We start from the raw sequence: 281,217 nt of genomic DNA, 5'->3' as shown, positions 1-281,217 counted from the left end.
TCAACACGATATTTTCTCGTTTATGACCAATATTGTTATTTTTTCCATCTACGGTAAATTGTCTTGGATCATTTTTTAGATACCGCCATAACATTATAAAATTATAACTCGCACAATGATTATTCTGTTGTTGTTTCAGCGCATTAATAAAATCAACATCAAGATCAAGATCGCGTTTTTTTTTATCACACTGTTTATAACCAGATAATTTTTTTCTTATTATATCGCTTTGACATTTGTCAAGGCCTCGACGATCGAGGTCATCACTAATCACTGACGAGTCCATGACGATTCGTCTCAATTAAGATATTTTTCTAACTCGAGACACTGCAAGATAATCTAGGTTCGACCATTCGATATGATCATCAACGATCCAAACAACTGTATCAGTAATAGTTAATCCCTGAGATGAATGAATTGTCATTGCGTATCCAAGCGTCCACGGGGATTTATTAGCACGTAGAGCATCTTCAACAACATCAACATCAACTGTGATAATATCATTTAGTACAAGATTCTGTTTCCTTGACTCTGTCAAGTGTCCTGATATATCAACGTCAATATTTTGCCGTCGCGTATCTACTGATCGATAACATAACGGAACTGGCAACGTTGGAAACTTTTCTCGTTGTAACTGAAACAACTCCCGCTGAAGTGTATCACGAACTATCTTTCTACTTGCAACTATCAAATCGTTAGGTCTCCACGCGCGCAAAAGTCTTTCATGGGTGTTTCTGAAATTATCTCGCGCATTACTTCACACTGAATTTTATTCGGTTGTAGTCTGATTAATTTTTTAAATTCCTTCAACGTTGCATCAAGTGCTCTATGATCATCAGATACTTCTTCGAAGTGGTCAACAAAATTTTTCAGCCATCCATGTGGAGATGGTCCAGCTATGGGTGGTGGTTGACCTTGATCATCGCACATTATCACAGCAGTATTTCTTGTTAATAACCAATCAAGAAATGTTTTTAGTGTTTCTAGCGGTACAGTGCATATTTCATCCCATATTATAATCCTTGGAATGTATTTCTCGCCCATCCTTAAAGATGTCCATGCATCACCCTTCCATCGAAACAAGCTGTGATAAGTACATGATTGTACTCCTCGTTGTTTCATTTCTCGCGCTAGTCTATGTGTAGATGTTAGCACAATCATATCTGAATTCTGAAATAGTTCGATAGCTCGAGTGGTTTTACCAGAACCCCAGGTCCGTTTAGATAAACCGTTTTGTATCTAGTTATTGGATCGTATATCGATGGTAACAACGAAGTTGTCGACGATAGTTTTAATGTTTGATATTTTTTAAAGTAAATATCTTTAACCGCAACATCAGCGGATTCGGAATAATCGAGTATATATTCCTTTTTATTCTCCACGAACCCCACGATGCATAAGTGCCTATGCTTAATCTTTCTAACAGTATTGAATGTTTGTTACTTATATAAAGCGAATCAGTAGCGACTCTGACAGCTAGTGTATAAACCTTATTTATCATCGATAATAGGTTTATTGAAACGTACGCGAGCATCGATGATCTTAAATGAGTATACTGCGGTGACTCACCGTCCATGTAGCTCACAATTGTACCTAGTTTATTTCCATTTGACAAGAAAGTTGTTTCTCGACTGATAAACGTGTTCTTGTTCGTTTTATCAGCATCATCCATAATCAATCTTGTACAATGTCGTCTGTGATCATATGCTCCTCCTTGTGTAAACTTGCCGATTATTTTTCTACCAAGATCCTTTGAATCAGTTTCATCCGAATACTTCTTTTGCTGTGGTAACCAAACTTCGGTTTGTTTTCGATATGATATAATTGCTTCACTGATCGTCAGCGATATTTATATCGCACAATCAAGCATAAACCGTAATAACACTATTGGTGTCCACAATTTTTCTGAAAAATGTTTTCCAAACCAAACATAACAAATTGGATGAAATCCTTTAGACATTTCGAATGACTCGATACAAGCGAATCCAGTTAGGTCAAAATCGGGTAATGGTCCATTTATCGATACTCGCGTCATTTCGTGCGTCGGATGACCGAATCGCTCAAAATACACAAAACAATCTCCGTATCCAAGAAAACTTCCGGGATAACATGCAACCATATCAACTGAAATAACATCTCTGTGATTGTATTTAGTATTCCACAATCCGCCGTGTCCATATTCGACACAACTGGATACTATGTCATTGAGAAAATCAAACCGAGTTGGTTTCCACGAATTTTTCTTTCTAGCAAAATGAGCCGCAACTGACGGAACAGTAAAACAGTTGCTCAATAGTTCGTCAGTGTCATCAGTATATTGCAGTGCAAGATTTTTCATTTTCTCGTGAAGAAGATCTGTTCGATAAATAACGCCATTTGGTCTCACAAACTGATCAAATTGATTTTTTTCTTCCACGCAAGACTAAAATAACCATACTGACACAGGATCGTTTTTACTTATTTCGTTAATAAAATCAAACATACCTCCCCCAGAATTATCTGGGGGGTACATTTTAACAGTTCGATCTCGTAGAAATATTATTACTGCGTTAGTATACGCGTGTGCGTTATGATCAATAATTTCGATCGAAGCTCCTTTTGATCTATATTTTGATTCATACAAAATCTTTCCTGTTATCGTCGCTACGGTTATTGGAAATTTTAATTTTTTTCCTAACTCAGCGACATCTTTGATAGACGCACCGGTATCTTTAACCATTTCTTCCCATGTGTTTATTATTTTACGTCTTTTATCCGTTAGACCGTTTCCACGAGTCAAAACGGTAAAATGTTCTGTTACTCGTTCAGCTACACAATTTATTTTTGAAAATTTCATCGGCGTCAGTTTATCAACGCTGGGTTTTTCATTTATCACATAGATTCCATAAATAACCGCTGTCACAGGATATGCTCGTTCATAATACGGTTTGTCAATACCTGTCAATAGACCTGGTTTGGAATATCTACTTAGTAAGACAGTTTATTTATTACCGTGGACAGGATCATATTTGTCATGGATAATCCAATCATCTGTTTCTGTCAACACGACAAATTTTATTCTGAAAAGATATTTGCGATTATCAAGATAGTTAATGATAATTGCTGCTCGTTTGTCGTTCATCATAGCGTCGATGATATCTTTGTTGCGTATAATGTTGAACGTTGACCAGACATGAGATGCACCATCTATGTGAAATTCTTTCTTGGCGTCGTGAATTTTATTAATCAAACCTTTGTTTTTCGGATCAACCAGATCTTGCATCGGTAGGTTAAGAGATATTCTGTCGAGATTAAATTTATCTCCGCTCAGGAGCTTTATTCGGGATAATCTATCGAATTCGTTCATATTATATTTCAAACAAATATTTAAATTAAAATATTATGTATACAATGTCTCATTGCAAATGGCTCATGGTGGGTTCATTGACTCGTTGTAATAAATCATGTAAAAAGGAATTTTGCAGACAACACATGCAGTGCGTTAACCGTGGAAGCTTAGGACCAATACCATGTCTGCGATGTGATGCTGGAGTACGAGGAAAAAAACACAGTTGTGTGCGTGTTGTGGTGGTAAATGATACAGAGAGCTTAACAGATATTATGACAAAAAGAATAACGTCAATAGCAACGCTATAAAATCCATGGAGGATTATCTAACTAAGTTTTCAGACAAATTATGATTTAAACAAATAATATTGTATAATGGAGCAAAATATGAACCACGAGTTTATAAAGCATCCTATAATAACACTACGAATCAAATATTGATGGTATGATCAGAAATTGTCAGAAGAAGATACCAGTCAGTTTTATTAATAATCATGGTTATCTATTGTTTATTGTTGGGAAGAAAACTCATCTCTGTCATCGTTTCACATACGAGTGTCACAAGGGGTTGATCAAAGACGGTCTTGTGATCGATCACATTAACGGCGTGAAAATTGGCAATAGTTTATCCAATCTTCGAGCTGTTACACAGACCGAGAACTTAACACGTGGTAATACTGGGAGATGTAAAACAATTGCAAGGAGGGCAGTAAAGTCTACAAATACAGAAACCGGTGAAGAAATTATATTTCAATCAATGAACGCGGCTTCGAAATACTTTGATATCTGCATACCTTCAGTACGTTTTGTCGCGGAAAATATATACAAATCCACTTTCTCAAAAAAATATAAGCAGAAAATCACCTTCCAATATTGTTAATGAGATAAACTATCATCATTACCTCAAATTATATTTAATAACCATTAATTATTTTGGGTCGCAGCATTTCCACCATATACTACTGAATTTTTAATTATGCGAAAGTGAGATTACTTTTGTAATATATAGTTTTCTTCGTAAATTTCCGATTTTTGTGGTCGTAATCGGTCTACGTAGTAATCAATTAATACCAAAGAAAGATATTTATGGTTTCTAACTTACAAAATAGAAAAATAAACATATTTTCCATCAAGAGTTATTTTTAAACCTGTTATGAGAAATCGAGGAAAAACATGCTGTTTTTAATGCAGATATTTACTATCTGTTCAGAATTACACAAGTATTTAAACCGATCTGTAGGTGGTGGTGCCGTGGTAATACAGAAACCGCTGTTAGTGCAAGATCTTGGCAGAAACCGCTGTTTTTAATGCACAAGTATTCATGACCACTGTTTATAATGCAGAAATTTACAATCTATTCATAACCACTGTTTATAATGCAGAAATTTACAATCTATTCATAACCACTGTTTATAATGCAGAAATTTACAATCTATTCATAACCACTGTTTATAATGCAGAAATTTACAATCTATTCATAACCACTGTTTATAATGCAGAAATTTACAATCTATTTCAGAACACGCTGTTTTAATACAGAAATTTACAATCTATTCAGAACCATTGTTTTAATACATAAATTTACAATCTATTCAGAGCCACTGTTTTAATACGGAAATTTACAATCTATTTCAGAACACGCTGTTTTAATACAGAAATTTACAATCTATTCAGAAATACAGAAATTTACAATCTATTCAGAAATACAGAAATTTACAATCTATTCTGAAATACAGAAATTGACAATCTATTCAGAAATGCTGTAGCTATATAATAACCTTTGAAACATATAGTGTTAGATGAATTCGATAGCTCACTTGGTAACGCATCTGGCCGTGATGCTCGAGGCCGCAGGATCGAATCCCATGACTGAGAACCGTCGGTGGTTACGCATATTAGCGATTTTTATAATGAATTGGGGCGCCGCCAGCCCCCCCTACGCTCAACAGAACCCTCCAAACCACATATCACTGGTGGTTGATACATGTTTTGTATCACCCATGGGCTGATTATTGGGGGGTGATCTGTTGAGCGTAGAAAATGGCCTCATTTCAATCATTCAATCATTTCATTTCATTTCATCTCATTTCATTTCATCTCATCTCATTTCATTACATATATTTCATTACATACTTACTGAACCTGCTAAAAGACTCGAATAGAGGTTCATTCATTGAATATATGTTTGTGCCGTCCTTAATTAAGATTGTCATTCATTCATTGCATACTTACTGAGCTCGCTAAAACACTCGATTAGGGGCTCCTCATTCATTGAATATATGTTTGTGCCGTCCTCCCTCTTGGGCCTCTAGACCGTTGTTTGACGGGTTAGGGGCTCTCGTAGAGGGTAGTATTTCGTGTGCCCGTTGAACTTGGTAGAATGCGGTGGCAAGCTACGAGTTCTGGGTTGTACTGTCCTTACCCCTTCCTGAATTTGCTAAAAGACTCGAATAGATGTTCATAAGGGAAATATTTTTTTATTTTATATATATATATATATATATATATATATATATATATATATATATATATATATATATATATATATATATATATATATTCTGAGATATTTATTCTGAAATATTTTATTTTTTCTGAAATATTATATATTTTTTCTGAAATATTATATATTTTCTGAAATATTATATATTTATTCTGAAATATTTTATTTTTTCTGAAATTATTTTATTTTTTTCTGAAATTGATTGGCTAGTTGGTACTCAGAATCATGCAAACCAATCAATTTCGTAATTTTGATGGGCTAGTTGGTACTCAGAATCATGAAAACCAATCAATTTCGTAATTTTGATGAGCTAGTTGGTACTCAGCACTATGTAAAATGATCAAATTTTCAGAAAAAATAAAATATTTCAACATTTGTTAAGGAAAATTGATGAATTTTCCAATACCGTCAGGTCAAACCTGAAGCGGTTCTATCGATAAACCGTTAAAAATCAGTAAAATTAGCTCAAAAAATGAGATTTTTCATGTGATTTTTGTTAATTTTTCTGGTAATTTTCGAAAAAAATGAGGATTTTGAAGATTTATCGATCGAACCGCTCGAGGTTTGACCTGACGAAAAACTGTAATTTGACAAATTTTCCTTGACAAATCGACTAAAATAGCTGAAAAAAATAACAAATTTGACTAAAAATTTTGAAATATTTCTGATAAAATAAAATATTTCTGACAAAATAAAATAAAATAAAATATTTCTGATAAAATAAAATAAAATATTTCTGATAAAATAAAATAAAATATTTCTAATCAAAGATCTATTATGATAAAAGTATTTCTACGATGAGAAATCTAAGACTTTACATGTAGATTGACAATCAATCCTTTCCCACGCAGGTCAATTAATCGTCCCATGTGGTCTGTGAGTTTGAAATGTATTCGTGACAATGACTGATTATGTGTGCGTAGATAAACAGGATTGGTTGGTACTTGCACGATCAAATCCCCAGGGGGAACTTGTGGTGTGAACGTGTATAGGATGTATCCTTGTTGAGCCTGATTTAATTTTCCAAGATCTATTTGATAACTGCCTTCGATTACATCACAAACTAGATTAACCGCGATTGTCGATGTTATATTAACGATTCACGGAGATACGTGTCTGCCGCCGCCGTGTGGATCATTATTATATCTAAGAACAGTTGCTAGTGGGGCTATTTTTCTCCACTCGGCAAGTATGTCAGGAAAGAAATCATCGATGATATCATTGACTGATTTTCTTAACTCGGTTACGTTATACCAAGGAAGTTTAAAATTCGGTAAATTCGCCTCTGATATTCTAAAGAAATCTAAAAATTGCTGCTTATATTTATTTTTATCGCTGTCAACATGATCGATTATCGCCTGAATTAATCGCTGGTTAAAATATTCCATGTCATATACGAGCTGATTTAATATCTCAGTTTGTTTAATAATTTCGCTGCGTAAGGTTATATCAAAAAGATGTTCTTGGAAAAGTTGCCGCAGTCGCTGTAGTTGTCTTCTATGCTCTTCATCAATGAGTTTGAAGTAATCATTGATCTCATCTAGGCGTACATTAAAATATTTAGTTGTTCCTCTTTGGAGATTTTGTTCATAAGTAAAAAACCATATGATATTATCCTTACTGTGAAATTCAAATATACTACCCAACGTTGTGTTTTTTAGCTGAATTAAATTTTCCTCGTATATTGGTAAAACTCCGTGATATGACTTATTATCAGTGACATAATCAGACTTTTTAGGTTTTGGTGGTATTGGTGGCGCCTCGGGTGGAGTTTCAGGCCATCCTAACACTGTTCTGATTGAGCTGTTGTATATTGTCCGTGATTTATTGTCCGTGACAAAATCAGACTTTTTTGGTTCTGGTACCTGTGCAGGTATTGGTGGTGATATTTCAGGCCAACCTAGCACGGATCTTATCGTGAACTGATAAATATCAACGACGTAATCAGGCGAGTTTATTTCAACCGCAGAAGATAGCGTCGGCTCATGAACATTAATTGATATTTTTGCTTCTTTTCCGGTTATTGATTTTATTTTACGCGCAAATTCATCATTGATTTGTTCAATCTTATAACTGCCAGTTGGTATTCCAACAACAACCCAGTCAGGTGTTCCATCGGGTTTATTCTTATTAGCAAATACAAGTGAATTATTTGCTGGTGTACCATTAAATGATCTCGATCTGATGTTTGGCCAACTATGGTATACTCCTAACTGCGCTAGTGCAATTTCATTTGCGCGAATTGCAGTTGGAAAATTGATGCTAAATTCAGGATTAATTGAGCTTACCGAGATCATCGTGGTGTTGTGCGGGGTTGTGTTCGTCACGATCTGCTGGAGTAATTCCGTCAATATTAATACTCGTACCTTTAATACCAGCACAGTTGTATATTTTAATCATCTCTGAAAACTCAAAATCGGATATAATTCCATCACCGAGACTCGATGATAACGACGAAGATAACTTCGAGTATGCGATAGTTGCTATGTGTAATTTTATCTTGTAATCGGATAATTTTTCATTCGTGCAAGTACATATTTTTTTTTGCAATGATATTAAGCACACCTGCAATCGTTGTTGCTGCTGAAATACAAATAGTCACAGATACTGGTGCCATCATTGTTACCGCGGATAATATTATTCCAGCTGCAGCAACAACAGCGGATACCGAATAAACAACAACGTCAATGATAACTAATCGTCGTTGATACTTTTTTATTTTTACTGTATATTGTTCAACTCGATCTTTCAACGCTGTCTGCCATTCACGCGCTTGGTTGTACCTATAATGTTGCGATGCAACATCGATTGAGGTACTCATTATATTTTATGCAGTAACCAATTGAGGTGTTTCAGCTACAAATTCCAAACACCACCAGAAAGATGTTGCGGTTAATTTCTTATCGGCTGCTTCCAGAATAAATATTTCTTCGGTTCCGTTATTTAATACAACAGTCACAACCCCGGAAAACTTACCAGCTGAATGACACCATGGATAGGTTGTAAATATTTCAAATTTTGCAGCACTAAACACAGACAGCCTGTACACGCCAGTGACTGTTGCGGTATATTTGATAGTTTTATTTTGCTGAGACCATGTTGCAAATCCCGATGATACCGTGTATACGATGTTGGTAATATGCCCAGGAGTTATTCCGGCTGGGATTTTAATCAGACTGGTTTTATTAACGATCTCAGGAATCCCCGCTACGATGTTTTGCTGTGTTTGTTTGATCGTGTCGATGTTCGTCTTGATATCAACAAGTTTTATGTCAATTGCGTTCGGAGTGCCGAAGAATTTATCTATGGATTCATCGGTTTTTTGAAAATTTCTTCGAAATCTTCCAAAAGCGCCTACGTGAACGTCATACTCGGCCCGCAACGTGGATAATTTACCATCTACGGTGCCACAGTTGACGTCGACGTATTTTTTTTGTTGCTGCGTCTTGGTCGGATGTTGGATCTCTTAAAACTACTATCTTATTCCCGTTCATGTTGAGTTCTCCCGTCATTGTGTCACCGGTATTTTTCACGCGATTAGCAACACTTGTTGTAATTTGATTTCTGATGGTTGTAAACGATATACTTGAATCCCTAATTCTGCCGCTGTCAGTAAACATGGGTATATTATCTGAGACCGCACCGAGTACTCGTCGAACTATATCATTCCATTTGATATTGCTCGTTTTTATTTCACCATGTCGATCCTGAAAAATAACAACCTCATCTGGGTCAACTCCAGCCAGGTTCATAATATCAGCGAGGTCATCTTTAGTCGCGTACTTCGACAGATCAACGTCGCCTGACTTTTTTTTAACGCGTGAAGAAGATCTTCCGTAAATATCAACCATTATAATCTAAGATCTGTTTAAAACGAAGCGGTTGCTTCTATAATCATGCACGACTTTATGCGGTGGTTTGGATGATTTTGATATAGCGTTAAGTATATTAATTACTTCACGGCCGCATATTGGCGGATCTGTCATTGTTTGTGTGGGTAGCGTTGAATACCAAACTTGCGCGTGAAGTGGTGCAACATACTTGATAAATTCAACAGGTGGAGCTAACCCATATGAATCAAAATAAACGATTCCACGTGGATCAACCGCGTATGATACCCAATGAGTACCTTGTCCTGAATTCGAGTCAAGATTAATAATACCTGTTTCGAGTTTGTTTGGTTGTTTTCGTAATTAATCTCGCATAAAAACGCCTGTGAAGTTTTTTATTTTCAATCGTTTAGCAGCATCAAGTAAATCAAAATTTGATGCTGGAGCGTCTAACGAAGTGATCCTGGAAGCCTTAGACCTCTTCCCCAACGAGATCTTGGCAATCTTAAGCCGCGTCCTTTCTTTTATATCCATTTCCTGTTGCTTTCTTTAGAGCCATTCCAGCAACTGTTCCAGCAGCACCTAACGCGGCTGCTTTTGTTACGGCTGGAGCGGCAGCAGCTATTAACGCTGGAATAGCTGCGAGAAGTGAAAAAATACCACCTGTTTTAATTGAGTCTTTAACCGCACCCACAGAGAGATTGAGTTTGACGCCTGTTTTTGATTGTTTAGCGCCGCTGAAATGTTTAAGCTGGCGTTCTGATAACGATAGTTTATTTTGACCACCCGTGATCTGATCTCGCTTTAGTGATATTTTCATTCCGCAGTTCTTTGCTGAATTTGATTGAAGGTTTTTAATCTGACCAGGAGTCAGACTGACACTAACGTGATGATATGGCATTTTATGATTGTACTCGTGTTTTTAAATAACATGATTAAAGATTTTCTACTGGTGCATCAACGACTCTCATTCGACCACTACCACCTTCAAGTAACATGGCTTTATCGCTGAGCATAACCGAGATTGCTCTGTAGGTGCCGCGAATAAGTGGTGGACCAGCTGTATCAGGAGGAGGGTCAGTAACACGAGCTCGAAAGTGTATATCAACGACAGATTGCTTGGGTAAATCAAGATGCTCCAACGAAAAATAATAAATCGGATACATACTTGTAAAATCTAACTGTGATATTTGCAGCCCAGTATCCACGTTTTGATCACGTCCCATGAATGACACCAAACGATGATATGCACGCGCTACGTGATTTTGATCAAAATTTAACAATATATCCTTAGCCGGTTCTTGATGTCCGTTTATCCGCAAGGAAACTTCGTTAACTCCAAGTTTGTCAAGTATCATATGTGAATGTTCCTGATTATTCGTCCGAGCATTATTTTGCAGCGCAATAAAAATATGTCGTGGAGCAGAAACACCTTGCTGTGATGCTATATTCCATGTAAATAAACCATTAACAGAACTTTGAGCAGTATCTGTGGTTGCTGTTAACCATGATAGCAATGATTTACCGCCTTGATCCATAAAAGAGATTAATTTTTGTTCTTCAACAATAGATGGAATCATTACTGGCATCCACAATGAAAGCTTCGTTATATTTACTTTACCATCAGCAACACCAACACCTCGCCAGACTGAATCATTATCATCACCTTTTCTTACGAGCACAACTGTGTGTTTAGCTCCAAAGATAACCTTTCTAACATTTCTGCAAAATCCAAAGATGTGAGACAATGGAATTACACATGAAAAATTTCTATTATTTCCTGACAAGGCTGCTCGGCGTGTTGCAAATCCTAGGTTGTAATTCGCATTAATTTTTCCAATAATATCAAAAACACCTGCTGGTCTATCCTCATGTTCAAAATCAACTGGTTGATTAACATCTGCCATATCTCGTGGTGTTTGTATTTTAATATACTGAACATGATCAGCGTGGTCAATAATAACCTTAGCAAACATCATTGTTGGACCGGCTGATCTTGTGTAATCATCAGAATATCTCGCTAGACCAATTATTGTTGTAGCAACATCGACATCCTTCTGAACTGATTCAATATTTTTTCCATCAATCATGTATGTGGCGCTATCAAACAGTGCCATAATCCCATTGTTGACAAAACCAACACGCAAATTCGCACCATATGGCGTATTAGCTACAACATTTGTTACAAGTCTACATTCTATTTCAATAAACGCCTCAGCAGGTAAAAAATATCTACTTCGGTTTTTGGACGCTTCCAAAGGTCGGTCTGTTCCCCCCTCTGCTGCTGCAGGCCCTAATAAATTTCACCTTGAATAAGCACCGTACATAAGTAGTTTAGTATATCACTTTGGGACAAGGTGAAATTAACATTAACCAATCAATGTGGTGACACTGGGAAAGTAATCTTAGCACGCCATAATCGTCACTCTGAGGACAATTGGAAATTAACATTAATCCGTCGTTGAAGGGACAATGATAATATACCTAAGATGACTATAATAGAAACAGCACTAGTGGAAATTAACGTTACACCGCCATGCTGAAATGTACAAGGTCCAAACGAAATTCAGAGTGATTCTGTTCAAGTTTAAAATACGCCAAAACTAAAAATATAGCTAACTTCTGCATAGTATACTTTGGATTGAATTTTGTGTCAAACCCAAAGACTGAGTTTGTATGTATGTGTATGTGAGTGTGTATGAACGAGAGAGAGAGAGAGAGAGAGAGAGAGACAGAGAGAGACAGAGAGAGATATGGGGAGGCAGAGGGTAAAACGTTTAAGCATTTTGCACAAGACAGAACCAATTTTTTTAAATTTACATTTTTAATAAGCTCCTCTAACTGAGACATGAATCAAGAGATGGAAAGTACTGAGACATGAATCAATTAAGAGTTGGAAAGTACTGAGACATGAATCAATTAAGAGTTGGAAAAAGGTGGCTCAGCTGTCCTTTAACGGAAATTAACATTACGTCGTAGGTTTAGCATGTTTGGGTATGTATAGCGATGTTAAAACTACATTTACTTTTCAACTAGACATTAGGAGGGACCCAATCATCTACTGATCACAAAGGATAGGATCAAAACAATGGGATATAGAAACAAAATAGAATTTAAATCCCCAGTAAAAATATAACCTTCCGTATCCCCTACCACCCTAAGATCCCTTTATAAATAAAGTAAAATATTTATCACTTTAAACTTTTCTACCATACCCCTTGAAACAAAATTATCATCCATTTATCATCTGAAATCTTGAAAGCGAAAATGAACTTCTCGTCACATACCTTGTTTGATTCTCGGAATGCCTTGCTATCGTCGGCCTTACTTTCTAGATGCTGAGTAGCGCTTAGCTGTCATGTTTCTAACTATAAAGACACTACCTGCGACAATTGTTTGCAACGCTCAATGTTGTCACACTTACTAACCTTAACAGGAAAGTCAATGATAACAAGGTCCAATTCTCCCAGGTATTGTTGACACGTTTTGAGCAGATCAGCGTGATAGTCTGCTGGGTATAAAGCCGACAGAAAAGTCCACTTGAAGTAACGATTGTCAGTGTTTGTCACATTGATGACGGATAGCGACGGAAAGACGTCTAGGGCTTAAAACGGACTAGACTGTGACAAACTGAGATCAAGCAGCTTGAAACGGGCAAACACTCAATGTGCCTCAGTATCGTGGCGTTGCCCTGCCGCTCTACTAAGTCCAACAGGGCCGGAGTATAAGGTTAAACCCTATGCTTAGTAGCAGGAAGAAGCCGTGAAGTGAACAGGTGGCTTGAATCATCGGCTCAGCTGCCCGGATCTGCAACTTATCACTGTGCTGAAACAGGATCCTCAGGTCTGTATATGGGCCTGGAACTGGCAGTGAGACTAGCTGAAGAAGCCCTGGACGCATATAGCGAGACCGTCGCATCAAATTACCTCTGGATTGTATGCCTACTCTTGAGCAACTCGCTCAAGGGAGGGTTAGTAGATATCATAATTGGTATTCTACTGGGGATACATTTCTCGAAGTGGATTTTCAGCACAATCCTCAATCGCGGCCGCATGTTTCCTATATTAATTAGTACACTAGTGGGAAGGTAAGATCTAAATATAATTTTCGCCCTCCCTCAACTGCTGCAGCACATTTAAAAACAGCCGCCTGGCCCTCTTTCCCGCAAGCACCAGATCGTACTGCACCTTTTGTTCCCACACGGGAGACAAAGTCTTGACTTAGAATGAGTGCCATTTCCGCTCGATCGGCATGGACAGTTGGAATAATTCTTATTGTCCCTGCAGGTGAATTTTTGCACAAAAAGTGCACAAGATTTTAGGCATCAAACTGTCTTCCCAACTATCACCACAAGCAAAATCAGCTAAACTGGACACTGTTTTGGAAACATCTGGTTGCGGATTTTCTTCTGTCATTTGACCGACAAAAGAGTATAAGGATAAGTCAAATCAGTATAAAACATTTCATGTTTACTTCCATATGACAAGCCTGCCGTCTGAATCAAACTCGTTTTGCTCGAGAACGATGCATTTACATCAAATAGCAATAGCTCTGACATTAAACAATGGCATTTGATCTGTAATAATTTCAAAATTTCATTGTAGCATGATTGGAGATACATCAAGGGAAAATACAAATGCTTCATCGATAATGGGCTTGAAGAGCACGAAAATGTAGAGTTTGAATAGTTTACAAAGTGGCGATGAATGCATGACTTAAATGGAACTATATACTTCATATTGCATCTGTGCTAAATTGATAACCTTAAGAACTATTGATTTAAAAGGCCACCAAGAATTAATGAATTTAAGAATACGGATACTTTGTTTCACATAAATTTTGCCTTTATCCGCAAGCGTTACAGTGATATCCATCCAATAAATTCATTCAGGCGAAACAGATTAGACAACACTGATTTAAACATATTAGATAAAACTGATTCAAAACAGATTAGACAACACTGATTCAAAGAGATTAGATACACTGATACAAAGAGATTATACAACACTGATTCAAAGAGATTGTACAACTGATTCAAACAGTTTAGACAACACTGATTCAAACAGATTAGACAACACTGATTCAAACAGATTAAACAACATTGATTCAAACATATCAGACAACACTGATTCAAAGATATTAGACAACACTGATTCAAACAGATTAGACAACACTGATTCAAACAGATTAAACAACATTGACTTAAACAGATTAAACAACATTGATTCAAACAGATTAGACAACACTGATTCAAAGATATTAGACAACACTGATTTAAACAGATTAGAAACACAGATTCAAACTGATCAGACAGCACTGATTTAAAAACTGATTAGACAAAACGTATTCAAAGATATTAGATACACTGATTCAAACAGATTAGACAACACTGATTCAAACAGATTAAACAACATTGATTCAGACAGATTAGACAATATTGATCCAAACATATTAGACAACACTGATTCAAACAGATTAGAAACACTGATTCAAACATATTAGACAACACTGATTCAAACTGATTAGACAATACTGATTCAAACTGATTAGACAACACTGATTCAAACAGATTAAAAAACATTGATTCAAACTGACTAGACACCACTGATTCAAACTGATTAGACAATACTGATTCAAACAGATAAGACAACACTGATTCAAACTGATTAGACAATACTGATTCAAACAGATAAGACAACACTGATTCAAACTGATTAGACAATACTGATTCAAACAGATAAGACAACACTGATTCAAACTGATTAGACAACATTGATTGAAACATATTAGACAACACTGGTTCAAACAGATTTGACAACATTGATCCAAACAGATTAGAAACACAGATTCAAACTGATTAGACAGCACTGATGCAAAAACTGATTAGACAAAACTGATTCAGAACTATTAGATACACTGATTCAAACAGATTAGACAACACCGATTCAAGAGATTAGATACACTGATTCAAACAGATTAGACAACACTGATTCAAACTGATTAGACAATACTGATTCAAACCAATAAGACAACACTGATTAAAACAGATTAGACAACACGGATTCAAACAGATTAGATACACAGATTCAAACAGATTAGACAATACTGATTCAAACCGATTAGCCACACTGATTCAAACAGATTAGGCAACACTGATTCAAACAGATCAGACAACGTTGATTCAAACATATTGGACAACACTGATTCAAACATATTAGACAATATTGATTCAAACCGATTAGACAACACTGATTCAAACAGATTAGACAACACTGATTCAAACTGATTAGACAATACTGATTCAAACCAATAAGACAACACTGATTCAAACAGATTAGACAACACTGATTCAAACAGATTAGACAATATTGATTCAAACCGATTAGACAACACTGATTCAAACAGGTTAGAAACACTGATTCAAACATATTAGACAACACTGATTCAAATATATTAGACAATACTGATTCAGACAAATTAAACAACACTGATTCAAACAGATCAAACAGCATTGATTCAAACAGATTAGACAGCACTGATTCAAACAGATTAAACAGCATTGATTCAAACAGATTAGACAACACTGATTCAAACATATTAGACAACATTGATTCAAACAGATTAGCAACATTGATTCAAACATATTAGACAACATTGATTGAAACATATTAGACAACACTGATTCACATAGATTAGATACACAGATTCAAACTGATTAGACAACACTGATTCAAAAACTGATTAGACAAAACTGATTCAAAGATATTAGATAGACTGATTCAAACAGATTAGCCAACACTGACTCAAACAGATTAGAAACACTGATTCAAACATATTAGACAACACTGATTCAATCTGATTAGACAACATTGATTGAAACATATTAGACAATACTGATTCAAACATATTAGACAACACTGATTCAAACAGATTAAACAGCATTGATTCAAACAGATTAGACAGCACTGATTCAAACAGATTAAACAGCATTGATTCAAACAGATTAGACAACATTGATTCAAACATATTAGACAACATTGATTCAAACAGATTAGCAACATTGATTCAAACATCTTAGACAACATTGATTCAAACATATTAGACAACACTGATTCACACAGATTAGATACACAGATTCAAATTGATTAGACAGCACTGATTCAAAAACTGATTAGACAAAACTGATTCAAAGATATTAGATAGACTGATTCAAACAGATTAGCCAACACTGACTCACACAGATTAGAAACACTGATTCAAACATATTAGACAACACTGATTCAAACTGATTATACAACATTGATTCAAACATATTAGACAACACTGATTCAAACAGATTAGAAACACAGATTCAAACTGATTAGACAACATTGATTCAAACAGATTAAACAACATTGATTCAAACAGATTAAACAACATTGATTCAAACAGATTAGACAACACTGATTCAAACAGATTAGAAACACTGATTCAAACATATTAGACAACACTGATTCAAACTGATTAGACAACATTGATTGAAACATCTTAGACAATACTGATTCAAACATATTAGACAATACTGATTCAAACAGATTAAACAGCATTGATTCAAACAGATTAGACAGCACTGATTCAAACATATTAGACAACATTGATTCAAACAGATTAGTCAAAACTGATTCAAAGAGATTAGACAACACTGATTCAAACATATTAGACAACATTGAGGCAAGCATGTTTGACACCACTGATTCAAACAGATTAGACAACACTGATTCAAACAGATTAGACAACACTGATTCAAACATATTAGATACACAGATTCAATCAGATTAGGCAATACTGATTCAAACCGATTAGACACACTGATTCAAAGAGATCAGACAAAACTGATTCAAACAGATTAAACAACACTGATTCAAAAACCTATTCTTGCAATATTCTTTCTCATTTTCTCATTTTCATGTTTTTGGTGGCTCTCATATATCCATTTCCCATTAAAACACTACCTCTTATGTTCAGATCAAATGATGAACATGGTATGACATGAGCAGTATAACATGAGAGAGAGAGAGAGAGAGAGAGAGAGAGAGAGAGAGAGAGAGAGAAGGATGGCACCGACATAACAGCTACTACAGTTTTAACGAAATCAAAACGTTTCCTAGAATGACCTAAAAGGTTGTTTTGATACAGATTAGACAACACTGATTCAAAGATATTAGACAACACTGATTCAAACAGATTAGACAACATTGATTCAAACATATTAAACAACATTGATTCAAACATATTAGACAACACTGATTCAAACAGATTAAACAACATTGATTCAAACATATTAGACAACACTGATTCAAACAGATTAGAGACACAGATTCAAACGGATTAGACAACACTGATTCTAACAGATTAAACAACATTGATTCAAACATATTAGACAACACTGATTCAAACAGATTAGAAACACAGATTCAAACGGATTAGACAACACTGATTCTAACAGATTAAACAGCATTGATTCAAACATAGTGGACAACATTGATTCAAACAGATTAGAAACACCGATTCAAATGGATTAGACAACACTGATTCAAACAGATTAAGCAACATTGATTCAAACAGATTAAACAACATTGATTCAAACAGATTAGACAACACTGATTCAAACAGATTAGAAACACTGTTTCGAACATATTAGACATGACTGATTCAAACTGGTTGGACAACACTGATTCAAACTGATTAGACAACATTGATTGAAACATATTAGACAATACTGATTCAAACATATTGGACAACACTGATTCAAACAGATTAAACAACATTGATTCAAACTGATTACACAGCATTGATTCAAACAGATTAGTCAATACTGATTCAAACAGATTAGACAACACTGATTCAAACTGATTAGACAACATTGATTGAAACATATTAGACAACACTGATTCAAACAAATTAGACAACATTGATTCAAACAGATTAGACAATACTGATTCAAAAACTGATTAGACAACACCGATTCAAAGAGCTTAGATACACTCATTCAAACAGATTAGACAACACTGATTAAAAACAGATTAGACAACACTGATTCAAACTTATTAGACAAGACTGATTCAAACCGATTAGACAACACTAATTCAAACAGATTAGACAACACTGATTCAAACAGATTAGATACACAGATTCATACAGATTAGACAATACTAATTCAAACCGATTAGACACACTGATTCAAACAGATTAGACAACACTGATTCAAATAGGTTAGACAACATTGATTCAAACATATTAGACAAGACTGATTCAAACAGATAAGACAATACTGATTCAAACCGATTATGCAACACTGATTCAAACAGATTAGACTAGACTGATTCAAACAGATTAGATACACCGATTCGAACAGATTAGACAATACTGATTCAAACCGATTAGACACACTGATTCAAACAGATTAGACAACACTGATTCAGACAGATTAAACAACACTGATTTAAACCGATTCTTGCAATATTCTGTCTAATTTTCTCATTTTTATGTTTTTGGTGGCTCTTATATATTCATTTCCCATTAAAACACTACTTCCTATGTTCAGATCAAATGATGAACATGGTATGACATGATCAGTATAACATGAGAGAGAGAGAGAGAGAGAGAGAGAGAGAGAGAGAGAGAGAGAGAGAGAGAGAGAAGGATGGCATCGACATAACAGCCACTACAGTTGTAACGAAATCTACACGTTTCCTAGCATGACTTAAAAGGTTGTTTTGATACAGATTAGACAGCACTGATTCAAACAGATTAAACAACATTGATTCAAACAGATTAAACAGCATTGATTCAAACAGATTAGACAACATTGATTCAAACATATTGGACAAGACTGATTCAAACAGATTAAACAGCATTGATTCAAACAGATTAAACAACATTGATTCAAACAGATTAGACAACATTGATTCAAACATATTAGACAACACTGATTCAAAGATATTAGACAACACTGATTCAAACAGATTAGACAACACTGATTCAAACTGATTAAGCAACATTGATTCAAACACATTAAACAGCATTGATTCAAACAGATTAGACAACATTGATTCAAACATATTAGACAACACTGATTCAAACAGATTAGAAACACAGATTCAAACTGATTAGAGAAAACTGATTCAAAGATATTAGATATACTGATTCAAACAGATTATACAACACTGATTCAAACAAGTTAAACAACATTGATTCAAACAGGTTAGACAACATTGATTCAACATATTAGACAACACTGATTCAAACAGATTAGACAACACTGATTCAAACAGATTAGAAACACTGATTCAAAGATATTACATACACTGATTCAAACAGGTTAGACAACACCGATTCAAAGAGATTAGATACACTCATTCAAACAGATTAGACAACACTGATTCAAACTGATTAGACAGAACTGATTCAAACAGATTAGACAATACTGATTCAAACTGATTAGACAACATTGATTCAAACAGATTAGAAAAACAGATTCAAACTGATTAGACAACATTGATTCAAACAGATTAGAAACACAGATTCAAACTGATTAAACAACATTGATTCAAACTTATTAGACAGCATTGATTCAAACAGATTAGACAACACTGATTCAAACTGATTAGACAACATTGATTGAAACATATTAGACAATACTGATTCAAACTGATTAGACAACAATGATTCAAACTGATTAGACAACATTGACTGAAACATATTAGACAACACTGATTCAAACAGATTAGACAACACTGATTCAAACTGATTAGACAACATTGATTCAAACGGATTAGACAACACTGATTCAAACTGATTAGACAACATTGATTGAAACATATTAGACAATACTGATTCAAACTGATTAGACAACAATGATTCAAACTGATTAGACAACATTGATTGAAACATATTAGACAACACTGATTCAAACAGATTAGACAACACTGATTCAAACGGATTAGACAACATTGATTCAAATTGATTAGACAACACTGATTCAAACCGATTAGACAACACTGATTCAAACAGATTAGACAACACTGTTTCAAACAGATTAGATACACTGATTCAAACAGATTAGACAATACTGATTCAAACCAATTAGACACACTGATTCAAACTGATTAGACAACATTGATTGAAACATATTATACAATACTGATTCAAACTGATTAGACAGCACTGATTCAAAGATATTAGAAACACTGATTCAAACAGGTTAGACAACACCGATTCAAAGAGATTAGATACACTCATTCAAACAGATTAGACAACACTGATTCAAACAGATTAGACAACACTGATTCAAACAGATTAGACAATACTGATTCAAACTGATTATACAATACTGATTCAAACCGATTAGACAACACTGATTCGAACAGATTAGACAACACTGATTCAAACAGATTAGGTACACTGATTCAAACAGATTAGACAATACTGATTCAAACCAATTAGACACACTGATTCAAACTGATTAGACAACATTGACTGAAACATATTATACAATACTGATTCAAACTGATTAGACAGCACTGATTCAAAGATATTAGATACACTGATTCAAACAGGTTAGACAACACCGATTCAAAGAGATTAGATACACTCATTCAAACAGATTAGACAACACTGATTCAAACAGATTAGACAACACTGATTCAAACAGATTAGACAATACTGATTCAAACTGATTATACAATACTGATTCAAACCGATTAGACAACACTGATTCGAACAGATTAGACAACACTGATTCAAACAGATTAGATACACTGATTCAAACAGATTAGACAATACTGATTCAAACCAATTAGACACACTGATTCAAACAGATTAGACAACACTGATTCAAACAGATTAGACAACACTGATTCAAACAGATTAGATACACAGATTCAAACAGATTAGACAATACTGATTCAAACCGATTAGACACACTGATTCAAACAGATTAGACAACACTGATTCAAACAGATTAAACAACACTGATTCAAACCGATTCTTGCAATATTCTTTCTCATTTTCTCATTTTTATGTTTTTGGTGGCTCTCATATATCCATTTCCCATTAAAACACTACCTCTTATGTTCAGATCAAATGATGAACATGGTATGACATGATCAGTATTACATGAGAGAGAGAGAGAGAGTGTGAGAGAGAGAAGGATGGCATCGACATAACAGCCACTACAGTTTTAACGAAATCTACACGTTTCCTAGAATGACTGCTAAGCACACATACACAATAAATACACACAAGATAGGCTGTGTGAAAGTATAGCAAAGTGTGTTACAAAAACTAAGTGCACTTTTTAGGATATATTGGATAGACGTGTGCTAAAAGATCGCCTGAAAATGACCGTTAATATGAGATTTATAACGCTGCAGCGTAACGAATTTCTAAATTGAATACTAGCTTGTGATAAAATGAAAACCTCATCAAGGGATGGGTACCCAAAAAGAATTAGTTCCAATGATTTTCAAGGAACAAAGATACTAGCATGTATAAATTATTGATTCATGCAGATCTAATCAATGCTTATTTATTTGTTTATATAAATATATAAAATAGGACATAATTGTTATTAAAAAATAATTGTGATCTTATAATAATAATTAGATAATGTAGTGGTAATGTCATTAAATCAAAATCTCTAATTATAAAATCGTAATGTTAATTTAATTAGAGGAAACTGTAGAAAAGAAAGATGTGTTATTGCTCTTTTGGAACAGAAGTTTGCATTTTCTGATTCCTTTTGAAGATTTAAACAAAATGTCGTAGAAATTGTTTTATCCCTAAGAATTTTACAAACTGACCAAGCCTGCTTAAGAATTGTCTTTTGACTATTTGTTCATCTATTGTCTGTCTGTATGTTTGTCAATCTGTCTACTACAGCTGTCATTCAATCATACATAAGCATATAAGCAACACGAATCACCTATATCAGAGACATGGTCGAATACTCAAGAACTAAATCATTTAAAACCTAGATTAAGCTAAAAAATATGTTTCCTGTTGCACTGATTTTAAAATTAGGGTAGGTAGGTAAGGGTTTATTTTACCCTGAGGGGGAAAAAGTGCTAAGGTCGGCAACGAAAATCAGGGACGGTCGGCCGACTGGAAACATTTGTTTGCCTTCTGTTGAATTGAACCTTATAAGGACTTTGAACAAAAAAGATTAAAATCGATAGACAACAGTTTCAAATTATGACTGATAATTTTTACTAAACCAGAAGTTTAGATATATTCTTTATAAATGAGAAATATTGTACTCTTTACATAACTATGAAATTTCAGCTGAAATGATAGTCATCACGAATTAGTTTTTCAAATATAAAATTTGGCGGTATCGGCCTCGCAGAAAAAAGAACGCACTAACATTGGAAAACTAATACAATTTATTCTAAACTGAATAAAAATCTCAAACGAAACACATATATGAGTGTGGAGGGAGAACAGAAAAATATTATTCCTCTTGCTACCAAAATACAAAATAACATTCTCTAAAATGATCTGCAACTGCACGTGCATCACGCCGGATATCTGCAGATATCTGCATGTGACGTAGCATTTGCAAGTGACAGCGACGTAAAATGACGGAGAAGGGAACAATTCTGCTAATAAGCAAACAGCATACGTCACAATCCGGGACCTTATGACACTGAAACTGATATCAAGGCCAACTGGGTTATAAGTTTTCGCGTGTAAATGTTCTATCCTACATTAAACGCGTGAGACGGTTTGATCATTTTTAAGATGGCCGCGAATTTATGGAAGATGATCCACGTTCTGGAAGACAGCTGTCTGCGATTGGTCAGGTGGACGTGGATGCTGTGAAAGTAAAATTTCACTGAAGTCCTTTCACATAATCCAGCTGAATTATTTAACCGTTCAAATCCTTTAATAATTTCACATAATCCTCAATGTATTGTCTGTTTTAGAATAAATATTTTCGAATCTGTAAGACCAACGAGCATATCATAAATAAATGACAATTTTCTCTCCCGATTCTTATAAAAGCTGCATATGAACTGAAGAATGAAACGGCGCGTATTTAAAGATTCTCGAACAATTTAAATCCCGTTATTGTAACAGAACTAACAGTCATGGTCTGATCTTCTCAAATTATTGAGCCAATCAGCAATTAGGTTTTGCATGATAACTCTACAGGACAAATGCACTCATAGTTTCACGTGATGTTGCGTGGTCCATTCGAATTAATGCGTGGCATACTTGACAGAAATAGTTGTTGACTTGACCTTGGCAATCCGACTTCACTCATGAATGAAAATGCTGCACGTATTGTACCTTCTATAGTATCAGCCAGCCACTGAATTTACTGAGCTAAAATACAAACGTCATAAACCCAAATGACTTAAATTAAACTAAATTACAAATTTAATAGATGATACAGATATGCGTAATAATGGTACAGGAATCCGTTTCATGACGCAACGTTTGTCTACGCATACATGTTCGTATGTTTTATAAGCAAAACAAATCATATGCTTTATCATAAATCTGTTTCAGGATGATATCTATAGGAACATTTCGTACGTCTAAGAAAAGCTTTTTTGTATAAGTTACTCTTTTGTATAGGAGGTAGATAATAGATCGGTAAAATATAATAGAGCAAGATACTTACAACGGATGGCGACGAAGACAACGGATGACAATAAGAATACATTGACCTAAAATATATCGGAAAAAGCATGCCCTGACCTAATAGTCACATGGAATGAAATATAGGTACTATTTCTGATTAAAGAAGATTGGTTAGAAATAAAGTAAAAATTTTAATTAGTCTTTTTTGACCTACCATTTTCAATATTCGTCCATAAAACAGATGTCCCTTTTATAAATATTAGCATATTGTTCCAGCAGAGGCTGTATGAAAAGAATAGAAGCTAAGGAAAAGAACTTAGTCTACTGGTCAATATATTTCCTCATATTGATTTATATCTTTACTAAAATCAAAATATTATAAATTACATTGGATGGAATACCTCTCTGAATATCAGCACTTCCTGACCGTGAGATAATGTAGATAGAATGGTACATTTTTTTCTCGTTATTTTTAAGAGAATTTCACTAAAATTGTTGATTTAATGTATCGTCTGTTTATATTTTTCGGGCTAATCAGCAAGGTAAAATGCATCACATACACGTTATTGCTTAGATAACTTTTTGATATTTATTTCACAGAGAACGTTTAAGATAATGTTTTAATGTTTTAAAATTGCTTTGCTAGAGAAAGACCCACTATATGATATATATGACATATACTTGAATATCAGGGCGGATCTCAAAATAACCATCTCTATGTGTGTGGGGTTGTGATTTGGGATTTTTAACGTAGCTTTTAACAATTTTTCAGTCATATCGCTACGTTGTCTGCAGTGTGGCAGTTTATAGCGATGTCTAGCATTGGGCCATCATGCCGCAGACCCGCTAACTCCAGCATCTGAGGCGGACGATCTAAGTACTTAGACCACTGGAGCAGTCATTAACCATCCCTGCGTGATTCTCACTCTCCACAAAAAATACTGATGAAAAACTTGCCACTTACGGCTGCCTTGTACTTGCCGTAAAGTTACGTAAAATTGTAATGGAAAACACACGTAATTCTCGATAGTGAAAGACCCGTATTCATGTACGAATGTCTTACGTAAAAATTTAAGAAAATCTTGGGCGTAAGTTGTTTTTTTATAAACGGCTCCCTGTTGCTTATACAACCTACCGACACTATGTCACTATGTTATAGCCAACACGGTCTGTAACAACGATTTCCTGCAACATATTTTAGTGCCTTCATCATCTCAGCCAAACCTTACCAACAATTAATTGTTTTAATGACGTCCGTTGTTGGTCCCGTAATTCGTTGCTGTAGAAATGCAACACAGAAAAATGCTATGGTTCAGCCGAATCGGTAGCTTTAAAAAAGAATCAAAAACAATGTCGCATAATCAGCAACAAAATAAATTTTGCCTCAAGAAAAATATATCTCTCTGCACTGTATGACTACAGTTCCACCATATATACTAAGAAGTTATACACGCCAAATGCTGAGAAAAAAATCTGAATTCTTGTATGTCAAATGACAATATCTCTGCATACTGTTTTGAACAGAAGGTCACACTACATACTCGAAAATAAGAAACACTCAAATGTCTAATTATATGAATTGTTTCTCACTGCTGGAAGTGAATGTCTGCATGGTTTGCACTTACGCCTTGATCTCAATATATCGTAAATGAATCCATATATTACGCTATTTGTTCATGGAAACAAGCAACGGTAAAATATCATGCCTTGCTGCTGTTGTTTACCATTTTGCGCAACAGTTGTAATCATTGTTATTTTTACGAAAATTAGAAATTCTGACTTTTTCATTTCTAGGTTTAAGAGATGTCCAGATAAAAAAAAAGAATATTATCTTCAATGTAACAGCTAGTAAGATAAGAAATGAAACGTAGTTAATATTAAATATACAATAGGGCTGAGCGCACTTTTGCCTTTTTTTCTTGAACATTCCCCTCGAAATCTTCGTTGTCTACGAGAAAAACAATGTATACACTATGAAATTATTAACAACTCATTATTTCTAAAATCTTCAGGCAAATGTAACCATACTGCTTTGCCCTTCAGATTAGGCTTCTGCTATTATTCAGACAAAGTATACGTCAGCCGTTAGTTAACATTCGAATGGAATAAATCGCACACCTAAGCAATTATACAAGTCTTGTGGAATGTTCTTATCTCATAGTTCTTGCTGCTGTATTTCGTTTGCGGTTCAGATAAATCTATCAAAAAATATCAAACTGTAAAAGTTACCAAATTGTCGTATCCAGATAGCATAAGTGCCAACTTTTAAACTGTCCGTAAATCACCGTGCACAAAATGTTTGAAGATAGCATCAGTGCCAACTTTTAAACTGTCCGTAAATCACCGTGCACAAAATGTTTGAAGATAGTATCAGTGCCAACTTTTAAACTGTCCGTAAATCACCGTACACAAAATGTTTGAAGATAGCATCAGTGCCAACTTTTAAACTGTCCGTAAATCACCGTACACAAAATGTTTGAACAGTATCTGATAGAGCAAATTATTTGAGTGGTGTATTTGCCTTTACAATTTTTAATGTTTTGTTTAACCCGATCGATATGCAATGCTTTCAATTCTTCTATTATTTTGAAATCAGTGTCAACACTGCACCTAAGTTTTTAAATGCTGAAGAGTAATAGACGATCACGCTGCATCATTCTTGCCTATCTATTGCTTTATCCACAACGTAATTTACATACAAACTTTATCAAAAATCTGTATGAATCACAGTAGTTCACGTACTGTCGTTTCGTTACCCTATGTGATATAAGGGAACATTAGGCCGTCTTTAATCTGACGTAATAAATGATACGCAGAGCCCAAACTTATGCTGTTGGTGGGTGGATACAATTAGAAAGACTCGTTTGAACATAACGAAGATGGAAATGTAATCATACAGTATTAAAGGCTGTATCAACGAATGAAACTGCAACAATCATGAATAAACAAGGATTGCGACAAACGCAAAACAAGTGAAACAATGGCATCAAGAAGGCTGATCGTGTATCATTGTGTTAAATGATTGATGTCACACTCAGATCTGACTTAATGGGATCGTTAGTTAAATAATTTCTCTCCGTTGAAAAGGGTACTAATGACATGTAACAAATCTTTAATTCAAAGTTAAACAAGATCATGTTAACGTTTGTCATTTGCAGAAACGTTTATGACTAAGAAGGTCATTAATCAAACGGCAAGAAATGACAGGTTTACTAAGTACTTATAGTATGTTGAGGTAGTCCAATGTATCACTTCTGCAGGTAAATAATTTCATTACTAATTTGGAGTATCCTCTGAAATGGCGGTTAATTGATGGAATATATGGATCCTTAAATGGCCATGGTTGCGTATTTTTTTATTCAAGGATTGTCTAGATTTTACCGAAAGTAACGTACAACAGTTGAATACATCCTCTTTCTCTATAAAAGCTTGGATTGTATCTCTTGTAAATTGATATTGATACAAAAAATACAACAATACAAAATCAAACAACCCATGAGAGAATGTGTTTCACTTTTTATAAATTGTACATGATTTTACCAGAAGCTGCGTGAATAACGATACAATTCCTATCTCCTGTACCATGATACATTAAAATTAACAACAAACAACATATTTAAACTTTAATATACGCTATTAGATTTTAAAAAATTCCAACTGAGATTTATCTGGCATTATATCTATTGAGTCATCCATATTGTCGTATACTTCGGTGTCCTGTAAATCTTTCAAATGCATCGAAATTATTCAAGCTCTTTATGCAACATTTTATCCCTAATGTTTGTTTATCTTTAATTCTGACGTACTATACCTTCCTTCTACACATGTATTAGGATCGTAGTACTGAACTATTACTGACATGTCATCCTCTTTCTCTTTATTGAAGCCAATATAGCATAGATGACGTAGTTTAACTAAGGTTTACCACCATTATTTCCCGCGTCCTTTATTTCATATATATTTACGGGTATACGCAATTAATTTCTTCCAAAACGTCTTTTTTCCCCCACTGGACACTATCAAATCGGTGACTTCATTTATATCTATCGTATGTTGATGGTCTATTACCGTAATTGCTTGGTGTACTTAACACAGATTTCAGATAATAAAACTAACATTTACTTTTCTCATTAGATATATGCTTTTCATTCTCCCCCTGAATAGGTCAGTCCTTGTACGAGTTCCTCTTTGCAAATGATATTTATCCATGTCAAATATTGTATATTATTATATCGTGTTAAACTTCCATTAAGAACTTTCGTTTATTTTCTGTTTGAAATTAATAAGCAAAATATCGTATAAACCTAAATGACATAATCGTTTTCCTCCTTATTTGAAATATTTAAAGGATTTTGGCTTGGTGTGAAATGTTTTAGCTTCCTGTCACTCCTGATGGTTAAGTCTCACCGTGTCTTGACATAACCAACTTATTTCCTTATTTGAAATATTTAAAGTCTTTTGGCTTGGTGAGAAATGTTTTAGCTTCCTATCACTCCTGATGGTTAAGTCTCACCGTGTCTTCACACAACCAACTTATTTCCTTATTTGAAATATTTAAAAGATTTTGGCTTGGTGTGAAATGTTTTAGCGTTCTATCGCTCCTGATGGTTAAGTCTCACTGTGTCTTCACATAACCAACATATATATATATATATATATATATATATATATATATATATATATATATATATATATATATATATATATATATATATATTACTACAACCGAGTTTGAGGCCGTGCTGGCAAAAATAAAAAGGGTCCTTCGACTCCGCGCACAGATACGAGACCGTGAGGCAGAACCGAAACAAGCAATTGATTTGCAAGCAGTGCAAATGGAATTAACGGTTGATGTGGGTGGTTTGGTTGGTGGGGAACGGTGTTCTTTCACGCTAGGCTCACCATAGGCAGGAGTAGGGATTCACTCGCGCTACACTCACGAGTGATGCGACGATTAAAAAATGGTCAAAAGAGTTAGAGACGTTGATACAGATTGGTAATACAAATCTAAAACACTTACTTCGCCTCTACTCTTTTCTTGCTTAATTTCAAATAAAGTAGTAGTGGATTGTACTTATTATTTCGAGTGATCAAAAACAAGCCGAAATAAGTGCAAGGTTAGTATGATAAAGTGACTGCGCAAGAGACCAAACTTAAGAGTCTAATGGAGGTGGGAATCTGAAAGGTAATATACGCCGACATCAAAGTTCAAATAAAAGATAAATACTAAAATAATTAAAACAACAAAAAATTCTTCGATCGTGTATATATTGAACATGAAGTTTGTTCATGAAGAACAAAAATACGTTGTTTGATCAGTGACATCATAAGAGGCTTTACTGTTACCAGTGCAATCAGATATAATTCAACAGGATTCAACTTTTCATGTCAGAGATAAAGCTTCGTGTTTTATTAGTGATTTACTCAAGGCCGCATTATGGAGTTTCCAACTATATTGGCTAAAGCTGTTCATGGTTTCTTATTAATTAATTATAAAGATTTTTTTTATTAAGTTGATTTTATGCCTTCCATAAAACGACGTTAATGTATCATCTGGCGTTAAGTCAAATTGATGAGGTACAAATACGGCTGATTACTACAGGCATGGATGGAACTATCACGGATTTAGATAGCAAAAAATAAAAAGCTGCACAGTAACATAATATTGACAAAGCAGGGGACTTAAGCAGAGAATACTTTAAGAGTCGCGTGCTAGCTGCGATCGGCTGTTAATAAATGATAAGAGAATTAGGATTACAGATCTTACATATAGTAATGTACCTACCTGCCTACTAATCTGAACACCAACCTATTTATCAGTACATTCAAATCCACCCGTCAATCGATGCCAAACTGTAATGCATTCTCGAAATGTTTGTTGTTATTGTGAATTCAAGTGTTGGTTGGTGTATCAAGCTTAGTTATCCACTCCTTAGCACGATGAACGACGCATCCACTTCTTAGCACGATGAACGACGCATCATGTCATATTGTTATATATACTTATATATAAGCTGTTGATTCATCATGAACTGTACAAGATTTTTCCTCTATTAGTGCCAAATATCACACTTGTCAAGATGCAGATGTCGTCGACGTTTTGAAATTATTATAAGGAAGAGAGTCCTCTGTCTGGTAAAAATCGAAACCTTCGAGATTACGGATATATGGCAGGCACCACTCAAAGCGGTAAACTTTTGAATTCTAGAGCCATTTGAGTTTAGTGCCCTATGAGATAAAAACGTTGCATTTAGTATTAAGGAGATTTATTATTAGTAAGGATGACTTCGGAGTGTAGCTGTATGAAACTTGTACCCTGAATGATGACTAGATATGTCAAAATAACATGACTGCATATCGGTTTTCGTCAGATCTAGTCATCTTGATTTTATTTAATTGAGTCCTCTATCAAATTATTAAATACCAGGAATATTCTGAATTATCAAATGTAAAACGTGGGGTACGAGGTAAGTAAATTACTTATTCCATTCTGTTTCAAAACACCACAAACTCCACCAATATTGTACACCAAGAGATAAGACCAAATACCATTACTTCGGAATTGACTTCGACTTACTTAGAAATTAATGCAAAAAATGCTACCCTGAATCAGTCGCAAAGATAACATTTCGCATTGGCAATGCTCTTCAAATTGACAGAATGCAGTGGCTCATATTCTTGATTCTTTTTAACTCAGTCGGAGGTCGCAGTAAATTTCCTCTTTCAATATGAAATTTTCTCATATGTATTGGGACGGATACAGTGTAACTATTGGAATTGATGGTAACATAGTCATTATGTGGCCATCTATCTATTTATCTATTATATAATCGCTCTCATTATTATTATTATTATTATTATCGTCGTCGTCGTCGTCAGCGTTGCCATCATAGTCATTATTCCAATGATTAATATGACAGATGCTTTCATGTCTTTGCTAGTAACTAAAACTCGTATTTAGAAAGATAATTAATTGTGTATTATGTTTCGTTGTTAACCATGTATAGTAAGTGTAATATAATTGTGTAAATAAAGTCATTTTTAAAAGTGACAGTTGGGAGCGAAATGAAGCCACCATTCTGGAACTTTTAGCAGTAGATTATACTAATTTTTAATTGAAGGCATGGAATATGTCACATAAAGAAACAATTCTTTTAGGACACAGCTAAAACACCTACAAATTGGTGGATATGTGGATAAAATACTAATAATATTGACGAAGGCGACGGCACAAAAAGGAACAAAAAAGAAAAGCAATCTCATTCTCATCGTGCGACTTGGCACTGGTTCATTGAATTGGCTGACCTTTTCGTTCCATAAATAATAAATTGCCTGTCGTCGGATTTACCCAACACGTTACTGTCATTCCCATGTTTTGTACAACGTTAAATAAACCACTGAATAAATCATTTAATATACGCATGTTTGCAACTAAGATTTCTCTAGCTTGTGCAGCAGAGTAAATAACTTAGAAAACTAAAAGGCGTCATTTTAATTCCACAAAACTAGTTCAAACATTGTCTTTACCTATCTGACAGAGTTCTTAGGGTAGGCATATTTCAGGGATAGAACTAAACTTTCTTCTCTATAACATCTCCTCTTCTTCTTTTCATCATCATTATCATCATCATTATTACAAACAGATTTATCAGAAAGTGAATATGATGATATCGTTCTTTCTAAGGCTGTACTAATTAAGCATGCAAATGTATCACATTAAAATACACATTAAGCAAAGAGACATGCGTCCGAACCTGAGATTCAAGTAATTTAAATACTGTATAAATACTTCCAGATAAGGTCGCAAGCAGACGATATTCTCCCCATTTTTCCTGGACGATGGGCAACCTGGCAGTTTCTAATATATGCGACCACCAAAACTGGCCATTTGAACAAGGCACACTGAAGCAAAATCAAAAATTATAATTTACAAATATATATACTATCAGAAAACCTGATATGCGTTATGTTTATGTATGTATGTTTTGTAACAGTATCTTGAGGTTAAATGAAGTTATTTTAACTTCCGGTCACCATATAGAACCAACAGTAAATCTGCCAGCATACTACAAATACGGCTGCTGATGACGTCATTCGGGATCTATCTATCATACACAAAGTCAGAGATATTATTTAATTACAACTTATTCTAAGCGAAATCGAGATTACGAAAAGTCATTTGTATCAAACATATCCGTTTTAACTAAACATATTTTATAACTTACCTTATACTGATGGGGAGTTATGAAATACATGTTGCTGTAGTAATAATATTCCTATTCAATAATCATTCACGTTATTTCGTGTTTATATCCCCATTACTGAACCGAGAATATTAATTATAAAAAAGAATAGAATTACTGGACTATGGAGACATTTACAATAGAACGATCTTAAATAAATACATCGAGAAAGTTCGGGAAATTCAAACTCATTGATATCTCTGTTTATTAACTATAAAAATATTGGGCCAGTCAGACTCGAGATTACATTTACAAATAAAGCAATCTCTGGACAAGCCAAACTTTGAAGACGTTTAGCGAATACAAAATACTGAGAATTAGCTTATTTTCAATACTTCCATGTACACACCAATGTTATTAATCACTTTTCCATTAGCATATTTTTGGCATCTGGTTTTGAGGGATTTTATTGCTCAGTCTCAGTATTTAATATGTTGCAAAATTCAGTAAATATAAGCTCTTTCTTTCTGTTTTGATTTTATCACTCAGATCAATAATTGATAAAACGCAAGTTATCATGATTTCATAAACATGTGTTTGTCTTTACGGCCCTCTGTATTTTATTCATCTTTCTCGAAGCTTTCTTCTTCTGGAAATCTGACAGGATACTCAATGTCGCTTTCTAAAGCTGCTAATGCACCTGCTCGACTTGCCATAAATATTGTTGAATAATTGATATCTCGACTGATATTTCTCTTGCTGTTTGCAAGGCATATACTGCATAGTTAAAGTATCGATTTGATCGAGGTAACTATATAAATTTAAGTTTTAAAAAGTCCATATGCTGTATCAAATTCAGCCGAATACTACACAGATATCTGGCTATTGAATCCTAATAATTTTATTATTATTATTATTGATAATAATAATCATTAACATCTTATACTTGTTTTATGTCACCATTAGCAGTATTTCCCTATTTGTTCATGTACACCTTAAAGTTTGCTAAAAACTGGCCTTGGATTAAACAGTAATCGTTTATTCTTCTAATTAATTTCGCAAACGATGCTGCTTTAAAGTTCATCAAACATGTTGTAATACCAAACAAGAAAATATATTTTATGTAATGTAACCGATCGATTATAACTATGTAATCAATTGGGATGTTATCGTAAACGTCTTTTCAGCGAGTATCTCGGTTGTGATATAGATGTTCATTAACAGAGCGCTAGAAATGTTTTATACGTAACGTTAGTAGTGAATGGGGTCACCCTAGCGTCAAGGGGAATTAGCATTACAGAACTCCTTGGGTCACTCTAGCGTCAAGGGAAATTTAACATGGGGAAAAATCATGGGTCATTCTAGCGTCAAGGGGAATTGAACATGGGAAAAAGTCCTGGGTCCCTCTAGCGTTAAGGGAAATTGTACATGGGAAAAAAGTCTTGGGTCACTCTAGCGTCAAGGGAAATTGAACATGGGATTTTTTTAAAAAAAAAATTTTTTTAAATTTTTTTTTTTAAACAAGGGGTAGGCAATCGAAAGTCATTCTCTTTTCGAGACCTATGAGTGGCCCTGAAAAGGGCCTTTGGGTTTATGTTAATGTATTCATTAACATAAATGGCACCGCATTGGTCTTCTTCTTGTCCTTAGGCTGCGTCTTACTGTTGGCCCGTAAATCAGCACTCTTTTCAGGCATCCTTGTCTTTCAATGTAGCTCCTACGTATCCACAGGCTGGTGCTTGTCCTGTGGACAACGGTCCACTTGGATCGGACATACATGAGCATGTCCGTCCTGAACATCATGGAAGACACAAGAGTGGATGACTCAACTGTGGTCCACATCTTGAAGCGACGAGAACAGGTGAATCAATGCAGTGAACTGCGCTTATTTATAGGTAGAGGTAGGATTGAAACGGATTGAGTTCATTCACCAATCCAAACACGCGTTACAAAATTCAGTCAGCTCGCATCCAATCCGAAGAGAACAGTCTGTGACGTCAAGTGGTCTATATAGATTCGTTAGCGCTTGTGTGCAGTCAATCTATGCGACAGTGATTCAACAAGACGGAAACTCAGAAAAAGATCCATTGGGGTGCACCAGCAGGGGAGACTGCCCAAGGGAACCCGGACTTACTTTCAGAAGAGGTGAATTGGGATTTTGAGGATTTTCTCTCCTCGCAAGAATTTGTTCCGGAACCTTCGTTACCTTCTTCATTACCGCAAGTGGAGAATTTTAGACAGAGACAGAAAGAAGAATTGGAGAAATTTATACAACGACAAAAGGAAGCGGAACAAGCTTTTCTCCTACAGCAACAGCAGCAAGAAGAAGAGGTAAAAAAAACAACAGCAACAACAGCAAGAAGAAGTAGCAGCAAAGAAACAAGAGGGTGAAAATCAAACGGTCACGGTACTGTTGGACATTTTAGCGGAGTTAAGGAGTCTGAAACAAATGTATCAGACTTCTTTATTACGACCGAAGAGAATACGACCTTCCCGAGCTAAACACGTCAACCCTGTGACTAAGCCTACCGTACCACCCTTAATGATTTCAACCCAATCATCATCATTATCATCAACATTACGCAGTCCAGAAGTAGGCCTTGGCCGTGGCAAAGGCTTAAGGCAGTTAAAGTTGATTGCTTAAACTCACCCCTACACCAAAAATAAAAAGGCCCTTTTCAGGGCCACCCACATTTCTCGAAAAGAAATACAATTTCACTTTGCCAATAACTAAAAAAAAAAAAATAAACAGCCCATTTTACCCCCTATAGTACGTGTCTCTGTATGAGTGCGTGAGTGTCCGTTCTTATTTTAAAATCATAACTCAAAGACAATTACCTTATATCATTAATTTATTCTTTTCTCCATTGTTGCAATCCAATTCACAATTCACAACAGAACACTTTAATTGAAAGTTCATTGACTTCTTCTTTCTCCTTATTTAGTCTCTCTGTTTTTTGAATTTCTTCACCGTCACACTCTTTTCCTCTTCTTCCTCCTCACTTTTTTCCCTTCTTCTTTTCTTCTCCTGTTTCTTTTTCTTCACCTGTCTGCTTTCTTCCTCTGAAAAATCCCTCTCTTCTTCCGAAGAATCCCTCTCTTCTTCTGAAGAATTCCTCTTTTCTTCTGACTCCTCTTGTTTCTTTTTTGGGCAATCTGGAGACCAATGTCCTTTTTCTTTACAATAATAACAGGTATCTTGACTTTTGTCTTTTTTAGCCCCTGTTTTTGTTCTTTTTTGTCGGTCTGGACACTCTGAAGACCAATGCCCTTTCTTCTGACAGATATAGCAAGTATCTTGACTTTTATCTCGAAAGGAAGGAGGGTAGTCCGTGGGCTGGTCTGAAGAGAAATTTCTAATGACCCATCGCAAAGCTCTGACGAAACGTTCGATTTGGTTAGTCTCTTCCATCGTTGTGCTCGGCTTGAGAATGAAATGAATAGTGAAAGGACAAGACACACACCCTTTTTATATACGCTGGTTTGCCATGACTATAAATTAGTCTATGGTGTTTAAACTTTAGTCATTTGACGTTTTGCACTCAAGATGAAACGATCCTATTCATTCGAGAAGAAAGAAGAAGAAAGTAAGAGGCAGAAACGTGATCTATCGCCTCCTACCAGGGCTGAAATCTTGGCACAAATTCATACCAGTGATTTTGAAGAGGACATGAGTGAACCAGAATCCGAACCCTCTAAACCAAGTTCACCACCCTTAGTCAACCCTGAAAAGTACTATTCCATTCGAGAGACGGAAAAGCGCTCCTCTAGAAAATTTAGAACCACGGCTTACACCTACACAGTGAAGTTTAAAGATTTCAAGGCTGACGTACCATTGGAGAAAGCAGAAGGGTTTATCACCGAGATGTGGGATTCTTTGCTCACCGCACTCAAGCGACAATGTCAACCCAAAGAAGACGATTTCTTGACACTATCCATAGATCACGACAGCTTGAAATCCCCTGTTTGGATCGAGTTTAGCAGACCCGCAGAACTAACCCCTTCCAAAGTCATGGACAAGATTCAACACGTACAATAATCTAATGATCAGTTTGACATCACCGATGGTAAAGACACACTGAAAATGGCCCACGTCTCTCCTCCTCAAGGGACTGGACGCAAAAAGGTCTTATTGGTGGACGACCTTCGCAACACCAAAACAAGTCTCGTTCGAATTAACAACCCTCAAGACCAGATGTGTTTAGCCCGTGCCATCGTGGTGGGACGAACCTATGCCAACAAGAACGACACGGCAGAATGGAAAAGAGCCTGGAAAACTATTCAACAATCCGATCGAGCCAAACAACGAAATGAAGCAGAACTCCTGTTGCAACAAGCTGGCCTGTCCAAAGACATACCCTGTGGCATTCCTGAGATGCAAAAATTGCAAGATGCCCTAGCTCCACGCTACACCTTGAAAGTGCACCCTCAAGAAAGGCGCGGACCTCTGTTGTTTCGATGTCAAGATTTTAAGGACGGAAAATACATTCATGTTTATTATCACGATGACCATTTCGATACCATTACCACTATCACCGGATTCCTGGGATATGTTTATTATTGTGAGAAATGTGATTATGGTTATAACAATCGAGAGCAACACAAGCATTGTGGATGGAAATGCCCAGGATGTTTGGCCTCTCCACCCTGTCTGAGCGAAGAACCAGTGCCTTGTTCAACTTGTCTGCGCACGTTTGTCAGCCCTACCTGTTACCAACAACATCTGAAGACGCAAGGTTCACAGAAGAAATGTGCTTGTCAACTCCTGAGATTGTGCCCTACCTGTGGACAAGGCATACGTGCCAATAGTACCAAGGCACACGTATGTTCAGGAAAAAAAAAATGTCACATTTGTCACCACATCGTGGACTTGGAACACCAATGCTACGTGCAAAAATACCAACCCCCACCAGAGAAAGAGGACGGTCACAAGAAGAAAGGCAATTTCATCTTTTTCGATTTCGAATGCATGCAAGAGACTGGCATTCACATCCCTAATTTCTGCGTGGCTCATCGAGCGTGCGAGAAGTGCATTCAAGAACCTATCTTCAGTCATTGCCCTCACTGCAGCAAGATTCCTGGAGGACGTGAAAAAATCTTTCGGGGACCGAACACGTTAGCCGATTTTGCCCAATGGGTCTTAGACCCCATCGACAAGACGTGGACCCAAGAGGACATCGAACGTTACGGAGATTGTCATCGTCATGCCACGGTGATGGCTCACAATTTCTCCGGATACGATGGACAGTTTCTTCTCAGATACTATACGGAACAAGGCACCGAGCGTCCTAAAGTGACTTTGAACGGAGCCAAAATCATTTTCATGCAAGTGGGACAAGTACAGTTTAAAGATTCGATGAGCTATTTGGCCATGCCTTTGAGTCGAATGCCTAAAACGTTTGGAATGACAGAAATGGCTAAAGGGTACTTTCCACACTTTTTCAATACGGAAGCCAATCAACATGCCGTTCTACCCCATTTGCCCGAGGCTCACTATTACGACCCCGACAACATGCGTACCGAACAACGAGAAGCTTTCTACGCTTGGTACCAGGCTCACGCCTCGGACTCTTTCGACTTTCAGGAAGAAATGCTAAAGTATTGTCGTTCCGACGTGGACATTTTACGGCGTTGCTGTGGAAAATTTCGAGAACTGTTCATGGAACACGGAGGGGTCGATCCTTTGAAAGAAGCTTGCACCATTGCCAAAGCGTGTTCCTTAGTGTACAGACAGAGATTCATGCCTGAAAACACCGTGGCTGTCATCAGTCCTCAAACGACCCACTTTGTCAAACGTCAATACTCGGTCAAAGCCCTACGTTGGTTACATTACTTGTGCGACAAGGAAGACAAGTGGATTCAGCATGCCCGCAACGGAGGGGGTGAAAAGACCATCGGAACGTATTCGGTCGATGGCTGGGACTTAGAAAACCCCAAGATCGTGTACGAGTTTAACGGTTGCTTATTTCACGGATGTCCCGTCTGTTACCCTGACCGTGGCACTAAAAATCAGTTTTTGCAACGAACCATGGAAGACTTGTACCAGGACACTTGTCAGCGACGCCTAAAGTTAGAACAGGAAGGATACCAAGTGGTGGAAATGTGGGAACACGAGTACGATCACCGTATGAAAACCGATCCCGAGTTTAAACGCCTCGTGGAAAGTTACCAGTTCATGGACCCGCTGAACCCGAGGGATAGTTTGTACGGAGGAAGGACCAATGCCACCTGTTTGCTGTACCAAGCCGACGAAGAGAAAGGAGAAGAAATCAAATACTTGGACGTGTGTTCGCTGTATCCCTACGTGTGCAAATATTGTCGCTTTCCTGTAGAGCACCCGCAATTGTTTACGGAACACATCAACCTGAAAAACATTCGTCAATACAAAGGCTTGATCAAGTGTAAAGTTTTACCTCCCACGGAGTTGTACCATCCCGTCTTACCTCACCATTGTCAAGGCAAACTGATGTTTCCCTTGTGCCGTACTTGTGCCGAAACGTGCAACCAAGATCAGCCTTGTCAGCACACCCAGCAATAACGGGCCTTGACGGGAACCTGGGTCAGCGTAGAATTGTTCAAAGCTTTGGACATGGGATACCAACTGTTAGAAGTGTACGAAATTTGCCACTTTCCCAAGACACAACAGTACCACAAGGGTGACCCCAGTCAGAAAGGCATTTTCGCTGACTACGTGGATGCCTTTTTGAAACTGAAACAAGAAGCCAGCGGCTATCCATCCTGGTGTCACACTCCCGAAGACCAAATACAATTCAAAGAGAAATACTACGAACAAGAAGGCATCTCTTTAGACCACATCGAGAAAAACGAAGGCAGGCGATCGTTTGCCAAAGTGATGTTAAATTGCTTGTGGGGTAAAATGGCACAACGACCGTGTTTACCCAAGACGGAATATTTGACAGAACCTTCCCGCTACTTCCAGATGATTCACGACAAAACCAAATACATGAAACTCGTGGACGTCGTTCGAGAGGATTTGATCTTGATCAATTACGAAGAAGATCTGGACTTTGTACAAGACGACCCTTTTGGAAATGTCATCATTGCGGCTTACGTGACAGCCCATGCTGGCTTAAAATTGTACGAAGCTTTAGAACTGTTAGGGGAACGCGTCCTGTACTTTGACACGGACAGTTGCATTTACATCCATCACCCGATTCAACATCACCCTGACATCGAAGGAGATCGTTTAGGAGCCTGGACAGACGAGCATCCCGACGACAACATTCTAAGTTTCGTCAGTGGCGGTCCCAAAAATTACGGCTACGAATACCGGGACAAACAAGGAGAAGTGCACACGACGTGCAAAGTGAAAGGACTGACTCTGAATTATCGTACCAGTCGAGTGGTCAACTTTGGGGTATTGAAAGAAGCCTTGCAATCGGGAGAGGATGGAAACTTTAAAGTGACCACCTATCAACCGAACAAGATTGTACGTTTACCCACTCACCACATCGTCAGTCGACCCCTGGAAAAAATCTATCAAATCATGTAGCGGAAGCGGGTGCGACTTCCCAATCATTTCACCTTACCGTATGGATACGTCGGTATTGGTCTGTATATAAAAAAGGAACCGTAGGCAAGATCGATAGTTCATTGTGACTACCAAGACCGAGTGAACAAGATGAATACTTTCAGAGAAGCACGAAACAAGTTGTTTAGAAAGGCACAATTCAAGTGTGAGGCTTCTGAAGTGGAATGCGATTGTGAGCCTTGCGATGGGTACGATGCTGTACGTTGTGACCTGAGCGATGCCGTAAAGCATCATGGGAACTTTGTTCTTACGACCCCTATCATGGAAAGTGATGCTGTGCGTGTCAAAGCTGAGGGATGTGAAAGTGATGCCGCTCGTCCTCTTGGACATTTTACTGGGTTTCGTTTTAAAGGGGAATGTTCACCTTCACGTCTACCCCCCTACGGATGTCATCCAGCCCTGAGCAAACTCCTGCCCATGTCACTCAACCCTCATCGAAACGAACCTGTGAAAGACGAATATTCGTTCCCTGTGCGTTTGTCGGAATACTGCGACTTTGAAAATCGTCTTCAATCGTTCAAAGGAAAATGGCCTAAGTATCTGGGAGGACCGACCCCCGAAGAATTAGCCAGAGCCGGATTTTTCTACTTGGGCGAAGGAGATAAAGTCAAGTGCTTCAGTTGCGGTGTGTCACTTCACCACTGGGAACCGCAAGATTCGGCCTACGTAGAACATGCTCGATGGTCACCGAATTGTCATTACTTACCCTTAGTGGGACCGAGACATTGAAGTAACTTACCATAATCTGTTCATGGATACTTTACACGAGAACATTCGTGCTTTGCCTGTGGAGTTGAGAGAACGCATTTACCGAGAGCTGGTGAAAATACAAGTGAAACGTAAAGAACAATTGCATCTGTTACGTCACCGGTGTTTGAACCACTGGTACCTGAAGGCTATACAAGGACTGAATGAGTTGAAAGTGTTCCATTGGACAGACATTGATCAACGACCCCCTGGTTTTAAAAAGGAATGGTTTGGTATGGACGATTCTATCTACTACATTGTAAACGTACTGCATCGAATTCCAGAGGAAGAGTTAACGAATTACCAACATCTTGAACACAATGTCAACTTGGTGAAAGAGGAAACTTCTGAACGAATTGTAACGTGTAAATTAGTAACTAAACGATTTAGATTCGACAATGAATTGAAACCATGTCTGTGCAAAGAGTACATGTCTTGTGTCAGACCAAAGAGGATTTAGTATGACCTATTCATGGATACTTTGCTAGAGAACATTCGTGCCTTGCCTGTGGAGTTGAGAGAACGCATTTACCGAGAACTGATCAAAATACAAGTGAAACGCAAACGCAAAGTGATTCAACCGTTTTTAAATTATGCTCTGTTTCAAAGTATAAGAAGACTGATTATGAGTGGATATTACATTAGGCACAAAGGTAAACGAGGCTATTGGTCACCAACCAACGATTCCAAAAACAGTGCATATACTTATGGACACTTTACAAGAGAACATTTTGGGCTTGCCTGAGGAGTTGAGAGAAAGGATTTACCGAGAACTGGTGAAAATACAAGTCAAACGTAAAGAACAATTGCATCCGTTACGTCACCAGATCTTTAACCACTGGTACCTGAATGTATAAGAAAACTGATTCGTCAGAAATTGTTTCAGTGGTCAGACATTGTTCAAAACTTTGAGGTCGCCAATGATGTACATGTTCATAATTTTGGTTACTTCGACATTCACTTACTGCAACGTATTGAGGAAGACGAGGTAAAGGATTACCAACATTTGTTACGTGGAATCTGCTTAGCGGAAGACGAAACTTCTATACGAACTCTGACGTTTCGGTTACAGTATGTAACATTTAAATTCCCTACTGGAGAACGAAGATCTCTGGCTAGAAAGTACGTGTATTGCATCCGAAAAAAAGAGAATATAAAAACAGGCTGCCATGCCACGACTTATGTCACATGTCATTGAACAGATTCCGTGGAAGGAACTCAATGACCATATTCAAACCGTGGATCATTACCATCGATTATTAGAAGAACTGTATCCATTCAATTTGGGACGACAAGTGGTGTGTCTTAGTAACTTGTTTTCTGGGATTTCGTTTACCAGCCGATTCTTTGTGGACTCTTTACGATCAGTACTTACCACCTCAATGGCTTTAAATGGTCACGAAAAACTCCTTTTGCTCAAAGCCTTGCGTTTTCATCTGGATACTTCTCGACCTCTACGGGAAAAAAAGATTCGTCAACTTTTAGCTACCCAAGACGTGTATGACGATGTGTGTGTAGCTTGTGACTTACATCCCCATTGGACAGATGTCCGTGCCTGGAAAGAATGGGATTTTGAGGCTTGGACCCAAGAAGTGGCCCAGTATGCACGAGAGTTGTTCAAGGAAAAAAGTTACTTTTCAACCCATGTTAGTGACGGTGTCAGAAGAACCCATCACCCAGGACAGGACTATCGTGGACAGGCCTGAAAGACCCTTTCGGGAGGACACTTGTGTGACCTTACCCCCTACTATAGAACTGGTTAGAACATTACCCAAAACATGTTGTTGTACAGACACTTGTTTTTATTCCACGTTAATGGTTATCATGTGCCTTTTATCCTTGTACTTAAGCCTTTGGCTTTTATGTATTTTTGTCTTTCATATTCATGTTTGAAAAAAAACATTCGATAAACGTGTTCTGAAAAAGTATATAAACTCTTGTCTTGTTTGTTTTCGTGTCACAAGTGACATTTCTCACACAATGGCTACCTCTGCTGTCTCTGCTCGCTCTTCCTCTACTGTCAAAGTCATCGACGAACACTTAGATCGTGCCAGTTGGGAGGCTTTGTATCTTCGTCATCCCTTTAACATGCTCATTGCTGGACCTAGCGGTTCAGGCAAAACCGAATTCGTCAAACGTTTGATCGAACATAAACATCATTTGATCGATCGGCCACCTCAAAGGATCGTGTGGTGTTACAAAGAGTGGCAATCGGCGTACGGTCTCTTGCGAGAAAGTCAAGGAGATTCCATCGTGTTTGTGGAAGGCATTCCGAAAGAAGACGACGGCATCGTCTCTGACTCCCGTCAAACCCATTTGGTCATTTTCGACGACATGTTAGGAGAAGACGAAGAAGAAATTAAACTGTGGTTCACGCGCAAAGGGCATCACCGTAATGCCAGTGTCGTTTACATCACCCAAAATTTGTTTCAACAAAGTAAAGCCCATCGCACCATCAGTCTTAATGCGCATTACGTAGTCTTGTTTAAAAGCCCTCGAGATAAATCGCAAGTGCAAGTCTTAGCCAAACAGTTAGGAACGCCTTGGCTGACTCAGGCGTACGACGATGCCACTCAAACGCCACACGCCTATTTACTCGTCGATTTGAAACCTACGACCTCCGAGGATTTGCGATTTCGTACCCACTTGTTTCACCACTGGTGCCAAGACGGAGGGCCTGTCCTGTACACGTCTCCGTCCTCGACTTCATTTCACTCCACATAAAAAAATCTATAAAAACCTCAGACCCTTTTTATCTGTCTCACACACAGTGTGAACATGACGTCCCTTCAGTCGCATCTTCCCGTCAAATTGATTCGTGCCTTGTATGGCATCAGTCAAGAAAAAAATCCACAAATACGAGCTCGGGTCTTAGAAGCTAGTCTCAAAGAAGTCTTACGATGGTTCACGGTGACGGCACGTCAAATACTTCAAGGAATCATTCAGATTCCTCATCAAACCAAACGCTTTTTCGATTGAAACAAAGTCGCTTTGGTCCAACTGGCCGATCCCCGCATCGACACTCAAACCAAAAAACAAATCATTTTGAAACCTGGAGGGAGCGGTACTCTAGGAGGGGTCATCATTCTCTCTCTCTTAAGATGGGATCCTAATGCCCCTAAAGTTATACTCAAGAAAAAAATCCAACGAAGCCCCAAGAAGAAAAAGAAAAAGACCAGGTCCCCAAGAAGAAAAACTTCTCCCGTGGCGGGACCCTCCTCTGACCAGACACCACCACCCCGGAAAAAGAAAAGAAGCCCCCAGAAAAAGAAACAGAGAAAAAGTCCCCAGAAAAAGAAAAGTCCACAGAAGAAAACTAGTGGCAAGAAAGGCACTTCGGCCAGAACGCAACCTTACACTCGCAAACCACGATCTGCCACGGCAGTGACTGCGTCTCCGGCATCCTCACGTTCGTCCACTTCTCCGTTGATGACACCAGGAACTGAAGAGTACTTGGAGACGTTGATCACACCAAGAACTTCTCCGTTGATGACCCCAAAAAGAACTTCCCCAGTGGCAGGACCCTCCAATTTAGTAGCAGTGGCTGCTGCTCACAAAGTACCTGCTTCCAAAATCAAAGTCCATGAAAGATCGGGCATGTTACAAAGTTTACTGGATTTGTCCAAGCAAGAACTGGCTCGATTTAGTCCGTTGCGTACCCCTCCACGACGTGTCATGCCTGTCCTCAAACTAATACGACGTAAAGACAATCAGTGGCGACGCGTTCCAGTATAAAAAAGGTGTGTGACTAAGTAGGGTATCAGTGTTTTTTTGGTGCTCCTGAAGACTCAAAGATGTCACCCTCCAGAAAACCCCAAGGAAAGAAAAGAAAAGGTCTACCACCACGTTTAGTCAAAGATGGGGACATGTTATCTGTCCTGTCCAAAGCTTCTCCACCTCCACGAAAAAAACTCATTCAATCGGCCTCCAAAGAGGTCATGGTTACCGTGTGCGAATGTTGTTTGAACGTTTTGAAAGGCACGATCCCTTTGTTCAAACACCAGAAACAATGCTTAAGCAAACATCGTCACGTTCTTCGCCAAATGGTTCGAAAGAAAATTCCCATTCGTCAAAAGAAGAAGATGCTAGTCCAACGTGGAGGCATTTTGCCTCTCTTGTTAGGCCTCATACTGAAAGGAGTCTTGGGAACCATGTTGGGAGGACTGGTGGGAGCAAGATAAAAAGGCCTTCGGAAGTCCCAAGATCTCAGAATCGACCCCTGACAACCCCATGGAAGGACGAGAACTAGCTTTAGTACCTTACAAACGATGGATGGGATACCATCGGTGGCAAGAACAACGCACCCCGCATTTACTTCCCAATCCCAATTTGAGCGAGATGTCCCAGTTACAACACGAATTGCAGTCCTTGATGGATTTGTCCGAAACAGAAAAATCGCAAAAGTACGGTCAACTTTTGCAACGACTGCAACTCTTTCACCAGAAAGCTTTAGACGAAAGAGCTCTACCCACTCTAAAAGATTTTAAGACCTTGATGAAAAGTCCGGCACCATCACCAGTACCAGTACCAGTACCAGTACCACCAGTACCAGTGACCAAGACAGAAAAAGGAAAAGAAGAAGAAGAAGGGTTTCAAACTCCACCAGAAAAAGTACGCAAGTTAACAACACCACCTACCTCCAGAATTGGATGGATTAAAAAGATGATGGCCACCCCTTCTTCATCACAAGAGAAAAAGAAAGTGAAGACAGAAGTGAAGACAGAAGTGAAACAAGAACCGATATCCCCCGCTCAGACATCCTCCTCTTCAACACCTATTGCCGGTCGCACACGCAAAGCATTGCAATCCATGAAAATACCCCAAGAGAAAAAGAGTAGCATCCTCCAAGAGTGGGTGTCTTATTAACACACCACTCAACACAAAAAAATAAATAAAAAATGGAAAAAGTCTTAGCCAGCATTTACTACGATCCCTCGCATCCTGCAGGTTACGCAGGAGTTCAAAAATTGTATCGTGCTGCCAAAACGCGACTGAAAAGTCTCCGTTTACCTCAAGTGCAACGATGGTTACAAGAACAAGCTACCTACACTTTACACAAACCCATTCGACGCAAGTTTGCCAGAAGTCGCACCCAAGTGGAAGGCATCGATCATCAATGGCAAGCCGATTTAGCCGATGTCTCTCATTTGGCCAGCTACAATCGTGGCTACAAATATTTGTTTTGTGTCATCGACGTCTTTTCCAAATTTGCCTGGGTCGTGCCCTTGACTTCCAAATCGAGCAGCGAGTTAGTGCGAGCCCTGCAACGGGTGTTGAAACAAAGCGGTCGTCACCCTCTTCGATGGCAAACGGACAAAGGCACCGAATTTCTGAACCAAGCTTTCCAAAAAGAATGAAAGAAACGTGACATTCATTTTTTTACCACCGAGAATCCAGAAACCAAAGCCAGCATCGTGGAACGTTTTCAACGCACTTTGAGAGAACGCATGTGGAAATATTTTACGCATCACCACACTCTGAAGTACATCGACATCTTACCACACCTGGTGCAAGCGTACAACCAATCTTACCATCGAAGCATCGGACGTGCCCCGCAAGACGTGACTCCCGACAACGAAGTATTGGTGTTTGAGCGCCTGTTTGGTACGTCCCCGACGAGGGCTGTCCCCAAGAAAAGTGGAGAGTTGGCCGTAGGAGATTGGGTGCGCATTGGCAAAACCAAACGCACTTTCGACAAAGGTTACTTACCTAACTGGACGACCGAACTGTTTCGCGTCACTGGACGAGTGCATGGCCGTCATCCTGCCGTCTATAAATTGGAAGACATGAACATAGAAGTGCTCAAAGGAACGTTTTATTTGCCCGAGTTACAACGTGTCACCAAAAAAGAAGACGACGTGTACGACATCGAAAGCATTCTCGAACGCAGAACCCGTAAAGTGGGCAAACGACGTGTCAAAGAAGTGAAAGTACGTTGGAAAGGATATCCACCCAGTTTTGATTCTTGGATCGACGTTTCGCAAGTCATCGACTATAAAAAGAAGTGACCATCATGCCCTTTCAAACAGACGCAGCTACGTCGACCACTGCTTCACCCAGTTCTTCTGTGCAAGATTTACAAAAACAACCCTTGTGGGTGTGGTGTGGAGAACGTGTGCCTAAAACGCAAATCGTCTTTTTCTGCCAAATCTTCGTGGTGTATTGTGTCATCGGGGCAGCCATTGCCAATTTGAGTTTGCAACAAGGAGACAAACAATTGTGGACCATTTTATTGAGCAGTTGCATCGGTTACCTACTTCCCAATCCCTCCCTGAAATTCTCCTTGAACGGGAACCACGGGAACTTTGTGTCCAGTGCCAGTGCCAGTCACCAGTCCAACCACAACCAGAACCCCATTTTGGGCGGAGACACGCCTCTGACGTCCAGTAACCCCTCGGACAGCCACAGAACTCCGGAATTATGAGTCACCAAAACCAACTTTACTTAACCTTACCCAGTGACAGTTCCATGGAGGTGTTTCCCAACAACACGTTGTGCTGTTACACGGCCAAATTACCTCAGGCCATCCCCTTAGATCACGAAGCCCATTGGGAAGTGGCTTTGGTAGAAATGATTCACCCAACACAAATCAAAAACATCACTGAATCTCAAAAACACTTTTGACGTCGAAAGTCTGGACCCAGCACTGCAGCAAAAGATGACGGGCAGTCCTCAACATAACTCACATCTTGCAAAGGACCTATTACCCCGCAGCAGTGACTCTTCTTCTCCTCCTCTTTTCGTTTATCGCTTTAAAATTAACCCAGGCCATTATTTTCGTGGTCAACATCTGGTGGAAGCCACCGCTGACAAATTCTATGCAACCTTTGACAAAGTTCTGACCAAAGAAGGTAAACGTGTCACCGTCGAGTACCACAAACTGTCTCACCGTCTACTCATCAAATTTGAAAGTGAGGAAAGAAGTATACGTATTAAATTTTGCCCTGAATTGTATGACATTTTGGGTGGAGACCTCAAAATGGTCACGGATACGGACACCAGAAAAATTAAAATGGCAGACATTGACAACGACATGCATTTTGCAAGGTATTTTCGTTACCCGGTAGAACTGAACCAAGGACTGAATTTGATCTTCGTGTACTCCGATGTGGTGGAGTACAACGTGGTGGGACACACCTTCGTACCATTACTACGTGTCATTCCTTTCAAAGTAAATTCTGCCACGGCCACTGACGAGGAAGGTGGGAACACTTACCACGTCCACCGCGAATTTGTCCATCCTCATTATTTACCCGTCAGCAAGTCGTATTTGGACACGGTCAACATTGCTATAAAAGGAGATCTGGGACAAAATATTCCATTCACCAAAGGAAAAGTCACGGTGAAACTCCATTTTCGAAAACGGTTCTCTCACGACTCGTAAGTCATGTATCCAGTGTACCGAGGGGTTGCACGACAGCGAGGACACGGTTTAGGAGATATGTTAAAATCGGCCTTTCGTTCGGTGGCCCCGGTGTTGAAACCGATGGTGACACGCGGATTGCACGCTTTGAAAGATGCGGCACTGACGCAAGGCAAAGAATTTCTCCAAAATGTCATCATCGACAAACAAAACCCTAAAGAAGCCTTCATGAGGGCTGGCAAAAATGTCTTGCTGCAAACAGGTAAAGACCTTTTGGGCCGACGAGACACACCTATAAATGCCCTGCACGCTACCGAGTCAGGCATTCAGCAAGGACAAGGCAGAAAGAGACGACGAAGAAAACACCCTTTCACCAGACTTCAAGCGAGAAAGGCCAAGAAAAGAAGAACCGTTCGAGACTTAAACGTTTTCGATTATTGAGAAAGAACAGAACAAAATGATGCACCGAGAGTCTTGCGCTTGTTCCAAGACGGAACTGGATCTGTTTGCCATGCCCCCCACCATGATGACGATGCAAGAATCGCAGTGGGTGGAATTTCACCCCGTCTCCTCATTGACCGATTCCGCTCCCATCGAGTTTGAAATCAAAGGACAACCCGAAGATTACATCGATCTGAATAGCAGTTACTTGTACTTGAAAGTCAAAGTTCTAGATAAGGATAATGTTGAAGTAGCAGACACTGAGAATATAGCTCCCGTCAACAATTTCATGCATTCCTTGTTCAGCTCAGTGGACTTGTACTTGAACAACAAACTGGTTAGCAGCAGCATGGATACTTACCCTTACCGTGCCTACCTGGAAAATCTCTTGACGTACGGAATAGATGCCAAGAATACTCATCTCAATGCCTGTGTGCTATGGGAACCTGACGAAGCGAAGGCGTTTGAGGAAACAGATAAAGACAATGACGGCTTTGTGGAAAGACGAAGCAAAATCCTAGGTGGAAAGAGTTTAGAACTGATGGATCGTTTGCATTTGGACATGTGGTTGCAAGAGAAATATTTGCTGAACGGGGTCAATGTCCGCTTGAGACTGAATCGTAGCAGTGCCGCTTTCCATTTGTTGGCTGATACTGCTGCTGGCAATCCTAAAAGCAAAATCGAGGAGGCCAAACTCTACGTACGACGCGTGGAAGTGTTACCCAAAGTAGGTAACGAAATCAGTCAAATGTTGAGCAGAACGACCGCCAAGTATCCCATACGACGTGTGAAAGTGAAAACGTTCACCATTCCCAAGGGACAGCATTCTATGATCGAAGATCATCTGTTTCAAGGACAGTTACCCAAGCGTTTAATCCTTGGTATGATCTCGAATTCAGCCTTCAACGGAGCCTTCGCTGAAAATCCTTTTAACTTTAAAAACTTCGACGTGAAGAAAATCGAAGTCAGTCGCGATGGCAAGACCTTGTGTACCCGACCTTTCGAACCTGACTTTGATCCCACAAAAATGAATTACTTGAGATCGTACTTGTCCCTGTACGAAGCCACCGGCCAGTTAGGAACCAACACCAGTCACGGCATTACGTACGACGATTACGCAGGAGGCTATGCTTTGTGGGCTTTCGATTTCACTCCAGACCAAGGCAGCGACGAGGGACATTTCCACCCTATAAAATCTGGCCAGATTCGTGTGGAACTTCAGTTTGCAAAAGAACTACCAGCAACAGTGAATGTCATCCTGTATGCCGAATTCGATAATACCATAGAAATCAACAGTTTGAGAGAAGTCATTCTAGATTTTTAGAAGCCATGGAAGACTGTTATCCCTCTTTACCTAGTGGAGAAACTTTAAAGATGGAATGTGAGGAGACCGTGGAAAAAGAAGAAGAAGTGATCATGATGAAATCGAGATGGCCAGAACAAGAAGCCCATTTAGTCTCCTGTTTTGCCAAACACTTGGTCGAAAAAATGACAGAATTGATCAAGAAAAATTGCTATGGATGTCAAAACGCTCATCCCAGTCAAATTCAACACGATAAATTCCTGATGTTGAGTCAAGAAGAAAAATTGGACGAGTATCTGGACGAGGCTTGGAGTCTCATCTAGGACGAAGACGTGTTACACCAGTGGTATAAAGACTTGCGTGAACATTCTTGTCCACCATTAACCACTCAAGAGATCCATCGTATCGAAGCTCTCCTGAATCAGAGTGAGGAGACGAAACGAAGAAACGGTTATTTGTCAGACATTTTCAAGCAAAATGTCAGGATCGAATTGACGACTTATTATTACCTGTGGAGAAGAAAAAACAACACAAATGGATACCTGGGAACTTTATTACCTTTTGAACCACAGTTCGTATACGTCTTCTTGGAATCCTGTTGTCTGTGCTAAAGATGAACTCCCTCATCGCAAACCTAAAGACCATCTAGCTTACGTGATCAACACGGACGACAGTCATCTCCCAGGAACCAACTGGGTAGCCGTCTACTTTCCTCAAGAAGGATGTGTGGAATATATCGATTCGTACGGACTGCCTCCTTTGGAAGACGATATCATTGACTTTATGAGAAGAAATGCTCAGACCACCCGATTCAATAATGTGAAATTACAAGGCACAGATTCCTTGGTGTGTGGACAGTACTGTGTGTATTTTCTGCATCATCGCAGCCTAGGTTAATCCTTAGAACATTTAGTGACTCATTTGGATCCTCGTTCTTCTTCTAGAAACGATGTGAAAGTAGATCGATGGTTTTGTGACCATTATGCTTATCTTTTGTCTCAAGCTAGGAAACGTAGTGTCCATCAATGGCCTAATGATTTCCAACAGTGGAAATCACTATTTCATTCACAACGTTGTCAGCCCTGTTTAAAGTAGACTGTATTTGAAGAAAAAATGTTTGATGTTATCATGTTGGATTATTGTTTAAAATATGTTAGAGTTGTTGTTGGTTAGTGTTAAGTGATTTTTGAATAAAAAATGTTGTGTTTTGAAAAAATGCCTTTGTGGTTTGTTTAGGTATAAGAATGTTGGATTGATACTCTTTCATTTCTTACTATCCCTCTCATGACACTCACTGAACGTTGCGACTCGAAAACCGTGTGGGGGATGTTTTCCTTCACGTCCGCGCTTTGACTTTAAGAACCGGGGTTGTTTCCAGTCTAACCATCCATTGTCGACTCATCCTGCTACGAAGATGTGCTCCAAACTAGCTAAGCTCAACGAAGCCTACGTGAATTTGCATAGGGTCAGACACAGTGTGATACCGAAACCAGAAGAAATAGAGAATGTGAGAATGTTAAAAGTCACTGAAGACCTGATAGAAGAGCTCTTCAGAGAAGAAGTGAAGAGGGAGAAAGAAGAATGGACAGAGAAGTACAGACTTCAGAGACAGCAGCAGCAGCAGCAACAGCAGCAACAACAACAACAGCAGCAGCAACCTGAACCTGACAGAGGCTTTGTCGATTGTCGTATCGACACCAAAGAGTTCTTCTTCTCTTTCCGAAGAAGCAGACCTATCGCCAGAAAGTCTATCCTCAGAGGACATCGCATTCTTAGAAACTAAAAAAAGATTGCCATAGCAAACAAAAAAAAAAAAAAAACAGCCCTTTTCAGGGCTACCCCAATACTCTAGAAAAGAAATAACGATCCATTTGCCAATGTGTGTAAGTAGAGTAGTGTGAATATAAACACTAACTCTTTAAAAAATGTGAGGGTATGTGTTTGTGTGTTTGTAAGTGCTCACGTAAGTTGGTGTGGATAGTAGATTAAAATGATGTCTTTTTTTTTTTTTTGGTGTTTGAGGTGTAGATTTAGGGTTAGATTGGATTACTTTTGCGTATGTGGATAGTCTATTGAAGTGGTTAATAACAAAAATTTTTTAGAATAGTAATGGGTAGCATAAAAAAGTGAGTGAGTGTTTCTTTTAGGTCCGCGCGTTGTTTTTTTTTGGTCATGATCTAGGTAAGATCAATTTTATGTTTTTAGGGGGATGTTTTCCTTCACGTCCGCGCTTTCAGTATAAATTGAAACCCGTTCGGCAGTCCAGCTACCCTTGTTGATTGATCAACACCAAAAATGAACACGAGGCTGGCGAAACTGTTGGAACTTCATGTGCATCTGGAATATGCCAGGCGCCTGTTGAACGAACTGGCCGCGGAAGCCATTGTGGAAGAAGGAAGGATGAGAGAGGAGGAGGAAGGAAGAAATAAAGAAGAGGAGGAGAGAAAATACAAAGAAGAGGAGGAGGAGAGAAGAAACAAAGAAGAGGAGGAGGAAAAGGACAGAAGAAGAAGAAGAAATTTCAGAATCCCAGAGAGCGAAAATTGGGATTCTGAAGCCACATATCCTGCCTCTGCTCTCTCCCCCCAAAAGGTAAAAAGTAACAGGGGGACAAGATGTGTATGCGGCGCCAGGCCTGGAAAGTGCCACCATTAACCAGGTGTCCATGAAGTTCCAAACAAAAAATCAGCCCTTTCCAGGGCTACCCCAATATTCTAGAAAAGAAATAACGATCAATTTGAAAATGTGTGTAGGTAGAGTAGTGTGAATATAAATACTAACTCTTTTTTATAGTGCGAGTGTATGTGTTTGTGTGTTTGTGTTTGTGTTTGTAACTGCTCACGTAAGTTTGTGTGAATAGTAGATTATGGGTTTCTTTATTGTTTATTAGCGTATGTGGAGAGTATAGTTTGGGTTTTGTAAAGGTTCACGTACGATTGTATGGATAGTAGATTATGGATTTAGTTTTAATGATTTGGGTGTGTAAATAATATATTTGGGGTTTGTTTATTGATGGTTCACGTATGTGAATAGTAGATCATATGAAATGAGAAAAGTAGGGGATGTTTTCCTTCACGTCCGCGCGTTGTTTGGTCATGATCTAGGTAAGATCAATTTTATGTCTTTAGGGGGATGTTTTCAATCACGTCCGCGCTTTCACTATAAGAACCCACAAAGTTTGATGTTGGAACCATTCTAAGGAATAACTGAGACAAAATGACTCAGGTATCAGTTCTATTTAATCTATTGAGAGACATCTATTTTTGGATAATGGATGTAGAATATGTTATAGAAAGAATAGAAGAGGAATGGAGGCATGAAGATATGAAAGACTTTGTAACCAGTCAAGTTCAAGGCCTAAAGACAGCAGGAGATATCATAGCAGGGATTATTGAAGAAGAAGTCAATAAGTCAAGAGGCTTCATTAACCCACCTTACTTCAGAGTGGGAAGTTTGAAGGAAGCACTTGATCATGTCATCAAAGTCCGGTGCTTCCTAGAAAAAATATTGTACTGGACAGAGTGGAGAAATGTAAAATGGGGATTGGAAAAGGTGAAGAAAGGAGAAGATCTGATGAAAAAAGTAATGGAGGAAGAAGTAGAGAAGATTAAAGAGAAATGGAGGGAAGAAAGAAAAGATGTGGAAAACAAAAAGAAAAAGGAAGAGTTTGAGCGGCTTAACAACAATTGGATGAAAATCCAAGAGAAGTTCCGAGCCATGGGTCACCCGGACTGGATGCCGGAAAAAGAAAAGAAGAAGAAGAAAGGAATGATGGAAAAAATAAGAGGATGGTGGAAGAAGTTAAGGAGCTAGAAGAAGAAGAAGAAGAAAAAACCCAAAGGCCCTTTTCAGGGCCACTCATAGGTCTCGAAAAGAGAATGACTTTCGATTGCCTGCCCCTTTTTTAAAAAAAAAAAATTAAAAAAATTTTTTTTAAAAAAAAAATCCCATGTTCAATTTCCCTTGACGCTAGAGTGACCCAAGACTTTTTTCCCATGTACAATTTCCTTTGACGCTAGAGTGACCCAGGACTTTTCCCCATGTTCAATTCCCCTTGACGCTAGAATGACCCACGATTTTTCCCCCATGTTAAATTTCCCTTGACGCTAGAGTGACCCAAGGGGTTCTGTAATGCTAATTCCCCTTGACGCTAGGGTGACCCCATTCACTACTAACGTTTATATAGGAATATTTAAACAGTAAATAGATGTGCAAAGGTCAGAGGTCAGAGTCGTCGGATGTTTAAATTGTTTTAGTAAATTGTTATCACGTGTTGCTGTGATGCAGTTTATTTCTCAACAATCTCTTTTTGCTTCAGTTTCTACTCGAAATCAATATTTGTTTAAGTTCCCCTATATTAAGCTCTGCGGATCCACAAGTGTCCTTGCTTTCTGAAATTGTTTTCCGTTAATTGATTCGCATCTGTTGTACTCGTTGCTGATAAAAAATAAATTCCTTGTGGTTAATTTGATGGTTACGTATTGCTTTCCTTATCATGTTGTCAATATTGTTTACGGATTCTTGAATTTACTATTTCATCCCGTGACAAAATATATTGTACAGTATTCTTTTTTACTTGAAAGCTTTGACATCAAAACCTATTATTTTTTGGACAAAAATGTTAAAGGGACAACTGCAGTAGTATGAATTCCTGAAACATTTAATGCATTTGTTGGGATTGTTTGGATCCTCATATGACTTAAACATTTTGCCATGCTAGCGTCTACTGAGTTTGAATCTGTGAATGCTATTCCTTCCTAACACCTCTATAGAGTTCGATACTCTCTAGCATACGACGATGGAGCATTTGGTGTTGTGTCACTCATTCCCTAGAACTTTGGAGTGTTAACCAGTTTAATAACCTCTGTAGATGTTGCGGTTGTACTGTCGCATATATATATATATATATATATATATATATATATATATATATATATATATATATATATATATATATACATATATATATACATATCTATATATACATATCTATATATACATAGATACATATATATATATATATATATATATATATATATATATATATATATATATATATATATATATATATATATATATATATATATATATATATATGCGACAGTACAACAGTATATATATATGCGACAGTACAACCGCAACATATATATATATATATATATATATATATATATATATATATATATATATATATATATATATATATATATATACATATATATCTATATATAGCCTTATATATATATATATATATATAAGTAGTGAAAGGGGTGAGATTAGCGTCAATGGGAATTAGCATTAAAAACACCCCTTGGGCGAGATTAGCGTCAATGGAAATTTAACATGGGCAAAAAACCCTGGGTAAGATTAGCGTCAATGGAATTTAACATTGGAGAAAGGAAAAAAAAGGAAATATTGAGATTAGCGTCAAAGGCATTCGAACAATGGAAAAATAAATATCGATTCTAGGGACAAAGGCAATTGAACATGGGGAATAGAGTTTGGGTCTGTCTAGGGACAAGAGGAATTGAACATGGGGAATAGAGTTTGGGCTTGTCTAGGGACAAGGGGAATGGAACAGGGGACTATAGTGTGGGTCTGTCTAGGAACAATGGGAATTTAACATGGGGAATAGATCGTGGGACTGTCTAGGGACAATGGGAAATTTAACATGGGGAATAGATCGTGGGACAGTCTAGGGACAATGGGAAATTTAACATTACGGAAACCCCTGGGGGATATAGCCTCAAGGGAATTTAACATATGGAAATTGAACATGGTGGATCTGTGTAGCGTCAAGGGGAATTGAACATGGTGGGACTATCTAGGGACAATGATGGTAGAGGGTCAAACACAACAGAGACAGAAACATACATACACTAGTACAAGCATGGGATTTATATATAAAGCATTACCAAGACCTGAAATCTTGCTGGGGTGTTCAAAAATTTGCATAATTGTAATGATGCTATAAATAGCTATAATCAAGGAAATGCTCAACGACAAAATGGATGTGACTAAAAGTAACGTTAAAATGACGAAATTGTCCCAGAATTTAAAGGAAAATAAACATATCCCCGAAAATTAAGTTACAATGGTTTAGACTAAAATGGATAAAATTAGTAACTACTTACAATATCAACTTCTGTGACGATCGTGGATAAATACCTATGTATCTATAATCAGCTGAAATTCCTATGAAATCCCACTATCTATTTATAGCTCCAACTTGTGGGTTTTTCCTTTGGAAAACCCCACTATCTTTTTATAGCCTCAGCTTGAGTGACGTTCCTGTTTATGAATTCTAGTATATATGTATAGCTACAAAATGTGGAAATCCCCAAGTCGATATTTATAGTCTCAAAATTTCCAGCGTCAGTGACGTCACTGTACTGAACACTAGGAGATAAATGGCAATAGTGTTGCAAGTGGCTGACCTGAATACGCGCTACTGTAGGTAGGTAGGTAGAGTGTATCTGATAGGGATAAAGTGAGTTTTATAGGGACAAACAGAGACCAACACACACACACACACACACACACACACACACACAGAGGGAAGAGGAAAAAACAAACCCCAAATACACTATCCACACTCGGGAGGAAGAAAAAAAAAACAACCAAATATACGATCTACACAACTTACGCTAACACACACACATGCACACACACACCAAACACACACACACACACACACACGCGCGCGCACACCACAGAGGGAAGAAGAAGAAAACCATTATACACTATCCACACGGAGTGAAGAAATAACCCTTTATATATACTATCAACAGAGAGTGAAGAAAATAACCCATTATATTCCATCAACACACAGTGAAGAAGAAAAAGTTTTTTGAAAGCACCTAAGCCCTCACATGCAATGACCAACTCTGCCAAACACCTACACCCCACCCCACCCCCACTCCCGACACTACAAAACCCATTTAACCCGTTATTTTATGGCATCAGTGTGTGCTTTAGGAAACATCAAGACACAAAAATGATGGATGAATAGACTGACTATTGTTTACGGACTTGCATGCCTAAAGAGCGTGCGTGAAGGAAAACATCCTTCCATTTCAATTCTAACTAAAACATGATCCAGAGGGATAGAAAGAGGTGAAAGAGCACAATTTCATAAAGTGTGAGTAAAAACAAAACATGCCATCCTTATTATACAATGTCAAGACCAAGAGACACTTACGTTTTCTTTCTGGTCTATTCTCTTTTAGAAGGTAGTATGAAATTTCACATCAGGGCCAACGCATCGGCTCACATTGTCAATTTTTCCATTTCCATGTCTTTACTGGCACAAGTTCTTCATCATCTTCAATTTCTTCTTCTTCTTCTTCTGAATCCCTCTTCTCTGTTTCGTCTTGTTTTTTGTTTCTTCTCTTTTCTCGTAGGGCACTCTGAATTCCAGTGTCCTTTCCCCTGACAACGATATTAGGTATCTTGACTTTTGTCTCTCTTTCTTAGACGAAGCAGGTATTTTGGAGACAAATACCCATTTACCTTTGCAGATATAGCAAACTTCATTAGCACACACTTTCGTATGACTCTCATCAAATCAACGAACAAAAGAGTAAGTTTTGTTGCCACTTTCGCCTGTGAATTATGCTTTCGTATGACTTTTAGCAAATATTTGACCAGCAGGTCGATCTGTGCTGACTCTTCCATCTTCGTGATCGTTTGAGAGCGGAATGAATACTCTGACGCTAAGACACTCTACTTATATACAGGGACCTGCTGCGTATGAAACCTAGTCAAATGTAATTTTGCAATAAGATGAAACGATTTCATTGAGGAAGTAAAAGGCAATGATGTATCGTATCGCCTCACACAAAACCTGAAGTGTTAGCTCAGATCCGTGTCAGCAATTTCGAAGACGACATAACTGAGCTTTCATCAATGCTCTCCAATTATGCCACAAAACCACGAGTCCTGATTCACGCCAAAAGAAATTTCGTTCGGTCCATAAAAAATAGTATCACATCTGAGAAACGCAAAAACGAACTTCCAGAAAACTGAGAACGACGGCTTACACCTACAACGTAAATGTATGAGTTCAAGTAGTGCGTAAAACTTAGTCAAATTAAATTTTTATAGTCAAGACGAAACGATCTCTTTTCGAACAAGAAAGCAGACACCAAGCGACAATGGCAATCCGTGTCACACAACACTTTTCAAAATGTATATTATCAGAGGTTTGTTCTAGCGATCTGCACGGTTAAATTAAATGTTGATGTATTTTGCAATAAGACGGACACAATTTCCATGGGATCGCCCATGGTACGATTGTTCGTGCATTAGTTTAATTTTTAAAAATATTTTTTATATAAATCGCCTATAGGATAGACCCAGTAAAGCATGGCCATTCTCGTCACTGTCTGAATAGCTACTCAAGTCAATTCGAAGTGAACGCGGTAAGAAAATCAGTATAGCCAATGAAATGGCTTACAACGGGTGATGCATTGTTTTATTCTAGGACTGTGTGGCATAATAATCCCTATGTTCTCGCGTTGTTACCATTACAGTGCAGACAGACTGAAATGTGAACTTACAAGCCCTCTTTGTCTGTGTTGTACCATTTCTTCTTACCACATCAAAATACTGAGCGTCACAGTATTGGTTCGCGTTTTCAAGCTGACCATTTTTTTATATCTCACTTAAACATTTTAACATAAACACTCACACTCACATCGGTAGAGTCAGAACAGATGTGTTACAGTATTGAGGGGCATGTTATCTTTTTTTTTTTCAAACTAATAAATTTGGGGTTTGTATGAAGTAAAGATCCGAAAGTACAGTGAAACTCAAGGATGATGACCCAATCTGTCTGTCTATTGATGCGTGTATTTACTTAAGAAGAAATATGACCTCTAAAACACAAAGAGATACGGCAAGCATGATTAGATCAAACACAACGATGTTTTCCTTCACACCCGTGTAATTTAGAGCTTCAATCCTCTTTGAAGACAAACTTGGTCTCCTTTTGTAGGGCTTGAAATAATAAAAAACCTGAAAAAATCTTAAGCACTTTGCTATAGATAATTTCATCAACAGACTAAACAACATAAATACCGTTACAACACTAGAAAGCCTTAAATCTTCTATCAAAAAGAAATGCATCAAAAAATTAAAGATTAACGATAACTAACCAATGAAACCGAATTTAACAAAGGCAGTGACATGTGAAGAAATGGCTCTCACTTTGGAAAGGTAGGCGATTGTACTCTGTCATGCACCATCAACTTGAAAAAAAATTATAAACAGAGAGAAACCTGAATTCAAAATTCAGTTGTTTCTTTTTCTTCAAAATTCTTTCGTTTCTTTTTTCTTTTTTGGAACAAATCTAAGCACTAATATAGAGTGGAAAAGGGAAAATGCACATACAAGCTTTGATATTTCTGAAAAAATGAGGGGCTATTCCTAACGTTCATAACCACCTATATATGCTTGGACTTGTCTGTGACTTATCCACAAAACAAGATGTACATATTTCTGGTCAAGCTGCAAGTGTGTGCGTGTTTTTGAAAATGGTAAAAATTGGATATACAATTTTCTCGTGACACTTATTAAGTGAAGAGTCTGTGCAAGTGTCAAAAGCCAAAGTCATATAAGTTTTGTATTTTTTACGGCTTGTAAAGATTTCCACTTTAGAAAATGTGAAGTATCACAAGTTATTATCACAAACAGAAGTGGAACATAGGGGCTTGCAAGAAAGAAAATAACCCAGACAGTTGGTGTCATCAAGAATGCTAGAGACGGTACCCGAACTTGCTTGCTTGCTTACTTGAATTAAAGTGATTTTCGCTCTAATGGAGCATATATCACTGGTTTAATAACGCACCGCATGATTTTTAATTACTCCTGGGGAAGGAAAGAGAGCCTCATCCCCCAGACTTTTATGTACTCACAGACTACATTTAAATTTAGTCACTCAGGTGTAGGACTAACTAGTCCTTAACAACCTGACTGAAAGGCTTTAAACATGAGTGGGAATAGTCTCACCACACACTCATTTTTCTGTCCGAGCGTGGTAAAGGAGGGAAAAGGTGCTCAGCAAGACAGCCATGGGTGTTAAGTACTCAACAAAACACTAGCCCGTACTTACTTCAAATCAAGTCCCGTTTTTGCTAATGGACAGTAAAAAGTACCAATAATGTGTTAACCACTTGTGCAATTAGTTCAAATCTAACGATTCTGTTAAATTTCCTACTTCCTAACATATCTGTCTAATATTAGTACTTAGTGTACATAAAAATAGCCATACTGATCTTATTTAAATTATTATGTCTAAGCGACATATACCAGTTTGGTCACTGTTAGGTTTAAAAAGTTAAGTTTGTTGCGGTGTTCCAATGGGTCAAGTTTGTTTCGAGAATAGTTTAGTCAAGGAGGGATACCAAGCCAAATATGGTTCCCTAGTTAATTAAAAGCAATCTTTTGGAGCCGTAAAAAGGCTGTTTTTTTTCCTGTTAGAAGGTAACACGTCTCTCTTTTGCTTTCACGTTCTTTCCCGCACTCCTAGTCTCATGATTCTTGATGTCAGGAAATGCGTAGCCATGATGGGCGGCAATGTAAGCAGCGGCTTCTACCAGTTGACTGAGGGGGTATCCAGTGTAGGTTTGTCTGTAGAATTGCGGAAGAACTCTGACCCTAATCCCCATTGAGAAAGTCTTGGTTTAAAGGTGTCTAGAGATTTGTAGGCAACGTATTGTATGGCTCTAATAAACTACCCTGCTTTGTTGACGTCATACAATGCCTGATCTAGTCCCATTTCGGTGTACTTCTCAACGAGTGTCAGCGTCCCCCTCCTCCTCCTCCTCAATCGCCTCAATTTCCTCTTCTGGTTCTGATACTAATTCTTTAGTTGAGGTAGATAGTTTCAAATCCGCTGTTATGGTGTCTGTCGTTGTTATTGTTGTTGTGGTTGTTCTTTCAGCTGAGATTGCCTGTAGTATCGGAGTGAGAAAAGAACGTTGTTGTTGTTGTAGGGTTTAACGCCATTTTTCAGCACGCGATAGGCTATACATGGCGGCCAGTATTAATGGTGGAGGAAGAACCCGGGAAAAACCCGGAAAGAACCACCGACCCACGAGAAGCTACTGGCAAGCTTTCTCACATACCCACATTAGCCGAATCCGAGACTCGAACCCACGCAGACAAAGGTGAGATGACAGTGATCCGTAACGGAGAGCGCTTTAGACCACTCGGCCACTCGGGGCCCCAGAAAAGAACGTAGTGCCTCCGATAATTACATTTGAGTTTGCCATACCGCTTGTCTAACATAATTGGCCCTTTGTTTTTCCACCACTCTTTCCGGGGCAGGTTGTTTGTTAGGTATAGTCGGATGTTGACTAGATGTTATTTGTGTTCTCGAGGTGGGTGGAGTGCTAACTGGCTAGGTCTGCATTTCTTGCTCCCGCTACTGTTGCGTATATTTCTTCCCTCCACACCGAGTTCTGGGCCTAATTCTTTTAATTTCGTTGTACCCGAACTTACATTATCCATATTATCACCAACAAAAAAAAAAAAAAACGCACAAACCTAAAAGAAACACTCACTCACTTTTTTATAGAACATTACTATTTTTAAAATTTTGATAAGCGACGGAAACGAAGGACTTAGAGTCGCACTTTCTAACCAAGATAAAGAAATCATGTGCTGATAGACTCACTTCTGTATTTTTTCTTCTAACTGACTAATATATCATAGGCAATGGAATGTTATTTCTTTTCGAGAGTATGGGGTAGCCCTGAATATTTTTTTTTGGAACTTGAAGCTATGGCGGTCGCTTAGGTTATAAGATGGCGACCTCCTCTGACGACAGGCTTTCTCACAGGATAAGGTCTGCTTCTTCGGAAAAGAGAAGAAGAACTCTTTGGTGTCGATACAACTGTTGACAAAGCCTCTGTCAGGTTCAGGTTGCTGCTGCTGTTGCTGCTCTCTCTGCTGTTTATGAAGTCTGTACTTCTCTGTCCATTCTTCTTTCTCCTTCTTGAATTCCTCCTTGAAGAGCTCTTCTTTCAGGTCTTCAGTGACTTTTAGCATTCTCACATTTTCTATCTCTTCTGGCTTCGGTATCAGACTGTGTCTGACCCTATGCAAATTCACGTAGGCTTCGTTTAGCTTAGCTAGTTTGGAGCACATCTTCGTAGGAGGATGAGTAAACAATGGATGGGCAGACTGGAAACTTCCCCGGTTCTTAAAGTCAAAGCGCGGACGTGAAGGAAAACATTACTACACGGTTTTCGAGTCGCAACGTTCAATGAGTGTCATGAGAGGGATAGTAAGAAATTAAAGAGCATCAATCAAACATTCTTATAGCCAAACAAACCACAAAGGCATTTTTTTCTTGAAAACACAACATTTTTTTTATTCATGCTAACAAACAACTCTCACATTTTAAACAATAATCCAACATTATAACATCAAACATTTTTTTCTTCAAATGACAAACATTTTTTTCTCAATTTACACTGTACTTTAAACAGGGCTGACAACGTTGTGAATGAAATTGTGATTTCCACTGTTGGAAATCATTAGGCCATTGATGGACACTACGTTTCCTAGTTAGAGACAAAAGATAAGCATGCTGGTCACAAAACCATCGATCTACTTTCACATCGTTTCTAGAAGAAGAACGAGGATCAAAATGAGTTACTAAATGTTCTAAAGAATAGCCCAGGCTGCGATGATGCAGAAAATACACACAGTACTGTCCACACACCAAAGAATCTGTGCCTTGTAATTTCACATTATTGAATCGGGTGGTCTGAGCATTTCTTCTCATAAAGTCGATGATATCGTCTTCCAAAGGGGGCAATCCGTACGAATCGAAATATTCCACACATCCTTCTTGAGGAAAGTAGACGGCTACCCAGTGAGTTCCTGGGAGATGACTGTCGTCCGTGTTGATGACATAAGCTTGATGGTCTTTAGGTTTGCGATGAGGGAGTTCATCTTTAGCACAGACGACAGGATTCCAAGAAGCAGTGTACAAACTGTGGTTCAAAAGGTAATAAAGTTCTCAGGTATCCATTTTTTGTTTTTTTTTCTTCTTCACAGGTAATGATAAGTCATCAATTCGATCCTGACTTTTTGCTTGAAAATGTCTGACAAGTAACCGTTTCTTCACCTTGTCTCCTCACTCTGATCCAACAGAGCTTCGATGCGATGGATCTCTTGAGTTGTTAATGGAGGACAATAATGTTCACGCAAGCCTTTATACCACTGTTCTAACACGTCTTCTTCCGAGATGAGACTCCAAGCTTCGTCCAGATATTCGTCCAATTTTTCTTCTTGACTCAGCATCAGGCATTTATCGTGTTGAATTTCACTGGGATGATCGTTATGACATCCATAGCACTCCTTCTTGATCAATTCCTTAATTTTTTTTCTGTCAAGACTATAGCATAACAGGAAACTATATGTGATTCTTGTTCTGGCCATCTAGACTTCATCATGATGACTTCTTCGTCTTTGCCTTGGGGTTCTCCTTGCTCAGGATCTTCACATTCCATGTCCAAAGAATCCCTACTATACAAACATTGATAAAAGTCTTCCATGACTTCTAATAGTCTGGAATGACTTCTCTCAAACTGTTGGTTTATATCGTATTGTCCAATTCAGCATACAGGATGACGTTCACCGTATTATCTGCGCGTAGATTTTCTGCAAACTGAAATTCCACACGCATCTGGCCGGATTTTATAGGGTGAAAATGTCCCTCTTCGCTGTTTTGACTTACAATTCGTTAGAGAACCGTTTTCGAAAATGGAGTTTCACTGTAACTTTCCCTTTGGAAAATGGAATATTTTGTCCCAGATCTCCTTTTATAGCAATGTTGACAGTGTCTAAACACGACTTACTGACGGGCAAATAGTGAGGATGTACAAATTCACGGTGTACGTGATAGGTGTTTGCACCTTCCTGGTCATTGTTTGTGGTACTATCCACTTTGAAAGGAATGACACGCAGTAACGGCACAGAGGTGTGTCCCACCACGTTGTATTCCACCACATCGGAATAAACAAACATCAAATTAAGTCCTTGGTTCAGTTCTACAGGGTTTCCAAAAGCTCTGTAAAAATCCATATTACTTTTGATCTTGGGGCTCATATTGTTTGCGACCATTTCTGCATGTCCACCCAAAATTTCAAACAAACTACCATTGAACCTGAGGGACAATGTGTCCGTATCTTGAAATTTGATCACGAGACGATGAGCCACTTTATGGTACTCAATCTTCACACTTTTTTTGGCTCTGTTCAGTGCTTTGCCAAAGGCTAAGTTGAACCTGTCCGCAATAGTGTCCATCAAATGTTCACCACTAAAATAATAACCTGAAGGAATTTTCAAGGTGTAGATAATGAAGGATGGATTGCTGACTGGTCTTGTGTCCCCTAAAAACCCGATTTTGTTGATTTCTTCCTCCAATTGGGCATTCAGGATTTCCACCTCGAAAGTGTTTTGCTTTTCGGTGATGTTTTTGATTTGTGTTGGGTGAATGATTTCCACTAAAGCCACTTCCCAATGGGCTTCGTGATCTAACTGGATGGTCTAAGGTAATTTGACCGTGTAACAGCACAACGTGTTCTTGGGAAACACCTCCATGGAACTGTCACTGGGTAAGGTTAAGTAAAATTGGTTGTTATTGCTCATAATTCCAGAGTTTTGTGGCTCTCCGAGGCGATACTGGAAGTTAGAGGAGTGTCTCCGCCCAAAATGGGGTTGTTGTTGTTGTTGTGGTTGTTGTTGTTCGACTGGTGACTGGCATTGGCACTGGACACTAGGTTCCCGTGGTTCCCGTTCGAGGAGAATTTCAGGGAGGGATTAGGAAGCAGGTAACCGATGTAACTGCTCAGTACAATGGTCCACAAGTGTTTGTCTCCTTGTTGCAAACTCAAATTGGCAATGGATGCACCGATGACACAATACACCACGAAGGTTTGGCAGAAAAAGACGATTTGCGTTTTAGGCACACGTTTTCCATACCACACCCACAAGGGTTGTGTTTGTAAATCTTGCAGAGAAGAATTGGGTGAAGGAGTGATCGCAGTAGCTGAATCTGTGTGAAAGGGCATGATGGTCACTTCTTTTTATAGTGCGATGCGTCGATGCAAGAATCAAAACTGGGTGGATATCCTTTCCAACGTACTTTGACTTCTTTGACACGTCGTTTGCCCACTTTACGGTTTCTGCGTTTGAAAATGCCTTTGATGTCGTACACGTCGTCTTTTTTGGTGACACGACTTGATTTGAAATAAGTACGGGCTAGTGATATATGCTCCATTAGAGCGAAAATCACTTTAATTCAAGTAAGCAAGCAAGCAAGTTCGGGTACCGTCTCTAGCACTCTTGATGACACCAACTGTCTGGGTTATTTTCTTTCTTGCAAGCCCCTATGTTCCACTTCTGTTTGTGATAATAACTTGTGATACTTCACATTTTCTAAAGTGGAAATCTTTACAAGCCGTAAAAAATACAAAACTTATATGACTTTGGCTTTTGACACTTGCACAGACTCTTCACTTAATAAGTGTCACGAGAAAATTGTATATCCAATTTTTACCATTTTCAAAAACACGCACACACTTGCAGCTTGACCAGAAATATGTACATCTTGTTTTGTGGATAAGTCACAGACAAGTCCAAGCATATATAGGTGGTTATGAACGTTAGGAATAGCCCCTCATTTTTTCAGAAATATCAAAGCTTGTATGTGCATTTTCCCTTTTCCACTCTATATTAGTGCTTAGATTTGTTCCAAAAAAGAAAAAAGAAACGAAAGAATTTTGAAGAAAAAGAAACAACTGAATTTTGAATTCAGGTTTCTCTCTGTTTATAATTTTTTTTCAAGTTGATGGTGCATGACAGAGTACAATCGCCTACCTTTCCAAAGTGAGAGCCATTTCTTCACATGTCATTGCCTTTGTTAAATTCGGTTTCATTGGTTAGTTATCGTTAATCTTTAATTTTTTGATGCATTTCTTTTTGATAGAAGATTTAAGGCTTTCTAGTGTTGTAACGGTATTTATGTTGTTTAGTCTGTTGATGAAATTATCTATAGCAAAGTGCTTAAGATTTTTTCAGGTTTTTTATTATTTCAAGCCCTACAAAAGGAGACCAAGTTTGTCTTCAAAGAGGATTGAAGCTCTAAATTACACGGGTGTGAAGGAAAACATCGTTGTGTTTGATCTAATCATGCTTGCCGTATCTCTTTGTGTTTTAGAGGTCATATTTCTTCTTAAGTAAATACACGCATCAATAGACAGACAGATTGGGTCATCATCCTTGAGTTTCACTGTACTTTCGGATCTTTACTTCATACAAACCCCAAATTTATTAGTTTGAAAAAAAAAAAGATAACATGCCCCTCAATACTGTAACACATCTGTTCTGACTCTACCGATGTGAGTGTGAGTGTTTATGTTAAAATGTTTAAGTGAGATATAAAAAAATGGTCAGCTTGAAAACGCGAACCAATACTGTGACGCTCAGTATTTTGATGTGGTAAGAAGAAATGGTACAACACAGACAAAGAGGGCTTGTAAGTTCACATTTCAGTCTGTCTGCACTGTAATGGTAACAACGCGAGAACATAGGGATTATTATGCCACACAGTCCTAGAATAAAACAATGCATCACCCGTTGTAAGCCATTTCATTGGCTATACTGATTTTCTTACCGCGTTCACTTCGAATTGACTTGAGTAGCTATTCAGACAGTGACGAGAATGGCCATGCTTTACTGGGTCTATCCTATAGGCGATTTATATAAAAAATATTTTTAAAAATTAAACTAATGCACGAACAATCGTACCATGGGCGATCCCATGGAAATTGTGTCCGTCTTATTGCAAAATACATCAACATTTAATTTAACCGTGCAGATCGCTAGAACAAACCTCTGATAATATACATTTTGAAAAGTGTTGTGTGACACGGATTGCCATTGTCGCTTGGTGTCTGCTTTCTTGTTCGAAAAGAGATCGTTTCGTCTTGACTATAAAAATTTAATTTGACTAAGTTTTACGCACTACTTGAACTCATACATTTACGTTGTAGGTGTAAGCCGTCGTTCTCAGTTTTCTGGAAGTTCGTTTTTGCGTTTCTCAGATGTGATACTATTTTTTATGGACCGAACGAAATTTCTTTTGGCGTGAATCAGGACTCGTGGTTTTGTGGCATAATTGGAGAGCATTGATGAAAGCTCAGTTATGTCGTCTTCGAAATTGCTGACACGGATCTGAGCTAACACTTCAGGTTTTGTGTGAGGCGATACGATACATCATTGCCTTTTACTTCCTCAATGAAATCGTTTCATCTTATTGCAAAATTACATTTGACTAGATTTCATACGCAGCAGGTCCCTGTATATAAGTAGAGTGTCTTAGCGTCAGAGTATTCATTCCGCTCTCAAACGATCACGAAGATGGAAGAGTCAGCACAGATCGACCTGCTGGTCAAATATTTGCTAAAAGTCATACGAAAGCATAATTCACAGGCGAAAGTGGCAACAAAACTTACTCTTTTGTTCGTTGATTTGATGAGAGTCATACGAAAGTGTGTGCTAATGAAGTTTGCTATATCTGCAAAGGTAAATGGGTATTTGTCTCCAAAATACCTGCTTCGTCTAAGAAAGAGAGACAAAGGTCAAGATACCTAATATCGTTGTCAGGGGAAAGGACACTGGAATTCAGAGTGCCCTACGAGAAAAGAGAAGAAACAAAAAACAAGACGAAACAGAGAAGAGGGATTCAGAAGAAGAAGAAGAAGAAATTGAAGATGATGAAGAACTTGTGCCAGTAAAGACATGGAAATGGAAAAATTGACAATGTGAGCCGATGCGTTGGTCCTGATGTGAAATTTCTTACTACCTTCTAAAAGAGAATAGACCAGAAAGAAAACGTAAGTGTCTCTTGGTCTTGGCATTGTATAATAAGGATGGCGTGTTTTGTTTTTACTCACACTTTATGAAATTGTGCTCTTTCACCTCTCTCTATCCCTCTGGATCATGTTTTAGTTAGAATTGAAATGGAAGGATGTTTTCCTTCACGCACGCTCTTTAGGCATGCAAGTCCGTAAACAATAGTCAGTCTATTCATCCATCATTTTTGTGTCTTGATGTTTCCTAAAGCACACACTGATGCCATACAATAACGGGTTAAATGGGTTTTGTAGTGTCGGGAGTGGGGGTGGGGTGGGGTGTAGGTGTTTGGCAGAGTTGGTCATTGCAGGTGAGGGCTTAGATGCTTTCAAAAAACTTTTTCTTCTTCACTCTGTGTTGATGGAATATAATGGGCTATTTTCTTCACTCTCTGTTGATAGTATATATAAAGGGTTATTTCTTCACTCCGTGTGGATAGTGTATAATGGTTTTCTTCTTCTTCTTCCCTCTGTGGTGTGCGCGCGCGCGCGCGTGTGTGTGTGTGTGTGTGTGTGTGTGTGTGTGTGTGTGTGTGTTAGCGTAAGTTGTGTAGATCGTATATTTGGTTGTTTTTTTTTCTTCCTCCCGAGTGTGGATAGTATATTTGGGGTTTGTTTTTTCCTCTTCCCTCTGTGTGTGTGTGTGTGTGTGTGTGTGTGTGTGTGTGTGTGTGTGTTCGCGTACGTTGTGTAGATCGTATATTTGGTTGTTTTTTTTTTCTTCCTCCCGAGTGTGGATAGTATATTTGGGGCTTGTTTTTTCCTCTTCCCTCTGTGTGTGTGTGTGTGTGTGTGTGTGTGTGTGTGTGTATTGGTCTCTGTTTGTCCCTATAAAACTAACTTTATCCCTATCAGATACACTCTACCTACCTACCTACAGTAGCGCGTATTCAGGTCAGCCACTTGCAACACTGTTGCCATTTATCCCCTAGTGTTCAGTACAGTGACGTCACTGACGCTGGAAATTTTGAGACTATAAATATCGACTTGGGGATTTCCACATTTTGTAGCTATACATATATACTAGAATTCATAAACAGGAACGTCACTCAAGCTGAGGCTATAAAAAGATAGTGGGATTTTCCAAAGGAAAAACCCACAAGTTGGAGCTATAAATAGATAGTGGGATTTCATAGGAATTTCAGCTGATTATAGATACATAGGTATTTATCCACGATCGTCACAGAAGTTGATATTGTAAGTAGTTACTAATTTGATCCATTTTAGTCTAAACCACTGTAACTTAATTTTCGGGGATATGTTTATTTTCCTTTAAATTCTGGGACAATTTCGTCATTTTAACGTTACTTTTAGTCACATCCATTTTGTCGTTGAGCATTTCCTTGATTATAGCTATTTATAGCATCATTACAATTATGCAAATTTTTGAACACCCCAGCAAGATTTCAGGTCTTGGTAATGCTTTATATATAAATCCCACGCTTGTACTAGTGTATGTATGTTTCTGTCTCTGTTGTGTTTGACCCTCTGCCATCATTGTCCCTAGATAGTCCCACCATGTTCAATTCCCCTTGACGCTATACAGATCCACCGTGTTCAATTTCCATATGTTAAATTCCCTTGAGGCTATATCCCCCAGGGGTTTCCGTAATGTTAAATTTCCCATTGTCCCTAGACAGTCCCACGATCTATTCCCCATGTTAAATTTCCCATTGTCCCTAGACAGTCCCACGATCTATTCCCCATGTTAAATTCCCATTGTCCCTAGACAGACCCACACTATAGTCCCCTGTTCCATTCCCCTTGTCCCTAGACAAGCCCAAACTCTATTCCCCATGTTCAATTCCCCCTGTCCCTAGACAGACCCAAACTCTATTCCCCATGTTCAATTGCCTTTGTCCCTAGAATCGATATTTATTTTTTCCATTGTTCGAATGCCTTTGACGCTAATCTCAATATTTCCTTTTTTTTTCCTTTCTCCAATGTTAAATTCCATTGATGTTAATCTTACCCAGGGTTTTTTGCCCATGTTAAATTTCCATTGACGCTAATCTCGCCCAGGGGGTGTTTTTAATGCTAATTCCCATTGACGCTAATCTCACCCCTTTCACTACTTATATATATATATATATATATATATATATATATATATATATATATATATATATATATATATATATATATATATATATATATATATATATATATATATATATATATAATTTTACCTTGCGTACATGTTTAATTTTAACAGCTTCTGTTGGTTGCTCAAAATAAACACATAATCGTGCTGTGCACGTAGGCTGGTTGCTATAATCCTTTGATCCAAGTGTACCCATTCACCTTGAGACAGACTATAGGATTCATTTAAAGGATAGTGCAAAATATGTCTCGAGTAAAGATCTGAGATGGTAGTAACCAATGACCTTTTAGGTGATATATCTATATAAGGGAGTAATGTAGCATTACTCCAAGCACTGGCCTAAGGAGAATTACTCTAAAGACTATATGCTTATAAATATATATATTTTATTACGAGGATGTATATTAAGATCCCTATGGTTGACGAATGTAAGGACATTAATTACCACTAATAGTACTAGGACTATTCCAACCTTACCGCTAAACAAGCATATCAATAATTCGCTCCATATTGGGTTTCTGCTTGGTATCGAACCTAGGACCTCTGAATGCGAGATAAGACAACTATCGCCTGCCTGCACGTTCCAGCACGCATACTACCACGGCCACCTCCACATCACCAAAAAATGATGTTTCGGTTGCCGTTCATATACGGTACTAGAACGTGCAGACACTCTCGAAACTTTAGATATATATATATCGTATGTCCTAAGATACCTTGGCACTGGCAAAGTTAGGTTATATCTATATAAGGGAGTAATGTAGCATTACTCCAAGCACTGGCCTAAGGAGAATTACTCTAAAGACTATATACTTATAAATATATATATTTTATTACGAGGATGTATATTAAGATCCCTATGGTTGACGAATGTAAGGACATTAATTACCACTAATAGTACTAGGACTATTCCAACCTTACCGCTAAACAAGCATATCAATAATTCGCTCCATATTGGGTTTCTGCTTGGTATCGAACCTAGGACCTCTGAATGCGAGATAAGACAACTATCGCCTGCCTGCACGTTCCAGCACGCATACTACCACGGCCACCTCCACATCACCAAAAAATGATGTTTCGGTTGCCGTTCATATACGGTACTAGAACGTGCAGACACTCTCGAAACTTTAGATATATATATATCGTATGTCCTAAGATACCTTGGCACTGGCAAAGTTAGGTTATATCTATATAAGGGAGTAATGTAGCATTACTCCAAGCACTGGCCTAAGGAGAATTACTCTAAAGACTATATACTTATAAATATATATATTTTATTACGAGGATGTATATTAAGATCCCTATGGTTGACGAATGTAAGGACATTAATTACCACTAATAGTACTAGGACTATTCCAACCTTACCGCTAAACAAGCATATCAATAATTCGCTCCATATTGGGTTTCTGCTTGGTATCGAACCTAGGACCTCTGAATGCGAGATAAGACAACTATCGCCTGCCTGCACGTTCCAGCACGCATACTACCACGGCCACCTCCACATCACCAAAAAATGATGTTTCGGTTGCCGTTCATATACGGTACTAGAACGTGCAGACACTCTCGAAACTTTAGATATATATATATCGTATGTCCTAAGATACCTTGGCACTGGCAAAGTTAGGTTATATCTATATAAGGGAGTAATGTAGCATTACTCCAAGCACTGGCCTAAGGAGAATTACTCTAAAGACTATATACTTGTAAATATATATATTTTATTACGAGGATGTATATTAAGATCCCTATGGTTGACGAATGTAAGGACATTAATTACCACTAATAGTACTAGGACTATTCCAACCTTACCGCTAAACAAGCATATCAATAATTCGCTCCATATTGGGTTTCTGCTTGGTATCGAACCTAGGACCTCTGAATGCGAGATAAGACAACTATCGCCTGCCTGCACGTTCCAGCACGCATTAAACATGAAAGTGGGAGTTGAGTTGACTTATACGTTGAGAACAATAGATCAAATGCTTTCATTCATCAAATGCTAGTTATATTGCAAATGCTTTCATTCATCAAATGCTTTCATTCATCAAATGCTAGTTATATTACAAATGCTTTCATTCATCAAATGCTTTCATTCATCAGATGCTAGATATATTACAAATGCTTTCATTCATCAGATGCTAGTTATATTACAAATGCTTTCATTCATCAAATGCTAGATATATTACAAATTCTTTCATTCATCAGATGCTAGTTATATTACAAAAGCTTTCATTCATCAGATGCTAGATATATTACAAATGCTTTCATTCATCAGATGCTAGTTATATTACAAATGCTTTCATTCATCAGCTGCTTTCATTCATCAGATGCTAGATATATTACAAATGCTTTCATTCATCAAATGCTAGATATATTACAAATGCTTTCATTCATCAGATGCTAGTTATATTACAAATGCTTTCATTCATCAGATGCTAGATATATTATTGCAAATGAAAATATATCTTCGCAAAAAGACATAGAACACCATAAGAATACTATTTAATCGTCATAATTTACTAGATTTTGAAGTCTATTTTACAGTAATTTTTCTCTGTGAGACTTTGTTGCTTGGAAAGAACATACTTCTGTAATAACAAGTATTTCAACAATTGCTGTTAAAGGCACAAATGAGTTTAACAACAAGCAGCCAGTACACGTTTTTATTAAGCATTTTGCAATGTTTTCAGTTGTTTGTTTTTTGTTTGCCTGTTCAAACGAATAATGTTCAATATTATTAAACACTAGCTCAGTTGAGACACGTAATTTTAGTTTGAACGAAAAAACAAAGATTCTCTTTGTCATTTCGTAGACTAGGTTGTCATTTTGGTGTGTGTGTGTGTGTGTGTGTGTGTGTGATTTGGAATTTTAAGGTAACTTTAACAATTTTCATTTATATCGCTACGAATTATTCAGTGTGGCAATTTACAGCGATGTCTAGCATTGGGGTATTATGCCGCAGACATATAGCACGATGTCCCACCCAGTCACATTATCCTAACACCAGACCGACCTGTCCTAACATTAACCTCTCGTATCTAAGGTGTACGCTCTAACCACTAGGTGATAGCTGTAGTCAGATTGGCGAAAAATGCTAATCAGTGATATTACAGCTTAAACCATAACACCTGATAGTGATTCTATAAATCTGAGTAACTTTAACAATTACAAAGATGTCATGTGTGGATACTTTGAAACTCTTTTCCAGCGAGGATTTTACCCATTATCTCTTTGCGTGTTCCATTTCTATTTGCTGTATTCGAATCAAGTGTAGTGATGCCGTATAAAGCTAATTCAGACATTTGTGTTATTTTGTCTTCATGGGTTATGAAGCACTGGAAGTACAATTGTGCACTAATTTCCTAACCACACAAAACCCTTCAGATTTAGGTCCTGGATTAATTAATTTTTAAATCTGCATTTCACTCCATCTTCAGATTATATGCATGCAGTATGTACTAAATGCCCCTTGTTTCACTTTGTGATTGTTGTTACTGAACAAAAAATGGTTTTCATGCTCATCTCTACACGATGAAAACGTTTAAAAGAGTACCACTCTTCATGAATTCAAACTTATATATATACATGTAAGAATGATCACTCACAAGAATCTTACAGGTCGGTAAAAGACCAATGACATTACTGTACATAGATAATTGTACTAGATTCAGATTGAATCCATATCCCACTTAAATCACAAGTCAAGGGAGGGAATTTCTTGCAAAACTAAAAATCAAAATATTATAGAAGTTGTCTCCCTGCAGTTTTGTTATCGTCACATCCAATTGGATATCTTCCCTGCAACCTAGTGGTGATAAACAAAGGAAATAACTAGAAGAACACTATACATCTTTGTTGTACTACTATAAAATTTATGTTATTTAAAATGTTCAATGAAGAAAACTTTAAGGCCTGAATTGTTTCATATTTATGATCGTCATCACATAAAAAATGCAAAACAAAACAAAAACAACAATAACAAAAATATATAAAGAGACGTTTGATAAGCAAAGCTTGTTTTAAGATTCAGTGAAAGAAGTCAGCAACCATGGAGTCAAAAACCTTTTCACTAGTTCATCACTTCTTCTATTAATCGGCATATACAGTTATTCAATCTTTACTCTATTAAATAAATGAATAGTTTTTGACCATTAAATGTGTTAAACAGACACAACTGAATAGGCATTGAATAAAACACCAAAATAGTTTCTTAAAAATTGTCTTTAAATAATTGAAGTTAATGACTTGAATATTATTAGAACTGGTACACAGCTTGATGCACGATGTCATCATTATCGACTCTGTTGAGTCATATTTAGGTGACGTGTGCGTGGTTCAGATGGTGTAGGAGTGGTGCTTACAGACAAGGAGATGTATGTTATAACCCGCGGACGCAGGTTCGACTCTCTTGCAGCTGGAATTCAAATTCTCTAACCTGTATTATTATTGCAATTTTATGATGTCTTCACGATTTCTTACATTTATTTACTACCTCCTGTCTGTACAAATATAAGTGGAAAAAGATGTTTTAATACGGAATTTTCCTTATTAATTATGCCACAAGGATAGAAAGCATAATGACCGGAATATTACTGAACAATTGTTCTACCATGATGGAAGGGATACACGACCTTGACTATTCACGATTAAATTTTCAACAATACCATTGTCCTGGAAACGTCCAAGTAAACTACTGAAGGTGACGGAAAATATCTTTAATTTGGAATAATCCGAGTAAACTGCTTCTTCTTGGTTGGGGAATATTGGTTTAGAATAGTCTGGGCAGACTGCTTCTTCTGGGTTATGGCATATATGGTCTGAAACAGTCCTGGTAAACTGTTTATTTGGGTTAGGGCACATATTGTCTGAAATAGACCGGATAAACAGCTAATTCTGGGTTACATATACCATAGTTTGGAATAGTCCATGCAAACAGCTACTTCTGGGTTAGGGCATATATGGTCTGGAATAATCCGGGTAAACTGCTTTATCTGGGTTAGGGCATATATTGTCTGTGATAATCCGGGTAAACAGCTTCTTCTAGGTTAGGGCATATATGGTCAGGAATAATCCGGGTAAGTTGCTTTATCTGGGTTAGGGCATATATGGTCAGGAATAATCCGGGTAAGTTGCTTTATCTGGGTTGGGGCATATATGGTCCGGAGTAATCCGGGTAAACAGCTTCTTCTAGGTTAGGGCATATATTGTCCGGAACAATCAGGGTAAACTGCTTTATCTAGGTTAGGGCATATATTGTTGGAATAATCCGGGTAAACAGACTCTTTTGGGTTAGGGAATATATTGTCTGTAATAGTCCAGGCAAACTGCTTCTTCTGGGTTAGGGCATATATGGTCTGGAGTAGTCCTGGTAAACTACTTCAATTGGGTTTGGGCATACATGTTCTGGAATAGTCCGGGTAAACAGCTATTTCTGGGTTACACGATAATATGGTCTAGAATAGTCCGGGCAAACAATTACTTCTGGGTTAGGGCATATATGGTCTGGAATAATCTGGGTAAACTATTTCTTCTGGGTTAGGGCATATATTGTCTGGAATAATTCTGGTAAACAGATTCTTCTGGGTTAGGGCATATATCGTCTGGAATAATTCTGGTAAACTGCTTCTTTTGGGTTAGGGCATAGATGGTCTGGAATAGTCCGGGTAAATTTAACATCGATGGGATACTCTACGGACAAGGGAAATTTAACATAAGGAATGTATAGTGACAACGTATTGGGACCGTCTAGAGACAATATGAATTTAAAATGAGTTGGATAATCTACGGACAAGGGAAATTTAACATAGGGAATGTGTAGTGACACTGTATTGGGACCATCTAGGGGCAATATAAATGTAACAGGGGTGACGTCTGGACACTTAGTAAGCAGTGACAGCAATGTTGCAAGGGGCTGACCTGAATATGTGCTACTCTAGGGACAAAAAGAGACATAGACATATACAAACAAACAAATACATCAATATGACAAGAGAGAATATATATCTATGTGAGCCATATGAATGGCCCTGAAAAGGGCCTTTGGTTTGTTTGTTAACACCATTCAGTTAACATAGAAAAACATCGCACAGGTCTTCTCTTCCTCGAACATTTTCTAACATCTGGACCGTAGATTAAGACTGGCTTCTGACAACCTTGACTCTCCATGTAGATTCCTCCTTTCCAAAGGGCCGTATCTGTGATCTTTTGTAATAACCCATGATGATTTGACATGCATGGGATAGTCAGGGTTGAACAGCATCGATGATAAGAAGGTAAACGATTCACCGTTAGTCCACAACTTGTGACGAGAGCAGGTGAATGGAATGATGTGAACCGCGGTTATTTATCGGGCATGAGCGGATCGAATCAAATTGACTTCTTTCACCAACCCCAATGCGTGTTACACAATTCAGTCACAGTCTGTCTTCCAGTCCGAAGAGATCTGCACGTGACCTCACAATCTCTATATAGGTGCGCTAACGTGTGTACGCAGTGAATCGATGTGACATTGTTAGAACATGACGGAAACCATGAAGACGATGAATTGGGGTACACCGGTTTTGGAGACGAGAAGTCATAGCATTAGCAGCGATTTTAATTAGGATTTAGCGGATTTTCTCTCTTCTCAATAAGTTGTTCCGGTACCAGTACCTTCACCGCTTTCTCCTTCCTTACCGTAAGTCGAGGATTTTAAACAGAGGCGGAAAGAAGAATTGGATAAATTTTTGCAGCAGCAGAAAGCTGATCAAGCCTTTCTCATTCAACAACAACAGCGAGAAGAAGAAGAGGCATGGTGAAAACGACAGAAAGAAGACGAAACAGAAAAAGCAATGTCTAGGAGAGAAGGAGAACAGTGAAAGTCGAACGGTCACGGTAATCTTGGACATTGTGGCAGAGTTAAGGAGTCTGAGACAAACATACCAGACTTCTTTAATAGGATCCAATAGACAAATACCTTCCCGAGCCAAACAGTTCAACCCCGTCCACACGCCCACTACGCCTGAGATACCCACAGTGGTGATTTATACAATATCATCGACAGTAGCAGGTCAAAAAGTAGGCCTCCTGAGTTTGTTAAATAAACATACACCCGACAGTCCTTTTCAGGGCCACCCACCTCTCTCGAAAAGAGGCTACTCAACGTTTGCCAAAATCAAATAAAACTCAAATCCCTTTTTCCCATGATGTATGTGTGTGAGTGCGTGAGTGTAGGTGTGGCGCGATGGGTTTGTTATGCCGTCATTGTGGTAGGTGTGAGGTGGGGTGCCTCCAATATTTTATTTAAATTATTATAGAAGTCCAACCCAGGCTCGATTTTGGTTGGAAGTTAAATTTGTGAGAGATAGATGTAAAGCTCTGAGCCCCCAGTCAGCAATGCCAACGTTTAAATAATTGAATATACAAAAAAGTGAAATTCAACGAATAACAATTTAATGGCAATTCAATAGTCAAATGATTTAAATTTCCAAGTACTCTCCTTCCGCTCGACCCTGTGATTGCCTATTGCATCATTTGATTAGTAGTATTCTACTCATCTGTGTATTCTTCTCTCATATTCCTCCAACTCCTTCACGTCCTCCCGACCTTCTCCAAATGCCTTCTCCTCCTCGACTTCTATATTCTCCTCCTTCTCCACTTTCTTCTCGTCGACACCTTTTCTCCTCCTGCTCGACTCTCCATACCGACTAGACTTGTCGACTCTGACTGCTCTGCTAGTCTCACTTCCGTCTCCTTCTTTTGAGATTCGGGACTCAACTGAACAGGAAGTTCTGTCCCCCCAAAAGCTTTCTGTGAAAACACAAGGACATTACAATATTTTCGTTAGCCCTCTCATTTCATACTACACCCAGCCTATCAACAGATAACGGCTATTAAATTTCTTCAGTCATGCATTCAGTCACATCGAAATACTCATTCGTTCTTGTATGGTAAAACAACTTCGTAATGAAAGCACGGTATCAATTACTTCTCATACATACATCAATAAATTGCGTCATATCAGTACATATTCCTAATCATTTAACTAAACAATACCACAACAATCAGACGAATTTCTTTACGTTACAACTCATACAAAGTACACAAATATTAAAATAGACCTGCTCTGATATATCCATGCATCCATGTTAACTAATCTTACACACTTCAGCCATTTTCCAAATTCACAAATCAAGTATGTGTAAAATCTAACATTTCATATGAATAAATTAACTAGTTTGCTACGAAGTAACGTATTAGCGAATGACAAAATTAATTCTGACCACGGGCTAGCAATCTACATAATTCGCTATCTAACACTCAAACTCATTTCTCAAATACGCATGTAAATTAAACACCAGAGCGGAAATTCTACGTACTAAACGATCCTAGTAATTACGTATACATACTACAAATAATTACAGCTACAATGCCGTAATATTCTGCAAAAATCGAGCAAATAACGTACTGACCTTTACGAAGTTTCGTCTGTCCTTAGAATCTCCTATTTGTACCGCCAAATTACGAGTGGCTCTCTCGCATTATTCCTATCCTATTGTTCAGCAATCTTCCTAGAAGAGACTAAATATTAGCTTGCTAGTTTCAGTTCCGATTGGATATAGTTTTGACCCGATCCAATCCAATTTAACACTCAATGTCCTTCTCACCGTCTGTCCACGTGGGAACGGATTTAGAACACGCTCCGTTTCCCTCTTGCAGATCCCGCTGATGTTAGGACAAAGCTGTAACACTTAGGTGGCAAGTCGCGCTATCTAACGCATGTGCCGATTCAAGATGCCGGGTCTTCTCTCTGGCCACGGTAATCTTGCCTAAGAGATTAACTCTAGCCTGGCTTGTAATAATACCTTAGTTTATACACGACTTACGAACTGGGGCTGATCAAACGTGACGCCAGGTCATTGTGATTATAAAAATCGAATCCAAGAGACACTTATGTTTTTCGATCTGGTATATTCTCTAATAAAATTTTCAATCAAATTGAACAACACATCACTTTAAAAAGTTCATAGTCTTCTTTTCTTTTCACTCTTTCCTTTTTTTGTTGCTGAATTTCTTCACTTTCAGACGCTTTTCCTTCTTTTCTTCCTCAGTTTCTTCACGACTTCTTTTCTTCTCTTTCTTCACGCATATGTCTTCTTCCCTTCCGGAGGGTATCTCTTCTTCCTTTTCTGAATCCCTCTCTACATCCTGATCCTCTTTTTTTCTTAAGGCGGTCAGAAGACCAGTGTCATTTCTCTTGACAATGGTAACATGTATATTGACTTTTGTCTCTCTTAACGCCTGTCTTGTTTTTGACGTTGTGGATACTCCGTAGTCCAACGCATTTTCTTCTGACAGATCTAGCAGGTTTATTGACTTTTATAGTGGCACAAATCGTTTAAAATTAAAACATTTGACATTTTGCAATTGTCAAGAAAAGAGAAGAAAGTAAGAGGCAGAAACGTGACATGTAGCTGAGGTCTTGACTTAATTCCAATTCAGCGATTTTGAAGATGACATGAGTGAACCAGAATCCAGACCCCGAGAATATACACCAAACCAAAGGCCACAACCACAAGTAACACCTGAAAACTACTACCACATTAGAGAGACGGTTAAACGCTCCTCTAGAATATTTAGAACCATATCCTAATTTTACGCGGTGAAATTTAAAGACTTCAAGTCAGACACACCACTGGAGAAAACAGAAGGGTCCTTCACAGCTTAGTGGGATTCTTTGTTAACCACACTGAAACGGCAATGTCGACCCAACGAAGACGATCGCTTGACACTTTCCATTTATCACGACAGTCTGAAGTCCCCCGTTTGGATCTAGTTTAGTAGACCATCAGAACTGACACCTTCCAAAGCCATCGACAAGCTTCAACACGTTCTGCAGTCCAACGACAAGTTTCACATTACTGATGTAAAAGCTACACTGCATATGGCTCACGTTTCTCTTCCCAAAGGGACCGGACGCAACAAGTTTCTTGGTGTACGACGTTTCGTAGCACCAAAACGAGCCTAGTCTGAATTAACAAGACTCAGGACAAGATGTGTTTAGCCCGTGACATCGTGGTAGGACGAACGCTGGCCGACAACAACAACACGGTAGAACGGAAAAGAGTCTGGCAAACTATTCAAAAATCGAACCGAGTCAAATAACGAAGAGAAGCATAACTGCTGTTATTGCAAGTTGGCCTATCCAAAGACACCCCTTGTGGCATTCCTGAAATGCGAAAATTGCAAGATGTCGTAGCTCCAAAATACATGTTGAAAGTAAGCCCTCAATTAGTGCGCGGACCTCTGGAGTTTCGAGGCAAAATTGTCAAAGATGGAAAAAATCACGTCTATCATCACGATGAATTTTGATGCCATTACCAGTATTACTGGGATTCCTGGGATACGATTATTGTTGTGAGAAATATGACTATGGCTATAACAATTGAGAGTAACACAAGCATTGAGGATCGAAATGTAATGTATGTTTGGCCTCTAAACCATCTCTTGGCGAAGAACAAATAGGAGTGCATTGCCCAGCTTGTCAGAGAACTTTTGTCAGCCCTACCTGATTCCAACCCCACTTGAAGATGCAAGGTTCAAAGCGAAAAAGTGCTTCTCAATTTCTGAGATTGTGTCCTACTTGTGGACAAATCATACGCCCTCAAACGACCAATTTCATGAAGCCGCAAGACTTGGTCAATGTTCTACGATGGCTACATTACTTGTGCGACAAGAAAAACAAATGAATCCAACATACCTGAAACGGAGGAGGCGAAAATACCATTGTAGCGTATTTGGTGGATGTCTGGAATTTCGAAAACCTTTGCTATGGCTACCTATGCTGTCTCTTCTACCTCTTCCTCCACTTTCAAAGTCATCGACGAAAACTTAGATCATGCTAGTTGGGCGGCCTTGTATCTTCGACATCTATTTAACGTGTTAATTGCAGGACCGAGCAAAAAATCATTTGATCGATCGTCCACCTCAACGAATTGTGTGGTGTTACAAAGAATGGCAATCGGTGTAAGGTCTTCTGCAAAACATTCAAGGAGATTCAATCTTGTTTGTGGAAGGCATCGTGTCTGAACCCAGTCAAATACATCTGGTCATCTTCAACATGTTAGGAGAAAATGAAGAAGAATTAAACTGTGATTTACACGCAAAAGGCATCACCATACTGACAGTGTCATTTACATTACACAAAATTTGTTGGAACAAAGTAAAGCTCATCGAACCATCTTAGTCTCGCTTAAAAGTGCTAGAGATAAATTGCAAATGCAAGTGTTAGCCGAACAGTTAGGGACTCCTTGGCTGACTCATGCGTACGACGATGCCACTCGAACCACTCATGCCTATTTACTCGTGGAAATCAAACCCACGACCCCCATTTTTGCGATTTCGTATCCATCAGTTTCACCACTATTGCCAAGACGGAGGACCTGTCGTGTACACGTCTCCGTCGTATTAAAGAAATATATAAAAACCTCTGACACTTTAGGTCTGTTTCACACATCGTCAACATGACGTTCCTTCAGTCTCATCTTCCCATCAAACTGATTCGTGCCTCGTACGGCATCAGTCGCGCAAAATATCCAAAAATACGTGCTCTTGTCTTAGAAGCCAGTCTCATATAAGTCTTACAATGGTTTATGATGACACAACGTCAATTAATTCAAGGCATCATTTACATTCCTCATCAAACCAAACGCTTTTCGGAGAAATCAAAGTAGCCTTCACGCAACTGGCAGATCCACTTATTGACAATCAAACCCAAAAGCAAATCATTTTGAAACCTGGAGGTAGCGGTTCTCTAGGAGGTGTCATCATTGGCTCCATCTCAAATTGGAATCCCAATGCCCCAAAAGTCATCATCAAGAAAACAACCACTCCCGAGCCCAAACGTACCCTGAAAAGAAAAACAGATGTAGCGTCTAGACCAAGTCGCATCTCAAGAAAAGGAAAAGTCAGTAGAAAAAAGTCCACAGAAAAACCCAGCTTCTACTCGCAAGAGAGGTACTGCAGTGGTGACCGTGTCTCCAGGAGCATCATATTCTTCCACTGTTTCTACTGATACCAGCCAAACCCAATTTGACACCCGTCCTTCCCCAGTTGGTGAAAAAAAAAGAAACCCATGTCTCCAGGAACTTCTCCTCCGTCGGTGACAGCCTCCTCCTCATGTGCCATAGCGGAGGCTGCTACAAAACTACCTGCCCCCCCCCCAAAAAAAAAAAAAATCAAAGTCCATAAGAGATATGGTATGTTACAGAGTTTACTGGATTTACTCCAAGCAAGAACTGACACGATTTAGTCCGATGCGAACTCATCAACCTTAAGTGATGCCTGTCATGACAATCATACGAGGTACCGACAATCAGTTGCGACGCATTCCACAATTTAAAGGATCCGTGGCAGATGATGAGTATCAGTGTTTTTGTGCTGCTGAATACAAAAGGTCACCTAGAAATAATGCACACCAAATCCCTCCTCGTCCTAAAAGGAAAGAAAAGGTAAGGACTTCCTCCTCGTTTAGCTAAACATTGGGACGTGTTGTATGTCCTACACAAAGCCCCTCCACCAATGCAAAACCAGCTCAAGCAAACAGCCTCAAAAATGTCATCGATACTGTGTGCGAATGTTGCCTGAATGTCTTGAAAGGAACGATACCTTTGTCTCAACATCAGAAAGAACGCTTCAGAGTTCAGAAATGGTATAGTACTGCCAAAACAAGGCTGAAATGTTTTGCGTTTACCTCAAGTGCAACGGTGGTTACAGGAACAAGCCTCTTACACCTTACACAAACCCAAATCCAGAAGTCGCACCCGAGTGGAGGATATCGATCATCAAAGGCAAGCCGATTTGGCCGATGTCTCTCATTTAGCCACATACAAAAGATGACCAGGTGTACTACATCGGAAGCATTCTCGATCAAAGAACCCGTAAAGTAGGAAAACTACTTTTCAAAGACCTCATAAGTGCTTTGGGAAGGATATCCTCCCAGTTTTAATTCTTGGATCGACGCTTCGCAAGTAATCGAATATAAAAAAGTGACCATCATGCCCTTCAACACAGCCTCAACAACAACAACAACATTGACCACTCCTTTATGAAGTTCTTCTCTGGAAGATGTACAAAAACAACCCTTGTGGATGTGGTGTGGAGAACGTGCGCCTAAAATGCAAATAGGCTTTGTTTGCCAAATCTTTGTGGTGTTATTGTGTCATCGGTACCGCCATCGCCAATTTGAGTTTGCAAAAAGGAGACAACAATTGTGGACAATTTTATTGAGGAATTGTATCGGTTACTTTCTACCCAATCCTTCCCTGAAATACTCTAAAGGTAATAAATTGAGGCTTGCGTCCAACTTCAGTCACCCTCCCTACAGTCACTACAAGAATATCAATCCTCTTTTAGACACTCTTATGACCTCCAGTGACCCCTCAGACGAACTCTGGAATGATGAATAATCGATTTTACTTAGCTTTACCCTATGACAGTTCCATGGATGTATTTCCCAACAATACTTTGTTTTGTTTGACAGTTAAATCACCTCAGGCCATCCAATTGGATTACGAAGCCCATTGGGAAGTGGGGTCGAAATGATTCACTGCACACAAATCAAAAACATCACTGAAAATCAAAACACTAACGTGGTCGAAGTTCTTAAAGAAAAAGTGCAACAATACTTGAACGAAAACGAAACTGCAGATGCCTCCATGAAACGACCAGTGTCAAACGATACTCCACGATACATCTATATGATGAAAACATCTGGTGGACACGAATGCTTCCAAATTCAATGCATTGTTTGGCAAAGCCTTGGACAAAACGAAACGAAGTGTCACCATTGAGTACCATAATTTGACTCGTGCCCTACTGATGAAATTTTCGGATGCCAAAACGTTGTCCATTACAATTTGTCCTGAATAGTTTGACATTTTGGGTGGATACCTCAAGATGGCCAACGGGGGTCTCATGCCACCCATCACAAACGTCTTGAATTTATCGAAGTGTTTTCGTCAGCCTATAGAATTGAACCAAGGATTAAATTTGATCCGATGTGGTAGAGTACAACGTGGTGGGACACATCTGTACCGTTACTGTGAGACATTCCTTTCAAAGTGGATTCAGCCATGACTAATGACGAGAAAGGTTAAAACACATATCGCGTTCACCGCGAATTTGTAAATCCTCACTATTTGTCCGTCGGTTAGTCGTATTTTGACACTGTAAACATTGCTATAAAAGGAGATCTGGGACAAAATATTCCATTCTCCAAAAGGAAAAGTCGCAGTTCATTTTCGAAAATGATTCACCAACGCATTGTACGTAATGTATCCTGTGTCCCGAGGAGTCTCTCGACAGCAATGTTTAGGAGATATGCTGAAATCTGCCTTTCGTTTGGTTGCATCCGTCTTGAAACCAATGGTGACACGAGGATTACAGGCATTGAAAGATGCCGTTTTGACGCACGAAAAAGAATTTCTTTAAAATGTCATCATCGACAAACAATGTTCCAAAGAAGTCTTCTTGAGAGCAGGCAAAAAGGTTTTGCTTCAAACTAGTAAAATATTTTGGGTCTACGAGAAGCTTCTATAAATGCCCTGGAAGGTGCCGGGTCAGGCATTCCTACTTCCCTGACTCCACAGCAAGGACAAGGCAGAAAGAGATGAAGAAGACACCCCTCTAGAGGGCTTCACACACACAGGGGCAGAAATACAAAATAAGTAGAACCATGTAAGAATTAGACGTCTTTGACTACTAAACAGAAAATGTGATGCACCGAGAGTCTTGCGCCTGTTCCATGTCGGAACTGGATCTGTGGCAACATATTTCCTACGGAAATTGTTACACTTCCTTACAAATCTTTTCAAACGGGAGGTTTGTAAATTTAATTATTGCAGGATTTAGATCGCTAAGCAGATTTTATCCTGTTTTTAACTGTAAAACCCATTCTTAATATAATTGTTAGCTGATTATAGCAAAATAATGTAGGGTATTTGCGGGTTTAAGGACCTTCAGTTGACAACAACCGTTGTCTTGAGGTACTTGGATACGAAGCAAACATCAACCTCAAGCCCGAGTTAGACAGGCGTTAGTAGTGTAATGGGTACTTTTTTAACCTTTCCTTCCGGCGTTGTTTGATTCACTTGGTAGTGAGACCCCTTGCGTGATACATTATCTGAGATAATTTATGCTCTTGGAATTCTTATGACTTTATAGGCATATAGGAAACAATTTACCCAATGGACACGGCGCACACGAGTGTTAAAACAAAGAATACTGCAAAATCTTATGAAATCGCACAAGCGATTGCAAAATCAACACACTTTATTATCAACAAATAGCAACCCCAGTCATAAGTAGGACTTCATTTAAATAGTTCTATAAATGAATAGCCACCCCTGCGGTAGAATAAAAGTCAGTCAATAGTTTCTATCAATAAATAGCAACCTCTATTTTAAGACTACATTTAAAAATATCAAATTATGAATAGCAACCTTTTCGGTAGGACTGCATTTAAAAATGTATATTTACAAATTGCAACACCTCTTGTGAAATAACTTAATTTAAAAGTTTCTATAACAAACAGTAACCCTCGCGGTAGAAGGACTTCACTCAAACTTATCTATATAAAGTTTCTATAAACAAATAACATCTCCTGTGCTAGGAAGACTTCATTCAAAAGATTCTATAAAGAAATAGCAGTTTTGCTGTAAAGCACTTCACTCAAAAGTTTCTATAAACATATATTAACCCCTGTGGTAAATGGACTTCAGTCTAATGTGTCTCGCCTCTTAAATGCTAATGATTAATAGCGATTAAATAATTACTTTAGTTTTCATAAATGCCATTTTGTTATTTTTTTTTATAAATGAGAAGCTTGTCCTTTGTTCATTAGTTTCAAAATTTTATCAAACATTTAATTTTTAGACCATAGATTCTCATATGAGCATAAGCAAGGTGAAAATGCTGGATTGTGCCCCGTAAACATAATGCCCGGAATATTCCAGACCACAGATGTCTCACGTGACTATAAGCAAAGTGCCGTAAATATAATGCCTGGAATATTCCAGACCATAGATGTCTCACGTGACAATAAGCAAAGTGCTATAAACATAATGCCGCGAATATTTCAGACCATCGATATCTCACACGACAATTAGCAAAATGAAAATATTGGATAGTACCGTAAATACAGTGCCATGAATATTTCAGACCGTAGATGTATGATATAACCGTACGTAGAGAACCTTGGATATTCCAAACAATAGAACATGGAAGATTACAGGCCATAGACGCATAATACCACATGCAAACAAATTTGAATCTTCAAGATCATTGATGCTTTACATCACCGTATGGAGAGAATTTGGAATATTCCATGTCATGAGATTGATTGATTTATTATTGATTGATTGATTAATTGATGTATTGATTGCATATGTAATATTCACATATATGGATGCCTTACAGCATAGTAAGTAGATAACCTAGAATATTCCATGCTAAATATGTATGACGCATCACTAAGCGGACTAACTACAATATTGCTGACACTCTATGCTCTTTCAGTGACCCTCATGATAATATCCTGGGTAATCCTGTCCATGTTTGGAATCACATAAAAAGATAACATGAACTATTTCCGATTATCGATGCTTAACATAACCGTAACATTTTCAAAAAAATTATTGGAACATCCCGTGAAATGTATGCTTTGGTATGCCGCCGCAAACAGTTTACGAGGATCATGCCATATTATACATAGTAACATCTTTGTAAGCAGTTTACACGGAAATGCTGTACTATACATGCAAACACCGTTGTAAACAGTTCACCGATTATATTAAGTGGATGATCAAGAAATATCGTTGGGGTTGGGCGAAGTAGGCCGTAGTGTTATGTATATTTGAATGTAATTTATATCTGATTTAATTTAATTGTTTGTTTGTTAGTTTTAATTCTTTTATTCCGTTGCATGCTATTGTACTGTAACTTTATTTACTGGATTTTATGTTGTCCATAATAGAGCTTAGTTCTGACTGATTTTTTATTTTTATTTTTCACGTAAACAGCTAATAATAGTGACATTGTATTTAATGCTGACATAGTTCCTGACCTTGATTCAGAACCAGTAAAGGTTTTGGTAAACAACTTATTTTTTATTCTTTCCTAGAGTAGGAACTATTGATTTCAGTTTAGGTCATACTCGGAGTACGTGATGTTAGACATGTAAAAGGCTTCTATTTTGTTTTAGAAGATGGCCATGTGACCCTGATCTGAGCATCTGTTTTGCGTTGTAGTTAGACTTGTTACTGATGTTTTGCGAAAGAATAGTCATTCGTGCCTTAATACCTGAGTCTTCCAGGTATTTTATGTTGTGTCCATTGTAGGCTAACCATTTTCTTTATTTCAAATTATTTGGATTTAAAGTGATTGTTTTCCCTGGAAATACTAGTGCTCTAAATTAAATTGGTCTAGTATTTGGTGGAAAAGAATCTTTGGATAAAAGTGTTTTGGTTTCGATCAGTAAGTCTGTATCAGACTCTGGCATAAAAGTAAAGGAATTAAAATTAAAATACAAGATGGAATTAGAGTTAAGAAAGATAAAGAAGAAAAACAAATCCAGTTGCAATTGGAGAAAGATAGAGAACAACTGTCATTGGAGAAAGAGGAGAGACAGATACAAATGCAGAAGCGGAAAGAGGGAAAACCAATGCAAATACAATTGTATAAGAGAGAGAGAGAGAGAGAGAGAGAGAGAGAGAGAGAGATAAATGCAGTTACAAATTCAGTTACAGAAATATGAGAGCCAATGCAGTTGCAATTTGAGAAAGAGGAGAGACAGCAACATATGCAGTTACAATCAGAGAAAACGGGGGAAAGAGACAAGCAGATGAAATGCAAAGAGAGAAGAAAGAGAGGGAATATCATTTTGGAATAAAAGAAATAGAACTGTCAAATGAAACGCACGTTCCCACTTTACATACAAATTCAAGTTTTGATGTTACTAAGAATATCATATTAGTGCCCCCTTTTAGAGAAAAATTAGTAGAAAAATATTTTCCTCAGTCTGAAACAGTTGCTGAAACTTTGAAATGGCCAAGGGACCATTGGATTTTATTATTACAATGTGTATTTACTGGTAAAGCTAGAGATATTTACAATTCACTGTCACTACAGCAAATTGCTATGTTCTGGTTAAAGAATGCATCTTAAAGGGTTATGAGTTGGTCCCTGAGGCTTATCGGCAAATGCAGGAACTATAAAAAAAAAAGAAGTTTGACAAACTTATGACGAATTTGCAAGAGAAAATGTGCAGTTATTTGACCGATGGTGTTAATCCAGGAATGTTGATCAAGATTACCATAATCTCATGCAACTGTGTCCATAGTGACATTAAGACTTATCTAGATGAGCATACGGTCAAAACTTTGGAAAATGCTGCTCGTGCTGCTGACGAATATTTCTTAGCTCATAAAGTTTCTTTTGTAAATAATAAGACTTCCACTCAGCAGTCTTCTGGTAGAAACGTTTTTCAGCCTAATACAAGCCCTTCTAAATTTCAAACTGGCACAACGTTTAGAAATCAAGCTTCTGATGAGTTTGATCGAAAATCCTTGTCTCTTCCTACGTATACATATTTAAAAAAGAAAGGACACTTTATTTCTCATTGCTACAAATTGAAAAATAAGCGTCAGAATCAAGACAGACCTATTTCCACATGCTCTTATTTTTAAGAGATTAAGGTCACGGTAATGTATTGAAGCAATACATTTGTTGGGTATAATAAACCCCAGTCTGATTTTCTTAAGGAGAATTATGAACCGTTCATGTCGAAGGGTTCTATATCACTTTTAGGTGATTCGGCTAATCCTATTTTATTAACATTAAAAGAGACACAGGAACGTCTCAGAGTCTTTTGTTATCATGTACTTTGCCTTTTTCTAAGAAGTCTTCTTCTAATGAGAGTCTTCTTATTCAGGAATTAGAATGATGCTTTGTTAATGTTCCTCTCCATTGCGTAAATTTGTTATCGGACATAGTCTCAGGACCTGTGACAGTCGGAACAGTCCCTGCTTTACCCGTTCCTTGCATTCGTTTATTACTAGGCACCGACCCAGCTGGAGATAAGGTTGTGGTTAATCCGCTTGTAACTGACAAGCCTTGTTTGGATCAGAAAGTCAATCATATTGAAAAAGATTTCCCTGATTTACACACAGCTTGTGCAGTTGCTAGAGCTATGGCAAAGAAAGGTCTTGATAACTATGTTGATCAGGAAAGTATTCCTTTAGCTTACACATATATTGGTCAGGTTTTCATGAGGTCACTTTCACACCTTTTCTTATTAATCAATGGGTATTGATCACAGTGACCCTCTTTTAACTACTCATTCTCTTTATTCTAATCAAGGTGACAAACGACATTCACTTGTCTTCGAACAGGAAAAAGATCACGAGATCTCCTGTTAGTTTCAAAGAGCTATTAGTGAAACTGAAGCCACTGAAGTATACACCTGTTATTTCATTACAAATGGGACTCTTATGAGAAAATGGAGATCTCCCGAGGTACTTGCTGGTGACGAGTGCTCAGTGTACTATCAAATTGTTATTCCGAAATCATACAAACAGGAAATACTAAGTCTAGCCCATGCAACTCCTTTGGTTGGTCATTTAGGGATTAATAAGACTTATCACGAGATCTCTAATCACTTCTATTGGCTTAATATCAAAGGTAATGTTTGTATAAACTGCAGATCTTGTCATACTTGTCAAATGGTAGGAAAACAGATTCAGAAGATACACACGACTCATCTGCAACCTATTCCTGCATTTGACGAAACATTTAGCAGAATAATGGTAGATGGTGTTGGTCCCTTACCTAAGACCAAGTCAGGTAACCGATACATGTTGACCATAACATGTGCATTAACAAGGTTCCCAGAGGAAATTCCTTTGAGGAATATTAAAACAAAAACCATAGTTAAAGCTTTGATAAAGTATTTTACTCAATTTGGCCTTCCCAGATCTGTCCAATCTGACCAATGGTCAAATTTTAGGTTTGGAATTTTTCAGCGTATTATGCTTGTATTTGGCATCCAGCAATTCAAGTCAAAAGTGAAATTATGGTTTGACAAAACTACAACGGAAAGTACTTTTAAGTCAGGAAATATAATTCTGTCTCTCTTGCTCATTCTCAAAATTTTCTTTAGATTAGGTATTACGGCCCTTGCAAAGTTGAGAAGAAAATAAATGAGTGAAATGAGTATAATAGTACTCATAGGATGTAAATGAATTAAAGGAGTACCGGTATGTTGAGGGATAGCCAGGTTCAGCATGCAATTGATTTAGTTGTACAGGTCCCGCTCAGTACGGATTTAAGCGAAGAAGTGGAATCGGACTCCATTGATTTTGGAGTGACAAATCTTCGGAACTCAGACATTATGAAAAATATGGACCAGAAAATTTCACATTTCAACATAAAGAAAGGAATGAACTGAAACAGTTATTATTTGAATATGAGCATTTATTTCCAGTTCCTACAAGAACAAATAAAATCTTCCGTGATGTTAGAATAATTGTAAATTCCAAACCTGTGAAACAACACCCGTACATATCGAACCATCTCAAATAGGAATACTAGAAGAAGAAATAAATTAAGTATTTGATGAAAAACAATTTCATAGAGTCCAGTAAAGGTGACTGGGGTTCACCATGTATACTTGTTCCTAACCAGATAAATGTTTCCGTATGTGTGCCGATTATAGGAACTTGAACAGAGTGACTAGAACAGATTAATTTATATTACCAAATATCGATGACTGTATCGATAAGATCGGAAATGCAAAGTATGTCAGCAAATTTGACCTCCTGAAAGGAATTCGGCAAATTCCAGTGACGGAAAGAGCAAAGGGAATTTCGGCTTTCCTGAGTCCACATGGACTTTATCAATATAAAGTGATGCCGTTTGGGATGAAAGGTTCGCCAAGTACTTTTCAACTCCTCATGAATATGATTACCTCTGGTCTAGATAATTGTGATGCTTACATCGATGATGTCATAATCTACAACGACACATGGAAAGAACATTTAGCAGCAATTCGGAACATTTCGGTAGACTCAATGATGCAAGTTTGACAATTATTTATCCAAAAGTAAGTTCTGCCGTGCTTGTGTAACATTTCTAGGACATATTGTCTGACACGGACTAGTTAAACCTATAGATGCTAAGGTCAAGGATATCTCTGAATTCCCTGTGAATGTCAATAAAAAGCGGCTCATGCGATTTTTAGGTATGGCTCGATACTACCGGACATTTTGTTCCAATTTTTCCATGACTGCTGAGCCCTTGAAAAAAAATTTGAGTAAGAAAACCAAGTGTCATTGGATTTAAAAATGTCAGGAAGCTTTTGATAAGTTAAAGACCATACTTATGAGTGCACCAGTTCCTACAGCACCAAATTTAAGCCAATCATTAAAACTGTATGTTGATGCAAGGGATGGTGGGGTTGGAGCAGTATTGATTCAAGAAGACGAAAATGGTGTTAATCATCGAGTGTGCTATTTTTCTAAGAAATTAAAAAAGCACCCAAGAAATTATTTAACAATTGAGAAGGAATGTTTTGCTTTGATATCGGCATTACAACATTTAGAAGTTTACAGTATTCCAGCTCCTTCTTCGATTATTGTGTTTAGTCGTCACAACCCCTTACTTTCTTTGGCAAGAGGAAGAACAAAAATGAAAGACTACTAAGGTGAAATTTGATGTTACAGGAATATAATATTGACTTCAGACACATAATTTAATAACAGATACGCTTTCCCATGTACATCAATACATTATTTATTGTACACTTTGTATAATTTATAAGAGTTCTTCTTATGTTATTTTTTTAAAACCTCATATATAATTTATCTATGGCAAAAGAAACCTTTATTATATAAATGTTGCTTTTTCTTTTATGGGGAAAGTGTTATGCATATTGATTTAATTTATATTTGATTTAATTTAATTGTTTGTTTGTTAGTTTTAAATTTTTTAATTCCGTTACATGATATTGTAATGTAACTTATTTACTGGATTTGATATTGTGCAGAACAGAGTTTAGTTCTGACTGAGTTTTTAATTTTTTTGTGACGTAAACAGCTAATAATAGAAACATTGTATCTAACGCTGACATAGTTCTGGCCTTGATTCAGAACCAGTAAGGGTTCTGGTAAACAATTTTTTTATTTTTTCTTTGAGCAAAAACCATTGATTTTAGTTAAGGTCATACTGGGAGTACGCGATGTTAGGCATGTAAAAAGCGTCTATTTTGTTCTAGAAAGATGAAAATGTGACCCTCATCCAGGCATCTGTTTTGCGTTGTAGTTAGACTTATTAATGATGTTTTGAGAAAGAATAGTCTTTCATGCCTTAACACCTGAGACTTCCAGGTGTTTTACGTTGTGTCCAGTTAGGGCTATTTTATTCTCTTCAAATTAATTGTTTTCCTGGAAATGCTAGTGCTCTAAATTAATTCTTGGACAAGGACATGCGTCGAAATTTATTAAGAATTCAAAAACTGGAATAACATTTTATGTGATTCAACAGATACCGTTGACACTGCAGCACTTGACAGCGTCTTCGTCTTCCATTTTTGATTTCATTAGGATTCGAACTGAGTTTCTTTAGGACCTTTTAATAATATGACTTCTATTTTTAATTCTTGGGTTAATTTTGGAATCGATTCCTAAAACCGTAAGTTCTTTTTTCATTTTTACCTTGCTTTTCTTGGGAAATAAATTATTTGTTAAATTTTACAAAGCTTGTTGTCTTCATTTTTTTTCTTCTTCTTACTTTCTGTAAGAGCCTAAACACGTCACAGTAGGACCCACGTAGGCTAGGGGACAGTAGAGGAAACCTAGCGGGCGCAAACGAGGCGCAGCTCATATCTCCTGTATCTTAAGCGTTTCTAATTGTAAAGGAAACAAACAACAACAACAAAAAACCAACAAGAGAAACAACAAATTACTTTATTAATAAAACATCTAGTTGTTGTTTGGCAATCATATTTGAGGGGTGGGGGACGCCATATCACACCTTACACAAGATTATAGCCGATCCTCCCATGAAAGTTTAGAACATATATATTTCAAAGATAAGCAAATAGTGTATATGGATTAATACAACCTACTACTTCCTTATCAGCACAAAACAATCTACCATGAATATTCCAGAATCTTTTCTCCTTGAAATGATTGGAATAAGATTTATTTTGAGAAAAAAACCCAAAACAAATGCATGGTAGAGATCGTGAAAAAACCCACAACAAAAACTGGAAAATGAAATGATAGTAAAGAATGAAAAGATAACTTATATCTTTTATGAGGCTCTCTCACACACACAAACTATATGTATGTATGTATGTATGTATGTATGTATGTATGTATGTATGTATGTATGTATGTATGTATGTATTTAATAATGTATGTATGTATGTATGTATGTAATAATGTGTGTGTGTGTGTGTGTGTGTGTGTGTGTGTATAGATTAATTTTCCTGATATCAGATTAATCCACTCAGTATGGCATTCCTAAATCGATTTTGTTACTTAATGGTATCCGATATAATCTGAATTCATACTAAGTGCGGTGAGCCTCAGTCACATTCAGTAATCTTTTATTACATTCGTATTCTCATTATGTATATAAATTCTACATTAATGTTTAATGGAAAACTATACCATATTTGTTTTGTTTGAAATAGTTACAGTGGAAATTCATTTTTTTTTTCCTGTTCACATTTTGCATCATTGTGCACGCTATCTCCAATCACACAAGACTGTCATTAGCTTAACGGTCTCACCCACTGCTGTTTGATAGCTGATGTGTGTTTATGCGTCATTAAAGCATAAACTTGATTTGTCATTGTAAACTAAACCTTTTGCATTCTATTTGAAGCGGAGGAAATTTTCAATGTAAAAAGCCTTATGCGTTGTATCTTAAGGGGGATGTAATTTTCAATATCAACCAAACCTTATTAGTTTTCTACGTTAAGTGGAGAAAATTTTAAGTACACCAAAACTTTGAGAAGCAATTTTCAATGTAAACTAAACCTTTTGCGTTCTAGCTTAAGGGGAGGGGGAATTTCCAATGTAAACTTTTGCTTCTTTCTTATGGAAAGGATATTTTCAATGCGTGATTTGCTGTTTGAAAACTTTTCGTTCATCAGTGTGGGAAAAATATAATCTTTAATTTGCATTAGTGTTGGATAGGATATTTCCACGTTAGAATCATAATTTTCTTTTCCTATTCGAATGTTGATGAATCATTCTATTGATGTTTCGTGGAGCGTATCATCAGGGTAATATGTTTGTTCATGCATAGGCGAAACTACTTCATTAGTTTTATAGAAACACATTCTGAGAGCCTAATATATGTTTTTGAGTTATTGAATATAGTTAGGAAGTAGTCGAACGGCAGTGTATAGTAATGGGTGTATTTCTTTATGGATAACGCATGGCTGTGAATGAAATGTTAAACACATGCAACTGAGGCATTAAAAGGTGAAAGGAATTTAATCCCATGTTTCAAAATATGTCTCCCTCCAACAACTTAGCAAGTTAGATTACTTCTTATGACGAGTATGAATTTATTATGAGATTTCGCCATGCACTGACAGTCATATCGAATATCGATCGTACTGTATTTTGTGTTTTAGAAAACGGTGTTTTTCGAAGAGACTAGTCACAGTTTTGATTTATTTAGGTCGTTTTGGAAGATGGCGATATTTTAAGAGGTAATTCTGCTCAGTTTTTATCAGGTATTAAGCATGTTTGCCTTTTTGTCTGTCTGTCTGTCTGTCTGTCTGTCTATTAATACGTCTGTGTGATATAATTTACATACAAGTTCTCGATAAGTTCTTTCACAACATTACAACGTAGACTCCTATTTGTATGTGCTGTTCGGAAATATTGAAAGTGGTAGTCTACTATGAACATCTATACCATTATTTCTGGGCTATTTTTTTAGTTTGGCAGGCAACACTACTATTTGGAGCATTCCACATTTAATTTCGTGCTCGTTATGTATTTAGCATATGTCTCAAAGATGCTGCCGAAACTTCACTAATTATTTGCTTGAATACAGCCTCCATGTTGATTACTACTACTACGACAACTACTAAACTACTACTGCCACTAAACTACTGTTACTACTACTACGAAAACGACGACGACGACTAGTTGTGAATCCGCAATAGATAGTTACAACAAATGTCAACAAATCCACGTTTAAAGTTAAAGGATTAATGCATATTCGATCTTAAATTAACACTGAAACGATTAAAGTTAATTGATTAATGCATATTCAAACTAAAAATCAACACTGCAACGATTAATGTTAACTGTGTAATGGATATCCATGCTAAAAACTAATGACCTCAATAACAGCTAGAATAGACTTCTTTATCCTCACGTTACCACTCCTAACATCATTGCCACTTGCTAAGCACGGAAACATTAAGAGAACAACTCTCCTAAAACCATTACAACCATCCAGGTATCACAACAATATCGAGAACAACAATTAGTATTGGTACTGTCACATACAAATTTTCCGTTAAAACACATTACGCAAGATTTGGGGGACAGGTCATGTCCTCGTTCATTACTGACTATTTAAGTAATGGGTGATACTCTTTAGAATTCGATTACACGAACCTTTAAATGGCGATTATTCATTTTCTTTATTGGATCTTGTCACATCCATATTCCTTTGGCAGTTTATTATTTACGCGCCCTGATAAACGCATACGACAAAAATCAATGTTCAAGTATGCTGACATTTTTTGAACTAGGTAAGCTCAATATGTACTTTTCGCACGCTAAGATGTTACAGCATTAATTGCAAGCGCAAGAAAATTCATGCAACCCTGTTATTGGTTGTGATAGACCTGACGTCGTGTCGTCTTGACCCAGTTTAGAACCTGGCACCATTTTAAACACTCAGTAGCGATCAATAATTTTTGTATGTAAGTTTACTGATGACAGAAAAGATGCAGAGCGTTCAACACAGGATTGAATAGACTTTGGTTGAAGTATATTGGTATCAAATTACAATTAATATTTAATTCAATTTGAGAAAACTCGCCTATATGACCACGATGACACACAGTTTAGTCTTGACGATACATATGTTTAAATACATAGGAACCATGTAAGTTATTTATTTAAACATATGATAAATATATAAATTAAATTTCTCTTTATTTTAGTTTGTCGTAAACAAGTTGATAAAAATGGATGACTACGTACCATCCTGCAAGAAAAAAGATCCATGCGCCTACATGTACAGACCTCCAGTTATTAAGCCTAACTATGGAACTATTAAGAAGCGAAGTGTTCTCCCAAAAACCCACGTATCACACGTGATTCTCTTCAACAGCACGATGCCGGTTCAGATGCTGAACAACCATCTTAAGCACATAGAAACCGACAGACACAGGATAAACGAACTGATGGAGATTCAAAAACAGACTTTTATCCACAAGCAGATCAAGAGACATATGATCCATGTACGCTGTGCAAAAAAGCATGACATTATGCCTCAGTCTTACATAGATCATAAAATTCCAATCCCTCTGCCAATCATGATCCGCAAGAAAATCGAGGCAAGGAAAAACTTGATTGCAACGACGTATGGGGAGGCCCGAGAAAACCGCCGAATGCAAAAGCATGAACATTTAGAAGTGTTAGGGACTGGAGATGTCCTTAAATTACCCGACATAGAACGGCCATATGTTTCACACACACAGTCAAGATTAGTTCCGCACAAAATTACGACACATAATAAATTGCCTCATATTTCTGTAATCCCCAAGCACCCTCGAGACGATCCAAGGTTCCGGAATTTGACTGAAATTCTTACGCCTAATCTTGGAGAAAAAGACGACTACTTGGAGCTCAGCCCTAGTTACGAAAGTCTCAAACAATTCCTAGATAGCCATCGCTCCTTCATTTCTCTGAGAAGCTTTAAAGAGCCAAAGCAAACGATTTCGAGACGATCGTCATCTTTTGCAGAAATTTTGACAAGCACGCGTACGTTTCCATCGTCTATCTCTCCATCATCTCTGTCCTCAAAAAGGTGATAGGAGTATTGACTACCTGAAACACTTGTAATCATGATATTGTAAATAGACTGCATTATTCTTATATATATATATATATATATATATATATATATATATATATATAGAGAGAGAGAGAGAGAGAGAGAGAGAGAGAGAGAGAGAGAGAGAGAGGACGGGGCACAAGTCTTACCCATGTTAACTATAGGAGTGAGTGAAGCTAAGAGTACTTTTACACTGAATGTGTCCCGTTCTTTATTTGAGATGTATCATGTGAGATTTGTTTTTAGCATCATGCACTCCTCTACCAACCAATCAACTCATCTTTCTGCGCAAAATCTGGCCTGCTGACGTTTCTTGCACACTGTAATTTATTATCAGTTTAATTGCCCCACTTTCAATGCGAGTACATCTTTGTTGTTTTGGGGGTTTAACATTTGTTCAGCACACGCTGGCAGCCAGCATAACTGGTGGAGGAAGAACCGCCACCCACGGGAATATGCTGGCAAGCTTTCTAACCTACCCACATTAGCCGAACCCGGGACTAGAATCCACGCGGGCAGAGGTGAGATAGCAGCAGTCGGTAAAAGCGAGCGCTTTGGATCACACAGCCCAATTCATATTCTTGAAGCATACGTGAAATTATTATCACATGACGCCTAATTTCAACGAACAAGGAACTTATACGGACATTACGCAACGACCATGCAGGATTTTTTTTTTTTTTTCAATTTGGATATTTATATATCTGACAAAGATTTGGATATATATTATATTTCTGACAAAGATTAGTTTTAGATAGTTGTTTTTATAGTCTACATTGTGTCGGTGACAATTTTAACTTTATTTTGTGAGATATTACAGGAGAATAGAATTTTGCTGATTAGTTTCCTACCGGCGTATGTACGTTCAGATGTTTTCTAATTTATACTGACCTAGCTTTAAATGAATGATATAGAAATATATGCTCCGTATCTACTCACTTATAAGACGAATCAATCTGCAAACTGCACAGACCCAGATATGACGGCGCATATTGCGCTGGCAAATCTGGGACTATACATTTAGTTAGGAGAAATCAGTTAAACCGACAAGATATAACCTGATCTGCAGACGCATTATGCTACGGCATATCAGGATCTTTGTTTTTTGCAGTTTGACACGACCTGTAAGTGTGTATATCTACGATTTGTTTGGAACTGCAACTTCACTCCCGTTGATTTCATATGCATTTTTAAACTTACCTATTTTCAAAGACTGATTTTCAAATGCCCATAAATTACTAGGACATATTTTTATATAAAACATATTGATGCCAATTTAATTTGTCATATTTTTTGTTCCCCTCCTTCCCTCCTTCTGTCTGTCTGTCTGTCTGTCTGTCTGTCTCTCTTTAAGGATTATATATATATATATATATATATATATATATATATATATATATATATATATATATATATATATTTGCTGGTATTCTTTTTTGGGGGTGGTGGTGGAGGATAGGCGATTCTCACATTCTCATATCAACTTTTTAAATTTTGAGCACTTAGCAAGAGCACGTGTTGTCGAGGGAACCAGTCCAAAGATCCATTCGAATCACGTCGTCACTGCTAAATGTGACTGATATAAAAAGACGCGCTTAGTTGAACGCCTATTTGGAAAGAAGATATCGATCTGTTTCTCAATGTATTCGCTTCAGTAATTATTACAAGGACGTTGTTATTCGGAAACCATTTGCTTTTGAGTAATGAAATGTGTTTATCTGACTTAATCACTATTGTAGTTGATCCAATGGCTCTTCGATTTTCCTTTGATATTTGGTGATGATATATTCTGTACACTGGAATAGTTTAGCTATTAGATATGTGATGTTTCAAATATCAGATATGATACAAATGAGCTCCGCCCTTTTATATAATTCTTTGAATATACATCTGTATATTGGTTCAACGGCACGCGCAACAATGATGCAAATTTAGATACAACAGTACATTTATCAAATGTTGTTAATAATTATCCGTAATCATCTGGAAATAAAACAGAGTTAATTTTATAATTTTAACATATATTCTCTACATTTGTTTCTCTGCACTGAACTTTCCACTGTGACAATCAATACATACATACATATATATATATATATATATATATATATATATATATATATATATATATATATATATATATATATATATATATATATATATATATATATATATATATATATACATACATATATATATATATATATATATATATATATATATATATATATATATATATATATATATATATATATATATATATATATATATAATGCAAGAAGCACGCAAGCAAGAGAAGTTTTCAAATGACAATAAGAAACCTTGGGCAAGACATGAGTTCCATTGCTTGAATATAGTTGACATCCCGAAGCTAAATATTCACAAAAATCAGTGAAAATTAACCGGATGTAGGAGTCGAATTCATTACAGGCCTATAAAGTGGAAAGGTGCATGTAGATAATCTTGAGTATATATCTTCAGAGGCTATCATTATCATAAATGATATAGAACAATGTGGCTATTGTAAGGAAATCACATGTGAATGTATGATTATAAAGGTATGCATGTGTGCAATGTAGCAGTTTATAGTGATGTTTAGCAAGGGGGCATCATGCCGCAGACACGTAGCATGATGTCCCATCCAGTTGCATTATCCTGACCCCAGGTCAACTAGCCCAAACACTAACTTCTTAATGCTGAGCACCTAGCAAGACAGCTGTTTGTACCATTTTGATAACTCTTTGATATGACTCGGCCAGGGTTCGAACCCATGACCTCCCGCATCCAAGGTGTAGCCACTAGGCCACCTGAGCGGTAAAGGTATGCATGTAAAATTATGCACGTAAAGATATGCATGTAAAATTATGCACGTAAAGATATGCATATAAAGGTTTACATATAATTCGAACCCATGACCTCCCGCATCCAAGGTGTAAGCTCTAGCCACTTGGCCACCGGAGCGGTAAAGGTATGCATGTACAATTATGCATGTAAAGGTATGCATGTTAGTACCATTTTTATGTCTTGTGTATGATTCAGCCGGGGTTCGAACCCACGACCGCATGAATCCGAGTCAGACACTCTAACCACTAGGCCACTGGAGCGGTATATATAACTGTATGCATGTAAATGTATGTATGTAAAGTTGTGATTTCTAAAGTCCAACCATTCGAAATCATAGTAATAATTTAGAATTTTTCAGGGTTTCAGACATAAGGATATATGCACCAAGATATGCATAATGGTATGATGGATATTGGATGTCTGGGTCATCAAAGTTTTGCTATATTTGAATTTTCTTCCAGAAGGTTACATTTGTTGTGTATGACCAGGACTTGTGCAATTTTTTTTTAAAATATTGTCATCTTTTGAGATCCATGCAACTCCAATCCATCCATTTTTGGATCTGACAAGAGTCAGTCAGGAGAAAAAAGAATTTGTTAAGAAACAATCTGTTTTCTTTCTGCAATTTTTTTCTTCTTCTGCAGTATGCATTTTCACAAGGTGTGCAGTAGCTACAAATTTTGTTGGGTTCGCTTAATTTGATTTTAACTTTTCCATGCATTTGACATGTTTTAAAGTTCATCTTTTTTATCCATATATATTTAAATTAATTTTCTCAACTGTTAACACCCATTGAAAGTAGATTATATATTGTTGTAGTAACTACCGGTGTTGATGTTCACTTCCTTTATGTGGATTTTGTGCTGCACTGTTATGATTTTGATGAAAGGCCTGTAAGGAAAATATTGCGATACAACAATTTTTAAATGTAACGAAACTGTGCCATCTGCCATCAGTAACTTGAAAAGTAACAATGAATTGATAGCAAAGTGACAACGAATTCAACCATGATGAGTTTATATTGATCATCAACGAATACTGCAGATATTAAGGGTTAAAAAGATGTGACAAGATAATAAAAAAGTACAAGAGACCAAAGATGTCAGAGACTAACTGAAACTGGTCATTAGGGAATGAAAGAAAAGAGACATTAAAGTAGAAAGAGAAACTTAGAGGAACAGTTATGCAAAGCACACGTGCACATCACAGAACAAATACAACAAAATAAAATATAAAAATAAGGGATGTATCCTGTGCCTTCAGAACAACTTGTGGCTGTTTAGGTTTTGATTGCGCTAAATGTTCATCAAACAAATGAACGGAAAAACCTTTGCAAAGAAAAATAGCTGTATTACAATCCATAAGTTATCATCTACGGTCTCAACAGTGTTAATTAAAAAGAAATATTTCCATTTTGTTATGAATTGACAGCGTTTTCTGTAATTTGATTAGATTCAAACGGTCACGTGATCATTATATATATATATATATATATATATATATATATATATATATATATATATATATATATATATATATATATATATATATATATATATATATATATATATTCATATATATATATTGGCTTATGTTAATGCTTTATTACATTGTTTTTGCTTTCTTCACATACTGTCTGGGTATGTAAATGTCTTTATTGTTTTGTTTTTTCTTAAATCATGGCTAAACCGTGTATTGTACCATATACTAATAGTAGTAAATAAAACTTGTATATTAAAAAATGAACATCGGGGCCCTGTAAAATGTATTTTTTAGTTCCATGCAACATCATACATCAATAGCATAAGTCTATTATCTCTGAATTTTGTGAGCGTGTAAGATGAAATATAATATAATATAATATAATATAATATAATATAATATAATATAATATAATATAATATAATATAGTATAATATAATATAATATAATATAATATAGCAATGGAGAAACTGACATGGTTCATAAATGCTGGCACATAACTTCAGTAGCTGACTTTTGGAAGTCCTTTTCTCAGCGTCGGCCTACTGTAGTGCCACGAATTGTTTCTAGTACTTCCTCGTCTGTTTACGTTGGTATCTTCTGGGTTTTCTCAAGAATACCATTTTAACTTACATCATCCCCATTTGTTTTACTTTGTTTGATCATTGCATTCTTTATTCATTTTTTAATTTGATTGCAAACACTAATAGTGGAATCATCTGACCATGAATCGGCAAAAACCGTTTGACCAATGCAGCTATAATTAAAGCACTTTTTGATTCATTTACCAATTTACTGAATTTAATACCACTCTGCAACACAATATATAATACTGACTTGAAATAACTTTGCGATCATTGGTTATATGGAAATTTTGTTATATTATATACGTATTAATGTACAAAATTATATATTTAGAATCAATATTTAATAGATTTATTATGTGCTTTAAATTAAATATTTTCTCAACAATTCAACGATAACAGTGGACAAAAATTCAATAATTACAGCGAAGTACATTATTGTTTTACTCACAAATAACTCCTGATACTTTTTGTTGGTAAATATAATGCGAAGAAAGCACGATATGAGTAGTGAATGGGGATACCCGGGAGACAATGGGAATTACCATTACAGGACCCCTTGGGACAATCTGGAGACAATGGAAATTTAACATGTGGAAAAATCATGGGACAATCTGGAGACAATGGAAATTTAACATGGGGAAAAATCATACGACAATCTGGGGACAATGTAAATTTAACATGGGGAAAAATCATGGGACAATCTGGGGACAATGGAAATTTAACATGGGAAAAAATCATGGGACAATCTGGGGACAATGTAAATTTAACATGGGAATAGATTGTGGGTCTGTTGAGCGACAAAATGGAACAGGGTCGGGACCCTATTTTAATAAGGTCCCGACCTGAGGGGTCTATGGAAAGGGAACAGGGGAGAGGGATAGAACACACACACACACACACACACACACACACACACACACGTATTAAATAAAAAAAGGGTAGGCAATTGAAAGTCAATCTCTTTTCGAGACCTATGAGTTGCCCTGAAAAGGGCCTTTGGCATTCTTCTTCTTCTTCTTCTAACTCCTCCACTTCTTCCACCAAGTCCTCACTTTTTCCATTATTCCTTTCTTCTTCTTTTTCTCCTCTGGCATCCAGTCTGGATGGCCCAAGGCTCTAAACCTTTCCTGGACTTTGATCCAATTCTGAGTGAGCCTCTCAAAATCTGCCTGTTTCTTTTTGTTTTCCTGATCTTTTCTTTCTTTATTCCATCTCTCTTTAATCTTCTTTACCTCTACCTCCATCACTTTTCTCATCAACTCCTCTCCTTTCTTCAGTCTGTCCTGACCTCTCTCCACAAAAGAGCACTCTGTTCCATGTGACATATTTTCAAGAAAGCACCAGACTTTGCTTGCATTGTCAAGTGCTTCCTTTAGGCTTCCCACTCTGACATAGGTGCGATTTATCATACCTCTCAATCTCTTTTCCTCCTCTTCTATCATTTCTGCTATCACTTCTTTTGCTACGTTTAGGCATTTAGCGTAGTCCAGATACTCTGCTATTTTCCATTCTTTTTCTAGTCTCTCCACTACATAGATACCATCCATTATCCAATTGTATATATGTACCAAGTTGTTGAACAACTCACTTGCAACCACCATCTTCGTTTTTATTATTCCTTAGAATGGTTCGAACATCAAACCTTGTGGGTTCTTATAGGTAAAGCGCGTACGTGAAGGAAATTATCCCCCAAAACAAAACTGATATTACCTCGATTATCACTTAAAACGCGGGGACGTGAAGGAAAACATCCCCTACTTTTCTCATTTCATATGATCTACTATCCACATACGTGAAACAGCAATAAACAAACCCCGAATATACTATCCACACACGCAAAGCATTAAAATGAAACCCTAATCTACTATTCACACGAACCAACTTAAGCTCTTACATAACCCAATAATCTACTATCCACACAAACGTACGTGAGCGCTTACAAACACACACACACACACACACACACACACACACACACGCACACGCACATAAACTCATACACTCACAGTAGGAAAAAAAGTGTCAGTGTTTATATTCACACTACTCTACATACACACATTGGCAAATCGATTACTGTTTCTTTTCTAGAGATTTGGGTAGCCCTGAAAAGGGCTGTTTGTTTGTGAATTCCAGTGACACCTGGTTAATGATGGCACCTTCCAGGCCTGGCACCACACACACATCTTCTTCCCCAGTCTCTTTTCACTCTTTTTTGGGGGAGAGCAGAGGCGAGATAAGTGGCTTCAGAACCCCAATCTTCTGTCTCTGGTATTCTGAAATTTCCTCTCTCCTTTTCTTCCTCTTCTTTGTTTCTTCTCTCCTCCTCTTCTTATAATTTTCTCTCCTCCTCTTCTTTGTTTCTTCTCTCCTCCTCTTTCATCCTTCCCTCTTCTACGATGGCCTCTGCAGCCAGCTCATTCACTATACGCCTGACATATTCCAGGTGTACATGAAGTTCAAGCAGTTTAGCTAGTCTGGTGTTCATTCTGGTGGTGTTGATCAATCAACAAGGGTAGCTAGACTGCCGAACGATTTTTAATTTATACTGAAAGCGCGGACGTGATGGAAAACATCCCCCTAAAACAAAAATTGATCTTACCTAGATCATAACCAAACAAACGCGCGGACCTAAAAGAAACACTCACTTTTTTATACTACCCATCACTATTCTAAAAATTTTTATTAAACAAATAATATACTATCCACATACGCAAAGCAATCCAATCAAACCCCAAATCTACTCTCCCCACACGTGAAACACCAAAAAAAAAATCATCATAATCTACTATCCACACAAACGTACGTGAGCGCTTACAAACACACAATCATATACACAAACACATACACGCACACCACAAAAGAGTCAGTGTTTATATTCACACTACTCTACATACACACATTGGCAAATCGATTGTTATTTCTTTTCTAGAGTATTGGGTAGCCCTGAAAAGGGCTGTTGTTTTTTTGTTTGCTATGGCAATCTTTTAGTTTCTAAGAATGCGACGTCCTCTGAGGATAGACTTTCTGACGATAGGTCTGCTTCTTCGGAAAGAGAAGAAGAACTCTTTGGTGTCGATACGACAATCGACAAAGCCTCTGTCAGGTTCAGGTTGCTGCTGCTGCTGCTGCTGTCTCTGAAGTCTGTAATTCTCTGTCCATTCTTCTTTCTCCCTGTTGACTTCTTCTCTGAAGAGCTCTTCTATCAGGTCTTCACTGACTTTTAGCATTCTCACATTCTCTATCTTTTCAGGCTTCGGTATCAGACTGTGTCTGACCCTATGCAAATTCACGTAGGCTTTGTTTAGCTTAGCTAGTTTGGAGCACATCTTCGTAGGAGGATGAGTCGACAATGGATGGTTAGACTGGAAACTGCCCCGGTTCTTAAAGTCAAAGCGCGGACGTGAAGGAAAACATCCCTCTACGGTTTTCGAGCTGGAACGATCAATGAGTGTCATGAGAGAGATAGAGAGAAGTCAAAGAGCATGAATCAACATTCTTATAGCCAAACAAAAGACAAAGGCATTTTTTTCAAAACACAACAATTTTTATTCAAAAATCACTTAACACTAACCAACAACTCTAACATTTTTAACAATAATCCAACAATATAATATCAAACATTTTTTTCAAATCAGAATCATTTTTTCCAGTTTACACATTATTTTGGACAGGGCTGACAACATTGTGAATGAAATTGTGATTTCCACTGTTGGAAGTCATTAGGCCATTGATGGACACTACGTTTCCTAGCTTGAGACAAAAGATAAGCATAATGGTCACAAAACCATCGATCTACTTTCACATCGTTTCTAGAAGAAGAACGAGGATCAAAATGAGTTACTAAATGTTCTAAGGAATAACCCAGACTGCGATGATGCAGAAAATACACACAATATTGTCCACACACCAAGGAATCTGTGCCTTGTAATTTCACATTATTGAATCGGGTGGTCTGAGCATTTCTTCTCATAAATTCAATGATATCGTCTTCCAAAGGAGGCAATCCATACGAATCAAAATATTCCACACATCCTTCTTGAGGAAAGTAGACGGCTACCCAGTGGGTTCCTGGGAGATGACTGTCGTCCGTGTTGATCACTTAAGCTAGATGGTCTTGAGGTTTGCGATGAGGGAGTTCATCTTTAGCACAGACGACAGGACTCCAAGAAGACGTGTACGAACTGTGGTTCAAAAGGTAATAAAGTTCCCAGGTATCCATGTTTTGTGTGGGTTTTTTTCTTCTTCTTCTTCACAGGTAATAATAAGTCATCAATTCGATCCTGACTTTTTGCTTGAAAATGTCTGACAAATAACCGTTTCTTCGCTTCGTCTCCCCACTCTGATTCAGGAGAGCTTCGATCCGATGGATCTCTTGAGTGGTTAATGGTGGACAAGAATGTTCACGCAAGTCTTTATACCACTGATGCAACACGACTTCGTCCGAGATGAGACTCCAAGCTTCGTCCAGATACTCGTTCAAGTTTTCTTCTTGACTCAGCATTAGGCATTTATCGTGTTGAATTTGACAAGGATGATCGTTTTGACATCCATAGCAATCTTTCTTGATCAATTCCGTCATATTTTTCGACCAAGTGTTTGGCAAAACAGGAGACTAAATGGGCTTCTTGTTCTGGCCATCTTGACTTCATCATGATAACTTCTTCGTCTTTGTCTTGAGATTCTTCTTCCCCGGTCTCCTCACATTCCATCTTCAAAGTTTCTCCACTAGGCAAAGAGGGATAACAGTCTTCCATGGCTTCTAATAGACTATTAGATGTCAAAACGATCCTGACAGGAGCTACTCTAGCATCGCCTCCTGGATTGGTGTTGTCCGTTTTGATCACTTTCACTTTCAAATACAGGTAACTGCTATTCAGATCGATGTAATCTTCGGGTTGTCCTTTGATTTCAAACTCGATGGGAGATGAATCCGTCAAAGAGGAGACGGGATGAAATTCGACGCACTGGGATTCTTGCATGGTCATCATGGGGGGGGGGGGGGCGGGCATGGCATACAGATCCAGTTCCGACTTGGAACAAGCGCAAGACTCTCGGTGCATCATTTTTTCTCTTTCTCAATAATCGAAAACGTCTAAGTCTCGAACGGTTCTTCTTTTCTTTGCCTTTCTAGCTTTAGACGTTTGAAGTCTGGTCAAAGGGTGTTTTCTTCGTCGTCTCTTTCTGCCTTGTCCTTGCTGAATGCTTGACTCAGTAGCGTGCAGGTCATTTATAGGTGTGTCTCGTCGGCCCAAAAGGTCTTTGCCTGTTTGCAGCAAGACATTTTTGCCTGCCCTCATGAAGGCTTCTTTAGGATTTTGTTTGTCGATGATGACATTTTGGAGAAATTCTTTGCCTTGTGTTAGTGCCGCATCTTTCAAGGCGTGCAATCCGCGTGTCACCATCGGTTTCAACACCGGGGCCACCGAACGAAAGGCCGATTTTAACATATCTCCTAAACCGTGTCCTCGCTGTCGAGCAACCCCTCGGTACACTGGATACATGACTTACGAATCGTGAGAGAACCGTTTTCGAAAATGGAGTTTCACCGTGACTTTTCCTTTGGTGAATGGAATATTTTGTCCCAGATCTCCTTTTATAGCAATGTTGACCGTGTCCAAATACGACATGCTGACAGGCAAATAGTGAGGATGTGCAAATTCGCGGTGAACGTGGTAAGTGTTTCCACCTTCCTCGTCAGTGACCGTGGCAGAATCCACTTTGAAAGGAATGACACGCAGTAACGGCACAGAGGTGTGTCCCACCACGTTATACTCCACCACATCGGAGTACACAAACATCAAATTCAGTCCTTGGTTCAGTTCTACCGGGGCACGAAATAACTTGCTAAAAGACTCGTCGTCGTAAATGACTGGCAATTCGTTTTTCTTCATCATGGCCTTTCTCATGTCCATGTCTCCGCCCAATATGTCAAACAATTCAGGACAAAAAAAAATGGACACGATTTTACTCCCGTCAAATTTCATCAAGAAGCAACGAGCTGCTTTGTGGTATTCCATGGTGACCCTTTTTTGACACTTTCCAAAGCTTTCAGAAACACGACATTAAACCTGGAGGCTATGGTGCTCACCAAATGTTGACCACTAAAATAATAGCCTGGGGGAACGAACAAGTGATAGGTGGTGTACTTTTGATTTTTTGTGCCAGGGGTTTTCTTGTCATATTTGCCATGGGTATCCAAGTACTGTTGCAATTGTTCGTAATGAACTTCCACATCAAAAAATTTTGATTGGGAAGGACATTGAGGACTTGGGTCGGGTGAATGATTTCTACTAAAGCCACTTCCCAATGGGCTTCGTGATCTAATGGGATGGTCTGAGGTAATTTGGCCGTGTAACAGCACAACGTGTTCTAAGGAAACACCTCCATAGAACTGTCACTGGGTAAGGTTAAGTAAAATTGGTTTTGGTGACTCATAATTCCAGAGTTCTGTGGCTGTCCGAGGGGTTACTGGACGTCAGAGGCGTGTCTCCGCTCAAAATGGGGTTATTGTTGTTGTTGGAGTGGTGACTGGCACTGGCACTGGACACAAGGTTCCCGTTCGAGGAGAATTTCAGGGAGGGATTGGGAAGCAGGTAACCGATGCAACTGCTCGATAAAATGGTCCACAATTGTTTGTCTTCTTGCTGCAAACTCAAATTGGCAATGGCTGCCCCGATGACACAATACACCACGAAGATTCGGCAGAAAAAGACGATTTGCGTTTTAGGCACACGTTCTCCACACCACACCCACAAGGGTTGTTTTTGTAAATCTTGCACAGAAGAACTAGGTAAAGGAGTGGTCGACGTAGCTGCGTCTGTGTGAAAGGGCATGATGGTCACTTCTTTTTATAGTCGATGACTTGCGAAGCGTCGATCCAAGAATCAAAACTGGGTGGATATCCTTTCCAACGTACTTTGACTTCTTTGACACGTCGTTTGCCCACTTTACGGGTTCTGCGTTCGAGAATGCTTTCGATGTCGTACACGTCGTCTTCTTTTTTGGTGACACGTTGTAACTCGGGTAAGTAAAACGTTCCTTTGAGCACTTCTCCGTTCATGTCTTCCAATTTATAGACGGCAGGATGACAGCCATGCACTCGTCCAGTGACACGAAACAATTCGGTCGTCCAGTTAGGTAAGTAACCTTTGTCGAAAGTGCGTTTGGTTTTGCCAATGCGTACCCAATCTCCTACGGCCAACACTCCACTTTTCTTGGGGACAGCCCTCGTCGGGGACGTACCAAACAGGCGCTCAAACACCAACACTTCGTTGTCGGGAGTCACTTCTTGCGGGGCACGTCCGATGCTTCGATGGTAAGATTGGTTGTACGCTTGCACCAGGTGCGGTAAGATGTCGATTGTGTAAAGTGTAGGTAGCTTGTTCTTGTAAGCATCGTTGCACTTGAGGTAAACGGAGACTTTTCAGTCGCATTTTGGCAGCACGATACAATTGTGTGGTGATGCGTAAAATATTTCCACATGCGTTCTTTCAAAGTGCGTTGAAAACGTTCCACGATGCTGGCTTTGGTTTCGGGATTCTCGGTGGTAAAAACATGAATGTCAAAATTCTTTCATTCTTTTTGGAAAGCTTCGTTCAGAAATTCGGTACCTTTGTCCGTTTGCCATCGTAGAGGGTGACGACCACTTTGTTTCAACACTCGTTGCAGGGCTCGCACTAACTCGCTTCTCGATTTGGAAGTCAAGGGTACGACCCAGGCAAATCGATGACACAAAACAAATATTTGTAGCCGCGATTGTAGCTGGCCAAATGAGAGACATCGGCTAAATCGGCTTGCCATTGATGATCGATGCCTTCCACTCGGGTGCGACTTCTGGAAAACTTGCGTCGAATGGGTTTGTGTAAAGTGTAGGTAGCTTGTTCTTGTAACCATCGTTGCACTTGAGGTAAACGGAGACTTTTCAGTCGCATTTTGGCAGCACGATACAATTTTTGAACTCCTGCGTAACCTGCAGGATGCGAGGGATCGTAGTAAATGCTGGATAACACATTTTCCATTTTGTGTTTGTGTGTTAATAAGGCACCCACTCTTGGAAGATGCTACTCTTTTTCTCTTGGGGTACTTTCTTGGATTGCAATGCTTTGCGTGTGCGACCAGCAATAGGTGTCGCAGAGGAGGATGTCGGAACAGGGGACATCGGTTCTTGTTTCACTTCTGTCTTCACTTCTGTCTTCACTTTCTTTTTCTCTTGTGATGAAGAAGGGGTGGTCATCATCTTTTTAATCCATCCAATTCTGGAGGTAGGTGGTGTTGTTAACTTGCGTACATTTTCTGGTGCAGTTTGAAACCCTTCTTCTTCTTCCTCTTTTTCTGTCTTGGTCACTGGTAGTGGTGGTGGTACTGGTGATGGTGCTGGACTTTTCATCAAGGTCTTAAAACCTTTCAGAGTGGGTAGAGCTGTTTCGTCTAAAGCTTTCTGGTGAAAGAGTTGTAGTCGTTGCAAGAGTTGACCGTACTTTTGCGATTTTTCTGTTTCGGACAAATCTTGGCGATTCATCAAGGACTGCAATTCGTGTTGTAACTGGGACATCTCGCTCAAATTGGGATTGGGAGGTAAATGCGGGGTGCGTTGTTCTTGCCAACGATGGTATTCCATCCATCGTTTGTAAGGCACTAAAGATAGTTTCCGTCCTTCCATGTGGTTGTCAAGGGTCGATTCTGAGATCTTGGGACTTCCAAGGGTCTTTTTATCTTGCTCCTACCAGTCCTCCCAACATGGTTCCCAAGACTCATTTCAGCAAGGGGCCTAACAAGAGGGGTAAAATGCCTCCACGTTGGACCAACATTTTCTTCTTTTGACGAAGGGGGATTTTCTTTTGAACCATTTGGCGAAGAACGTGACGATGTTTGCCTAAGCATTGTTTTTGGTGTTTGGACAAAGGGATCGTACCTTTCAAGACGTTGAAACAACATTCGCACACGGTATCGATGACCTCTTTGCAAGCTGTTTGAATGAGTTTTTTTTGTAGGGGTGGAGAAGCTTTGGACAGGACAGATAATATGTCCCCATGTTTGACTAAACGTGGAGGCAGTCCTTTCCTTTTCTTTCCTTGGGGTTGTTTAGAAGAGGGATGTTTTCTGGAGGGTGACATCTTCAGGAGCACCAAAAACACTGATACCCCTACTTGGTCACATACCTTTTTTATACTGAACGCGTCGCCACTGATTGTCTTTACGTCGTATCAACTTCAGGACAGGCATGACACGTCGTGCAGGGGTACGCAACGGACTAAATCGAGCCAGTTCTTGCTTGGACAAATCCAGTAAACTTTGTAACATGCCCGATCTTTCTTGGACTTTGATTTTTGGAGAAGGTACTTTGTGAGCAGCAGCCACTGTCACTAAATTGGAGGGTCCTGCCACTGGGGAAGTTCTTGGGGTCATCAACGGAGAAGTTCTTGGTGTGATCAACGTCTCCAAGTACTCTTCAGTTCTTGGTGTCATCAACGGAGAAGTGGATGAACTTGAGGCTGCCGGAGACGCGGTCAACGCCGTGGCAGGTCGTGGTTTGCGAGTGTAAGGTTGCGTCCTGGCCGACGTGCCTCCCTTGCGACTAGTTTTCTTCTGTGGACTTTTCTTTTTCTGGGGACTTTTTCTCTGTTTCTTTTTCTGGGGGCTTCTTTTCTTTTTCCGGGGTGGTGTCTGGTAAGAGGAGGGTCCCACCACTAGAGAAGTTCTCCTTGGGGACCTGGTCTTTTTCTTCTTCTTGGAGCTTCGTTTGACTTTTTTCTTGGGGAGAACTTTGGGGGCATTAGGATCCCATCTTAAGAGAGAGCGAATGATGACCCCTCCTAGAGTACCGCTCCCTCCAGGTTTCAAAATGATTTGTTTTTTTATTTGAGTGTCGATGCGGGGATCGGCCAGTTGGGTCAAAGCGACTTTGTTTCGATCAAAAAAGCGTTTGGTTTGATGAGGAATCTGAATGATCCCTTGGAGTAATTGACGTGCAGTCACCGTGAACCATCGTAAGACTTCTTTGAGACTAGCTTCTAAGACACGAGCTCGTGTTTGTGGATTTTTTTCTCGACTGATGCCATACAAGGCACGAATCAATTTGACGGGAAGATGCGACTGAAGGGACGTCATGTTCAAAATGTGTGTGAGACAGACGAAAAGGGTCAGAGGTTTTTATAGATTTTTTTGTAGAATGAAGTTAAGTCGAGGACGGAGACGTGTACAGGACAGGCCCTCCGTCTTGGCACCAGTGGTGAAACAAGTGGATACGAAATCGCAAATCCTCGGGGGTCGTAGGTTTCAAATCGACGAGTAAATAGGCGTGTGGAGTCTGAGTGGCATCGTCGTACGCCTGAGTCAGCCAAGGTGTCCCTAACTGTTTGGCTAAGACTGGCACTTGCGATTTGTCTCGAGGGCTTTTAAACAAGACCACGTAATGCGCATTGAGACTGATGGTGCGATGGGCTTTACTTTGTTGAAACAAATTTTGAGTGATGTAAACGACACTGCCATTACGATGATGCCCTTTGCGCGTGAACCACAGTTTAATTTCTTCTTCGTCTTCTCCTAACATGTCGTCAAAAATGACCAAATGGGTTTGACGGAGTCAGAGACGATGCCGTCGTCTTCTTTAGGAATGCCTTCCACAAACACGATGGAATCGCCTTGACTTTCTCGCAAGAGGCTGTACGCCGATTGCCACTCTTTGTAACACCACAAGATGCGTTGAGGTGGCCGATCGATCAAATGATGTCTATGTTCGATCAAACGTTTGACGAATTCGGTTTTGCCTGAACCGCTGGGTCCAGCAATGAGCATGTTAAAGGGATGGCGAAGATACAAAGCCTCCCAACTGGCACGATCTAAGTGTTCGTCAATGACTTTGACAGTGGAGGAAGAGGGAGCAGAGACAGCAGAGGTAGCCATAGTGTCAGGAATGTCACTTGTGACACGAAAACAAACAAGACGAGAGTTTATATACTTTTTTTCAGGAGACGTTTATTGAATGTTTTAAACATGAATACGAAAGACAAAAATACATAAAATCCAAAGGCTTAAGTACAACGATAAAAGGCACATGATAACCATCAACGTGGAATAAACACAAGTGTCTGTACAACATGTTTTGGGTAATGTTCTGACCAGTTCTAGAAGGGGTAAGGTCACACAAGTGTCCTCCCGAAAGGGTCTTTCAGGCATGTCCACGACAGTCCTGTCCTGGGTGACGGGTTCTTCTGGTACTGTCACTAACACAGGTTGAAAAGTCGCAAGGCTCACAATCGCATTCCACTTCAGAAGCCCCAAACTCGAATTGTGCCTTTCTAAACTTGTTTTGTGTTTCTCTGAAAGTATTCATCTTGTTCACTTGGTCTTGGTAGTCACAATGAACTATCGATCTTGCCTAGGGTTCCTTTTTATATACAGACCAATACCGACGTGTCCATACGGTAAGGTGAAATGATTGGGAAGTCGCACTCGCTTCTGGTACACGATTTGATAGACTTTTTCCAAGGGTCGACTGACGATGTGGTGAGTGGGTAAACGTACAATCTTGTTCGGTTGATAAGTGGTCACTTTAAAGTGTTCAGCTTCTCCAGATTGCAAGGCTTCTTTCAATACCCCAAAGTTGACCACACGACTGGTACGATAATTCAGAGTCAATACTTTCACTTTACACTTCGTGTGCACTTCTCCTTGTGGGTCCCGGTATTCGTAACCGTAATTTTTTGGACCGCCACTGACGAAACTTAGAATCTTGTCGTCGGGATGCTCGTCTGTCCAGGCTCCTAAACGGTCTCCTTCGATGTCAGGGTGCTGTTGACTCGGGTGATGGATGTAAATGCAACTGTCCGTGTCAAAGTACAGGACGCGTTCCCCTAACAGTTCTAAAGCTTCGTACAATTTTAAGCGAGCATGAGCTGTCACGTAAGCCGCAATGATGACATTTCCAAAAGGGTCGTCTTGTACAAAGTCCAGATCTTCTTCATAATTGAACAATATCAAATCCTCGCGAACGACGTCCACGTGTTTCATGAATTTGGTTTTGTCGTGAATCATCTGAAAGTAGCGGGAAGGTTCTATCAAATACTCCGTCTTGGGTAAACACGGACGTTGTGCCATTTTACCCCACAAGCAATTTAACATCACTTTCGCAAACGATCGCCTGCCTTCGTTTTTCTCGATGTCATCTAAAGTAGTGCCTTCTTGTGCCCAGTATTTCTCTTTGAATGTCTTTTGGTCTTCGGGAGTGTGACACCAGGAAGGATAGCCACTGGCTTCTTGTTTCAGTTTCAAAAAGGCATCCACGTAGTCTGCGAAAATGCCTTTCTGCGTGGGGTCACCCTTGTGGTATTGTTGTGTCTTGGGAAAGTGACAAATTTCGTACACTTCTAACAGTTGATATCCCATGTCCAGAGCTTTGAACAATTCTACGCTGACCCACGTCCCCGTCAAGGCGCGTTCTTCCTGGGTGTGCTGGCAAGGTTGATATTGGTTGCACGTTTCGGCACAAGTACGGCACAAAGGAAACATCAGTTTGCCTTGACAATGGTGAGGTAACACGGGATGGTACAAGTCCGTGGGTGGCAAAACTTTGCACTTGATCAAGCCTTCGTATTGTCGAATGTTTTTCAGGTCGATGTGTTCCGTGAACAATTGTGGGTGCCCTGCAGGAAAGCGACAATATTTGCACACGTAGGGATACAGCAAACACACGTCCAAGTATTTGATTTCTTCTCCTTTCTCTTCGTCGGCTTGGTACATCAAACGGATGGCATTGGTCCTTCCTCCGTACAAACTATCCCTCGGGTTCAGCGGGTCCATGAACTGGTAACTTTCCACGAGGCGTTTAAATTCGGGATCGGTTTTCAAACTGTGATCGTACTCGTGTTCCCACATTTCCACCACTTGGTATCCTTCCTGTTCTAACTTTAGGCGTCGCTGATATGTGGCCTGGTACAAGTCTTCCATGGTCCGTTGTAAAAACTGATTTTTAGTGCCGCGGTCAGGGTAACAGACGGGACATCCGTGAAATAAGCAACCGTTAAACTCGTACACGATCTTGGGGTTTTCTAAGTCCCAGCCATCGACCGAATGCGTTCCGATGGTCTTTTCGCCTCCTCCGTTGCGGGCATGCTGAATCCATTTGTCTTCTTGTCGCACAAGTAATGTAACCAGCGTAGGGCTTTGACTGAGTATTGACGTTTGACATAGTTGGTCGTTTGAGGACTGATGACAGCCACAGTTTTTTCAGGCATGAATCGTTGCCGGTACACTAAGGAACACGCTTTGGCAATGGTTCAAGCTTCTTTCAAAGGATGACCCCTCCGTGTTCCATGAACAGTTCTCGAAATTTTCCACAGCAACGTCGTAAAATGTCCACGTCGGAACGACAATACTTTAACATTTCTTCCTGAAAGTCGAAAGAGTCCGAGGCGTGAGCCTGGTACCAAGCGTAGAAAGCTTCTCTTTGTTCGGTACGCATGTTGTCAGGGTCGTAATAGTGAGCCTCAGGTAAATGGGGTAGAACGGCGTGTTGATTGGCTTCCGTATTGAAAAAGTGTGGAAAGTACCCTTTAGCCATTTCTGTCATTCCAAACGTTTTAGGCATTCGGCTCAAAGGCATGGCCAAGTAACTCATCGAATCTTTAAACTGTACTTGTCCCACTTGCATGAAAATGATTTTGGCTCAGTTCAAAGTCACTTTAGAACGGTCGGTGCCTTGTTCCGTACAGTATCTCAAAAGAAACTGTCCATCGTATCCGGAGAAATTGTGAGCCATCACTGTGGCATGACGATGACAATCTCCGTAACGTTCGATGTCCTCTTGGCTCCACGTCTTGTCGATGGGGTCTAAGACCCATTGTGCAAAATCGGCTAACGTGTTCGGTCCTCGAAAGATTTTTTCACGCCCTCCGGGAATCTTGCTGCAGTGAGGGCAATGACTGAAGATAGGTTCCTGAATGCACTTCTCGCACGCTCGATGAGCCACGCAGAAATTAGGAATGTCAATACCGGTCTCTTGAATGCATTCGAAATCAAAAAAGATGAAATTGCCTTTCTTCTTGTGACCGTCCTCTTTCTCTGGTGGGGGTTGGTATTTTTGCACGTAGCATTGGTGTTCCAAGTCCACTATGCGGTGACAAATGTGACATTTTTTCTTTCCTGAACATACGTGTGCCTTGGCACTGTTGGTACGTATGCCTTGTCCACACGTAGGGCACAATCTCAGCAGTTGACAAGCGCATTTTTTCTGTGAACCTTGCGTCTTGAGATGTTGCTGGTAACAGGCAGGGCTGACAAACGTGCGCAGACAAGCAGGACAATGCACTGGTCCTTCGCGCAGACAGGGTGGAGTGGCCAAACATCCTGAGCATTTCGATCTGCAATGCATGTGTTGCTCTCGATTGTTATAACCATAGTCACATTTCTCACAGTAATAACCGTATCCCAGGAATGCAGTGATACTGGTAATGGTATCGAAATGGTCATCGTGATCATAGACATGAATGTATTTTCTATCCTTAAAGTCTTTCCCTCGAAACAACAGAGGTCCGCGCACTTCTTGAGGGTACACTTTCAAGGTGTATCGTGGACATCTTGCAATTTTTCCATTTCAGGAATGCCACAGGGTTTGTCTTTGGGCAAGTCGGCTTGTTGCAACAGGAGTTCTGCTTCACTTCGTTGTTTGGCTGGGTCCGATTTTTGAATAGTTTTCCAGGCTCTTTTGCATTCTACCGTGTCGTGTTTGTTGGCATAGGTTCGTCCCACCACGATAGCCCTGGCTAAACACCTCTGGTCTTGAGGGTTGTGAATTCGGACGAGACTTGTTTTGGTGCTGCGAAGCTCGTCCACCAATAACATCTTTTTGCGTCCAGTCCCTTGAGGAGGAGAGACGTGGGTCATGTCCAGTGTGGCTTTTCCATCGGTGATGTCAAACTGGTCATTAGATTGTTGTACGTGTTGAATTTTGTCCATGACTTTGGAAGCGGTCAATTCTGCAGGGGTGCTAAACTCGATCCAAACAGGGGATTTCAAACCGTCGTGTTATATGGAGAGTCTCAAGCGATTGTCTTCTTTGGGTTGACATTGTCTCTTGAGTGTGGTGAGCAAAGAATCCCACACCCCGGTGATGAACCCTTCTGCTTTCTCTAACGGTACTTCAGCCTTGAAATCTTTAAACTTCACCGTGTATTTGTAAGCCATGGTTCTAAATTTTCTAGAGGAGCGCTTTTCTGTCTCTCGAATGGAATAGAATAGTACTTTTCAGGGTTAACTAAGGGTGGTGAACTTTGTTTAGAGGGTTTGGATTCTGGTTCACTCATGTCCTCTTCAAAATCACTGGCATGAATTTGTGCCAAGACTTCAGCTCTGGTACGAGGCGATAGATCACGTTTCTGCCTCTTACTTTCTTCTCAAATGAATTGGATCGTTTCATCTTGATAGCAAAACGTCAAATGACTCAAGTTTAAACACCATGGACTAATTTATAGTCCTAGCAAACCAGCGTATATAAAAGGGTGTGTGTCTTGTCCTTTCACTATTCATTTCACTCTCAAACCGAGCACAAAGATGGAAGAGACTAGACAGATCGAACGTTTCATCAGAGCTTTGCGAGGGGTGATCCGAAAATTTTCTTCAGACCAGCCGACGGACTACTCTCCTTCCTTTCGAGATAAAAGCGAAGATACTTGCTATATCTGTCAGAAGAAAGGGCATTGGTCTTCAAAGTGTCCAGACCGTCAAAAAAGAAAAACAGGGGTTGAAAGAGACAAAAGTCAAGATACCTGTTATTATTGTCAAGAAAAAGGACATTGGTCTCCAGATTGCCCAAAAAAGAAACAAGAGGAGTCAGAAGAAAAGAGGGATTCTTCAGAGGAAGAAGAGGAGGAAGATAGCAAACAGGTGAAGAAAAAGAAACAGGAGAAGAAAAGAAGGGAAGAAAGTGAGGACGAAGAGGAGGAAAAGACTGTGACGGTGAAGAAATTTAAAAAACAGAGAGAGTAAACAGTGAGACAGAAGAAGTGAATGTACTTTTTAAAGTGCTCTGTTGTGAATTGTGAATTGGATTGTAACTATTGATAAAAGAATACATTAATTATATAAGGTAAGTGTCTTTGAGTTTTGATTTTAAATAAGAAGCTACACTCACGCACTCATATACACGTACTATAGGGGTAAAATGTTTTTTTTTTTTGTTGTTTTTTTGAGTTATTGGCAATTGAAGTCTATCTCTTTTCGAGAGAAGTGGGTGGCCCTGAAAAGGGCCTTTGTTTTATGGTGTAGGGGTGAGTTTAAGCAATCAACTTTACCTGCCTTAAGCCTTTGCCACGGCCGAGGCCTATTTCTGATGATGATGATTGGGTTGAAATCACTAAGGGTGGTACGGTAGGCTTAGTCACAGGGTTGGCGTGTTTAGCTCGGGAAGGTCGTATTCTCTTCGGTCGTGATAAAGAAGTCTGATACATTTGTTTCAGACTTCTTAACTCCGCTAAAATGTCTAACAGTACCGTGACCGTTTGATTTTCACCCTCTTGTTTCTTTGCTGCTGCTTCTTGTTGTTGTTGTTGTTTTTTCTTACCTCTTCTTGCTGTTGTTGCTGTAAAAGAAAAGCTTGTTCCGCTTCCTTTTGTCGTTGTATAAATTTCTCCAATTCTTCTTTCTGTCTCTGTCTAAAATTCTCCACGTGTGGTAATGAAGGTGACGAAGGTTCCGGAACAAATTCTTGCGAGGTAAGAAAATCCACAAAATCCCAATTCACCTCTTCTGAAAGTAAGTCCGGGTTCCATTGTGTTGTCTCCACTGCTGGTGCACCCCAATGGATCGTTTTCTGAGTCTCCGTCATGTTGAATCACTGTCTCGCATCGATTGACTGCACACAGGCGGTAGCGAATCTATATAGACCACGTGACGTCACAGACTGGTCTCTTCGGATTGGATGCGAGCTGACTGAATTTTGTAACGCGTGTTTGGATTGGTCAATGAACTCAATCCGTTTCAATCCTTCCTCTACCTATAAATAAGAGCAGTTCACTGCATTGATTTACCTGTTCTCGTCGCCTCAGCATGTGGACTGACCTTGAATCTTCCACCCTTGTGTCAACAATGATGTTCAGAACGGACATACCGATGTATGTCCGATCCGAATGGACAGTTGTCCATAGGACCGTCAGCAACCTATGGATACGTAGGATTTACGTGGAGAGGCAAGGATGCCTCAAACGAGTCCTGATTTACGGTCCTACAGTGAGACGAAGCCTAAGGACAAGAAGAAGTCACAGATGCCCTTCATGTTAAGGGCATATATAAACCCAAAGGCCCTTTTCAGGGCCACCCACATCTCTCGAAAAGAGATTGACTTTCAATTGCCTACCATTTTTTTATTTAATATGTGTGTGTGTGTGTGTGTTCTATCCCTCTCCCCTGTTCCCTTTCCATAGACCCCTCAGGTCGGGACCTTATTAAAATAGGGTCCCGACCCTGTTCCACTTTGTCGCTCAACAGACCCACAATCTATTCCCATAATAAATTTACATTGTCCCCAGATTGTCCCATGATTTTTACCCATGTTAAATTTCCATTGTCTCCAGATTGTCCCATGATTTTTCCACATGTTAAATTTCCATTGTCTCCAGATTGTCCCAAGGGGTCCTGTAATGGTAATTCCCATTGTCTCCAGGGTATCCCCATTCACTACTGATATGCATGAGAAATCAATAAATACATTGGGTCAGTTTATATGCATTATTCTTTGATAGTGCTGATACTGGCCTACTTATGGAAAGTTAACTTTATATTTTCTTTATTGAAAGATTGGAAAGAAATTTTGGTTAAAAATCTAAATGCGATACCTCATATATATTTTGTTCTGATGTCGGCTATCAATTTGCTAATAACTATCTTATGTAAATTTAAGAACTGAATATAAACCTTTTAATTCTCCTCATATTTATGCGAAAACAGTAATAACTACAAAAAAAAATCAGGTATGTGTGTTCCATTGTTTTTCTTTTATTATTTCATACGGTCTGAATCAGCTTCGCATTTGTGCCAAATCAGCCCGTAATTTGGGCCAAATCAGCTACTGTCCGAATCAGCCATGGTCCTAATCAGGGCCGTAGAGAGCGACCACGGGCCCTGGGGTAAGAAACACCCGGGCCTCTTCTAGTTCTTGTTCAAACAAATTTTTTCTTTTATAAAATTAAAAGTGTTGTTCAGCCCGGTGCCCTCTACCCCCCCCCCCCTTGTAGGCCCTGGATGGCTTAGTGATTGATTAGCGTTCCGGAATCACGACCGAAATGGCGTGGGTTCGATTCCTGATATCAGAACAGACTGGGACAACTATCATGGTCTGTCCTTGAGCAAAGCATTTAACTCCAATTGCCTCCGCACTAAATAACCTACTTGTATTGCTGTGCCATAATACACGAAACCAAACCAAACCACGTGCTTGGCGTGTGCAATAAGCATTTTTTCTCGAAAGGTCCAATTTTATTTGAATTTTAGATAGATAATGGATCCCTTTCTTAGATATGAGGTTATTTCTTTTGATTTTTCTCATTTCGTCTGTTTAGACGTATTTCTTTATTATGGATATTATTTTTTTTCAGTGCCAAAATGTAAAATGTATTTTTCTGTGCGTGTGTCTGTGCATTTGTATTTGGTGTAAATCGATGACATTTATGAGATTACACGCCAAAAGTAGTCTGGGCAAACCTCCTACAGCGGACGTCTTTGGTTAGAGAATTACAATCTTTCTTCCACGTCTAATTTTAGAGCAATGTAAAAACACGATTTATCGGGAGGTCTCAGTTGACATGCTTCTTGGAGTGTACCTTTCCTCATATGCTGGCAATAAACACATCGAAAGCCATCAGCTCGGTTGTCCGGTAGAAAACTCGCAGAGATCTGCGCTATCAAAAGACAGGATTCCAAAAGACATTATGTCTCTTTTGACTCAAACATCAAAAACCAATAGCTTAGCTAAACTGCTTGATGAAAAGCTGGTACTTATAACATTCCTGTTGTTTTTTTTTTTTTTTTTTTTTTGGGGGGGGGGGCATGTTTGTATTTTTTTTAGAGGGGAGGGGTTGTTTTGTGTTAATTTTCTCAACATTATTTCATACATGTGAATCAACAGTAATGCCCCGCTCTAAGATGTCTTGTGACTAATCCTTTAACCCACTCTTCAGTCGACATTCACACCTCTGAGCGCGACATGCATGTTACCGTTATAGTGGCCGTGGATGCTGCAGTCTATGCATTTTTACCCGTTCTTTATAATACGGATGTTCGTCATAGTGGCTTGACACTAGGACGGAAAATACAGAAGTGCGGATTCTTTTTTTTATGATCCAATTACATTACTAATCTTGCCATTTCTTAAGATTTCAACATCAAATACCCATCTCTTTTAATTAAAACATTGCAAGCTCAGTAATTTCAACTTTTAAAAAAAATTAAAAAAATTCTACCGATTATTTATTGATTGCATCTGAGTTTAACATAAATGTGTTTTACACTGTACCTGATTTTATCTAACTGCGGACTTTCTTTTCTCGCTGTAACTGCGGACTGAAAAAAATAATCTGGTATTTTATTCATATTATACATCTTATTAGTATCCCTGTAAGGAATGTCTAAGTACACCATGATAAAACTAAACTACCGAACTTTTATTTCTTCTGTCTTCTGCGATTTTGACTTGGGCATTATTTTATTGTATTTTTGTATTCTTTTTATTTATTTATTTATTTATTTATCTTTATTATTCACTCTCCTATACATCCCTTTGCATGTTCCAAAGAAACTCTTGACAATTACATAACCTGGACCTGGTTATCATCTGAACTAATTTCAACGTTGATATGAAAGTCCACACCAGAACGTTATTAATGGAGTAGAGATTTTTCTCACAAATTCTAACACTCTTCAAAGTTGTTTTTTTACCTTCTCAGCAGCTAATTCCCAAATTAAGACATCACTGTTGTGAAAAGCGACCTAATCCCAATATTTTGAACAAGTTATTTTGTGAAACTGTGTATAGTCTTTAGACATTGCTGATGAACAAAATGCTGCTGTGTGTATGTGTATGTGTGTGTGTGTGTGTGTGTGTGTGTGTTTTGGATTTTTAACGTAGTTTTAACAATTTTTCATTCATATCTGACTGAGAGGATTACTTTTTTCAGGCAGAATGTATTACGAGTCGAATAGATGGACGGACGGACGGAGAGGAAAGCAAGGGTAACAATAAGTTCCAGTTGTGCATTTAGGACAGAAGATAATACAAATTTAACCCATAATGCATTGGAAATAAGAAATATTCGTATTTGGCGTGGAGGCGAAAAATTCCTGAAAACACGCATATAAAAGAGGAAAATGAAAGTAATATTTATAAATGAGACCACTATCAGCTGTACAATAAAATATAAAGATGATTTATTGTGAGGACAGTGAAGAAGAGGAGAATGATGAATGGGTGAAACGTAGTCCAAGTCATCAGCGTCCGGAGCAACGGTACAATCAGCAATACTACATCAAGAACAAGCTGAAGAGTTTTCATCTAAGTGTTATTATTGGCTAAACAAGGTGACGCTAGTTAAGATGAGTCGTATGATAAGGTTATTTCAGAGACTTTGTCCGTGGGAATCCACGAGTTGAATCGTTCAGGATAGCCAAACCACTCGACGAGCGATTTATTCCCTTTGGTACAGATGACGTTTTAGACTCTGAAAACGTCCTGGTTTGCTTTTTTGTTGTTGTAATTCCTGTTCGTAAAAAGAACATTGGATGGGTTCTCCTGAGGAGTCTTTTAGAGTGTAGGTGACTGGAATGATGGTTTGAATTATATCGACGACGAAAACATCTTCAGTCTAGTTAGGGGTGTATCCCTTTTAGAACGTGTTTTTTTTCTTTCTGCTGACTCTGACGTGGTCGCCTACTTTGAATTTGGATCTAAAAAATAAGGCGTCTGTGACCTGTTGTTTTTTGTCAGCCGATTACGCTTCCGTGTGTATCATTTTAATGCTGCGGTGCCAGGTGTGATTGTATTTGTAAAAGATTTCTGGCAAAAATTCTAAGTATCAGTTGGTGTTATCCCTGGTAATTCTTTCCCTCATGCGATTTTTGAAAGTTCTGTTAAGCCACTCTACTTGCCGCTTTGATTTGATTGCGTGTGCTATACAAGATAATATTATTTTTTTTAAAACCAATCTGAGACGGTTTTGTTATAAAATTCACTACCATGACCTGCCCATACTTTATTGCGCTTTCGTGCACCTACAATGCTATCAAACGCTTCAACGATAGAATTTCCTTTTTTGTTTTTCAAAACAACAAACCCATGCATATTTGCTGAACACATCGATGACCGTCATGAGATATTTGAATTGATCGTTGTACGCGCTGTAATCTCCCACGTCGACGAAATCTACCGACCATATATCGTCTTCCGCCAACGCGATGATTCTGCGTCGTGGAAAATATTTGCGCGCTGGTTTATGCAGTTCTTCTGCGACAACTTTCAGTTCGGAAAGATCTTCTGCTGACTTTTTCATTTTACCTGGCACGCCTATGCCTAACTTATGTTTGGTGCCAATGATGTCCCGCACAAGAGCTCGGTCTACACGTTCTCTGAATTTTTTTGCCTTGAGTGTTTTTAAGTCCGTCAGCATGATTCAATCCCATCCCGCTTTGTCGTCGAGATGATCTCGGTAACATATCTCGTGATGCATAGCGATGACATCAACATCGTTGTAGAGCTCCTGACCTGGTACTGGCTAATCGTTTTCATCTAGTTGTTCTTAGGGATTCCATGGTCCTGTATCATTATGTGCTGACAAGTTCCATCCATCACGAGGTTTAGGAAGCTCACCGATGCAAGCATGGACATCCATAGCTCCTCCGAGAATTTGTCGATGTCCACATCCTGTACAGTCTCCAACGCATAGATGTCTTTCCCCGCGAAGGTCCTCGCAATGATGCGTTTTGCATTCAAAGTCATGACACTAAGCTTTACAGGTGACAATGTGTGCTTTTTAGGACCACACATGGTACATCTTGACTTGATCATGTGTAGATGATTTTTGGTGACCACCTCGAAGGGGTCGACACTCCCTGTTATGTCTTTACACTTGAGACACCAAGAGATCACGATGTCTATATCAGGAGTGGATATTATTTTGAAAGTTGTAAAACAACTTCAACGGGAGATTTTTTTGGATGTAGTCGATGCAGTAATATCTACATATGCTATCGTCGACGTTTTGGCACCAGTTATACACAGCTCCAAATGCGCTGTCTTGAGATATCGCACGACTTCATCGGGAGGAGGTAAACCAAATTAATCGAAATACTCCACATCATCCGAATGTGGATAGTTGAGGATGGCGACCAAGTGATTGCCATGTCTATCGTAATAAGTTTGCATGTTAATGACGTAGCGGTCGTCGGAGGTGATATGTTCAGGAAGTTGATACTTAGAAAAGACACCTTTCAAATGTGGAACGCTAGATCCTAAGAAGTTCTCCAGATCGAAGTTGCTTAATACCTTTTTTGTCTCTTGCCATTCCTACGCGTGGTTCACAGCAGCCGGAGTCTTTTTCCTAGTCCGAGTAATACTGGCAGTAAGGATCCAGCGATCCTTGCTAATAGAGGTCCGATAAATCCTCCTGGTTTGGACAGCTGACATGCGGATAAGTTCAGAACGAGACCTTTTCGCTCAGTCTTATGCTTCGTGACCGAAGTCGCTTGTCGATGTTTCAGCATGAGTTTTTAGGGTCCCATGAGCGCTAAAGCCTTCAAAATGAGAAAAATATTTTTCTACTTCTTGTTCTCTTAAAGGTGGTACTAATCTAATATTTCTTGTAACATCAAAACCTGTACTTATGTGTAAAGGTGGGGGGAGGTGCTTACCACTTGCCAGTTCTAATTATTTTAATCTAAGTTGCTTTTCGCTTCCTTCCTTTTCTCTTTCTCTCTGCATCTGTATTTCCATCACTTTTTTTCATTTGCATTTGTCTTTCTTCTTTCTCATTTTGATGTTTTTGGTGTTTTAATTCAATTTGATGTTTTTTGGTGTTTTAATTCAATTTGATGTTTTTGGTGTTTTAATTCAATTTTATTTCAGAGCCAGATAGAGACCCAAAGCGATTTAATCCCCAAAAAATTCTTCTTCTCCACCAAATACTGAATAAAAATGGTTTTTATTGATTGCTTCGTTAAAGAAGCCTCCGCCTCGGGAAGATCATATTGTCTGGCAACCTGGAGCAATTCATCCTTTTTCAAGGACTCTTCCTGGGTAGGATTTAAAATATCTGATTCTTTTAACTAGGACAACACGCAACTACAATCACTAAATTCAGTGTGAATATATTTTAGACGACACGCCAATCTTTCTGTTAACATTTTATCCATAGAAGTACTCTAAAATCCATATTTCACAATTTTTCTTTCACTTTGTAATAAATCATATTTGATATTTAAACTTTTTAAAATGTTTACTTTTAATTATTTACTAAATTTAATGTAAGAAAAGACACATTGTGCCTCAAACCTTTAATCAAATATCGTTCTTCTTCTCATTTAGGACGTCGTCGAGATTAACCAAATAACTTTAATGACAAAAACACGATTGAACAACAAACCTGAAATGAGAAGAAAGATCCAAAATCAGTTAGATGTTCACGTCTGTTATTTTTCAACAGGTTTCTAGACTTTTTATCTGATTGTCTTTAGTCACACTGCTTATCTTGTTTTTACCTCGTTAGAAACTAGATTTAATATATTTCTCTTTTTAACCGCTTTTCGATTTTATCTACATTACAAGGACATTGTGTCAGTCTAATCATCGTAGAGAGAAGGAGACACCATGATTTCAACTTAGATATCACATTTCTCTCTTTTTACCGTGTTTTCTATTTTGTGTAGATTACAAGGACGTCGAGTCGGTCTAATCGCGAGAGAGAGAGAGAGAGAGAGAGAGAGAGATGTGAGTTGCCCTCCGACTAGAAATTAATAGTTAGTTTTACATTAGTTTTGCCAAGGGATGTAGTTGAACAATTACGTCCGAGATGGCTAAATAACAATAGAGTTCTCATACCGGATCGGTCTTAGCCTGGGTTACCAATGATAGCGCCTTCTGCTGAACACCAGGATATAGGTGATAAGTATGTTGCTAGTGCAATCACCATCAAAGTACAGGCAAGAGATAACAACACCGTTGGAACATGGAACGTCAGGAAATTAAGACCAGAAGATAAACTCGAGGAGCTAACGCATGAGATAGGAAGATATCAATGTCACATCCTTGGACAGTGCGAGATGCGCTGTAAAAATTATGGTGGAGATCAACATATGAAGGACACGGGATTTTCTTCAGTGGACGTGAGGGCACGCATGAGCATGTAGTCGGATTTATGGTACATATGGGCATTGTGTGTTGTCAACTAGTGTCCAACAGGATGATTACCATCCACTTGAGGGCATCTTTTTTCAATATCACCATCATAGAGGTTTATGCCCCAAAATCTAACGATATTGATGAAGTGGATGCGTTCAACGACCAGCTTCAGACTCTCATTGACCAGACATCTAAGAAAGACATTCTAGTTATTCAAGAAGAATATAGAAGATGCACAGGCAGACTGGTGGGAAGTCTGTGGTCCATACTGTAATGAAAAGACCAATGAGAAAGGACTGAAGCTTCTGGAGTTTGCCACATACAATACCCTAGTGCTCACGAACACACTTAGCCCCAGTAAACCTATTTAGAGGATGGACTTGGTGCAAATCAGATGGAAAACACCACAACCTGATGATTACATCTTGGTGAGAAAGCACTTCCAGTCTAGCGTCAACATTTCCAGAACATGTAGCTTCACAGGAGCTGACATAGTAAGCGATCATGACTTGCTAATGACGATAATCAAACTTCCTCTGAGAAAAATCAAGAAGCCAAGACAGATTAGGATTAGGTTTGAACTTTAAAAACATTTGAGACATCACTAGATGGCAAATTTGCACCACTCACAATTCTGGGTGATGAAAAAATAAACCCGAACTCCATAATCACCACCTTCATCACGGCAGTAACAGGCACAGCTGGTGTGATCCTAGGAAAACATCATAGGATAAGGAAGCCCTGGGTCACATCAGGTATCCTAGACCTTTATGAGAGACTGAGGAGAAAGCAATGAGACTTTGAAGAAGCAGAAAAATACAGTGTTTAGCAACAGGATGATGAAGACCTTAAAGAGCGCGAAGGAAAGCTGGCTAGAGGACCAATGTAAGGAAACGGAGAAAAGCCTGAACCAGAATAAGAGTATAAAGGCATACAAGTTGGTGAAGACCTGACAACTTTGAAACAGAGGAGATCTACTACTATCCGGACACGGCTGGTAAGAGTCTCACAGAAGACCACGAGATTCTTAATAGATGGATGAAATATTGTTCTAAGCTTTACAATCAGGAGACTTCTGGAGACAAATATGTACTAAACTTCCCACTGACCACAAAAGAGGTTGACCACCCGATCCTCGTGGAAGAAGCAGAGTCTTCGATAAAGACAGAAAAGAAAGGGATGTTAGCTGGGATATATAACATACCACCAGAACTTGTTCAAGCAGAAGGAACCTCCCTGATAGACATCCTCACAACAATCTGCAACAAAATCTGGTAAACAGGAGAACGTCCCACCCCAAGGGCCCAGTTTCTGATCATCAATCTCTCTAAGAAAGGGATCTGCAGTTGTGCCAGAACTACCGAACAATCAGCTTCATCAGTCTCCCAAGCATGGCTATGCTTATGATCATCCTCAACGGACTTGAAACCCCAAGCAGAACTCATTATTGCTGAAGAACAGGTTAGTTTCAGAGCAGGACGTAGCACTATAGAACAGATTTTCAACCTGAGAAACCCCAGTGAAAAGTATCAGCAGAATCTCTGTCATGTCTTTATTGACTTCAGAATAGGCTTTCGACAAGGTATGACATGCAGCCTTGTGGGCCACTATGGGGATATACACCAAACACAAAACTAATCAGCACCATAGAAAACCTATATGACAAGGCGGCTAGCGCAATTATTGTTAATGGCAATATAGTATTCTGGTTCAGAACCACAGTGCATCCTCTCACCCATTCTCTTCAACATTTACCTGGAAAGGATCATGTACGATGCCTTGCAAGACCACGAGGGTAGTGTCAGTGTTCGAGGGAGAACAATCACCAACCCACGGATGATACTGAAGGCTTAGCAGGAGATGAACAATCACTGGAACCCGTAGTGAACCATATCAACCAAGCATCACTAAGGAATGGAATGGAGATCAGTGCTTAAAAGACTAAGCTAATGACAAACAACCTGAGTGGCATCCTAAAGGAAATAAGAGTGAATGGACATAAACTGGGCACAGTGACAAGCTTCAAGTACCCAGGTTATATCACCTCTGATGAAGGTTCAAAATCTGAGGTTTTTATTCCCAGGATTGTGCAAACAACAGCCGCACTGGCTAGGATGAATCCTATTTCGAATGACATCAACCTTACACTTGGGTCAAATATCAAGCTAATGTACTCCCTTGTCATGTCCATGTTCCTGTATGCATGGATTCTGACAGCAGAAATAGAGAGAAGAATAGAAGCCTTAGAGATGAGATGTTATCAAAGGATCCTGAACATCTCATACCTAGACCACATTTCTAATTAGGAGGTGCGCATTAGCATCCAAAGTGCAACTGGATCATATCAAGATCTGCTCACCACTGTAAAACAGCAGCCCGAAAAATAAGACAGCATGGTCACATCTCACACTCATCTGACCTGTCAAAGACAATCCTAAAGAGCACTGTTAAAGGAAAGAGAAAATGAGGCCGACAGAAGAAGTGATGGGAAGATAACATGAAAGAGTGGAAAGGCAATGACTTGACAATGTCCCGAAGTGCAACAAAGAACAGGGCAACGTGGAGAGAGATTGTCGCAAAGCCATCAGTGGCACTTCCACAACCAGCCAGGTTACGGGAGAAATAAAAATAAACTGAAAATGTAATAGATTAATTCTAAATTGTCAATTCAAGTGGGACAAAACCATTTTTGTACATGTTTATTTTGTACACTAGCCACTAAATATAATTAAAAAGTTACTTAAACTATTTATTACTTTAAAAAAGATCAACTTTAATTATATCGAGAGTCGAGAAAATATTAACAGAATAGCAATTTACATGCTTAATGTTTCCAACCGTTCCTTTTGTAGTAAAGAAAACCCAATCATTCAGCTGAAACATTAAGCGGTTAGAACATCCACCTCGGATGTAGAAACTTGCGGGTTCAAACCCTGGCCAAGTCATACTAAAGACTTATAACAGTGGTTCTAGCAGCTTCCTTGCTTAGCGATCAGCCTCGTGTCATGATAATGTGACTTGGTGGGTCATGAAAGCTACATGTCTGCAGGATGATGCCCCAGTGCTAGACATCACTGTAAACTGCCACGCCGCAGACATTGTAGGGATATGACTGCATAATTGTTAAAGATACGTTAAAACTCCGAATCATATGCATACATTACATTCATGCTTGTACCTAGAGAAGATGTCACGTATTATGCAGGTGCTTGTTACTATTAAAACTTCAGCAAATCAAAATAAGGCAAATATTGAAACAGTTTGATCATTCACTACCGGTACATTTTCAAAATAAAACAAATCACTTGTTATTTTCCTTCAAACCATTTCCTTCGATCGAATTAAAAGGCTTTATTTCAAGTTTAGGTTTTTTAAAATAACTAACTGGTTATATTTGTAATGTTTCCTGGACCGCCAGCTACTGCTTCATTAGTTGCGGTACTGTCAAAAAGTCTTTTATTCCATTTTTATTTATCTTTGGTTCTTTTTTATCTTCAGTGACCAGATTGTCTCCCTTATCAATAAAGGTACCTAAAGGCAATTATATACCAAAATCCCTCAGATTTTCTCCCTTATCAAGGCAATGATATACCAAACTCCCTCTTGATTGTGTGATATGCACTCTCTGGAACACGGAATACACACTGCCATTGAAATAATACTCAATCCACAGAAATATTATGGTTCTATAATAATATACTTCATAATATAGAACTTCGATATATGTTACATGTATGCTAAAAGGAAATGTTAATGGGTGGTAGAATATTACCTTCTAAAAGTATTCACAAGAATAGAACAATGTTCCCTTAATGTTTAGCTACCTACGAAATACACATCCAAACTTTTCAAAAGAATCGATAAACATAATGTAAACAATACTGTAACTAAAAACATGTAATGCAGTATGGACACAAATTGTTCAAGGTGTAAATGAAAGTGCATGACTTCTCACAAGTCCTCAGAAGAAATAACATTTAACTTGTACATGTAGCAATGACCGGAAATAAAGAAATTAAGAAGTACTACAATTTAAACTCTTGATTCCAAACTTGAGTTGTGATTCCTTGATTTTATAGCTCACAGGCTTCCTTCAAAGACCATCCAGTATCCTTATCTTTCAATATTTCTTGATACAAATGTTCTTATTGCCTTCTGCATTCATCTCTGGCTTTTCATTTGCAGATTACTGTAAAGATTTGTTAAATGGGACATTCCGAGGTTGTAAAATGGAACATCCCCAGGTTGTTCAATGGAACAACTCCAGGTTGTTAAATGGAACATCCCCAGGTTGTTAAATTTGGTACTCATCATGGAGATAATGACAGCAGAATTTCCTCAATAGGTCTTGGAATACGTCAGTCTTTGACCATTGATTTGTAGGATCACGAATCCCCCATGCTTTCAAAGTTAGGGCAAACCTTTTGAAAAGATAAAGCTTGGAATCGTTCTACAAGATTTATTCATTAGTGAATGACAGTAAAGTTAAATACTTTGCTTTACGTTGGGACAATACAGTCTCATCTGAACCTAATATTTTCCACAAGGCTAGTAATTCTACAACCAAGCTGATCGCATATACTCAGGCATTATGTGCATCCATTACATTTTTCTATTGCCCTTTTCAAATGTTGCGTGTCCCCCAAAATTTGATGGTGGAGGACATGGTGTCCAATACCCCTGGGATCCTAAGTGCACCACTGTTGGCCATAGTAACACACACAGATCATGACGATGCTTTCAATCTACAGACAAGGACATGAGGTGTTGCATTCACACTCTCCGTCCCTTCTTGGTTCATTCTCAGCAGATCCAGTATTATAGTGTTTCATTGTATTTGCATATTCATTACAACTGTACAGTTAAAACTAATAAGATGTTGCACGATATGCTAGCAGCTTTCTACTCTGATTCATTTGGAAATATTTACATATGATTTTTGTAGTTTCTCTTTTTTATTTGTCCTCAGTTTCTCTGCAATTTCTAGTACATAAACCTCATGATCAGTCCATGTTGGCTATCGAATTTAAAACATGTTGCTAAACTTACATCATCTGCGACGCTTGCGTGAAATCTCGATGTCTAATTTTTCCATTAATTGATCTAAGGGCCGTGTAAGAGTATAATGGTTTTTGGAGTTGATGTAACCATTCTGAGTCATCACTCTTAAAATACGGTATACCTGTATATACGATAATCTTCTTACAACTCATGTGACATAGTCCTGACATAATTGCAGTACAGACTCTAGCATCGTAATACTAGTATAACTTTCATGGTATTTGCAAGAGTGGGCAAAATATGGCCTACGGGCCGGATCAGGCCTGTGACATGGCTTTAACCATTAATTTCCATCATAGGGTGTGGCTTTAAAAGTCACTTATCTGGCCTATGCCCGGAAGGAAGTTGCTCATTTCTGGTATTGACAGTGGTTGGGATTAAAATTTATTCCAAAACCTATATTTAATCAGAGGTGGGATTGATCTAAAAAATCTCTTGCCTGTTTTCAACAAAATCTATCATAAAACAATTCTTGGATCAATTCCAAAAAATCCATAACTAGGTAAACTTTGGATATGTCCAAAATATATATCACCAGGTAATCTTGGAATTGATCCCCAAAAGTATACTTGAAATTGATCCCATTATCATTTCCTGGTGAAAGCTGGGATTGTTCCCATAAATTTGAACACTTACTAGAACTGCATCTGCAAATGTGTTGTTTATTAATGGGAACAGAGCCAAAACATCAGTTCAAAGAGCCAATAGTCATCAAAAACCTCAGTAATATTGTCAAATTCGATTAAATACATCGAACTTTTTCTAAAAAGGGACCATTCATAAGAAAAATTATCCATTTATTCCTCAACTGAAATATTGTGGGTTTAAATAATATTATTTAACAGGTACAGTGTATTGATATTACAATCGTACATAAATATTCGTCAAAGAAAGGTGCTGTCCTGTATTATCTATATGTTGATTTTTCCAAGACGTTGATGCCATATGACACTTTGGGTCTAAATATCAAGAAAAAGTATTCATGATAAATTCATGTACATACTTACATCAATGTTCGCAAGTTTGAAATCACGCATTAAAACTCGTAATGGTTTACCAGATTAGTTTTTCTTATCAAGTAGGTATAAGACCAAGTTATGTTCTTAGTTTTATTGTATTCTTATTTAAATGATATGTGTAAAATGTCCTCAGTGCATCTTAATAAACGAAAACATGAATGATATATTTGCTATTTTGCATGCGAATGATGTACATGACGTACCAATGTTGTCCACGTGATTTTGTCAATAGAGTGGGTCCTTAGTTTGTATGGATAGTATAGAATAGATGTGTGCGTCCATAGTTTATATTGATAGTTCAGGCTAGATGTGGGAATGCGTCTTCGTTGCTGATGAGTGTGCGTCCTTAGTTTGCATTGATAGTTTAGACCAGATGTTTAAGTGAATCTTCGTTGTCCATGACGTACCAATGTCCACGGTCTCAGTGACTTTATCAATAGTGTGGGTTCTTCGTTTGTATTGATAGTTTAGGCTATATGTATAACGAGCATTCATTGTTCATGAGGTACCAATGTCTACTGAATCTGTAATTTTGTCAATAGTGTGCCTCCCTTCTTTCTATCGACAGTTCAGACTAGATGTGTAAACACGTCTTCGTTTTCCATGACCTTCAATGTCCACAGTCTCCATGATTTTGTCAGTAGTATGCGTCCTTAATTTGTATTGACTGTTAAGTGTGAGTGTGTGTGTATGTGTGTCTGTGTGATTTGGATTTCTGACGTAGCTTTGACAATTTTTCAGTCATCGCTACGACGTCTGCAGTGTGGCAATTTATAGTGTTGTCCAACACTGGGTCATTATGCCGCAGACATGTAGCATGATGTCCCACCAAGACACATTATCCTGACACCAGGCCAACGAGTCCTAACACTAACTTCTTAATGCTAAGCACCTAGCGAGGCAGTTGTAAGTACCATTTTTATAAGTCTTTTGTATGACTCGACCGGGGTTCGAACCCGTGACCGCCAGCATCCAAACGGACGCTCTAACCACTAGGCCACCGGAGCGGTCGTTAACGCTAATAATAAAAATTGCACTTTTCTCCAGTATTTTAAAGTTAAATTAGACATCATTTAATTGGCACGATTCTCACCATAAATCTATAGGTATTCATTTCTTCCCTTAAATCAATAAATCTTCTTTTTAAAATCTGAATGTGAGAAATAGGTTAAATGTTGTAAAATCTCTTATGAAATTTTAAAATTATGCTCATAGTGACGAAACTATGGCTATATTTTGGGGGGTGCTCTGATACGAAACAAGTTTCGCTTTGATAATTCGTCGTGGTCATGTGACGTGAGGGAACCGACCAAACTGTAACCGGGTTTATACCCATTTAAAACGAAGTAAGACGGCTGAAATGGTGTCTTATTTAACAAGCTGATGGATGATCAATAAAATAAAACTTAAATCCCCTAATGATAATATGTTTAGGTGTTTGAGTGTGTCAAGATCTTATCCATACCAAAACATAAGAAAGAGACACTTACGTTTTCCTGTTTTGATATATTCTTGTGAAATCAGAATCACAGTACAATGTCATGATAACATCACAAAACTCCATTTTCGTCTCTCTTTCACTGTCTATCTCGTTCGAATTTCTTCACAGGCACGGATTTTTCCTCTTTTACCTCTGTCTCGTCCACTTGTCTCGAATTCTTGAATTTTTTTATGTGTGTGGATCCTTATTTTTGGTCTGCTGCTTCTGAAGAAATCACTTACACCTTGTTGTCTTTCTTTGGTGATTAGAGGATGCTGACTACAAATGCCCCTTTCTCCTGACATTGACAATCAAATACCTAACGTATGTTTCCCGTTGCTTATCACCATAAGAAAGCGCACAAGCAAATTTAGCTGTTAACCGGGGAAAAATATCTCTAAAGGTAGCATGCCTATTATGTACTGACGGATATTTTCTTTATTGGTGCACTCAAGTACAGGACCATTTTTTAAAAGTCTACACCTTATTTTGCTGAAAATTCAATGCATAATGCAGAGCAGGGTTTGTGTTATACTAAAATTTTGATACATCAAGGAGTATTATTGGAAATTCCATATGCTTTTAATATGTAAAATTGTATTTTGTTAGCTTGTCATTCACGTCCAAAAATGTATATATGATACGCACTGTGTTTGTTTGTTTTATTACGGTATTCAGTACGCAATACTTGTATCTACATTTATTTGGATTTTAATCCTTTGAATATATTCCATTAAATAGTACTCACTGCAAAGTGAAGTAACCATCAATGTTGTTTATCCTTGTGTGTTTACAAGTAAGTGTATTGCCTCCATTTTAGTGCAGATCCGACTGACTTGTATTTGTTATGTTTTGTGTTTTGCTGCATAAACACTTTTTGTGTTTGATGCAATAAAATGTTGACTTCAATTTGTCTTTTTCATAAGCCAGATCTAATTCACAACTAATAGCTCCAAAGTTATCTCATTTTCCTTATCTACCTACCTACCTACTTACCTACCTACCTACTTACCCATCTATCTATCTATCTTGTTTTATTTATTTTTCATCTCTTACAGACGGATTTGATTTGCAAATTAGTAATGTTGTGTTGAGTTATTATAAATTAAAGTATTTAAAAGGGCTCTAAATATCAGAGGAAATTTCTAAGGCCAATCTGTTGTTACATTATTCAAGGTATCTTTTTCACAATGATCCAAGAAAAGCAATCTAAAACCAGCCTTGCCTAGTCACAAGTTACTAGAAGTACTATCTACTGATATAAGGAATTTTAAACATAATAACACGAAAACTTTATTTTGGGTACATTTTGACTTGTTTACGTTTTGACTTGTGTAAGGGTACGTTTTGGCTTGGGTATGTTTGGGCTTGACACCGTTTAGGTATGAGTACGTTTTCACCTTTTTTGTTTACCAAGAGAGCAGCAGTAGATATTGTAATGACGCTATGAGAAATTACTTCTGTAAAACTGGTGACGTCGCTGTCGAAATACAACACTGATGTAAGTTTGACTAACATCTGTAATACTATTTTCTGTTTGGGGTAAATATTTTATTTGTAAATAGTCCATTTTCCTTTTGAGTCCTGTTATTTTGTCATTTTAAATGCGGCTGGTGAAAGTGAAAGTAGGCTCGTCGGTAACGAGAACATTAAATTTCCAGTAATGCGATTCTTCACATTGCACTTTCAGAAGCTGGTATTGTCTAGTCTGGCAAAATTCATTTTCCCTATTTTAATAGCTGCTATGTATAGTATATTTTAGACTAATTCAGGCTGATTTTTAGCACAAGGGAGCAGTCATTTCAGTTAGCAGTTTCTTTAAATCATGTACAATTTCCAAAAGTACAATATCCACAGAAATATCATCCACATTACATTAATGTAGCATAGAGGTATGCCAACATTCTCTCCACTGTGCATGTTTTAAATGCAAACAACTTCACCTTATATACGTCACTCTCTCAAAAGTACATAATAACTGGTGAGCACCCCCTTAGTCATTGGAGACCAGCTTGGCTGAAATCGAAACTGCATCTGTAAAACTAGTGACGTCGCTGTCGAAATACAACACTGATGTAAAAAATTTGACTAACATCTGTAATACTATTTTCTGTTTGGGGTAAATATTTTATATGTAAATAGCCTGTTTTCCTTTTGAGTCCTGTTACTTTGACATTTTAAATGCGGCTGGTGAAAGTGAAAGTTGGCTCGTCGGTAATGAGAACATTACATTTACAGTAATGTGATTCTTCACTAAGTTATGTGGCCATCTATATAAAAAAATAAATCCAAAATTGGGAAGAAAAAAAACGTTTGTTAAAATGTGGCATTTCCAAAGAATAAAAGAAAAATTACCTAAGGAAATAACCAGTAGCCACTGTTGTTTGTTTTTGTTTGCAATTCTTGACTGTCAAAATTCTTAAATAAGTGCATGTGTACTTTATTTTTATTTTGTGTTTATTAGAAATATTAGCATGAAATTATTAGTCATCTGACAGTTTGATGTAAATGTTCAATATATATATATATATATATTTTAACATTATACAAACGAAGGACACTTCTCTTTGAAAGGTCTTCAAATCAGTGTATCCGATTTTTCCAGTATGATACCTTAAAACTGATCTGTAAATCATTGACTAGAGACATTTAAAGATAGAAAACTAACACTACATTTGTAAACTGAGTACCCAGAACCAGGGAAATGAAAATTTGTCAATGTGCTTTCGATGCCATTGTCCATACAACAGATGATGTAAAGAGCAGCAATCATACACATTACTTGTTATTCGAACTTGCCAATAAAGATAACAATAGAGGTGTCAAAACAGTATAAGCACTTAAAAGATTGTATATGTACAAATCGATTTAACGGAGTCTGTCACTTTCAAATTGATGGAAAAAAATGACAAGATTTTTTATAATTTATTTGTTTATGACTATAATAAAACAATAAGACTAGTTCATCATTGGTCTGTGGTCTTCCCTTTAACATGTACTCAGATATAATTTGTCTTGGATAATAAAACATCATAGGGCTTCCGAACTCATTTTAAAACGCACATGGTATTTTGTTACAGTGACAGACTTAATAAGAACTAATTAATGATAATTAAGGATTATATTCTGTGGAGGCCTTTGTCCAGTTGTTAATAACACCAGTAGATATTGTAATGATGATATGAGAGCTTATGCATCAATCATTGTATTTTCTAAGGAACAATTCGTTATTAATTTTTGCAAAAACTAAATGGCTATACAGTGTCTTCAATCTTTTTTGCAAACACAAATCTTAGTAAAAATGTTGTCCAGTAATTTAAAGGATTTTTCGAAAAATACAAAGTGATATGTATGAAAAAATATATATTTAGATAATTATTATTTTGATAACTGGATTGTGTACCAAAAATTAAAGGGTATGAAAAAATATGCATGGAATACATGAGGATGACTGCTACTATTCTGCCTATTGAGACTCAGATTTCATTAGATAATTTGAAACTATCAAAGATCATGTATTGCATGATAAAAAATTTAATTTATTATTTATTCACAATAATTTCTTACACTATTATAGAAATTGTGATGGTTCAATGTCCATCTGTGTGGCCATCATGTGGTTAATTTGTCCACCTACAGACATCAGCAAAATATGATATTTCAGAAGAAATACTGGTCACAAAAGATAACACATGTTTTGAATCCTATATTCAGGATTAAATGGGTCAAGGTTAGTCCAAGGAGGAGGAATGAAAAATCTCATTGTCATCAGGTATCTTGAATTTAGTACATGAGTATGAAGATTTTGTGTCTTGAATGAATCCCCTGGAAATTAATGTAAGTGTCTGAGTAGGTGTCATAGTTAATACATCCACAGAGACACAGTTGAAAGATGAGAAAAACATGCAGATCCTCACTTGATAGAGAGGTTACTGTTTACTGGATGTGACCTTCACCTTAGAGTTTTCACTGTCTTTGTGATAACTGTAATCATATTTAAAAAATCCATATTTTTCCTATTAACTTGTACATCTCACACTATATTTTGCAGGTGGAAAATCGACGTTGAAATCATTGGTGTCATTGTGGACAGTGGTGTAGAGGATTTGTAGATAGAAGAGCTAGATAAAATTCAATAACTGCTGATTCAACAACTACAATGGCATCAAATTATCTTAAACATTTATCTCCAGAACAGATATGGGAAGAAGAAATCAAGCCTACAAAGATTTTGGTTGTGAAGGTAAAATTCCCCTTTGATATTTTCTTGTGAAGCATGCAATAAGATATGGACTCCTTTCTACTTTTTACTACTTTTTTCCCAACAAATAATGAAATATTTTGCATATGATTAACTCGCTCCATGTATATCAGTAGTGACCATTTATAGAAAGATATTGGTGAATGAGGACCTTTATTTCAGTCACATGATTCAATGGTGGATTTAGACAGAGATAGACCTGGCATATGTACCCTGTACAATTTCCAGAGGTATTATTGGTCATGGTGGGCCAATTGACCCAGACTGCATTCATGTGGCAGGGCATGATACCCACACCAGCTAGCCTTTAAAATGCACAAAATTGACATACCCAGAGATATAACTGCAACAAAATATTTAGGTCTTGAGATTGTTACAATATATTACAATACTTTACAAAATTTATGTATTTGTACAACATATATCTCGGTACTTTCCCATTGTGACCCCCCACCCAGGTGTTGGAGCCTTATGGGTAAGTCCATGAGGGTGAGGACTTTCCCCTAGTTCACAAATATATCCATATCTATGAATAGTAAACAATAATAGCTGAAAAAGTCACACCATAGCCTTAAATTAAGAAATTTGCCAGGGGCCAATTTACAAAACTGGACACTGCCACCCAAAGTTGATTGGTTTTAAGTGAATGCCTTACTGACTGGTTTACTGAATGGTTTAGACTGACTTACTGGTTGGTTTACTGACTGGTTTACTGACTGACTTACTGGATGGTTTACTGATTGGTTTTAACTGACTCCCTTACTGAATTTAATTTTTTGTTGTTGTCAAAAAGTGATAATTTAAAGCAATATATAAGATTGAAAACAGTGGGAGAGGAAAAACTAACATTGTCATTATTCAGTAGATTGATTGTTATTTAGTTTAACATGATCCAACATCAGTTAGATTTGCCATTTGAGTGTGTTTTGAGATTTTAGCATAGGTTTATCAATTTTTCAATCATATTACTATGATGTCCACAGTGTGTCAGTTTATAGTAATGTCTAGCACTAGGGCATCATGCCACAGACATGTAGCATTATGTCCGACCCAGTCACATTATCCTGACACCAAATCAACCAGTCCTAACACTAACCTCTTAATGCTGAACACCTAGCGAGGCAGCTGTTGCTACCATTTTTATGTCTCTGGTATGACTCAGCCAGGGTTCAAACATGCGATCTCCCACACCTGAGGCAGATGCTCTAACCACTAGGCCACCAGAGTGGTCTGATTTGCCATTGGAATTTTAAACCTTTGACAATAAAATTTGGTATAAAATAAAAGAGCATTCCCATTTCTTTCAGATAGACTCAAGTAAGTAACATACAGCTCTATGATATAGATTTTACTGCTCAAGGCTTTTGTGTTCAGTGTGACATTGTAGTTTAAACTTAGTAAATAGTAATGACTTTTGGGATGAAGTTGAAGCTGTGACATTTTATTATTTTATTATGCATAAACATGCAGTCTTTGATTCCTGTTCACTAACAGACAGGGTGTGTGTGTGTGTGTGTTTAGGATTTTTAACGTAGCTTTTAAAATTTTTAGTCATATCACTACGATGTCATCAGTGTGACAGTTTATTGTAATGTCTAGCACTGGGATATCATCAGCAAGCTGAACAGTCCTAACTCTAACATCCTAATGCTAAGCAACAAGCAAGGAAGCTGCTAGTACCATTTTTATAAGTCTTTGTTACGACTCAGGCTGGGTTTGAACCCATGACCTCCTGCATCCAAGGTGGATGTTCTAACCGCAAGGCCACCAGATGTATGTGTGTATATATATATATATATATATATATATATATATATATATATATATATATATATATATATATATATATATCTTGGCATGGTTCAAGGCTTTCCTCTATCTGATACTGTCCACCATGACATAATAAGAACTAAGGAGTTTTGTTTTCTGAATATGCCAAAGAATTGAATGAAACTATTAAGAACAAACTTGTATATACACACATACATCTATATATATATATGTGTGTGTGTGTGCGTGTCTGTGTGTGTTTTAATTAATTTAGTTTTTAATTAAACATGAAAGTTCTTAACCTTTTATAGGACAAAAACTGCACATATGTCAACACATATGTTACATTAGAAAATGGTGAAAAATCATAGCATATATAACTGCAAGAAAACTGAATGTTTTCATACCAGTTATCAAAAGTGTAAATATCTTTTGATTTTACTTTTTCATAGAATATATCTTTGACCACAACAGAGGAGACTTTACAGAACTACTTGGAGATTGTGACAGGAGAAGACCTTACTTCATTGTATTTTTATCCAGCTGTAACCAGCATTTGCTTAGCTGTTTTCCGGAATGAAGTTGCAGGTGTGTATCTCTTAAGACTAAAAAACTCAGGGGGGCAATAACTCAGGTAGGTACAAAAGTTCATCATATTGTAGGCAATGATTAGCTACATTCATTGCTACTGTTATTTAGATACATTAGTATATTAATAATTGTACAATTGTTAAATTTGTTTATACTTTTTAATTAGTTTAGTATTTTCATTTTATGATTTAAGACCTGGAAGAAATCCAGAAGAAAGCTAAAAAAAGACCACTTGAGGAGGCAATATTACAGTTACTTCCCCTTGGTGGCATGGATGGTCTCCTTCTGTCAAATATATCAGGACCTGTTGGAGATGATGGGCTAACTTTATACTTTGAGAGTGTAAAATGTGGAAGCCAAGGTGCAGATGTAAAGGATTGTAAACAGTTGATGGATTTGAAAATTGCTGTCATAAAGATGAATGCTTCTCGAGAGAGTGAGTGAATCTATCTATCTATCTATCTATCTATCTATCTATCTATCTATCTGTCTGTCTGTCTGTCTGTGTATGTTAAAATTTTTCAGTTTGTATCTGTGAGGTATGTACTTAATTTTAAAGTCTTTGTTGATGGAAAGTTCCCTTGGACAAAGTAACAAAAAGCCAAAGTTTGTCTCAAGTGCTTTGAAATGGACAGTGCTAGATTACCCATCAAGCACACCAAGTACGTGGTTAGGGCACCACCCCAACATGGGTACCAGAAAAAATTCAAATAAATTTGATAATTATATATGATGTTTTTGATCTGCATGTGTGATTATTTTGATTTGGACTGATAGTAGAACTGGTATTTTCCCACCATTTTAGCTTTTAATATTGTTTTTTGTCTTTCACGTTTTGTAGGAGGGGAATGGTGGGGGTGGCACCATAGTATTTTCAGTGCTTAGGGCCCTGGAAGGCTTTAATCCGGCACTGGAAACAGAGTATGGATTCATATGTTTGGGATAAAGTACAACTGTAATAAATTGGGAACATATTTTCAGGAGCACCTTAAGTTGGGAAATTTTGAAATAATTTCATTATCATGGAAGCTTGTTATTATTATTACTAAATGTAGTACATGCATGGCTCTCATAGCAGGATGCTCCAAGGCTCTCAGTCGTTTCTCATTCCCATACGAAATCCTATGGCTGTAACATAGGCATACTACAGGTGTATTCTACACCTAAAATATAGATGCTCTTTGGTTAGTGTAGAATATGAGAAACAAGTGTAATACTAGCATATCTCAGGCGTAATACTAGCATATCTCAGGCATAATACTAGCATATCTCAGGTGTAATACTAGCATATCTCAGGGGTAATACTAGTGTATGCTCGGCATACACAGAGGCAAATTATTTAAATTAGTATGCCTGTATTCAAATACATCAATGTAATAAGGTGTTTTACAAGTGTAAATCATATCAAAGCACAGGTGTGTATTACAGGCGTAAACGATACCAAAGTTCCCGTGTATGTTAAAGACATAACTGACATGTATCAACCATACCAGTGTAAAGGTGTATGTTACAGGTGTAAATCATTCCAAAGTATAGGCATATATTACAGACATAAAGCTAACTCAAATAACAGGTGTAAAACATTGGCATAAATCAAAACCTAAGTACAGGCGTATTTTGGACGTTTGAAACACAACCATATTATGCAAGAGGAATATTATTTGAGAAATGTACATGCAGCTAATTTACTTATGAAGCAATGAACTCAGACATAATAGATGGACAATGTAATTGATTGTAATGACCTTTTAACACAAATACAACTGTTGCAGAATCATTCATAGCAATATAGCCATGTTAAAGCTGCCTTTGTCTGTTGAACAAAGTTATATTTTATTGTGATTCTGCACTCGTCAAGTTTTGTCTACATTTCCTTCTCGAATAGCTTACCGATTCAGTCAAAGCATCATTCAGTTCAGTCATTGATGGGTTTGGTAGTCTACATTTACTACACCATGGATTCACATATTCTGAAATAAAGATATATATGGTAAGAAAAGGAGTTTGATTCATTTAATGAAGAAAGTAGAAATATTAATTTTACTGTATGTATTTGATTTCAATTTGTAGGATATACATTATGAAAATTCATGGTTTCTTTTGTTTTTTAATGGCAGACGTTATTTGATATATTATGTCAAGGAAATGGGAACTAAGTACCTTTCTTAAGGATACACCAAGGCAGCTGACCTAGTTGGGTACTGAACCCATGACTCCTGGATTACAAGGATGGCACAACTACCAAACTACAGTGGCCCATGTTTCAAAACTAAGTCATATTTTAGTACTAGTATATCAGTTCTAACAAATTTTGAATTAAAAAAAGTTTTGGGGTTTGGTGGTTTCACAGCACAACATGTTTAATGCTTATATTGTGCTGAAGGAAAAAGAAAATGCATTGGCCAAGGACATATACTGTGTAACGGAGTAGAAACTAGTGGGTTTTGGATTAAATGAATAATGCAAACACAATGTGATGGACGATAGAAATTTTTAAAATGAATTAATAAAAACTATATTATAAATACAATGATTTTCTCACGCTTTCAACATATGATTGATCCAGTCACTATACACAAACATTCACAAATTGAAAAACAAAAATATGATTCATGTAATCGTACGTATGGAAAGTGAGGTTCAAATAACCTCAACGACTGCAAATAAGTTTCAAATAATATTATGTAGTGTAAGAGAGATTCACATAATCTCACGTATGGAATACGATTAAGATTGAAATAATCTCAAGGAATTCAAGTATGTTTCAAATAATATTATGCGCTGTAAGTAAGAGTCACATAATCTCCTAATTTTATTATGCAATGTAAGTGAGATTTCACATAATCTCCTATAATAAAAATAAGATTCAAAATAATCTCATGTAATTGAAAATGTACTCAATTGAAACATCAGTTGGAACAAATATATGACTCTTGACACTTGTACAGTCATATGATTCATAAACTGATGAACCACACAGTTTCACAGAGTCCAGTGGGTTGGCCCACACTTTTATTGGCCGCTCATTACACATTCACGGATCCACCACATGTACAGACATATGTATACACATATATACAGACAGCATACAGCGTCCTTGTATTGGCTATGTCTACATTTGTGGCTCCACCACGTGTGCAGACACACGTATACACATACGTATAGACAGCATGCAGCCCTACACAGCTACAGTCAGCCCTAAGCAATTACCATCAGCCCTAAACTTCTTCAGTTAGCTTTAAACAGCCCAGAACATCTTCAGTCAGCTCTAAACAGCCCTGAACAGCTACAATAAAACCAAACTGGTCATAATAATGGTTCTGAAAAATCTTTAGAATTATGCTAATAAATTAAACTTTAATAGCAACTTGTAATTCAAAGTTCACAATGTTTCAAATCTGCGTAGTAGTAAATGCATCATTACACGATATGATATTAAAACCTGAATAAACTTCACATATCAAATAAAATATGAATTTAATACTTACCCCTATGGCTGGAGAACACAATAGAGAAAGTTCACTCCTTGACAAGATCCAAAATGACCAGTGTCGGTTAGAAATGGAATCTACCTTAAATCCATAGGAGAATGAGTAATAGTCAGGGTAAAATATCCATGTATACTGTACTATTAGTGTCTCTTGCTGTAAGTAATTTTCGACAAGATACATGCTAGTACAGTCACTTACCTGGAAAAACAATTATTCACCCTAGGTAATGTTGTACGCATGTACAACGAAAAATGGTCAAATCGTTCTAAGGTGAAATCAAGTTATTTCTTGCCTTATTCTGTGACATACTGTAGGTGATCCATTGATGTGAATCAAACTCCCACCCTCTGATGTCACAGGTCCAACACCTTAACCAATAAGCCACTGTGGTTCAAAAAGAAGGAAAATAATCAGTTAAATCAATTATTATTAACATATGTAGAGAAAGCATATATTATTGAAATAACAGTTTCATGCATTAATTATATTTGCTGCCAAATATCATTCACAGAATACCAATGGTATCGACTTTCTCATGAGGGCATATCATGAACAGATTGTTTTCTTGGCATAGTTCAAGGCTTTCCTCTATCTGATAGTGTCCACCATGACATAATAAGAACTAAGGAGTTTTGTTTTCTGAATATGCCAAAGAACAAACTTTTATGAATAACTGATCAAACTTTAAAAGTATGTTGTATTGTTTTGCAAACATGGGAGCGGATGAGAACATGACCCACTCACTCTGTGGGCTTCCCTTTGATCTTAGGACTAAGCTTTAACACATAGGTGTGATAACTGCAAGCCTTTGTTTAGATGGTGCAATCTATCGCCACTGCTGATTCAAGATTTCGGTCTCTGGCGGGTCATGTAACCTTGTGTAAGACTTTAACACTAGCTTGCGGCAATCTTTAGACAGCACACAAATGGCAACGGTAATACTCCCAAGACAGGTAGATTATAGCTTATACATGACTTTATAGCTGGGACAAACATGACAATATAATATGGTTAATGTATGTATCAAGTCCTAACTTTGAATACTTACCAAATATTAGATTGTTGGCATGCCTTTGGATTTGGTTGTTGGGATGGTAGAACAAAACTGATCTGGATATTCAAACATTTAATAGTTTAAATACATTTCAGCATTCAGTTGTCTTTGTGAATCATTGTTAAAAAGATTGATGAATATACACAAAGACACTAGCTGTGCAAGAGACTGCCATTTATTTGAGACTTCTCAGTTGACTGGAATAAAACAAAGTTCTGAAACAAACCTCATGTTTTCTGTGAATTTAGTCCTATTTATGCTTCATCTGCAGCACGCAGATTTTCAAAGTTCAAAAGTACATATCACCTACCACGATGCAGGTTTCTATGTTCCAAAAGACCCCTTAACAGGTTAATTCCAGTTTGGTAAGTTCTAAAATACACTGTAACTGGTTAATTCCAGTTTGCTAAATTTCAAAATATGCCTTAACTAATCAATTCCAGTTTGTTCACCATAACTAGTTAATTCCAGTTGTCTAAGTTCCAAAATATGCCTTAACTAGTTTTAACTCCAGTTGCTATGTTTCAAAATGCTCCTTTTCTTGCCAGAAGACCAGCATTGGAATACGCCTGTAATTTTCAAATGTGTTAGACTAAAGATGTACACATTTCCTTTATGTATTACGCTGCTTGGTCTTGTACACCTGTTAAATTTGCTTTGCGCCTTTAAACTGGGTGTATTATGCCTCTGATATTGCTCCTGTTACAGGTGTAATACACCCATACTTTTTGTACGGGTTTTTCCAAGACTAGTCTTAGCAATCTTTTCATGCATAAATGTCACTGAAATTCTGCTTAATTTATCTCCATCGAATGGTTATTTAATTGTCAAATGTGTTTCATCTGAATCAGTTGATATTAACCCTGACTGGTGAAATTCGTTAACAGAAAAGTGTGTTAGGCTAGAATGAATGAACAAAATAGTCATATTGTTTCATACCTAAATTAACTTAAAAATTCACTAAGTTAAAATTTGTTGTGAACGAGCTACCTTCTTTGTAAAAAGCCTCTTAGTGCTTGAATAGAATGTAATTTTGTTACATCGTCAATACAATAGCACAAAGGGAGCAATTATTGCTTTTCTGTCTGTATGTCTGCATGTCCATAAATTTGTGCATCCATTGCAATTTCATTTTTGTATACTATTCCAAAAACTTCTAAATTTAGAAACAGAAATTTTACATAGATGATAATCATAAACAAATGACTGTTTAGATTTTTCCAATATTTTAAGTCTTTTTTAATTTTTTGGGACTTCTTTGACAAAAATCTTGTAGCAGGTTTAAGCAAAAATCATCTGAGGTAGACATATGAATTTTGATATACATTTTTGTAGATGACCTGCTTAGATTTTCATGGCATTAGAGCAAATCTTCAAATGGATTAAATTAAGAAATTTTTGACCCGTAATATATTGTTTCTTTTGCATAAAGGTTTTCGAAACATAATTATGGTTATTTTTGCAGAGTTGTAGCTTTATAGTTTTAATTGGCAATTTGTCAGATGAAAGTTTGTATTGACTTTACCTTTTCAAACACTAATTTTGTGTACACACACAATTCATAGAAATCATAATTATTTTTTATACTTTAATGTTGTATATAGCTAATCTTTTCTGAATTGAAAAATCTCAATTTTGTTCTTGAGGTAAACATTCTATACAAAGTAACATAAAGTCAAGTATTTTATGTTCTATTTTATATTGTTAATTCCATTCTGAGAGATGAAAATTACAAACATGTATTTTGTACCTTTTTTCCATGTAGTTTTCACGAAGATCGTTAGTAAGATGGATCATCAGACTGCTGGTGTTACATTTGCAGTAGAGCCCTATTTCTCCACCTTTCATGATCCAGTTTTTGATGCCATACAAGAAAGAAACATAGGAGCTGTCAGGTCTAACATGGCCAACAAGCCCACAGGAATCACCACCCCAAAACCAGCAGTACCCTCATCTGCCATGCCACTTAATACTGGATTTTCTGTAACTCTTAGTCCAGATTTAAAACCAACTGGCCTGCAGAATAATTCAGCAGGTGGTATTGGAGGATCACAGAGAAAGAGAATTCAAGATAGAATCTCTTCACCACAGTCTGGCAGCAGATCAGAAAATTATATGAAATTTTCAAATAACCCAGATGATGAGATTATGACAGACTCTTCAGCATCGCTCAAGTCATCGGAGAAATTACAGTTTGCTTTATCAAGCTCTGACAGTAATGACTACAGTATGAGGACACAGACTTTGCCAGATTCTAATATATTTCCAGTTCCAGATATCAGGCAACCACAGGCTTACAACAACAATCATCAGAAATCTAAGTCATTTGGAGGTCTACAAATAGTCCCTAACAGTCTTTCCCCTTTTTCGGCCTTTACTGATGGTTCAAAAACCAGTGGTCCCCACCCTGGATATTCTTCTGTCCCAGGTGTACAGCCTTCTGAAAAGACAAAGAAAAAACACAAAAAGGTTGAAAAATGTCAAAGGTCAAGATCATCTACAAAAACGTCTCAGTTATCTGTAGTTCCTCCTATGAGACAAGGTCAAGGTGACCTGCAGGGTCATAGTAAAATGGATGCAGAGTATGAGTCTGAAACTGTGTCCATGGCCTTGGAAAATATTATGCTTTTGATAATAGATAGTTTTCAGAAGAAATGTACATTTTGCAAGGTTACATTTGATACTAGGCAGGAAGTGGTAAGATTAAGTGGACAGAAATCTGATGTTCACAAAGCCAAGCTGATGATGGACATGACCCTTGAAAAAAAGCGTGAAGAGACTTCCTCATCAGATGTAACAGAGTTACATCAGAAACTACTAGTTTTGCAGAAAACTAAAGATGCGATGAGAGATATTTTAAAATCCAAACGAATCTATGCATTTGTTCTAATCAAAGAAGACAAGCATCTACATTCATATGCTTTGAATTACCATCAAGCAAAGAATGGTCTTGACCTAATTGAGCAAAGTTTGGTTCAGTCCACTGTTAGTTTGAGGGAGGGTCAGCATAAGCTACTAACTGGAAGTGAGTGGACCAATCTAGTACAGGGTATAGAGCAAGGAAACATAATCAAGATTCAGCAAGACACAAGGAAAGTGGAAATTGGTGGTCTTCACCAAGTTGCAGTTGAACAAGCTCAGAATGAAATCATTACATTTTTGAAGGACAAGAAACCATCAAACACTTTCAAGCAGGTAATGGATGGTGCCCTAGCACGATGCTTCAAGACAGAATTGGCAGATGGTGCAAGAGACAAAGTGAAGTAAGAACTTCTCTCCTTCAAGGTCCATTTTGTTAGATATCTTATATATTTCATGTACTTCTTTCTTGCAACTTTTTATCAAGCGGTGAGGAGTACATGTTACAGTAAACTTATAGTGTTAATAATTAAAATAATTAAAATCAAAGTGAAAGAATACTCTGTGCTTATTGGAAGATAAATATATATTGTTCAAATAATTTATTATGTAATGAAAACAGCTGTTGAGAAAGTGACATGTATCAGGTAATATTGTGGCCAGTCAACTTTTTCTATATCAAAGAAGACAGTTTAGGCTTGCAAGTTGGTATTGCCACCTATACTTGCTTAAAAGTCAAGTCAAACTGCAAATAACAAAGATACTAATCTGCCATGGCATAATTTGTCTGCCAATAAGGGTCCACATTGTTCGTTCTACTGATTACCCCTAACAAACTGCAAAGAACCAAATATGATGGTGCATTATGCTATGGCAGATCTGGGTCTGTGCAGTTTGCAGTTGGACTAATTTTGCAAGCAAGTATTAAAGGTTGATTGGTTTTTCCTTGGTTTACCACCTGTTTCTTTCGTTCCAGCCAGACTGAAATATCAAAATTAATTGTTCAGGAAATGCCATTTTGAAGATATTTGGTAATTAATTTATATTATTAAGTGATGGATGTTTTAAGAATATTAAACATTGCAGTCTACTGTCACAGTGTGCAAATGAGTGCTGGAGCTTAAATCTTTGTTTTCAAGGTTCTTACCTCTTGCTGTGATCACTGTTTGCATGAGTCAGCAAACTGTGTATGAGCAGTGCAAGGAACAGTTTACATTACTGACATATTATGGATTTGCAGGAACTCAGGCGGTAGCTTGAAAATGCAGGTGTTGCCTCATCAGAGTGGCTCAGATAGGTTCCAGATTGAGGTGGAGGTCCATGGTTCTGATTCAGCAGTTGAGGCTTTTATAACAGCTGTAAAAAGTATCTGGCATGAGAGATTGGACTTGTACACTCTGTGTAGCTCAGGTAAAGGGAGGTGATAAAGATATAAGTGGTGTGATGAGGTATAAAAGATGTAAGTTGTGTGATGATGTGTAAATGGTGTGATGATGTGTAAATGGTGTGATGATGTGTAAATGGTGTGATGATGTGTAAATGGTGTGATGATGTGTAAATGGTGTGATGATGTGTAAGTGGTGTGATGATGTGTAAATGGTGTGATGAGGTATAAAAGATGTAAGTGGTGTGATAACGTTCAGTTATGACACTTAAATGATTGTCACATTTTAGTCTTCCACCATCATAACATCATGGACTGAGCCTTATATATTTGTCATGAATATTGGGGCTGAGGGTGGAGTGGACCAACTATATGATAAAGATATTTACAATAAGTATTGTAGCCAAACTTTTTAAAGGAGGAAGGAGATTATCACCAAGCTTAGGATTATCATCTGATAACACACTTTGGTAAGTTATAGATAGAAAAACATCCGGCCAGATTAGGAATCAAACTTCCTTAAATCCAGATTTGTGCTCTGTGCCAGGTATTGCTCCAAATTCTACGCAGGTCTTCTACAAAGTCAAGCCATCTAAGTCAGTTGAGGAATCATCTTTATTTTTGGTTCTTTATCACAATAATGAAACAGGTTGCTGTGTTAAAATGTTTTGAAGATATGTACAACAGCTATTTAAATATCTCTGCTGTTGTAGAATTGGTGTTTGCTGTGTATTTTAATTAGTATCAGCAGTTACCATGAAGTTTAAGTAGTATCAGTATTTACCATGAAGTTTAATTAGTATCAGTACTTACCATGAAGTTTAAGTAGTATCAGTATTTACCACAAAGTGTAAGTAGTATCAGTATTTACCATGAAGTTTACGTAGTATCAGTATTTACCACAAAGTGTAAGTAGTATCAGTATTTACCATGAAGTTTACGTAGTATCGGTATTTACCACGAAGTTTACGTAGTATCAGTATTTACCATGAAGTTTATGTAGTATCAGTATTTACCACAAAGTTTAAGTAGTATCAGTATTTACCATGAAGTTTAAGTAGTATCAGTATTTACCACAAAGTGTAAGTAGTATCAGTACTTACCATGAAGTTTACATAGTATCAGTATTTACCACAAAGTGTAAGTAGTATCAGTATTTACCATGAAGTTTACGTAGTATCAGTATTTACCACAAAGTGTAAGTAGTATCAGTATTTACCATGAAGTTTACGTAGTATCGGTATTTACCACGAAGTTTATGTAGTATCAGTATTTACCATGAAGTTTATGTAGTATCAGTATTTACCACAAAGTTTAAGTAGTATCATCATTTACCATGAAGTGTAAGTAGTATCAGTATTTACCACAAAGTGTAAGTAGTATCAGTATTTACCATGAAGTTTAAGTAGTATCATCATTTACCATGAAGTTTAAGTAGTGACAGTATTTACCACGAAGTGTAAGTAGTATCAGTATTTACCATGAAGTTTAAGTAGTATCAGTATTTACCATGAAGTTTAAGTAGTGTCAGTATTTACCATGAAGTGTAAGTAGCATCATCATTTACCATGAAGTTTAAGTAGTATCAGTATTTACCATGAAGTTTAAGTAGTATCAGTATTTACCATGAAGTTTAAGTAGTGTCAGTATTTACCATGAAGTGTAAGTAGCATCATCATTTACCATGAAGTTTAAGTAGTGTCAGTATTTACCATGAAGTTTAAGTAGTGTCAGTATTTACCATGAAGTGTAAGTAGTGTCAGTATTTACCATGAAGTGTAAGTAGTATCATCATTTACCATGAAGTTTAAGTAGTATCAATATTTACCACAAAGTGTAAGTAGTATCAATATTTACCATGAAGTTTAAGTAGTATCAGTATTTACCATGAAGTTCACGTAGTATCGGTATTTACCACGAAGTGTAAGTAGTATCATCATTTACCATGAAGTTTAAGTAGTATCAGTATTTACAACGAAGTGTAAGTAGTATCAGTATTTACCATGAAGTTTAAGTAGTATCAGTATTTACCTTGAAGTTTAAGTAGTATCAGTATTTACCATGAAGTTTAAGTAGTGTCAGTATTTACCATGAAGTGTAAGTAGTATCATCATTTACCATGAAGTTTAAGTAGTATCAATATTTACCACGAAGTGTAAGTAGTATCAATATTTACCATGAAGTTTAAGTAGTATCAGTATTTGCCATGAAGTTCACGTAGTATCGGTATTTACCACGAAGTGTAAGTAGTATCATCATTTACCATGAAGTGTAAGTAGCATCAGTATTTACCATGAAGTGTAAGTAGTATCAGTATTTACCTTGAAGTTTAAGTAGTATCATCATTTACCATGAAGTTTAAGCGGTTTAAGTAGTATCATCATTTACCATGAAGTTTAAGCGGTATCAGTATTTACCACGAAGTGTAAGTAGTATCAATATTTATCATGAAGTGTAAGTAGTATCATCATTTACCATGAAGTGTAAGTAGTATCAGTATTTATCACGAAGTTTAAGTAGTATCATCATTTGCCACGAAGTTTAAGTAGTATCAGTATTTACCATGAAGTGTAAGTAGTATCAGTATTTACCATGAAGTTTAAGTAGTATCATCATTTACCACGAAGTGTAAGTAGCATCAGTATTTACCATGAAGTTTACATAGTATCAGTATTTGCCATGAAGTGTAAGTAGTATCAGTATTTACCATGAAGTTTAAGTAGTATCATCATTTACCATGAAGTTTAAGCGGTTTAAGTAGTATCATCATTTACCATGAAGTTTAAGTGGTATCAGTATTTACCATGAAGTGTAAGTAGTATCAGTATTTACCATGAAGTTTAAGTAGTATCAGTATTTACCACAAAGTGTAAGTAGTATCAGTATTTACCATGAAGTTTAAGTAGTATTAGTATTTGCCATGAAGTGTAAGTAGTATCAGTATTTACCATGAAGTTTAAGTAGTATCAGTATTTACCATGAAGTTTAAGTAGTATCATCATTTACCATGAAGTTTAAGCGGTTTAAGTAGTATCATCATTTACCATGAAGTTTAAGTGGTATCAGTATTTACCATGAAGTTTAAGTAGTGTCAGTATTTATCATGCAGTGTAAGTAGTATCAATATTTACCTTGAAGTTCACGTAGTATCGGTTTTTACCACGAAGTGTAAGTAGTATCATCATTTACCATGAAGTGTAAGTAGTATCAGTATTTGCCATGAAGTTTAAGTAGTATCATTATTTACCATGAAGTTTAAGTAGTATCAGTATTTACCACAAAGTGTAAGTAGTATCGGTATTTACCATGAAGTTTAAGTAGTATTAGTATTTGCCATGAAGTGTAAGTAGTATCAGTATTTACCATGAAGTTTAAGTAGTATTATCATTTACCATGAAGTTTAAGCGGTTTAAGTAGTATCATCATTTACCATGAAGTTTAAGTGGTATCAGTATTTACCATGAAGTTTAAGTAGTGTCAGTATTTATCATGAAGTGTAAGTAGTATCAATATTTACCATGAAGTTTAAGTAGTATCATCATTTACCATGAAGTTTAAGTAGTGTCAGTATTTACCATGAAGTTTAAGTAGTGTCAGTATTTATCATGAAGTGTAAGTAGTATCAATATTTACCATGAAGTTTAAGTAGTGTCAGTATTTACCATGAAGTTTAAGTAGTGTCAGTATTTACCATGAAGTTTAAGTAGTATCATCATTTACCATGAAGTTTAAGTGGTATCAGTATTTACCATGAAGTTTAAGTAGTGTCAGTATTTATCATGAGGTGTAAGTAGTATCAATATTTACCATGAAGTTTAAGTAGTATCATCATTTACCATGAAGTTTAAGTAGTGTCAGTATTTACCATGAAGTTTAAGTAGTGTCAGTATTTATCATGAAGTGTAAGTAGTATCAATATTTATCATGAAGTGTAAGTAGTATCAGTATTTACCATGAAGTTTAAGTAGTGTCAGTATTTACCATGAAGTTTAAGTAGTGTCAGTATTTACCATGAAGTTTAAGTGGTATCAGTATTTACCATGAAGTTTAAGTAGTATCATCATTTACCATGAAGTTTAAGCGGTTTAAGTAGTATCATCATTTACCATGAAGTTTAAGTGGTATCAGTATTTACCATGAAGTTTAAGTAGTGTCAGTATTTATCATGAAGTTTAAGTGGTATCAGTACTTATCATGAAGTGTAAGTAGTATCAATATTTACCATGAAGTTTAAGCGGTTTAAGTAGTATCATCATTTACCATGAAGTTTAAGTGGTATCAGTATTTACCATGAAGTTTAAGTAGTGTCAGTATTTATCATGAAGTGTAAGTAGTATCAATATTTACCATGAAGTTTAAGTAGTGTCAGTATTTACCATGAAGTTTAAGTAGTATCATCATTTACCATGAAGTTTAAGTAGTATCATCATTTACTATGAAGTTTAAGTAGTGTCAGTATTTACCATGAAGTTTAAGTGGTATCAGTATTTACCATGAAGTTTAAGTAGTGTCAGTATTTATCATGAAGTGTAAGTAGTGTCAGTATTTACCATGAAGTGTAAGTAGTATCAATATTTACCATGAAGTTTAAGTAGTATCAGTACTTACCATGAAGTTTACGTAGTATCAGTATTTGCCATGAAGTGTAAGTAGCATCATCATTTACCACGAAGTGTAAGTAGTAACATCATTTACCATGAAGTTTAAGTAGCATCAATATTTACCATGAAGTTTACGTAGTATCATCATTTTCTGTGTAGGTTTGTTTATATGAGTATAGAATATCTTTTACATCAGAACTTTTCCAAAGTCACCTGCTTTTATTGCTGTCAGAAAAGGGTGTTGTGTGAATGCATTGTCTGCACAGAAATTAATATTTATGTAAGAAAATCATTGTTTTTCCAGAGGATGAGTTGCAACTTGTTGTGGATGCTCTGTCTAAAAGAGGGAAAGACTTTATCAAAAGTTTTGAGGGACGTCATCATTGTTATATTGATCTAACCTTGCCAACTGGTAAATTTGAAACAGCCATGAAATACTCAGCACCTAAAGGAGATAGGTAAAATACATAAGTTACAACCAAACAGATATAGCACTGAATGTCTGTAAATGACTTACAGGTTTATTATACCTGTTAAGATGGAATATTTCCCTTTGGTCTCTGGAACAATAAGAAAGATAGAGACAGTTTAATATTTTGTACCAAAATTTGTGTATACAATCGTAGGTAAAAATACTTGTTACACATTTTGGCCTATCAGTTCTGGCTGGGTTATGCTTTTGTTTTGGCTTATCAGTTGTAGCTGGATTGTGCTTTAGTTTTGGCTTATTGGTAGTAGCTGGGTTGTGCTTTAGGTTTGGTTTGTCAGCAGTAGCTGGGTTGTGTTTTAAAGTAACAGGGAGGGTAAGGAAGGAGATATTATGTAATGGAATATTTGTTACATAAAGGTACTTTGAGGTGATCTCTCATTCAGCTTTCTTTATCATCAAGTTTAGGTCCTTATTTTAAAGTACTGACTGTAACAAATGCACTGTAATGTTCACAAGCTATGGTTGAGAAATTTCTCTTCTGATAATTTTACACAATTAGGATTATTAAAGTAATGCGATATGTTAAAACAAAATTGTTGTGTGCCTAGTGGAGTAGATCAAGTCATTTACATATCAAATACGGTTAGGTTCTTGAAAGGGAGATGAGAAATTATATCTGATGCACACAAAAAACCAAGTATAAAATGTGTGTGTGTGGCAAGTCATGAAACTAGCTGTAATCACTTTTCCAATGTTGAACCTTCTGTTTTCCAATCACATTCATTCATGATCATTCCTGGTTTTGATCAAGTAAAGAATTACAAAATAATTGAACAAAATTACTTATTACATTTTCTCCTATGCTGCTTTATACCCATCATTATATTCAGATCACTGAAGCATAGTATTGCTGACATATGCATGAGAGTGATAAGTTTTGTAAAAATGAAAGTTGGATTTATTGACCATTGTCTCCATGGAAACACTATCACATCCATTTCCATTCAAAGTTAACATCTAATCTAATGTTAATTCCATGCCATTATTCTGGAGCTTGAAATATCACTTGATCATGACTTGTTTCATCCAGATACATGATTGGACTCTGATTCAAGTCTAATTATGAGCAGCAGTGAGTAGAATACCATAGAGAGTATGCAGTGTGAACACTATAGAAATGACCCAGGGTGATAAAAATAGAAATGACACAGTGTGAACATCATAAAAAAATGAAAGTGGACACCATACAAATGACCCAGTGTGAACACTATAGAAATGACCCATTTTGAGCACCATAGAATTGATCCATTGTGAGCACCATAGAAATGTCTCATTGTGAACACCATAAAAAATTACCTCTTGTGAACACCATATAAATGACATTGTGAAGACTATATAAAGGTCGAAAGTGAACACAATACAAATGATCCTATGTGAACACAATAGAAATGACCCAGAGTGAATACCATAGAAATGACCCAATGTGAACACAATAGAAATGACCCAGAGTGAATACCATAGAAATGACCCAGTGTGAACACATATAAATGACCCATTTTGTTAACTTGTCACTTAGGGAAATATTTTAATCCAGCAAAACAGTATGAAGGAGCTCACTTAGTGAATTTACATAAGAATAATTTTTGGTGATTATTCAAATATGAATAATTTTGGTGAATATTCAGATAAGAATAAGTTTGGGTGAATATTCAGATCATAAATTTGTACTCAGATAATTGTTGTGTCATTTTTAGTGCACCTAGAACATTTATCAGACTTTGAAATGGCTTCCATCATGTGTAGCATCGCTTAGTAACCATACTGTCAGACCAACAAGTTATTCTCCACCACTTTGTTTATTTATCTGACAACATTGCCATCGGTAATGTCAGATAAATAATCAAAGAAGTGAAGAACAACTTGTATGTTTACCATGCTATGTACATATACACTTACCGTAGTTCCATGAAGCTGGAAAGGTGACAATGGCCTGGATGGATTAATCATGCAGACCTGTATTTGGATACTCTTAGCTGTGTTCCTAGGACAAAACAACAATGCAAACTTGGTTTTGATAAAAAAAATGATATATGTCCAAATTGAATTTTCTTGTTTGTTATTAAGTTTTTTCTTTTAGAATCACCATTCAGATTAGTATTTATAAATCTTATTTAGACATACTATGACTATTTTAATGACTACAGAATTAATAACACTTCTAAACAACAAGGACTGTAAGTGTTAAACACATTGTCAGAAAAGTGGAGTTCAGACTCAGAAAAGTGGAGTTCAGACTCAGAAAAGTTAAGAAATCAGACTCGGAATAATTTACCAGATGAGGTCAAGCTTTTAAGAAACTGCTAAAACCTGAATACATGCTTGACCATATCTTTTCAGTTGTTATTTGAGAACTAAATAAAAAATACTGTGTCAAGCCTATTTTTAAAAACAAAAATGTTCATACTTTTGCTGGTCATGATACTTTATGGCAATATAAAAATTTGAGTCAAGTAAATTGAGCTCTTTTGTGAAAACAGGGCCTGGCATTTGCTGTCAGAAAAATGTTTTGAGAATACCTTTCAAATATTCTTTCCATGCTTTCTCCATTTTAATTGGCTGCTACTAATTATACAGATACAACTATGGTAGATCTGACTCTATCTACATCTTTTTAAAGTGTTTTCTAAAATCTTATCCTCGGCTTTAATCATAGAAGGGTTAGGTAGCATAATAATTCATTTACCAGGAATATGAGACAAGTATTCAAATGAAATTGGTTGCAGTTCCTTCCATAATTTGTTTCAAATTTCAGGCTTTAAGTGCCCATTGCTATATGAAAGTGTCTGCTGTATGAAGGTGTCCACTAAAAGTTTTCATTGTAAATTTTAACATCCATTTGGCATCATATAGAAGTCGATTTTGTTTTCATTTAAATATTTTCACTTGTTGCAAATTTTTTTTCAACTATACAATCAGAAAGAAGGTAGATTCCCCAGCTGTACACTCTGCCAAACCTCAAGGACTAGAGGACAAAGCTGCTGATATGAGAAAAGAAATTAAAGTTGGGTCAGTTTCTATTGTTGTGAAGCAAGGATATATCACAAAGGAACAGGTATGTCAGCCATCATGGGGAAATTAATCATTTGGTTAGATATATGATAATTTTTGTTCCAGTTTAGTTTTACAATGCATCTTTTGAAAAATTTAACATCTTACAAACATCTTCCGAATTCATGACGTCATGGACAGAATGATCTCATCTATTTTGTCATTAAGTACACTCAAGTTGGACCAATACAATCTTTCATAGTAATCACTGTAGGATAGGAAAATTCCATGAAAGAGTCTGAATTGTTTTTGCGGAGAACCTGATGCAAATTTTTGATCCCATCAGTGGAATTCTCCTCTCCGACACTAAAGTATACTGAAGGATTCTTTTTCTCATACTCCTGAACAAAAATAAGGGTCTTGATCAGAATGGTGTATTGTGAATACTGATGTAACTTCGGAAAGTACAACACCCAATGGAAATGTCCTTACCTTTAATGTGAAATTTTCAAGAAGATTGGTTATGATAGCTGTGGTAATTGTAATACACAGCATCCTAATTGAGTAACTGCAGTTACCTTTGTGCAGTGATGCAAATGTGAACAGGTCAAAAACTGAAATCAACTGCTATCCATAACAGTAATTACGATGGAAAAAAAAGTAATGAAATAGGTCTCCGTTCAGTTTTGAAGGAGAATTAATTGCCCTTTAGAAATAATACTGTGACTGGTGAAAAACAATAACAATTCATCAATGGCTTTTATGACTTGAAATTGGACTAGGTAGCTAGGTTGGTCTGCTTTTAGAACATTGAACTTCAACTGTCATTCTTCTTTTTACTTAAATGTGTTGCAGTTAATGTTAATCTTGATTAATGTGAAAGAATTTCAAGGTGATATTGTTAATCTTGATTAATGTGAAAGAATGTCAAGGTGATATTGTTAATCTGGATTAATGTGAAAGAATGTCAAGGTGATATTGTTAACCTTGATTAGTTTGAAAGAATGTCAAATTGATATTGTTAATCTTGATTAATGTGAAAGAATGTCAAAGTGATATTGTTAATCTGGATTAATGTGAAAGAATGTCAAGGTGATATTGTTAATCTTGATTAATGTGAAAGAATGTCAAAGTGATATTGTTAATCTTGATTGATGTGAACGAATGTCAAGGTGATATTGTTAATCTGGATTAATGTGAAAGAATGTCAAAGTAATATTGTTAATCTTGATTAATGTGAAAGAATGTCAAAGTGATATTGTTAATCTTGATTAATGTGAAAGAATGTCAAAGTGATATTGTTAATCTTGATTAATGTGAAAGAATGTCAAGGTGATATTGTTAATCTTGATTAATGTGAAAGAATGTCAAAGTAATATTGTTAATCTGGATTAATGTGAAAGAATGTCAAGGTGATATTGTTAACCTTGATTAATGTGAAAGAATGTCAAAGTGATATTGTTAACCTTGATTAATGTGAAAGAATGTCAAAGTGATATTGTTAATCTTGATTAATGTGAAAGAATGTCAAGGTGATATTGTTAATCTTGATTATTGTGAAAGAATGTGAAAGTGATATTGTTAATCTGGATTAATGTGAAAGAATGTCAAGGTGATATTGTTAATCTTGATTAATGTGAAAGAATGTCAAAGTGATATTGTTAATCTTGATTAATGTGAAAGAATGTCAAAGTGATATTGTTAATCTGGATTAATGTGAAAGAATGTCAAGGTGACATTGTTAATCTTGATTAATGTGAAAGAATGTCAAGGTGATATTGTTAATCTGGATTAATGTGAAAGAATGTCAAAGTGATATTGTTAATCTTGATTAATGTGAAAGAATGTCAAAGTGATACTGTTAATCTGGATTAATGTGAAAGAATGTCAAGGTGATATTGTTAATCTTGCTTAATGTGAAAGAATGTCAAGGTGATATTTTTAATCTTGCTTAATGTGAAAGAATGTCAAGGTGATATTGTTAATCTTGCTTAATGTGAAAGAATGTCAAGGTGATATTTTTAATCTTGCTTAATGTGAAAGAATGTCAAGGTGATATTGTTAATCTTGATTAATGAGAAAGAATGTCAAAGTGATATTGTTAATCTGGATGATTTCACTTCCTTGTGTAAAGTTGAAGCTCAAACTGTTCCACGAGTCAGGATAAAGGTCACATGAATTAGGGTAGAGGTCACATGAGTCAGGATAAAGATTACATGAGTCAGGATAAAGGTTACATGAGTCAAAAGGTTACATGAGTCAAAATAAAGGTCACATGAGTCAGGATAAAGATTACATGAGTCAGGATAAAGGTTACCAGAGTCAGGATAAAGGTTACATGAGTCAGGATAAAGGTTACATGAGTCAAAAGGTTACATGAGTCACGATAAGGGTCACATGATTCAGGATAAAGGTTACATGAGACAGAATAAAGGTTACATGAGTCAAGATAAAGGTTGCATGAGTCAGGATAAAGGTTGCATGAGTCAGGATAAAGGTTACATGAGTCAGGATAAAGGTTACATGAGTCAGAAGGTTACATGAGTCAGGATAAAGGTCACATGAGTCAGGATAAAGGTCACATGAGTCAGGATAAAGGTCACATGAGTCAGGATAAAGGTCACATGTGAGATAAGATAGGGATATCCTATGCCTGTGTTTTGCACTAAAAATGATAGTCATACACATGTATGAATATGAGAAAGTCTTAAAGTCATACACATGTATGAATATGAGAAAGTCATATAGTCATGTACATGTATGAATATGAGAAAGTTATGTCATCATACACATGTATGAATATGAGAAAGTCATATAGTCATGCTAATGTATGAATATGAGAAAGTCATATAGTCATGCACATGTATGAATATGAGAAAGTCATATAGTCATATGAGAAAGTCTTATCTCTTGTGAACTGTTTACTTTTTATTAGACTTGAAATATTAGCTTATATCATCAAGTTTTTGGATAAATTGGATAATGAGTGAGATCCATGCTTACTAATTATGTAATTTTGTATCAGACTGGCTGAGCTTGCTACCACTCTAAAAGCCATATTTGTGATCCGTTTTTAATTAAAATTGAATATATGCTGGGATCATCTGGATCCTAATGTATTACAGTAATGAACAAGATTCAGATGCATATTAATGTGGCATTCTTGCATCTGATTAATTAGGCTTCTTGTAATTCTTCAAGCCATATTTTAGGTCTTTTGGGTTTATTATCATCAACATATTGGATGGCTGAATATGGGTTTATTATCATCAACATATTGCATGGCTAAATATGGGTTTATTATCATCAACATATTGGATGGCTAAATATGGGTTTATTATCATCAACATATTGGATGGCTAAATATGGGTTTATTATCATCAACATATTGGATGGCTAAATATGGGTTTATTATCATCAACATATTGGATGGCTAAATATGGGTTTATTATCAATTCAGCATATTGGATGGCTAAATATGGGTTTATTATCATCTACATATTGGATGGCTAAATATGGGTTTATTACCAATTCAGCATATTGGATGGCTAAATATGGGTTTATTATCATCTACATATTGGATGGCTAAATATGGATTTATTATCAATTCAACATATTGGATGGCTAATTATGGGTTTATTATTATCAACATATTGGATGGCTAATTATGGGTTTATTATCATCAACATATTGGATGGCTAATTATGGGTTTATTATCATCAGCATATTGGATGGCTAATTATGGGTTTATTATCAATTCAGCATATTGGATGGCTAAATATTGGTTTATTATCAATTCAACATATTGGATGGCTAAATATGGGTTTATTATCAATTCAACATATTGGATGGCTAAATATGGGTTTATTATCAATTCAACATATTGGATGGCTAAATAGGGGTTTATTATCAATTCAACATATTGGATGGCTAATTATGGGTTTATTATCATCAACATATTGGATGGCTAAATATGGGCTTATTATCATCAACATATTGGATGGCTAAATATGGGTTTATTATCATCAACATATTGGATGGCTAAATATGGGTTTATTATCATCAACATATTGGATGACTAAATATGGGTTTATTATCATCAACATATTGGATGGCTAATTATGGGTTTATTATCAATTCAGCATATTGGATGGCTAAATATGGGTTTATTATCATCTACATATTGGATGGCTAAATATGGGTTTATTATCAATTCAGCATATTGGATGGCTAAATATGGGTTTATTATCATCTACATATTGGATGGCTAAATATGGGTTTATTATCAATTCAACATATTGGATGGCTAATTATGGATTTATTATTATCAACATATTGGATGGCTAATTATGGGTTTATTATCATCAACATATTGGATGGCTAATTATGGGTTTATTATCATCAGCATATTGGATGGCTAATTATGGGTTTATTATCAATTCAGCATATTGGATGGCTAAATATGGGTTTATTATCAATTCAACATATTGGATGGCTAAATATGGGTTTATTATCAATTCAACATATTGGATGGCTAAATATGGGTTTATTATCAATTCAACATATTGGATGGCTAATTGTGGGTTTATTATCATCAACATATTGGATGGCTAATTATGGGTTTATTATCAATTCAGTATATTGGATGGCTAAATATGGGTTTATTATCAATTCAACATATTGGATGGCTAATTATGGGTTTGTTATCAATTCAGCATATTGGATGGCTAAATATGGGTTTATTATCAATTCAACATATTGGATGGCTAAATATGGGTTTATTATCAATTCAACATATTGGATGGCTAATTATGGGTTTATTATCATCAACATATTGGATGGCTAATTATGGGTTTATTATCAATTCAGTATATTGGATGGCTAATTGTGGGTTTATTATCATCAGCATATTGGATGGCTAATTATGGGTTTATTATCAATTCAACATATTGGATGGCTAAATATGGGTTTATTATCAATTCAACATATTGGATGGCTAATTGTGGGTTTATTATCATCAGCATATTGGATGGCTAATTATGGGTTTATTATCAATTCAGCATATTGGATGGCTAAATATGGGTTTATTATCAATTCAACATATTGGATGGCTAATTATGGGTTTGTTATCAATTCAGCATATTGGATGGCTAAATATGGGTTTATTATCAATTGAACATATTGGATGGCTAAATATGGGTTTATTATCAATTCAACATATTGGATGGCTAATTATGGGTTTATTATCATCAACATATTGGATGGCTAATTATGGGTTTATTATCAATTCAGCATATTGGATGGCTAAATATGGGTTTATTATCAATTCAACATATTGGATGGCTAAATATGGGTTTATTATCAATTCAACATATTGGATGGCTAATTATGGGTTTATTATCATCAACATATTGGATGGCTAATTATGGGTTTATTATCAATTCAGCATATTGGATGGCTAAATATGGGTTTATTATCAATTCAACATATTGGATGGCTAAATATGGGTTTATTATCAATTCGACATATTGGATGGCTAATTATGGGTTTATTATCATCAACATATTGGATGGCTAATTATGGGTTTATTATCATCAACATATTGGATGGCTAATTATGGGTTTATTATCATCAACATATTGGATGGCTAATTATGGGTTTATTATCATCAACATATTGGATGGCTAAATATGGGTTTATTATCATCAACATATTGGATGGCTAATTATGGGTTTATTATCATCAACATATTGGATGGCTAATTATGGGTTTATTATCATCAACATATTGGATGGCTAAATATGGGTTTATTATCATCAACATATTGGATGGCTAAATATCGGTTTATTATCATCAACATATTGGATGGCTAATTATGAACAATAAGCTGAAGCTGCATGTGAATTATGTTTTAATATTTTGAAATTTTATTTTATCAGAATGTTCTAAACGTTTGGTAAATAGTTTCCATATTATGTTCTTTTTCACTACTATATAAGCCTTCTTAGTGAAACAGTCAACTGTGAAAATTATATAAGCCATGTGAGTGATATAAATCCACTTGGACCACTTGTTTATGATAAAAATGAAGTCGTTTTAAGGTTTGGATTTTTTTAAAAAAAACATTTAATTAACATCTAGTGAAAATATATTAATATATGTCACTGTTATTGTTGTGAACATGATTTTAAACAGTCTTAATATTTGCAGGCCAATGCACTTTTGAATATTGTCCCTCCTTCAAGAGATCTGTGCAGTGAAAGTATGATTTCTCAGGCCTTTGTCAAAGCAGGAGGCCAAGAACTTGTACAGGTTTGTAATTTAAAACAATAATTCAGTTAAGTAGATGTATAAAAGCCATTAATTCAGACACTTTTGCTCACAACTGAGAAATCCTGAATAACAAATTGCTTAAAGGAAGAACATGCATGAATAGTGAAATATTTAGTTGATTGTAGCCATGAAGGTACCACTGTACTTTAAGGCAACTTTTTTTCAGCCTGAAGCAGTCTTAGAGAACAGTGGCATGATTCTCATTTACACATATTAGAAGCAGGTTTGTGATTCGTAATGTAAACTACGGTTGCTTTGACCCTGTCTATCAAATGCAGTGGGTCCTGCACAAAACATTATACTTTCACATCTTAAGCCAACAGGCCAGCAGCTATCACACCTTTTGTTTCTGCATCACAACTTTAAAGCTATCTGAAATTAAGGAATGAAACTTTGTATACATTGTCATAAACATTAGTAAGTGTGTCACATATGTTGACATTCTAGATTCAAGGTCAAGGGCATAGTGCAATATTTCAGGAAAGTAATGACAGTATTTTTCATCTCCATGTAATGTATGAAATATTTTGTTTCCATCAGATAAGATTGTAAGATTTGGATTGCTTTTGCAATCTTCATTGTCTTTTAACCATTAAATATTTACTGTTTTGTAAATTGTATTCATTATGTCTTTCATACATTAACATGTAATATAAAGATATATATAATATTTTTCTCAGGTTTGATCAATAGATACAATCTTGTTACAAATGTTAAGTGTTAAACACATAAATGTTTGGTTGCTAATGAGAGCCCATGTAAACTCAAGAACAATGTCAAAAGATACAAATCAAAGTTTTTGTTGTAGATTGTTTTTGGAAGTAATTACACTCACCATAATGCCATTTATTTCATTGCTATTTCAAGGAAGATACAATTAAGGCAGCTAAATTCATATTTGTGACAAGCAAAAGAAGTGTATTACTGGAATCATAATCATGTGTCGGGGAAAGCCATTGTTCCTTTCTTAGACAAAATTAGTAATGAAGGAAATATCTCAGTCTCATTATGACTTAATATATTTCACATTATAATATAGTTAATAGTATAAAATTTGTATTGGACATTAATGAAACTTTATTAAAATGCGTATGTTTATATTTTCTGAACCATTCTGTTATACAAACAATTGGTGGGTTTTCATTCCAAGTCTGGTTTTTATATCATAATTTCATAAAAGGTGACAATGTCAAGTACTATGTTGGTGTAGAAAATGGGAGATGGTTCCAATACAAAGTGTAAAACACGGCATGCATATTTTGACTAAACCGTTATATTCAGAGAGTAGGATAAGAATTTATTTTAATCTGATGTAACTGTACAGTTGTGTTTTGTTTGTAGAAAGAGATGGGTTGAACACATAACCATTACAATCTCCAATCGTGTGTGTATAAAATAATATTGGTATGGCATTTACAAACTAGAATTATTATAATATTGGTATGGCATTTACAAACTAGAATTATTACAATATTGGCATGGCATTTACAAACTAGAATTATTATAATATTGGTATGGCATTTACAAACTAGAATTATTGTAATATTGGTATGGCATTTACAAACTAGAATTATTGTAATACTGGTATGGCATTTACAAACTAGAATTATTATAATACGGGTATGGCATTTACAAACTAGAATTATTATAATACTGGTATGGCATTTACAAACTAGAATTATTGTTATATTGGTATGGCATTTACAAACTAGAATTATTGTAATATTGGTATGGCATTTACAAACTAGAATTATTGTAATATTGGTATGGCATTTACAAACTAGAATTATTGTAATATTGGTATGGCATTTACAAACTAGAATTATTGTAATATTGGTATGGCATTTACAAACTAGAATTATTGTAATATTGGTATGGCATTTACAAACTAGAATTATTGTAATATTGGTATGGCATTTACAAACTAGAATTGTTATAATATTGGTATGGCATTTACAAACTAGAATTATTGTAATATTGGTATGGCATTTACAGACTAGAATTATTGTAATATTGGTATGGCATTTACAGACTAGAATTATTGTAATATTGCTATGGCATTTACAAACTAGAATTATTGTAATATTGGTATGGCATTTACAAACTAGAATTATTATAATATTGGTATGGCATTTACAAACTAGAATTATTATAATATTGGTATGGCATTTACAAACTAGAATTATTGTAATATATGGCATTTACAAACTAGAATTATTATAATATTGGTATGGCTTTTACAAACTAGAATTATTGTAATATTGGTATGGCATTTACAAACTAGAATTATTATAATATTGGTATGGCATTTACAAACTAGAATTATTGTAATATTGGTATGGCATTTACAAACTAGAATTATTGTAATATTGGTATGGCATTTACAAACTAGAATTATTGTAATATTGGTATGGCATTTACAAACTAGAATTATTACAATATTGGTATGGCATTTACAAACTAGAATTATTATAATATTGGTATGGCATTTACAAACTAGAATTATTGTAATATTGGTATGGCATTTACAAACTAGAATTATTGTAATATTGGAATGGCATTTACAAACTAAAATTATTATAATATTGGTATGGCATTTACAAACTAGAATTATTGTAATATATGGCATTTACAAACTAGAATTATTATAATATTGGTATGGCTTTTACAAACTAGAATTATTGTAATATTGGTATGGCATTTACAAACTAGAATTATTACAATATTGGTATGGCATTTACAAACTAGAATTATTACAATATTGGTATGGCATTTACAAACTAGAATTATTATAATATTGGTATGGCATTTACAAACTAGAATTATTGTAATATTGGTATGGCATTTACAAACTAGAATTATTATAATATTGGTATGGCATTTACAAACTAGAATTATTGTAATATTGGTATGGCATTTACAAACTAGAATTATTGTAATATTGGTATGGCATTTACAAACTAGAATTATTGTAATATTGGTATGGCATTTACAAACTAGAATTATTGTAATATTGGTATGGCATTTACAAACTAGAATTATTGTAATATTGGTATGGCATTTACAAACTAGAATTATTGTAATATTGGTATGGCATTTACAAACTAGAATTGTTATAATATTGGTATGGCATTTACAAACTAGAATTATTGTAATATTGGTATGGCATTTACAGACTAGAATTATTGTAATATTGGTATGGCATTTACAGACTAGAATTATTGTAATATTGCTATGGCATTTACAAACTAGAATTATTGTAATATTGGTATGGCATTTACAAACTAGAATTATTATAATATTGGTATGGCATTTACAAACTAGAATTATTATAATATTGGTATGGCATTTACAAACTAGAATTATTGTAATATATGGCATTTACAAACTAGAATTATTATAATATTGGTATGGCTTTTACAAACTAGAATTATTGTAATATTGGTATGGCATTTACAAACTAGAATTATTATAATATTGGTATGGCATTTACAAACTAGAATTATTGTAATATTGGTATGGCATTTACAAACTAGAATTATTGTAATATTGGTATGGCATTTACAAACTAGAATTATTGTAATATTGGTATGGCATTTACAAACTAGAATTATTACAATATTGGTGTGGCATTTACAAACTAGAATTATTATAATATTGGTATGGCATTTACAAACTAGAATTATTGTAATATTGGTATGGCATTTACAAACTAGAATTATTGTAATATTGGTATGGCATTTACAAACTAGAATTATTATAATATTGGTATGGCATTTACAAACTAGAATTATTGTAATATATGGCATTTACAAACTAGAATTATTATAATATTGGTATGGCTTTTACAAACTAGAATTATTGTAATATTGGTATGGCATTTACAAACTACAATTATTACAATATTGGTATGGCATTTACAAACTAGAATTATTACAATATTGGTATGGCATTTACAAACTAGAATTATTATAATATTGGTATGGCATTTACAAACTAGAATTATTGTAATATTGGTATGGCATTTACAAACTAGAATTATTATAATATTGGTATGGCATTTACAAACTAGAATTATTGTAATATTGGTATGGCATTTACAAACTAGAATTATTGTAATATTGGTATGGCATTTACAAACTAGAATTATTGTAATATATGGCATTTACAAACTAGAATTATTATAATATTGGTATGGCTTTTACAAACTAGAATTATTGTAATATTGGTATGGCATTTACAAACTAGAATTATTACAATATTGGTATGGCATTTACAAACTAGAATTATTACAATATTGGTATGGCATTTACAAACTAGAATTATTGTAATATTGGTATGGCATTTACAAACTAGAATTATTATAATATTGGTATGGCATTTACAAACTAGAATTATTGTAATATTGGTATGGCATTTACAAACTAGAATTATTGTAATATTGGTATGGCATTTACAAACTAGAATTATTGTAATATATGGCATTTACAAACTAGAATTATTATAATATTGGTATGGCTTTTACAAACTAGAATTATTGTAATATTGGTATGGCTTTTACAAACTAGAATTATTGTAATATTGGTATGGCATTTACAAACTAGAATTATTACAATATTCCTATGGCATTTACAAACTAGAATTATTACAATATTGGTATGGCATTTACAAACTAGAATTATTACAATATTGGTATGGCATTTACAAACTAGAATTATTATAATATTGGTATGGCATTTACAAACTAGAATTATTGTAATATTGGTATGGCTTTTACAAACTAGAATTATTGTAATATTGGTATGGCTTTTACAAACTAGAATTATTATAATATTGGTATGGCTTTTACAAACTAGAATTATTGTAATATTGGTATGGCATTTACAAACTAGAATTATTGTAATATTGGTATGGCATTTACAAACTAGAATTATTGTAATATTGGTATGGCATTTACAAACTAGAATTATTGTAATATTGGTATGCCATTTACAAACTAGAATTATTGTAATATTGGTATGGCTTTTACAAACTAGAATTATTGTAATATTGGTATGGCTTTTACAAACTAGAATTATTGTAATATTGGCATGGCATTTACAAACTAGAATTATTAGAATATTGGTATGGCTTTTACAAACTAGAATTATTATAATATTGGGATGGCTTTTACAAACTAGAATTATTGTAATATTGGTATGGCATTTACAAACTAGAATTATTGTAATATTGGTATGGCATTTACAAACTAGAATTATTGTAATATTGGCATGGCATTTACAAACTAGAATTATTATAATATTGGTATGGCATTTACAAACTAGAATTATTATAATATTGGTATGGCATTTACAAACTAGAATTATTATAATATTGGTATGGCTTTTACAAACTAGAATTATTGTAATATTGGTATGGCATTTACAAACTAGAATTATTGTAATATTGGTATGGCATTTACAAACTAGAATTATTGTAATATTGGTATGGCATTTACAAACTAGAATTATTGTAATATTGGTATGGCATTTACAAACTAGAATTATTGTAATATTGGTATGGCTTTTACAAACTAGAATTATTGTAATATTGGTATGGCATTTACAAACTAGAATTATTATAATATTGGTATGGCATTTACAAACTAGAATTATTGTAATATTGGTATGGCTTTTACAAACTAGAATTATTATAATATTGGTATGGCATTTACAAACTAGAATTATTGTAATATTGGTATGGCATTTACAAACTAGAATTATTATAATATTGGTATGGCATTTACAAACTAGAATTATTGTAATATTGGTATGGCATTTACAAACTAGAATTATTGTAATATTGGTATGGCTTTTACAAACTAGAATTATTATAATATTAGTAATGCTTTTACAAACTAGAATTATTGTAATATTGGTATGGCTTTTACAAACTAGAATTATTATAATATTGGTATGGCATTTACAAACTAGAATTATTACAATATTGTTATGGCTTTTACAAACTAGAATTATTGTAATATTGGTATGGCTTTTACAAACTAGAATTATTGTAATATTGGTATGGCATTTACAAACTATAATTATTGTAATATTGGTATGGCTTTTACAAACTAGAATTATTGTAATATTGGTATGGCATTTACAAACTAGAATTATTGTAATATTGGTATGGCATTTACAAACTAGAATTATTGTAATATTGGTATGGCATTTACAAACTAGAATTATTGTCATATTGGTATGGCTTTTACAAACTAGAATTATTATAATATTGGTAATGCTTTTACAAACTAGAATTATTGTAATATTGGTATGGCATTTACAAACTAGAATTATTGTAATATTGGCATGGCATTTACAAACTAGAATTATTATAATATTGGTATGGCATTTACAAACTAGAATTATTGTAATATTGGTATGGCATTTACAAACTAGAATTATTGTAATATTGGTATGGCATTTACAAACTAGAATTAATGTAATATTGGTATGGCATTTACAAACTAGAATTATTGTAATATTGGTATGACATTTACAAACTAGAATTATTGTAATATTGGTATGGCTTTTACAAACTAGAATTATTGTAATATTGGTATGGCTTTTACAAACTAGAATTATTGTAATATTGGTATGGCATTTACAAACTAGAATTATTGTAATATTGGTAATGCTTTTACAAACTAGAATTATTGTAATATTGGCATGGCATTTACAAACTAGAATTATTATAATATTGGTATGGCATTTACAAACTAGAATTATTGTAATATTGGTATGGCATTTACAAACTAGAATTATTGTAATATTGGTATGGCATTTACAAACTAGAATTATTGTAATATTGGTATGGCATTTACAAACTAGAATTATTGTAATATTGGTATGGCATTTACAAACTAGAATTATTATAATATGTGGCATTTACAAACTAGAATTATTGTAATATTGGTATGGCATTTACAAACTAGAATTATTATAATATTGGTATGGCTTTTACAAACTAGAATTATTGTAATATTGGTATGGCATTTACAAACTAGTATTATTGTAATATTGGCATGGCATTTACAAACTAGAATTATTATAATATTGGTATGGCATTTACAAACTAGAATTATTGTAATATTGGTATGGCATTTACAAACTAGGATTATTGTAATATTGGTATGGCTTTTACAAACTAGAATTATTGTAATATTGGTATGGCATTTACAAACTAGAATTATTATAATATATGGCATTTACAAACTAGAATTATTGTAATATTGGTATGGCATTTACAAACTAGAATTATTATAATATTGGTATGGCTTTTACAAACTAGAATTATTGTAATATTGGTATGGCATTTACAAACTAGAATTATTACAATATAGGTATGGCATTTACAAACTAGAATTACTATAATATTGGTATGGCATTTACAAACTAGAATTATTGTAATATTGGTATGGCATTTACAAACTAGAATTATTGTAATATTGGTATGGCATTTACAAACTAGAATTATTGTAACATTGGTATGGCATTTACAAACTAGAATTATTGTAATATATGGCATTTACAAACTAGAATTATTGTAATATTGGTATGGCATTTACAAACTAGAATTATTGTAATATTGGTATGCCATTTACAAACTAGAATTATTGTAATATATGGCATTTACAAACTAGAATTATTATAAAATTGGTATGGCTTTTACAAACTAGAATTATTGTAATATTGGTATGGCATTTACAAACTAGAATTATTGTAATATTGGTGTGGCATTTACAAACTAGAATTATTGTAATATTGGTATGGCATTTACAAACTAGAATTATTGTAATATTGGTATGGCATTTACAAACTAGAATTGTTATAATATTGGTATGGCATTTACAAACTAGAATTATTGTAATATTGGTATGGCATTTACAAACTAGAATTATTGTAATATTGGTATGGCATTTACAGACTAGAATTATTGTAATATTGCTATGGCATTTACAAACTAGAATTATTGTAATATTGGTATGGCATTTACAAACTAGAATTATTATAATATTGGTATGGCATTTACAAACTAGAATTATTATAATATTGGTATGGCATTTACGAACTAGAATTATTGTAATATATGGCATTTACAAACTAGAATTATTATAATATTGGTATGGCTTTTACAAACTAGAATTATTGTAATATTGGTATGGCATTTACAAACTAGAATAATTATAATATTGGTATGGCATTTACAAACTAGAATTATTGTAATATTGGTATGGCATTTACAAACTAGAATTATTGTAATATTGGTATGGCATTTACAAACTAGAATTATTGTAATATTGGTATGGCATTTACAAACTAGAATTATTACAATATTGGTATGGCATTTACAAACTAGAATTATTATAATATTGGTATGGCATTTACAAACTAGAATTATTGTAATATTGGTATGGCATTTACAAACTAGAATTATTGTAATATTGGTATGGCATTTACAAACTAGAATTATTATAATATTGGTATGGCATTTACAAACTAGAATTATTGTAATATATGGCATTTACAAACTAGAATTATTATAATATTGGTATGGCTTTTACAAACTAGAATTATTGTAATATTGGTATGGCATTTACAAACTAGAATTATTACAATATTCGTATGGCATTTACAAACTAGAATTATTACAATATTGGTATGGCATTTACAAACTAGAATTATTATAATATTGGTATGGCATTTACAAACTAGAATTATTGTAATATTTTTATGGCATTTACAAACTAGAATTATTATAATATTGGTATGGCATTTACAAACTAGAATTATTGTAATATTGGTATGGCATTTACAAACTAGAATTATTGTAATATTGGTATGGCATATACAAACTAGAATTATTGTAATATTGGTATGGCATTTACAAACTAGAATTATTGTAATATATGGCATTTACAAACTAGAATTATTATAATATTGGTATGGCTTTTACAAACTAGAATTATTGTAATATTGGTATGGCATTTACAAACTAGAATTATTACAATATTGGTATGGCATTTACAAACTAGAATTATTACAATATTGGTATGGCATTTACAAACTAGAATTATTGTAATATTGGTATGGCATTTACAAACTAGAATTATTACAATATTGGTATGGCATTTACAAACTAGAATTATTATAATATTGGTATGGCATTTAAAAACTAGAATTATTGTAATATTGGTATGGCATTTACAAACTAGAATTATTATAATATTGGTATGGCATTTACAAACTAGAATTATTGTAATATTGGTATGGCATTTACAAACTAGAATTATTGTAATATTGGTATGGCATTTACAAACTAGAATTATTGTAATATTGGTATGGCATTTACAAACTAGAATTATTGTAATATATGGCATTTACAAACTAGAATTATTATAATATTGGTATGGCTTTTACAAACTAGAATTATTGTAATATTGGGATGGCATTTGCAAACTAGAATTATTACAATATTGGTATGGCATTTACAAACTAGAATTATTACAATATTGGTATGGCATTTACAAACTAGAATTATTGTAATATTGGTATGGCATTTACAAACTAGAATTATTACAATATTGGTATGGCATTTACAAACCAGAATTATTATAATATTGGTATGGCATTTACAAACTAGAATTATTGTAATATTGGTATGGCTTTTACAAACTACAATTATTGTAATATTGGTATGGCTTTTACAAACTAGAATTATTATAATATTGGTATGGCTTTTACAAACTAGAATTATTGTAATATTGGTATGGCATTTACAAACTAGAATTATTGTAATATTGGTATGGCATTTACAAACTAGAATTATTGTAATATTGGTATGGCATTTACAAACTAGAATTATTGTAATATTGGTATGCCATTTACAAACTAGAATTATTGTAATATTGGTATGGCTTTTACAAACTAGAATTATTGTAATATTGGTATGGCTTTTACAAACTAGAATTATTGTAATATTGGTATGGCATTTACAAACTAGAATTATTGTAATATTGGCATGGCATTTAGAAACTAGAATTATTATAATATTGGTATGGCTTTTACAAACTAGAATTATTATAACATTGGGATGGCTTTTACAAACTAGAATTATTGTAATATTGGTATGGCATTTGCAAACTAGAATTATTGTAATATTGGTATGGCATTTACAAACTAGAATTATTGTAATATTGGTATGGCTTTTACAAACTAGAATTATTGTAATATTGGTATGGCATTTACAAACTAGAATAATTGTAATATTGGTATGGCATTTACAAACTAGAATTATTGTAATATTGGCATGGCATTTACAAACTAGAATTATTATAATATTGGTATGGCATTTACAAACTAGAATTATTATAATATTGGTATGGCATTTACAAACTAGAATTATTATAATATTGGTATGGCATTTACAAACTAGAATTATTATAATATTGGTATGGCTTTTACAAACTAGAATTATTGTAATATTGGTATGGCATTTACAAACTAGAATTATTGTAATTTTGGTATGGCATTTACAAACTAGAATTATTGTAATATTGGTATGCCATTTACAAACTAGAATTATTGTAATATTGGTATGGCATTTACAAACTAGAATTATTGTAATATATGGCATTTACAAACTAGAATTATTATAATATTGGTATGGCTTTTACAAACTAGAATTATTGTAATATTGGTATGGCATTTACAAACTAGAATTATTACAATATTGGTATGGCATTTACAAACTAGAATCATTACAATATTGGTATGGCATTTACAAACTAGAATTATTGTAATATTGGTATGGCATTTACAAACTAGAATTATTATAATATTGGTATGGCATTTACAAACTAGAATTATTGTAATATTGGTATGGCATTTACAAACTAGAATTATTGTAATATTGGTATGGCATTTACAAACTAGAATTATTGTAATATTCGTATGGCATTTACAAACTAGAATTATTGTAATATATGGCATTTACAAACTAGAATTATTATAATATTGGTATGGCTTTTACAAACTAGAATTATTGTAATATTGGTATGGCTTTTACAAACTAGAATTATTGTAATATTGGTATGGCATTTACAAACTAGAATTATTACAATATTCCTATGGCATTTACAAACTAGAATTATTACAATATTGGTATGGCATTTACAAACTAGAATTATTACAATATTGGTATGGCATTTACAAACTAGAATTATTATAATATTGGTATGGCATTTACAAACTAGAATTATTGTAATATTGGTATGGCTTTTACAAACTAGAATTATTGTAATATTGGTATGGCTTTTACAAACTAGAATTATTATAATATTGGTATGGCTTTTACAAACTAGAATTATTGTAATATTGGTATGGCATTTACAAACTAGAATTATTGTAATATTGGTATGGCATTTACAAACTAGAATTATTGTAATATTGGTATGGCATTTACAAACTAGAATTATTGTAATATTGGTATGCCATTTACAAACTAGAATTATTGTAATATTGGTATGGCTTTTACAAACTAGAATTATTGTAATATTGGTATGGCTTTTACAAACTAGAATTATTGTAATATTGGCATGGCATTTACAAACTAGAATTATTAGAATATTGGTATGGCTTTTACAAACTAGAATTATTATAATATTGGGATGGCTTTTACAAACTAGAATTATTGTAATATTGGTATGGCATTTACAAACTAGAATTATTGTAATATTGGTATGGCATTTACAAACTAGAATTATTGTAATATTGGTATGGCATTTACAAACTAGAATAATTGTAATATTGGTATGGCATTTACAAACTAGAATTATTGTAATATTGGCATGGCATTTACAAACTAGAATTATTATAATATTGGTATGGCATTTACAAACTAGAATTATTATAATATTGGTATGGCATTTACAAACTAGAATTATTATAATATTGGTATGGCTTTTACAAACTAGAATTATTGTAATATTGGTATGGCATTTACAAACTAGAATTATTGTAATATTGGTATGGCATTTACAAACTAGAATTATTGTAATATTGGTATGGCATTTACAAACTAGAATTATTGTAATATTGGTATGGCATTTACAAACTAGAATTATTGTAATATTGGTATGGCTTTTACAAACTAGAATTATTGTAATATTGGTATGGCATTTACAAACTAGAATTATTATAATATTGGTATGGCATTTACAAACTAGAATTATTGTAATATTGGTATGGCTTTTACAAACTAGAATTATTATAATATTGGTATGGCATTTACAAACTAGAATTATTGTAATATTGGTATGGCATTTACAAACTAGAATTATTATAATATTGGTATGGCATTTACAAACTAGAATTATTGTAATATTGGTATGGCATTTACAAACTAGAATTATTGTAATATTGGTATGGCTTTTACAAACTAGAATTATTATAATATTAGTAATGCTTTTACAAACTAGAATTATTGTAATATTGGTATGGCTTTTACAAACTAGAATTATTATAATATTGGTATGGCATTTACAAACTAGAATTATTACAATATTGGTATGGCTTTTACAAACTAGAATTATTGTAATATTGGTATGGCTTTTACAAACTAGAATTATTGTAATATTGGTATGGCATTTACAAACTAGAATTATTGTAATATTGGTATGGCTTTTACAAACTAGAATTATTGTAATATTGGTATGGCATTTACAAACTAGAATTATTGTAATATTGGTATGGCATTTACAAACTAGAATTATTGTAATATTGGTATGGCATTTACAAACGAGAATTATTGTCATATTGGTATGGCTTTTACAAACTAGAATTATTATAATATTGGTAATGCTTTTACAAACTAGAATTATTGTAATATTGGTATGGCATTTACAAACTAGAATTATTGTGATATTGGCATGGCATTTACAAACTAGAATTATTATAATATTGGTATGGCATTTACAAACTAGAATTATTGTAATATTGGTATGGCATTTACAAACTAGAATTATTGTAATATTGGTATGGCATTTACAAACTAGAATTAATGTAATATTGGTATGGCATTTACAAACTAGAATTATTGTAATATTGGTATAACATTTACAAACTAGAATTATTGTAATATTGGTATGGCTTTTACAAACTAGAATTATTGTAATATTGGTATGGCTTTTACAAACTAGAATTATTGTAATATTGGTATGGCATTTACAAACTAGAATTATTGTAATATTGGTAATGCTTTTACAAACTAGAATTATTGTAATATTGGTATGGCATTTACAAACTAGAATTATTGTAATATTGGCATGGCATTTACAAACTAGAATTATTATAATATTGGTATGGCATTTACAAACTAGAATTATTGTAATATTGGTATGGCATTTACAAACTAGAATTATTGTAATATTGGTATGGCATTTACAAACTAGAATTATTGTAATATTGGTATGGCATTTACAAACTAGAATTATTGTAATATTGGCATGGCATTTACAAACTAGAATTATTATAATATATGGCATTTACAAACTAGAATTATTGTAATATTGGTATGGCATTTACAAACTAGAATTATTATAATATTGGTATGGCTTTTACAAACTAGAATTATTGTAATATTGGTATGGCATTTACAAACTAGTATTATTGTAATATTGGCATGGCATTTACAAACTAGAATTAGTATAATATTGGTATGGCATTTACAAACTAGAATTATTGTAATATTGGTATGGCATTTACAAACTAGGATTATTGTAATATTGGTATGGCTTTTACAAACTAGAATTATTGTAATATTGGTATGGCATTTACAAACTAGAATTATTATAATATATGGCATTTACAAACTAGAATTATTGTAATATTGGTATGGCATTTACAAACTAGAATTATTATAATATTGGTATGGCTTTTACAAACTAGAATTATTGTAATATTGGTATGGCATTTACAAACTAGAATTATTACAATATAGGTATGGCATTTACAAACTAGAATTACTATAATATTGGTATGGCATTTACAAACTAGAATTATTGTAATATTGGTATGGCATTTACAAACTAGAATTATTGTAATATTGGTATGGCATTTACAAACTAGAATTATTGTAACATTGGTATGGCATTTACAAACTAGAATTATTGTAATATATGGCATTTACAAACTAGAATTATTGTAATATTGGTATGGCATTTACAAACTAGAATTATTGTAATATTGGTATGCCATTTACAAACTAGAATTATTGTAATATATGGCATTTACAAACTAGAATTATTATAATATTGGTATGGCTTTTACAAACTAGAATTATTGTAATATTGGTATGGCATTTACAAACTAGAATTATTGTAATATTGGTGTGGCATTTACAAACTAGAATTATTGTAATATTGGTATGGCATTTACAAACTAGAATTATTGTAATATTGGTATGGCATTTACAAACTAGAATTGTTATAATATTGGTATGGCATTTACAAACTAGAATTATTGTAATATTGGTATGGCATTTACAAACTAGAATTATTGTAATATTGGTATGGCATTTACAGACTAGAATTATTGTAATATTGCTATGGCATTTACAAACTAGAATTATTGTAATATTGGTATGGCATTTACAAACTAGAATTATTATAATATTGGTATGGCATTTACAAACTAGAATTATTATAATATTGGTATGGCATTTACGAACTAGAATTATTGTAATATATGGCATTTACAAACTAGAATTATTATAATATTGGTATGGCTTTTACAAACTAGAATTATTGTAATATTGGTATGGCATTTACAAACTAGAATAATTATAATATTGGTATGGCATTTACAAACTAGAATTATTGTAATATTGGTATGGCATTTACAAACTAGAATTATTGTAATATTGGTATGGCATTTACAAACTAGAATTATTGTAATATTGGTATGGCATTTACAAACTAGAATTATTACAATATTGGTATGGCATTTACAAACTAGAATTATTATAATATTGGTATGGCATTTACAAACTAGAATTATTGTAATATTGGTATGGCATTTACAAACTAGAATTATTGTAATATTGGTATGGCATTTACAAACTAGAATTATTATAATATTGGTATGGCATTTACAAACTAGAATTATTGTAATATATGGCATTTACAAACTAGAATTATTATAATATTGGTATGGCTTTTACAAACTAGAATTATTGTAATATTGGTATGGCATTTACAAACTAGAATTATTACAATATTCGTATGGCATTTACAAACTAGAATTATTACAATATTGGTATGGCATTTACAAACTAGAATTATTATAATATTGGTATGGCATTTACAAACTAGAATTATTGTAATATTTTTATGGCATTTACAAACTAGAATTATTATAATATTGGTATGGCATTTACAAACTAGAATTATTGTAATATTGGTATGGCATTTACAAACTAGAATTATTGTAATATTGGTATGGCATATACAAACTAGAATTATTGTAATATTGGTATGGCATTTACAAACTAGAATTATTGTAATATATGGCATTTACAAACTAGAATTATTATTATATTGGTATGGCTTTTACAAACTAGAATTATTGTAATATTGGTATGGCATTTACAAACTAGAATTATTACAATATTGGTATGGCATTTACAAACTAGAATTATTACAATATTGGTATGGCATTTACAAACTAGAATTATTGTAATATTGGTATGGCATTTACAAACTAGAATTATTACAATATTGGTATGGCATTTACAAACTAGAATTATTATAATATTGGTATGGCATTTAAAAACTAGAATTATTGTAATATTGGTATGGCATTTACAAACTAGAATTATTATAATATTGGTATGGCATTTACAAACTAGAATTATTGTAATATTGGTATGGCATTTACAAACTAGAATTATTGTAATATTGGTATGGCATTTACAAACTAGAATTATTGTAATATTGGTATGGCATTTACAAACTAGAATTATTGTAATATATGGCATTTACAAACTAGAATTATTATAATATTGGTATGGCTTTTCCAAACTAGAATTATTGTAATATTGGGATGGCATTTGCAAACTAGAATTATTACAATATTGGTATGGCATTTACAAACTAGAATTATTACAATATTGGTATGGCATTTACAAACTAGAATTATTGTAATATTGGTATGGCATTTACAAACTAGAATTATTACAATATTGGTATGGCATTTACAAACCAGAATTATTATAATATTGGTATGGCATTTACAAACTAGAATTATTGTAATATTGGTATGGCTTTTACAAACTACAATTATTGTAATATTGGTATGGCTTTTACAAACTAGAATTATTATAATATTGGTATGGCTTTTACAAACTAGAATTATTGTAATATTGGTATGGCATTTACAAACTAGAATTATTGTAATATTGGTATGGCATTTACAAACTAGAATTATTGTAATATTGGTATGGCATTTACAAACTAGAATTATTGTAATATTGGTATGCCATTTACAAACTAGAATTATTGTAATATTGGTATGGCTTTTACAAACTAGAATTATTGTAATATTGGTATGGCTTTTACAAACTAGAATTATTGTAATATTGGTATGGCATTTACAAACTAGAATTATTGTAATATTGGCATGGCATTTACAAACTAGAATTATTATAATATTGGTATGGCTTTTACAAACTAGAATTATTATAACATTGGGATGGCTTTTACAAACTAGAATTATTGTAATATTGGTATGGCATTTGCAAACTAGAATTATTGTAATATTGGTATGGCATTTACAAACTAGAATTATTGTACTATTGGTATGGCTTTTACAAACTAGAATTATTGTAATATTGGTATGGCATTTACAAACTAGAATAATTGTAATATTGGTATGGCATTTACAAACTAGAATTATTGTAATATTGGCATGGCATTTACAAACTAGAATTATTATAATATTGGTATGGCATTTACAAACTAGAATTATTATAATATTGGTATGGCATTTACAAACTAGAATTATTGTAATATTGGTATGGCTTTTACAAACTAGAATTATTGTAATATTGGTATGGCATTTACAAACTAGAATTATTGTAATTTTGGTATGGCATTTACAAACTAGAATTATTGTAATATTGGTATGGCATTTACAAACTAGAATTATTGTAATATTGGTATGGCATTTACAAACTAGAATTATTGTAATATTGGTATGGCTTTTACAAACTAGAATTATTGTAATAGTGGTATGGCATTTACAAACTAGAATTATTATTATATTGGTATGGCATTTACAAACTAGAATTATTGTAATATTGGTATGGCTTTTACAAACTAGAATTATTATAATATTGGTATGGCATTTACAAACTAGAATTATTGTAATATTGGTATATCATTTACAAATTAGAATTATTATAATATTGGTATGGCATTTACAAACTAGAATTATTGTAATATTGGTATGGCATTTACAAACTAGAATTATTGTAATATTGGTATGGCTTTTACAAACTAGAATTATTATAATATTAGTAATGCTTTTACAAACTAGAATTATTGTAATATTGGTATGGCTTTTACAAACTAGAATTATTATAATATTGGTATGGCATTTACAAACTAGAATTATTACAATATTGGTATGGCTTTTACAAACTAGAATTATTGTAATATTGGTATGGCTTTTACAAACTAGAATTATTGTAATATTGGTATGGCATTTACAAACTAGAATTATTGTAATATTGGTATGGCTTTTACAAACTAGAATTATTGTAATATTGGTATGGCATTTACAAACTAGAATTATTGTAATATTGGTATGGCATTTACAAACTAGAATTATTGTAATATTGGTATGGCATTTACAAACTAGAATTATTGTAATATTGGTATGGCTTTTACAAACTAGAATTATTATTATATTGGTAATGCTTTTACAAACTAGAATTATTGTAATATTGGTATGGCATTTACAAACTAGAATTATTGTAATATTGGCATGGCATTTACAAACAAGAATTATTATAATATTGGTATGGCATTTACAAACTATAATTATTGTAATATTGGTATGGCATTTACAAACTAGAATTATTGTAATATTGGTATGGCATTTACAAACTAGAATTAATGTAATATTGGTATGGCATTTACAAACTAGAATTATTGTAATATTGGTATGGCATTTACAAACTAGAATTAATGTAATATTGGTATGGCATTTACAAACTAGAATTATTGTAATATTGGTATGGCATTTACAAACTAGAATTATTATAATATTGGTATGGCTTTTACAAACTAGAATTATTGTAATATTGGTATGGCATTTACAAACTAGAATTATTACAATATTGGTATGGCATTTGCAAACTAGAATTATTACAATATTGGTATGGCATTTACAAACTAGAATTATTATAATATTGGTATGGCATTTACAAACTAGAATTATTGTAATATTGGTATGGCTTTTACAAACTAGAATTATTGTAATATTGGTATGGCATTTACAAACTAGAAGAATTATAATATTGGTATGGCATTTACAAACTAGAATTATTACAATATTGGTATGGCATTTACAAACTAGAATTATTACAATATTGGTATGGCATTTACAAACTAGAATTATTATAATATTGGTATGGCATTTACAAACTAGAATTATTACAATATTGGTATGGCTTTTACAAACTAGAATTATTGTAATATTGGTATGGCATTTACAAACTAGAAGAATTATAATATTGGTATGGCATTTACAAACTAGAATTATTACAATATTGGTATGGCATTTACAAACTAGAATTATTGCAATATTGGTATGGCATTTACAAACTAGAATTATTATAATATTGGTATGGCATTTACAAACTAGAATTATTACAATATTGGTATGGCATTTACAAACTAGAATTATTACAATATTGGTATGGCATTTACAAACTAGAATTATTATAATATTCGTATGGCATTTACAAACTAGAATTATTACAATATTGGTATGGCATTTACAAACTAGAATTATTATAATATTGGTATGGCTTTTACAAACTAGAATTATTGTAATATTGGTATGGCATTTACAAACTAGAATAATTATAATATTGGTATGGCATTTACAAACTAGAATTATTGTAATATTGGTATGGCATTTACAAACTAGAATTATTGTAATATTGGTATGGCATTTACAAACTAGAATTATTGTAATATTGGTATGGCATTTACAAACTAGAATTATTACAATATTGGTATGGCATTTACAAACTAGAATTATTATAATATTGGTATGGCATTTACAAACTAGAATTATTGTAATATTGGTATGGAATTTACAAACTAGAATTATTGTAATATTGGTATGGCATTTACAAACTAGAATTATTATAATATTGGTATGGCATTTACAAACTAGAATTATTGTAATATATGGCATTTACAAACTAGAATTATTATAATATTGGTATGGCTTTTACAAACTAGAATTATTGTAATATTGGTATGGCATTTACAAACTAGAATTATTACAATATTCGTATGGCATTTACAAACTAAAATTATTACAATATTGGTATGGCATTTACAAACTAGAATTATTATAATATTGGTATGGCATTTACAAACTAGAATTATTGTAATATTTTTATGGCATTTACAAACTAGAATTTTTATAATATTGGTATGGCATTTACAAACTAGAATTATTGTAATATTGGTATGGCATTTACAAACTAGAATTATTGTAATATTGGTATGGCATATACAAACTAGAATTATTGTAATATTGGTATGGCATTTACAAACTAGAATTATTGTAATATATGGCATTTACAAACTAGAATTATTATAATATTGGTATGGCTTTTACAAACTAGAATTATTGTAATATTGGTATGGCATTTACAAACTAGAATTATTACAATATTGGTATGGCATTTACAAACTAGAATTATTACAATATTGGTATGGCATTTACAAACTAGAATTATTGTAATATTGGTATGGCATTTACAAACTAGAATTATTACAATATTGGTATGGCATTTACAAACTAGAATTATTATAATATTGGTATGGCATTTGAAAACTAGAATTATTGTAATATTGGTATGGCATTTACAAACTAGAATTATTATAATATTGGTATGGCATTTACAAACTAGAATTATTGTAATATTGGTATGGCATTTACAAACTAGAATTATTGTAATATTGGTATGGCATTTACAAACTAGAATTATTGTAATATTGGTATGGCATTTACAAACTAGAATTATTGTAATATATGGCATTTACAAACTAGAATTATTATAATATTGGTATGGCTTTTACAAACTAGAATTATTGTAATATTGGGATGGCATTTGCAAACTAGAATTATTACAATATTGGTATGGCATTTACAAACTAGAATTATTACAATATTGGTATGGCATTTACAAACTAGAATTATTGTAATATTGGTATGGCATTTACAAACTAGAATTATTACAATATTGGTATGGCATTTACAAACTAGAATTATTATAATATTGGTATGGCATTTACAAACTAGAATTATTGTAATATTGGTATGGCTTTTACAAACTACAATTATTGTAATATTGGTATGGCTTTTACAAACTAGAATTATTATAATATTGGTATGGCTTTTACAAACTAGAATTATTGTAATATTGGTATGGCATTTACAAACTAGAATTATTGTAATATTGGTATGGCATTTACAAACTAGAATTATTGTAATATTGGTATGGCATTTACAAACTAGAATTATTGTAATATTGGTATGCCATTTACAAACTAGAATTATTGTAATATTGGTATGGCTTTTACAAACTAGAATTATTGTAATATTGGTATGGCTTTTACAAACTAGAATTATTGTAATATTGGTATGGCATTTACAAACTAGAATTAATGTAATATTGGCATGGCATTTACAAACTAGAATTATTATAATATTGGTATGGCTTTTACAAACTAGAATTATTATAACATTGGGATGGCTTTTACAAACTAGAATTATTGTAATATTGGTATGGCATTTGCAAACTAGAATTATTGTAATATTGGTATGGCATTTACAAACTAGAATTATTGTAATATTGGTATGGCTTTTACAAACTAGAATTATTGTAATATTGGTATGGCATTTACAAACTAGAATAATTGTAATATTGGTATGGCATTTACAAACTAGAATTATTGTAATATTGGCATGGCATTTACAAACTAGAATTATTATAATATTGGTATGGCATTTACAAACTAGAATTATTATAATATTGGTATGGCATTTACAAACTAGAATTATTATAATATTGGTATGGCATTTACAAACTAGAATTATTATAATATTGGTATGGCTTTTACAAACTAGAATTATTGTAATATTGGTATGGCATTTACAAACTAGAATTATTGTAATTTTGGTATGGCATTTACAAACTAGAATTATTGTAATATTGGTATGGCATTTACAAACTAGAATTATTGTAATATTGGTATGGCATTTACAAACTAGAATTATTGTAATATTGGTATGGCTTTTACAAACTAGAATTATTGTAATAGTGGTATGGCATTTACAAACTAGAATTATTATTATATTGGTATGGCATTTACAAACTAGAATTATTGTAATATTGGTATGGCTTTTACAAACTAGAATTATTATAATATTGGTATGGCATTTACAAACTAGAATTATTGTAATATTGGTATATCATTTACAAATTAGAATTATTATAATATTGGTATGGCATTTACAAACTAGAATTATTGTAATATTGGTATGGCATTTACAAACTAGAATTATTGTAATATTGGTATGGCTTTTACAAACTAGAATTATTATAATATTAGTAATGCTTTTACAAACTAGAATTATTGTAATATTGGTATGGCTTTTACAAACTAGAATTATTATAATATTGGTATGGCATTTACAAACTAGAATTATTACAATATTGGTATGGCTTTTACAAACTAGAATTATTGTAATATTGGTATGGCTTTTACAAACTAGAATTATTGTAATATTGGTATGGCATTTACAAACTAGAATTATTGTAATATTGGTATGGCTTTTACAAACTAGAATTATTGTAATATTGGTATGGCATTTACAAACTAGAATTATTGTAATATTGGTATGGCTTTTACAAACTAGAATTATTGTAATATTGGTATGGCATTTACAAACTAGAATTATTGTAATATTGGTATGGCTTTTACAAACTAGAATTATTATTATATTGGTAATGCTTTTACAAACTAGAATTATTGTAATATTGGTATGGCATTTACAAACTAGAATTATTGTAATATTGGCATGGCATTTACAAACTAGAATTATTATAATATTGGTATGGCATTTACAGACTAGAATTATTGTAATATTGGTATGGCATTTACAAACTAGAATTATTGTAATATTGGTATGGCATTTACAAACTAGAATTAATGTAATATTGGTATGGCATTTACAAACTAGAATTATTGTAATATTGGTATGGCATTTACAAACTAGAATTAATGTAATATTGGTATGGCATTTACAAACTAGAATTATTGTAATATTGGTATGGCATTTACAAACTAGAATTATTATAATATTGGTATGGCTTTTACAAACTAGAATTATTGTAATATTGGTATGGCATTTACAAACTAGAATTATTACAATATTGGTATGGCATTTGCAAACTAGAATTATTACAATATTGGTATGGCATTTACAAACTAGAATTATTATAATATTGGTATGGCATTTACAAACTAGAATTATTGTAATATTGGTATGGCTTTTACAAACTAGAATTATTGTAATATTGGTATGGCATTTACAAACTAGAAGAATTATAATATTGGTATGGCATTTACAAACTAGAATTATTACAATATTGGTATGGCATTTACAAACTAGAATTATTACAATATTGGTATGGCATTTACAAACTAGAATTATTATAATATTGGTATGGCATTTACAAACTAGAATTATTACAATATTGGTATGGCTTTTACAAACTAGAATTATTGTAATATTGGTATGGCATTTACAAACTAGAAGAATTATAATATTGGTATGGCATTTACAAACTAGAATTATTACAATATTGGTATGGCATTTACAAACTAGAATTATTGCAATATTGGTATGGCATTTACAAACTAGAATTATTATAATATTGGTATGGCATTTACAAACTAGAATTATTACAATATTGGTATGGCATTTACAAACTAGAATTATTACAATATTGGTATGGCATTTACAAACTAGAATTATTATAATATTCGTATGGCATTTACAAACTAGAATTATTACAATATTGGTATGGCATTTACAAACTAGAATTATTATAATATTGGTATGGCATTTACAAACTAGAATTATTGTAATATTGGTATGACTTTTACAAACTAGGATTATTGTAATATTGGTATGGCTTTTACAAACTAGAATTATTATAATATTGGTATGACATTTACAAACTAGAATTATTGTAATATTGGTATGGCATTTACAAACTAGAATTATTGTAATATTGGTATGGCTTTTACAAACTAGAATTATTATAATATTGGTATGGCATTTACAAACTAGAATTATTGTAATATTGGTATGGCATTTACAAACTAGAATTATTATAATATTGGTATGGCATTTACAAACTAGAATTATTGTAATATTGGTATGGCATTTACAAACTAGAATTATTGTAATATTGGTATGGCTTTTACAAACTAGAATTATTATAATATTAGTAATGCTTTTACAAACTAGAATTATTGTAATATTGGTATGGCTTTTACAAACTAGAATTGTTATAATATTGGTATGGCATTTACAAACTAGAATTATTACAATATTGGTATGGCTTTTACAAACTAGAATTATTGTAATATTGGTATGGCATTTACAAACTAGAATTATTGTAATATTGGTATGGCATTTACAAACTAGAATTATCGTAATATTGGTATGGCATTTACAAACTAGAATTATTGTAATATTGGTATGGCTTTTACAAACTAGAATTATTATAATATTGGTAATGCTTTTACAAACTAGAATTATTGTAATATTGGTATGGCATTTACAAACTAGAATTATTGTAATATTGGCATGGCATTTACAAACTAGAATTATTATAATATTGGTATGGCATTTACAAACTAGAATTATTGTAATATTGGTATGGCATTTACAAACTAGAATTATTGTAATATTGGTATGGCATTTACAAACTAGAATTATTGTAATATTGGTATGGCATTTACAAACTAGAATTATTGTAATATTGGTATGGCATTTACAAACTAGAATTATTGTAATATTGGTATGGCTTTTACAAACTAGAATTATTGTAATATTGGTATGGCTTTTACAAACTAGAATTATTGTAATATTGGTATGGCATTTACAAACTAGAATTATTGTAATATTGGTAATGCTTTTACAAACTAGAATTATTGTAATATTGGTATGGCATTTACAAACTAGAATTATTGTAATATTTTCATGGCATTTACAAACTAGAATTATTATAATATTGGTATGGCATTTACAAACTAGAATTATTGTAATATTGGTATGGCATTTACAAACTAGAATTATTGTAATATTGGTATGGCATTTACAAACTAGAATTATTGTAATATTGGCATGGCATTTACAAACTAGAATTATTATAATATTGGTATGGCATTTACAAACTAGAATTATTGTAATATTGGTATGGCATTTACAAACTAGAATTATTGTAATATTGGTATGGCATTTACAAACTAGAATTATTGTAATATTGGTATGGCATTTACAAACTAGAATTATTATAATATATGGCATTTACAAACTAGAATTATTATAATATTGGTATGGCATTTACAAACTAGAATTATTATAATATTGGTATGGCTTTTACAAACTAGAATTATTGTAATATTGGTATGGCATTTACAAACTAGAATTATTGTAATATTGGCATCCCATTTACAAACTAGAATTATTATAATATTGGTATGGCATTTACAAACTAGAATTATTGTAATATTGGTATGGCATTTACAAACTAGAATTATTGTAACATTGGTATGGCATTTACAAACTAGAATTATTGTAATATATGGCATTTACAAACTAGAATTATTGTAATATTGGTATGGCATTTACAAACTAGAATTATTGTAATATTGGTATGGCATTTACAAACTAGAATTATTGTAATATATGGCATTTACAAACTAGAATTATTATAATATTGGTATGGCTTTTACAAACTAGAATTATTGTAATATTGGTATGGCATTTACAAACTAGAATTATTACAATATTGGTATGGCATTTACAAACTAGAATTATTGTAATAATTGTATGGCATTTACAAACTAGAATTATTATAATATTGGTATGGCATTTACAAACTAGAATTATTGTAATATTGGTATGGCATTTACAAACTAGAATTATTGTAATATTGGTATGGCATTTACAAACTAGAATTATTATAATATTGGTATGGCATTTACAAACTAGAATTATTACAATATTGGTATGGCATTTACAAACTAGAATTATTATAATATTGGTATGGCTTTTACAAACTAGAATTATTGTAATATTGGTATGGCATTTACAAACTAGAATTATTATAATATTGGTATGGCATTTACAAACTAGAATTATTACAGTATTGGTATGGCATTTACAAACTAGAATTATTATAATATTGGTATGGCATTTACAAACTAGAATTATTGTAATATATGGCATTTACAAACTAGAATTATTACAATACTGGTATGGCTTTTAGAAACTAGAATTATTGTAATATTGGCATGGCATTTACAAAGTAGAATTATTACAATATTGGTATGGAATTTACAAACTAGAATTATTATGATATTGGTATGGCATTTACAAACTAGAATTATTGTAATATATGGCATTTACAAACTAGAATTATTACAATATTGGCATGGCATATACAAACTAGAATTATTACAATATTGGCATGGCATTTACAAACTAGAATTATTGTAATATTGGTATGGCATTTACAAACTAGAATTATTATAATATTGGTATGGCATTTACAAACTAGAATTATTGTAATATTGGTATGGCATTTACAAACTAGAATTATTGTAATATTGGTATGGCTTTGACAAACTAGAATTATTGTAATATTGGTATGGCATTTACAAACTAGAAGAATTATAATATTGGTATGGCATTTACAAACTAGAATTATTACAATATTGGTATGGCATTTACAAACTAGAATTATTACAATATTGGTATGGCATTTACAAACTAGAATTATTATAATATTGGTATGGCATTTACAAACTAGAATTATTACAATATTGGTATGGCTTTTACAAACTAGAATTATTGTAATATTGGTATGGCATTTACAAACTAGAAGAATTATAATATTGGTATGGCATTTACAAACTAGAATTATTACAATATTGGTATGGCATTTACAAACTAGAATTATTGCAATATTGGTATGGCATTTACAAACTAGAATTATTATAATATTGGTATGGCATTTACAAACTAGAATTATTACAATATTGGTATGGCATTTACAAACTAGAATTATTATAATATTCGTATGGCATTTACAAACTAGAATTATTACAATATTGGTATGGCATTTACAAACTAGAATTATTATAATATTGGTATGGCATTTACAAACTAGAATTATTGTAATATTGGTATGACTTTTACAAACTAGGATTATTGTAATATTGGTATGGCTTTCACAAACTAGAATTATTATAATATTGGTATGACATTTACAAACTAGAATTATTGTAATATTGGTATGGCATTTACAAACTAGAATTATTGTAATATTGGTATGGCTTTTACAAACTAGAATTATTATAATATTGGTATGGCATTTACAAACTAGAATTATTGTAATATTGGTATGGCATTTACAAACTAGAATTATTATAATATTGGTATGGCATTTACAAACTAGAATTATTGTAATATTGGTATGGCATTTACAAACTAGAATTATTGTAATATTGGTATGGCTTTTACAAACTAGAATTATTATAATATTAGTAATGCTTTCACAAACTAGAATTATTGTAATATTGGTATGGCTTTTACAAACTAGAATTGTTATAATATTGGTATGGCATTTTCAAACTAGAATTATTACAATATTGGTATGGCTTTTACAAACTAGAATTATTGTAATATTGGTATGGCTTTTACAAACTAGAATTATTGTAATATTGGTATGGCATGTACAAACTAGAATTATTGTAATATTGGTATGGCTTTTACAAACTAGAATTATTGTAATATTGGTATGGCATTTACAAACTAGAATTATTGTAATATTGGTATGGCATTTACAAACTAGAATTATCGTAATATTGGTATGGCATTTACAAACTAGAATTATTGTAATATTGGTATGGCTTTTACAAACTAGAATTATTATAATATTGGTAATGCTTTTACAAACTAGAATTATTGTAATATTGGTATGGCATTTACAAACTAGAATTATTGTAATATTGGCATGGCATTTACAAACTAGAATTATTATAATATTGGTATGGCATTTACAAACTAGAATTATTGTAATATTGGTATGGCATTTACAAACTAGAATTATTGTAATATTGGTATGGCATTTACAAACTAGAATTATTGTAATATTGGTATGGCATTTACAAACTAGAATTATTGTAATATTGGTATGGCATTTACAAACTAGAATTATTGTAATATTGGTATGGCTTTTACAAAGTAGAATTATTGTAATATTGGTATGGCTTTTACAAACTAGAATTATTGTAATATTGGTATGGCATTTAGAAACTAGAATTATTGTAATATTGGTAATGCTTTTACAAACTAGAATTATTGTAATATTGGTATGGCATTTACAAACTAGAATTATTGTAATATTTTCATGGCATTTACAAACTAGAATTATTATAATATTGGTATGGCATTTACAAACTAGAATTATTGTAATATTGGTATGGCATTTACAAACTAGAATTATTGTAATATTGGTATGGCATTTACAAACTAGAATTATTGTAATATTGGCATGGCATTTACAAACTAGAATTATTATAATATTGGTATGGCATTTACAAACTAGAATTATTGTAATATTGGTATGGCATTTACAAACTAGAGTTATTGTAATATTGGTATGGCATTTACAAACTAGAATTATTGTAATATTGGTATGGCATTTACAAACTAGAATTATTGTAACATTGGTATGGCATTTACAAACTAGAATTATTGTAATATATGGCATTTACAAACTAGAATTATTGTAATATTGGTATGGCATTTACAAACTAGAATTATTGTAATATTGGTATGGCATTTACAAACTAGAATTATTGTAATATATGGCATTTACAAACTAGAATTATTATAATATTGGTATGGCATTTACAAACTAGAATTATTGTAATATTGGTATGTCATTTACAAACTAGAATTATTACAATATTGGTATGGCATTTACAAACTAGAATTATTGTAATATTGGTATGGCATTTACAAACTAGAATTATTGTAATATTGGTATGGCATTTACAAACTAGAATTATTATAATATTGGTATGGCATTTACAAACTAGAATTATTATAATATTGGTATGGCATTTACAAACTAGAATTATTGTAATATTGGTATGGCTTTTACAAACTAGAATTATTGTAATATTGGTATGTCATTTACAAACTAGAATTATTACAATATTGGTATGGCATTTACACACTAGAATTATTGTAATATTGGTATGGCATTTACAAACTAGAATTATTGTAATATTGGTATGGCATTTACAAACTAGAATTATTGTAATATTGGTATGGCTTTTACAAACTAGAATTATTATAATATTGGTAATGCTTTTGCAAACTAGAATTATTGTAATATTGGTATGGCATTTACAAACTAGAATTATTGTAATATTGGCATGGCATTTACAAACTAGAATTATTATAATATTGGCATGGCATTTACAAACTAGAATTATTGTAATATTGGTATGGCATTTACAAACTAGAATTATTGTAATATTGGTATGGCATTTACAAACTAGAATTATTGTAATATTGGTATGGCATTTACAAACTAGAATTATTGTAATATTGGTATGGCTTTTACAAACTAGAATTATTGTAATATTGGTATGGCTTTTACAAACTAGAATTATTGTAATATTGGTATGGCATTTACAAACTAGAATTATTGTAATATTGGTAATGCTTTTACAAACTAGAATTATTGTAATATTGGTATGGCATTTACAAACTAGAATTATTGTAATATTGGCATGGCATTTACAAACTAGAATTATTATAATATTGGTATGGCATTTACAAACTAGAATTATTGTAATATTGGTATGGCATTTACAAACTAGAATTATTGTAATATTGGTATGGCATTTACAAACTAGAATTATTGTAATATTGGTATGGCATTTACAAACTAGAATTATTGTAAGATTGGTATGGCATTTACAAACTAGAATTATTATAATATATGGCATTTACAAACTAGAATTATTGTAATATTGGTATGGCATTTACAAACTAGAATTATTATAATATTGGTATGGCTTTTACAAACTAGAATTATTGTAATATTGGTATGGCATTTACAAACTAGAATTATTGTAATATTGGCATGGCATTTACAAACTAGAATTATTATAATATTGATATGGCATTTACAAACTAGAATTATTGTAATATTGGTATGGCATTTACAAACTAGAATTATTGTAATATTGTTATGGCTTTTACAAACTAGAATTATTGTAATATTGGTATGGCATTTACAAACTAGAATTATTATAATATATGGCATTTACAAACTAGAGTTATTGTTATATTGGTATGGCATTTACAAACTAGAATTATTGTAATATTGGTATGGCATTTACAAACTAGAATTATTGTAACATTGGTATGGCATTTACAAACTAGAATTATTGTAATATATGGCATTTACAAACTAGAATTATTGTAATATTGGTATGGCATTTACAAACTAGAATTATTGTAATATTGGTATGGCATTTACAAACTAGAATTATTGTAATATATGGCATTTACAAACTAGAAATATTATAATATTGGTATGGCTTTTACAAACTAGAATTATTGTAATATTGGTATGTCATTTACAAACTAGAATTATTACAATATTGGTATGGCATTTATAAACTAGAATTATTGTAATATTGGTATGGCATTTACAAACTAGAATTATTGTAATATTGGTATGGCATTTACAAACTAGAATTATTATAATATTGGTATGGCATTTACAAACTAGAATTATTACAATATTGGTATAGCATTTAGAAACTAGAATTATTATAATATTGGTATGGCATTTACAAACTAGAATTATTGTAATATATGGCATTTACAAACTAGAATTATTACAATATTGGTATGGCTTTTACAAACTAGAATTATTGTAATATTGGCATGGCATTTACAAACTAGAATTATTACAATATTGGTATGGCATTTACAAACTAGAATTATTATAATATTGGTATGGCATTTACAAACTAGAATTATTGTAATATATGGCATTTACAAACTAGAATTATTACAATATTGGTATGGCTTTTACAAACTAGAATTATTTCAATATTGGTATGGCTTTTACAAACTAGAATTATTACAATATTGGCATGGCATTTACAAACTAGAATTATTACAATATTGGCATGGCATTTACAAACTAGAATTATTGTAATATTGGTATGGCATTTACAAACTAGAATTATTATAATATTGGTATGGCATTTACAAACTAGAATTATTGTAATATTGGTATGGCATTTACAAACTAGAATTATTATAATATTGGTATGGCTTTTACAAACTAGAATTATTGTAATATTGGTATGGCATTTACAAACTAGAATTATTACAATATTGGTATGGCATTTACAAACTAGAATTATTACAATATTGGTATGGTATTTACAAACTAGAATTATTATAATATTGGTATGGCATTTACAAACTAGAATTATTACAATATTGGCATGGCATTTACAAACTAGAATTATTATAATATTGGTATGGCATTTACAAACTAGAATTATTGTAATATTGGTATGGCATTTACAAACTAGAATTATTGTAATATTGTTATGGCATTTACAAACTAGAATTATTGTAATATTGGTATGGCATTTACAAACTAGAATTATTGTAATATATGGCATTTACAAACTAGAATTATTACAATATTGGTATGGCTTTTACAAACTAGAATTATTGTAATATTGGTATGGCATTTACAAACTAGAATTATTATAATATTGGTATGGCATTTACAGACTAGAATTATTGTAATATTGGTATGGCATTTACAAACTAGAATTATTGTAATATTGGTATGGCATTTACAAACTAGAATTATTGTAATATATGGCATTTACAAACTAGAATTATTGTAATATTGGTATGGCATTTACAGACTAGAATTATTGTAATATTGGTATGGCATTTACAAACTGGAATTATTATAATACTGGTATGGCATTTACAAACTAGAATTATTATAATATTGGTATGGCATTTACAAACTAGAATTATTGTAATGTTGGTATGGCATTTACAAACTAGAATTATTATTTTTCTTGGAATAAATGAACTGCTGAGTATCTTTCACAGTATAAAATTATTACTACATTTTGATCACTGACATATGACTCCATTTCAGGTATTTATTGACATATGACTCCATTTCAGGTATTTATTGACATATGATTCCATTTCAGGTATTCACTGACATATGATTCCATTTCTGGTATTCACTGACATATGACTCCATTTCAGGTATTCACTGACATATTACTCCATTTCAGGTATTCACTGACATATGACTCCATATCAGGTATTCACTGACATATGACTCCATTTCAGGTATTCACTGACATATGACTCCATTTTAGGTATTCACTGACATATGATTCCATTTCAGGTATTCACTGACATATGACTCCATTTCAGGTATTCACTGACATATGACTCCATTTCAGGTATTCACTGACCAGATGATCTATAAATTAGTAAAAGCCATTATGGCATATAAAGCTCATAATCAGAGGGTGGGGTATAGCATCCATTTTAATAGTTTATACCTGGAACAGAAAATGACCCCTTAGCAATTTGAGTCTACTTCACATTGTGACCATCTTTTGGGCCATTTGCTGTAAAACCAGAATTAAAGAAAAAATTAAGATCACACTAGCCGTTTGGTTGGTGGAGATACAGTTTTTTTAAAAACCTGTTTCTGGGGCCCCGAGTGGCCGAGTGGTCTAAAGTGCTTTCCATTATGCATTACTGCCATCTCACCTCTGTCTGCGTAGGTTCAGTTCTAGGATTCGGCCAATGTGGGTATGTGAGAAAGCTTGCCAGTAGCTTCTCATGGGTCAGTGGTTCTTCCCAGGGTTTTCCTGGGTTCTTCCTCCACCATTAATGCTGGCTGCCATGCATAGCCTATCATGTGCTGAAAAATGGTGTTAAACCCCACAACAACAACAACAAAACCTGTTTCTAGATAACAGATTTTGTCCAGATTAAACATGCCCCAGTTGAAACAAATGAATTCAGTCAAACTGAACTGGCTGAAAATTTTACCAAGATTTTAAGATTCTAATTGTAGGTCTTTATTACATCAGTCACTTGGTCATCATTAATTAATGACTACTTTGAATTCTTTTATTTTTACCAGTATCAGTTTTGCATTGGTTTTTAAATATATTTGATCAATACATTTGTTTTTAGAGAAACAGGCTCTGTTCAACAAAAAGAGTATTTTATTTGGGTCTTTTCATTTGTGTATTTGGAAATTTTGAGTACTGTTCAACAGAAGGAGCATTTTCATTGGGATTTTAAATGTGTGTTTTTGTAAAGGGGGTCCTGTTCAACAGGAGCATTTTCTTTGGGGTCTTTAAATTCATGTTTTCAGAAAATGGATCATGTTTGACAGGAGAAGCATTCTCAGGGTCTTTAAATTAGTGTTTTCTTAGAAAAGGGGTCCCGTTCAACAGTAGGAGCAGTTTTATTGGGTCTTTAAATTTGTTGCTTGCTGCAAACACAAAATCCACAAAATCTGATTCCACAAAACATTAAGTTCATATTCTTTTGAAATAAGTATGTCTTCTTTGTTTTATACTGAGTATTAATAGGGTTTTATAAAACAAATATTATACTTAGCACTTTACTTACTCTTATGTACTTTGGGTAATATGATAGAAACCTTTATTTTGTATTTGTCATTTTTCACTTTATTTTGTAAGGAAACCCTCAACCATGGATTGATGGATTTGTTGCTTTCCTTTTAGATGTACAACAACAATGTTCAGTTTGAAGAAGATGGATTTGTTTTAACAACAGGTACTGGAGATCTGATGTGCGATATTGTTCTCCATGTCATGTTGAAGACACGTGTTGATGACACTGAAAGGGTATGCTATTTACTGTTGTTCTGCCATTTTGTATTTGTCTTGAAAAATATGAAAGATTCACAAGTCTTGCTTCTTTAAGGGTTCTTCTTTTGAGGCTGTTAGTATGGATGGACTATGATCAGACCAGATAATGAGCAGCCAACATATGTTGATTAGTGTGACCTCTTACCAACAGCAATCACCCGACACTCAACTATATCTTACCAACAGCAGTCGCCCAACATTCAATTACATCTCACCAACAGTAATCACCCAACACTCAACTATATCTTACCAACAGCAATCACCTGACACTCATCTATATCTTACCAACAGCAATCACCAAAACTCAACTATATCTCACCAACAGCAATCACCCAACACTCAACTATATCTTACCAACAGCAATCACCTGACACTGAAGTACATCTTACCAACAGCAATCACCCAACACTCAGATAACAAATAGCAACACTCAGTTATATATGGAGACAGTTTGGGCACACTGCTGTAGGTTCCCAAAGGGAACGTTTAATGATTAAATTTTTGTCACTGGCAAACATATAAAATTACATTATAATTCTTAACATGATCATTTAAAAATATATTTTGTTGCCCAGCCAAGCTTCCACACTGGGAAGAATGGTTGCCCAACATTAAATTTTAGTTGTTCCAGGGCAATGTACTTTTCTACCCATGCACATATGGACATATATACATTACTGTGGGTACATTTTCACAGCTGGGTTGCTTGTTATATAAAGAATTTGTTCAGATTGCTTATAGAGATATATTGTGTAATTCCATACCTTGTCAGATATTACAATAAAACAGACTCTGAAAATGCTTTCTAAAATGAATATGTTACGCACCTACCTTCTATGATTCTTTTTCAGCATTGTTTTAAACGTTGGCTTAGTTGTTTAAATCCTTGGCCTAGCTGTCCATTGAAGCTAGCACCAGTCCAGTTTGTTTCTCTTATACTACTGTAGTCTGCCTCTAGTCTTTTATGGATCATACCCCACATCCTTTCTTCAAAAGTATTCATGTGACACAGTTACAGTCTACCTGAGGATTATTTAATCCCTAATGAAACGTTATTAAATTTTAAGCCAAACCTTGTTCTGTCAGGGCAAACATATTTGATTTGGATTAATGTTTTATGTATATTTATTGACACAAAGATTATGGTGCATATCTGGAATGGTTTCCCAATGATTCAAGCTCAGCAAGCTTATTTTGTCATGGACAATAAACAGCTTACAGATTCAGAATAAACACTAAAGACAAAATGAAGAAAATGTCTGGATTCCTACATAGTAGAATCACTAGGGGTAATTTACAATCATAAGTGTTGTTAATTCATAAGCTCCTATTAACGAGCTACTTATGTTCATTAACTGATTGACTGATTGATAAATTAATGTTATAATCACATATATGATCTCCAACTGTCTGTTTTATTGGTCATCTTTTTTCAATGAATATACTAATATCCTCAGTCTTGATCAATGTGATTTGAAGAAAATAAAAACATTTATAATTTTAATCCTTGCTGAAGCATATTTCATTTTGTAATATGTTTACTACTAATTCCTTTTCTAAAGGAGGTGAGGAAAGTCATGACAACTTGCTTTGAGAAGTGTAAAATGTTTGCTGTAACAACTTTGGCCCTTCCACCACTTGGATGTGGACGTCTTCATCGATACAACGAGGATTCTGTAGTGGAGGCAATGCTAGAAGAAACACTGAAGCTTGCATTGGGTACTCCTGGACAAATAAGGGTATGAGTAGTGATGATAGCCTTCTGGCATTTAGGTTTTACCTCTGTTTGTAACTTATCAATTCAAATTCTATCTAGATTTAATCTGTCTGTTTTAGGGGCTATCTAGATTTAATCTGTCTGTTTGAGGGGCTATCTAGATTTAATCTATCTGTTTGAAGGGCTATCTAGATTTAATCTGTCTGTTTTTTGGGCTATCTAGATTTAATCTGTCTGTTTTAGGGGCTATGTAGATTTAATCTTTCTGTTTGAGGGGCTATCTAGATTTAATCTGTCTGTTTGAAGGGCTATCTAGATTTAATCTGTCTGTTTTAGGGGCAATCTAGATTTAATCTGTCTGTTTGAGGGGCTATCTAGATTTAATCTGTCTGTTTGAGGGGCTATCTAGATTTAATCTGTCTGTTTTAGGGGCTATCTAGATTTAATCTTTCTGTTTGAGGGTCTATCTAGATTTAATCAGTCTATTTGAAGGGCTATCTAGATTTAAGCTTTTTGTTTGAAGGGCTATCTAGATTTAGTCTGTCTGTTTTTGGGGCTATCTAGGTTTAATCTCTCTGTTTGAGGGGCTATCTAGATTTAATCTTTCTGTTTTTGGGGCTATCTAGATTTAATCTGTCTGTTTTTGGGGCTGTCTAGATTTAATCTGTCTGTTTGAGGGGCTATCTAGATTTAATCTGTCTGTTTTAGGGGCTATCTAGATTTAATCTGTCTGTCTGAGGGGCTATCTAGATTTAATCTGTCTGTTTGAGGGGCTCTCTAGATTCAATCTGTCTGTTTTAGGGCTATCGAAATTTAATCTGTCTGTTTGAGGGGCTATCTAGATTTAATCTGTCTGTTTGAGGAGCTATCTAGATTTAATCTTTCTGTTTGAGGGGCTGTCTAGATTTAATCTGTCTGTTTGAGGGGCTGTCTAGATTTAATCTGTCTGTCTGTCTGAGGGGCTATCTAGATTTAATCTGTCTGTTTGAGGGGCTATCTAGATTTAATCTTTCTGTTTGAAGGACTATCTAGATTTAATCTGTCTGTTTGAGGGGCTATCTAGATTTAATCTGTCTGTTTGAGGGGCTATCTAGATTTAATCTGTCTGTTTGAGGGGCTATCTAGATTTAATCTGTCTGTTTGAAGGGTTGTTTAGATTTAATCTTTCTGTTTGAAGGGCTATCTAGATTTAATCTGTCTGTTTGAAGGGCTATCTAGATTTAATGTTTGTTTGAGGGGCTATCTAGATTTAATCTTTCTGTTTGAAGGACTATCTAGATTTAATCTGTCTCTTTGAAGGGCTATCTAGATTTAATCTGTCTGTTTTAGGGGCTATCTAGATTTAATCTTTCTGTTTGAAGGGCTATCTAGATTTAATCTGTTTGAGGGGCTATCTAGATTTAATCTGTCTGTTTGAAGGGCTATCTAGATTTAATCTGTCTGTTTGAAGGGCTATCTAGATTTAATCTGTCTGTTTTAGGGGTTATCTAGATTTAATCTGTCTGTTTGAGGGGCTATCTAGGTTTGATCTGTCTGTTTTTGGGGCTATCTAGATTTAATCTGTCTGTTTGAGGGGCTATCTAGATTTAATCTGTTTGAGGGGCTATCTAGATTTAATCTGTCTGTTTTAGGGGCTATCTAGATTTAATCTGTCTGTTTGAAGGGCTATCTAGATTTAATCTGTCTGTTTTAGGGGCTATCTTGATTTAATATGTCTGTTTTAGGGGCTATCTAGATTTAATCTGTCTGTCTGAGGGGCTATCTAGATTTAATCTGTCTGTTTGAGGGGCTCTCTAGATTCAATCTGTCTGTTTTAGGGCTATCGAAATTTAATCTGTCTGTTTGAGGGGCTATCTAGATTTAATCTGTCTGTTTGAGGAGCTATCTAGATTTAATCTTTCTGTTTGAGGGGCTGTCTAGATTTAATCTGTCTGTTTGAGGGGCTGTCTAGATTTAATCTGTCTGTCTGTCTGAGGGGCTATCTAGATTTAATCTGTCTGTTTGAGGGGCTATCTAGATTTAATCTTTCTGTTTGAAGGACTATCTAGATTTAATCTGTCTGTTTGAGGGGCTATCTAGATTTAATCTGTCTGTTTGAGGGGCTATCTAGATTTAATCTGTCTGTTTGAGGGGCTATCTAGATTTAATCTGTCTGTTTGAAGGGTTATTTAGATTTAATCTTTCTGTTTGAAGGGCTATCTAGATTTAATCTGTCTGTTTGAAGGGCTATCTAGATTTAATGTTTGTTTGAGGGGCTATCTAGATTTAATCTTTCTGTTTGAAGGACTATCTAGATTTAATCTGTCTCTTTGAAGGGCTATCTAGATTTAATCTGTCTGTTTTAGGGGCTATCTAGATTTAATCTTTCTGTTTGAAGGGCTATCTAGATTTAATCTGTTTGAGGGGCTATCTAGATTTAATCTGTCTGTTTGAAGGGCTATCTAGATTTAATCTGTCTGTTTGAAGGGCTATCTAGATTTAATCTGTCTGTTTTAGGGGTTATCTAGATTTAATCTGTCTGTTTGAGGGGCTATCTAGGTTTGATCTGTCTGTTTTTGGGGCTATCTAGATTTAATCTGTCTGTTTGAGGGGCTATCTAGATTTAATCTGTTTGAGGGGCTATCTAGATTTAATCTGTCTGTTTTAGGGGCTATCTAGATTTAATCTGTCTGTTTGACGGGCTATCTAGATTTAATCTGTCTGTTTTAGGGGCTATCTTGATTTAATATGTCTGTTTGAAGGGCTATCTAGATTTGATCTGTCTGTTTGAGGGGCTATCTAGATTTAATCTGTCTGTTTTAGGGGCAATCTAGATTTAATCTGTCTGTTTGAGGGGCTCTCTAGATTTAATCTGTCTGTTTGGGGCTATCGAGATATAATCTGTCTGTTTGAGGGGCTATCTAGATTTAATCTGTCTGTTTTGGGGCTATCTAGATTTAATCTTTCTGTTTGAGGGGCTGTCTAGATTTAATCTGTCTGTTTGAGGGTCTATCTAGATTTAATCTGTCTATTTGAAGGGCTATCTAGATTTAAGCTTTCTGTTTGAAGGGCTGTCTAGATTTAGTCTGTCTGTTTTTGGGGCTATCTAGGTTTAATCTGTCTGTTTGAGGGGCTATCTAGATTTAATCTTTCTGTTTGAGGGGCTATCTAGATTTAATCTGTCTGTTTTTGGGGCTATCTAGATTTAATCTGTCTGTTTGAGGGGCTATCTAGATTTAATCTGTCTGTTTTAGGGGCTATCTAGATTTAATCTGTCTGTCTGAGGGGCTATCTAGATTTAATCTGTCTGTTTGAGGGGCTCTCTAGATTTAATCTGTCTGTTTTAGGGCTATCGAGATTTAATCTGTCTGTTTGAGGGGCTATCTAGATTTAATCTTTCTGTTTGAGGGGCTGTCTAGATTTAATCTGTCTGTTTGAGGGGCTGTCAAGATTTAATCTGTCTGTCTGTCTGAGGGGCTATCTAGATTTAATCTGTCTGTTTGAGGGGCTATCTAGATTTAATCTTTCTGTTTGAAGGACTATCTGGATTTAATCTGTCTGTTTGAAGGGCTATCTAGATTTAATCTTTCTGTTTGAGGGGCTATCTAGATTTAATCTGTCTGTTTTTGGGGCTATCTAGATTTAATCTTTCTGTTTGAGGGGCTATCTAGCTTTAATCTGTCTGTTTTTGGGACTATCTAGATTTAATCTGTCTGTTTGAGGGGCTATCTAGATTTAATCTGTCTGTTTTAGGGGCTATCTAGATTTAATCTGTCTGTCTGAGGGGCTATCTAGATTTAATCTGTCTGTTTGAGGGGCTCTCTAGATTTAATCTGTCTGTTTTAGGGCTATCGAGATTTAATCTGTCTGTTTGAGGGGCTATCTAGATTTAATCTGTCTGTTTGAGGGGCTATCTAGATTTAATCTTTCTGTTTGAGGGGCTGTCTAGATTTAATCTGTCTGTTTGAGGGGCTGTCAAGATTTAATCTGTCTGTCTGTCTGAGGGGCTATCTAGATTTAATCTGTCTGTTTGACGGGCTATCTAGATTTAATCTTTCTGTTTGAAGGACTATCTAGATTTAATCTGTCTGTTTGAAGGGCTATCTAGATTTAATCTGTCTGTTTTAGGGGCCTATCTAGATTTAATCTATCTGTTTGAGGGGCTATCTAGATTTAATCTGTCTGTTTGAGGGGCTATCTAGATTTAATCTGTCTGTTTGAAGGGTTATTTAGATTTAATCTTTCTGTTTGAGGGGCTATCTAGATTTAATCTGTCTGTTTGAGGGGCTATCTAGATTTAATCTGTCTGTTTTAGGGGCTATCTAGATTTGATCTGTCTGTTTGAGGGGTTATCTAGATTTAATCTTTCTGTTTTAGGGGCTATCTAGATTTAATCTGTCTGTTTTTGGGGCTATCTAGATTTAATCTATCTGTTTGAGGGGCTATCTAGATTTAATCTGTCTGTTTTTGGGGCTATCTAGATTTAATCTGTCTGTTTGAGGGGCTATCTAGATTTAATCTGTCTGTTTGAGGGGCTTTCTAGATTTAATCTGTCTGTTTTAGGGCTACCGAGATTTAATCTGTCTGTTTTAGGGGCTGTCTAGATTTAATCTGTCTGTTTTAGGGGCTATCAAGATTTAATCTTTCTGTTGGAGGGGCTGTCTAGATTTAATCTGTTTGTTTGAGGGGCTATCTAGATTTAATCTGTCTGTTTGAGGGTCTATCTAGATTTAATCTGTCTGTTTGAAGGGCTATCTAGATTTAATCTGTCTGTTTGAGGGGCTATCTAGATTTAGTCTGTCTGTTTTTGGGGCTATCTAGGTTTAATCTGTCTGTTTGAGGGGCTATCTAGATTTAATCTGTCTGTTTGAGGGGCTGTCTAGATTTAATCTGTTTGTTTGAAGGGCTATCTAGATTTAATCTGTCTGTCTGAGGGGCTATCTAGATTTAATCTGTCTGTTTGAGGGGCTATCTAGATTTAATCTTTCTGTTTGAAGGACTATCTAGATTTAATCTGTCTGTTTGAAGGGCTATCTAGATTTAATCTGTCTGTTTTAGGGGCTATCTAGATTTAATCTGTCTGTTTTTGGGGCTATCTAGATTTAATCTGTCTGTTTGAAGGGCTATCTAGATTTAATCTGTCTATTTGAGGGGCTATCTAGATTTAATCTTTCTGTTTGAAGGACTATCTAGATTTAATCTGTCTGTTTGAAGGGCTATCTAGATTTAATCTGTCTGTTTGAGGGGCTATCTAGATTTAATCTGTCTGTTTTAGGGGCTATCTAGATTTAATCTTTCTGTTTGAAGGGCTATCTAGATTTAATCTGTTTGAGGGGCTATCTAGATTTAATCTGTCTGTTTGAAGGGCTATCTAGATTTAATCTTTCTGTTTGAAGGGCTATCTAGATTTAATCTGTCTGTTTTAGGGGCTATCTAGATTTAATCTGTCTGGTTGAGGGGCTATCTGGGTTTGATCTGTCTGTTTTTGGGGCTATCTAGATTTAATCTGTCTGTTTGAGGGGCTATCTGGATTTAATCTGTTTGAGGGGCTATCTAGATTTAATCTGTCTGTGTTAGGGGCTATCTTGATTTAATATGTCTGTTTGAGGGGCTTTCTAGATTTAATCTGTCTGTTTGAGGGGCTATCTAGATTTAATATGTCTGTTTGAGGGGCTCTGTAGATTTAATCTGTCTGTTTTAGTGGCTATCTAGATTTAATCTGTCAGTTTTAGGGTCTCTCTAGATTTAATCTATCTGTTTTTGGGGCTATCTAGATTTAATCTGTCTGTTTTAGGGGCTATCTAGATTTAATATGTCTGTTTGAGGGGCTTTCTAGATTTAATCTGTCTGTTTGAGGGGCTATCTAGATTTAATGTCTGTTTTAGGGTCTCTCTAGATTTAATTTGTCTGTTTGAGGGGCTATCTAGATTTAATCTGCCTTTTAGGGGCTATCTAGATTTAATATGTCTGTTTGAGGGCTATCTAGATTTAATCTGTCTGTTTTAGGGGCTATCTAGATTTAATATGTCTGTTTGAGGGGCTGTCTAGATTTAATCTGTTTGAGGGGCTATCTAGATTTAATCTGTCTGTTTGAGGGGCTCTCTAGATTTAATCTGTCTGTTTTAGGGGCTATCTAGATTTAATCTCTTTGTTTGAGGGGCTATCTAGATTTAATCTGTCTGTTTTAGGGGCTATCTAGATTTAATCTGTCTATTTGAGGGGCTATCTAGATTTAATCTGTCTGTTTGAAGGGCTATCTAGATTTAATCTGTCTGTTTGAGGGGCTGTCTAGATTTAATCTGTCTGAGGGGCTATCTAGATTTAATCTGTCTGTTTGAGGAGCTATCTAAATTTAATATGTCTGTTTTAGGGGTTATCTAGATTTAATCTGTCTGTTTATATGTCAGTCTTTCCATTTGAGATGCTTGATTGTAAGATTGTGCAACAGTGCCTCAGCAAATTTGATAGGTACAATTATATTGACATATAAATGACCAGTTTAAATTTTCAGGCCACATTGCTCTATTTTAGGTTTCACATTTTTCTATTATATGTTACACATTTTTCCATTTTCTTTTACACATTTTTCTATTTTCTTTTACACATTTGTCTTCATTTTTCCAATTTTATTTTACACATTTTCAAAAGAAACTTTTCAGGACAAAGGTCTTATTAGTAGGATTAAGAGCAAGATCACTTGAGGTAGACAGATGAATTTTTTGCTAAGCATATTTTTGTTTATAGTCAGGTGACCTACTTAGATTTTCAGGTCATTACATTCATTTTTAAAGTTCTACAGTTCTAGCTTTCCTGACTTAACTGTGTACATATCTTGTCCCATATACACCTCTTCCACAATAACAACCGGGTCAATAAACATAGACTGCACTATAAGTGAGAGTGCAAATTATCAAGGGACAGCCATAACAACATGAAATGATGCCATCCTTGCTGGACCTTGAGACAGCCACCAAAGGGGGTGGGGTACAAATGGTCTGTTTAATGGCTGAATACTCATTTCTAAATCTCATTGGGAATAATTGTCAATAAAGCACATTATCTATTGAAGTTATGTATTTTTATGTATTAAAAAAAAGACATTTTTTTTCAAGATGCGCATCCGCTGAGATTGTTAACATCATACCAGATGGTTTCAACAATCCTTCCCGTGTATGCAAAGACGTATATTACTTCACTGCTTTATGTGGTTGGTGAGTAGTCTGGTTCCCTGATCCATATGTTCCTTCCTTTGCTTTCTACTATTGTGGAATGCAATGCCATTACCATAAGAACCAGGGAACCAGCCTATTTACTGATTTAAATTCAAACAAGATTACTTTTGTTTAGAAAAATGGACCATTTAGTTCATGAAACAGGCTTCAATGTCAAAACTGTCTAAATGCCAATTCAGGAATTACAAGTTAACTACAAACTCTGAAACTAGCTTCTCACTAATAAAACGTATATGTGAACCAGATTTTTATTTAATAAAGTATTCATTTTGCTTGATTGTCTCTCAATCTTTGATCACATTTGTGAATGAGTATGCTAATTTGAGGTAGTTCAATCATATTACATTCACAAAAGAATTAAAGGAGTTCAGCTGATCACTTGAAATGAGTTAACTTGACACTACTGGGGCTGTTTGCACTTATGCAGATACACATACAGGTAAATCATTACCAGATTTTGTATTAGTTGCACCCTGATAAACAAGCTGATAGCATTCTGTCATTGATTTTAAGGTCAGAGGTCATGATGTAGGTTTCCAACTGTATTAACTTTTAAGTATGATGACACAAACAAGCTTGAATAGAATTTTATCTAATTCAGTTTGTGTACATATCTAATGAATATCCTGAATGATGACACAAACAAGCTTGAATAGAATTTTATCTAATTCAGTTTGTGTACATATCTAATGAATACCCTGAATGATGACACAAACAAGATTGAATAGAATTTTATCTAATTCAGTTTGTGTACATATCTAATGAATACCATGAATGATGACAAAAACAAGATTGAATAGAATTTTATCTAATTCAGTTTGTGTACATATCTAATGAATACCATGAATGATGACACAAACAAGATTGAATAGAATTTTATCTAATTCAGTTTGTGTACATATCTAATGAATACCATGAATGATGACAAAAACAAGATTGAATAGAATTTTATCTAATTCAGTTTGTGTACATATCTAATGAATACCATGAATGATGACAAAAACAAGCTTGAATAGAATTTTATCTAATTCAGTTTGTGTACATATCTAATGAATATCCTGAATGATGACACAAACAAGCTTGAATAGAATTTTATCTAATTCAGTTTGTGTACATAACTAATGAATACCATGAATGTATTTGTTTCTACTGCCTTAAAACATGAGTGATAGATTTAACCAGACTTAGCACATAAGTGTATGCTGACCTCTGAGAAATATTGAATAATTTTGTATCCATGATATCATGTCCAATGTTAACAGCCATGACCATTAACCTTACAGGTATCTCATGAATATTTTATGTCAGGCATGTAAGAAATATTTTGTTTCAGAATTTCATATGTTGGAGTTTTTCAGATATAGCTTAAATAATCAACAGTTAAAAAGAAAAGTTAGTTTTCGATTCTTGGAAATTCATTTTGGCTGGTATGGGATCAGTCCTAATGTGGAAATATTTCTTGCATCTTTACAATATAAAATGTTGTAGTATCTGGAGTGACAAAGACAATTTTGAACATGAAGGTTTCAAATAATTTCTGAGAGCCATAGCAATTATTTTCATGCCAGCAATATATATGTATTGAAACTCCTCAGAGCCAAAACCTCAGTGTACCTAAATCCTATGAAGACTGAATATTTTGCAGTCCCAAACTTTTCCTTCTTACACACACACACACACACATATATATATATATATATATATATATATATATATATATATATATATATATTCACATACAGTGAAACTCCTCATAAACAAAACCATCCTATACCTGAACTACCTCATAAAATAATTTAATAAACACTTCGGAAAAGTCATAGTATCTTACATCTGTGAAATCCTCACTAAACTGAAAACTTCTGAAAACTCAGATGTTTGGGGGATCCTAGGAGATTTTTGTTTTGAGGAGTTTCACTGTATATATATATATATATATATATATATAATACAAGAAGAATGCAAGCAAGAAAAGTTTTCAAAAGACAATAAAAAACCTTGAGCGACACAAGCAGGTCCATTGTTTGAACATAGCTGACATGCCAAAGCTTAATATTTACAAAAATCAGTGGAAATTAGCCAAGTTGAATTTATTACAGGCCTGTAATGGGGAAAAGTGCTTGCATATAATCATGAGTATATATTGTCCGAGGCCTTCATTATCATAACGATATAGAGCAATGTCGTAATTTTCTGGAAATGACTTGTATGTATGATAAGGTATACATATAAAGTTATGCATATAACTGTATGCATATAACTGTATGCATGTAACTGTATGCATATAACTGTATGCATGTAACTATGCATATAACTATGCCTGTAACTATGCATATAACAGTATGTATATAACTATGCATGTAACTGTATGCATATAACCGTATGCATGTAACTGTATGCATATAACTGTATGCATGTAACTGTATGCATGGAACTGTATGCATGTAACTGTATGCATATAACTGTATGCATGGAACTGTATGCATGTAACTGTATGCATATAACTGTATGCATGTAACTGTATGCATGTAAAGCTATGATAAGTTTACGGTGAAATAATGAATAATGTATTCAGATGCTAATGAAAATTATAGTAACACTTCAGAAAGTCAAATCGCTTAGAATGATAGTAACAGTATAGATTTTTTTCAGGGTTTCAGACATAAGGATCTATGCACCAAGACAGAACATGTTTTTAAAGATATGATGGATATTGGAATAAGGCATGTTTGGGTCATCAAAGTTTTGCTATATTTTTTTTTCTTTCCAGAAAGTGTCAGTTGTTGTTTATGACCAGGATTTGTGCCAAAAGTTTTTAAATAAACTGTCTTCTCTTGAGATCTATGCAACTCCAAGCCATCCATTTTTGGATCTGTCAAAAGTCAGTTTGGAGAAAAAAGATGTTTTTAAGAAACAAAATGTCTTTGATGACAGGTGGGACCGGTACCTATTTGATCATGAAGGTGATTCCAAGAATACACTTTTACTGCATTCTGAAAGCTCGTCTGCATTTCTTCATGATCAATCAAAGAAACATAAGCAGGGCGGTCATTCATCTGAATATCAGGGTATTTATCTTTCTAATGTTTAGCTTTCAGACATCTCTTTTGTTGTATTAATTCCTCATCTCAAAAGTGGTAGCATATAAGGTGTTATCCTTGTCTGTCCATCTGTCTGTGTGTCTATCACACCTTGGGGAAGTTTTGTGTTTAGGTCCATCTTCAGGTACTCTGGTGACAGCATTTTTTTTCATTGAACACATTTCTCCATGGATCATGATGGGATTGGAGAATATGGAGTGGATTTGAAAAATTCTCAACATGTTGCCACTTTGCAAACTTGTAGAGTTACAGCATAATGCAGGTGGAAATTTGCCTCCTATGCCATGCATTTATTGACCATCCTTATGGAGCCATATTGCTAAGTTGCAGTGGCAAGCTGTTGTAAAAGGGTAGCATACTCTGAAAATTAAGAACTACTATAGCAAATCATTTTCCTTTTATTTGCTATAATTTTAAAATTTGAACATTGTGGGAAAAAGACATTATTATGTTTTTGTCACAAATACCTGTCTTTAATAATTTATCATTAAACAAAATTGAAGATTTTTCAAGTATACAAGCTCGATAGGCATTTTTTTAATCATTTGAAGTTCAGAATTTTAATTGCAATTCTTGATTGCTAAAAAGCAGCTGATGAAAATGGTAGTGCAACACATAGGCCAATAAACCATCTACTCCCCCAAGATGATATTGATTTTCAGTTTATGGGCTGATATCACCTATTCATTAAAACCTGTGCATCTATACAGCCAATTTTGGCTGCACACATCAGTGTACACTTACCAGCACATCTCGTGGCTGTGAAGCTGCCATTGGCTGAAGGGTTCTTTTGGTGATATGTACATTATATTTCTGGAGCAAATCCAATGTTTGGTGACTTGTAATCCATGTGGAATAACACAACCCTCTTTCCTGTGGTCAATTTGAATTGTGCACTAGATATTGCTGTTACCATTTAACAGTGTCTGAAGTGTATGCAAGTTTGTTCTGGAAAGATTTGTTGTAGCAAAATTGCACTTTTTAATGAACAGGTGACATCAAACCCATATATTGTCCATCAGTATCAACACAGATTGTTGGGTTGATTAATTGTACTATGCAACACACTGATTTTGCCAAACATGAATGTTCACTATTTTAAGTTAATAATGATTAGGAAAAAAAATTAAAAATGAAACAAGGAGAAATACAACAAAAGTGGAACACATAGCAAATAAAGGATTTAAGAATGGATGATAAATGAGTCAGTACAGTCTAAATAACAAGAAAGAAGAAAATTAAGAACTAGAGATTTCAGTATGAACTAAATTTACATATATTTTATTCACAGAATTCATGTTAATTAGCTTTACATTTTTATACAATAATACAAATAGTTATTTTGGATCAGTATCTGGTCAGAATGTGTAGTTTTAAAGCACACAAACTTTTAGCAAGAAAGCTGCATAAATTTGCTGCTAGCTAATGCAGTAACAAGCTTTTGTTGTTTTTGTTGTTGTTTTTGTAGTGTTTAAAGCCATTTTTCAGCACAAGATAGGCAATACATGGCGGCCAGTATAACTGGTGGAGGAAGAACCCTGGAAAACCCCGGGAAGAACCATCGACCTACAAGAAGCTACTGTCAACCTTTCTCACATACCCACGTTAGCCGAGTCTGAGACTCAAACCCACACAGACAGAGGTGAGATGGCAGTGATCCGGAATGGTGATTGCTTTAGACCACTCGGCCACTCATGGCCCCAACAAGCTTTTGAATGTTTATAATACCATGTTGTGAATTAAGCATTCATAATGGTTGATTGCATTGTGTCTGCGATAGATTTATGACTCTTCAAAGCCAAATTATTGAGCTTCTATCAGGAAAGGATAGAAACTGGATCCTAATGTCTGATGTCTGGCTAAACTTAAGACTGTCAAATTACACAGGTGCATGCAGAATCTGAAACATTTTTGTTTCAACAGCAGTCGTCTATGGGTCAAATTTGTTTTATATGCACAGCAATAAAAATAATTATTTCATAGAGTTTGTGGTTGTAATTAATAGAGGATTCTGGTCATAATATATATTATTAATTTGTATTATATTAGAATGTAAATTTAAATGAATATGAATGTGTAAAAATTGGAAAAAAAATTCCTGCAGTTATAATCATTAAAATAGGTGATAATAATTCCATTTCTTGTAATTATTATTTTCTGCATTAATGTTTTAGTGATTTATCTTTGTTGTTCATTATATCAAGTGTTCATTCTTCAGGCAGCTAGAATTTAGTCACATCAACCCATGTTAAACAGAACTGTTTTGTTTTATGTTCAGAAAGAGAAAGAACTGCAAATAATGCTTTTAAATTGGGTGCTACAAAAGAATCAGCTGTGACAGTGAAAGTTTTTGCCAAAGACAAGCAGACATGTTTAGAATGTGTAAAGAATCTAGCTAAAGAGATGAAGGAAAATTACCTGTTTGAGAGTGGACCAGTCAGAAAAAAACATAAACTGCCACCAGAAGATAAAAAGAAAATAAAGGATATACTGTCAAAGCATGAAACAAGTGTTAAACAGAAACAAGGTCTGTATTTGGGTTATAATAATAATACAAATCATGTTTTTTAATATATATTTTCAACATGGACTTATTTAATATGATCCATACCAATACTTTTAAGTTTTTCTACTTTATATAACATCAGTAGTTTAAACAGACCACACCTTCTTTTAATCCTACCATGTAAAAGAGTCCTGGATTGTATAATTGTCTATCTGTTCATGCATCACACATTAGTGTATACCTTGTATCTCCTTAACCCTTTGGGGTCTCTTCTTGATATGGTTTGTATCACTTTTAGTTAATGAATTTAGTTATAAGAATAATCCCCATATTTTTTGCGTTATTGTGTCCATCCATCCTTTTATTAAGTCACACTTTTCTGGCTGATCTCTCCAGAATGGTTTTAAATTTCCTTATAGAAATCTTCATGCTTTTGTATCATGACATATGTCTCTCATGCAAGACTTAACTTTGTCAGATGAAAACTTTTGGAGTTATGTCCCCACTTTTAAAAATTTTGTCCATCATTTTGGTACTATTTGTGGTGAATACCTCCGTAACCTATTCCCATATTTTTTATTTTTATCATGACAAGAGTTTGTATCTCATATTAACTTTGGTTTTGTCAGGTTATAACTTTTAGAGTTATCTCCCCATTTTTAACAATTGCCGCTTCATTTCTCCTTAAGCATTTAACATATTTTTATAAAAATTGGTATATCAATTTTTCATTAGTAGGCAGTTTATCTTGTACAAGAATTGGCTCTATCTGATCATCATTTTAAGAGTTATCCCAATTTTTAAAAAGAAATATCCCTTATTGTCCATTCATTCCTCTCCATCACATTGAAGAACTTTCATTTGTCATTATCTTCCAAAATGTTTCAGATATCTTCATAAAATTTGACCTGATTTGGATCATGTTAGGAGTTAATGCTGCTTATTTTAAATGAGATTTGTCAAATTTGTATGTTTTGAGCAGGGGTATTGTGTATGCACATGCTTACTGATATGATTAGTATATGAATGGTGAAAACTCCCCATGTGAGGGAATAGCTGTTGCTTATACTTTTATGTTCCATTCATAAGCAGCCTGTCTTATGCAGTGATATGACAACACTGTTGTCCCCTAAGGCAAGGTGGAGGTAATTTTAAACTTTGATTATCATCATAGTTGGTGAGGCAAGTTTTGTTATATGACATTTTAAAAATGTTTTAATGAATTATGCATTTATATTAACAAGGAAGAGAATAATTCTGCAGAAGCATGGTTTTGACAAATTTGTCATATGAATATTGTTTCTTACAAATTTTTACTGTTTTAGAAGGAGAGAAAATCAGTGGCTTTGAAAATAATAAATACCATGTCATTTCAGCATATTCATTATTTTTTTAAAGCAATGTCATTTCAATTTATTCGGTACTTTATTTAATACCTTGTCATTTCAAGTTATTGAGTATTTGATTGAAAATAATATGAAATTTCAAGTTATTCAGTATATAATTGAAGACCATGTCATTCCAAGTTATTCACTGTTTTAATGAAAACCAACATCATTTCAAGTTATGCAGTACTGTATTGAATACCATGTCAATTCAAGTTATTCAGTATTGGATTGAATGCCATGTCAATTCAAGTTATTCAGTATTGGATTGAATACCATGTTACTTCAGGTTATTCAGTATTGGATTGAATGCCATGTCAATTCAGGTTATTCAGTATTGGATTGAATGCCATGCCAATTCAAGTTATTCAGTATTGGATTGAATGCCATGCCAATTCAAGTTATTCAGTATTGGATTGAATGCCATGCCAATTCAAGTTATTCAGTATTGGATTGAATACCATGCCAATTCAAGTTATTCAGTATTGGATTGAATGCCATGTCAATTCAAGTTATTCAGTATTGGATTGAATGCCATGTCAATTCAAGTTATTCAGTATTGGATTGAATACCATGTCAATTCAAGTTATTCAGTATTGGATTGAATGCCATGTCAATTCAAGTTATTCAGTATTGGATTGAATGCCATGTCAATTCAGGTTATTCAGTATTGGATTGAATGCCATGTCAATTCAGGTTATTCAGTATTGGATTGAATGAGATGTCAATTCAAGTTATTCAGTATTGGATTGAATGCCATGCCAATTCAAGTTATTCAGTATTGGATTGAATACCATGCCAATTCAGGTTATTCAGTATTGGATTGAATGCCATGCCAATTCAAGTTATTCAGTATTGGATTGAATGCCATGTCAATTCAGGTTATTCAGTATTGGATTGAATGCCATGTCAATTCAAGTTATTCATTATTGGATTGAATGCCATGTCAATTCAGGTTATTCAGTATTGGATTGAATGCCATGCCAATTCAAGTTATTCGGTATTGGATTGAATGCCATGTCAATTCAAGTTATTCAGTATTGGATTGAGTACCATGTTACTTCAAGTTATTCTTTATTTCATATCAGTATTTGTTAGCTCCCTGTTGCCAAGACAATGAAAGAATAGAAACTACAGGTAAATAGTAAGACATGAATAAAGACTAAAATGATCCATTTGCTTTTTTTTCTATAGTTATGAAGGGTGAATACATCCTTAAGGGATGGAAGGAGGAAGTTTATGCTGCCCATAATGCGATCTTGAAGGTTTTGTCCGAGTCAAGTGAAACCACACAGAATAGAAAGTCTCAACACAAACGTCCATCATCAAATTTCTGGATGTTTAAAGCATTTGAACAACCTGAAACTCCAGAATACTGGAGTGTGGGAAATAATGTTATTAAGGATTTGATTTCCAAAGTTGTGGGTAGGTTTTCAGGTATGAAGTAATGGAAGTAATGTTATGCAAGATGTCATTTCCAAATTTCTGGGTACATTATCCAATATGGAATATGGGAAGTAATGTTACACAAGATTTGATTTACAAATTTCTGGGTACATTATCCGATATGGAATATGGGAAGTAATGTTATTCACAATTTGATTTCCAGGTTTCTAGGTACAGTATCAGGTATGGAATATGGGAAGTAATGTTAAGCAAGATGTCATTTCCAAATTTCTGGGTGCATTATCAGATATGGAGTATGAGAAGTAATGTTACACAAGATTTGATTTACAAATTTCTGGGTGCGTTATCATTTATGGGGGATAGGAAGTAATGTTATTTACAATTTGATTTCCAAGTTTTTGGATGCATAATCAGGTATGGAGTATGGGAAGTAAGACTGTTCAAGATCTCATTTCCACAGGTTTCTGGGTACAGTATCAGGTATGGAGTATGGGAAGTAATGTTACACAAGATTTGATTTCCACATTTCTGGGTAAATTATCAGATATAGAGTATGGGAAGGTAAATGTTATTCAGGATTTGATTTCCATGATCTTAGATGAATTTGGTTTTGAGCAGCAGCCAGACATATTAATGTCCTGCATATGATTGGTACAGCTTAGCTTTTACCATTCTCAAGGTCATTTATCTCTGATAAGATTCAGATGACTTGATATGCAAATTTATATCAAAAAGATCTCCATGCATATTAATAAGGTGATCTTGCATCTGATTGACTGAGATTGTTACCACTATAAAAGCCATATTTTTCTGATCAGATTTTGCTTCAACTTAATATATAAGCTTACATCATGAAGTTTATGTGATCTGATACTGTGAAGGCAAAATTATGTTAGAGTTAAACTTTGTAAAATACACTTTATTCCTTAACGACATCCAAGTTTGGTTTCAATAACTGCAGTTCAGAACTCCATGGAGATCCAATACTTCTTGCTAGATCTCTCAGTTCAATGTAGTCTTTATATTTTTTAAATTCATGTGGTGGCAGCAGTCATCTCTTCAGCTTAAGGCAATACTCAGATTGAAATGACATGATGGCCAATGAATGAATTTATCACCTTTCCAAGTTTTCCTTCAACATGGCTAAGCATCTGAATATCCTTTTTAAATTCTTTTGTGCTGATAATGTTGGGATTTTTTAAGATGATTTCCCATGGCCTTCAAGGTTCTTCACTTGTTGGATGACTTTTCCAGATTATGATATAATTTTAAAAACAAAACCTTGATCTCACGGGTGTTTTGCATAATAAACATACATATATAAAAGTGCCTGAGGTACCTGCTATCAAGTTTGTCTGGTTCTCTACCTATTTCCACTCAGTTTATATCAACATCCAGATCTAGACTTAAAACATGGCTGCAGACCAGTTAATACCAAGATTAGATTACAATGAGTGTATTTTCATGCATTTGCCCATTGCTTTGTAGACCCGTAATTTGAAGCTCATTTCTAGAAGCCTTATGTTAAAATCATAAGTTTTGGCTGGTCTTTCATGAACAACATCCATGTATATTGATGAGGTGATCTCTCATCTGATTGGCTAAGCTTGCTAACACTTTAGTTGCATTTTGGGACAAAGAATTTGATAAAAATTGTCAAGTTTCTCATATAATGAAGATTTTAAACGAGTCCAATAATGAATGCCGTCCATACTTGTTAACCAGATGATTTTACATCTGACTGGCTGCACATTAGTGTCTGGTTACCTTTCCAGAGCCAAGGATCATTACAAGATTTTGATTATATTTGGTATATAATCTTATAGACTTTCAAGATCCAGGTCAATTTTGATAATTAGAGATCAGTTCTTCTTAAAGAGGTGATCTGGTATGTGATAGGTTGTTCTTGTTTTTCACTCTGGATTCCATATTTCAGATCGATTTTGATCACACATTGTACACATAATTTAGACCATCAAGATCTCTGAAGAATTTGATGATCAGCAACACCAATACATATTTATAATTTCTTGCCTGATTTGTAAAGTTTTTTGTCACTCTGGAGGGTTTATTTTTAAAAGAAAACAAAATTGATCAACCTGATTTTATAGGCTTTTATCAAATGCTTGGATGAGTTTGTGCAGCATCCGTTAAATGGGGTACACATTTGCATCTGATTGGTAGGGCTTGTTAGGACTCCAGTGGCCATATTTCTGATTTCTGACTAGATTTTGAATAAAGTGTGACTCTTTGTATTATCAGCATGATCAACACATAAAAATCATTATGACATCCAATTTTCAGAGTTTGTTACCTTCCTAGATGTTGTATTTCTAAACAGATTTTGATAAATTTTGGTTACAAAATGATCAAGATCTGGATGAATTTGATTATGAGTGACATCTATGAGTGACATCTGTGAATTTGATTATGAGTGACATCTATGCATTTGATTATGAGTGACATCTATGAGTGACATCTGTGAGTGACATCTATGAGTAACATCTATGCATTTGATTATGAGTGACATCTGTGAGTGACATATGAGTGACATCTGTGAATTTGATTATGAGTGATATCTATGCATTTAATTATGAGTGACATCTATGAGTGACATCTGTGAGTGACATCTATGTGTGACATCTGTGAGTGACATCTATGAGTGACATCTGTGAATTTGATTACAAGTGACATCTATGAGTGACATCTATGAGTGACATCTGTGAGTGACATCTGTGAATTTGATTATGAGTGACATCTATGCATTTGATTATGAGTGACATCTATGAGTGACATCTATGAGTAACATCTATGCATTTGATTATGAGTGACATCTGTGAGTGACATCTGTGAGTGACATATATGAGTGACATCTGTGAATTTGATTATGAGTGATATCTATGCATTTAATTATGAGTGACATCTATGAGTGACATCTGTGAGTGACATCTATGTGCGACATCTGTGAGTGACATCTATGAGTGACATCTGTGAATTTGATTACAAGTGACATCTATGAGTGACATCTATGAGTGACATCTGTGAGTGACATCTGTGAATTTGATTACGAGTGACATCTATGCATTTGATTATGAGTAACATCTATGAGTGACATCTATGCATATAATGACACATTTAATAATCCAGTTAACTGAGAGCCAGGTGAGAGTACATCTTTTCATTTATGATAGGATGGGTCATTTTCTAGGTCAGGATGTCTTAGTACTTAATGCCAATTTATGATAAGGTGGGTCCTTTTCTAGGTGAGAATGTCTTAGTACTTAATGCCAATTATGATAAGGTGGGTCATTTTCTAAGTGAAAATGTCTTAGTACTTAATGCCAATTTATGATAAGGCAGGTCCTTTTCTAGGTGAGGATGTCTTAGTACTTAATGTCAATTATGATAAGGTGGGTCATTTTCTAGGTGAGCATGTCTTAGTACTTAATGCCAATTATAATAAGGTGGGTCCTTTTCTAGGTGAGGATGTCTTAGTACTTAATGCCAATTATGATAAGGTGGGTCCTTATCTAGGTGAGGATGTCTTAGTACTTAATGCCAATTATGATAAGGTGGGTCCTTTTGTAGGTGAGGATGTCTTAGTACTTAATGCAAATTTATGATAAGGTGGGTCCTTTTCTAGGTGAGGGTCCTTTTCTAGGTGAGGATGTTTTAGTACTTAATGCTAATTATAATAAGGTGGGTCCTTTTCTAGGTGAGGATGTTTTAGTACTTAATGCCAATTATGATAAGGTGGGTCCTTTTCTAGGTGAGGATGTCTTAGTACTTAATGCCAATTTATGATAAGGTGGGTCATTTTCTAGGCGAGGGTCCTTTTCTAGGTGAGGATGTCTTAATACTTAATGCTAATTATAATAAGGCAGGTCTTTTTCTAGGTGAGGGTCCTTTTCTAGGTGAGGATGTCTTAGTACTTAATGCCAATTTATGGTAAGGTGGGTCCTTTTCTAAGTGAGGGTCCTTTTCTAGGTGAGGATGTCTTAGTACTTAATGCTAATTATAATAAGGCAGGTCCTTTTCTAGGTGAGGGTCCTTTTCTAGGTGAGGATGTCTTAGTACTTAATGCCAATTATGATAAGGCGGGTCATTTTCTAGGTGAGGATGTCTTAGTACTTAATGCCAATTATGATAAGGTGGGTCCTTTTCTAGGTGAGGATGTCTTAGTACTTAATGCCAATTTATGATAAGGTGGGTCCTTTTCTAGGTGAGGATGTCTTAGTACTTAATGCCAATTATAATAAGGTGGGTCCTTTTCTAGGTGAGGGTCCTTTTCTAGGTGAGGATGTCTTAGTACTTAATGCCAATTTATGATAAGGTGGGTCCTTTTCTAGGTGAGGGTCCTTTTCTAGGTCAGGATTTTTAGTACTTAATGCCAGTTATGATAAGGTGGATCCTTTTCTAGGTGAGGATGTCTTAGTACTTAATGCCAATTATGATAAGGTGGGTCCTTTTCTAGGTGAGGATGTCTTAGTACTTAATGCCAGTTATGATAAGGCATGTCCTTTTCTAGGTGAGGGTCCTTTTCTAGGTGAGGATGTCTTAGTACTTAATGCCAATTATAATAAGTCGGGTCCTTTTCTAGGCGAGGGTCCTTTTCTAGGTGAGGATTTTTAGTACTTAATGCCAATTATGATAAGGCGGGTCCTTTTCTAGGTGAGGATGTCTTAGTACTTAATGCTAATTATGATAAGGTGGGTCATTTTCTAGGTGAGAATGTCTTAGTACTTTATGCCAGTTATGATAAGGTGGGTCCTTTTTTAGGTGAGGATGTCTTAGTACTTAATGCCAATTATGATAACGCGGATCCTTTTCTAGGTGAGGATGTCTTAGTACTTAATGCCAATTTATGATAAGGTGGGTCCTTTTCTAGGTGAGGATGTCTTAGTACTTAATGCCAATTATGATAAGGTGGGTCCTTTTCTAGGTGAGGATGTCTTAGTACTTAATGCCAATTATGATAAGGTGGGTTCTTTTCTAGGTGAGGGTCCTTTTCTAGGTGAGGATGTCTTAGTACTTAATGCTAATTATAATAAGGCAGGTCCTTTTCTAGGTGAGGGTCCTTTTCTAGGTGAGGATGTCTTGGTACTTAATGTCAATTATGATAAGGCGGGTCCTTTTCTAGGTGAGGATGTCTTAGTACTTAATGCCAATTATGATAAGGTGGGTCCTTTTCTAGGTGAGGATGTCTTAGTACTTAATGCCAATTTATGATAAGGTGGGTCCTTTTCTAGGTGAAGGTCCTTTTCTAGGTGAGGATGTCTTAGTACTTAATGCCAATTATAATAAGGTGGGTCCTTTTCTAGGTGAGGATGTCTTAGTACTTAATGCCAATTTATGATAAGGTGGGTCCTTTTCTAGGTGAGGGTCCTTTTCTAGGTGAGGATTTTTAGTACTTAATGCCAATTATGATAAGGCGGGTCCTTTTCTAGGTGAGGATGTCTTAGTACTTAATGCCAATTATAATAAGTCGGGTGCTTTTCTAGGTGAGGGTCCTTTTCTAGGTCAGGATTTTTAGTTGTTGTTGTTGTTGTGGGGTTTAACGCCATTTTTCAGCACGATAGGCTGTACATGGCGGCCAGTATTAATGGTGGAGGAAGAACCCGGAAAAGCCCGGAAAGAACCACCGACCCACGAGAAGCTACTGGCAGGCTTTCTCACATGCCCAGATTGGCTGAATCTTAGACTCGAACCGCCGCAGACAGAGGTGAGATGGCAGTGATCCGTAACGAAGAGCGCTTTAGACCACTCGGCCACTCGGGGCCCCAGGATTTTTAGTACTTAATGCCAATTATGATAAGGTGGGTCCATTTCTAGGTGAGGATGTCTTAGTATTTAATGCCAGTTATGATAAGGTGGGACCTTTTCTAGGTGAGGATGTCTTAGTACTTAATGCCAATTATGATAAGGCGGGTCCTTTTCTAGGTGAGGATGTCTTAGTACTTAATGCCAATTATGATGAGGTGGGTCCTTTTCTAGGTGAGGATGTCTTAGTACTTAATGCCAATTATGATAAGGTGGGTCCTTTTCTAGGTGAGGATGTCTTAGTACTTAATGCCAATTATGATAAGGTGGGTCCTTTTCTAGGTGAGGATGTCTTAGTACTTAATGCCAATTATTATAAGGCGGGTCCTTTTCTAGGTGAGGATGTTTTAGTACTTAATGCCAATTATGATAAGGTGGGTCCTTTTCTAGGTGAGGATGTCTTAGTACTTAATGCCAATTTATGATAAGGTGGGTCATTTTCTAGGCGAGGGTCCTTTTCTAGGTGAGGATGTCTTAGTACTTAATGCTAATTATAATAAGGCAGGTCTTTTTCTAGGTGAGGGTCCTTTTCTAGGTGAGGATGTCTTAGTACTTAATGCCAATTTATGGTAAGGTGGGTCCTTTTCTAAGTGAGGGTCCTTTTCTAGGTGAGGATGTCTTAGTACTTAATGCTAATTATAATAAGGCAGGTCCTTTTCTAGGTGAGGGTCCTTTTCTAGGTGCTGTTGTTGTTGTTGTTGTGGGGTTTAACGCCATTTTTCAGCACACGATAGGCTATACATGGCGGCCAGTATTAATGGTGGAGGAAGAACCCGGGAAAACCCCGGAAAGAACCACTGACCCACGAGAAGCTACTGGCAAGCTTTCTCACATACCCACTTTGGCTGAATCCTAGACTCGAACCGCCGCAGACAGAGGTGAGATGGCAGTGATCCGTAACGAAGAGCGCTTTAGACCACTCGGCCACTCGGGGCCCCCTTTTCTAGGTGAGGATGTCTTAGTACTTAATGCCAATTATGATAAGGCGGGTCCTTTTCTAGGTGAGGATGTCTTAGAACTTAATGCCAATTATGATAAGGTGGGTCCTTTTCTAGGTGAGGATGTCTTAGTACTTAATGCCAATTTATGATAAGGTGGGTCCTTTTCTAGGTGAGGATGTCTTAGTACTTAATGCCAATTATAATAAGGTGGGTCCTTTTCTCGGTGAGGGTCCTTTTCTAGGTGAGGATGTCTTAGTACTTAATGCCAATTTATGATAAGGTGGGTCCTTTTCTAGGTGAGGGTCCTTTTCTAGGTGAGGATTTTTAGTACTTAATGCCAATTATGATAAGGCGGGTCCTTTTCTAGGTGAGGATGTCTTAGTACTTAATGCCAATTATGATAAGGTGGGTCATTTTCTAGGTGAGAATGTCTTAGTACTTAATGCCAGTTATGATAAGGTGGATCCTTTTCTAGGTGAGGATGTCTTAGTACTTAATGCCAATTATGATAAGGCGGGTCCTTTTCTAGGTGAGGATGTCTTAGTACTTAATGCCAGTTATGATAAGGTGGGATCTTTTCTAGGTGAGGATGTCTTAGTACTTAATGCCAATTATGATAAGGCATGTCCTTTTCTAGGTGAGGGTCCTTTTCTAGGTGAGGATGTCTTAGTACTTAATGCCAATTATAATAAGTCGGGTCCTTTTCTAGGCGAGGGTCCTTTTCTAGGTGAGGATTTTTAGTACTTAATGCCAATTATGATAAGGCGGGTCCTTTTCTAGGTGAGGATGTCTTAGTACTTAATGCCAGTTATGATAAGGTGGGTCCTTTTCTAGGTGAGGATGTCTTAGTACTTAATGCCAATTATGATAAGGCGGATCCTTTTCTAGGTGAGGATGTCTTAGTACTTAATGCTAATTATAATAAGGCAGGTCCTTTTCTAGGTGAGGGTCCTTTTCTAGGTGAGGATGTCTTGGTACTTAATGCCAATTATGATAAGGCGGGTCCTTTTCTAGGTGAGGATGTCTGAGTACTTAATGCCAATTATGATAAGGTGGGTCCTTTTCTAGGTGAGGATGTCTTAGTATTTAATGCCAATTTATGATAAGGTAGGTCCTTTTCTAGGTGAAGGTCCTTTTCTAGGTGAGGATGTCTTAGTACTTAATGCCAATTATAATAAGGTGGGTCCTTTTCTAGGTGAGGGTCCTTTTCTAGTTGAGGATGTCTTAGTACTTAATGCCAATTTATGATAAGGTGGGTCCTTTTCTAGGTGAGGGTCCTTTTCTAGGTGAGGATTTTTAATACTTAATGCCAATTATGATAAGGCGGGTCCTTTTCTAGGTGAGGATGTCTTAGTACTTAATGCCAATTATAATAAGTCGGGTCCTTTTCTAGGTGAGTATTTTTAGTACTTAATGCCAATTATGATAAGGGGGGTCCTTTTCTAGGTGAGGATGTCTTAGTATTTAATGCCAGTTATGATAAGGTGGGACCTTTTCTAGGTGAGGATGTCTTAGTACTTAATGCCAATTATGATAAGGCGGGTCCTTTTCTAGGTGAGGATGTCTTAGTACTTAATGCCAATTATGATGAGGTGGGTCCTTTTCTAGGTGAGGATGTCTTAGTACTTAATGCCAATTATGATAAGGTGGGTCCTTTTCTAGGTGAGGATGTCTTAGTACTTAATGCCAATTATGATAAGGTGGGTCCTTTTCTAGCTGAGGATGTCTTAGTACTTAATGCCAATTTTGATAAGGTGGGTCCTTTTCTAGATGAGGATGTCTGCCCGTACAGAAAAATCTCACCAGTTCACATGAGCTGCTCATAAGCTGCACATGAGAACCTTGTTAGAAATGTATGCAGATTGGGTAGATTTTGCAGGCTCATGTATGCAGTTTGTTAGATCTTGTGAGCCAAGGAAAAACTAACCTGATTCTCACGTGAGCAGATTTTGCTCACGTGAGAATCTAAATTTTCACATGAGAAAGTAGAACTTAGAAAACATTATTTTCCATTACATACAACCATGTTTGAAAATAAGGCAGAGTTCTAATTTCTCACGTGAGTTATCACGTGAGAAACTTGGACTTTGATTCTGATTAAAGACTTATTTCAAATTTATTCAAAGTTGGATTTTCACATGTGAGTTATCACATGAGCAATTTGGACTTAAATATTTTGTGTAAATGTTGAATGTCAAGCATCTCCATTATTGTCAAATAGACATCATTTCTATTTTGCACTTGCTGTTGCTTTGTTGTATTTTTTAAATTTGAAAACATCTTCAACTTATTTTCTTACAGTGAGTTTTAATCTTATTTTGACCCAACAGGCTCCTTGTATTTAAACATATTAAGGTTCATTTCACTGTTCATAAAATGACACAATTCAGAATTAAGGTCTCTTATAACCAGACTACCCATTAAACTTTAACAGCTGTCAAAGAATAGAGTTAATAACTTGCATACTGATCGTGGTTGATGTTTAATAAAGTAATCCGTAAAAAAGTGAAATGTTTCTCTCCCCGAAATACACAGTTTACAAATATAAAAAGGAAATAAAACTTTTGCCCTAAAATGAATCCTATTATCCATAAACATATGATGCAACTCATTTATTCACAAACTTCTAAAACCCCACTATAAAATTGTAAGAAAAATACATTGCCACATATCTGGAGAAAAAAAATAAACACTGATGCACAGTCCTTTTGGCCTAATAAACTCTCAAGTCATTTTCCAGAAAAAAATTGGAGAATTACATAAACTACATCGTTTTCTTTCATGCCTAACGTTCGCACAAAAGCCAATACAATCTTATACTTACTGAATTGTGTAATTCGGCTAAGGGGTCATCCATTTAGTACTTATGCAAAAATCTGGCAAAGCTTGACACCCCCCACGCATGCATACTTTTTTACGCCCCCCCCCCCCCCCCGCGTACGTACGCTTGATGCCCCCCTTCCCCATATTCTATAAAACGGCCTATGTTTAATCCACGCAGAAACCATAAAGGATTCATAATATTAACGTGTTTAATAAAACATTGTCCACCGACGTTGAATGTCTGGCATCAAAGAGATACGCGGGGTAACATTAAACATTTTGTCTAGTGTCCGCTAAAATTCAAACGCCGACTGAACAATCGAACAGGTTAAGTATTAGACAAATTATTATCGCGGTTTCACCCCAACCCCGTTTCCTATGCATATGTACATTATCAGTAAAAAAACAAACATGTACTGTACATAAAATTTCATAAATCCGTAAGAAACTGCCTAATCCGGTCGTGTTTGGTTGTGTAGCTGTTTCGCACTGTTTTACACGTGTATATTCTTGGCAATGGAAACTTTTGCTTATTTGCAGCCTTTTAAATGTTCTAATCATGTCATTTCAAAGTTTATAAAAGAAGTTTCCTATTGAAATAATCACAAAACAAATCACTGACGTTTCCGTTAACTTTTCTGTGACCCAGGTTATCAGAGTACACGGTGGAAGAATCGGCTTGTTAGAACCATTAGAGTGTCCTATGGGGCATGGCTCGGCACAAGCTAGTGTAAAAACATCAAAATTAACTAGGTCTATATTAATTAACTTATTAATGATATGAATTCACTTATAGCTCAGTTTTTATGAAACATCAGATAATAAAATAGCATTTATTTGATATATAAAATATAACATTAAGAAATACCCGAGTACATGTGTACAAAGGAGTGTAAAACCAGAAGGGCTCGCATCGTTGTTTACAATTTAAATGTCAGTCATACAGTAGTATAAAATAATAAAAGTATTATTTTTATACTACATGTGTGACTGATTTTTATATTGTAATCAATGATACAAGCACCTATGCGTACAACAGCATGTTTACTAATAATTTACCCTTTATGGCGCCTCAGAGGAACTCAACAGATGCTGGATGTTGACCTACAGTGTACATGTAGAATAGCACTTTTAAACCGAACAGACAGAAATTTACGCGCGGGCCATGTTCTCTTAGCAAGGGCCACGCTGTTTATGGAGAAAGTTATTTAATATTCTCCTGCAACATGTTTGCTCTTAAAACATTCTGACAGCAAGAGCGTGGACATTATTAAAATATAGAAACCAACACCAACATGTAAAGATGTTCACGTCGGTACGGTTGTTAATGTCCAGTACGAAACAGAAGACGTCGACGTGCTGTTAGGCAAGATTCAAGGATTATGAAAGACTGGTTCTTTGCCGAGAAAGAGGTAAGTTACTTTTACTCATTTCTTTTTACAATTTTCACATATAGAATGATCAAAGTGGATAGCCTGAATCATCGACATTATAAGCATAAGCATAAATTCGCATGGTCGTTTAAAATTGAGCCAAGGGATTGTTTCAGATTTTACTTAAAGATAATAATTCAACCTCCTGTTTCTAAAAATGATATCTACACCATACTATCATCGAATATTTAAGCCTTCCACACAAAAGGTCACAAAATTTAATCAACACAACAAAGTTAGCAATCATTTGAAAGAAGTGCAAAACATTGACAGCAACAGGAAGAAGTTAGACAAAACCCCATTGCCATGCTAGAGGAAATTCCGACTCCAGTAAAGGGTATGTATAAGACACTTCAAATCTTTTGATGTAATACACATGATAACATATGCATTTCAGACTCCAAAATTTGACCCCCAATACATTTGTTTTTTTTTAAATATAAAAGTTGGAAACCAGATTTTGAATTTCTTTATATATTGCAAATGTACATATTTTGGAAAAATGTATCCCAAAAGATTTGGAGAAATCTTCCAGAGGACTGTTCCAGAGGTAGAGATGACAATTTTTTTGCAAATTTCTAACGTGTGCCCATCATTCCTAACGATTGGTTACTAGAGTATACAATTAAAAGGAAATTGTATTAAATGTGAAGCTGAACTGCTTTGTTGTAGGTTCGCATGTTCCAACCCCAAAAAGAGCTGTAAGCATACTTATTACTAACATAAATGGCAAAAATCATAATCTGAGCACAACAAGAGTATAAATTACATGCCATTATTACAGAAAACTGTATGAAAAATGTATATGCAGTTATAATTTTTGTCACAAATCAGCTGAACTAGCAGCAGGGGGGAGGGGCGAATCGGACATTTTGTCCAATCGTCATTTGGTTTAATTAATACTTTCTGCACTCAGCGGATCCGGTGTCGTCAGCGCCCGGTAAGAAAAAAACGACGTCGTCGTCGGGGGGATTGTCCAATCGTCATTTGGTTTAATTAATACTTTCTGCGCGCCGATCCCAGCGTCGTCAGCGTCCGGTAAAAGGCGCGACGACCGCGTCGATGTCATTACCCCCCCCCCCCCCCCGCTGCTAAAGGGCTATTTACAATGATCTTACAAACAGAGTGATCACTAACTCCTCCTCTTGTAGATCAATTAGGTTATTTGACTGATCGGTAAGTCTAAAATTAATTCTCGTTAAAAACCGATTATGGCATCGCATATAGACCGGATTAATCGGGCTCTCAACGATTAAGAATCCGGGAGGGGCTGTTGGTGAAAATGAATAAAGGATATACCCCTGTTGAGCTTGATTTGATTGCTTGGTATCTACCTGGTAACTCCCTTCGATAACATCGCACACTAGATTGATTGCTATCACCGATGCGATATTTACGTTGTATGGGGCAATATGCCTACCACCCTCTCCGTTATCGTGTCTGAGGATAGTTGATGGACCGAAAAAATCATTAAGAGACTTTCTTAGTTCTGGCGCGTTGTATCCTGGAAACTTGAAATCGGGTAAATCGGCTTCTGTGATATTATACTCGGTTAGGAATTTTTGTTTATTATCATCGCTGCTATCGGATATTATTTTAACGATTCGTTCATTGATATATTCCATGTCTGATATAAGTTGATTTAACACCTCAACGTGTTTTTGTGCTTTTGTTTTCCGTAGTTGTTCTAGTTGCAATCGGTAATTACGATTAATCTCGATAAAAAAACTATCGATATCATTTAAATTAACTGTGACCATGACGAGCGATTCAGGAGTTTCCTTATACATAAAATACCATTCAATGGTATTCCTGTCTTGAAATATAAACCTGCTGGGTAAGAACGCGTTTTTCATAATAGACAAATTATCTCGATAACTGGGATTAATTTCATGATACGATTGCGCATTCGTGTGAAATTCCCGCGGACTTTCATGAGGTGGATTCTTGGGCCAACCTAGTATGGTTCTTATTGAACTGTTATAAATATCAACCATATACCCCGGTGTGCTTATTTCAATCGTCGACGATAACGTCGGTTCATGAACCGTAATAGCGATTTTTGATTCTTTTCCTGTGATCGATTTTATCCTGCGTTGAAATTCTTTATTGATTTGGTCTACTTGGTATGACCCAGTTGGTATTGTAACCTCCTTCCAGTCTGGGGTCCCATTGGGTTTATTTGTCCATGCAAAAACCAGCGAGTTATTAGGTTGTTGTCCGTTAAATGCTTCCGCTCGGATATTAGGCCAACTGTGATATACTCGCAATTTTGCCAGCGCTATTTCCTTCACTGGAATCGGAGAAGGGAAGTTTACACTGAATTCTGGCTTCGTTGATGTTATCGATATCATACTTGTTTGTACCGGAGTGGTGTTCCCCGCGATCCGTTGAAGTAATTGAAACCCTTCGGGGTTCAGCGACATTATTATTATTCGCTGTTTCTAGTGTTTAATTTCAACACCGAATATTAACAACCTGCTTGTTTTCAGGAGAATGTTTTGAGCCCATTGAAGTGGTTTCAGCGACGTGGTTTCCAGCTTCCAGTTGAAAATCCTCGATTTTTGACATCGCGGAGTCATACAACTGGACCATCGTGGAGAATTCAACATCGGATATAAACGAATTATCTATCGCCAACGAGATCAACCCGGATAATTTCGAGTACGCGTCGGATACTATTTGATGTTTTACTGTATACTCGTTGAGCTTTTCTGAGAACACGATGATATCTTTCTAGTGATTGCGTTGGCGACTCCAGCAATTGTTGTCGCCGCGGAGATAGCGATTGGAACAGCGATCGGGACCATCATGGTCACCGTGGATAAAATAACACCGGTACCGGCTACTATACCTGACACCGAGTACACGACCGCGTCGATGGCGGTTATTTTTCGACGGTATTTTTTTATTTTTACACGGTATTGTTCGGAAAGCGTTTTCAAATTCGCGGAGAATTCTTTTACGGTATTGAATCGATATTGATGTGACGTCGGTGATACCTCTGATTCAATTACCTTGGTGGTCATTTTTATTTTAAAAGAGCTAGTGTTTTTAATTACTTAGATCCGCTACAAATTCCACATACCATGTAATGTTTGCCCTGGTTAAATTTCTATCAACGGCTCTAATTGTAAACGGTTCAGTTGCGTCCTTGTCTATAATTGTTGATATTGTATTGTTAAACCCGAATGAACTCGACGATAATATATTAAACTGCATCATTGAAACCAGTGTCAATCGATAAATGCCCTTAACAGTTGCGGTAATATTTACTATATTCTGTGTAGGAGTCCAAGTGAATGATCCATGCCGAATCGTGTATACTGTGTTGATGGTGTTCTCATGAGGGATTTTTATTTTTGTCATTTCCGGTAGTCTGTCTTTGATATCTGTAACATCAGCTCTGATTGTTCCTATTTCCTGTGTATGCGCGTCTATATTCCCCTTAATCGTTGCAACATTAGTTTTGATTGTTTCTATTTCCTGTGTATTCTCGGTCATACTTTTTTTGTTCGCTGCAACATCAAGTTTGATTGTTCCTATTTCATATGTATGCACGTCTATACCTTTTTTGTTCGCTGCAACATCAGTTTTGATTATTCCTATTCCCCGCCAATACGCGTCTACATTTTTTTTGTTCGCTTCAATATCAGTTTTGATTGTTCCTATTTCCTGTGTATGCGCGTCTACACTCCTTTTGTTTGCTGCAATATCAGTTTTGATTATTTCTATGTCCTGTGTATGCGCGTCTACATTATCTATGATCGTTGCAACATCAGTTTTGATTGTTTCTATTCTTCGTCCATGCGCGTATACATTATTTATGATCGTTGCAACATTAGCGCCGATTATTTCTATTTCCCGTTCATGCACGTCTACACTCCTTTTGTTCGTTGCAACATCAGTTTTGATTGTTTCTATTTCCTGTCCATACGCAGTGATATCATTTATAGTTATTGTAATTTCATCCGGTTTGACATTTTTTCTACCAAAGAATTTATCAACGGCGTCATCAACCCTGTTAATATTTTTTCGTAACGAGGTAAATTGGCCCGACAGCGTTGTAAACTCCAAAATACTATTTTTTATCCCTACAAGATTCGGTTCGGTCACCGTCGGGGTCCCAAAAAAACTAGCAGTAGTGAGTTGTATACCGGTGACAGACTTTTGTATCCCCTCGAACTGATTTGCTTGCGCGTTAAATTTATCATAGAAATTTTTTAACGAATTCGACATGGATATATAATTGTCGCCCAGTGTATTTATTTTTCCATTTATCGTCAAGATGGATTCACCTGATTTAAATCGTCCGTCGCCGGTATATAGCGCGATAGTGTTCTCGGCGGCATTACGCTGTCGTGTTAAAACGTCATCCAGCGACACATTACTGGATTTTAATTTACCCTGACGATCTTGAAATACAACTATTTCGCCCGGGTCAACACTGGTTAGATTTAACGTATCAGCGATTTCATCCTCGATTAGTTTTTTTATGTCATCGGTGGCGAGCGTTTCCGTGGATTCTTTCAGCGCCGAAACCGGTCGTCCCCAGATATCAATCATTATTATTGTAAAAAAACCCAGTGTTTTTAATTAACCCGCCGGGCCTCTACGACCCCACTAGTGTATTCGTTTACAACCACATGAGGTGGTTTCCGCGATGATGAAATCGCCGCGAGTACGTTCAATACCTCACGGCCGCATATCGGTGGGTCACTTAATTGTTGTGTTGGCAGCGTGGAATAAAAAACCGGGGCTGAACACGCCCGGATATACCGCATGAACTCGTTCGGCGGGGCTAACCCGTATGAATCAAAATAGACGATCGCACGCGGATCAATTGCGTATGCAACCCAATGAGTTCCCGCTCCGGAGGATTTATCGAGGTTAATTATACCGGTTTCAATATTCCTTGGTTTTGTCGGTAATTGATCCCTCATAAAAACACCTCTGAAGTTTTTTTTATCGCTAACGCGTTTGCGGCATCTATTAAATCAAAATTAGACATAGGAGTCATTGACTCTTGCGTTAATAAACGGTTCCCGGTAGTCTTAGACCCTTCCCCGAGTACCATGAATACGGGGTTCCCGGTAGTCTTAGACCCTTTCCGGCTACGGGTCGTCCTCGTTTCTTTTTTTTATAGCCTTTCCCGGTTGCCTTCTTCAATGCCATTCCCGCCGCGGTACCAACGGCTCCTAACGCCGCCGCCTTCGCCACTGCTGGGGCCGCCGCGGCAATCAACGCTGGAATCGCAGCTAACAGCGGAAATATCCCACCGGTCCTTTCCATATTTTTAATCGCTGCGGCCGAAAAATCTATTTGAACACCCTTTTTATTCCTCATCGCATCATTGAAATGTTTTATTTGGCTCGCCGTTAACGATATCTTATGATTACCACCTGCCATCTGTGACGGCTTTAACGTTATTGTGGTTCCACATTGTTTAGCCGACTTTGATCGTAATTTCTTGACTTGACCATCGGTCAACTCTACACCGACAACACTATACGACATTTTTATTGTAAACGCGTTTATGTTTTCAATTACATGTTTTCCACTGGTGCATCAACGATTCTCATTCGTCCACCAACACCTTCCAACAGCATTGATTTATCGCTGAGAATGACAGCAACCGCTCTATAATCAACACCACCCGGGGCTATACGAGCTCGGAAGTGTATATCAACGACGGACTGTCTCGTTAAATCAAGATGTTCCAGCGAAAAGTAATAAATCGGATACAGGTTTTTAAAATCAAGTTGTGATATTTGCAAACCGGTGTCGACGTTTTGATCACGACCCATATATGACAGCAATCGATGGTACACACGTGCGACATGGTTGTTGTCGTAATTAAGCTGTATATCCTCGGATGGTTCCTGTTGTCCGTTTATTCTCAGCGAAACCTCCCTGACTCCTAATCGATCAAATATCATATGGCTGCGTTCTTGATTACCCAATCGATCCCTATTCTGTAGCGCTATAAATATATGACGCGGGGCTGAAACGCCTTGTTTTGATGCCAGGTGCCATGTAAATGTATCAGCGACATTATCCTCTTTAGCATCAGTTGTTACCGCTAGCCAACTCAACAACGATTTCCCCCCCCCCCCCCGTTCCATAAATGATAACAATCGTGCTTCCGTGGTAACTGATGGAGTCAACACCGGCATCCACAATGCTATTTTAGTTAAAACGACTTTACCGGCAGCGACACCAGCAGCACGCCATATTGCATTGTTATCATCGCCCCTTCGCGTTAGAGCGATTGTATGCTTAGCCCCATAGATAACTTTTCTGACATTTCTACAAAATCCGAATATGTGATGGAGTGGAATCGCGCATGAAAACTGTCGGCGTTGTCCTTGTAATGTTGCTACTCGTGTTGCAAACCCTAGATTAAAATTATCGTTAGTACTTTTTATAACAGTGAAATCAGCGCCTGGTTTTGCTCTGCGGTCTGGATTGGCTGCTTCAGCCTGTTGGTCAACTACGGTATTTTCTTTCATCAGCACGTTAATGTACTGAATATGATCAGCGTTATTAGTGGTATCCTTTGCGAACATCATAGATGGGCCCGCCGATCTTGTATAATCATCTGAGTATCTCGCTAGCCCAATTATCGTCGTTGCAACATCAACCTCGCGTTCTATTGATTCAATTTCTCGCCCGTCAATAAGATATCTGGCACTCTCAAATAACGCCATGATACCGTTGTTGACAAAACCAACTCGAACACGACCGTCATTTGCGTATGGTGCATTATCGGCAGCATTTGTTACAAGTTCTCCCTCAATTTCGATAAACGCTTCACACGGCAAAAAGTATTTACTGGTATCTTGGACTTGAAGTTCAATTCGCGATCGTAGGTCGGCTTGTGGTGGTTGATAGGAATAAAATTGATAATCACGGACAGAATCATCCCTGCGCACTGGGGCGTCCATATCAAACGCGGGATCAGCGGTTCGCGCAAACATTTTATTATTATCATGTGAGTGTTTTCAATTGAAATTCATCAACGTCGTTTTCGTCGTAAATTCTTTAAATTTTGTTTAAGGCCACTTCCCGCTATCGCGTTCATGAGCGCGTTGGTTGTTGCATCGGTGGATGGCTTTGCCGCCAACGACTCTAGTTTTTCTTCCACGGCGTTATTTATTACTTTACTGACATTTGCAGGCATCACTGTCGTTGATGGCATCACCGGTGGTTTCTGTTTTCTTTTTCTCACCAACGATGCTAGTTTATCTCGTGCGGCAGAAAACGCCCTTCCGGCAACATCTCCAATAGCACTAATACCCCTATCACGAATAACATCAATAGCCTTCATTCCTAATTGTTTGGCTAACGGCGCCACTTTTGGAGCCATCTTGTAAATAACCCCGCAATGGTGCTACCGAGACCGTCTCCGTACCACGCGCGATATACAGGCAATCGTGAGTTTACCACGTAGACGCTGACTGGTTTATCATGGTTGTAGTGTATAATCATCTTTATTATAAAAACACCAGTGTTTTCCAATTAGTGATTGGTCAATCGCTGTAATGACCGTGGTCATCAAAACCGTCCACGAGTTCGTCTATGAGCGTTCGATATACATTAATGTCCATGATACCACCGGCAAATAACCGCCTGCAAATATCAGCGGCCTCATTGATTATTTCCGGAGAGTTATTTCCGGCTCGTTTTCCTCCGATTAGTACTTCCAGCCGTGATATATCACTGAGAACATTACCAGGACAAGTAACGTCTTTACCAACGGAGTATCCTTTTCCGTGCTTTGGTCTTTTACTTTTTACTTTCTCGTGGAATATTATATAATTATTATCACGCGGTGGTAATACATTTTTATTTTTAGTTGCCAAATACACTATTCTTGTCCAATCCTTTAACGACTTTATATTTTTCTCGTAGCCGCTATTGATATGCTCATCTCGTGAATCCTTATCAAAATTTATGGCAGTAAAATTAACTAATCCTTCGTAGCTGTCGAAGGCTCTAATTTTATCTATTGCGGACTTTGTAAGTACATTACGGGGTATATTCCCCTCTTTCTCTATTTCTTCCGGTATTTCTTCCGGTATTTCTTCTTCTGGTTCTCTTGCGGTGGCGCCTAGTTCTTCTTCATCGGCCATTGTAACATAAGGTTCTTGTGGGTCCGTTATAGCGAGTGGTGGCGGCCTCTCCCTCCGTTGGTGTGTTGTAGCAACCGCTATTTTCGCAGGAAGTGTTTCCAGAGACTCTTTTGTTTGCTCGGTCTGAGCCGCTATCTTTTCAAGCGCACCGAGGACGGGCACAGTTGCGCTTTTTACCGGAGCAAAGAGTTGTTCACTTCCAACAGCAAAGTCAGTTTGTAGTTGTTGCCGCGTTTGAAGTTGTTTTCGGACCCTGTCTCGTAACGGTATGAACTTTTTAAGCGCTGCTAGCCGCTCTCTGGCTAGCCGAGTAGTAAGTGATTCGCCTACCATTATTGCAAATTGCTCCGTAATTTCTAATTTCCCTGTGGCAGCGTCAGACGCACGTTACCACGACCTATCGGGGGAAAAAAAAATGTATACAACGTAAAAATTCACTTCCGTACGCTACATGCCAGGCTCCACGGAGTTTTCGTCTATAATCCTTCTAATGTTTTTGATCTTACTAGAAATCTCCCGCCGTCGTTCATAAACACGTCCGAGTTTTTGTCGTACTGTCTCAACGGCAGTGAATAGTCCAATAAATGCATTTACGTCATTGCCATACAGGTTTTCATTGATCGTATATTGTAATCGCTTTATAAAAGAATACTCCCGTGGCAAGGTGTATCGACCTTTCTTTGATTGCCCGTTAATAATTTCATAATCGGACAATATTTTTTGGTTATCAAGCTTATCAGATAATACAATTCCTTGATTTTTTAATTTTGAAATTTCAGTTAAAATGTTATTGATGTCTTCGATATTCATATTCTTATAAACATCTTTATTTCTAATATAAAAAAAAATGTTTTACAAAATGAACTCTAGGCACATAAAGGTGCTGTTAACATCTTTACTGCCTAGAGAAATATGTGCGTGATTATGGACTCGTATAACATGAAGTTGCCACCGCATCTTCGTGTTGACAGAGAGTATTATGATTGGACGGCACACCCGTTTGGCAACCCCGCTGGCGCCCTATGACGTCAGAGAGGCCCATCGGTTACATTCACATCTTGGAACCCCTTGGGTGCCTTCGCATCCATCTGAGCCCAAGGGAACCCCGAAACCTCCGGGAGGGAGGCCTAGGGTGACAAACGTCATCGTAGACCGCCCAGAAGATATGCTTGGGGGGACATCACTACATGTACTTAATTAAGGATGGATATATTTACAATGAAATGATGGGACGGCACAAGACAGCACAAACATAAAACGGCGGGGCGGAACTCTACGGCCGATTCGACCAATCAAAAGCAACCCAATTAAATTAACCCGGTTGCATGATTGTGAATAAAAGACAACCACACGCCCGGGTCAAGAGCGTGGGTTAGTTTTGATTGATCGAATCGGCTTTCGAAAGCCCCAGGCTTATAACGAGTCGTCTTATATATAAGGTGACTAATACAACCGCGTCAGTCACAAGGTGTGTTATTGTATTTTGTTAAATTACTTAAAAAACACTATCAATAGCGTTTAAACAACACTAAATACTTCGATGAAACATAAAACAGAATATTACAGTTGTTTGTAAAGACAATTTATTCCATCAGTTTTCTTTAAAACAGACAATTTATTAATTGTAATAGACTGTAGCATTCACACTGTCGGTAACTTCGTCACTCGGTGATATACCATCACGAGTTATTCCCCTTTGATGTTATATATGAAAATCGAATTCTGTGTCCGGTCTTTTTTGAGATCGCTGTTTTAGTTATATTCTCTGCAACATCTCGAACTGATTTACTACAAATATCGAAGTACCTACCAGCCGCATTCATAGAGTGAAATATTTTTTCTTCGTGCGTTATTGTATCAAACGATTTGACACTCTTTGCTTTTTTTGCGTGTTTCCCTGTTTTACCTTTTTTATTATTCTGACTTAAAGTAATGGATTGCAGGTTTATAAGAGAATTATTTAGACAATCAGAATCAATGTGATCAATAACGAAACCATCCTCGATTGGCCCCTTAAACGTTTCATATACCACCCTGTGAACAAGATAGATTTTTTTCCCAGCACCAAATATCAAATATCCGTGATTATTTTTCCATCCAACTGGTTTTTTTAGTCTGCGGTTTCGAACAACGCCGTCGCGAGATGCCTCGTAATTAACGAGCACAGGATGCGGCTGAAATTCTTGGTTCATTTGTATAATAATACTACTTGTCTAATTCATTATTTGGTTTAATTATAAACCTTGCAATGTAGTCCTGAGGAGTTTTGATGATTTTGTCCTTGACGGGGTCAATGACGGAGTTTTTAATTCGTTTATCATAATAACGTTTTAACTCTCTGTATCGCTTTCCGCCACAATTGATACACAACTGTGATTTTCCTCTTACACCAACGTGGCAAACCAAGCACGGTAGGGGGCCAAGAGAACCATTACGAACGCTTTGTAAATGATACCCGCAGAATTCACCTCTACATGATTTATTGCACGGGGTTGTCGACCCAATCATCAACCATTTGCAGTGATTCATTATACTATATTCTTTTATTTAAATACTTGTTTTAATTATATGGAGGAGTTCGAGAGATTAGCAGCAATTAAGCCCTGGAAAAATATTAGGTTTAATCTCGATAGAGTCCTCAAGGACGCACCAAAAGCGTTAATAAACGATAGAACCTTGTTGAATAAAATACGCGATTGTATCAATGAATTCAAGCGTGATGGTGCATCTCATAGTTGGTCAACATTTCGAATTGATGGCGTTGTTGATGGTACCATGAACGACAAACGCGTGGCAACGATAATATCACACCTTGACGGTAAAAAGTATTTTTTCAGAGTAAAATTCATTGTCCGGGTGGAATCAGGTAATTGGATCATACGTGATAAATTTGAACCGGTTCTCAGCGACAAGAAATCAGTCATTGTTAGCCGCGACTCCAAGCCAGGGCTGTTAACCGGAATTGACAGACCATACTATGAACGAGCGTATCCTGAAACAGCAGTTGTCTATGGAATATACCCGTTAAATAAGAAACCTGTTATCGGAAAACTAGCGCCGATGAAACAGTCAACGGGGATAAATTGTGTAGCAGAACGAGTAATAGAGCATTTTACAAATGCGTGTCGAGGAAATAAACTGACTGATTTACGACGTAGCAAAATAAACCAATGGGAGGAGACAGTGCGCGAGCGAGGAGCAACCATCAGCGACATAGCGAAATTAGAAACGTCGTTGAGATTTCCAATAACCGTTACAACAATAACCGGTGAAGTAATATACGAATCAAAGTATAAATCAAAGGGAGCCCCAATCAAAATTATTGATCATAACGAACACGCGTGGACGCCCGCGGTCACAATATTTCCACGGGATAGAACAGTAAAGTATATCCCGGGGGAATTCCTGGGAGAGGATGGTTTTCTCGCGGAGAGGAAACTATTTGATGCTATTGCCTGCTTGTGTAAAAACGACCCTGTATCAGTGTGGTTACTTCGCAGCGCTGAAAACGATGCGGATACCTTTGATCAGTTTGTAAGACCAAACGGTGAATTATATCGCACTGAAGCGTTTCACAACAAGATGAAAAAAACCGCCATGGAATTTGAAGAGCATGATGAACAACTGCTAACAAATTGTTTTACGATTCCATCGGTTGCGGCTCATGTTGCAGCAAGGAAAAATGCGTGGAGACCAACGCGTAAGGAATTTCTACCGGATGTACAATCCAGTTGTTTGGAATACTATCACGGTGGACTATGGAACACTGAATACAACCGCGACGCTATGATTTCCGTTGATATGGTTGCCTGTTATCCAGCGAGTTTTCTCGGGTATGGATCCGCCGCTGAGTACTTTAAACGATTTGGACACCCCAGACATGAAATGACTCGTGTTGCTATTTATTGGACCACTGCCTGATTTCGATTTAACCGGATTCGCTCGCATAGTATCATTTGAATTCTCAGCAGGACTTCATCGCTGTTGTTATATTTGGATCGGTAGACACATGTCTGAAAAGAAGTGGTTGCCAATAGCGCTGCTACGGTTTATGATTGATTGTAGCATGCTTGTATCGTTGATTGTCAGTGACGCGATTATATCATACCGGGCGCAGACTGAAGTCTGGTTACCGGAACCAGAGCGTCTAGATAGCATAATTGACGAATCCAGAAAACACATTGATGCCGACGAGGAATATATCATCGAATGGTCCAAAAAGATATTCAACCAACGAAACCGCGAGGCAAAAGATCTCGGTAGAAGAATAATTGGTAAGTTCACACAAGGTGGAAAAAACTGCGACTACAAACGATATTGCTCACGGCTGATTATAGATGACGCAGAATATGATTTCGTAATCAAGGACGCAGTAGCAAAAAATAGATACGTGAACTGCAAAACAGCTCTGCTGTCCAATGGAACAAAGTTGGGTACAGTTGTTACCTACAGCGATGGAGACAGCCCGGCATATCCACATTTGAGGGCGTCTATGCTGGGTTACGCCGCTATCAATTTATTCTCGATGATAAATAGATTTCCCGACACCGCGGTTAGAGTTGCGATTGATTCATTTTACATAGACGTAAAGTATAAGGGAAACATAGCCGAGTTTACTAGTCCGGACGAGAGTTGGGGTATATGGAGAATTAAAAATGAAATACGATGCGATTATTCCCCGTCAGCAGATGTCACCGTTGAAAATAATTACTTACGCGGTGTTAATCTATCAGAATGGTCTAATGCACCACCGTGTTCTGATCCAATTTGTAGATATAAAACAGTTTATTTAAGCGGCTGTGGCGGGTCGGGAAAAACGACTCGGGCAATTGAATTATTTCGAACGCGGGCAAGTATAATCGTGCTTACACCGACCCATAGACTAGCGCGAGAGATAAAACAACGAAATGTTGACACCGTTACTTATCACAGCTTTTTTCGATACAGCGGCGGTGAGTGGACTCCTGATCGAATGGGGGAAAAATTTATTCCTGAGGTTATCATCTGGGATGAGATATGTACTGTTTCGTTAGATGTTTTACAAATGTTCCTTGAGTGGTTGCTGCGCGCGAATACAGCGGTGATAATGTGCGGAGATCATGGCCAACCACCACCATTTGTCGGCGAGGGTCCACATGATTGGTTAAAGGGGTTTGTGGACTATTATGAAGAAACCGATACTGATTACCGAGCACTTGATGAACAACTGCGCGAGGTTAAAAAATTAATCAGATTACAGCCGGATAGAGTTCACTGTGAAATAATCCGCGAGGTGATTCCGGAAACGCCGTTAAATGAATTCTGGGAAACATGGAGACCAAACGATTTGATTGTAGCGAGTAGAAAGATAGTCAGAGACACACTTCAGCGGAAGTTGTTTGCGTTGCATAAGGAAAAGTTTCCAACGCGTCCAGTGCCGTTATATTATAGACCCGCGGACACACGGCGGCAGAACATTGAAGTTGAAATCCCGGGCCCGACAGCGTCAGGGACAAAAAAAACAAATTCTTGTGCTGAATGATATTGTGCTCGTTGATATCAGCGTCGTCGAGGACGCGCTACGTGCTGATAAATCCCCGTGGACGCTAGGATACGCAACGACAATACATTCCTCGCAGGGATTAACCATCACGGACACAATTGTTTGGATGGTTCATAATCGCATCGAATGGTCAAATCTAGTCTATCTTGCAGTGTCCAGAGTACGGAGAATGAATCAGCTTCGAAGAATTGTTATTGACGAAGCCAGTGACAACGATGACATTATTGATGCTAGCGTCATTGATAGAAAACTCTCGGGTTACCGCCAACAGGATAAAAAAAAAAACAGCGGCGTTTTGATATTGATGCCGAATTAATAATTGCGTTACGACAACAACAGAATAATCACTGCGCCAGTTGCAATTGTGTAATGTGCTGGCGTTATTCGGATAAAGACGCTCGCCAATTTACCGTGGACAGGATCGATAACATGTCAAAAACAATGTAAGGTTGACCTGTCTTGAGTGCAATAGACGCAACGGCGCTAGTTAAGACCACGCGGGGGCAATTGAGTATCGTCAGGTATCACTTGTAGTTGCTCGCGTGTAAACCCCCGCTGTGGGGCAGTTGAATCCAGTCTATAGATCGGTGGTCTACCAGTTGATCGTGTTATCGTTGATATGTTATGTGTGGTAACACTCCAAATAGGATCAGTAGCTCTATTTTTACCGCCTTCAAGCTCTCCTGGTTCATACAGATATCTAACAGTGACATCGCCGAGAATCGGCTTGGAAACGCTATCTATTTTTGATCTTCCGGGTATGTACTTTTTTTTAATCGCGTCGCTGGGCTCCATGTTGATTGCTCGGGTAATCTCGTTATTTAACGCTGCAATTACGCCTGGCAACCTTTTAACCCATTCACGAGATCGTTTTTCTTGGATGAATTCCTTCGCGTATTGATACCCAAATAACCGTTCAGCAAGAGTCCGATTGAATCGTTCAACAATTGCCTGATCACGATGTAGCGCAGTAAGACCTCGTCGTATCGCGACGCTATGATGTTTCAGCGTTGATAAAACAGCGCCGCGAAATTCATTGCCAGGATCAACTTGTAATAGATTTGGCCAGCGCAGAGGACCCCTTCGGTAAATCCGCTCAAACGCATCGGCTACTTCAGTTGCTGACTTTGTTTTTAACGGCTCCGCTTGTCGACTCGCAACATCAACTACAGTTAGCGCGTATTTGTAACCGTTGTCATGCGGCAGAAATAATATGTCAGCTTGATGAACTTCATTGGGTACGCTGACATCAAAGCGCGAAAAGTTGATTTGTTTAGGCGGTGGTAGATAAATTTGCCATATAGCCTGTTTGGATAACCAATTAGCCGCAACGGCCTTTGTTACCTTTGCAGCGCTTGCGAGTTTACCAATTGCGGCCTTCCCCTTCCAGTATCCTCTCGGAGAATAATAGATGGATTCCATGTTGTTATTATAAACGCTAGCGTTTTAAATTACCAGCGCGAGAAGCTCCGCTTCCAATCATTAATTTACCTTTCATAGCCGATTTTACCAACCATGAAGCCAATTTTTCTTTGAATGATTTATCAGGAATAGCATTTAACGCGTGAATTAATTTTACATCCGCGATATGACGCTGTTGCAGATCGCTACTTTTGTAGTAAGCAACATCATGAGCATGACACGCCTTATCGATAGCGTTTATTGGATACTCACCGGGTTTGGGCTGATTTTGATCATCGAGTCTGATATCTAATCGTGTTCCGGGGCCACAGTAGCTATATCCTGGGAGGTGCTTTTCTCCTGGATACTTTGCCCACGGGGTTCCGGGGAGTTTTGATAACTTGGCTGCAATATCACCTCCTCGCTTTTTTTTAAAACACCCCCGGGTCTAATAGAAATAAATCTAAATTTCTTTGTACCGCATTGTACACACTTACCAGTAAGTGCCGATCTGTTATTTCTTGTTGTAACGGTTGTCATATCATTTGTGCCAGTACGCACTCTACACTTCACACAATATAAATCCATAATTTATGTATAGAGATATGAATATAATTGATTTTTCGGCGACTAAAACAAGAGAACCAGTTAAGCATGTTGCAGCGTTACCAAACTCGATCCGGATGATTATCATCGGACCATCTGGATCCGGCAAGACGCAATTGTTACTCAATTTAATAATGAGATGGATGAAGTGGGATAAGTTGTATTTAATCGCCCCTAGCGTGGATGATCAACGATGCTACGAGGTGTTGAAAGATTTTAACGAGAATGCATCAGCGATCGCTGAAAAAAATGTTATTGAGTTTATTACAGATATCAATGATGCACCAGGTATTGATGATATTGATGGCGACGTTAACAATCTAGTCGTGTACGATGATGTTATGTTAGACAATCAAAAAAACCCAGCTAGGATATTTTCCAGAGGCAGGCATAAAAACACCGACGTGATATATGTCACTCAACGATACACTCAGATTCCAAAAGTAATCAGAGACAACTGTAATATTCTTGCTGTATTCAACGGCGTTGATACACACACGCTACGAAATATCTGGCAAACTTGGTGTGGCGGTGACATGGACTTTAATGGTTTTCGAAACTTTTTTAGTCATGCTCAGTCGACCCCACATGGATTTGTAACGATAAATTTACATTATCCTCGGACACGATATCGTATCGGACTTGACCAAATATTCAGTTAAATTGTAAATAACTTCTTAGCAGCGGGGGGGGGGGGGGGGGGCAATGACATTGACGCGGTCGTCGCGCTTTTTTACCGGACGCTGACGACGCTGGGATCGGCGCGCAGAAAGTATTAATTAAACCAAATGACGATTGGACAACCCCCCGACGACGACGTTGTTTTTTTTTACCGGGCGCTGACGACACCGGATCCGCTGAGTGCAGAAAGTATTAATTAAGCCAAATGACGATTGGACAAAATGTCCGATTCGCCCCCCCCCCCCTGCTGCTGAACTCGTGTGGATTAGTAGTATAGATGAGAATAGACATAAAAGAAATTGATAAATTATTTGTGCATAAGTCATTTCGACTAGTGTACATGTCTACAGTAACTTTTGCGAATCGTCATAAAGTCCATAAATGTTGATTGTTGTATTATCCTCAACCTGCCATGGTTCATCCCTATACGACGGTCCAGTGCAACATGTTTTTAAGTTTAACAAAATATCTTTTCTCTAACATTTTTCAGTTACATAACATCCATCAATTGCATTGATACATCCCGGGTTATTTTTGTTGTTGTTTTTTCTTCTTTTTGAAAAAATGATATATGGTGTCATTTATTTTCTATTTAAGCTGGACTGCTATGTGTGTAGTATCATAATATAATGAATCTAGGGCAATGGTTTCACATTCAAGAACTTGTTTTTTCAAAACTGTTATTAAGTAGCAAACTTTTTTATCTTTATATTTCAGTCTGTATAGTTGTCCATTTCATTCATTTTTTCTCCTAACATGGTGGTATAAGAAGTGCATGTTACAGTAGCCAAGTTAAACCAGACATTTATATTGTGCTTAATTTTATTTGACCCAGATAATGTCACCAGGTTCTGAAAACAAGAGTGTTTTATGTCATGAGAAAATTGGCACATGAACCATGGACAGGCATGAATTTTAGGATGGTCAGGCTTGAAATATCAGGGTTGATTCTTAAATAGGTCACTTGAGAAAGGATTGTATTATTATTATACAGACCACGTATGACAAGTAAATTGTAAGCAACCATATGAGCCCCCGTGAACACCTTTTTTTTAACGGGTACCCAATTGTTCGTTTTATTACCCAGGTTATTATCAATGGGAGAATACCCGGGTACACATTGGCATCTTTATCCAGTAGTAATCAAATTTGGAATATGCAGTGTGACTTGCAGGTGTCTCATCAACAGTGCAGTTTATATGTTTGCTACTGAACTATGGTAATTCTATTGGTAGAGCAATTTGACTCATAGTCCAAAGGATGAATTTTCAGATTGGGTTGGCTGCGTAAGTGTGTCCTTGGGAAAACAGTTGGCACCTATTTTCACAGTGTGATAAAGTGCCATCTAACCCAAACTACAATTATGTATTTTGCCTTTACCTTGTAAAACAAATCTTCAAAAATCCACCTTATAGAATGTCTCAAATGCTGTGATCAGAAAAAAAAACTTCTACCAACTTTTTCATTTCCATTTCAGGTTTCATTTTTCAACAGTTCAAAACTGAGCCTGCTAACTTAAATTCAGTGGTCAACAGGAAGTGCATTGATTCAAAGAGAACAATCTCCAAGTGAAAATATTGTTGCAGACTGGCAAATAATGAAATTCAGACGCAGGAATGTCAATTACATGTTTTGTTTGCTTTGAATTTTCTGGAACAGTGAAGAATGGTCTTCATGTGAAGCTAATTTCCAGCAGTATCTTTCATTATGACCTTAAAGTTTTTAGAATAAATGTGATGTATTAATATAACAGGTACATACATACATACATACATACATACATACCTACATACATACATACATACTCTAGTTGTCTTACCTTATTAAAAGATCACTAATCGAACTCAAATTATATGCTTATGATTACTAGATTTGAATATTGATCTTAGTCTGTTTAATTCTTGTATTCAATAAAAACTAAATACTATAGTTGTTTTTTGTTGTTTTTTCTCATGTGAGCAAGATGCCGCTCATGTGAGCAAAATCTTGCTCACGTGAGCAGATCTTGCTAACGTGAGCAAGGTGTGGCTTACATGAGCAAGATGTTGCTCACTTGAGCAGATCTTGCTCACATGAGCGAGGTGTGGCTCATGTGAGCAAGGTGTGGCTCACGTGAGCAAGATATTGCTCTTGTTAACAATTCCTGCACATGTGATTTTCTTATTAGAATATATTTGCTCACGTGAGTTCTACCTAATTTGCATGTTAAATTGCACATGAGACTAACCTGAGTTAGATCTCACGCGAGAATCTCATGTGCAGAAGGGTAGGCAGTTTTGGTGTGGGTTAGTACTTAAGGCCAATTATGATAAGGTGGGTCCTTTTCTAGGTGAGGATGTCTTAGTACTTAATGCCTGTTATGATAAGGTGGGTCCTTTTCTAGGTGAGGATGTCTTAGTACTTAATGCCAATTTATGATAAGGTGGGTCCTTTTCTAGGTGAGGGTCCTTTTCTAGGTGAGGATGTCTTAGTACTTAATGCCAATTATAATAAGGTGGGTCCTTTTCTAGGCGAGGGTCCTTTTCTAGGTGAGGATGTCTTAGTACTTAATGCCAATTTATGATAAGGTGGGCCCTTTTTGTAGGTGAGGGTCCTTTTCTAGGTGAGGATTTTTAGTACTTAATGCCAATTATGATAAGGCAGGTCCTTTTCTAGGTGAGGATGTCTTAGTACTTAATGCCAATTATAATACGTCGGGTCCTTTTCTAGGTGAGGATTTTTAGTACTTAATGCCAATTATGATAAGGCGGGTCCTTTTCTAGGTGAGGATGTCTTAGTACTTAATGCCAGTTATAATAAGTCGGGTCCTTTTCTAGGTGAGGGTCCTTTTCTAGGTGAGGATGTCTTAGTACTTAATGCCAATGATAATACGTCGGGTCCTTTTCTAGGTGAGGATTTTTAGTACTTAATGCCAATTATGATAAGGCGGGTCCTTTTCTAGGTGAGGATGTCTTAGTACTTAATGCCAGTTATAATAAGTCGGGTCCTTTTCTAGGTGAGGGTCCTTTTCTAGGTGAGGATGTCTTAGTACTTAATGCTAATTATAATAAGGCAGGTCTTTTTCTAGGTGAGGGTCCTTTTCTAGGTGAGGATGCCTTAGTACTTAATGCTAATTATAATAAGGCGGGTCCTTTTCTAAGCGAGGGTCCTTTTCTAGGTGAGGATTTTTAGTACTTAATGCCAATTATGATAAGGCGGGTCCTTTTCTAGGTGAGAATGTCTTAGTACTTAATGCCAATTATGATAAGGTGGGTCCTTTTCTAGGTGAGGATGTCTTTGTACTTAATGCCAATTTATGATAAGGTGGGTCCTTTTCTAGGTGAGGGTCCTTTTCTAGGTGAGGATGTCCTAGTACTTAATGCCAATTATAATAAGGTGGGTCCTTTTCTAGGTGAGGATGTCTTAGTACTTAATGCCAATTTATGATAAGGTGGGTCATTTTTGTAGGTGAGGGTCCTTTTCTAGGTGAGGATTTTTAGTACTTAATGCCAATTATGATAAGGCAGGTCCTTTTCTAGGTGAGGATGTCTTAGTACTTAATGCCAATTATAATAAGTCGGGTCCTTTTCTAGGTGATGGTCCTTTTCTAGGTGAGGATTTTTAGTACTTAATGCCAATTATGATAAGGCGGGTCCTTTTCTAGGTGAGGATGTCATAGTACTTAATGCCAATTATGATAAGGTGGGTCCTTTTCTAGGTGAGGATGTCTTAGTACTTAATGCCATTTCTTTCTTCAGGTTTTGGTTGTTTAGTATAGGATCCAAGGCCTTTATGTTCCCATGTTGCTTTGATCTTTAAACTGCCAATATGATAGCATTGTAAACATAATCCATATCACCAAGAAACTTAGACAGGATGGAGTTTTTCAGCCATTTTTAGTAGTTCCATAAGAGGTAAATGTATTGATTCCTTATTTATTCACCCTTGAGCATCAAAATTAACTGAGGAGTTGTGTTTTATGTACTTGACCATCTGAATTTCTTATTTTCAAATTCCAGTCAAATTAGCATCTCACAAGGCAGATAAAATCTGCACCCATGCATCCTCATTCAGTGAATTTACTTCAAAATTATTGGAAAACATGATTATTTAATTTCTTAGTTGCAGTTGGTATATTAACAAGTGTATGGTTTCTGAAGCATCTTTGCATTTTGTGGGAATGCTATTAGAATTTATAATGTCATGGACCTTAGTTCAAAGGTCAAACATCAAAGTCAAGATGTCAAAGACTGGTGTTAAAATCTGCTAATAGTCCTCTTCTGTCTGGTTGACAATTGTGTAGATAAAAGTTGCAACATAATAAGCAGAAATGAGACTTAAGTCACAGATACGATTCAACACTAAATGTATACATATTATCCAGTTTAACAATACTTATTGCGATGTCATTCCCTCAGTAACTTGAGAGCAATAGGGGATCTGTAAATAATCAATGTGGCAGAAGTAAGGGCATCAGATACCAAGGGAGACTTGAATTTTGCCAAACCATTGGTGTGGAGGGGGCAAGGTAACCAGCAGTGTTGGCAAGAAATAAAAACTATAATTTCAATGTCCTACACAAATATTAGTCAAATGGATTTTGATATTAGGGTAAAGCAAATAAATTGATGACTGACTTTTAATATGAATGACGTTCTCATCTATTACATACAAAGTAATACATCAGTAAAGTTGGAGATGCCTCCCTGTAACTGTCGAATAAAAATCTTACAAACTGATCTTAGATAATGCTGACAATGAATAATATTAAAATGTTGACAGTAAATGAAGAAATATTTTTGAGAAAGGCTAGACTTATGCACAAATTCAAATAATATGGCCCCATTATAGCTCTCAAGGAACTATTTCATGCTAGAAAACAAGACAACGCTCTCAAGTTAAGATCTTTTTCAGCTAAGGGACCTTCCCATTCCAAAAAACAAATAAAGAAATATTCAAGAAACGTATTCATTATTTAGGGCCACTGATTTGGAACAGAATCACAAAAGATATTCCCGGGTTCTTCCTCCACCATTAATACTGGCCGCCATGTATAGCCTATCGTGTGCTGAAAAATGGCGTTAAACACTACAACAACTACAACAACTACAAAAGATATTAGAGAAAGAACTAATATAAATGCATTTAATTGTAATCTATGTCAGTGAAACAAATGTGGAACCTGTTTGATTTGACAAATACATGTACAAAACAACTTAAAGTATAAATTCTCAAACCATCAACTTGGTTGTGTCAGTATTTTTGTTTTGTATATACACAGTGCAACCGGTTGAAGCATGTTCTGTATATACACAGTGACCCTGGCTGAAGCATGTTCTGTATATACACAGTAACCCTAGTTGAAGCATGTTCTGTATATACACAGTGACCCTAGTTGAAGCATGTTCTGTATATACACATTGACCCTGGTTGAAGCATGTTCTGTATATACACAGTGACCCTACTTGAAGCATGTTCTGTATATACACAATGACCATGGCTGTAGCATGTTCTGTATATACACAATGACCCTGGCTGGAGCATGTTCTGTATATACACAATGACCCTGGCTGGAGCATGTTCTGTATATACACAGTGACCCTGGCTGGAGCATGTACTGTATATACACAGTGACCCTGGTTGGAGCATGTACTGTATATACACAGTGACCCTGGTTGGAGCATGTTCTGTGTATACACAATGACCCTGGCTGGAGCATGTTCTGCATGTACACAATGACCCTAGTTGAAGCATGTTCTGTATATACACAATGACCCTGGTTGGAGCATGTTCTGTGTATACACAATGACCCTGGCTGGAGCATGTTCTGTATATACACAATGACCCTGGCTGGAGCATGTTCTGATATACACAATGACTCTGGCTTGAGCATGTTCTGTATATACACAATGACCCTGGCTGGAGCATGTTCTGTATATACACAATGACCCTGGTTGGAGCATGTTCTGTGTATACACAATGACCCTGGCTGGAGCATGTTCTGTATATACACAATGACCCTGGCTGGAGCATGTTCTGTGTATACACAATGACCCTGGCTGGAGCATGTTCTGTATATATACAATGACCCTGGCTGGAGCATGTTCTGTATATACACAATGACCTTGGCTGGAGCATGTTCTGTATATATACAATGACCCTGACTGGAGCATGTTCTGTGTATACACAATGACCCTGGTTGGAGCATGTATTATATATACACAGTCACCCTGGTTGAGGCATGTTCTGTATATACACAATGACCCTGGCTGGAGCATGTTCTGTACATACACAATGACCCTGGCTGGAGCATGTATTATATATACACAGTCACCCTGGTTGAGGCATGTTCTGTATATACACAATGCACCAGCCTGGAGCATGTTTCATATATACACAATGACCCTGGCTGGAGCATGTTCTGTATATACACAATGACCCTGGCTGGAGCATGTTCTGTGTATACACAATGACCCTGGCTGGAGCATGTTCTGTATATACACAATGACCCTGGCTGGAGCATGTTCTGTATATACAGAATGACCCTGGCTGGAGCATGTTCTGTAAATACACAATGACCCTGGCTGGAGCATGTTCTGTATATACACAATGACCCTGGTTGAAGCATGTTCTGTATATACACAATACACTTTGTTGAATCATGTTCTATATATACACAATGCACCTGGCTGGAGCATGTACTATATATACACAGTGATGCTGGTTGAGGCATGTTCTGTATATACACAGTGACCCTGGCTGGAGCATGTTCTGTATATACAGAATGACCCTGGCTGGAGCATGTTCTGTAAATACACAATGACCCTGGCTGGAGCATGTTCTGTATATACAGAATGACCCTGGTTGAAGCATGTTCTGTATATACACAATACACCTTGTTGAATCATGTTCTATATATACACAATGCACCTGGCTGGAGCATGTACTATATATACACAGTGACCCTGGTTGAGGCATGTTCTGTATATACACAATGCACCAGGCTGGAGCATGTTTCGTATATACACAATGACCCTGGTTGAAGCATGTTCTGTGTATACAGAATGACCCTGGCTGGAGCATGTTCTGTGTATACACAATGACCCTGGCTGGAGCATGTTATGTATATACACAGTGACCCTGGTTGGAGTATGTTCTGTATATACACAGTGACCCTGGTTGGAGTATGTTCTGTATATACACAATGACCCTGGTTGAAGCATGTTCTGTGTATACACAATGACCCTGGTTGAAGCATGTTCTGTGTATACAGAATGACCCTGGCTGGAGCATGTTCTGTGTATACACAATGACCCTGGCTGGAGCATGTTCTGTATATACACAATGACCCTGGCTGGAGCATGTTCTGTATATACACAGTGACCCTGGTTGAAGCATGGTCTGTGTATACAGAATGACCCTGGCTGGAGCATGTTCTGTATATACACAATGACCCTGGCTGGAGCATGTTCTGTATATACACAATGAACCTGGCTGGAGCATGTTCTGTGTATACACAGTGACCCTGGTTGAAGCATGTTCTGTGTATACAGAATGACCCTGGCTGGAGGATGTTCTGTGTATACACAATGACCATGGCTGGAGCATGTTCTGTGTATACACAGTGACCCTGATTGGAGTATGTTCTGTATATACACAATGACCCTGGCTGGATTATGTTCTGTAAATACACAATGACCCTGGTTGGAGCATGTTCTGTGTATACACAATGACCCTGGCTGGAGCATGTTCTGTATATACACAATGACCCTGGTTGGAGCATGTTCTGTATATACACAATGACCCTGGCTGGAGCATGGTCTTACAAAAGTTTCTCTTTAGTATGTCCATATATAAATGCAGTTTGTTTTCAGTGCATATTTTGTGTGCAAACTTATTTATTCTGCATGTAAATTTGCATATAATGAAAGGTCATAAGGAAGATTAGTTCCATGCAACTAAAGTTTCACCCTCTTTAAACCAAGTCATTATCATTATTATTATAATAATAATAATAATTATTATTATTATTATTATTATTAGAGCGTGTGTATCCATCATCATTTAACTCAAATAAACTGAAGTTTTATAGCTTGAATGAGAGTCATAAACTGCTGGTGCTAAACAGATCAATGTGTGTGCACTGGCTAATTCCTTAAGCTGAAACACTAAATTGAAAGAAATAGACTTTAATGTGTTTTATTAGAACTTTTAAACTATTTACTCTCATCTAATGAAAGGTCTATAATGCATAAGGGTCATTTTCTGCCCCCCCCCCCTCCAAATGTCCTTTTATTATGTTAACTGTTCATATGAGGTGGTTAACATTTATTTCTGACATCAGTTTTGTGTTTATGTGTCTGTTGCCATGGTTACAGGGTGTCAAAACACTATCAAAATAGACATGAAAAGTAGTCATCTTTTCTGTTTCCTTCTCATAGAAACTGCATTACCATGAGCTATTCACTCCGTTTCAAATTGCAATAGGCATTTTTATTATTTTAGAGGTTATAAAGCTTTGTATATAAAGTTTAGTTTCTAAAACTATTCCAAAATGGTCCATCGTAGACAAAAATAGAATATCAAACTTATATGTCAACTGAAAACTTTCTAAAATACATTGACAAAAAGGTACTTAATCATAAAATACAAAACCTGTTCCTCAATAAAATATTGTTTAATATTATTGAATTATTTAAATGATTGTTTGAAATTATTGAATATGACTGTAAAGGAGGCATTAACAAGAGCCTGTGCATTCGATTCTTCGCCAAATACATGGGTTTGTTCCCTTCACTGGAAATGACAAATGTTCTTTATGTATTTATGTATTTTTATCCTTATATTTTCATGGCTATATAACACACACACTACTGTGTTTCTATCTTTAGAAGAAAAAAATAAATTGAATTCCACACCCCTTGAGGTAGCCTAAAGGCAAACTATAATCTATTTATAATTTATCCTGTACAAAATTTCATCATGGATTGGATATGGAATCCATATATATTTTTACAAAAATATCCATATGGACATTTTTATTCTATAGCTGAAGCACTTTTATGGATTTCAGTGTATCCATATGGAAATGTTATGGATTCATTACATATTCTGTATGGAAAATCCCATGAAATATGCAAATTAGTCCATGAGATCTGTAGGTTGTCCATATGGAATAAAATTAAAATTCCATATGGAATTTGTGAATAATCCATATGGAATTTGGCAATACTCCATATGGAATTTGTGAATAGTCCATATAGAATTGGCAAATATTATACCATATGGAATTTGTAAATAGTTCATAAGAAATTTGGTAATAGTTTATCCCGTACAAAATTTTCCAGGCATACTTAAGGTGGAATTGAGACGGGTTTTTTAAGCGCTTTCTGCCTAAACCCTAACAAAATCTGCTTGAGATTTCTATTAAACTGCCTAATGATTCTTAGACATTATTGGGAATCAATGATAAATATTCACAATAATGTTTAAATGGATCATAAATTTTATTTTGACAGACATTAACAAATAAGATTTAGGTTTTTCTTGTCCTCATTTTCTTTCTCACATACAAAACCTAATCCATGATGGCATCACTTAAGTCTTTTTCATTTCACTGAAAAGTCTGGTGAGATTTCACAAATATTTGACTAAAACTTTTGAGAGATTTCACTAAAAGTTTGATCATTATATAGTATTTTACTGAAGTTTCAATAGTTTTTCAGACTTTTCAGAAGGTTTCAAATTAATAATGAATATGAATTAAACATGACTTTATTAACCATGGTGATATTAAGTTTGCATGACTTTTTTATACAGATGTTGTAATTATATGACATCCAAGGCAAGATATATGGGAGTTAATAATAATACATGTAATAATAATAATGACTTTATTTAGAGAAAGTAACTCAATTAGTTACAGAACTAATCTACCTTGAGGCCTTCTATCTGTTGTGTACAATATATACAGCATATACAACATGATGTGAAGAATCTGGCTTGACACTAAATAATTAAGTGATTTTAAAAATCAAAGTATCAAGCTTGGAACATATGCACAGGCATCTGTGAACACATAAACATATATAAAATATAAAATATTAATCTGCATTGAAAAATTCAGCCGTAAAAACAATGCAAAATTACAGAAAAGCATCCATTTGAGACATTGATTATGAAAAGAAGAAATGCTACGAGCCTCTCTTATGTCACTTGTACTGCAGACCTGATTTTTGATTAATGCGCAAACTATGATGCTGTTGTGGTCCCTTGAATTAGTCCTTGTTCCATAAGCAGCTGTGACAAATGTTTATCATGATATAATTACTCTTATTTTACACTGATTTCTAACACACCTAGAATATTGTGATAATATGCACAATAATGCCTCACGATATTGAAAGTAGATTCTACTTGTGGGCCAAGAAAATTCCACAAAGATAAAACAATTTGGGTATTTGGCAACAATTCCCACCAGTGATCTATACGTTATCCCTCCTTAAATTCATTCTGGAAGTTAATCAGTTTTGAGTTACATAACTTCGAAATCATCCTGGTTCAATTCCTTGTTCTATTTAGCATGTTAGCCACTACTGTAGAGCTCATCATGGCAAAAAAGCAAAATGCTAGCCCTGGCATTCAGTTTTCATACAGATTAACAAATTACGTTCCTATCAACTCTGCAGTCAAGCTATTCTCATTGCCGCACATTTTTCAAATTGTTGTTCAATCTTGTATCCCGCTTGAAAATTTGAATCACCATGTTTAGCAAGCATGCTCATTCCCATCAATTTCCGTTACACAATGATTCATTGGGCAAGTACAAAATTTTGACCAATCAGAAAGTCCTTTACAGCGATCATCTTTTAATAAATGGAACAAATACTTATTAGAAAGCTCATTTGCAGAATGGGACTGGATACAGCATTATTAAAAAAAAGAAAGTTTTGGAGACGATATTAGAAAACGGGTCCGTATCGAGAAAAATCAGATTCAGGTCAAGAGAAAAGCGAAATTCTGTCTTAAAACAAGAAACCATGTTTGAGGGCAGTTAAATCTGGTTGAAGTTAAACAAAAATACAACAACAACACATTTGAAAAAGAAATGTAACAAGGAAAGATGTGGAAAGAAGTTATTGTGCCCAAAATAAACAAAAACATTACAGCTGTCAGAAACAGGAAATATAAATGTTGCTGAAAATCATTCAGATTGTACAAGAAACAAAAAAATAAATTTATTATATCTTATTGATATTTTTTATTGAAATATCCATGATATTACAATCACAAAATACAGTATCACTATATTTTCAGAATTTTTGACAAACTCTCAGCGAAATTTCAATCACAAATTCCCACATATTTTCAGAAATGTTGGCAGAGTCAGTGAAATTTCAGTCACAAATTTTCATTGATATTTTCAGAAATTCTGGTAAAATGTCCTAAAATACCATAATTTGTGTGAAAAAGGACATTTGAGTGAATGTCAACAAATGTTCACTGTGATTTTGCTGAAATTTCAGTCACACTTTCACTAGAGTATGATTTTTATAGAGCATATTTTAGCAGGAAGCCAAGAAACTAATTATTTTTCAGAGTACACATCAGATCACGCCCAAAATCCACCTTGCACCAAATGTTCTAAGTCCAAAGATTCCTCTATGCTTGTACTACCAGATATTAATATTCTGATGATGTTTATATTTTCTCTACTTTTGGGGTCATGTCTTTGTCTGTATTTAAACATGTGTGGAAATAAATTAAAGAAAAGTGGTATGCATGTGTTTTCTTCAAATTTATATGAGTATTTATTCATCCTTCCACATCAGCTACACTGACATATACATGTACTCTAACTCCCACCAGTATTTCTATTTGAATCTGATAGTCTAGGCTATTAATTCTTCGGACAGTATTTTCCATGATGCTATAATACATGATCCTGCTTTCCATATGGAAAAAAGTGCTTTTGGATTAAAGTTGCAACTTTATTCCATATGGAGTTTTCACTTGCTGTGAAGTGCTTTGGAATTGATATGGAATAAAATGTCTGATTCCATACGTTTTTCAGTCCATATTTCTTCCATACAAATTCCTGAAGTATTCCATATAGAATCCATGAGAAATTTCTGTACAGGATATTATACTGAATAAGTGGAGTTATTTCTTTTTGTTTTTGATTTTGCATGTTCTCAGTGCACTATTCATTAGACTTGACACTAGCTCTTGCATGTTCTTAGTGCACTATTCATTAGACTTGACAATAGCTCTTGCATGTTCTCATGCACTATTCAATAGACTTGACACTAGCTCTTGCATATTCTCAGTGCACTATTCATTAGACTTGACACTAGCTCTTGCATGTTCTAAGTGCACTATTCATTAGACTTGACACTAGCTCTAGCATGTTCTCGGTGCACTATTCAATAGACTTGACACTAGCTCTTGCATGTTCTCAGTGCACTATTCATTAGACTTGACACTAGCTCTAGCATGTTCTCAGTGCACTATTCAATAGACTTGACACTAGCTCTTGCATGTTCTCAGTGCACTATTCATTAGACTTGACAATAGCTCTTACATGTTCTCATGCACTATTCAATAGAATTGACACTAGCTCTTGCATATTCTCAGTGCACTATTCATTAGACTTGACACTAGCTCTTGCATGTTCTAAGTGTGCTATTCATTAGACTTGACACTAGCTCTACCATGTTCTCAGTGCACTATTCAATAGACTTGACACTAGCTCTTGCATGTTCTCAGTGCACTATTCATTAGACTTGACACTAGCTCTACCATGTTCTCAGTGCACTATTCATTAGACTTGACACTAGCTCTTGCATGTTCTAAGTGCACTATTCATTAGACTTGACACTAGCTCTTGCATATTCTCAGTGCACTATTCATTAGACTTGACACTAGCTCTTGCATGTTCTCAGTGCACTATTCTTTAAACTTGACACTAGCTCTTGCATGTTCTTAGTGCACTATTCATTAGATTTGACACTAGCAAGTCTTGTATCAACATAATCAACTACATGCTGATGAACACCTTCAAGAAAAAATGGGATCCAAATATCATGCATTCAGTGGGTTATCTGCGTGCAGATTAACAAGGGTATAGAACATTCTGTCTGTAACTAAACTTTGTTAAACCTAACTGTACAATTAATGTTGCTATTGTGGGTTCAGTCTGTGGTACTTCAGTCAATGACAGATATCAGACAGGTATTTGACATATCAAGTTTATTGTAGAACATGATTATCATTAACTAGGGTTGAATACAAGATAACAGTAAATGTCTGTAATGTCTTTACTTAATGTTGTAAAGTAATTTTGATGTTTGCAGATATGATTATGTATCTTGTCATAATTGATGGCTTGCTGGCAGTTAACCTTGATGTTTACAGATGTTTAGTTAACTCTGATGTTTACAGATGTTTGTGTAACTTGTCATGACAGATGTATGCTGGCAGTTAACCTTGATATTTACAGATGTTTGTGTAACTTGTCATGACAGATGTATGCTGGCAGTTAACCTTGATATTTACAGATGTTTGTGTAACTTGTCATGACAGATGTATGCTGGCAGTTAACTGTGATGTTTACAGATGTGTTTTAACAAGGGTATAGAACATTCTGTCTGTAACTAAACTTTGTTAAACCTAACTGTACAATTAATGTTGTTATTGTGGGTTCAGTCTGTGGTACTTCAGTCAATTATAGATATCAGACAGGTATTTGACATATCAAGTTTATTGTAGAACATGATTATCATTAACTAGGGTTGTTTACAGATGTTTGTGTAACTTTTCATGACAGATGTATGCTGGCAGTTAACTGTGATGTTTACCGATGTTTGTATAACTTGTTATGACAGATCTATTCTGGCAGTTAACCTTGATATTTACAGATGTGTTTTTGTAACTTTTCATGACAGATCTATACTGGCAGTCAACTGTGATGTTTACAAATGTGTTTTTGTAACTTTTCATAATCATTGCATGCTGGCAGTTAACCTTGATGTTTACAGATGTGTTTGTGTAACTTGTCATGACAGATCTATACTGGCAAATAAAATATATCAATATATATGGTCTGGTTTGTTTTGCAAAATGTGTTGTTATAAGGATTTTTTGATTTTATCATCAGTGTGTTTTTAGGTTCCAAAATAAATTATATATTTAATGATTTTCAGATTGTATACATTATCTTAATATTAATATTACTTGTGACATTCGTGTTTTTAAATGTTCCCAGCTTGAAAATTTATACTGAATTTAATAGCGAAGATTTATAGTGTAAAGCCTTGTTAAATATGTTGCAAAAAGTAAAATAACAGTGACAAGTTTGATGAGAACTTTTGGGAAATTTATCATTGTTTAAACAAATTGGGCCATATCAAAAATATGTTGAGTAAGGAGTTGTCACAGTAGCATATATTTTGATAATGTTTTACTGGAAATATTTTCATTGAGATAAAAATACTTGAATAATCTTTCTGTTTCTATGCAATCAATTATGATGTCAGGATCTTTCGACTCATTTGCAAAAGTTACACTCATAATCTTTGATTCATTTCACACATATATCACTGGAGTCACACTTATTCTAGAAAAAACACACTTATAATATCAGTAAGTATTTTCAAATTTGTTATGCATTTGTATTGTTTTGTTTTCTGTGAAATTTAAAGAAACATTTTTAATTTTATATAGGTAAAAAGTCAAAGCTTGTAGATGTGGATCCAGTAACTTACAAAGAAATAGTCAAGTTGGTGAATGATACTTGGCAGAGGCATTTGATTGGCCAAGGAAGCGATGCTGTCAATCTTCGGCACACTGGAATCAAAGTCTTAAAGGTTGAAATGGTCGAAAACCTAGATCTTTTTGACTTATATTTCAAAAAGAGGCAAGAAATTTTCAAATCATTATGGAAGTCAAAACAGGAATGCTTTCCACAGCTGGAAAAAATAAAGGGCTGCAGAGAAGGATGCATCAAAACTTCCGGGGTAGGCAAGTACTTGTCAAGAGATATATACCCAGAGGTCAACGAGTATTATTTCTTTCATGGGACCAAAGTGGATAAGATCGATGCAATCTGTGAAAATGGTCTAGACTGCCGTCTTGGTAGCGAGAAGGCAATGCTTGGTTCAGGGGTCTATGGTGCCGAAAGCTCTACAAAATCAGACCAGTATACAGGTAAAATTAAACATGTCTGCTGTATCTGCAGACCAGTACACAAGTTGTTCTTATTGTTGTAGGGTTTAATGCCATTTTTCAGCACATGATAGTCTATACAAGGCAGCCATAATTAATGGTGGAGGAAGAACCTGGGAAAACTCCAGAAAGAACCACCGACCCACGAGAAACTAATGTCAAGCTTTCTCATATACCCACACTGGCAGCATCCGAGACTCGAACCCACTCAGACAGAGGTGAGATGGCAGAGATCCATAATGGAGAGAGAGAGCTTTGGACCACTAAGCCACTTGAGGCCCCCTGTACGTGAAGTATCTGCAGATGATTATACAGGTAAAACTAGATCTGTGTGAAGTATCTGCAGACGATTATACAGGTAAAACTAGATCTGTGGTATTCACTTCTGTATAAAATGCATGCAGCTGTAAACAGTTTTGACCCAGATTGGTCATTAATCTGGCATGTCATGGGTGTACTATGCTGTTCCTATACAAGGTCCAGCTAAAAGCCTTGACTCAAAATGGCTGTCACACTAGGCATAAAAGTGTTTTTCCTATTGCACTGGTTTTAAAATTAGGGTTGGTTACCTTTTAAAAAACATTTTTAAAAGCATGTATATTATAACCCACACCAAAACTGCCTACCCTTCTGCACATGAGATTCTCACGTGAGATCTAACTCAGGTTAGTCTCATGTGCAATTTAACATGCAAATTAGGTAGAACTCACGTGAGCAAATAGATTCTAATAAGAAAATCACATGTGCAGGAATTGTTAACAAGAGCAATATCTTGCTCATGTGAGCCAAACCTTGCTCACATGAGCCACACCTCGCTTATGTGAGCAAGATCTGCTCACATGAGCAACATCTTGCTCACGTAAGCCACACCTTGCTCACGTTAGCAAGATCTGCTCACGTGAGCAAGATTTTGCTCACATGAGCGGCATCTTGCTCACATGAGCAAAAACAACAAAAAACAACTATAGTATTTAGTTTTTACTGAATACAAGAATTAAACAGACTAAGATCAATATTCAAATCTAGTAATCATAAGCATATAATTTGAGTTCGATTAGTGATCTTTTAATAAGGTAAGACAACTAGAGTATGTATGTATGTATGTATGTACCTGTTATATTAATACATCACATTTATTCTAAAAACATTAAGGTCATAATGAAAGATACTGCTGGAAATTAGCTTCACATGAAGACCATTCTTCACTGTTCCAGAAAATTCAAAGCAAACAAAACATGTAATTGACACTCCTGCATCTGAATTTCATTATTTGCCAGTCTGCAACAATATTTTCACTTGGAGATTGTTCTCTTTGAATCAATGCACTTCCTGTTGACCACTGAATGCAAGTTAGCAGGCTCAGTCTTGAACTGTTGAAAAATGAAACCTGAAATGGAAATGAAAAAGTTGGTAGAAGTTTTTTTTTCTGATCACAGCATTTGAGACATTCTGTAAGGTGGATTTTTGAAGATTTGTTTTACAAGGTAAAGGCAAAATACATAATTGTAGTTTGGGTTAGATGGCACTTTATCACACTGTGAGAATAGGTGCCAACTGTTTTCCCAAGGACACACTTACGCAGCCAACCCAGGCTGAAAATTCATCCTTTGGACTATGAGTCAAATTGCTCTACCAATAGAATTACCATAGTTCAGTAGCAAACATATAAACTGCACTGTTGATGAGACACCTGCAAGTCACACTGCATATTCCAAATTTGACTACTACTGGATAAAGATGCCAATGTGTACCCGGGTATTCTCCCATTGATAATAACCTGGGTAATAAAACGAACAATTGGGTACCCGTTAAAAAAAAAGGTGTTCACGGGGGCTCATATGGTTGCTTACAATTTACTTGTCATACGTGGTCTGTATAATAATAATACAATCCTTTCTCAAGTGACCTATTTAAGAATCAACCCTGATATTTCAAGCCTGACCGTCCTAAAATTCATGCCTGTCCATGGTTCATGTGCCAATTTTCTCATGACATAAAACACGCTTGTTTTCAGAACCTGGTGACATTATCTGGGTCAAATAAAATTAAGCACAATATAAATGTCTGGTTTAACTTGGCTACTGTAACATGCACTTCTTAAACCACCATGTTAGGAGAAAAAATGAATGAAATGGACACCTATACAGACTGAAATATAAAGATAAAAAAAAGTTTGCTACTTAATAACAGTTTTGAAAAAACAGGTTCTTGAATGTGAAACCATTGCCCTAGATTCATTATATTATGATACTACACACATAGCAGTCCAGCTTAAATAGAAAATAAATGACACCATATATCATTTTTTCAAAACGAAGAAAAAACAACAAAAATAACCCGGGATGTATCAATGCAACTGATGGATGTTATGTAACTGAAAAATGTTAGAGAAAAGATATTTTGTTAAACTTAAAAACATGTTGCACTGGACCGTCGTATAGGGATGAACCATGGCAGGTTGAGGATAATACAACAATCAACATTTATGGGCTTTATGACGATTCGCAAAAGTTACTGTAGACATGTACACTAGTCAAAATGACTTATGCACAAATAATTTATCAATTTCTTTTGTGTCTATTCTCATCTATACTACTAATCCACATGAGTTCAGCTGATTTGTGACAAAAATTATAACTGCATATACATTTTTCATACAGTTTTCTGTAATAATGGCATGTAATTTATACTCTTGTTGTGCTCAGATTATGATTTTTGCCACTTATATTAGTAATAAGTATGCTTACAGCTCTTTTTGGGGTTGGAACATGCGAACCTACAACAAAGCAGTTCAGCTTCACATTTAATACAGTTTCCTTTTAATTGTATACTCTAGTAACCAATCGTTAGGAATGATGGGCACACATTAGAAATTTGCAAAAAAATTGTCATCTCTACCTCTGGAACAGTCCTCTGGAAGATTTCTCCAAATCTTTTGGGATTCATTTTTCCAAAATATGTACATTTGCAATATATAAACAAATTCAAAATCTGGTTTCCAACTTTTATATTTAAAAAAACAAATGTATTGGGGGTCAAATTTTAGAGTCTGAAATGCATATGTTATCATGTGTATTACATCAAAAGATTTGAAGCGTCTTATACATACCCTTTACTGGAGTCGGAATTTCCTCTAGCATGGCAATGGGGTTTTGTCTAACTTCTTCCTGTTGCTGTCAATGTTTTGCACTTCTTTCAGATGATTGCTAACTTTGTTGTGTTGATTAAATTTTGTGACCTTCATGAAGTTTAATCTGTAAAAAGATAAAAATTAGTATAATTGATCATTTTAAATATCTATGCATAACAGAAAGAATGCACTGAAATGAGAAAACGATTTGGTTGGCAAAAGAGTCCTAGTGTATATAAACATTAAGAAAAGCTGTAATCCTTATCCAATTAAATCTCTATTTTAAATTTACCAATCAAAATATTTGATAGACATGGCAGATGTCTTTTAGGAATAAAATCATGAATTAAGCTACTGCATTTGGTTCTCAATCGTGTATGCTTATCTTGATTCACCCAATCAGCAATAAAATAATACGAAGAACATTTATGTTTGTACAAATTGTTTCAATCAGTAACGCAAGTGCTCCTCACTGAGGCGCCCGCATTATTGAGGGTGGGGGTAAGAGCCAGACATGATTGCACAGTTGAATTGTGGAAGGCTTAAATATTCGATGATAGTATGGTGTAGATATCATTTTTAGAAACAGGAGGTTGAATTATTATCTTTAAGTAAAATCTGAAACAATCCCTTGGCTCAATTTTAAACGACCATGCGAATTTATGCTTATGCTTATAATGTCGATGATTCAGGCTATCCACTTTGATCATTCTATATGCGAAAATTGTAAAAAGAAATGAGTAAAAGTAACTTACCTCTTTCTCGGCAAAGAACCAGTCTTTCATAATCCTTGAATCTTGCCTAACAGCACGTCGACGTCTTCTGTTTCGTACTGGACATTAACAACCGTACCGACGTGGACATCTTTACATGTTGGTGTTGGTTTCTATATTTTAATAATGTCCACGCTCTTGCTGTCAGAATGTTTTAAGAGCAAACATGTTGCAGGAGAATATTAAATAACTTTCTCCATAAACAGCGTGGCCCTTGCTAAGAGAACATGGCCCGCGCGTAAATTTCTGTCTGTTCGGTTTAAAAGTGCTATTCTACATGTACACTGTAGGTCAACATCCAGCATCTGTTGAGTTCATCTGAGGCGCCATAAAGGGTAAATTATTAGTAAACATGCTGTTGTACGCATAGGTGCTTGTATCATTGATTACAATATAAAAATCAGTCACACTTGTAGTATAAAAATAATACTTTTATTATTTTATACTACTGTATGACTGACATTTAAATTGTAAGCAAGGATGCGAGCCCTTCTGGTTTTACACTCCTTTGTACACATGTACTCGGGTATTTCTTAATGTTATATTTTATATATCAAATAAATGCTATTTTATTATCTGATGTTTCATAAAAACTGAGCTATAAGTGAATTCATATCATTAATAAGTTAATTAATATAGACCTAGTTAATTTTGATGTTTTTACACTAGCTTGTGCCGAGCCATGCCCCATAGGACACTCTAATGGTTCTAACAAGCCGATTCTTCCACCGTGTACTCTGATAACCTGGGTCACAGAAAAGTTAACGGAAACGTCAGTGATTTGTTTTGTGATTATTTCAATAGGAAACTTCTTTTATAAACTTTGAAATGACATGATTAGAACATTTAAAAGGCTGCAAATAAGCAAAAGTTTCCATTGCTAAGAATATACACGTGTAAAACAGTGCGAAACAGCTACACAACCAAACACGACCGGATTAGGCAGTTTCTTACGGATTTATTAAATTTTATGTACAGTACATGTTTGTTTTTTTACTGATAATGTACATATGCATAGGAAACGGGGTTGGGGTGAAACCTCCATAATAATTTGTCTAATACTTAACCTGTTCGACTGTTCAGTCGGCGTTTGAATTTTAGCGGACACTAGACAAAATGTTTAATGTTACCCCGCGTATCTCTTTGATGCCAGACATACAACGTCGGTGGACAATGTTTTATTAAACACGTTAATATTATGAATCCTTTATGGTTTCTGCGTGGATTAAACATAGGCCGTTTTATAGAATATGGGGAAGGGGGGCATCAAGCGTACGTACGCGGTGGGGGGGGGGGGGGCGTAAAAAATTATGCATGCGTACGGGGGGGGGGGGTCAAGCTTTGCCAGATTTTTGCGTAAGTACTAAATGGATGACCCCTAAGCCGAATTACACAATTCAGTAAGTATAAGATTGTATTGACTTTTGTGCGAACGTTAGGCATGAAAGAAAACGACGTAGTTTATGTAATTCTCCAATTTTTTTCTGGAAAATGACTTGAGAGTTTATTAGGCCAAAAGGACTGTGCATCAGTGTTTATTTTTTTTCTCCAGATATGTGGCAATGTATTTTTCTTACAATTTTATAGTGGGGTTTTAGAAGTTTGTGAATAAATGAGTTGCATCATATGTTTATGGATAATAGGATTCATTTTAGGGCAAAAGTTTTATTTCCTTTTTATATTTGTAAACTGTGTATTTCGGGGAGAGAAACATTTCACTTTTTTACGGATTACTTTATTAAACATCAACCACGATCAGTATGCAAGTTATTAACTCTATTCTTTGACAGCTGTTAAAGTTTAATGGGTAGTCTGGTTATAAGAGACCTTAATTCTGAATTGTGTCATTTTATGAACAGTGAAATGAACCTTAATATGTTTAAATACAAGGAGCCTGTTGGGTCAAAATAAGATTAAAACTCACTGTAAGAAAATAAGTTGAAGATGTTTTCAAATTTAAAAAATACAACAAAGCAACAGCAATTGCAAAATAGAAATGATGTCTATTTGACAATAATGGAGATGCTTGACATTCAACATTTACACAGAATATTTAAGTCCAAATTGCTCATGTGATAACTCACATGAGAAAATCCAACTTTGAATAAATTTGAAATAAGTCTTTAATCAGAATCAAAGTCCACGTTTCTCACATGATAACTCACGTGAGAAATTAGAACTCTGCCTTATTTTCAGACATGGTTGTATGTAATGGAAAATAATGTTTTCTAAGTTCTACTTTCTCATGTGAAAATTTAGATTCTCACGTGAGCAAAATCTGCTCACGTGAGAATCAGGTTAGTTTTTCCTTGGCTCACAAGATCTAACAAACTGCACACATGAGCCTGCAAAATCTACCCAATTTGCATACATTTCTAACAAGGTTCTCATGTGCAGCTTATGAGCAGCTCATGTGAACTGGTGAGATTTTTCTGTACGGGAATGAATTGTTTATATAATTGCAATTCAAGTACTGGGTTAAACCAGTTCAATTACATGCACAAATCCATGTTATGAATTATTTTATTTTTTTCACCCCAGGGGGGCAAAATTGATACGGTCAGCAGCAGAAAACAGAGACAGTCGGCCAACCAGGAACACTTTTTTGTTTTTGGCCTTCTGGCAGATCAGGGATTTAGTATGCTGCTTTTTATGATTTCAAGCTTACAGCTTATAAAGACCATGATGTATGTTACATTATGCTACAGTCTAGCAGACCAGGAGTTTTCTGTTCTATTCCATTACAAATTCAGACTCACAACCTAGACCCAGAATGGCTGCCAGAGTATGCTACTGTCTGGTATATCATGGTTTGAGTGCTGCTCCTTATGATTTCATGCTCTCAGCATTGACCCAGATTGTCTGTCACATTATGCACCAGCCCTTATCAAAATAACTTATATGTGATTGATAAGTTACTTATATTCATCACTTATAAAGGGCCTATAAGTTAACTACTGTATAAGTGACTTTTGATGACTTACAGGTCACTTATAATTGACATAATATATGTGTGTATGATAAGGATTCTATATGCAAATTAGGCTTTCACTTCTGAATGAACTGTACTTCATTAACAATTGCAATGTGAACTATTCTCTTTCTACATTTTTAAGTGAAATGCAATTCATATTCCCTGTCTCTGATAAATCCACTCTTAAAGAAGTACTGCTATCCACAATGCTCCAGACCTCAATGATGGAGAGATTCCACTCTGTGTGTTTATGTTACAGAGGATCTAATTTGTCAGTAATGGGCAGTAAATGGAACTTCAGCCAATCAATATTGAGTTAACAAATAATGATCCTTGCACTGAAAGACTTCGTATACTAAGTACTGGGATGTTCTGGAATTTTGTAAAAAGCGATTATTAATACATGCTGTTGTTGGCAGATGAAGCAATGGCTTGTGCTAGCGATGTAGAATCATAATTTTCGGAGGACGAAATTGGTGATATTTATTTAGAAAGTGTTGACAGTGACACTTGTATTATCATCTTTGTCAAGTCTGTCAGAAATTGAGATAGAATCTAATTATTAAAACAGTTGTTATGTGTTTAGTCTCTAATAAACAGTACCACAGAAAGAGTGAAAACAACAAGCTTTGAAACAATTTAACAAATAATTTATTTCCCTGGAAAAACAATGTAAAAATGAAAAATAAGAACTTATGGTTTTAAGAATCAAATCCGAAAATTATCCAAGAATAATCCACAAATTAAACTTTAGAAGTCCTAGTAATAAAATGTTCTAATGAATTAAAGTTCGAGTCCCGATGAAAATCCAAGATGGAAGACGATGACATATGTTAGTCTGTTTAGTGTTGTTATGTACAGAACCTTGTAGAAACACAAGAAATAAGACTCCAGTGTTGGAAATCAAAATAAAATTTTACTAAACTGTCTTTGTCCAAGATTTCTTTATGAGCACTCAAATATTTGCAGAGAAACAAATTAATCTTTTAAAATCTAAATAATCTGAAGAAAATTTAACTCAAATGGTCACAACAAAACACCTTTTAGAATCGAAGGTAAAAAGCCCAAAACTGAGAAATTTCTTCTCATAACATCTGTATTAAACCATAGCTGCTGCACAAAACAGATGCCCGGATGAGGGTCACGTGATCATGTTTACATCACGTGCTCCTAACATAACCCTGACAAAAACCAATCATTTTACTCCAAGAATAATATGAAAAAAAAGTTGTTTGCTTCACTGGTGATTTCTGAATCAAGGTAAAAGCTATTTACAAGTCTAGGGTCACATATTACAATAGCCTCGATCACACTCTTATGAATCCCACAATAATAACAAATTGAAAAAAGTTGTTAACATCTTATATCACGTAGTCCCATCATGATATTGACAACAGCTAATCATTTTACTTTAAGAATAAAATAAAAATAGAACTTATTTTCTTAACTGTTACTAATTTTGAATTAAGGTCAGGAACTAGATCAGCATTAGATGTTTACGACTTAAATTAAAAAAACTCTGAACTCTATACTGGACAACTTTACAGTAGCATTTAATGGAATAAAAAAATTAAAACTAACAAACAAAGAATTGAATTAAAAACTAATATAAATTAAATCAGATATACGTAACACAGTGCAGTGTGGATAATAGTTATATGCTCTGCAGGTTCACTGTAAGCATCTGTCCTACTTTCATTTTAGGTTAGAAAACAAAAAAGGTTAGATTTCTTATTTAAATAATTTTGCTGGTATTAATTGAATGAATTGTGATTGAAACAACCATGCAGTAAAACATATGAAAAGAAAAGCCCAACAATTTAAAAAAAAAAAAGGTAGCATGATTGGTCAGTACTGGACAAGCAGTGTGATGTTCATGTTCATAGAACATAACTGCTTTTACAAATATCACCAACAACAAATTAATAACTGGCAGAGTATAATTTCTAATTAAACATTGGTAAATACATATGTGTATAAATCTCCCATATATATCTTTATATAAACTATTAGCAGACAAATTTTAGTGTTACCAATAGTGATTAAGAATGTACTACCACATTTTATTGTGCACCAGTCTAACAGACAGTGGTCTGGTACACTGTTCATTATGATTTCAAACTAAGAGCATAGACACTGATCTGCCTACACATTTTGCAACCGTCTGGCAAATCATGGGTTTACTGTACACTAGTCTGGCAAATTGGGAACTACAGGTATTAGTGTCCCTTATCATGTCAAGCTAACAACATAGACCCTGATCTGTCTACACACCATGCAGCTGTCTGGCACATCATGGGCTTACTATGCACCAGTCTGGTGAATTGGGGTCAGTTACACTATTCCTTATCTTTTCAAGCTACATGTAGCAGCATAGTCCCTGATCTGCCTACACACTATGCAACAGTCTGGCAGATCATGGGCCTACTAATAATGCACCATTATGGCCAATTGGGGTATGTTACACTGTACTTTTCCATTTCAAGCTTACAGTATAAACCCTGATCTGCCTGCACATTATACAGCACTAGAGCTAGGTGTGAGCTGTTTGTAATAAGGTTTATGTTACATGATGTATCTTTATCATGAATATACCCCACCCCATTGTTTGGCCATCCATTCTGTCTACAGCAATAAGCCTTGAATTCTCTGCTGTAACAGTAGATGTTCAGTTTCTTTTATAGCCTAAGGGACACCACAAGATGATGTATAGGCCACATGACTGGTCAGTACGCAAGTCCAAAGTGATGGTCAGTTCATGGTTTTAGCTAGAAACGAAGTGTTTGTAATATTTCGATTAGTTCAGGGTGTCCCTTGCATTTGAAGATTCCTGTAAAAGACAGTCAGACTCAGATTAGCACTGTTTCCTTTATTTTGGCATCATATATATATCGACTTCTTCCTTTAGCAAAGTTTTAGTCCACTGGTCAGTACTGCTACAATGCCATTATTATTGGCAGATCATCACTGCTACAATGCCATTATTATTGGCAGATCATCACAGATAAAAAAATTGTTTTGTTCTAATGGGAAACGTTGCAACTATATCTAGTGTCAGTTTGATTCATGATGCTGATATTGAGTATGTCCTTGTCACTCATGTCATGCAGTGCAGTCATTTTGATTGGCAGGGCTTGTCACTCATGTCATGCAGAGCAGTCATTTTGATTGGCAGGGCTTGTCACTCATGTCATGCAGAGCAGTCATTTTGATTGGCAGGGCTTGTCACTCAATATGTCATGCAGAGCAGTCATTTTGATTGGCAGGGCTTGTTTCACATTCTTTGTTGCAACTATATCTAGTGACAATATGACCAGTCTGAAGTTGGGACTGTTATTGGAGCTCATAACTCCAAATTTGGGTGTGTAAATAGTATAGCTCATAACTCCAAATTTGGGTGTGTAAATAGTATAGGTCATAACTCCAAATTTGGGTGTGTAAACATTATAGGTCATAACTCCAAATTTGAGTGTGTAAATAGTATAGCTCATCTCAGGGAGCTGCAGAACAATCATTTCAGATAGAAGGGCAAATTTTGCCCTGACATCTCGAGTCATTTGACACCAACATGGTCTCTTATGGACCAGATAAATAACCAGTGCACTGCAAATGAACACTTGTGACAGCAACAAACTGATCTCCTGCAAATGACAACATGATCTGGCAATTGAGATTAACAATTCTTAAAGTGGCAACCTTGTTACACCTGGTACTTTCTCCACTTTCATATGTGAAATGCTGGCACTATTGCATCTGCAGTTGTTAGTTTCCAGGCCCCTTTTGGGGCAGTGAAGAGGGATACAATTATAAGATGGTTCAATCCACCATGCTGCCATCAATACTGATATTTTATACTACATAGTACTTGATTGTCATTCATTGCTCCCACTTTTCCTGAGAACTGAGTACGTCTGATCACTACATTCAAAACAGTTAGTTTGGAACAAAGACTATCTTCCTCAGAAACCTATTTCATCAGACTTGTCAGTCAGTGTAAACCTGATTGAATCAGCTCTAATTCACAGTTCTTCAATTTAGTATGTGTTTCTCATGTTCAGTTGAATTTGCATAATAAATTCTCATGATTCGTGAAACAGATGGATTTTCCATACTATACCATAGCTGCCAACCCTCATGATTTTGGCATGAATTTCACAATTGTTTCAGCGATTCATGGATTGACACCGCAAGCAAAAAATTCACGAATTCTCCAATTCTCAATTCTTTAAATCTTTAACAAAATAACCGATTTCTTGTTAAGCACTAGTCGTGATATTGGCAGTTGTCGAAACAGTCCGGTTCAGCTGGTTGCGATATTAGTAGAACTACAGCCGACTGGTACATTTGGCCCAGTAGGAAACATTTTAGCATATTTTAATCTATATGTATAAGAGTAGTTTTACAAATGCTTATGATTTGAATTACCGTTCGGCGTCGCATGTAAGGGCATGTAAGATCTTGAAAGATTAATTTGGAATATACCAAAAATTGGCTGTGCATTCTGCCATTAAACATTGATATACATCATACTTTTTGCACACAGTGTGCCACAAATTTAAGTATTGTGCATGGTGGCAGAGATGATGTGAGGAAGCACATCGGTTGCAAAAAGCATGTAGAAGTTGGGAAAATTAGGAATTCGCAGATTTCAGCACTGGAATATTTTAAGCAATCAACGGAAGACCTGCAAGCAGCACTGGAATATTTTAAGCAATCAACGGAAGACCTGCAAGCTACCAGTGCTGAAGCATTATTTGTGAGTTTTCTTGTTGAACACAATCTATCTTTATCAGATGGAGACCATGATAAACATTTGTTCTAACAAATGTTCCCGGACTTGAAGATTACTTCCAAATTTTCCTGTGGAAGAACCAAAAGTGCTGCAGCTCCTGTGCGTTCCTCACAGCAACAGCAGTGAAAGAGTATTTTCTCTAGTGAGGAAAAATAAGACAGACTTTAGGGCCTCCTTAGGTGCAGAAAATTTGGAAGCAAATTTAGTCACCAAGATCAACCAGCAGGCAGTAAGTCTGAACTGTTTTGAAAACAAATTTACGATCAAGCAGTTGAGGAAGTTCAAGTCTGCCACAGTATTATGTCTTGATAAATAATCACAAGAACAAGTAAAGTTTATGAATACCATAATAAATAGAAATGCAGATATATTTATGCATATATGTAGTGTTTAGTTTTATATTGTGATTTTGATATAGTGTAGTATTGACGGTCAGAGTGGATGGAGTTTTTGTCATGGTATTTTTCACTAATTCATGTCCAAATTCACTAATTTGTATTCCTATTTTCACTAATTGTGAACGTGGAAGGTTGGCAGCCATGATATACTTCTGTCACAAGATACACATTAAACATCTTGCTGTGTCCCTTAGGGTACAAAAGATTCAATGAAACTGGAAAACTAAACAATACTTACAAAATTGAAGCTTGATGACAGTTTCACTGAATCTGTATTACCCTTTGGGATCACATGCCCAAGCACCCTCCCTGTATCTCATCCTGCATCCTGTGACCTCTCTAAAGCCTTACCACTAACGTGGCCCATGCTTCATCTCCTTGGATTCCTAAGAGTATTACAGGTTCACTGAAATTGTCATCAAATTTCAACTTGGTAAGTATCATGTAATTCCAAATTTATTCAATGTAATACAATACTCACCTACTGACTTACGTTTGGTTGCTCTGATCTGGGAACAAGTTTCCATTAAATTTATTACTACTACATTCATTCTGTCATTAACACCATTTTGAGATGGAAAACTGACATGTAAAATTAATCACAAAATATTAATTGTGCTTAAAATAGTTTATTTATGGAACCTTTGCTTCCAATGCCATCTTGAGAAAAAATAAAATTATTGTAGATATTCAGAGAAAATGTTTGCATCATGTGAAAAACATGGTAATGGTTGCTATGATGATCAATAAATCAACTGCCTTGATTGTGCAGCAAAAAGTGAGTACGATCACAATTGCTCATATCAATGTTCTCTGGGTACACTACAGTCACAATTGCCCATATTGATATTATCTAGGTACATTACAACCACAATTGCTCATATCAATGTTCTCTAGGTACATTACAATCACAATTGCTCATATCAATGTTCTCTAGGTACGTTACAATCACAATTGCTCATATCAGTGTTCTCCAAGGTACCCTGCAGTCACAATTGCCCATATCAGTGTTCTCTAGGTACCCTGCAGTCACAACTGCCAATATCAGTGTTCTCTAAGTTCCCTACAGTCACATTTGCCCTTATCAGTGTTCTCTAGGTACACTACATCACAATTGCTAATATCAGTGTTCACTAGGTACCGGCTACAGTAACAATTCCCCATATCTGTGTTTTCTAGGTACACTACAATCACAATTGCCTATACCTGAGTGTTCTCTAGGTACATTACAATCACAATTGCCAATATCTCTAAGTTCCCTACAGTAACAATAGCCAATATCAGTGTTCTCTTGGTACACTACCATCACAATTGATTCTCTGTTTGCATATGATTTTTATATACAGTGAATCTGCTTCAGTGAGCACCTTCATACAAATGAGATCTGTTTTTCAAAGACAAGATTCATGAACTTATTCACAATTTCATAAATATTCTGTCTCTCCATAAAGGACACATCTACCCAAAGGGCAATATTTTGTAGTCTTCTTCAGCATTCTCATTTGGAAAGGTTTTATTGTATGTAAATGCCTTTTAATCAAAGACATTATGCCAGAAATTCAAGAGGAAAATATATGTCAAATTCCTCTTATTTTGCAGATGCAAAACAAGCAAGAACACCTGGGCAAAAGAAAATGTTCCTGATGCGAATGGTCCTTGGCAATATTTTTTTGTGCACCGACCAAAATCCCCACAAATACAAAAGACCTCCATGCAGAATTTGCATTAAAGATGACTGTTCAAACCCGAGGCATAATGAGGGACCATTTGACTCTGTGGTTGGTGAGATGGGAAAACTATTCAGAGAGTTTGTAGTCTATGAAAAAAATCAGTGCTATCCAGAATACGTCATCACATATGATAGAGTCTAAAGTGGGAATATTCTCACAAGCACGTAATGCATATGCACAGGATGTAAATAACACAAAGAATCTGGATGTTGCAAAAAGTTCCATAAGTAGAGAAAAGTCATTAAAGTTTAGTTCATCAGGTTATAAAGGCAAGTGAGCTTATGGTATGGTCCTGCAATCATAACATGATGACTGTTATTCACTGTGTCTTATTTGTTAACATTTCTCAAAGATCACTGTGCCATGCAATATCTTCTTCAAATACATTACCTGATCCTATATACATCCACTGTGCCATGCAATATCTTCTTCAAATACATTACCTGATCCTATATACACCCACTGTGCCATGCAATATCTTCTTCAAATACATTACCTGATCCTATATACATCCACTGTGCCATGCAATATCTTCCTCAAATACATTACCTGATCCTATATACATCCACTGTGCCATGCAATATCTTCCTCAAATACATTACCTGATCCTATATACATCCACTGTGCCATGCAATATCTTCCTCAAATACATTACCTGATCCTATATACATCCACTGTGCTATGCAATGTCTTCTTCAAATACATTTACCTGATCCTATATACATCCACTGTGCCATGCAATGTCCTCTTCAATGTCCTGTTGTCGTTTTTACTATAGTCTTTGTCTTTGTCGTTGTCTTTGTTTTCATCTCCCTGTCTCAGTTTTTTTTCCCTACAGTCTTGTCCTCTTTACTTTCATTTATTGTTACAGGGCTCTCCTGTTCTGCATTGCTATTCCCTCTCTCCTGGGATGAGCTTGACCTGGAGAGGGCTTTCCTTTTGTTTAGTCTCGTTTTCAGTAAGGGAGTGGAGGTCAGATGCTTCAGACTCGCTTCTGACTCACACCGTCCATTATGTCTTTATCTTCTTCCAGTGAGTTTTCTTCCTTCTGTAGATGGGAAAATCTATTTGGCAAGGTAAATGGAATCCCCTTGAAGGGGGTTTGGAGTTTCCCTGTTTTGTTTGGGCTGAGTATTTTTTCCCACTCTGGGGTTGGAGAGTTATCCTTTATTGCTGTTATATCTATTTCTAGGAGTGACATGAGCTCATTTTTTGATGTTGTTTCAGCTATGTCTCCCCCTTTGTTCCCCTCATTTCTGATTTTTTGTAGTATCATACCTATTTGTGTGTCCAAGTCTATTTCAGGTTTTTGTTGGTTACTTGCCACCTTACCGGCATAGGTTGTTGTTGTTGTCTTTGGTGCCTGTTGGTTTGTGCACATTTTGGGATCATGCCCTGTTTGTTGGCACTTAGGGCATTTTCTATGGTTTTCACACCCTCAGAACCAACTTTTTAGCCTAAATCCCATAACATTGAAGAACGTTGGGATCTTAGGGGCATCTTCTTTTGCCACAGTGAGGATTCAGATACCTGTTTTTACATTACCAAACCCCCAGACTGTGGCCATTTTGGATTTAACTACTTTTGTTTTGAGTTTCCTCTCAACCTTGTTTGTTACTTCTGTTGTTTTAATTTCCAGAGGGAGGCCTGAGATCGATACATCAATCGTTTTGGCCTCTAGCTCTCTGGTCAGGGGTGCAGTTTTGTAAATGTTGACCTTGTTCCTTTTAATGCCCATTTCATTTGTCTCTATAAGAGGTGTATCAAAATCCTTAGGGTAGAGAACGTATTTGTTATAGCCTGCATTTTGCAGGACATCTATTTTTTCAATGTCTACCCGCATAATTTTGAGGGCAGTCAAGACTTCAGCTGGCCTTTGTGCGCTTGCTGTGTTGCCAAGTCAAAGGTTTGACAACCGGGGGGGGGGGCATGCTAAAAGCACTCTGTCTTCGACTTTAGTCTTGAAGTAAGTACTCAACTTTGTAACACACTGTTGTGCATATTGATTGGCATATTGTTATCTGCTTCAATTTTCCTGAGTGAAATTCACTATTTACTATTTTAGCTACAGGTTAGTCTCACACCACTAACAGTCCAAAAAAGTCTATTTACTGTCTAATTACTAGATAAAGAGGCAGTGAGCAATACTGTGAGTTATATTCACTTTATACTGCACATACATGGGAATCATCAAATATTTGAAAATCTAACTTGATTAAATGATTATTGATGAAAATTGCAAAATGAGTTCAAATAGGGAAACAAAAGTACAAAAAATGTGAATGCTGTATCTAGTGCAGTAGCTCTAGATACAGATGTATAATACCTTTCCTTGTGAGCTATTGTCATTTGGTATTCCTGGTTTGCTTTGTGCGTGCCATTGCAGATAATAAAACAACAGACTATTCAAGATAGTGCTGGATTCTGTATTGACAAGGCAGGTGCTCTTTTTCTTACCTCACTATATATATATGATCATAGCTTTTCTTTGAATTCCATTTTAATTATTCTATCTCATTTTTCATTTGAAATAGGTAAAATAAATTTGCATGACATTGGCCAAAAAAGCTAAAATGTTGACTGTACTGCCCATTCTAATGTGAATCACGGTGTCAACAAACTTTAGCATTTTGCTTTCAGACACATGACTTGCACTTGTTATGTAAATATAAATTCATTTTATTTATCAAAACTGATAATTTCATCCTGTTGAGTTTCGAGGATCATAGAATGTTGGTTTAAATGTTTTGCTTTCTCTAAGTGCAAAATCTTCAAGTTTCCAGGTTAGTCTCTCTGCTTCGTTGCGCAAGATTGAGTTGGTGCATGGTTTTGTCAAGTGGAAAATGTTGCAAAGGACTCGGTTGATGTTTATTTTAGTCCCGAGACTTTTGGGAAATAAGACATGCACCATGACTGAAATGCGAATAAATTATTAAAGAAGCAAATATATTCTGGTGGAATGATGTTTATTGAAAAAGTCAAATTGCATTGAGATTTTGACCATATTTTAAAAAGTAACAACAGAATGAATTATTCAAAATGCTTTAGCAAATGTAACAATAATGATCAGCACATAGAAGATTGACTGTTTTATTCTTATTTCATTTAATTTCATTTTCCAAAGGCTTCATGGAGAATCTCTGGAGGAGTAATTTGAAGTGTTGAGATGTTGGAATTTTCTCAGTATGATTTCTCAGTACAATGTAGCAATGTTTCTGCACATAAAGTCTTCATGTGAGATTTGGAAATTGGGAAAAAAAGAGACATTTGCTATATTGTTTCAAGAGTATTAAATCTGCAGTAAATATATTAACTGTACACAGTGATCAGTAAAATTAGTATTTAGTGTCACATTTAGCAGTCAATAGATGATAAATATCTTCTGACTTATAGATGAGAAATATATTTAGAGACAAATAAGTTTCTGACGATTAATAATCAAACATAAAGATATATTTACCCACATGATTTCACCATCACAAATATACTGAACTCAAGATGATATAGCTGAGAGCAAATTAAGTCGATTTCAATTGTAAAAGGGACCCTGTGTGGCTCAGTGGTTTAAATTGCTCACCTTTACTGATCGCTGCTATCTCAACTGAGTTCAAGTCTCAGTCTTGGCCAGTGTGGGTATGTGAGAGACCTTGCCATTAGCTTCCTATTGTCAGTGGTTCTTACTAGGGTTTTCCCAGGTTCTGCCTTCCCCATTTATACTGGTCACCATTTATAGCCCATCATATGCTGAAAAATTGCATTAAACCCAAAACAATGGCATCAACAATTCCAAACAAGGGTAATCATGTTGTGTCTTTAACAGAAAACTATTCTGTTATTTATTAATCAATATTCTGTGTGGGTACATAAGTCATGTGACTTAAAAAGTTAATAGATAAGATAGAGTTGATAAATTTCTGTCTTGTGTATCAAAGAAGTCAGAAAATATTAATTTTTTTAATGTATTTGTGTGAAATAAATATATTTTTGTATTTTCTTTTGTGAATATAAACTGTATTTATTAATGATTAGAAGACCAAGTAGTTAGTTCATTTGCTAAAACTGCTTATAAAACCTTAAGAATTCTCCCATTTTGTTTACTTGCACTCTCGTGAAGGTATGACATAATCACACATTTTCAAATTTTCCGTAATTCTTGCTTTTCCACAGTTCAGTAAATAATGCTATCAGCAATGCAAAACAAAAAATAGCTTTTTTAATAGTCATAGTAAAAATAATTAAATTTTTATTTGAACATTTTGATTTCTAGTGAATGAACTATGATTGAACTTTTAAAAATCAAACTTCGACTTTCATGCAGTTTGACTTTCTCACAATATTTTTGTGATTCACTGAAATAAGTGAACATGCAGTTCTTAATTAATGATAGGTCAGGTCCATAATATTGCTTTGCATTTATAAAGTGTCAACTTGAAAAATAACATTTATAACTTGAAAATATGTTGAATTAACACAGCATCTGTTTTTTTTATGACTGGCAAAATGCTCAATAGCAAACATTATTTTACAATATTCTGTTGCTGCACAGTGACTCTCCCATAAAACCTAGTAATTTTTTACAGCACGAGAGTTCACTTCCACGGGAAAGATTTCTTACAGTGATGAAATATTCTATGGTCAACATAATCACTGTATAATGATGTTGTCTCAAACACTCCAATATGGTCAACTTTTCCATACTGGTTTCATATCAGTGATTTTAGTTAATTAACATTAATACTCACTGCTAAATGAATTATCTCCCTTTTATTGTATAGTGAACTTGTACTTTATTAAATTTGGAGCCTTAATATAAATTTGAAATTTCTGTAGCAAGAAAGAGCAGCAAAAAGAAGTCGAGGATCATGACCTATATTTGTAAATATTTTTCTCATCATTTGATAAAGGGTAATATTGAAATGCTCAGCACTGTTTTAATTTTGTTGCATGAAGCTAAAATTCAAATTGTTTCATATTTGTACCAGAATTTTACCTGAACTACTTTGAAAATATAATCGCAGTGTTCAGAAATTGGATGGACTGAAAAGTGTTACCTGAAATACTTTTAGAATACATCACAATACCTTATAGCAATCTTTATTGGTCATAACGTTTACCACACACAACTGCATTTTATGTTACAGTAACATGAAATTATGAATTCATTGCAAAGTGAACTCCCTTACATGAGTAATTTCTGTATTTTCTTAATTACCCCATCATAAATTTGGATCTAACTTAATGAAAACTTAACTTATGATGGATACATTCAAGTACCTGCTTTGCTTGAGAATGGAAATTAATTTTAATAAATTTAACTTTTAAAATAATTTTGTATGTAATGGATTTCAGAATAAGTTGGTAAAATTATTATATCTAGCTCATTTTCTTTAATTATGATATTCTATAATTTTAGGTTACTGCATTTGTATGGGAAAATATGAATGAGTTTTTCTGAGTAATACTATATGACCATGGGAGTGCAGTATTAGTTGGGGCAAAGAGTTCATATATTCCCATACAAAAGCAGTAGCCTTTTTAATACATACTCATTTTGTTTTTTTCTGTAAGAAGGTTTAATAGTAAAAAGAATAAACTACAAGAAATAAAGTTATTGTATTTATTCTGTGTTCCAAAATAAATCAACAACCATAGATTCGTCAGTACACAGTAGCAATATTAAAATCTACATACCATCGCCCAGTGACCTTTGAACTTTGTTGCATGCTCAACAGGAGTTTGAAAAAAAAATCTTGTTTTGATCTAATTAAAATTGAAATTTAGAGTCATACTGTGAATGAATCTGCATTGAAACTTTTCCAGTTGGTCTGGAATGGATTTTGTTTTCTGTTGATCCAGCTAAATTATGCTTTTCCGCTTGTAATGGACTGGATTTATTAACAGTCAGTTTCATATGATGTACATGAGATTTGAGCAGTGGAGGAATCAATGTTGAATTGACTGCAACTCCGTTTCTATTCTGTCATTGATTGTTTGGAATCATCCTATGAGAAAATATTAATTCTTTTGTTGCAATGTTCAAAGTGTTGCTGTGGAATGTCACATTCATCTGCTGGAAATATAGTTGTAATTACAGTACAGTTTTGCGATGTGTATCAAGTTTCGAAACCCATGATATGGGTCATGTAATTTGGATTTACAGAACTTAGAAAGTAAATTCTGAGGAAATTCAAGATACAAAAATTTAAACATATTGTGTTGCCAGTCTTTTACAAGCTAAAGAAAACATGTTTATGCCTTCTCACTGGCCCTCTTTTGGAGGGAAGCCAACTAAGTACATTACCTTTATGGGTTCTATCATTAGCCTACATCAAAAACATTATATACGAAAACTTAAACAGGGAAATTTGCAAAGCAGCCACTGTGTCAGGTTTATAGGATCTTTGAAGGTCTTTGAGTTTGGGGAAAATGAGGTAGCATTTTCAAGGCCTTAAAAGTTTGGGAAAATCAAGCAGATTACCCTGAGGTCTTTAAAAGTATTTTGAAAATTGAAATAAACCCAAACATTTTAATTTCTTTCCATAATCACAAATAAAATTATCCAAGGTTGTTAGATTCAGATGTAGTCGAGTTTTCCTGGCTTCTTTCTTTTGATGACCCGTTCAGTTTCAGTTCATCATTAAACAACATAGTAGTAATTTCTTTTTGTTGTTTTTTCATATAATTTAACTTGTATACTGTGGTCTTTGAAAGTTTGGGAAAAGTCTTAGAATTTATTATTCAGAATTCTTTATGAACCCTGTGTGTGACAGTCTATTTAGCTGGTGAAAAAAATACTTCTTTGTCATCTTGGCTTACTGGCTCTGAGGCTCTTAGTTTTCTACCAAGAGCTTCAGTTGCATTTTGTTCTCAATTCAGTGTTTTGACTAACTTGTGGAATGGTACGTCAAATTATTGTGTCAATTTAACATAGTTCTATGCATACAAATTTTGATATTGATTGAAAGTATTGCATTGATTTAACATAGTTCTATGCATAACAATTTTGATATTTATTCAAAGTATTGTATCAATTTAACATAGTTCTATACATACAAATTTTGATATTGATTCAAAGTATTGTATCAATTTAATATAGTTCTATGCATACAAATTTTGATATTTTGATTCAGAGTATTTTATCAATTTAACATAGTTCTATGCATAACAATTTTGATATTTATTCAAAGTATTGTATCAATTTAACATAGTTCTATACATACAAATTTTGATATTGATTCAAAGTATTGTATCAATTTAATATACATGTAGTTCTATGCATGCAAATTTTGATATTTTGATTCAAAGTACTGTATCAATTTAATATAGTTCTATGCATACAAATTTTAATATTGATTCAAAGTATTGTATCAATTTAACATAGTTCTACACATACAAATTTTAATATTGATTCAAAGTATTGCATCGATTTAACATAGTTCTATGCATAAAAATTTCGATATTGATTCAAAGCACAATGAAAAATGATACATACACAAAACTGCATACAAACTTTATTATGAGTCAGCAGAAAGAATGAGTTTCATATGGTGTAGGGATACATTAAGGTCATTTGGTTGAGAAGTATTCATACCAAACCAGTTCTTTCCCCCAACTTGATACAAAACATGAACGCGATTTTGTATTTATTAAATCCATATAAAAGTTTGATTCACTACATCTAAAAGTATCTAAGTGCAGACATCAAAGAAGGCACCTAAGTAGTTCAAATCTGAGTGTTTAATAAAGATCAAGTATTAAAGATTAAAATTGTATGTAATAAAAGCTAATTTCTTTCTGAAAAACCTAATTAACAGTTAGATATTGTGTAAATCTACAAAATAATTAGCAACAATATATGTTGATTCTTGACATAATGTTTGAATAATATTCAGAGTACTTTCAGTTTACTTGGTTGTGTAGACTGCTAAAAATAACTCAGCGGTTGTATAACGTGTCCTGTACTGCAAGATCTTGAGCGAAATGCTAAGAATTTGTTTAAAGTATTTAATTTAATTCTTCATTGTCTTCATAAGTAAAATGTTAGAATTTATTCCAAATGTATTTAATTCTTTATTGTCTTCATAAGTAAAATGTTAGAATTTATTCCAAATGTATTTAATTTAATTCTTCATTGTCTTCATAAGTAAAATGTTAGAATTTATTCCAAATGTATTTAATTTAATTCTTCATTTTCTTCCAAAGTAAAATGTTAGAATGTATTCCAAATGTATTTGCATCACCTTTCTTAACATTTAATAAAATTAAATGTTGCGGAAACATTTTTTGTGTGTTGTTTATATCCACCATTTATACTGGCCGCCATGTATAGCCTATCTTGTGCTGAAAAATGGCATTAAACCTTACAACAACATCTTTCCTTCCTTCATCATTCATTGATTCACCACCGTTTATCTTCTTACTTTTCACTTGTTCCTTCTTATGTTCATTGTTCCTTCTTATTTCTTATGTTCATTTTTCCTTCTTATGTTCATTGTTCCTTTCTTCTTTCCATGCCATATACTCCTTAAGTCCTGCCTTTGCACTATCACTCCAACTGATCACATTTCATTATATATATGCAATGTCTGGCCAGAGCTACCTTTGTAAATACTTGGGGCCAACTGATGTGCAGTATTAGTGCACGAATGCATCTTTAAGCCAAATGCCATTAAAGAGGTCATATGATGAAACATGATCAAGGAAATGTAAAATAAATGGTGCCAATCTGAAATCTAATACAACTGTCATGGTTCCATCTAGAAAATCTTGCTGTTGCTACTCCTCCTAAAATGATGATAAAAATGTATATGATGTCTAGTTGATGCTATAAATAAATTTGTCACATTTTTACAACAGTGTCTATTTTCTTTGCTAAATAAAACATTATTAAATTTGTGATATTGTGTCAGAATATCACATTTAATTAGTAAGTAACAAAACACATACATGTAGCTTTTACTTTTGGGCGATGGGCGTCAGAGATATTACTGTCTATAGACATGATGGACAGTTTTCGTATTCCTTTTTTGTCTATAAACATGACGGACAGTTTCTGTATTCCTTTACTGTCTGTAGACATGATGGACAGTTTCCATATTTCTTTATTGTCTATCAACATGATGGACAGTTTCCATATTCCTTTGTTGCCTATCGACATGATGGACACTTTCCATATTCCTTTATTGTCTATAGACATGATAGACAGTTTCCATATTCCTTTGTTGTCTATAGACATGATGGACAGTTTCCATATTCCTTTGTTGTCTACAGACATGATGGACAGTTTCCATATTCCTTTACTGTCTTTAGACATGATGGACAGTTTCCATATTCCTTTGTTGTCTATAGACATGATGGACAGTTTCCATATTCCTTTATTGTCTACAGACATGATGGACAGTTTCCATATTCCTTTGTTGTCTATCAATATGATGGACAGTTTCCATATTCCTTTATTGTCTATAGACATGATAGACAGTTTCCATATTCCTTTGTTGTCTACAGACATGATGGACAGTTTCCATATTCCTTTGTTGTCTACAGACATGTTGGACAGTTTCCATATTCCTTTACTGTCTTTAGACATGATGGACAGTTTCCATATTCCTTTGTTGTCTATAGACATGATGGACAGTTTCCATATTCCTTTGTTGTCTACAGACATGATGGACAGTTTCCATATTCCTTTATTGTCTATGAACATGATGGACAGTTTCCGTATTACTTTGTTGTCTATAAACATGATAGACAGTTTCCATATTCCTTTATTGTCTACAGACATGATAGACAGTTTCCATATTCCTTTGTTGTCTACAGACAAGATTACCAGTTTCCATATTCCTTTGTTGTGTATAGACATGATAGAGAGTTTCCACATTCCTTTGTTGTCTATAGACATGATGGACAGTTTCCATATTCCTTTGTTGTCTATAGACATGATGGACAGTTTCCATATTCCTTTGTTGTCTATAGACATGATGGACAGTTTCCATATTCCTTTATTGTCTATAGTCATGATGGACAGTTTCTGTATTCCTTTATTGTCTATAGACATGATGGACAATTTCCATATTCCTTTATTGTCTATAGACATGATAGACAGTTTCCATGTTCCTTTGTTGTCTACAGACAT

General features: G+C 35.6%; 1 protein-coding gene across 3 annotated transcripts; it reads left to right on the top strand.

The window, feature by feature from the left end:
• The first annotated feature begins 135,286 nt into the window (after nt 1-135,286).
• Nucleotides 135,287-276,692, top strand: LOC149784901 (uncharacterized). 3 transcript variants are annotated; one of them, XM_089978493.1, is made up of 16 exons: nt 135,287-135,399; nt 137,950-138,141; nt 140,382-140,517; nt 140,714-140,956; nt 146,831-148,328; nt 149,165-149,334; nt 154,214-154,367; nt 157,316-157,451; nt 163,598-163,699; nt 197,229-197,351; nt 198,938-199,114; nt 209,074-209,371; nt 211,683-211,931; nt 214,490-214,732; nt 256,788-256,930; nt 270,955-271,144. In XM_089978493.1, the coding sequence occupies exons 2-16, from the start codon at nt 138,058-138,060 to the stop codon at nt 270,997-270,999; spliced, it is 3,801 nt and encodes a 1,266-aa protein (XP_089834619.1). In that variant the 5' UTR covers nt 135,287-135,399; nt 137,950-138,057; the 3' UTR covers nt 271,000-271,144. The 3 variants fall into 3 exon arrangements, with proteins under 3 accessions (XP_089834619.1, XP_089834618.1, XP_089834617.1); XM_089978492.1 differs by having other exon boundaries at nt 135,293-135,399; nt 214,490-214,720; nt 256,788-257,270; nt 270,955-276,692; XM_089978491.1 differs by having other exon boundaries at nt 135,293-135,399; nt 256,788-257,270; nt 270,955-276,692.
• The last annotated feature ends 4,525 nt before the right edge of the window (nt 276,693-281,217 follow it).

This window comes from Sinohyriopsis cumingii, chromosome 13 (assembly GCF_028554795.1).
Source record: "Sinohyriopsis cumingii isolate HCF-2022 chromosome 13, ASM2855479v2, whole genome shotgun sequence".
Classification (NCBI taxonomy): domain Eukaryota; kingdom Metazoa; phylum Mollusca; class Bivalvia; order Unionida; family Unionidae; genus Sinohyriopsis; species Sinohyriopsis cumingii.
The sequence above is the reverse complement of the archived record's forward strand: the minus strand, read 5'-3'. Positions and strand labels throughout refer to the sequence as shown.

Bases quoted from the DNA above. Each gene is read 5' to 3' on its own strand.
- LOC149784901 (XM_089978491.1), top strand. From the start codon at position 138,058: ATGGCATCAAATTATCTTAAACATTTATCTCCAGAACAGATATGGGAA. The intron at 140,957-146,830 runs GTGAGTGAATCT...TTTTCCATGTAG, and splicing joins GATGAATGCTTCTCGAGAGA to TTTTCACGAAGATCGTTAGT. The intron at 148,329-149,164 runs GTAAGAACTTCT...ATGGATTTGCAG, and splicing joins GGTGCAAGAGACAAAGTGAA to GAACTCAGGCGGTAGCTTGA.